The sequence below is a fragment of the Calypte anna genome, chromosome 3 (genome assembly GCF_003957555.1).
Source record: "Calypte anna isolate BGI_N300 chromosome 3, bCalAnn1_v1.p, whole genome shotgun sequence".
Classification (NCBI taxonomy): domain Eukaryota; kingdom Metazoa; phylum Chordata; class Aves; order Apodiformes; family Trochilidae; genus Calypte; species Calypte anna.
Genome location: NC_044246.1, coordinates 58,240,853 through 58,529,210, shown reverse-complemented (window position 1 = coordinate 58,529,210; position 288,358 = coordinate 58,240,853). Strand labels below are relative to the sequence as shown.

General features: G+C 38.5%; 3 protein-coding genes and 1 long non-coding RNA gene across 19 annotated transcripts in view; 1 reads left to right on the top strand and 3 right to left on the bottom strand.

Moving 5' to 3' along the window:
* The first annotated feature begins 86,291 nt into the window (after positions 1 to 86,291).
* PDE7B (phosphodiesterase 7B) lies at positions 86,292 to 257,226 on the top strand. 5 transcript variants are annotated; one of them, XM_030446749.1, is made up of 14 exons: positions 86,292 to 86,520; positions 86,694 to 86,808; positions 144,119 to 144,179; positions 222,828 to 222,911; positions 235,883 to 236,034; positions 237,288 to 237,351; positions 238,912 to 239,007; positions 240,651 to 240,751; positions 242,263 to 242,394; positions 248,124 to 248,215; positions 249,277 to 249,421; positions 251,362 to 251,458; positions 253,902 to 253,982; positions 254,529 to 257,226. In XM_030446749.1, exons 2-14 carry the CDS (start codon positions 86,788 to 86,790, stop codon positions 254,744 to 254,746), a joined length of 1,344 nt encoding a protein of 447 aa, XP_030302609.1. In that variant the 5' UTR covers positions 86,292 to 86,520; positions 86,694 to 86,787; the 3' UTR covers positions 254,747 to 257,226. The 5 variants fall into 5 exon arrangements, with proteins under 5 accessions (XP_030302609.1, XP_030302612.1, XP_030302613.1 ...); XM_030446752.1 differs by lacking the exons at positions 86,292 to 86,520; positions 86,694 to 86,808 and adding an exon at positions 100,349 to 100,472; XM_030446753.1 differs by lacking the exons at positions 86,292 to 86,520; positions 86,694 to 86,808 and adding an exon at positions 110,792 to 110,808.
* LOC115598018 lies at positions 138,134 to 140,361 on the bottom strand. The gene is made up of 2 exons (XR_003987323.1): positions 140,276 to 140,361; positions 138,134 to 138,357 (listed from the first exon to the last, which is right to left on the bottom strand). It is a non-coding gene; the product is annotated as an uncharacterized LOC115598018 (long non-coding RNA).
* Positions 257,227 to 273,876: 16,650 nt separating the features above from the next.
* On the bottom strand, positions 273,877 to 281,598 carry MTFR2 (mitochondrial fission regulator 2). Its single transcript, XM_030448068.1, has 8 exons — positions 281,420 to 281,598; positions 280,743 to 280,871; positions 280,250 to 280,354; positions 279,904 to 280,028; positions 277,966 to 278,177; positions 276,645 to 276,954; positions 275,583 to 275,760; positions 273,877 to 274,401 (listed from the first exon to the last, which is right to left on the bottom strand). The coding sequence occupies exons 1-8, from the start codon at positions 281,480 to 281,482 to the stop codon at positions 274,303 to 274,305; spliced, it is 1,221 nt and encodes a 406-aa protein (XP_030303928.1). The 5' UTR covers positions 281,483 to 281,598; the 3' UTR covers positions 273,877 to 274,302.
* Positions 281,599 to 285,335: 3,737 nt separating this feature from the next.
* Positions 285,336 to 288,358, bottom strand: part of BCLAF1 (BCL2 associated transcription factor 1) — a 25,786-nt gene continuing 22,763 nt past the window's right edge. For 10 of the 12 annotated variants that reach the window (XM_030447245.1, XM_030447256.1, XM_030447250.1 and 7 more), the window contains exons 11-13: positions 287,674 to 287,820; positions 285,852 to 286,061; positions 285,336 to 285,701 (exon numbers count right to left, since the gene is read on the bottom strand). In XM_030447245.1, the coding sequence (XP_030303105.1) occupies positions 285,696 to 285,701; positions 285,852 to 286,061; positions 287,674 to 287,820 (363 nt within the window). In that variant the 3' untranslated portion in view covers positions 285,336 to 285,695. The remainder of the gene's footprint in view (positions 285,702 to 285,851; positions 286,062 to 287,673; positions 287,821 to 288,358) is intronic. The other 2 variants (XM_030447253.1, XM_030447252.1) reach the window with 1 other exon arrangement.

The following is a 288,358-nucleotide window of genomic DNA, read 5'->3' as shown; positions in this document are numbered from 1 at the left end:
AGAACATCATGTTCAGTCCCTTGGGAACCAAGTCTTTGGGGAATTAAACTGTTAAAACTTTAATCTATTGAACATGTATGAACTTGCTCACCCTCCCAACAGTGTGTAACTGAATCAACTGCACTCAGATTTCAGAGGGCTGGCAAAAAGCACATTGTTGATACACTGTGTGCTTACTCCTCCCTCCAACCCAGGTTTTAATCTGAAACTTGGAATACTCATTTAAGGTCAGCTTAGTTAGTTCACATGGTCAAAACTTATTTTTCTATTAAAAGCATCTAAGCTATTTTTGCTGTAATAGTCCTGAAAAAACCCAAACAGCAAAATCAAAACTGGTCCAATGAAGACACCTAAGAGGGGAAATTTTGTCCAAAATGATTGAAGCTTGGCAGTGCTACAGATACCTTGAAAAGGGCCACTAAACAGGAGTTGTCAGGAAATCTACATGGGCTTCGCTATTAGTTTTAGCTTTAAAGTATGTTTTCAAAACTTTATTTTATAATTCCCATGCATTCATTTTCCTTCCCAGTTGTCTATAGGTCCAGTAACCTAGACAGCAGTTCTATAACAGGTACTAGTGATTAAATATAGGTGCTAAAATAAAGCCTGTGCTTTGGTGTTCTAGCTCTCTGTAAGAAGCTCATCCCTGCTCATACTCTTGGATTACTCATATAATCCATATGATACTTGGAAGTATATGGTGAAAGGAACTTTTCCTATTCAGATGCCTAGCTTGTTAAATTGGCCAGATGATGAAGCAGAAAGCATAGGCAGAGCCATCAACTCTTCGTGTTGTCACTGAAGTGCACTAATAAGAGATGTTACGTGCTACTGAAAATGATCTTAAACAGATTTGTATCTATGGGGGTGGGGTTTTCAGAAATCCCTTCATCCAGCATCTGGCACGAGGATTAAATTCCAGTAAGAACAGTGGAACTGGTCAGTGCTGAGTTTAAACCAGAGTTTTAACTTGGTATTGCCCATGTTAAATATCACAGTTCTGCAAACTGTTGCCCAATTTCAGTTCCCTCTAGCTTTAAACAGCTTTTGAATCATTCTTTCCAAAATGTTTCAAAAAACACTGAAAGGATCATTTTTCATACTAAAGTTAAAAAAAAAAAAAAAAAGAGAGAGAGAGAAGAAAAAAACAAAAAGAGAGAATAAACAAAACTATTATTTCTGAGAACAAGCCCAAACAAATCCTAGTCTAAGTTACTTTGGTGGAAGGAGATTTACACCAGGAGCCAAATTTGATTTGTGCTTTGAAATAAAATTGTAGTATTCTTGTTATGCAAAATTTTATTACTTTTTTATATATTTGAGAAACTCATGGACATGGGAAATTACCATTTACTGATGGAACCCCACTGTGTACTATTCCAGTTAAATCAGAGCATCCAGATTTCAACGAACTGCTCCTTCAAAGTTCACAGGATGTTCACATTGGCTCAATTTCTTTAAGACAGGACCCATACCATTTTTAATTTTGCCTTAGTTAGCACAGCTGGTATCTCAAAAGTACTGCACAGGATTCAACTTTTGTTTGCTTTTGTCGTTCTTGAGAGTTTTTTTCCCTGTACAATAGCCATCTGTACATATATCATGGTTACAGTACTGTTTTTTGAGAAATGAAACAAAGATACTGAAGTTAAAGCACTGGTCCATTTCCTTTGTCAGCAAAACAAACAAAAGCAGCCCAAGTAAAAGATTTTCTTAACTCTGAAGGAAGATGGTCTGCCCCTGCAAAAAAGTGCTGAAAAATCCTCTGCTGTGGCTCAGTGTTGCCGTTTCCTGTGTGACCTCTCCCCACCAAGTGCTGGACAGAAATGCTCCCCCAAGTAGGCAAATAAATAAGCAGAGGCAAAGATTTCTGGTGGCTAATTGTGGACATCACCACAGAATTTATTTGCATGCCAAGATATTTAGCTAGAAACTTCAGAAAAATGTGTATAGCACCTGAATTATGCCATTCTTAAACCATTTAAAAGTAGTTTAACTATAGGCTAAATTTTTGTTAGTAACAACAAGCTTTAGACCCTGCTGCTATCAGGTGGTTGGGAAGGTCCTAACTGTTTGCTCAATGCTTGTGGTTTTGTTTGCTACAAATATTCTATCACAGGGTTCCCCAGAACATTTGATTAGACTGCATAAAGCTCCAGTACAGGCAGTGCCTCATGATCTCATTTCCCACATGATCCCTGTGGCCGTCTCTTCTGCCCCATCATCATACAACGTTTCTCTGGCAGGAATGAAACTGTTCAGATGGGAAACAACTGTAGTTTAGGTTTAGTTTAGGTTTAGTTTTTAGTTTAGTATTTAGTTTGTTGCTGGTTTTTTTTTTTCATGTGATATAGCAGGGGTAAAGAAAAGTAACAGTCTGTTGGCATTGAGAAATACTGACTTTCACCACATAGCCCTTTAGAAATAGTTTTCCTAGCTTCAATACCATGAGAAATGTTTACTTTGGATTTGGGGACGTTTGAAAACAGATCTTCCCTTTGCAACGAGAAACCTGAGAGTGGCATATACAATCATGCCAATTGCCAGTAGCTATTCAGCATGCTGTTTCTGACAGGGATCTCTATCAGCTGCTTCATAAAATGTTACAGAATCAACTGGCCACAGAAATGTTCTCCTTGACCCATGTTAGTTAGATGTTAATACCTTCCTTGAAGCCAAAGTCCCTCCATAAACTCCTGTGGACTTGAAGAAATGCTTATTTTGGATGTCCTTGTTATCCACACACCATACTGCTTTTCGATTCTTGCTGGACTCTTGACCTAAATGATGCTTTGTGGCAGGAATCCCATTCTGATTGCATGTTCTGGGTAATTATTTCATTCATATTTCATTCCTCACACCACAATTGGGAAGCCAAGCTTAGGTTAAGCTGCTAGCTATGTATGCCAGCTCTCCACTGTTTCTTTTTTCTTTTTTTTTTTTTTTTTTTTTTTTTAATGTAAAAGAGAACCACCAAGATCAGTAGTATAAAGAAGATTAACTTAATAAAGATCTCATTCATTCAATGGTGAATGAAACCAGCAATATTTATTTTTTAAATGGAAGTGTGCCTTGAACAACATTCTAGCTTTAGGACTGAAGGTAGCAAAAGAAAGATTAGGCCAAATACAGAAAATGACATCTTTTGGTTATGACTGTGATAAAGAAAACTATTTTGTCTTTTTGTTACTTAGTATTAGCAGCACAAGTATCTAATATTTAATGTTTGGTTTATGTCAGTTAATTTAAAAGAAAAAGGTCCTCACCTACCATCAGTACACAATCTCCTTCTGTTCTGGAATCTTTGAAACCTTTTGTACAGGTCCAATGTTTTACATCAACACTAAGTATCTTAAATTCTTAGTAACTGAAGTATTGTACCAAGCTGGAAAGAAAATACCTAGTGGTAAATATGTACATTGTAGTTAATAAATATAATTAGAAGATTTTCATGTGCATTTAGCCTGAAGATTTTTGCAAATGTTATTTGTAAATCTTTCTGCTTAGCAAAGTGTTGAATGTTGCTGAATCAGTGATAGTAATTTGCACTGCACCTATATTCCTATATTATATAGGGTAATACAAATATGCACATCACAGGAGAACTGTGCTTACTGTTGTAATCTTCTGTATCCACATATTTATTATCTATTTGATTTGGAGACTGATGCTGTCTCAACATCTGCAGAAAACTGCTCGTATTGTTACTACTGTACTAAGGCTGGGGTCTGTAGGTAGCATTTGCACTAGAGACATTAAGGCCTGTGTGACATTTCCCTAGTGCTGCACAAAGAGGTAGATTTTTTGTGGGGGAAAAATGCAGTGTGTACCTACTAGTAACTCAATGTGGCCAAACAGCTTCAGAAAATACTCCTTTCTGGAGCACTCATCTGACAATGCCTGCCTTCTCTGATACCTGACTGCTTATTGCAGCTCCTGCAAATGCTTGTCCACTTCTTCTACCTTTCCTGGCTCTCCTTTCCCTTCTATTTTTCAAACACATCCACTTTGAAAATAACCCCATTGAAAACATTTTGTAAAGCCAGAGATGGGTGAGCTAATCTGAATTTTGCAAAGAATCTAGCATTCTCTCTCCTATTTTGGCCTGTCCCTTTTTTCCTGTTTTTAATTTTTCATAAGGGCTTAAATATAAGGACTTTATTATTTCAGTGTTTACAAATTATCTAGCATAACATGGTGCGGTGCACATTTTTGTCAGCCTTAAAAATCAAGATATTGTTCTGACACTGCAATTCACCACTATTGTCTGTGGCTACTAAAACATGGGATAGGACCCATTTACTGCTCGAAAATGTGGAAGAGTAGTGTGTATCCCTCTTTTTGTGATTTATTCATCTGAATTGCAATTTTATTAACAATTGACTATAAAAATGCTGTATAACTAGTGTTAGCCAGGGTAGTGCTTTAGTGTTCTGTATACTGTCTTATTTGTTTGGCTGGATGTTATAACTTAACATCAAGCCAAGGCAGTGCTGAATACCCTTCCTCAGTTGGAATCCGATCTGACGCAAGAAGGCTGCCTGTACGATTGAGGATTTCCACTCTATGAGTGTGAATTCTCACTGTGGACTGTGAGGCATTTCAGAGAGACAGGAAAAAGACCAGTTCCAGAAACAATGCTGATCACAAAGCATGGACCCAGAGCATCCCAAAGAAAAGGTCAAAGAGAGCATTTTCAAAGTAAAAGAGAAGAATTAATGTCCAGGGGACCACTGGCTCACACCAGCTTGACTGAAAGCAGGCTGCAGATCATAGGGGACACTGCTTCCAGCTGTCTCTCCAGAGCTAACCTGAATCCTGCAAACCCTGGGTCTCAGGTGTGAAAAATGCTAACCTTGAAATGCTATCATCCCCCACAGCCTACTCACCCTGACTTTCTTGGCAGCTTCCTTTTCTCCCACAGTGTCTTAGTTTGTGCAGTCTTTTCTCACCACGTCTGTGTGTCGCCTTAGATGCAAAGACTGAGAAGGAATGGGAGCTGCAGGCATGACCAGACAGCTGGGGGTGAAGCCTCATATCACCCTGTAAAACTGGGGGGCTGGCTCCTATCCTGCCAGCATGTCTGGAAAACCATGACTGCATGTGAAGGGAGATGAGGGGATTCTCATCAGCATTTCTGTGAGAGAAAGAAGGGGGGAAAGTAGGAGCAGAGAGCTCTTCCTTCACTCTGCTGGGACAGGACACTGGGGTCCAGCTGGGAAGGAGGGAGGATGGTGGTAATATAACTACAAAGTTCAAAGGTGATTATGTCCTAATAAGAAAAAAGATTTTCCAGGGTTTGATTCTTATAGTATATATTGGAGAGGAGCAACAGGCATCTAAAGTAGTAGGTATGATTTTTAAGGTAGTAGAAATTGTAAAAGTGGCCAAATAAAATATCAACACTGCCTGATTTTCTGTCCTTGTTCAGTTTTGTGTTGCCCACCGCTAGAATGCAGACAGTTCAATCAAAAGAGATTCAATAGAGGCTCTTCCAAATAACCAAGCTTGCAATAAAGTGATGATGCATCTCAAAGAGTCTCAGATAAGTCATCTTCAAAGCAAGTAAGATCTATGTCAGTAGTGTCCCTCCCAACTAGGATAATAGACTTAATTTAGGGTGAGCTAAATGATATTCTAAATACATAATACGAGAGTGAAAGTCTTATTCATATCACTGGACATTTTTTCCAGTTATTTCAGTAGCACCAGCATTTCACATGATTTGTTTGGTTTCAATTATTTATTTTTCCTCAAAAATGTTTTTATTAGTATAGTCTCTCAGGAAGTTGATTTGGCCTTCAGAGCTCTAAGGGGGTCTACTCCCAGCACAAATACCTCAAGAGATCAAAATGCTTCATAGTACCATGCTTAGGCTCCATGGTCAGAATCTTTTGTCCTTTTGAAAAATATTCTGCTTTTCAGATAATCCTTTTGAAGTAATGGAGCTACTAATTGTTTGAGGATTTCAAAATCTGAAAAAATAGTCCCTCCTAAGGAGGAAAATTGTGATTCTTTGTTCCACTTCTGGGATTTTAGATAGCATACCTCACAGCTGTGCTAACCATGATGACTGTTGTTTTCATGATGTGTTACAGTTGTTGGCTTAAGTCTTAATATACGGAATTCGGTATTTATTTTTTATCTGGAGGAAGGAGGGAAAGGAAGATAGGGCAGTCTTATGGGGTTTTTTGTCAATTGAAATTTTGGTTTCACAAATAATAACAATCACAAGAACTAGAAAAATATTAAAGATTAAAGTTACTTTCAGAGATCTTTAATAATGTAGTGCCATTAAAAGCAAGGATGATTTGATGTAGCCAATGCCCCAAGTTAGTCTATCTATGCTTGTTTTACACACGAATGATATCAGTACGAATTCTTTTTATATATAAAAAGAAAAGCAAATCTCTTAGCTTATATATACTAGGAAAATATTTGTTTACTAAGTACACGCTGCAGATTTTTCCAGTGTTTTCTCAGACTAGGCCCTCGTCTCTCTGTGGTTAGCCAAACTGGATGCATGGTTCATGTAGTTTAAGGATTGCTTAATTTAACAAACCTCTGTCCTCTGTATTTTTCATTTATGCTGCTGGCACATCATGCCAGCGGCTGGATGTGCATTACTAATACAGTGGTTTTCATTTTGATTTTGCCAGCTTCATCTGAATCATATGTGCAGCTAAGCCTGCAGACTTAGGATGTTGAGAAGGAAAACTTCCTCCTTCTGTTCCTGTTAGTGAAGAGACTGCTGGTGAAAACAGTGCCTGTGTAGTTTAGCAGAGACAGAAATGTAGCAGAACTGGTCATCACCCCCAAGTCCTGTTTCCAATCTAGCATCGGGTGGTTGAGCTGAGCTGTCTGACAGGAACTGCAAAATTTGGCCCGCAAATTCATCTCTTCTAATGTAAATCACAAGGCAAGATCTACATGGCTTGCAGTGGCAGACTCTAGTTGAAGTTGGTTTTTATTTACTCAAATCATTTCCATGATTCAGTTTATTAATTGACACCAAAACAAGTTGTATATCAGTACTATTGCAGTAGTTATAGATTGCTATAGGAAGGAACTGCAAAGGAAGGAACAAGCAGGGTGGGATAAGAACAGTAGATAATCTCTTACAAATAGCTTCATCATCAGAAAAAGTGCACCTGGAACCAAACTCTAAGTATCAGGTTCATCTTCTTCTATCTCACTCCTTTCTCTCAACTCCCCTCCCTGCAAAGAACTAAATTCTGTATATAAGGGGACTTAGACACAAAAAATGTTTATGACAGAGCTGTTTAAGTTTCTTCTTTTGTATACGTACTGTATACACATCAAATCTATTTTGCTATTTGTGTTCATGTTTTAATTTGTCTTACCTGAAAATGTCATAATCACAGCCTACACCTGAGGAGTCATTGCTTATACTTTACAGGCCTACTTCAGCCATGCACACAAATTGAAAGTAAGATTTATTTAGAAATTAGAGCAAGCGCTCATGTATTGACGTAAAAGCCACAGGGCTTCCATTTATTCAGCTCTTAACTTTCTTTTAGCCAGGTAGGGAATGAGCCAAGAGGCAGGCACAGTAGAAAAAATATTTACTCAGAGGAACTGGAATTAGATTAGGAGTTTAGGAGACACTAAACTGAGAAAACAGCAGGTTCAGTGGAAGGGCTATGTAAACATAAGTACATTGATAGGGATATTTTAAGGGAGTAAGAAAAGACTTTTAAAAGGCTGTGAAAGTGTTAAATGAACAGGAAGGGCTGTTGCAGGGTTTCAGAGAGTGGATTATTCTGCTAACTGGGTTTGACAGAAGCCGTGTCTCCACACCCCACTGTTTGAAAAACCAGGTAGAGAAAAAGGCTGCCAGGTCCCTGAGCTGGATGTAATCCATCCATGAACTGGCTTTCATTTGTGAAGTCTTTCTAAGCAATGTTTCTTCCATAAAGGAGGGACTTACCACATAACTTTTGGACAAGTTCTCCCTTGAGTGTGTCATACTGTTGAGCATATCCTGTGACAGACCTCTGAAGTCAGGGCAGTTTCAGAATGAGTTTGAGGCTCCCCAGGCACTTACCAGCCCTGACCCTCCAGAAACCCGAGGAAATTGCTGGGGACATGCTACTTGCTTATCCACCTCCCTGGTTATCAAGTTGCTCAAGGACATGGAGGTTTAAAGGAGGGCTATACGTAAACCAGCATTCTTGGGACACTATGGAGCAAGAAGAGAATATTAATATCAGGAAACCCAATACTGATTTGCAGGTCATCAGCTGCCATGTACCTATGCATGAACTCACATAATGGCATCTGTGATGCTAATCCTGAAAGTTACAGATATCTGACCTAATTTCCTAACACCCATCTTCATTACCACTGTCTGATTAAATCTCTGAAGAGTGCTATAACCTTCAGGAAAGATAAACCCCAAGGATAGAAAAGGGAGAACTGCCTGCAGTGAAAGATTAAGGGGGCAGGATACAGCTGAAACTAGTCCTTACCAGTCTAAGGAAACAAAATCAGAAACACAATGAACAGGAGACATTATGGTTGAATAGGAGAAACAGCCTCTATGTGCTGCCCATCAGCTGTACAACAAGTTAATGAGAATAACTTTCCAAGGAAGAGGTAGAAAGACTTATCATGCGAATAAAAGACCAAGAAACTGGTAAGGAAGAAACACTAATTGTGAAAATTAATTCATATGTAAATAGGATGGAAATTAAGATTTAATAAGAATATCAAAATTGTCCTAAAACTGTCTGAGGGGAAGCTCCGATCATCAAACTAGATTGTAAACACTTGCTACTTTTGCTGCCTTCAGCACTGACCAATTTACCTTGAAATTACTGACACCCTTCCTACCAGGTTTTTTCGTTAGCAGAACTGAAGAGGCAAACTTTGTGTTCTTCATTACTAGCATCAAAGCTGTCATGGTATCAGCACTGCAGCAGCCATGGAAGCTCAGGGATATGTGAGAGGCCAAGCTAAGAGGGAAAGACATGCAGTTTCCTTGGATAGCTGAGAAAAACAGACAAGCTTTACAGTTCACATGCCTTTCCCAGTCAGCACTCCAGCAGTCAAGCTGGGTGAGGGTGGCTCAAGTATTCAGTTCATATCAATGCCTGGAATGGTGAAGCAGAACTCGAGAGCTGGGTTGCTCGCAGTGCTGTCTCCCTCCACCTGCTGTTTGCTCTGTCTCCTGCAATGACAAGATAAGCTACCACTGAAGTGTCCCTGCACATGAGCAGGGGGCAAATTTGGCAGCCAGTGCTTGTCTTTCATTGCAGAACACTTTCAAATCCATGAAAGAAGATCACTATAAAAGATGTTGGTATTTATTTTATGGTACTGCAAGTGCAACAGCTGCTAGACAGTATGTGGCATCATTTGAAGTGTTCTCAAGAAAATTTGCTATTTGTTCTAGGCACTGATTGCTTAAATAAATCTCATCAAAAGTCAGTGTATGCAGTATGGTCCTTGGCAAAAATACAAAAAAAATTTGTTTTCTCAAATTTTCTTGTTTTCTCAAAATTTGTTTTCTCAAATACTTGTTTTCTCGAATTTCCCAAATTTTGCCATTAGTTTGAATAGAGCTATAAGATATGCTTAAAATATTTTCTTGAAAATTTCAGGTCTGATAAATTGGCCATGCTGTTAGCCTTGAAATTAAACCCAAATGAATAATTGAGTTTGAGTTATTTGGATGTTGCTTCTTTTTCTTCTCACAGGATAACCAAAACTCCTTCTGCTTTTCTCCAGTGCTTTTCAAAAGCATTCAAACATTCCGTGATGGAATTCATCTCTAAGTTTTATAGATCATGTGGTATATATGTCGCTATATTATTTCCTTGTCAATGTCAGATGTCAAATGGGTTCTTTTTCACTTTCAAACGGGTTAAGTATAAAAACAAACAAAACATTGCACTATATGGTTGTAAAACCCAACAGCTTTCAATCCTAACGCATTTAGTGTAATATTTTGTTTTCAAGTAATGTTTAAACCACATCATCCTGACTTTGATATCTGTGGGTAGCATCAAAAGCAAGGGGCAGAAACATGAATAAAGCTTGTAATGTGTATTATGGAAGAACCAGTGTCAATGAATAACTGCAGACTTTTCTTGTAGTATTCAGCTTTCTCTGCTGAAGTGTTTGATTTAATCTTTTGTCCACCATTTTAGCAAAAGTATGTCACTACAGATTGTGTATTTTGTAAAAACATGCTTTGATAGCTACAATTTAGAATTTATACCTAAAAAGTGTAGCAGAGTCCTTAGGGGAGCAGATAAATTAAAAATGTACACTCCATAAACTGAGGGAAATCAGGTAAAAAGTGGTGTCTTGACTCTGAGTTATTATTTATGTTTAGTATCCATTTTAGGGAAGTGCTTTTTAGGAGTTAGGACCTGAAAAAAACGCACTTTTTAAGTGTGTTTTTTAAGTTCATTTTCTACATCTACTCCAGGAGCTCCAGCAGGCACACGATTGCTTTCTGAGTTCCCAAGCTCAGCACAGGCAGCATCTGTGAGGGCAGCGTCTTTGGGACCTACTCTGTAGGTGACACTGCTGTCAGCTCAGGATTGCAGGTGGGGGCTATAGTCTCTTCAGTTTTCCATTAGATCTTCAAGTGCTTAGGGAGGGAAAGTGGCCTTAAAGGGTGTTAATTAATGCTATCTGGTTCTAGAGCCGGCTTAAAGAAGGAGTCTCCACTGGTTAAAGGGTCCCTGTGCTTTACTGTGGGCTGTGCAGTGGCTGAGCTAAGACCTGCAGAAGCTCTAACAAGTGAACAGTGAAAGAAAGAAGTCCTGGGACAGAAAGCCTGCTTGGGAAAAGAGGGGTGATAGGGTTGTGTGTGAGGTTTGAAAGTGGCCTTTAGAAGAAAAGTATAAATGTAACTATTGAACACACTCTGATGCTGTTTTTTCCTGCTCTTTGAAAAGCAAGGATGGCCTTAGATTCAGGGTCGCCTTATCACAACTCTGGCCCAAAATCACATTTTCTAATATTCTCTAAAGACTTGGAATGTAGAGATGGCAGTAGATGTTGATAATTCGTCAGAGAAAATGTGTAGCTCCCTCCAATAGGGTGAAAGGTCTCTTTAGGCAATCACAAAAACTTGAAAAAGGATCCAAACTTCTGCATATTCATTCTGACAGATGTGGCTATTCAGTTCCTTCAGAACCCAGGAGAGGTGGCAGATTTCTTCTAGAGTGAGGAAATTAATCCTCAATATCCTCTCCAGGGAAAATACAAGAACAGCCTGAATTAGGAAGGCAGCTTTCACTGTTATGTATTGCAGTTCTATCCACTGTGAATTCTGAAAAAAAAAAAAAAAAGTTAGATTTAGGTTTTGTGATAAGAGTCCAAGTGCTTTTTTGAAGGAAGCAATTTTCATGTGTCATGAGCTAACATCACAAGTGAAGCTTTGCCTTTGTAAGCCCTGCTCAAAGCATGATGGAAACTCCACATACGCAAAGTACGTGACCCTGATTTCATTAGGTGCTCTGCTGGTGGGGGGCTTTCTGCACTGGACTCTGGCCACCACCCTCAGTTTGTGGTGTCACCATTAATTGCTTACCTTAATAAAACCTAAAATATATTCACGCTCTCCATTTCTTGGAAACCCAAATACAAGAGGGACTGACTTTCATAAAATGCTTTGGCAATATGCATTCCCTAGTTTATCCCATCAGATTGGACCACAGCTGTGCAGGACATGCTGTACTTCCTCAAGGGCACTCTTCTAAATGAGCCAACAATATCAAAGCCTTGTGGGCAATGCAAACCAGGGCTGCACATGCTTTTAGACTTTACATATATTTAACCAGCATTTGCTCATTTGCTGCAGCATCTCCTTTTAAAACCTTTTATAGCTTTTTTTTTTTTTTTTTTTTTTTTTCTTTCCTTTTTTTTTTTTTTAAGGAGAAGCTTTGATTTCATGAACTTCATGTCAGGGCTCTCCCTGGGTGCTCTAAGGGAGAGTGCTAAGAGCTCCACAAGGTTCTTTAGTAACAAGAAAGAGCAGTAGTAGGATTGTCCAAATCACAAGAGAATCTTTAGATATCTTTTCTGTGTGTGCAAAGTCTAGATTGATCAGCTTAGCATTTTTTGGTTAGAATATTTGACTGTATTACATTTTGGTAATAGAATTTATATTTGAATACCTGGCTCCTGGAAGGTACTTCTGCCAAAGTTTCTTTTTGTGCTCTGAAGTCTGAAAGGATTAGAATTCAATATTTATTCACTTATGGAGGACAAAAGCACTGCGTTGTTTTTTTTTTGCTTTTCTTTTTTGCTTTTTTTTTTCTTTTCTTTTTTTTTTCTTTCTTTTCCTTTTTCCTTTTTTTTTTTTTTTCTTTTTTCCCCCTTTTTTAATGGGAAAAAAATCAAGACTCATGCAATAAGGACAAGAAAACCAACTTGTGTAAGATCACTAAAATCAGTACTCACTAAATCTGTAAGCAACTTGACCTGTTCTATTGTGGACCAACTCACTGGTCCTTTGTTAGAGTCACCCTTTATATCAAAAGATAGAAAATTCCCACAGCATTTGACACGGTTGCTGTACTTAAACAAGTTAATTGTCTCCAAGCAATTACCATGAAATTGTTTATCAGCAGCATTAACCTCTGTGAAATCTCACATGCCACATCCTGATTTACCTACTTTCCCTCAGATGCTGCTGTCTGGACAGGCTGTTTTCCTTGTTTAGGCAGCAGTCCTGAATTCTCCACAGCCTGAAGGAAATTGAGATTACCGGTTAGTCTGCTCATCTTCTTCCCTGGAGGCATCTTCTAAATAGATTCAGGAAGCACAGGTATATCAGGACAAGGGCAGCAAATATTAAACTAGGATATTTGAGATTATTGCAAGGAAGTTGTTTTGTATGACAGACACCCCTAAGAGGTGTTTCATTCTGTCAGCTGTCAAGCACTCTTGATGGAGCATCTGCTGATCTCAGAGTGAGGTCCTTTGGGGTCCTGAATTTGACACATTTACAAGTATTCATCTCCCTTTCCCAGTCCTCTACTTCTTTTATTTGGTAAATATAACATTAAAAGAAAGCAGTCTTGGTGCTAGAGCTACATTAATAAATTGCTTCTTTAAAAAAAAAAGATTCAAAACTTCTGATTCAGACCACAGCTGTTTAAAAAATGCACAATGACTTGTACATCAAAAAGCTATTTAGCTTCCTTTTAGATGGAAAGCTGATAAAATTCATTCACAGCTGAGAAAGAAAGTGGCAAGCTACTGATAAACATGCTGTAGGATGTGTAGCATATTGCAAGTTATAAAATCAGTGAGTGGGGAAAAGCTTCTATATTACGTGTTCCAAGAAGTATATCAGTCATGAAGAAGCAAATTAAACATACAATTGATTTGATATAAATACACTGAATAAATTCAGCAAATGGTACCACATTCAGTAGAATCAAAAGAAAATATAACATAATGGATGCCAAGCTTACTGAACTGGGTAAAATTCTTCATTCAACTGCTATATAACCAATCACACAAATCACATATGAGTTGTTAAACAAAGCAATTGAATGACACCTGAAACAACCATGTGAAAGATACTGAATCAGGGAAATCACAGGACCAGCTGAACCACGCAGTAACAGATTTTGCTTGGCAAAAACTATAGGTTCCAGCACATCAGCAGAGGTGTAGGTATCACACAGAAGCTGTAGCTTAAGTACCAACATATCAGCAGAGGGCTGTATTTAGATGCCTTTGCCATAGAATGTAAAGAGATGGGAAATTTTAACAAAGAAATTATAGCACATTGTTATTATCACATTTCAACTACTAAATACTTTTCCTTAATTTCTTTGAGATTATTTCGGTTTATGTATGAGTTGCATTTTTCTGTGGCTTTTATAAATACAAAGTAACTGAGAGGTGAAGTAAAGTTCTAATTTAGATCCTGAGATTTAAAAAATCTATTTTTTCAGTGAGGGAAAGTGTGATGATGTGATTAAAGGTAGGATTTTGAAATCTAAATATTCTCTTAATGTCTAAAATTAACATTTGAATATCATTATAGTAGGATTGCACTACACAGTAAATTTGGATGGGATTTACAGTGCTTTTACTTATGCTCACACTTCTTGAAATCTGACTCTGTAATCAGGAGGAAACAATCTTATTTTTATTGAGTACTTATGTTGACAGTAATCTCACTTTATGAGAAATATCTGAATGTTAGTCTCCTAGTCTAAGTCCTTTATAATCAATGGATAGGGATGAGCTCTTCCAAAAGGTACTTCTGCCTGTTCTAAAGATGAATAAATTGAAACTTTTTGACTCAGATGAGGATCCTAATAACAAATGAAGTTATGATGAATCAATATTTAAGGGTCTTTAATTGAGAAATTAATTCTGAAAATTCACAAGCTAGCCCACTTTGCATAAATTTCCTCACACAGACAAGTCTACAAAGAGTCCTCTTGACTTCCTTGTCAAGTTAATGAAGTATATGCCTTTCAAGAAATGCCAGTGTTGATTATATACTTAAATCATAAGATATAACAAAGAGAGGAGTGCATATATTAAAATTTATTTATTATTTTTATGCAATGGTTTCCATAATCTGGATTATAGATGATTTCCCCATGCCTAAAATTCCTGTAACTGCAGCATCTTCATTCCTTTCTTCGCAGACTTCACTCCTTTGCAACACTGTTGTTCTTTTGCTGTGGAAATAAAGGATGTGTCTTTTGCTACAGTTCTAGATGAGGATCCTTACACTAGGGTGCTGACAGTTTTGAAGAGGAGTTTGCCCCATACACAGTCTTGCTTGAGAGGTCTGAAGGGAGGTGTGAATTCAAAGTTCACAGAATTTAGAAGTAATTCAGTGACGATTTTTCTTTCCATCCTGTTATGCTGTTAATCTTCCAGAAAGTTTTATTCTCTTTACCCTCGGGATTTCCTTTCCATCCCAAAATTGTTTACATTTTTTGCTGCATGTAGGGTACTTGTCATTGCAACATTCTAGCAAGAATATCTGAGAAAAATATCTGGTCATGGCTGGTATTCATTTCCTGAATATGGTCAAAAGATGTGTCTCTGTTAGACAAGCAATTTTCCCCCATTCGTTTTAGACCTATTGCTACAATACTTTCTTTGCCTCTCTAGATCTTTTAAATAATATTGAACAAACCTTATCAATGTCCAGCATTTGGTAACAAGTCAGTGTTCTAGAAGGTAGGACCTGACCCTGAGAAACAGACTGTATCTCCACTTTCAGCATTGAATCTTCTGTACCTGAGAAGGTTTAATTGTTCTGTGCTTCAGTTTCCTCACCTTTAAAATAGAAAAATTAAACTAACAACAGCTGTATTAGAATTTGAGATAACACAGATAAAATATACTGGTTACAGAAGTGGAAATGTTCAATCCATACAACAGTATAACTTCACCATAATGGGGAGATTAGCTTTTTTAAACTTCCTCAAAATTCTGAATAATTTTCCAGAAGGAGGCTGTGTGACATATGGAAACTGATTGTTCAAATTACCCATTTTTTTCTCTCCTTTTTGATAATTTCTGTACTTTTGTTCTTTGTTGACACAATTCATAATACTTGATGTGAAGACTTAACTTCATTGTCAATACCATACAGCGTACTATAGTGTTCCAGTATGCAAATAATCTAGAGGAAAGATTTTGCTACATTACTTGTTTATTTTATACCTTGGTGTGCATTTTAGTACATGAAAGGTTTCCTGAGGACAACATACTGCAACATAGACTCCTGGAGGAGAAATAAACTTCTGAAATGGCTCAGAGTGAATATATCCTTAAATCATTATGGCAAGGTCCACTACCAAAACTGGAACACTTTCATATCAGTAATATATAACTATTACCTCGCTGACTGCAGGAGCATCTTAGAGTGAGAAGATGAACTGAATGAGCTCCCTGGGTGAGAAGTGCTTTTGCAATAGTGATATAGTTAAATTTCAGATCACAGCAGACCTCCATCTAGAATTTCTGGCATGGTGCCTTAAAGGCTAGAGAACTGCTAAAAGTTTGAGATCTACTACCATGATCTGATTTCAGAGACCTGTGTTACCTTAGCACTTAATTTATGGTTTGTTGTGGAATGTGATAAAATAGAAGTGGTGCTTTGAATATTCACCTCATTAAAACTTCGTACCACAGGAAACTGACTCAAGATCAGACGTTTGCAGATAAAAACAATGTATTATATGAAAAAAAATGGTTGCATATTTCAACACTTGCCTCTTGATTTTTGTCCACTTAATCTTTGCTCTGGAATGTTATCAAAATGTTCATCTTCACTAGCATTCATGTTTGAAGTCATTAATAGATACATGAATGTTCGTAAGATTAAGAACTCTGTCGTGATAGAAGATTTTTCTTGTGGAAAAAATTTAAGTGGATTTAACCATGAGATAACTTCATATGACAGAGAAATGAAACAAAAGAAGATGTACTTCAAATAAGAAAAATTGTTTCTCTTCTCCTCTGGAGTACCCAAGGCTAAAATAAGGCAAAAAAAGGAAGGTGTATGCCCAGTGGAAGCTAGGTCAAGTGACATGGGAAGAATACAGAGACACAGCAAAAACAGACTGTAAGAAAACCAAATGTGAGGATTTTTCTAAGAATCAAGAATCTATGACAGGGACAAGAAATACTTTATAGAGGGCTCAGATAGAAATATATCAGACACTTGAATTGTCCCACATGCAGATTGGATAATCAGGAGACATCTCCTGTTGGTGGCCCAGGAAAAAGTGTCCTCCTTGAAATTTAGGAAGATTTGTTTATGCTTACTAAAACTATTAGGTAGAAAGAAGAAATATCCTGTGTGTTGAACATTATCGACTTTCCCTTGAGGAAGTTCTAACATGCACAGTGGTTTATTTATTTATTCATTCTTCTTATATCCACACCTGGCATAGTAAACACTGACAGACATCTGTGTAGTGTGCCATGGCAGTAAGTGGTCTATAGTGAAGTAAAGGCTTCTACAGGCAACTATTGGGTTCTGCTGTCCCTCCATCTAAACAATGGGAAAAAAACTGTCAAAGTAACAGAATGCTTTCAGAAAAAGGATGCAAAATTTGTTATCAACTTTTGTTTTGCACCATTGTTTTATAGAACAGCATTAATGAAACATGAACTTTAAACAGGCTGTTTTTCAGCTTCAGATATTCAGTAAGAATACCTCTATTTACAGAAAATATTATCAGAGTAATCAGTGCAAGATGTTGATGTAAATTCCACATTCAGTGTGCTTTGTGCTATATATTACATGCTTGATGGTATGAACAAAATTTTTTCTGCACTATCTGGTAAACATAAAGGTAGGAAAGAAAAAAAAATAATTGTGGAGACTTACGTATTTTGAGGTAAGAACTAGAAAAATGAAACCACAAGTCCCCCTCCACAAATCCCCTTCACATCCACCTTTTATGATTGTCTACCCAATTAATTTAAAAATGTGAATATATGAAAATGCAAAAATGTTATGATATAATTAATATAATAAATACAAAAAGTGCAAGAAACAGCGAATTTTAAATCCCAAATGTCGTCAAGTTATTCAGCTTTCCTACTTCAGTTTCTCTATAAACTTAGTCTTTGTAATTGATGCAGAGCTTTGAGGAACCATTGAGAAAGAATTAGATTAATTTAAAATGGAATGAAACTTAGTAGTAGACAGTACTAATCTTGTTGATAATGAGAATGTCCTTTTTCAGATGGCTATTCAGTACCTGGTAATACAAAAAGAGAGAAAAAAATCAGCATAAGTTGATTAACTGGAAGGTGACCACAAGTTCCCTACTTGTGGCTGTGAACAAAAGACAAACAAAATCCTAGGGTATATTCAGAGAAGTATTTTCCAGAAAAGATCTGATACCTCATGAAAGTTTTCATCTAGAAAATTGTGTGCAGTTGAATGAAATGGAAGAGAGATCTGAAGAAGGACTGCAATGACAATCAAGCAAATTGAGAGACTGTTACACTAAATGATAAAAAGAGCTTGATTTGTTTACTCTAGCAAAGTGGAGAATAAATAATGATTGTTCTCTATAAATGTACAGTGGAGGTGCATTTATGTAAGAAAAACAGAATAGCTGTTTAATTTGTCATAAACTTAGGTGGGAGATAGAATAATGTTTCTAACCACCAAAGGTACAAGAGTCTGAAAGAGGATCCCAGTAGGAGTAGTGTAGGTAGGCATCTTAGCTACTTTTGATTCCTTCATGAAAAGGGCTATATTACATGGAACAGCAAGAGATTGATAGGCTTTTATGTTGTCAGATATGTAAATTCAACAGTATAATTCCACCTAAGTTTCAGTTATAAAATTTACTTTCGAGGGAGAGACAAGAATATTCATGATTGGTTAACAGAGGAAAATTCGAGAATGCCCATGGTTTTAAAGGGGGAAATACACAGTTTGCTGCTCTTCTTGATTTTCAGTGAGAGAGTCATTATGAAGTAATGAACTGGCTGAAGATCACGAGCATTGTTTTATCTAGGATTTGTCTGGAATTTGGTTTAAGGTAGGAAGAAGTTAGCTTAGTGCCACAATTTGTAACCTTTGAGAGTGATTGTATCTGCCCTTGAAAACAAATTGTGCAGAGATATAAGATAATTGACTTGTATTCAGTCTAGTAAGCCTGAGGTAGGGTTGGTAAACTACACAAGGTAATTGGATATAGGTAGAGCCTATACCTGTTCCTTTTGGTCAGAGTTTCTGGTTTTCGTAATTAATGTTTACCAAATAGTATAGTGTTGATGCCAGCCTGCTATAAAGTAATCATATGCCAGCATTGCTGAGGAAAACTATTCTCCATTTTTGGTATGCAAACAGCTTTGGTCTGCTTTGAACACAGACCACGTCTTTTTTCCATTTTCAGATTAGATTGTTTGCACATATTATGAGGAACTGAACTTTAAATCAATCCAGAAACCATAGCTGGTACAGAATGTGACACCTGAAACTAAACAAAGTGTTTTGGCAGCATGCAGGCCAAACTGAATTCTCACAAATGTGGGTGCAAGTTTCCAGATGCAATTGAAGATACAGTAAATTTTGCAAGAATGATTTTGAACCTGCATGTTTCAGAGACAGTTTTATTCCCTATATTGTTCTGCCACAGCTCTGCTCAGTGCATGCATTCGATCTGGGTCAGGGAATTAGAAAAAATGAGTGAAAAAGCAAAAGAAAGAACAACTAAATATAAGGGGTTTTTTTATTATTATTTCTAGGGACTTTCAGATTTGAATACAGATTGTTCTGTCTCTTGTTTGGTCTTCTGTTACCAAAATTTAATCTGCTTGTGTGCTCAAGAGACCATTAACTTCCTTACACAAACTGTGAAAAAAAATGCCATTTTTAAGAGAGGACAATGTTGCTGGTCTTTATTTTTCTTGTAGACTCATTTTGTTTGAATGAGAGTATGAGAGCAACATTTAAGTATCAGGTTAAAAACAAAGTCTCTTGTTGTATATTTTAGATTTTTTTGACATAAAAACATGTAAATCCTTGCATTTCTTTAAGTACTGTGTGACTGAATTCCTGGAGAAACTAACTGTCCCTACTGTTCTTCAGAAGACAGGACTTCAGTCATTACTTTTTTCCTCAAGATCCCAGGCATCATTATTTGAAACATCTATTTATTACACTCAGGATATGAAAGATATGTATAAAAATCAAATGTCAGGGTTTCCTCTGTTTGTTTTTAATTTCAAAGAAAGGCTCTCATTCTTTCTTGCATGGGGATTTTGAGGAAGATGACAAATAAATTACAAAGCTTGAGAAAATTGCTTCCAGACAACATATGAAAAGAACAAAAAGCCACTGAAATTATTTGACTCAGCCTTGGTTTCTTCCAGTGAAGGGAAAAAAGAAAAAAAGATCCAGCTGGTCCCAGAAACAGGATTAAACTTGAGAATGAGCAGAGACTCTGATGCGTAAAATACAGGCTAAGTAAAAAAGCTTTGTTTGTGTGCATACATGTGAAAAATAACAATGTTTGTGTTTGTTGTTTGGTTGTTTGTTGTTTCTGTGGGGTTTTTTTAGATTTTACAATCAGCTCTTATGAGAAAAATATAAAAATGCCATGGTGGTACACTCTTCTATATGGGGAGAGCTCTGTTAATATCTCCCAAAGTTGTCTCTTTGTATGATGTGAGCTCTGTGCTGCAAATCATACAAAGTGCACCAGGGCATCATCAGATCACGTAGTGAATGTACCAGAACAAGTAACAGAGGAAGAGCTACACCTCTGCTGCTGCATTACTGTCTCTTGGCTCTCTTCCTACCATGGCATAAAGTATTAGATTCATCTGTTTAGCAGGTTGCTTGGCCAACTGCTTCTAGCAGATGTGAGTCAGAGCTCACAGTCCAGAAATGCTTCAGAACTGCACAGCATTATGGTAACACGTAAAGCTGGTTGGGACTCATGCCCCATGGGTCAGACTCGTACCTCATGCACAAGACCTGACATGAGGCTTCAACTAAATGGGCTTCTTCATGAGAGGGTGTTCATCTCAAGAAAGATGTTAGTATGTTGAATATTTCAGTGACAGTCTCTTCAAGGAAATGATACCATCATTTGGCACAAAAAAATCAATATATTTTAACTATAACCATGCTGAACACAGTACAAAATGTTAATTCTCATCCTGCCCAATCCACAGCATGACTTGGACAAAAACTAATTGGAAGGGATGCACAGTTCAGTGACAGGGTTTGCCCAAGCAGCTGATCAGATACCACCAGGAATGCAACTGTCTGAAGATACTTTCTAATGCCCCAGCTACTGCAATATGGGACCAACAGTAAAGCTATAACCTGTTCTTCCTTATTAATGAAATTTTAAGAACCTGTCTTATGCAACACATGTTTCAGTTTATGAAAACCTTGATTTGGCTTGGGGGTTTAACAGTGATTTTCAAGCATAAAATTCAAACTCTTGCTCTATTTAAAACAAATAAGTTGCAAAGGAAAAATACCTGCACTCTCCTTACTAAGCTACGGAGGCAACTGAAAAGTTGATGATTTTCCTTTTAGCCAAGTCATCTCAAACCAGTAGTAAGTCCCAAAGAGAAACAGCAGGGCTGGCTCATTCAAAGCAAGGGCCTGAGGCAAAGCGAGAGCCTTCTGGTGCTACTTTCATCTGGTTCAGCTCAAGCAAACAGATGCACCCCTCATCTGAGGAATGTGAGGCCGTTGCCACAGGGTCACGTCCTGGGAGGGGAGCGTGGGCAGTGCCCTTTCCCTCCTCTTTCACAATAGGGTGGAAAAAGTGACACCCACCTATGGACTTGTGTGCACGTGCCAGCTCACACCCGTGCACAAACGGTATGTGCATGCACACGTTCTTTTCAATGTTTACCAAGCCACTTAGCCGACTTCACTTTCCTAGTGTTTTGGTTTTTTCCTTTCTTTTTTGTAATGTAGCTGAGGCAGATTTCTCTGATCTGGAAATGAGAAGGGTTTCTGTCTCACTGGAACGATACCTGACTGCATCGTCTGTGCTGCTGGGTCTCCAGTCCTGCTTCTCAAGGGGATTATTCTAGAATTATTTCCATAATTATGAATTTTTATCATCCTTCATAACTATCTGAGATGAACTGACGTTAGTTTTGGTAGAATTTTAAAAAAGGCAGAAAAAAGCAGTTCAAATAAACCCAGCTGAGCTTCCAGAAACATTTGATGCGATATCAAAATAGAAAAACAGATTTAAGGAAGTGTTTTATAGTTTACTATCTAGTGATAGGGAGACATGTTCTATAAATCACTGAAACTACAAGGGGAAAGTGGCAAGAGCAGTGCCAAATGACACTGGGATGCTGTTAATCACAATTCTCATCTATGCCTTTGGGTATTTTTGAGCTGTGCAATTTACCCTGAAACAGTCCTTAAATCAGGTTATCTATCTGAATTACCTGAGGTGAAATTCTGCTATGGGGCACTTAGAAACCTGGTCCCACATTTTGCTGCAAAGTCTCATTGCTCTCTGATCAAGAATTCTTTGGGCAAAAGCTTGAAGCTGAAGATGAGGACTATGTGGAAGTAAATCAGCAAACGAAAGGTCAGGATTCCTCAGTGAAAAAGAGATTGTAATCGAGTGAGTTTGGTTGTTGATTCTGTGAAATCTTCTTGTTTCCCACACCAAACACACACACTTATTTCCTTAGAAGACTCATACCATCACAGCTCATCTGCTTTATTTCACTGGCAGAATCCCTGTGCTTGTGTGATCTCTGTAATCCAGCCTACATCCCTTCATTACACTGACTCTCTATAAACCACGAAATTTTTTCCTTATCTCAGTTACTAAACTCCCGAAAGACAGCAGAGTACAGAACTGATGCTGTCTGGCATTTCTTTGCTTTACCACTCCATTCAAATGCTGCAGCAGACCAGCAGTGTTAGAATACAATGCTGAGCCCACCACAGCTCACTAGAACTGCTATCCAAACTATCCATCACACTTTCCCTTGCCTGCTCCCTCCATCACTAGAAGCACACAGAGGTACCAGCACAGCCACCATCTTGACTGAAGGAGAGATGGTGTCACCATTAATGATATGCTCATTAGGATATTGCCATGGGCTTTCTGCTCTTCCTGTGTCAATGTACATTTCTGTATCCTTCACTTTCCCTTTGGGTGTGTTTGTACAGTTCTCGTTTATTTCAAAGTGAATGGAGAATCACATCTAGAAAGAAGTGTTAAGTCCAGGAAAAAGTGTATACCATTTCAGAACAGAGACAGATGCCTGTAATTAAGTTTGTTAAGATGATGGAGAAGTTAATATTTCTTTAGAAGTAGCTGAATTTAGATTTTGCTTATAATCACTGGCTTATCAGAAGACTCACAAAGCATGAGTGCATTTTCCAGGCTCTGAGCAAAGCTGATTTTCATGTCTTCACATTATAGCAGCCACCATAGTGATCCCTAGTTTCTGATAATATGTAGCCCATAGGTGTCTTTTACTTCTGACTTGCATTTTGCAACTTTTTAAGCCAGCTATTGACATGAGCTATCTTGCTTGACTTCATAACATAAGCTACACAACTTCATTCTCTAACTCCAGGACTGAGATGGTGTTACAGTAAAGCATATGTCCTTAAAAAGACACTCATGGTTTCAAGACATCAAGAGAGTTATTCAATTACTTTCACTTGTAGCTTGTTGCTGAATGATTCAATAATTTTAAATGTTTATGCTCTGGGTTACTGTAATACCTATGAAATTTTGGCCTGGACTCAGACCTCATTATACCAAGTTTCACAGGCACACAGAATAAAAAGACAGGGTGATTTGCCAGTCTGTGATTATTCAAAGAAGGAGTGCTAATCCCTTTCTTTCGGCAAGCATCCTATCCAAATAGACACTAAATTCTCTTGTAGTCTGTTTTGCTAGGTTTACTTATTTCTGTTGATTAACTCCACCACTTCAAGTCTTAGTAATTTGTTCTTTTCTTGCCAAATTGCTGTGGAAGAGTGTTGATTAATCACACCGCTATTGTGGGATTTTGTTCAGAGTGACAGATTGCATTTTGGGTGAACCAAACTGGAACAGGTCAATATCTTTCTGTAGATGGACATAAAGATCTGGGCCTGCAGAGAGAAAAGGACCTGGAGGTGCTGGCTGACAGGCACCTAACATGAGCCAGCAGTGTGACCAGGCTGCCAAGAAAACCAACAGCATCCTGGCCTGCATCAGAAATACTGTGGTCATCAGGAGAAAGGAAGTGATTGTTCCCTTCTGCTCAAGTACTGTGTTCAGTTCTGGGTCCCTCACTATGACAAGGACATTGAGGTACTAGAGGGAGACCAGAGAGGAGCAGCCAAGCTGGTGAAGGGTCTAGAGCATAAGCCCTGTGTGGAGAGGCTGAGTGAACTGGGATTGTATAGTTAGGAGAAGAGGATGCTGAGAAGAGACCTTATTGCTCTTTACAATTACCTGAAAGGAGGTTATAGTGAGTTGGGCTATGGCCTTTTCTCCCAAGAGAATCATGATAGGACTAGAGGAAATGGTCTGAAGTTGCAGCAGAAGAAATTTAGACCAGATATTTGAAAGAATTTATTCACTGAGGGAGTAATCAGGCACTGTAATGGGCTGGCCAGGGAAGTGGAGGAGTCATCATCCCTAAAAGTATCAATAAAAACTTAAACATGACACTTCAGAACATTCACTAGTGGGCATGGTAATTTTTTTATTGTTTTTTTGATTGGTGGTTTGTTGTTTTGTTTTTTTCCTCCTGGGTAGATGGCTAGACTTGGTGATCTTAGAAGTCTTTTTCAACTGTGATGATTCTGTAATTCTACCATGGCTGACTTTCTGAGAGGACCTCATCTATCATTGGTCATCCCATGCCTGATCCTCTACTTGCTGTGGCTGTCACATTTTCTCTGGAGCTGTTGTGCTGGCAGTGTGGGCATTCAGCATTTAATCTAGAAGAGCACAGCTTGCAGCTGCTATCTGGAACTGAGTTTAACTTTGTATCTTATACTAGAACTGGAGTTAATATTAGTTCATTATTACTATTCTATTAAATCTGTGTTCTCTTCAACCCCATCCCATTTCTGCCTTTCCAGGTGGAGTCAGGTGATAGAACAGCTGTCTAGACCATGAGAGCAGTTTGAAGTAAAACAGTCTGTCATAGTTATTCCATAACCATGGAACCATGAAAACATAAAGCTAGAAAGGACATTATCCTGGTATGGGCCAGGATAAAAATAATTTTCCTGTAATTTTAAAAACAGGTAGTTTTACAAATAGGCAAACAAGAATGGGACATTTGATGTACTTTGGAGTTATTGTTTGACTTCCCAGGCATGCTAGACTTTCACGTCTGTGGAACTTCCACCATTTGGGTCCTCTCCTGCATTTTCCATTTTTGCCTGCAATGGAAACCTCCAAACAAAAGAGGTTTGCTCTTTCATCTCTTATCTGGAGGTTGGAGGTCTTCCAGCTTTGCCTTTTGGAATGGATCCTATTAGGTTTTGACCCAGAATGATTGAATAAACTTAAGACCTCTTTCCTAGCTTAGTATAACCTAGATTTTTAAATCACTTAACGTTTGGTGCAAAAATGAAATCAAGTCTCTGTGTGGATTACTGTGAAAGAAAAGTTGTGCCAAATAGCTCCTCTTTTTCTTAATCAGTTACTTAGTTTGTTTTTTTGATCAGTGCTGTGGGCTGCCCTCAACCTTCTTTTTTTGCTTTGAATTTTTAAAAGAATGGATTTAGTTGTGTGGTAATGCCTGCTGACTGGGTAAGCAATTACTGCTGGAAATCTGAATTAGCAAAGCAGTCCTGTTGGAGCAAGACTATAGCCAACAAAGTTTGCATTGAGAAATAGTTACTAAGACTCTTTAAGTATAATTTTTGGAACAGACTTCAGTACTTAAAAGACTAAGTTGTGCTGAAAGTTGATCTTTGATGGCCATATTTTGCCAGTCGAATTGGAGCTGTTCCATAAGCCTCCTCAGCTGAAGCATTCACAGTAAAGCACTTCTCTTTTCAGTGTTTACTACATGTAGAGATCCTGGAGCAGGTCCAAAGGAGGGCAACTAGGCTGGTGAAAGGACTCAAGCACAGACCCTATGAGGAGAGGCTGAGGGAGCTGGGGGTGTTCAGCCTGGAGAAGAGGAGGCTCAGAGAAGACGTCATCACTCTCTACAACTACCTGAAAGGAGGGTGTAGCCAGGTGGGGGTTGGTCTCTTTTGCCATACGACTTTCAAAAAGACAAGAGGGCATGGTCTTCAGTTGTACCAGGGGAAGTTTAGGTTGGACATTAGAAAGAATTTCTTTACGGAGAGGGTGATCAGGCATTGGAATGGGCTGTCCAGGGAAGTAGTGGATTCTCCGTCCCTGGAGATATTTAAAAAGAGACTGGATGTGGCACTCAGTACCATGGTCTGGTAACTGCAGCGGTAGTGGATCAAGGGTTGGATTTGATGATCTCTGAGGTCCCTTCCAACCCAGCCAATTCTGTGATTCTATGGTTCTATGTATATTCACATTATGATGGGGCTTTTTTTGCTGCAGATGCTTAAGACAGACTGTTTTGCCTCAGATACAACTGGAAGCTGTTCTTCCACATGCCCATGTCCTTCACATTGTCTCAGCTACTCAGCTGAATCAGAACACTTAGCCAGTGAAATGAAACATTTTTGCCCAAACAAAATTCTTGGTATATTATTTTATTCACAGCTTCTGGGGGAGGGTTCCTTTGTTCTGTTTCTCTGGCTCTGTAAATCAATATGAAAGTTGCACTCAGCTTTTACCACAGAGTAACTTTTGTTCCCTTCCTCCTGTGACCTGTGGACTGCCATTACAGTTAACTAACATTTTACCTATGATGACCCTGACATGTTTCACAGGTAGTTTCATAGCCTGCCCATCTTTCAGCAAGCATATTTCTGCCATATTTTAGATTTTGAACACATACTGACGTTGTTCTTTTAATTACTAGGCACAAAAAACAAGAATTGCAGCAGTATTTCTTGGCTAGACAGCAGCTTCTTTTTGAAGGTAGTCAGGAGGCTTTAAAGCAGTCAGGAGGTGTTGGCACTCATCCTGACTACTAATCCATCTTCACTGTCAGTGCTGGAGGAGACTGATGACTCCATCTCTGGGGGAATCAGGTCTTCCAATCTGACACTGAAAATACTCTTGCATGTTCACTGTGTTGTGATGGAAATGTTGAGATCTTTGGTCCCTGATAGTCACTAGGAAGACTCAGTAAAACCAGGATTCTCAGATTCTAGTTTGGTTTAGTCATTGGTTGGCATTTTCTAATATCTGTGTGTTTCAGCTGCCAGGAAATTAAATGGTGATAGCCACATCTATGAAGACAGTGGTGTTAGGAATAGTTATGAGACCACCAAAGTAATTTATCTCTATAAGAGATAAAGATGCACAGCACCAGAGTTTAAGCTACAATTTCAACATCCGTTGCAGTTGCAACATCTACAGTGCATGTATGTACAGTGTAGCTGTCTAGAGAATAGAAGCTTGTATTAGTGTTGCTGCACATATGATGGAAAAACAATATAGGAGAGAAAAGATTTGTCGTGAGGGATAATATCTTTTATTAAAGCATCACATACTTTTTGAACTCACAGTGCTGGGACACCATAAATAGTCCTTCTCCTTCTGTTTGTGAGTTAGGTAAGAGGCAGATCCCTTTGACTGCAGGAGAGGCTTGGAGAGAGTGCAGAAGAATGCAGAAGAACTTCAGTCATTGGAAGAAACTTTTCTTTCTCCTTCAGTCCTCATCCATATGCATTAACACTGTGGGTGATCCCAGGCAATTCATATACTCACCAATTAACTAAAGTTAAAACTCCTGTTATAGCTTCTCCTGAAAGACAATGTGGGAGGAGTGGGGTCACCACATTTTTGTGTAGATCCAAAAGCTGTTCCTACACAATAACAGTGCCAGAGAAGAGAAAGAGGGGAAAGGTTTTGTTCTGAAAAAAGGAGAAAATGAATCACGAAAGTCTTCCATGAACTTCTGAGATTTTCTCAGATCCTTTAACTACTCCTAATCCTTACAATGAGCACTGGTATGGATGACATGGAGTTGTATGAACTGAAGCTATTCGTTCAGTAAGAATATTTGGTGTCATCTCTCAAGGCACAAAGTATAATACTGCCAAGTATAATTTATAATTACATTTTGTTGGTTTCCTTCACTTTCATAACTTTTCCAATCTTCAAATCAGGAATTTAAGCTTTTGCTTTCTGTGAATAAACTTTTGTTTTCCCTTCTAAACTTCTCTGTTGGAAAGACTAGATCTAGATAAAGAAAATTCAATGAAAAGAACTCATCTGTACAGTAACTACTCCAGTAAAACTGTGAGCAACAGCCTTCCTCCCTGCTGGAGGCTGAGATATGTCTTTTGCCAGGTATAAGGATTACTTTGAAAGAACTATGAACAAGTATTAAAGTTTAGTATCAGGAAGATAATTTATAACTTCATGTAAACCTCAGATTATCTGCATGCTAATTTTTAAAATTAAATAATATAGGTGCTCTTGAAAACTTGATCCCCAATCTTCTTTGATTCTAAAAGAAAAAACATCTGTTAAATGTCCTTGTTTTGGAAAATACAAACAAACTTTAGAATCAATTATTTAGCAAAATGATTATGTAGATATTCTTCTGAAAATTGCCCTGGTAACAAGAACAAGTTTTGGTGCTGTTTTTTAATTGTTGAATGGGTTGTTTTTCTGTAAAACTCCAGTATCATCTCACTACCACTCTTCCTGAGATCAGCTATCATGAGGGGCAAATGAACCGAATCATGAATTTTAATCTCTTCTTGGGTTCTATAGTCCTGCAAGACAGAATTTAGTAGAATGCATAGTAGTGAACATATTTCTATTTTGATTAAGATTTGTTCCTATACTCTTATTAGGATGAAATTTCTTGCCAGACTGAGGCCAGTAGCAATCTGATTCCTATGACAACAAAATCAAAGGTCAGCTTGTAGAGAAGGGATCAAATATCTTTCCTCAGGCTATTTCAGAGATCTTTGAAGGAGTTAGGCATGATCACTTTTAATTCACTTTATAATGTAGACCTTATATCTAACTTTCTTCTCTTGGTTGACACAGAGTCATTTAAATTCAAGAAATCATACTGGAAATCATTATTTAGTAGTTTTGTTTGTGGTCTGCTTGGAACAAAAAAAATGTCATACTTGTTGAAAATTTTAAAAAACACTCAGTTAATGAAAAATAAACAATCTTTTATCTTTTTCCCTTTTTCCCAAACAAACAAATGTAAATCTGGCATCTATTAACCTAATGACCTGTCAGAATGGACTGCATGCAAACCTAATGGCTTGATCATGCACATAATACTAAATACTGGGTGGCCGAGAAACTGGACTTGAAAATATTCAAGAGCTCTTTGCAAGGTCCAGGCAGACACTACAACACTGTTACTTCTGACACAGAATATGGAAAAAATGGCTTTGAGCACTGTAAAGATGAGGGAATTGTAAGAATTTCACATTTCAAGACACTTGATGATAGGAAAGCTTCAGCTTAGTTTGTGCCACCTGCTCTTGGATGCAGCTGCCCTTTGAACTGCTTAGTGTCATTGTTTCCTATTCTCACAGTCCTACAGTCCTTGTCAGGTGAAGAACAGCTTCACAGCAAATGTGTTAGCAGAATGCAGCGAATATCTGGGTACTTGATATCCCAGCCTGGGGTTACTTGGAAGTTAGGTAGTTATGTCTCTCTGCACACTGACTTTGCCAAAATCTTGAAGCAGAACCATTTCACTATCTTCCTGTGACACTTTTATATGAGCTATGATAGAACCAAAATTCTAATGCCACTTGTGATGTTAGCACAAAAGCAAACACAGTTGAAGGTGTCTTAGAAAGAAGGGAACATCAGACATGCTGGGTGAAGGAAGTGTTAAAAATTCAATTCTAATCAAGGTTTCTTGGAGGATCCTTTCTCTGTTTTCTGGTGTGAGCAACTCCTTGGACACAGAACTAGCAATATACATCTGAATGGTTTTTCTCCATTAATATTCTCTAATTATTTTAAATCACTCAGGGATTAGAAAGTCTAATTCGTGGTCCTGCCACTGGACAAATAAGATGTTAGGGAAATAGTTCTTCCACTCTCTTTTCATCTGAGACACTCACCATTAGACTCTAAGTTCTTCGCTTTGGATTTGTCACTTTGCATGTGCTTCTACACTGCAGGGCTCCTGCTTTCCTGAGGGTGTTTAAATAACAAGATAATAAAATAAAACTGAGTAAGGTTTGAAGTACCATATTCTGCAGCTGCAGAAGCTTGACAGAACTATGATTTCTTTTATTTGCAAATCTGGCTTTTAGGGAGCAGAAAATAATGAGTTTTTTCCCCAACAAACATGGGAATCAGGAATGTTTGTGCAGCTGTTGTTATTAATCTTAAATTTAGTTGCCAGTTGTAAGAAATTTATACGTTTCAAATTTATGGCAATCTTATGTATCTTTGTGAAGTGAATAAATTGAACTATTCACACCTCTTTCTTTAATGGATGTATTAATATAACTACCAGGACATTCCAATATGAAATAGGTGCCCAAAAAAACTCTTAGAGCAAATACTTTTTTAATCCCACAGTGCCAGTAATTTTTTGGAAGTAAAAGCAAAACTAATTTCTTCACATTAACTTCCCCTCAATAAGTACTTTAGCAAGGATCTCAGTTTAACTACAAAACTGATGAGACAACATTAATGGTAGAAGTATAGCTTTATTCACTACCCTCTCATAACTTACAGCTGAAATGGAAAAAAAAACACCAAACATAAAATTGAACCAGTGCAAGAGAGAGAAAACTTTAGAAAATTTATCTTGAACACTCCTGGTCATCCAGTGGACCTGAAAATTCAGGACAGGGAAGAAAATGGTTCAAGCAGTCAGCACTAGGTTGCAGTAGTTCTGTCCTGGTCAGCCTTCCTCACTGCTCGCTGGTGAGGAAGGCGTCGTACTTGGATCAGAGCTATGAAACTGCACTGGGCAGCTGGTTGCTGCCTGTCAGCTCGTGGCTGGCCAAAAAAATGAGTCTGGAGTGGTATACAACCTTCAGGCAGTATTTTTTATGGGCTTGGCTTAGATTAAACCTTTTCTTTGGAATCTTTTGACAATTCAGATACCATTTCTTACCCCAAATACCATGAGAGCAAGAAAAAATAAATAAGAATAGATGGTGAGTGCCCTGAAAGTTGTATCAAATATTTCTGCATTTATTCTCTCAGATATGTTTTGGAGTGAAAAAAACAACCCTCTCAAATATATCCAAGGCATGTTACTGAAGAAATCTGTATTCTTACGGCACTGAAACCTGCAACTCTTTGTTACATAAATGTACTTACACTGCTCTCCAAAATCAGCTCCTGGTGTCCCTAGCAACACAGACCGCAAAGAGTTCACCATCCTGGTGTTCTGCTGCATATACAAGCTTCCAAATCAACTGGAAGGTTTTTGGTTTACGAATCAGAACATCTGTTAGACCAGTTCAAGCTACAGTGAGGGAGTCTTCTTTTGCAGACAGTCTCATAAAAGCTATAGTTCGTAGAATATTTGTAAGCAATAAACCAACAGGTGCTTCTGAGGAAAAGAGAGTTTTCATGGCAGAACAATGGGCAATTTATTCCCTTCCTCCTCCCTATCCCATGTCTCATGACTGTAGGATGAAATACCTTAATACTCGTTTCTTTAGCATTGCTTCCCTTCAAAGCTTATTAACATAAGGATGCGAGAATGTGTAAAAGCATAATCCAAGGTCTTTCTCAAAGCTTCTAGAAATCAGTGCATTTTTCTTCTATTGAAAGACATAAATGTGAGAAATTTTTTTTATTATTATCCCTGTCAGTGCTTGTGAGGTGCTGTTCTAAGACTACACCTTACCTCATACTATCATGCCTGGCCTTAGCCAGTGAAGTTTTAAATTGGTTCTGGAAATTAAAATCTCCATTAAATTACTCCTTCCTCAGTCCCCTCTACTTTTCTTGAGGTTTATATCTGGGTTTTGTCAACTTTTTGACCTATTCATGCTAGTTCTTTGCATATGTACAACAGTAACTTCATTTGGAACTGGGACTGAGATAGTTACATTTCATCAGTGTCACTGCACACCACTGAATTCCCTGTTGTCACCTAATTGAAAAGGCAACATCATTTACATTAACATTTATATATTAAATTACTCAAAACATTTACAGGCTTCTTGATTCCTTTGCACCGTACTGAGAACCAAGGGAGGGAATGCAAGGATGGTCTGTCTCTTAGGTTGGGTGGCTTTGAGCTGCAAGCCCCAGATCCTGCCTTTGCCTCCAAAATAGTCTGGTGGGAAAAGTGATACAGAAATGAGATCACTCTGTACTTCTAGACAATTTCCTTTTTCCTATGTATTTAAACATAAATGGAATAAACCCTCTATTAAATTGAGGCCCACAACATGAAGATGGGCAAAGGTTCAACTGAAGGGAAAGAAAAATATGTTCTTGTACCAAGAGATTTTCCTGCCTGAACACATGGGGAATAGCTTTATGGCTCATTTGCTGGAAAGGTCTGGGACCTGCAAGAAGGAGTAAGCATGTGTCAAACAGAGGTACCCAAATCATGAATTTCCCTAAGTGAAAGAAGTCAGGATGGTTTTGTTTTCCTGCATGAGTTTAATTTATAGGAACAAACCCTAAAAGTCTGTGATTGAGATCTTCAAGCAGAGAAGTTACCTGGCCCAGCTAACTGTGCTGGTAACACCAGGTTTCAGACACCTCCCCATCTGAGGTCTGAGAGCATGTTGTGTTTGTACCCTCTGTACTCTGACTATTCAACAGCAAAACACACTGAGTCTACCACTGCTTTATTAACATTTCTGCTCCAGAGCAAAGCAAAGCCACTGGCCCCAGAAAAAAAAAAATCCATTTTATTAAATTTTCCCACCACATCCACTTGGATCCAAGGGACTTGCTGAACATTGTGCTGCCTCCAGGTAATGTAGAAGGGCTTCTCCAGCCTGGAACAAACTCCTGCAGGGAGGGCTTTACTCGTGTTACTGTAATTCTCTGTAAAATAAAATTTAGTCTGACAAAAAGCAGCTGCAAGTGAACAATACTGGTTTCTGATGAAAACTTGAATGACTGGATTGTATGCTGGGTATGATTTAAATTTTTTTTCTTTTGCTTGTGGCTTGTGCCTAACTTCAGCTGTCTTATAGCAAAATGAGTAGATGAAATAAATATAACTTATTTTCAAAATAGATTTTACAGTTATGTCACCTATGGGATATGTACTACCTTAAGCCTAGCAGCACACATACATTTTCTTTTAGTTAATCTGTAAACAAATCTTAATCAATGAGAATATGCCAAGTTAAAACCAGTAAGCTCTTTGATACTCATTTTCTCTTCTCTTCCTCAAAATTAAGTCAGAATGGGAGAGGTGGTTTCCACATCTGTCACTGCAAGCTAAATCAAAACCAGAAGTAAGAAATACAGGAAGACTTTCTTTTCTGTGTAGTTTGTTTCCCAGTCTTCTTTGCCAGCCTTCTTTTACATACCAGTGTTCTTTTTGACCTGAAAGTAATTTACTTTCCAGAGAGAATCTGCACCAGTCAAAAACATGGAAAAATTTTGAAATGAGGCAAGATAAATATTCAATCAGCATTGGCTTATTTTTTGACAATGAGAGTGCATCAGAGAGATCTGCTTATTTTCATTCAACATTTCTTGTTTATATGATTGATTTCAACTCACTCTTCATTTACTTCAGGCAGTTAGGTGGTTACAGAGAAAGACAAATCCTGATGTAATTATCCTTTGCTTATGCAAAATACTAGTTACAAGTAGTTATTTGGCTTGGTTGTAAGAGGTGGCTAAATGTCTTATTATACAAAATAATTAATTAACTAAAAATCAGAGCATTCAAACAATCCAGTCTGACTTTGTGTGTACAGTCTGTTTATGAATTAATTTAATTTGCATCTTATGTTTATAGATGGGCTGGTTTCAATAATAAAAGTAGAAAAGCATCTGAAATGATTTTGAGGAGCTTAATATAAAGAATATGCTCAAACAAACCCCTACCTATGGCTAACTGTAATGAAAACTACCTCATTCTGGGAGCACTGGTAAACCATGCAGAAAAATGATGTCTTTCCTTCGTATAATGAATATCTGCACTGTAAAAGAATATGCACATGGGATTAGAGATGTGTTTCCATCTGAAACTTAACTCTGGCATTTCCTGATTTTTGGGTAGTTAACTGTGCAGTGTTCATGTTTTCTTAACTTGGTGTTTTTGCTTTTTTGAATTGAATGTTTATTTGTGCTGGAGACCGATACTGATCAAACATCTGCCTGTGGATACACACAAAAAGTGCCAGGCATCTGCTTGCAGGCTTCACCAGGGAAGGAACACCCAGCTTTTGAATACAGCAATACCAGCCCTTTCTCTACCACACTGTCTTCTTTTTATAAACAGGCTATATGATATGTTCCTTCCAGCAGAGGGCAGTGGCATGGTAGATGTACATCTATAAAACAGTATTTTAATGTAATTTAAGTGACAAAATTCAAATATTCAGTGAAAAAAAATTGAAATTGAATAAATGATAGGCAAGAGATACGACTCGCGTTGCCCTTCATAATGTGATGCTATTTTGGCTTTATTTCAAGAAATACAGAGGAGACCTTTTGATCAGCAATGGAAAGATGTTATGAAAAACACTCTACTGCTTAAGAATTCATAAAATATGAATTTCTGAATTAAAAAAATAATATATTCTGCATGTCTTAATCACAAAAAGTCTCATTGTTGCCTGATTCAGTTTAAGGTGCATCTTTTTGACAAGTACTTTTGAGGAAAACATTAGTATTTTCTGTCAAAAGAATACAACCCATTAGGGTATTGGCTACAGTATTAGAAATGATATTGTTTGTAATAAAAAACTATGCGAACACATAATGGAGCCATGACTTCAAAGAATTCTTCTGAGATACGATGTTCCTGTTCAGATTTCTGACCTTTGCAAAGCTGAAAATGCTCTCAAAACTATAAGGAAAAATCATGTGGCTTTAGATAGCACTTGCATGGTAATGAATAACTAAGACTGAAACACTATTGATAGCTAAAAATTAGCTTTTTTCATCACAGTAATGTGTAGAAAATCCACTCAGAACCTGATGCTTGACCTCTGAAGCTTTGCAGCTTGGGTGGTGTATGCCTAAAGCCATTGGCAAATGCTAAATGAAGATGCTTCTTCCCCTCATGCAGGCTCAGATTCTGCTGTTTTAGAACTTCTAGAAATCTGCTAAATAAAACTGGTCTGACTTATAGGTACCTTAACTGAAAGCAAAGGAACAGCAGGATTTTCAGTGCAATTGGGAGTAGCATTCAAGTAAAGCAGCGCTACAAACAGTACCAGTATTTGGTGGGAATGCTCAACAAGAAAATAAATGTAAGAGTTGTTTGAGTCTTCATTTTCTTGTCACTCTTCTAGATTTCAGGTGACTGATTTTATGTAAAATTAACATGGTTTATAAAACCAGAATCTGCTTTTCTTAAGCACTTGTTATTGATAAATTTCTGTCCAGACAGTCTGTGCAGAAACCATCAAAAAACTCAGCAAAACAAACCTGAAGAAGGAGGGGTAGCATAAAATGCAAACTTTTACTCTGAGGTAAAACTATGTATTGGCATGGCATTGAATTGTCTGGTTTTTCCAGGTTCATATACAGAATAACTGTGTTTCTTACTGCTCAGCTGAATCCGTTGCTAGTTTAGGGTCATACATAGTGTTAGTCCATTCCTAAAATGGTATAACTCAAAAGACTACTTTCTAAATATACTATGATGTAATCTCATACTGTAATTTCCTCTAGAATTAACCAACATGAAACTGCTTTTCATGATTGTGCATGGCTGAATTCTGCACTTTTTTTAAAGTGTATGAATGTGTTTTATAGTTTCATAATATTTTATTACCTTTTCCTGTTTTCTTTGCATTTGTACAAAATAGATGGATGGCAGTGAATAGTCAGGAGAAAGACACTAAGTGAGTTCTAGATGTGAATGTAAAATTCTAGTTGTGTATTAATCAGGTTCTGAGATAAGCTCATGAAATGCATTTCAGATTTGAGATACTGCTGGTAAGCAAAGAATCAAATTTCCAGTTCCAGCTATTTACTTTATAAAAACATCCTGGCTGCAAATTAACCACAAAAATGTTGGATGAAATCATGTTCCTCGTCTAAATCTACAGTAAATATCTAGCCAAAAGAAGTATGTTATTTCTTACCAGTACATCTTAAAACTCTTGGTGAGTTTTCAGTCTGTTTTGTTTTGTTTGCCTGGTATTTTCAACTGTCCATAAACATCAGCCTTTGATGTATATCAACCATTCTACTAAGGTAATTCTGGAGCAATAGATGCTGCTTTTAAGTAAATAAATCTGCTTTTAACTTTGGGAATTATAAATATCATGAGGAATGTCAGGGCAACCTTGGGGGTAAGCCAAGTCTCAGCACAGCTGCTATGACCTTGTACATGTATGTCAGTGTCTTAGCTTTTATCAGTATTTGATTTGTATGCAGCATGGAATTTTGGTTGGTTTTTTTTTCTATGTATTAGGAAAATTTTAAAAATAGCAACAGTTTTAATGCTCCATAAAATTTCCTATAAAATTTAGCTTCTCTGACCTACCACACAGGACACAAATCCAGAAAAGAAGCTTTGCATATATGCAGAGCAGTGAATAATGACAGTTTTGTGGGAACTAATTGTCTTCCCACTGCAGTTCTGTACTTCAATTAAGTGTTCTTCAATTAATGTTCAATTTTAAACATGTAATTAGACTGAGAACAATAGACCTACCTGTACTTAACTTCTTTATCATGTCAAAGCTATACTTTCAACAGAAGTATAATCAAGTTTCTGCAGTTCAGTAGTTACTGATAACTTAGAACTTTAGTGAAAAACAGAACACAGCTTTTCTTTTATAGTTCACTAAGTTTTTCTGCATGCCTTTTACTAGGTATGCATTCACTCGTGTTGCTGTTGGACTTTAACAGTGGGCCAGCAGAACCAAGATGCTTAACCCAATCTCTCTACTGAAATAAATTATGCCAAGTAGTAAAAATCACACTGCTTTAATTTCACAGCACTTGAGGTTTTTCTGAACCGAGGCACTAATTTTTGAGGACAGTGTATTAGTACTATTTAAAAAATTCATAGGTAAGAATTATAAAATGTCATCCTTTGGTTTTTGTTGTTGTTGATCTCACTTCTACCACTTCTGATAGAATGTAAGTTTTGGTTTTTACCTGCTGTGTCCACTTTGGAACAGAGATATCTTTGCTGGGAATAAATATCTAGCTGTTATGTAAGGACTGGAAATACTGCCCAGTCTTCAAATTCTTGTGTATCAACAGCCATATGAAATCAATGTGACATCCAAAGAAGTTCAAGAAACTATTTGAGTATTGCTTTTGTTTCCATGTCAAAATTCTGTCTTGTGAAGAGGGTAGTTTTTGATTCAGCTACAGTAATTAGCAATACCTGCTTCACATACTGCATTTCAGTCTAGAGCTCTGGCTGTACCATATTTGCCAAAATTCACAATCTGAGTCTCCAGTTTAGATTTCTAAATGCTAATGAAGGTGCTTACATAATTAACCTAGGGGTGCCAAGAACTCCTGGGCATGTGGAAACCTGTTCATTAATGAGCTTCCCTCTCACGACTGCTGAAGGACTCATTAAAGAAAAAGAAGTCTTAATTCAACATGATTGCTGTAACTTTAACATGGTAAATCCTAAACCCAATATATATAACATATGATGTATAACATATATGTGATCTCTATAAAAAATTTCTATAGACTGTGGTCTGTAGTTGTTATATAGATGCATAGACTTCTATAGACATCAGCAACTAAATTTAGCCATACAATTGCTCTGCTGTTGTTTCCTGGGACTACGGTGATATTTTCCAAAGTATTTTCTGACGCTATGGGCATAAGCTAAAGAATCTGCTTGTGTTTTGCTTTGCACATATGGTTTAGCTTCATCTTAGGTTTTTCTGATTGTCATAGATCCAATTAACAGGAGGTGAAATGCTTCTTATATTCTTTGCAGCACATTAAACTTTCTACCATTTTAGCTCAGGTGGAAATCAGAGGAAATATGATGTTTTCTTCTATTTTATTTTAATTTTATTCAAATTCACTGAAGTTAAAATTGTAGAAGACTTACATTTCACAGTTTTTCAGTTCTTTCACCACATTTCCTTTTCTCAGGCTGTGCCTGAAGCTGAATTTTGTAGAACCCATTCAGCTACACAGTCTGAGTTATAAAAATGTAAAAGGCATGTTTCCTTCAATGAGGAAAAGTTTAATTTGCTTTTCTTTCTGTCAGTTCTTTCTCCAATCTTTACTCTTGCAACACACATGTTTAGGGAGCGGGCTAAAATGTTTATGTGTCCTATACGCAGTATCTACTGAGAAATAAATATTTTCAGCTATGTGAAAGCAAAAAGGTGGAAAATCTTGGAAGTAACCAGGACAATGTGTCAAATGGTATTAATATCTATGTGGGCAAGCAACCAAAATGTACATTCTGTGGATATTTGTACTGGTAAAACTTAAATCACAAATTGTTTGCCTAAAGGTATGCCTAAAATGTGAAGAGGCAATGAGGCTCATTCTTCTCCTTTGGTTGGATGCTTAGAACAGTACTAACAGATCTAATTCAGCACAGGCAGAGCAGCTGAGCATGGAGCCACATCTTTCGTGCATTGTGGCCTAGTAGAATAATTCTACAGCAAACTGGATCATTTGCCTCCCTGGTTTTCTTGCATATTAGATAGGGTAATTAATTGTGGTCTGTTTGGGAAAAAAAAAAGGTTATATATTTTCAGGGCTTTAAAATCATAAATGAACATATGCTGCAAATGTGATGTGCCACCCACAGCTTCATTCAACAGAGCGCAGCACTGGACAGGACAAAAAAGGTGCCTCTCCCTGTCTCCTACATGCTGCCCTCTGCAGAGCTTGGTAATGGCTGATTCCTTGGTTTTTTGTTAGAACAAATACTATTCAAGGGGTCTTATTCACCACCCTCTCTGGACAAAGTGAGCAAAAGGAAGATAGAAACTATGGTTTCCTGATCACTTGGACTTCTGTGGAGATGACTATTCAGTTAGCAATCAAGTGGGATTGCTAAGTGAGACAACTCCAAGGTTATCTCTAGGCACATCAACCAGATGTTTTCAGAAAAACCTTTAAAAACAAAATTTATATCTTTATGGATCTCTTTCTTAGGGTTTCTTCAAATGATGGCTTTAGAATCTGAGGCCAAGGACTCCATTGAGATTGATTTCTCTGGCTTACACTGCAGGACCAAAGAAGCCAGTGTATTCCCTGAGGCAGCTTACATCAGCTTTCAGGGCTCCTTGATTCAGTGCTTTCCTTGAGCCTTTTTAGACATACAGCATTTCTGAGATCTGTTCAGCCCTGCACCTACTCCCTGTTTCTAGTAGTCTCCTTTTTATCCATCCCAGGGATCTTCCCAGAGATGCTCTGGAAACAGAAGATTTATGCTTGTAGGATTGCAGCTGCTTCCAAGAAGCTGCAGAAAAAAGGTGAATTAAGTTCCCTGCTTTCATTTGCTAGCACTGTCTACTGTTTATACCAGTATAAAAAAATCTGTTAAAGAACTCTTAATTCCTAAAGAATCCCTGCGTCAGTAATTTAAGATATGGCCACAAGAAGCTGTGGTTAGATTTCCCTTTACGGCGTTAACCCTGCCTTCTTGTTTTCTGCCTATGCTGTAAACATAACACTCCAGCTCAAGGAGTTACAGACTTTACGCTGAATCTAGAGCACACACTGTGCTATGTCATTTTGTAATTAGAATTCTGAATTAATTTTTTTTCTCTTTGGCTTGCAATAAAGTATGTGCTTGGAGGAAGGGTAACCAAGATGGAAATTCACTTGCATTCAGTCCACCACACCTCACTCAAAATACATGTTTGACTGCTACAACACTGTAGTTCTCCATAACGAAGACAGAAAGAGGGAAGAAAGAGGGAGAAAGGGAGTGCTTCTTTCTTATAAGGAATATTTTGCATTTTTACTTCCAGAAATTCCTTGTGAGTTCAGTAGACAGTTTTATTTATAGTTTCTTTTTGCTTTATCTTCTATACCATCTGACCTACACTGAGGGGACACAGCAATCTTCACAGCAAAATGGAAGGGATGAACGAGAGACTGGTTATACAGGAACAGCTGCTTGTTTTCAGCAGCATCACTTGAGAGTTTTTCACATTCTCCTTCTCCGCCTCTCCCCAAATGTTCAGCCTGCTGTGTGCAAGCTGGGTGTTTACAGTTCAGGACTATGGAGGAGGAGGAAATATTTTGCCTATTGTTCAGTGACGTCAATGGCTTTGCTCCCAGTCACTTGAGGGACGCTGGTGCTTAGCAAATGTCAGTACACTGCTGCTACTGCCTCTGCCTTGCAGGCTGCTTGCAGGAATTTAAGGTCTCTCCTTAAAGATAGATCCACTTGGTGGGTGAAGCGGGTATGAAAGGCAAAGAGCAAAATCCATGGAAAGCTGCTTGTTGTATTCCTAGGGCTTTTTTTAGGTTTTTTAATTTTGTGTGTGTGTGTGTGTGTGTGTGTGTGTGTGGCATTCGCGTGGCATATTTATTAACATTAAATGCTGATTTGCATAGAAAACTCTTTTATCCTGCACCAAGTTCTTCCCTCTCACACTCTCTCCCTCTGTATTAAATCAAGGTTCTAAAAATAACACAGAAGACAACGATAATTTTATAATTAATCAGGATAAATACTTAACATCTGACCATATTTAGTGTTTTTCTGATGTATTTTGTCACCAAGCACTGACAAGTGAATTGCTACTGTATTTTTCATAAGATTTTTTTAAAGCTCAGAGCTGTTTGGTTTTTGTTTTTTTTTAATGCTTGCTTTGTGCAAGTATGCTACCGTTGATGTTCCTAAAGGGGCTGCAATTGGAAAGCCACACTTCAACCACTTTATTTATATTAGAACACATCTGAAATAATTTTTGGCAAACTTTGCTGCTTACGTTTTATATTTTAAAAATGGAAATCTGTAGTCTTCGTGTATGTGTGCAGGGAAAAAGTTTTTTAGAAAACACGGAGATATTGCTCTTTGGTGTCTGTGCCCTATGTTAATCTTTTGTAGTTGAAATTGAAGAAGTTGTTTTCTGAAAAATTATTTGAACAAAGGTGTGACTCTGGACAGGACCAAAAGTTCAGCCTAGTACCTATTGTGATTTGAGACCCCGGATTCATTTATTAATGAAAAAAGCACTGTGGAAATGTCAAGTGTTTTGAGGGCTTATTAAAGCTTACAATATAGTATAACTTATACTGATAATTTCTGGTAAAAGGCAAACATAAATCACAGAATCAAAGAATGGTTGTAGTTGGATAGAACCTATGACATCAGTGAGTCCAACCATACACACATACACACAGCAAGCAAAAAAACCTGAGAAACACAAGACCCCTAATGCTTCTGGTTTTTAGGGCAAAAATGGGAAAGCTAAGAGCAAACAACAGTGACTGCAGAGATTAGCACTGGGGTTACAGTGAAAATAAAAGGGTGAGACAAATTGGTATCAGTGCCCTCTAAGGTCTTTACTTAGCCACTGGCCATCATCTGTTACCTATAGGTATATACAGAGTCACAGAGAAGATGCCAAAGATGCCTGGATTTCTGCACTTAGAGATAACTTGTAGATGGTATGAGGTCATATGCACTTAAATCTGCATGTTTTACTTTTTAAGTTGCTCGTATATATGAAAAATTCACCTATGGACGGAAAAGGGCCTTACTCCATAATGCTGCCAGACTGAAACTAATACAAATTTTGCCAGTAGACTGGAGAATGAAAATAAATCTGACCAATAACATCTATTCCAAAAACATCAAAAGAATGTAAGATTTTGGAAAAGATGCTCAAAACTAAGGAACAACACTGAAGTAGAGATTTCATATTATTTGGCTTACTTTTGCATATGGTTTACACTGTGTTTAATTATAGGGTCACTATTCTTTCTTTTTCTTCTCCTCCAAAGAGGTCAATTTTTCCTCCAACCTGCCTAGACCTAAAGTCAGTCTAAGGAGGTGGCTGTTTTCCTTGATCTCAGTCCTAGAGTCACACCTTACAACGGTCTGCAGAAATTCAGAAAAAGTCTGTGTTACCTTGAGTATGCTCAGTGCAGGCAGAAGTTTTAGAAAACTTAGCTAAAGACCTCTGTCCAGTCTATTTAAAACATCCATGAATTGCACTTTTTTGGATATTTACAACTTGTCCATCTGATGTGGTCTTTCTTGAGGAAGAAAAAAGGCACTAAGAGAATTAATATACCACCCCCCATTTCAAAGGGTGGAGGCCAAAAAGATTATGAACAAAACTATTGTAAGCAGCTTTAAATATGGGAATTAAAAGAACATTTGATTTCCCACATAACTTTATGACTTAAAAACTCAGACCAGAGATGATGCCCATCAGGGAAAATTTCAGCCCAAACACTTAAAGCTGGAGAGATTATGACAAAGAATGTATTAAAAAGCCATAATGCACACAGAATTACTGAAGTTAGGGTTTAAGAGGCCCAAGCAACTCCTAAAAACAATACTCTCCTGAGGTATTTATTATCTGGGTACAGAGTTTAACTGTATTTTTGTTCAGCTGTGGGTGTCATATTTTGTTTATATAACTACGTTGTGCTCAAGATAGGGGAAACAAGTTCAAGGGATGGGGTATGGTTGTTCCATTTTTATGCCAGAATACTTAGGAAAGATCATGACAACGCTATTGTTTTCTTTTGACAAACAGCATCTTTTTCCATAGGCTTTACAGCTCCAGTTACGTGTAATAGGTAGTATTAATGTTTGGTTTTTATATATAAATTTAATTATTGGAGCAAATATATACCTCCTTTATTTTTTTGGTCTCAGAATCTACAGTACCACACTTCCAATGTTTTTGCATCCCAGGTGTTCTGGTTTTGCTTCATTGATGTATACTGAGTTTTTAAGTAGCAGCCAGCTGCAGCATAGAACCCAACAGACAAATGTCAGAAAAAGGGGTGTCAAGCTACCCAGACCAGAATCCTTCTTCAAGATGAAGATAATCAAAAGATTGATATTATTTTTTTCTAATGTATTGTACTGCGTATGGTCAAGATAACTACCTGGCAAGACTTCCAAGTATTCTGGGAAATCTGTTTCTAATAAGTGCTGAATGTTGGCTTCACCACCTGAACACAGAGGAAGGAAAGCCTGTTGCAGTTTCACTGCTGTTATTCCAATCACTCTGCAATCTTTCAAAATGAAAACAACTCCTAAAGGCATTTTAGCACCTACAGAGGTGGTGTCACCACCACCTCTCTTCTAAGGAGGAAGCTACTGAATTCAGCGAGTAGATTATTCCTGAGAAAGACTGTTTGGTGCATCTTCTGCAAAGTATTGCCAATTTATTTGTGAGCCCTTCATTATCTTTTTTACCAAACACAGTAAGGCCTAGAATAATGCTTCATCTGACAATTACAGAGCACCCTGGCACTTCACTTCAGATGCTTTTTTTTATCATTCTAACTCAAAGGAAATAATTTTTTTGTAGACCAAAGGCTCGCTTTTAATCTTAGCTCATGTATAGTTCTCAGTTTGGACAGAAATAAAATATTAAAAGCCTTACTGAATTTGAATCATAACTCAATTACCATTACCTCAGTCCTTCAGTAATTGTTTCCTGATTTTTCAAGACATTTTCAAGAACAGATTAGCATCTAATGAGAGGGAATGTAGTGTTAAAGATGATTAAAAAAAAAATAGAGCATGAAATGTAATTCTTAGCCTTCCTTAGAGGCTTTTACCTAGATGAACATATATATAAATATTGAATAAATGTAAAATGTACTGTATCAAATTAATATCAAATACTGCTATGATACATGTAGTTATAATTACCATCTTCCTACAAGAAGGGACTATAAGTTTTAAGAAACTGAAGCTCAAGCTATGCTTTACATTTCAAAATGTTTTCATAGCAGACATGTACGATGACACATCCAAAATTATTAGTCTAAATAGGAAACAGGTGGATGTTAAAATACTCTTCACTTTAACATTGATTTGCTGTTCCCTGCTAACCTGTAAACAGACATCTTTCTGCCTTTCACCTTCTATAGGAGTCTCTAAGTCAGGCTTACATTTCCTTTACTTGTCTTAAAGATGTTTTTCTAACAGCATCAAATAGCTGTTTGCCAGATCTCAACTGTAACAGGGAGGAGACCTGTCATCACCCCTAGGAAAACAATGAATTGTGTCTAGCCAGAAAATAAAGCGAGCACTTTCTTCACATAATAAAACAGTTCTTGGCAGAGCTAGTTTTTCAAATAGACAATAGAGAAAGAAGAGCAGGTCGTGAATTCTGTTGTTAGGATAACACTGTCCCCTGTATACCTGTCATGCGAGTTCTCGGAAGCAAAATCTATTTCAGGTCTTTTGAGGGGAAAAAAAAAAAAAAAAAAAAAAAAAAAAGAAGAAAGGAAGTTCTGTTTCCTCTCTCCTTGCCTCCCTCTGCCTTCTTCACCTCCTTCTCTTCCTTTCCCTTCTCCTTTCCCTCCCCTTCAGGCAAGACACCTGCGCTGTTCCTCTGTGGACTGTAGTTCCTTCATTTTAAACTACTGAAAAAAAAACAAAACAAAACAAAAAACACCAAAAAAACCCCCATTTTAAAATAACATAAAATGGCTAGCTCAATTAGTTGTTAGTATTGTACTAATAGTCTTAGAAAAATATTTCGGAAGTACAATAAATGCCTGAAAATCTCAGCTGTTTGTAACACTCTTAAGTTAGAAAACTGCTTTGGTGGTTCCTGTGATGGAAGACCAAGAAAACCTGAGAGTATTTTGAAGAAAACATTATCTTCACTCCAGTATTTATCTATATCTACCTCTTGACCTTCTTGTAATGGCCTGGGCTTTAGTCTTCAGGCCCCTTTGAGCTTTGCTTTGGGGTAATTTCCAAGATTTTTTGTAAGTTCCACTACAGCATGTGTAGTGATGGCCACAGACTGGACTTGCCAGAAAAGCAAAGGGCAGTTCTCAGGTGGGCATTTCTCTCACTTGGGCTCAGACTGAAGATAACTTTTGCCTTTCAAGCATAAAGCATATTGTTACACAACAATTTATTCAGTATGACAGTGGTCTCTAAGGAATAAGCAGCAAGCTGTTTTCATGAAAATCAAATGGCAATGAAAGTGGAAACTAGTGAACCTCTTCAAACGAAGGAGCAGAGTACAGTCCTCACTGGGAGAAATAACGCCAATATTTAATGTTATATATGATTCTTAAACAAACATGATCACAGGTTTTTAACATTAAATACATCTGAGTGTCTCCAATCTTCTGGGAGTTCCACTGTATTTTACAGAGTATTTCTCAATCACAACTGCAATGCAGTGGGTGGAACATTACAGCTTTCTGCATCCAAAAAGGTACACAGAAGCTTTCAGCAAAATGTTGTATGCAAGAAGGATAAAAAAACCTAAGCTAACAATCAAATTGGAAGCCAGCAAAAGAAATATGGAAGGGGATAGAAAAAAAATATGCTTTTTATTTCCTAAATATTAAGATGTAGTTTCATTTCCCTTCTACAGGAAAGCAGCATGTCAGCATGACATCCAAGTTTCATGTCAGCATTTTAGCCAGGGGACCTTGAAGAAGCTGGGCTATTTGAGGGGGAAGAAAAGGGAAAGAGATAAAAGGAAACTGGAGGAGGGGAAATTTGGCATATTGTTAATCCAGAAAAGCTTTGAGAGAATGGTACACACTGGAAAGTACCTCACTCCCTTTCCAGGATAGTGTGGGCAATGCAATAAACACCAGATGAAACACAGAGGAGGTAAAGTAATGCCTGGAGGGAATCAAATCACTTGATACTTGGAGGGGTTAACTGGTCCAGAAGGGAGAGAACAGGAAGGAATAAGATTCAATGCCACAACTGAGAGAAAAGCTGTTAGAGTTTGGGTCTAGCACTTGGTGAGAAGACCTGATAGAGCACAGGAACAGGGAAGGATGTCATGCCCCCAGTAGGGAAGATTATCATGAATCGAGAATCATTGTGAATCCAGATCTGGCATAGGAAATGTCTCCTAATACAGAAATGGATGCTGGAATTTGTGTCCATTCTCAGCCTGGTTTGAATGATGAGACCACTGTCAGCACGATGGAAACTCAGCTCTGGAGGCAAAAAAAGTTACCCCAATTTTGTGGCTGACTGGGATTTTGCTCTATCATTTTTGGCATGGGTGATCAAGGACAGGCTGCAAAGCTGAGCCTCTTGGAGATTCTGAAAACCCAAGAAGCAGACTAATGCCATGCTGAAAAACAGAGATCTATGTAATCCCAAACACGGGGCACCTTTCCCCTCACACTCCTGAGGCTGTAGGTAAAGCTAAAAGGAAGTAACCAGGATTACTCTGGAAATTGTGAGATTGTTATGCTATCTATGCCAGAGGTAGCATGTTAGCCTGGGCTGACTAGAGCTCTACTTGCTATTATTTAACCTCTTTGCATTAAAAGAAATAGATGATGCAGCTATCATGTTAATAAGATCAAAACTTTGTGTCAGCCCCCTTGCCTGCTATTCTAAGCTTAATTCAGCAATGGTCCAAAGAAGAGAGAAACTATAAACTTCCAAGTGGTGTAATCTCAGTATATCTCAGTATATCTCAGTATATTTACAGCCATTTTTAAATTTTACTTTTCTTTACAGAAGATTTTTATCATTTTTCTGTTTCTTATTAATGTTTTTATAAATGTAGCATTTACTACAACTGAAGTAGTACTGGAAGCAATATTTGTATTATACTTGTGCCCAGAAACTCCAGTGGGGGTTGGGGTATGTGGAAATACCAAAAAAACCCACATGATATTTGCCCTGAGGATTTTACACACTGAATCGTGTTGCAGCTGAATTATGTTTCATACATTCTTCTAAATCAAAATGCTTAAATATTAGTACAGGAATTATCCTATAATTACAACAGGATTCCTGTAGTCCATTGCTCTCTTTTTGGACTTTTTTTTCTCCTTTGCATATATTGTCTGCAGCTGCATTACATTGCTTTTTCACTCCACCCAAGAAAAAATAGGGTTTTCTTGCCACATATAATCAGATCAGCACAGAAAACCTTTTGTTGTATTTTATTTTTTTACTCCTGTGTTCCCTGAGTGGTGAATGAAAATAATTCTTATACTTAAACAGCCTTTTAATTTACTTCTTATCCATATGATACATTCTTTTATCTTGATAGCCAAGCATGGGAACTGCCACAGGAATACTTCATTCTATTCCCTTTGGCAAGTTATTGTATTTGAATATCACCTTATTTTCCTATGGATGGATGGCTAGGTATGATGAAGCCCCAAAACAGCAACCCGGTAACAAAACATTTCATGCAGGATCTTCATGGGATTTTTTTTATATAGGAAGCCAGGCTGTGGTCTATAAGTCTGTCAGACTCTCACAGAGGATTAGCATGGGTGTCACACTGCGTAGTAAAGATTGTTGAACTATGTCAACACTAGCATCCGTCCTCTTGCCTCCTAAATTGTGACATAATCAACATTCTCCTGCTCCCCTCTTCCCTTTCTGACAGAGATTTAAGGCAGTACTGTCTGCTCAGCTAAGATGTCTGCTGCTTCCCTTTGGCACCTGTAACAAGATGCATCAGGATGATTTTCTCTGGATAATCAAACTCTTATCTTACTGTATCTACTTCTGGTCAATGTGTGAGTTGCACAATTTTTCTGCATCTCTGATCAGTATTTTTGACAGAAGAAAAGGCAAGAGTGAGGCAGGGTGAAGATCAAATTTCACAGACCTATAATGAGAACAGGAATTTTCAAGAAAGGGAGAGAAATCTTTGCCATTTCACTTCATTTCTCTTGCTACTCAGAAGAGGCGTCACAGGTGGATGATACTGGTTACTGGTATCTGATTGCACCTGCATGCAGCGATTTCTTACATTAAAAACTGTCCTCTGAAATGATGACCAAATATCATAAAACTGAAGACAGGCATCAGTTAGCAAGGGGTGAAAAACTGAGAAAGGTTTTCATGTTGGAGGGCACAAAGAGAAGGAAAGAGCAGCAACTAAGCAGCAAAGTTTTCTGGGTTTATAGATGTTTATTTTGAACATACTCTTTTAGTTAAATTTAAAAACGTATTCAAGATCAGTCACATCTCAGCAAACATATGAATGCCATTAATAATAATAATGACATAACTGCTGGGCTGAAAAGGTTGGGCTCAGTGTCCTGGTGAGACCGATGAATGGGTTTGGGCAAACAGTGGCAAAACCTGAGACTGAATCAGAGTAGAGGAGCTTCAGCTGGGTGAAAATAATCTCTTTACTGAGAAACCAATCAGAAGAATCTAACATAAATCAAAGCAGGTTGCCTGGAGATGGAATAAAACCAGCATGCAATTATTTTATTGTCTTCCTGTACATACTTGTTTTAATTTTAATTTTAGAAATGAAATTTATTTGAGCAACATTGAATGATAAGACTCTGAAGTTGCCATGTTCACCTCTTTCATACCTCCCTAAACCATGTGGAAAGAGCAGAACCCAGCAACATGCTAGTTAAGCATAGTGGACAGGTGCTGATGTCAAACTTAAGCTGTATGAAAAATCAGTCTATTCTGGCTCCAAGAGGGGAACAAAGCTGGAAATCAGGGAGGTTCTCATAGTGAGACCAGCCAAAGGAGGGAGGAAAAGCCATACCCATAACAGATGAACTAAATGGATGAGTTATATAGCTGTCACATTCTAAAGGGGATCATTTACTTAAATTTTCCTTGAATGCCCATCCAAAAATCAGCATTCCCTTGGCGGTACCTTGTAGTAGGATTTTTTTCTGAAAACACCCTTAATCCCTAATAAGCTTGATTTTGTTCTGAGTTAACTGTAAAGATCAAACACTTGGCTAATGAATACAATTAGGATAGTTCCGTGCTGCTTCATCTGGGTATATTTTTCTATTTTTTCTATTTTACTGGTATGTAGATTGTAGGTAGACATTCTGACACCATTAATTCAATAACTTCCTCTAACATGCACAATCTACAGCTGTGAATATTGCATTTCCAAACCAGATAAAGTTTGCACTAATAATGATTTTTTAAAGTTTTTCTCTGAAATACATGGAGATAGCTGTCTGTATTATGCCACTTTTTTTGACAGAAAGAGTCTGAAGGAAGTATGAGTGGACAACACTTCATCTCATTAGGCATGTACAGATTTGTTCAGTTGCTATGACAAATGCTCCAAAGCAACATGCAATGCTGAGCTCTCATAGCAGAAATGATGGAGTGCAAGGCTGATTAAAATGAAGTGTTTACAAGTCTTCAGTGTCTCTCCAAAGCCTACCCTCTACAAATCCTACTGTTTTCTCCATCCACTAAGATTTCTTCAGCTGACCACTCTGGAACAAAACTGGAAAATGACTAGTGTGTTGTATAGAATCAGCCAGTATAAATTCAAGTCAATGCATAAAACCAGGCATGCTATTCTTTCTCTCTCCACAACCTGCTGTTTTATCTTTCCAGTACTGCTGGAGGAAGAATATTTTTTGTTTATCTGAAACACTTTTCAGGTCATTCCCATTTCAAAGCACTGAGTGTATGTTTTCTAAAATCGAGCGAGTCAACTTCCAGACACTTAACAATTTTCTCATGCTCTAAGAATTTTTAGAAAAGAGAATAAAGACCAATTTACATATTCAAATTCTCAATAAACACAAGGTTGTTATATTAATAGAGGTTAGAGAAAATAGCCAGTAGTTTCATTTAGAAGACGGTGGCCCGTGGCTTTAAATGAAAGCAAGCTGAGGAAAATTGGCTTTCTTGGAGACAAAGTTAATATGCAGCAGAAACTCTTCACAGTGAGTGGATATTCATGCCATTTGTGTGTAAAAAGCATAGTGCTAAGGAAAACAAACCAAAAACCCAACAAGTCATCAGGTCTATAGGATTCAAATGTTCCAAAACTTGCAGACCGAGTTGGCATTTGCTGCTCATAAGGTAATTCTAGAGTGGAATGTCATGTGGTGTTAAGTGTCAGGACTAAAGTGCTTTGGTAGCAATGTGTGTGGGAAGCCTGCACAGAGACTGCTTGCAATGTGCCTAACAACCTGAATTGTTTTGCATTACATTCACCCACAAATTGAAAATATATGCAATATTTATTCTAGTATAGTTTTTGGCATAGTTTACACCTCTAGCACTTTGAACAATTTAAGCAAGTCTGGGGATATTATGGAGGGCAGTACATTACAATATTCTGTTTGTACAGAAAGGATTTGCTGTGCTCCACTGCAGAAGCCAAGCCAAAGCTGAACTATGTCCTTTAAAAAACAAAATAAAACCATTTCAAAAGAAAGACTGACTCCATCGAGAAAAGAGTTAAATAATGACCTTATTGACAGCAGCTGAACAAACTTACCATAGAAAAATGTGTTACTTTCAATGTGTTTGGATTAAGGTTTTTTCCACTGTTTTATTACATTGTATATTTCTATAATGTATACAGAGCCTCATTGGTGTTTGAAAAAACAAACAAAAATCTTGGAAACATTTTATAATTATTTCAAGTTTTTTCAAAAGTTTACAGAATCCTCAAGTACATACAAAAGTTTCTGTCCTTTTAAAATAATATGTGTAGGGCAGTACAGACTGGTTTAGACTATGAAAATAAAGATTTTTGCGTGACTAAAACCTTCTAGCAGTTTGGGTGGACATGGCCACTTGAAACTTGACAGCAAGCACTGCAAGCTACATAAATCCTCAGGAGGATTTTAAAACAAGGAAATTTTCAACGTACTTCTGAATATAACCCACTGAGGCCCTTTGGCACTACCACAGAAAGAGATTTTTCCCCTCTATTTTTTGTCCAGGATGCTGTCTGTCTTCTCTCTGCTGCAATTTCCATTACCCCTGCTCTTTGATTTGTTGATTTTTATGTAGCCCCTGTGAGATAGAGAAATACTTTTGTAATCTGATTGTAAGGGAGTAGAAGCATTGACGAGTCAGGCTTGCTGAGTTTTTACAATATGTTTTGTAGTAGATCAGCAAGTTCACTCAGCATCAGCTAAATCCCAAATGGAGTGATGGAAATATTGCACCACTTAGGGTAATTTAAGGAAAAAGGCCTGTTTTTTAAGAATACATGAAACTTTCTCATTCAAAACTTTGTTTGGCAAAGGATACTATGATTTTATCGTTTAAATAACCAACCAAACAAACAAAAAATCAACAACAAAAAAACAACTAAAGTGAAAAAAACTGCAACTAAAAACTATAGCTCAAACAGAAATCATCACTTTTGTAGTATAAATTAGTTATTCGTAATGCTACAATTCAGAGCAAAAGCTGAGCAAGCGGAGTCTTCGGTGGATCCCAAAGCAGATCAAATTGTCAGTATTTGTTACTGGAAAAGAGGCCCTCAAGTGGAAGCAGATATTCAACAGAAGATGTATTCTTTAATATTTTTATCCTGACCTAAGGCTATGTTAAGCTCACATTCCACAAAAGGAAAAGTTAAGTAATATGTGAGAAAAAGCCTAGTATTTTCTGGGTTTGTGTTTGGTTTGAGGAAACATCACCTGCAGACTTTTGTTTCTATCTCAGCTTCACATGGATCTGGATATTAATATAAAGATTTCTGTTTTCTGCATTTCCTTTCTGTTAAAGAACTGGTGATACTCAATGGCAGAAATTGAGGGGGTTCATTGCTCTCTGTAGCACCAGCAAGAGCCTTCATTTTCTACAGATATTTCTTACTCCTTTAAATTAAATTCAGTCAGAAGCAGCAAATGACAGTTTCTCTCCAATAATATGGAAATCAGGCTGAGCATTTTGAATGTATTTGGCTTTATTAGACTGTAAGTGATCTGTTTGGTTGAGGAGCAGTTTCACATAGAGAACCCAGCTCAAACCTGTGGTACTTCCTTCTGAAGTGCTTCATACAGCTGCTATTCATCCACGGGAAACCTTAGGCTGCATGGGGAAAGAAAAACTGAGAAATTGCTAGGAGCATATTAAAACTGATATTTCTTTGCATGTTTCAAACAAGAGTATAATAGAGAAAAAACAACACTCACATGCTTGCTTAGTTCTTTTTATATAGTTTCAAACATGTAAAACGTATCTTCTTAATGTGATTTAATGTGTTAATTAAAAAAATACACTTAAAGTGCATAGTGAGGAGTAACGTACATTTGGAAACCACTAGGGTCAGTTCTTATCATTAAGCTCATGTATTTTGAGATTAAGAATTGTTTGAATTATTTATTGTAAATGGTTTATTTAGACAACACAGCAGCAACTTGGAGAAAGACTCAAGCTAGCTTGAGGTGACATGGCAGGAAGACTAGTGGCAGCTCAGCTGTGACACTACAATGCTCTGCATGGACTAATTTATCTTGTTCTTGGCTGCTTTTTAATTTGCCATCATCTGCAGATGTTGTTGTAATGTTCTTGTTAGTCATATTTTTTCACCAAATAATTTATGCAAACAATTTTCAGTTTTTGTATTGCTTTTGCTGTGCTCACTTAAATGAAATATGGTATCACTCACTGAGCCACATTACTGGGTTTGTCCCCTGAGTGGATACATGACATTGCTACAAGAAAGCCTTAATAAATAATGAATAAAAAGACAAAATGCAACCAGTGCTCAGTTGCGTAAATTCTGAATTCATTTTGGAACTCACAGCTCTTCTATGAATAAGATACCAATCCTCTGAATAGCATCACATGATAAAGAAATTATAAATAATAAATAAGTAGCAAAAAAATATTCTGTTTCACTGAAACCTTGACACATTGAATGGTAAAACTCTCAATCAGTTTCACTGAGTTCAGGCTTCTAGTGTTATTCATAAAATATTCACTAGGTTTTTTCTACCATTCTGCCAATGTACTGCCATCCAGATTCACTGGATTTTTATGGTTTGATGGTAGAGCGCAGCAATGTTAGCTGTAATATTTTTGATGAACATATATTTTTAACATTTTTAAGAATATCCTAACAGTCCTTAAAAAATCAGTTGTTAACAATCTATAGGTCTGGATCCTGTGACTGACAACCTAAAGCTAGAGCTTTGTGGGATTGCTCACTTGCTTAACTATCTATTACAAAATCTATATGTAAAGAAAGATCTAACCTGAGACTACCTTTCAAAAACCCATCAAACCCCTATGAGGAATGCTCAGCTGGTTTTTTTATATATTATTGCACATTTAGGATTAACACAGCTAAACACTTTAAAATGTTCCCATTTGAGCTATAAAACCATAAACCAAAGTAAGCATTCTTCAAAAGACACATAAGATAAATTACCAAGAGGCCTTGATTAACATTTAAGTTAAATCAAAGCACCAGAGCTTTCCTAACAGCAGCACGCAGCCAAGAATGGAAAAGTGGCCCAGATCTAAGAGTGACAACTCAAGTTCTCCTTTGAAGCCCAGTTCACTCTTCTTTAATACCGTAAGTGCTGACAGTTCTGCCCCATTCCATCACATGCTTTGGGGACAACTGATACGGAACGTCACTCCCTCTGCAGAAACAAACATTTCACATAAGGCAAGAATCAATGTGTCCTTGCTCCCTAGCATCAGGACCTGGTTCTGTCTTTGAGTCCTGTGCCCCACATAGTGAAGTCAGAAAATCCCAGTGATATCTGTATTACCACACGTTTCCAGTTGTAAATTTCCTGTTGAAACTAACCAAACTTAGAGAACCACAGCATGTAGCAAAATACTATATTTTTCTCGATAGTAAATACTCTTCATGTACTTGTTTACTATATGGAAAACCATCTGTAAATATAATCTACCTGTCACTCCAGTGGTTTTCTCTATTCTCAGTATTAGGTTTGGGTGACACAGATTATAATGGTTGGTGGTATGGCAATGGCACACTGATTCCTGGTGCATACAGAAGCAGCCCAATTTCTGTGTAGGAAGCAGCAGGTAGAACAGTGAGTGAGCTGGATTCTGCTTGGATCTCACTCTTCGTGGTCCTTACTCACAGCTTCTACTTTCCAGGAGAACACCTTCATGCCCTGGCTGTGAGCCAAAGTAGTACTCCTTCTGAATTGCACAGTGGGAGAGCCAGAACTCAGAAACAACGGGTCTGGCAAGGAAGGGGCTGATGCCAAAGCCTGACTCCAACCTCACAGTCTGAGCTGGCAGGGAAAGAGTACTGGGATCCTCGTCACTCCTCAAGTACATGGAATACTGTCACAAAACTCACACATTTTTAATGGAATTCAAGGCTACTATGAGGCATGTTCTGAGCATGGAGAGCAAAACTCAACTCTTCAGAAAACTTGGGCAGAGAGATGCCTAGAGTTTTTGATCTGCTGGAGATTTTTTCCTGAAATTCTTACCAGCTAAGGCATTTTTTTTTCTGACTTGCTCATAGCCATATAGTTTAATTTTAGGTAGTTCTGCAAGGTGCAGGGAGCTGGACTCAATGATCCTTGTGGGTCCCTTCCAGCTCAAGATATTCTATGATTCTATGAATTCAGATGCCTATAATGGCATTCTAGCTGCTCAGCTCACTGTGGGTCTGTCCTTAATGGCTAATTTCATTATACAACAGTGGCTTCTCACATCTAGAGATTGCAATACATTTAACATATTGGCTTAAAAATTGGTCAAGAAGATGTAACTTTCATAAGAACCTTGGGGAAAGAGAAGACAATCAGAAAAATCTTTAGGCAATTTGTCTTCAGACTGAGTGCTTATAGCCAAATAAGCAAGAATTTAACTCATTGTTAGTGTCATGCAGTAACAGATAAGGAAGGAAGTTATAATCAGCCCACAAATATTCTTAAACAAAAAGTGTTTGGAAAGTCTGATTTATTTTAAATATTAAAATAATTATTTTATATCATGTTAGGAACAGAAGGTGAAACTGTAGGCTGTACTTCATCTGCAAAGCTTCTCCAATGGATTAAAAATCCTGCAGCAAGACTTGCTGTCTAAAAATCAGTTTGAGAGAAATAGAGTGAAAAGTATGTGAAATTAAAAACTTTACGAGTTAACTTGAGACAGATCTACTGGATCAGTCCAGACCAAAACAAGGATAATATGAATCCTCTTCTCTCCAGCTCTGTAGACATCACTGCAGTGAGCCTAGCTCCTGCCAACTCTGTGGTGACACTCAGAGCTTGAAAATGTTCCCTTGCTGGTTCAAGCCAAAAGTGCCCCCAGAGCCACTGTGACATTCAGAGCAAAGCTTTTGGCCTGTGCACATGTTCAGCTGCAAAAGCTGTGAGTCAAGGGTAACAAGTTTTTAATGGCATAGCTTGTATTTTGCCCCAGGCACCTGAAAAAACCTCGGTGCTCACACTGTCTTGGTCAAACCTGTAAGTCTCTTTCACCTGCCTGAACTGCTAGCAGTAGTGATGGTATAACTACTTTTCATTGGGGGAAATATCTGGAAAGAGGTCATTTTCATGTGGGAGTTGTTTGAAAAAAGCACTACTGCTTTTCTGGGCTCTGATCTACTCCTTTTAACAGGTTATTGATAGATTAAGTGAGGACAAATAAAATGACTGGAAAAGGTTTAAATATGATTAAATATGATAAATACAATTTTCTGTAAACTGTGAACCCACATCATTTAAACATTTGCTGTTTCACTAGGTAACACAGTTTATTCCTATTTTCACTGTTTCTAGTGTTTTCTTCAGTCTACTTTTGGAAGTGTGCAATGACACACTAGGAACCAGACATAGAGAGTGCTCCACAGTAAAATAAAAGAGATTTATCATTATATTCAGTAGGCATCTCTCTTTTTTGTTTTTTTTTAACTGTAAACTTCATTCTCTCCTTCTATCTCTAAACAATTCCTCTTGTTGATGATCTCTATGCCCTTCTCTTGTCTTTATTCAATAATGCTTCCAAAGAGCTGGCACTTGGCTTTATTTTCTGTGCTAAATCCTATATTTTCTTTCATATCTCTGCTTGTGGTTTTTAAGTCCTTGTCATAGCAGACTTCATATTTTTCTCTAAGTCTAAAAAGCTTTTGATTGCAGAATTATAAATCCAGGATAATCTAACTTGCTATGTAGTCTAAATTCTCACCCAAGAGAAGATAAGACACATGCAGCTATCAGGAAGACTAATAGTAATTAAGAGGTGCATCAGGTACTGCCCAGCTTTCTCTCTCATCCTGTTACATATGTCATGGAATTTCAGGGGGGAGGTTAGTATTTGCTTATGTCCTTTGCATGTAGAAGCTTTATGACTTCTTTTAAAAGGGTGGAGATGGGCTATAGACACATGGACACGTTTTGTTATGTGGGAATTTGCTGGTTGGATATTAATTTGCCTATTTTTGGGGGAGGGGTTGGTTTTTTTAGGTTTTTTTGGTTGTTGGGGTTTTTTTGGTTGTTGGTTTGTTTTGTTTTTTGTATTAGAGCAAACTTGGAAGAAGAGAAAAGTATCTGCTTTTTGTTTAGAGCAAAAACATTCAGTGACTTCGTCCAGTTATATCCTTTATTAACCTAGGTCTTCTTTTAGCTTTTTGTACTGAAACACATGGTTCTCTATCTGTCTCACCACAGAGCCCAGTGACATCAGTAGAATTGTTCTGGATTTACACCAGTGTAACTGAGAACAAGTTGGATCTGTATCTAACTCATTCAGTCTTTCAATATAACAAACTTCCAAGTTCATAAATGATCACTGTTCTCCAAATCCTCTTTTGCTAATGCTCACCTCTTGGTTTACCGAAGTATCCAGAGCTACACTTAAAGCAAAATTAATGGGTGGAATAATAATAACTTTAAATAAAAATGAATTAATTAAACTATGTGGAATTACTCAGATACTTATAATGAAGCAGTGCTTAAGTAGCCCAGTGCGTTAGATCATCTTACTTTTCATAAATGTTTAGTCTAAGGGAATGTTGAGTATTAGCACTGCTGAAGCTATTGGAAAAAAAGATTCCTCACACTTCTATCTGTTAGAGCACTGGATTCAGATACTTTGTTATATCTTCAATCCCAGTACCTAATGTGAAGTCAAGATGAACACTTTTAATTAAGACCTGTTTCACATCATCTGTTTGATAATCTAGAACATCTATTTACTTAATATTAATAGCAGCATAAAAATACAGTCATACTGACCTTGCTGTTCGTTTTATATAAAGTTCTTGTATACTGTTGTTTACTCTTTTCAACAGTAATATTTCATGTTTCTCTCTCAGGTGTGTTCCTTTTTTTGTCTCAAAATGTTACGGTATTTTCTTCTTTGCATTTATGCATTGCTAATTGCTGCCCCTATGTATTATTTATCTGTCCTTGCAATTCTCATAGTACTTGAATGTTCACTGTTAAAAGTTTTGCTTTATTTTTTGCTTTATTTTCTCTGTCATCAAAATCACTTTGGACTTATTTTGTGCTAATTGTATGGTAATGTCCCTTATCCATTTCAAACATCCTTATTCAGATTTAAATAAATAATAACGTAGCTATTGCCCTTGTAGGTCAGATCAGTGATCCACCTATCCTAATATTCTCATGGCAGTAAGAGATGCTTAGGGAGAACACCAGAGCATGGCGGCTTTCAGTCATCTACTCCCCTTCTCCTCCACCATTACCCTCAGTACTAGACATCTCTTTGCCTTTTTCTGGTATTGCTTATAGATCTCTTGTCCATTAATTTGTCTACTCCTTTCTTATACTTGCTGAAAGTGTCAGCCTCGGCAACCTTATTATGTGGCATCTTAAATATATGATTTTGTAACAAAAATATAAATCTAATTTACTGTTGGTACTGTTGGCACTAATCCTGCTGATTCAATCAGAAAAGATGTTAATCCAGTCTAAGCATGATCCCAACGAGTAATAAGTCATATGTGGTCCTTACATATAAAAGCTGTCTTGACATTAATTCTATAGCAAAAAATGATACTAAAAATGTAAAGCATGATTACACAAAATCAGAAATATGCGAGTTTAAAGAGTGATTATGAGAGCCAAAGAATATTATTAATAACAATCTTGCCTTGTTTCAAGGTTCATTATGCTGTGAAAGCATCAGTCTAATTACATTACCAACCAGTAAATTTTTTAATCATCAGAATATGTGTATTCCTGATCCAGCCTTTAAAAATGATCCAGCCTTTATACTGGTATAAAGAAGTCAATGGTAAAGGGAATTGAAATCTCACAAGACATAAAACAGAGAAAAAAAGGCAAATATTGTATATATTTCTGACATGAAACTTCACTTCTGTGGTCTGGTCCTTCCAGTATGGATTTCACCACTTTATGATCATTTAATCTGATGTGTCAAAACTAATCAGGATATGTATTTGACAATATAATCCCGCCACCTCTTGACACTTAATTAATGGGACTTATTGTTCATAATTCAGTTTTACAGGCGTTTTATTATTCCATTTGCATTCCTAATCAGTACCATTACAAGTTATCGGTGTGTGCTGTCAGCATAGGGGCAGATCAGCACTTTGGTGGTTGTGTAGCCTGTTGGCATTTCCACTGCCAAACAGCATTTGCAAGTTTTTCATACTCCCTTTTTAATAGTTGTGGAAGCATAACCTTATAATTTTGAATTACAATGAATAAACTCCTTGCTCCATGTTCTTTGGCCACTTGGCTGGCAGGCTGGAATTATATTAATAGAATAACTAGTTAAATGCAAGGTAGAGAGTTAAAGACAAGCAAGGTACCTTCTGCAAAAATACAAAAAAAAGAAAAATCAAGTCATTATACACATATGGGAGCAGCATTAATTCAAACACCAAAGCAACATTGCAAAAAAATTCTGTATAAGAATTTGTGCCTCTCCAACCACAACAAATTATTAGTACAACCTAAATGATCTACAGTCTCTTCCTCCAATGTGAGATAATGTTTATTATTCTTTTTTTTTTTAATGCATCTCCCCTAATAGCAAATCATACTTCACACAGATATGCTTACAGTCAGCCCTTAGAGCTAATAGGACATTTCAAGGTCTGATCTTCAAAAAGCAACAGTTCAGTAGATATGGTCTACCTAAGATGAACAGTTCACAGAATTGGAGCATGAGATGAATCTTTTCTTAAAAGTACTGTGATTACTAATGACACTGTGAAAATAAGTCTGAAGAGAGACAATAAACTACAATGTTATCCAATACACACATTTTTTTCTGACTAGTTTTACCTCAGAGCCAAAAAAATATTTGCATGTCACATCAAAAAAAATCACTTTCATTGTATCCTTTGATTTCCAAGAAAAACAGCAGTTCTGTTTCATTCCCTGAAGTATTTACCAAGTGCTTGGATGTGTAGACCAATACCTATTTCCTAGAATACCCTGAGCAACTCTTGCTTTCAGTGTTAGAATGAAGAGGCAGAGGCAAGGAGCTGTGACTCATTTCTGTGTTTGTGGGAGCTGATACCTATGGTAGCAGAGGAAAAAGAGAGAGAAGTGTTATGGAAAGGAACATTATTTTCATTACTTGGGAAGGGAGGCTGAACCTTTTATGTCACTTTGCACTGCTGATGGAATAGAAATGTCCAACTTTTTCGTTACTGTTTTGCTGGTAATTTCCAGCTGTTTCTGTTACTATCCTGATTGAGCAGAGATTAATAAAAAAAAAGCTGGTCACAGGCTGAAAAAGGACCTTGCAGATGCCAAAAAAAGAGGATTTAGAACTTGTCTTAGAATGCAAATGAACATAAACACAGTAAGAAAAATTAAGTTATCATTTAAAGGAGCAAAAGAACCTAATTCAGGCACTACTAGGTCTGGCGGACTAACATCAGTAGTGGAAAAAAGAGTGGATGATCTAATACAAAACCAGATTAGAAGAGGCTTACATAAATTATATTAATATATATAAAATTATATAAAATTTATAAACTATATAAATTGTATAAAAGTAGTTTCTGGATGATAGGACCTGTCAAATTATGTTTTTTCATGAACTGTTAAGTCTAGGTCATAAAGGTAATGCTGTTAATTCAGTATGCTGCTGTTTTTGTTAAACATGAGACCTAATGAAGAATAGCACTGTCTGCTAAGAAGTTAGGATGATAAAAAAGTTAAGTTTTACATGCTACATGCATTAAAACTGAGTAATAGGTGTGTGTTAAAATGGAATTACAAACCCTGCCTTTTTCATACACCAATTTTTAAAAAATCCAATTCAAAAGCCACGAATGAATTTAAAAAGCAAAAGGACCTTATGTCCAGATCACCACAGCTATGTGGCCTGGAATGTCTGCTTTTGATTATATGCCTATTACAGTACATCAGGCACCTTTCCAATCATATGTACATCAGATGTGTCCAAAATATACATCTAAACCAATGCACCTCTATATAAGGGGTGAAAAAGAAATTACCACTTTTTAATTAATGTATGAATGGAGTGATGCAAAATAATCTGGTTCAGTTCAAATGTTGCTCATCCCCAGGTTTTTCTGTTTCAGAGAAAGAAGACACCATAGTTACTGCTTAGGATGGCAGAAAAATACATATACTGAAAATATCTAAAACCAGTCCTGTCTCTTAGTCCTTCTGAACTTTCCTTCAATACTATTACAGGCTGATGAAGATATAAAACAGATTTAAGGAGATATGATTAAATAAGTTAAAGAGAGAGGGCTGAAACAGAAAATCCTCCTCATAATGCTCCTTTAATGTCAGTGGGTTCAACTTACTGAAGGGCTATTTTTTCCTTCAAACCACAGCATGAAACTCCAGAAGGTAATTACAAGAAGTACAAGCTAGGCAAGAACAAATTTGGTCTTGGAAAATTTGCAAATCATCCTTTTTCAGTGAAAGCAAAAGACTGCAACTATCCTTTAGTAATAGCAGAAGTCAAAATAGTAGAAAATAAAATGTAAAATGACTTTTTATAACATGCCTGTGTGCAAGTACATCGGTACAGCAGCTTCTACATTACATAGTGGAGTTGACTTGATTGTGCCTTACACAGCACAGCATGATATTCAAAAAGATCTATGCAATGCACATCACAGAATGCAACAAAACTTATATTTAGCCAATAACTGCAGTGAAGCCAAAGGTAAACCATGCTAGACCTAAGCCAGGCTTTGCATGATGTCTGGCTTTGCATTAAGCCCATGTCTGTGAAGCATTAAGATTGTTCTAGCATTACTGCTCATCTGTTGCTGTATCTTTAGGTCTCACGTTATGTATTTCCTTTTCCTTCCACATGTGTTCCCTTCCATTGGTCTGAATTTGCCTTTTTCCTAAAAACGTAAAACAGGTAAAACATAAACATAAAGTGGTAAAACAGCTAGGATGTAGAAGTCAGATGAAAGAATTTAAATCCATCAAATTATAAGTACTAGAAAAAAGTAACAAGCCTAATGAGAGTTGCTGATTTTTTCAGAACAAAAATATAATGGCCACCACAGACTGTGGATTTATTTGCAGTGCTACCATTTAAGGACTTTGAAATGTAGCTTCCTAGTCAGAAAGGCCCAAGTTTATCAGTGGCTGAGAAGTTCAAATGCAAAAATTAAATACATTCCTGCATTCTGAATTGCTTAAATATAAGGGGCTGCAAAATTCCCAGTTTGCCTTCGGTGCCTGTCTATAGCCTGGAACATACAAACCAGCACACAACTAAGGGAAATAATCTTGTGTTTCTCCTAAAACAGTGAAGGTGTAGTTCTAGTTTCATCTGTACTCAGGCTGGATTTGGCTCTGGGAGGTATTGAACAGGAAAAGGGATTGAAGAAGAGAATTAAGCTGTCAGGACAGTGATGGACTCATTCTTTTGATCCAGCTGAGCCAGTTCCAGGTCTCAGATGGATAAGCATCCCCATATGCTATTCACAGCTGATTTCAGACACTGAGTTTGCAATGCTCAATTTGCTATCACGGCCCTTGCCCAAAAGGATGGAAGAGGCATTTGGTGCAGCATTGTCATCCAGCCCTGCAGGCACGGATGCTCCCTTCAGGTGATGTTGGGCTTGGAAGAGCACCCACTTCCCATTGCAGAGCCGGGGCAGGCACAGCAGCCTCCATGGTCACTGATACCCTGACTGCCTGAGCTCCTGGGACACTGCTTTTGCCACCTGTGGAAAATAGGCAACACATTAGCAACACATTTTGAAATCTGTATGTTATTTCTTAAGAAGGATTTTAATCTTTTTTTAAGTCTCCTTTAATTCTAGAAACCTTGCTCAAATGAGTAGTTCTTGGAAATCACTGTAGCACTCTTCATTTTCTTCTGTCTGTTCTTATGTGCTCTCTGTAACAAAATAGTAAAGAGTGCTGTAACAGTATTTTAAAATACTGTTTACATGAGGTAACAACCTTGCAATGAATGGGGCTGTTGGTGTCTCAGACCGTAGTTTCTTCTTAAATCTCTGTGCATAGTCAGGAAATAAGTTATGTTGGGTGCATTTGAGTCACTTGACTGCACTCAACAATGGAAGTGTTTAACTTGAAAATGCAAGAGCTAAAAACTCTTTATTATTAGAAAAAGCAGAGAAAATAGAGAATAAAAAAGTCTTGTATATATAAGCATTCTCTCCTTTGCCAAATAATCTTTCTTACACCTTTCATGAAATACTGGATTTTTTTTAAAAAAGCCTGTTGAAACAAACAAACAAAAGCTATCTATACATTTTGCTAATACAGAAATACATTCATAGAATGCCAGGTGACCTGCAAATTGTTAACCAACCATATTGTGCTCTTGATTTCTATCTATTTAGCAGCTAATCCAAAAGTCATCATTTTCAGCTGCAGTTCAGGAAAAGCTGAAGGCCAATCCTATCTGCCAACTCAAAACAAGAACCCCTAAGCAAAGAAATATTCATGCAGAGCTCTGATGCCCAGCCAAGTTATGTATATCAAGATTTTATCTGGTAAACAGACAGTGGTGGAATGTTCAAATGTAATCAAATACATTTGCTCAACTAATAAGCTTGTCTTGCTGTAGATGGTACTGCTTTTAAGTAAGCAAGATTCATTTTCATTTCAGAAAACAGTGTGTTTCTCTATCAGAATGACTCAAAAGCATTGACAGTATTTATGGTGCAGTTGATGGACTGAACAGAAAGATGAAACCAGTGCTGGGGCAGCTGGGACAGCTTGTGCTGGGACACCAACATAACCCCTATTATGTTGGAAATGTTGGAGAGGCTGAGCCACCAAAAAAAAAAAAAAAAAAAAAAAAAAAAAATTCCAAAATATTTGTCAGAATATATTTCAAGCTAATAACAAAGATGGAAAAAATGCTTTAAATAGGGTAGTGCTGTACTCTTAAGACTTTTGTGGTCTAAAGATGTATGGGCTATTTAATGATGAGCTCAGAATAAATAATAACACTTTGTGTACAAATCTTCAAAAAAGACAAGTGTATAGCTCATAAATTTTGTTTAAACATGAATCTGTGGCTGAAGTGACATATTTGGCATTCAACAACATATTAGATCTACCACTTGTAGGAGGATATCTGTCAAAAAAAATATTGGCATCTGAATTATCAAAAGAGCATTTATTTTATCAATCACAGTTGTCAAAATAGTAAATAATGGGGAAAAGCCCTCTTTTTCTGTAAAGAGTAAAGAAGAATAAGGTAGGCTTGTGTAGGCCTGCTGGCTGATAAGGTGTTATCAAGCACATGATGACTGAAGTTTCTAGACCTTACTGTTATTAAAAGAAGCAATAATGATAGAATTTTACTTTCCTCTGAGAAATAACAATATCTAGCATTATGATATAATGGGAGCACAGGGGGAGCATTTAGGGGGAGAAATGATATCATGTAGTCACAAAGTAGCCCTATTATTCCCCCTGTGAGACCACATGTCTGGAATGTTTGTTAACTGAATAGAAATATTTAAAACAAAGAACCAAGCAAGATAAGTAGTAACCTCCTGCTGCACAAGTAATAACTTAGGCTACAGAAAAAAAAAAATTAAAATGAAAATCAGCCTACAGAAAATTTCTTTAAAAAATTGTTTGTGGCAAATTAACAGATAAATATAACTTAAAGCTGTATTAAGCCATATAAACCAGTTTAACAATTTCTCTCATATCCACGCTATAAAATTTGGTATTACCACTAATTTCCAGAACAACAGATAATTCTCAGTCTCTGTCCTAAGTGATCTATTTGTTCCACTTTTTATGATGAAATTAATTAACATACAAAGCACCTAGGTTGAAGTAATGAAGTCAGAACTGAGAGTATTGTTCTGTCCATATTGCCACTGAGTAAATATTTGATAATATACTGAATAACTTAAAGTTAAGCAAAATAAAAAACCAAAAAGAAAAACTGCTTTAAGATGGTATATTTTGTTTTATTTGACATGCAAATGGAAGACACAAAGAATTTTTTTTCCTAAGAACAGTTGTTCTAGGTTAGGCTACATGGCCATTCACTTAAATTAAAATTTTGAAGTCTAACAAAAAGTAGCTTGTTGGCTGATGTCAGAGAAACAGTAATCAAGTTATTCAGTGGGTCTGCAGGCATTAGGAGTCAAGAAAGGTGTCCCTCACGTGAGCAGCAGTATGCATTTTGTCCCATCAAAACTTTTTTGTTAACAAAAATAAGAGACAATACCCAGTAGCATGTATATCATTCTACTTCAAGTGTCAAGTTACTTGTATCTTTAAAATAACATCTAATTTGCTCAGCATAAATTTAATAGTTTGTATCCTTCACCCCCATCACACCTGAAGCCACTTCATTCACAGCTGCCATGCTGTTACCTTCCAGTCATCAGGAAGGAGGGAGTGTTAAGCAGGAGGTCACAGAACAGAATTAGTTTCAGCTGCTTCTTGAATTTCTTTAAAACTCTCAAGCAATACCACCTGAGTGTTGTGAATCAACAGAATAAACATTAACAGTTTGTTCTGCAATCTCCTTTAATGGCTTTACAAGTTGCATCAGGTATTCTGATGTGTCTGCCAGAGAAGCCTCCCAGCCAAGGAACTCTTTCAAGCTTCTCTATAATGAACTCAAAAAGAAAAATTTACTCAAGCATCTTTTGCAAGTGCTTTAGGAATCTTCACAAGAAGTTGTCATTAGCTGGATATCTTTTGCAAGCTGTCTTTCAATCTGCTTTTTGGCTTCATCATCTCACCGACGACACTGATTTAGTTACTGCCAGAAAATACAGGTACATAATCTGTTCAATAAATAATACATTCATCTGAAACTGCTTGGCTATTTACAAAGCTGTTGTTTAAATGTCATGGATTAATTCATTCTAATTCTAATTCAATGCACTAGCGATAAGAGGCATCATTTTAAAGCATATGCCCATTTATAAAACACTAGAAAAGATAAAACCCCAGAATTCTGGTGGTATAAAGAGGCTACCTTAGCTATTGATAGTTCATTCGTTTCAGAAAATTATCCCTGGATGAAAACAAGGTTAATTTCCAAGCTAAACACTTGAACATTAATGGGCTTCCCAACTGCCCAAGGTTATGTTTTTGTGCAGACTGAATATAATTCAGAGCTGTATTCCTACTAATCAGTGGCCAGCCAGGATGCATCTTGTCTGACCTTTTGTTACAGCATGGCTGGGGGCCAGTACAGGGCCACTAACAAGCCTCATAATCAAAAAAACCAACAGGAAGTTAGGACTTCTTCCTTTTCTTTGTTTTTGTTTTGCTTTGTGGTTTGTTCTTTTGGGAGTTTTCCTTTTTTTGGGGGGGGAGCGTGTTTTGCTTTCTTGTTGTTGTTGTTTTTTAAAAAAAAAGCCTAGTTCCTCTTTCCTGGAGCTTCTCCATTGTTGCTTTCCTGACAAATAAGGATGGGCTATTCCCCTCTGAGGTCATTGCATTGCCCAATAAGCCCCACTTAAATCACTTTTGTGGGCAAGAAAAAAGTCATGGTTTTTCTCTGCCCAAAATTCTGGTAATCAGAGGCACAGAAAGTAGGTATATCCCAGAATATATCCATATAGTAAGCAAGCATAACTGTAAGAATTTGTGATATTTGGGAAGTCATGAGGAGGACCACCACTGATGTTCTTCTAGATAGAGTTAAGAGTCATATAAAGAAGTTTTAAACAGTGAAAGGCTAGCAAATATTGACCCTGCAAATAGGAAGGCCAATTCTATACTAAAGTCAAAATAGACATAAAACTTCTTCCTTACTCTGTTTTTTGTCTATACGTGTACTCGAAGTCTTTCTTTATTCAGAAAAGCATAGACATATGTTAAAATAAATGGGAAATAAATATCAAGTAATAACTATTTTCTTCAAATTACAGTTAAGTGTTTCCATTATGTCCTGTAATGTATGATCAAAAGTTAGTTCAACAGTTACAGATGTCTTCCCAAGTGAAAGTGGTAGAGAGAGTTTTAAAGATGAGCATGATGTATAGCATAGAGTAGACTATTCTAATTCTTGCCTACCTTAAAATCCACCCTGTCTTGATCCCACCAGCCACAAGAGAAGATTTTGTTGAGAAATGTTTTTCCCTGGCTCATGCTATTACTTATATTGTTACAGAATGCAAGGCTACAGGTGTTCTAATACATTGAACAGGGGCAGGGCCAAGGAATGTTTGTACTAGTTATCTAAGAGTGAAATCCCCAGCATGATCTGACCCACAGCAGCTACTTTTAAGTTGGAGAAAAGTAGATTTCGACTGGATGTTATAAGGAAAGTTCTCTATCATGAGGGTAGTGGGAGAATGGAACAGGTTGCCCAGGGAAGTGGTTGAGGCCTCATCCCTGGAGAAATTGAAGGTGATGCTTGACGAGGCTCTCAGCAACCTGATCTAGTTGAGGGTGTTTCTGATTACTGAAGGGATGTTGGACTAGATAACTTTTAGAGGTCCCTTCCAACCCAGATTATTCTATGATTCTATGATTCAAGCACTGCTCTCATAATCTGTTAAAAACTTCTACATGACAGGGGAACAAAAGTTGAAGTAGCATTCTTCCATCAATTTTGTCTGATTTAGGGTTTGTTGTTTGGTTTGGGTTTTTTTGGAGAAAATCCATTTAATACCTATTTGAATGTTTCAGATGAGAGAGAACCTTATATGTACCTAGCTAACTACCTTTACCACATCTAGATGGTAAACTGTATCCAGAAAACCACTAAATTTAATTTTCTCTGAAGCAGTTTGGGCTTTTAGTTTCAGAAATATTTCCCCTGTGGAGGCACTTACCAACCAAGAACAAATTGCATCTTCACCCAGTCATCTGATGTAGGCAAGACTGGGCTTTCTGAGCCATGGCTTTACAGATCTGAAATAATTCAATTTGTGAGGCTTTTATTTCAATTAAAGGCCTTTGAGTAGTACACGATAAGAAGACAATCCAAGAGACTGACTGTATCAGAAAATACCAGGTTGAAAGGGATCTCATGGATCATCTGGTCCAACCTTTGCTTAAAAGTGTTCTCAGCTGAAGTAAACCGGAGTAGTTTGAACAATATATGCTACTTCAGTAACTAGAAATAATTTATGTTTCTATTCTCCTGATAGTGCTATTGGTGAAATGGCTGAAATTTGGTAAGTTTCTTTTTATTCAGTTTTATGAATTTACGAGAAGTTTATGAATTTTTATTTATTTTGAAACAGCATTTTTTTATTTAGGGATAGGCCTTGTATTCAGATGTTCTGGTGTTTTTGTTAATTTTTATATGCGTTAATCTGGTTATTTTAATAATGGTGTTTTAGCTTTGTATCAGTATTTTATAGACAGGTTGATTTCTGATTTTAGTATTTCTTTCTTTGTGAAATGTATCACTTTGGGACACAGAACCTGGGCAGAACCCTCATCTGTATCTCATCTTGTTCTCTGTTTCAGTTAAACCACTGCAGTGCTGTACATCTTTCCCAGTCTATAAAACACAAAGACTGTGAGAAATACACTGTTTAGATATAAGCATCTCTGAATAAAAACAGTGTGTAAAAAACAGATATGCGCATTGGGGAAAGGAGTATAGACTTAATTAAAAATAAGGACTTAAAACAGGACCACGGTAGCCAAAACACCCCAGAGCACCCGAAATTTAGGAACGATCTGTGAACAGCCATCATTACCTACCTAATTGAACTGGCTTTTTTCTTATAAGAAAGTTGAAAATGAGCACCTAAGGTATTAAGAATCCACTCTTTTTGTAGTTATCTCTCTATATGTTGTTTTTCACTGGGAGCTTTGCTCATTTAATGAAAATGGATTAATTAGTTCATAGAATCATAGAATCATAGGGGTTGGAAGGGACCTCGAAAGATCATCTAGTCCAACCCCCCCTGCCAGAGTGGGGCCACCTAAAGCACTTCGCATAGGAACGTGTCCAGGCGGGTTTTGAATGTCTCCAGTGAAGGAGACTCCACAACCTCCCTGGGCAGCCTGTTCCAGGGCTCTGTCACCCTTACAGTAAAAAAATTTTTTCGGATATTCAACTTGAACCTCCTGTGCTCCAATTTACACCCATTGCCCCTTGTCCTATCACTGGTCACCACTGAGAAGAGCCTAACTCCATCTCCCTGACACTCACCCCTTACATATTTGAAAACATTGATGAGGTCACCCCTCAGTCTCCTTTTCTCCAAACTAAAGAGACCCAGCTCCCTCAGCCTTTCCTCATAAGGGAGATGTTCCACTCCCTTAATCATCTTAGTAGCTCTGCGCTGGACTCTTTCAAGCACTTCCCTGTCCTTCTTGAACTGAGGGGGTCAATCAATAAATTTCTCATTGTAAAGATCAGCTCAGTTCAGAATCTGATATATCTAAATTCTACATAATGGTATGTCTTGTCAGGATCCATAACCTCATGAGTTTCAGGTTGACTAGATGGCTTAGGCTGTGAGATAAAATTTTCCCTTATGATTTTCCTCAGGCATGGGATAAAATCAAAAGGTTTGCAGTTGTATTCTGCAAGCTGTGTTCAGAGTTGCTAACTACAGGGAAGGATTCCTCTAGTGCTGTGGGGATATTCACAAATGCAATGCTAACATAAAAATTTTGTGCAGAAACTAGTCTTGATTTCAGCAATGCAGGGGTGATTTTTTTATTTTTTTATTTTTTTTTTTTTAAGTTGCATGTATTAACTATTGCCGAGCACTTGGACATTGCCAGTTTGCCCTGTCCAGTGCATGATATGTATGTTGTTATGTTCAGAGTTCTGCACAAAACATCAAGTTTGTTGCTGCCTCCTTTGAATGAAATGTGATGTAAATTCTAGCTAGTCTTCCTGTTTTGTTGCTGCATTCTTGAAATTGACTACTCAGGATGCACACAGAAAACAGATTTTAGGTTCAGATAATATTGCTAACTGCCATAAAGGCTGACCCAGATATGGGGTGTACAAGTAAAATGGGAACACCACCCTGTGCTCTCTGGCTTGCTTCCCAGTGAAATGGGATTTTTTTACACTGGTGCAATTGTTAGGTCTAGTTAGATACATCATAAAGGACAGAAAGAGTAGCTGTGATTATTATCTGACTTTGTTGCTGGATCTACTTAGAGCTTTCAATTGCATTCCTAACATTTGATATGTACTTTTATTAAGAAAAGTACCTGATTTAGGTACACAGTAGATTGAAAATAGATGGTTCTAGTGAACAAGAAAATTGTATCTTTAATATAGTACACAGTAAAACATGGAATTTAGAACGTATATAAGTTAGCAAGTCAATCTCAGAAGTTTTATTTCATTTTTAAAAAACCCAATGAACAGGAAGGGAAGGCTGGTTGACTCTACTCATTGCAGTCTCTAGAGGCTGCCAAGTGTAAGTCATGGCACCCATGAAGATGGGTGCTCTGCATTCAAAAATTAAGCTGCTGTCAGGCAAATTATGCACAAGCTTGGTATTAACAAACTTCTGCAAGGCTTTCATACAACATTCAATTTAGAACCAGACAGTCTCAAGACATAGTAACACATAATGCATAATACGAGAACTTGATATGAGCTCTGGGAGCATCCTGCAGTCACACATAGGAAAGGAAGAGAGAAGGGACACTATTCCACTGTCTGTGTCCCTTACAAAACATGTTTGGAATCTGCATCTTCTAGTTTCCCCTGGCAACTCTCTACTACCACTGAATGCAATGTCCCAAGGCTACACTCCATTACAGTGCATCATCAGATGTTGCTTGTGGTGGAAAACAATACTAACTCTTAGTGTTTTAAAGGGAATAATGTAACTTGAGAATCAATTGAACCGGAGCATTGGAACATGAATTTCTGTCAATGTTTTATCAGTTATTTTAATGTGTACTTATGGATAGGTAAGGCAGAATTCAGGTGAAATATTCACTCTTTTAAATCTACATTACTGTTCATTGCCCAGTAGAGGCTTTTCTCAACTGATTCAGAGTTGAACTATATTAGGAGCTAAATGTGTACAGTTTTGTTTTTTTTCATAAGCTTTTCTCCAAGAATGGTCTATTGATGAGTTACAAGGGAAAAGGAATGTGCACAGTAAAGACCAGTGTGCAGAATAGTAAACATATCATACCAAGTAACTTGCTAGGTGCACAGAGATAAAAGGAATTAGCATAAGCACAAGGAAACAAAAAAAAACCTCTGAGATCTTAGTATTGGAAACAGTAAGAACACAGACATTTCTCTGCTCATGCGTGTTCTCCCTATTTCTGAGCCAGTAGTTTTCTAAGACAAATTCTTATGCTGAGGGATTATTAGGACATCACAATAGCTCCTACACACACTCTTTGACTAACTATGGCTATAGCTTTATATCTGGCTATAGCTTTATATAAACTCTGGTTAGTGTGACAGCATTTTTGCTCTTTATAAAAGATGCCAGTGATTTCCTTCACTTATCACTTAATGAAGAGGAAGGTTGGGTCAATCAATAAATTTTTTACAGAGTAACATTAAATAAAACTATTGTTTAAGCCTCATGTATAGTGTAGAGGTCAGCCTGAAGAAGTAAAATAAAAATCATGCTTGTGACTGCCTGCCTAAGAAATTTCCAATGAAATCATTACTTTGCCCACACATCTGTGAGTTTGGTCTTGCAACTCAGAGGAAGGAACAAAATGCCATGAAGAAAACTTCAAGGAAGTTTCTGTAATACATGTGCCAGCAGCAAATCATTGCTACATATCAACATAGCGAATGCTCTTTTCAGGATATATCAAAACACACATCCACTCCTGGTAGAAGTTTCTAGTCAGAGGCATCCCCCTGACCTCTCTGCATGCGGCAGTGGGTGAATTGAGGAGAACCTTGGGATGTCATGCTCAGCACTGTACTGATGCCCTCCTATGCCCTGCTGATCAGCAACTGCTGAGGAGCTACAAGAAGAGAGAGACCTTCAGGCCTGTTTGGGAGAACTGGCAAAAAAAAAGGATTCCCTTTGAGCCTAGGGGGAGGACTGAGTAAAGTTTTGTTGGAGCATGACAAGGATAATTCCTTGAACTTCTGAGCACATTCATTTATAGCCAGACTGATGCAAAGTCCCTGGAAGGACTGAGAGAGATAATGTGCATATTCATTCACAGGCACCTGTAGTGACAAAATCAGTTCATTTTGTCCCCATCAGTTTCCCATTCTGTCATCTTGTTCATGATCAACTCCTATGCGTTTGATGTCCAACATCTGTGGTTTACTCTGAAACCAAATGATTGTACATTTCTTTACAAACTTCATATATAAATTATTTCAGTACCATTGAAATGGAAAAAGTCTGAAATATCTACTTGGCTTTTTCTTTTTAAGGCAGTTTCGGTGTTTGTGATATGGACTTGCCGTCTTCTTGCTCTCAAGTTTCCTTCCTTTGCACTCCCCTTTAGCATTTCTCCCAGCTCTTTTCCTGTCCTGAGAAGTCAGCATGTCTCATCTCCTGTTCTCTGAATGATGTTCATTTGCATGACCTCTACCACTCTTGATTACTGTAATGAGAGTCTTCAGTAATTAACATCATCCTGTTTGATTTTTCCAGAGCAATACCCACTTTAGTGAGTTTCAGATTTTAAAAACATGTTTTACTAGCAAAAGCTTAAATACTTCCTCTCTTCCCAAGTAATGCTTGTACGCATCTCTTAATGAATCAGTACCTTACTCCAATGGTCCTGAATAAACTTACAGCGGACCTGATGGAAATGACTCAGCTGAACTGAGCACATCAGCCAAAATGAAGTGTGTTTCACCATCAAAGGGGTTCACACTTTTGTTGAGCTGATATATAAGGAATTTCTCTGTGCCTTGCAGCCACTTAACTTCCTAAGTACCTCTGCTTTACATAATGGGTACATCCAGTAAAATGTTCAACAGCAAAAGAATTGATAAAGTGTTGAATGTGCACTCCTACTACACTTCAAAATGCTTTCTACCTACTAGAAAGCCTCCTCCTCTCAGAAAGCTCACAGTGCAATAAGAGAGGGAGGTATGAGATGTTGGAAGGGACCTCAGGGATCATCTGCTCCAGCTCTTCTAATATTGTTCATATGATATGCCTCAGCACCCTGTTGAGCTGAGAAGTAGGGAGGTGAAAGAATAAATTTCTGGTTGTTACTGGTGATGTTTTGTTGGTCACAGATGAGTATTTTACAGTGATATGTGCTAACCAAACACTAGGAAGCAGGTGACTCTGTTTGAGACACCATACAGTTTCATGTTGTTGGTAGGGCTAATGGGACATACTTCCCTCCTAAAGTATTTTTCAGTATTTTAGTACAATGTAGACAAAAAATTATACCTAACTTCCAGCCTTTTGACATTACTAGTACACAGAGTGTAGTTATTGCTGGGTTCAACAGTCCTTTCTGGAAAGCAGTGGTCTATGTCAATTTGGATGCATTGTCTGCAAGAACTTCAAAAGAGCCACTGATTCCCAACCTGAATCTTGCATTAGGAAGACAGTGGCTCCTGCCAAGCTGCAGCTAGTGCCATCAGTCAGAAAAACAGCTGCTCACTCTAATAAACTGCTGTATGGTACTGTTCAAAGATCTTAGTTTTAGCTTTGTGACTTACCATAGCAAATCCCTTCAGGTGGGGTATATTATTTACCTGGATGCATTTGTGTGATTCTCATGCCTAAGCTGGCTCATTCAGCAGCAGTGCAAAACATGGGCAAAACCACTGTGGAGTATCTGAATCTGTCTGTGTTGGCGTGGCCTAGCACACACCCCAGCACTCCCATTCCAAACAGTAAGAACGTGTAAATTCCTCTTGATTCTAGTTCAGGAATCAGGGACAACCAGAAAACATGGTCTCTGTTGGAGAAGGAGACAGCAATCACCATGTTTGGCAGATTGACGATTTGGAAACATTGCCTCTGTTTTTTGAGACACCTCCAGAACTATTTGTATTTCACATATCAGAGGATAGCTCTGATTTCAGATGGATATAGCAGTCAGGTTAACCCGACTGTCTACTTCTTCCCACCATTATTTACTATTTGTCCTCAAATTCCTTTCTAACCAAAACCATTTCCTATAGAGCTCTGCATCTGAAGGTAGTTATGAAATGATGCGAACAAATTTGATCATCAGCCCCCCAAGAACTTGGGATGTGTCCCACCAGTTGTTTTACACTGTGTGGGCAGCCTGTGAAAGCACCATAGCATGCAAAGAAAGAGAACAAAGAAGTGATATGAATAAATACACCTATGAGGAGCAGGGGAAAAACAGCACAGAGAACAAAAAATTTAGTGATGTAATGGACAAATTCATATCCAAGGGATGAATCCTACACACAAACCAGATTTCTATTCCTCTGCTATTAATTGCTATTTTTAGAAATTATAATGTTATTGCTGTTATTTGTTATTATTAATAGCAATTTTACTTTGCTTTTAATTCTCTCCTTTGTCTATTTACCACAATGAGCAAAGACACTTTCATTGTCACAGAACAGCAACTGTATAAGAGGTTCATCAGATGCAATGCAAATAAGAGTTCAAGTACAATGCATGAGAAGAATTTCTTACAGAGTTTTGGTCCAGGGATATAACTCTGAACAGGTCCTTTTGCTCCTATAGCTCTATAATGAAGCAGAATTGAATGATACACAGCGAGCCTCAGAATTCAGCATTGATTCTTGGACACATGCTAATGATTTATAATATTATATCCCAGTTTATCAAGGCAGGTCTCTCAGACCTGTTATGCTTGGGAAGAAGTTGGTTTCTTGGGAGATTTCTAATGCTTCCGCACCCAGTCACAGTGGAAAATCTTTTCCATAACTTTTCAGTCCCAACAAATAATAAACATGAGCTGTCTGATTTTGCTTCACATTCTGACTAAAATGTAATGCCCTGAGTCATAATTCCTGTTTTTTTACCTACCCGATCTTCAGCTGTCTTCTCTAATATTAGCATTTCATCCAGTACCACTTCTGTTTAATGCTGTTTCAAATAATCATTGCAATTACTTATTGCCTCTATCAGTGTTTATCTGGTAATTGCAAATGAATCTAAGCAAGACAGCAGTGAAAACAAAGCACAGATAAAGACACGTTGTCATACAAAGTACAACAACATCTTGTTTTAAATAATTGCTCCTTCAGTCAGTGTCAAATATTTTTAAAGGAAGTTTTGCAGTAATTCTCCAGAATTGTGCTGAATTTTTAAGCAGTTATCCTGCCTTCCTCTGACCTTGGAATTCTGGGAATGGGATGGTGTAGCTGGCTGAAAATTAAACAAGGAAACTTTCACAAAACAGTGGTTTCACAGAACAAGTAACCAATGCAAAAAAAGGTACTTTCATCAGCACCTAACATGTTGTCTTCTTTTTGGAATACGTAAAGATCACTTGCATTTTATATTGGTAAATACTGACATTTTGAACAAGAGTAAGAAAAGCATTGATATGTATGTGTCTGTGAGTACATAAAGCTGCAGTCCCGGGAGGTTTTTGTATGTAGGTAGGGAAGTCTAAGTTGAGACTTCTGAAATGAAAATCACTGTATTGAGGCCAATCAGACTGATTAGGAAAAAGTGTGTTTCTTTATCTTGATCTATTAATATCAATTAACTAGATATACCAGTGTGTGAGAGAAGTCTGTGATGCTACTTTTTTTTCAGCAAGGCATCAGCTATCAAATCTCTCCTGATCCTCAGTGTGTAGCTGAGTTAATCTCAGAGTATCATTGAGCTCATCTCCTTCCACGTGTGGCAGTACAGGCCACGTGCTTGCCTTTACCTTTAAGTTGGATCATGTATAGTGTGGTTATGTATCTAATGGGTGAGGCATTTTGCCTTTAGGATTAAAGTTAGGCATGCTGGAAGGATCTAGTGCCATGTGAAAATATGTCTCTTCTTTATACTTGCTTTTTGTAAAATTTTCTCTCTTTCCTGCTTGTTTTTGCTCTTTAGAAGTTTTCATTTATGTCAGTTTTGCCCTTATTACAGATTGGTTTATTTTGCAGTACTGAGTGATCTTAGTCATCACAGAAAAATATCACTTAGAAAAATATCTCAGATAAAGGGTAATTGCATTTCATTGCAAGTGGCTGAAGTTCTTTAAGTGTGACAGCACAGTTCCTAGCATTTTGATTCTGTGTTTTCACTACACAATAAGCTGACTTTCAGATGCAAACCAAACTGCAGAAGCACAGTGTATTTAGCAATAGCTGGAAATTGCATAAAACAATTACTTTTAAAAGTCTTTCTCAGTTATTATTTTGATGTGTATTTATTAGCCTATGGGAGATGGATTCAATCCCTCCTAATGGTCATTCCTGGATAATAGTCAGAAGAATCAGTTTTCCATATGCTTAGTAAACCTTGTGGCTCTGAAAATGAAATTCAGATAGAGGGACCTCAAGAGACAGAAACTAAATAAAGCAACACTGTATGGGCCTTGGCATTCCAAACATGTAGAAAGGGGAATGCCTGTTTTAAGAGTACAAAGCATGGACACCAAGCACCTGATTTGTGGGCTTGATCTGCAGAGATCACAGGGAACAAGTTCTGCTCATGAAAGAAAAGTGTGTATACTGTAGGAGGGGTGGCTCAGGTGCAGTAACAGGGAGCATGATTTGAGGTCTCATTTGATGCCATTAAAAAATTCATCCTAAATCACTCTAAAGGAGAGCCTCTGTTCCAAAATCTAGGGGTCCTTGTAGCTATGTCCTATTTTAATGTAGTTCAGTGACCGGATGCTAAAGTAACTTTGTCATTGTTGCTGTGCTGAAAAATGCCTCTATTGCTAGTTCACAGAAATATTCATACTGTCACATCAGTGTGTTGAAGTTGTAATTGTTATTCCATCCTGCTTGGAACCACACTTGTGTCACCAGAAGTTTATACTGAATGCATAAGGCTCCACATACAGTCCTAAAGAAAGCGTACCTGTTGTTTCCTATATCTGCCTTCAAATTATTGGAGTTTGCTTTTCCAATGTCCTGCTAGAATTTTCCACTAATAACATCTCTACATTAAAAAAATGGAAAAGGTGGATCCTAATGTTTACAGAATTTTATAGGAAAGGCACCAGCTTTTTGTATGTACAAGATAGAATTAAACATAAATAACATTTAAGCATTCGATAATTCATGCCTTCAAAAGACCACTGACATTAAAGCAAGTATTTCTATATATGCTACAGTATTTTATGCAGTCCTCCATAATTTGCAGTAACTTAGCTTCTTAGATATCTTAAGAGTATAATGACTTCTATCACCCCACAAGATGTTGTATCTGTAATTTAGAAAATTGCAGGTGGTTAGCACAACATCGAAGAAACCTGTATTTGTCCTTAATGGGTCTGCCCTTAGAAGAGGAGCTGAGCAGTATGTACATGCTTTGTGTTGTATATAAAACTCCTTTCTTTGCCTGTTTATCAAGATTCTGAATCTATGTAAGGAAAATGTGATGATTACCATAACTGAAGCATAGCATCACAAAGTATAGCAGGTATCATCCACTAAAGTGAACGGTGATCTCCCATTGACTTCAATCAAAGCTTTTATCCATTTCTTTATGTATATATATTTCAATATATTTCAACTGTTTTCATGCCTCTTAGCTACCTTAAGTAGCATTCTCATCTTTAACATTTGAATGTATTCTTATCACTTTCAACTTTCTTTTTTAAAATGGATATACTTATAATTTCTTTAAGGGTTCAAACTGCATAGAAAAACACTGCAAATCATTACTGTTGTTTCAAAGAAACAGGTCTATCGATGCATGAGTATTACTGAATATGCTTTAGGTTTGCAGACTGATTTACATATATATGATGGTAACTAGGGTTGTTATTGTGTAAGATGCTAAGGAAATGGAGTCTTGTGACCCAAATAATGTCCTTCCTCTTGTGGATAGAAGTTATGTTTTGGCTTGCATTTCAGGCAGCATAGCACTAAGGTGATTTAAATATAATAGTTTTAAAATAATAATAATAATTGAGATTCAAACCTTGCAGTCTGGAGGAGAATAGCTTTGAGATATTAGATCTGCTGAGAATTTGGCTTTGGTATGTTCCTAAGAGAACTGTCCCTTTTGTTTGGCTTAGGAGCACTTTGCTCTTCATAGAATCATAGAATAGCTTAGTCTGGAAGAGATCTTAGAGATCATCTGTTCCAACCTCCCTGCCATGGTCAGGGATGCCTCTCATCTAGACACATTTTTCGTGCCTGAGTCTCACCACCCTTGTACTAAAGAACTTCCTAATATCTCATCTAAACCTATTCCCCTTTAATGTAAAACCATTTGCTCTTGTCCTGTCACTGGACACTCATAACAAGTCCCTCTCCAGCCTTCCTGTAATTTCTCTGAAGGCACTGGAAGGCAGCTATAAGGTCCTTCTGGATTCTTCCCTTTATCAGGCTGAACTTCAGCTCCTTCAGCCTCTCCTCATAGCAGAGGTGCTCCAGCCCCTAGATCATTGTTGTGGACCTCCTCTGGACTCATTCCAAGAGATCTCTGTCCTTCTTATGGTGGGGACACCAGAACTGGGTGCAGTACTTGAGGTAGGGTCTCAGAATTGCAGAGTAGAGGGAGAGAATCAGCTCTCTTGATCTGCTGGCCACACTCCACTTGATTCCTAGTACACTGCTGGCCGCATCAGCACTCTGCTGGTTCATGTTTAGCTTCTCATCAGTCAACACCCCTAAGTCCTTCTCTTCAGGGTTACTCTCAACCCATTCTGTACCCAGCTTGTGATTATGGCTGTGACTGGTCCAACCCAGATGCAGGACCTTGCACTTGGACTTGTTGAACTTCATGTAATTGATAATGGCCCATTTCTCAAGCCTGCTAAGCTCCCTCTGGGTACCATCCCTTCTCTCAAGTAAAGCCACTGCATCACACAGCTTAGTGTCATTGGCAGACTTACTGAAGATGCACTTAATGCCATTGGCTACATTGCTGACAAAGGTGTTAAACAGCAGTGGACCCAGAACAGACCCTTGAGGAACTCCACTTGTCACTGGTCTCCAGCCAAACATTGAGCCATTGATCACAACTCTTTAACTGTAACCTTCTAGCCGGCTCCTTATCCATCAAGTGGTTTATCAATCAAATCCATGTCTCTCCATCTCAGAGACCAGGATGTCATCTGGGTCAGTCCCAAATGCCTTGTACAAGCCCAGGTATATGACATCGGTTGCTCTTCCCATATCTACCAGAGCTGTAACTCTGTCATAGAAGGCCACCATATTTATCAGGCACAGGACTAGGGGGAATGGTTTCAAACTAGAGAAGGGTAGATTTAGATTATATATTAGGAAGAAGCTCTTCACCATGAGGGTGGTGAGACACTGGAGCAGGTTGCCAAGAGAGGTGGTGGAAGCCCCATCCCTGGAAGTTTTTAAGGCCAGGCTGGACAGGGCTCTGAGCAACCTAATCCAGAGGGAGGTGTCCCTGAACATGGCAGGGGGATTGGAACTGGATGATCTTAAAGGTCCCTTCCAGCCCTGAAAATTCTGTGGTTCTAATTTGCCCTTAGTGAAGCCATATTGGTTGTCACCAATCACCTCATTGTTTCTAATGTGTCTTACTACAAATGCCAGGAGTGTGTGCTCCATGATTTTACCTGGCACAGAAGTGGGACTGGCCTGTAGTTCCCTGGGCTTTCTTTGCTCCCTTTTTCAAAAATGGGGGTTATGTTTCCCCTTTTACAATCCATGGGAACTTCTCCAGACTGCCTCAACTTCAGCTGCGAGTTTCTTTCAGGGCCTGTGGATGTATCTCATCAGGTCTCATGGAATTATGAACTTTTTGTCTTCTATCTGACTATATCATCTTTGCCACTGCATTGTCTAATTTCAAGTAATGAAGCAAAATAATAAAATACTTGAAGACTTCAGTGAATTTGTATTACTACCCAGTCTGTGTAGTCACAGTGCTGGATAAGAGGACTGGCCATGACAATGGTGCTTCACACTGTGCACTTACTCTTCTTTCACTTTTTCTGATAAACACAGAAAATAGAGCAATGGTTTGTGGTCAGTTCTCTATATTGAAAACATATCATGAAATAAGTACAACTTTGTGGAGTAAATGGTATTTTGAAGAGAGCCCATATAATGTTTGCAGACTTCGTGGTTATTCCAAAGCACAGGGGTGATGCAGGCTGTGGATCCAGGAGGTGCAGAAGAAGAAAATAGATATACAACTATACAGCTGGCTGGACAAATTATCATTCATGTGCAAGTACTAGGTGCTGAGCAAAATTATTTTTGCTAATTTTCATTTACACAGCTTAGAGTACATTTCATCTTCAAGGCCTACACCTGCTAGTTCACCCTAACACATTCAAATCCAACAGAAGAAGAAATTAAGCTTTATTAGCTTCATATGAAAGCTGAAATTCCTTTTGGTGCTAATTGAATAATCTAAAATTTTTGACAGACTAAATAATCTTGCAAAAAAATGTTCTCTTCAGCTGCATTTCAAGTGATGCCTATTTCATGGAAAATAAAGTGGAAATAGCAAAAAAAAAATCTTCAAATTCTGAAAAACACAATGAAATGCCTAAGTGGTAAAATGTATAAAATAGCTTGGAAATCACTGTATTCTACAAAATCTGCTCCATGGTCTAATTCCAAGTTTTGCTCAAATATTTTCTTAAGCAACAATCAAATACTTTTGCATCTAAAATTTTATAGGAGGCAGGGAAAAACAAAGGAAAAACAAGAACAAATCTCTTCATGGTTTCTGGATACTGAAATGAAAATCTAGAAGTTGTTTTCCTCAGTAATTTTCAAGAAAACATTTAGCTGTGTGTTTATCTGTGTAAAAGAGTGATACAGTACAAATTTTTAAATCTTAAGAGGTTTTGAACTGGAAATCACCATAACATTCTTTTTCTTACCTTTGCTTACTTGTCGGCCATAGAATATCATATACTCAGGTGAATAAATAAGGATGATCTTTTTCTTGCAATATTTTTTCACTTCTACATTTTCACAGGTGCATAAAATAACCTCTCTGACACTGCTTTTAAACCTTCAATGCAGAACTGAGTGCATTTTTTTTCCTATTGTTTCACCTTCGTGGCATAGAAAAACTTTGCTTTTGATTTATCTCTTATTTTTTAACTGTCCTTAACACCTGGAACCCCTTAAAGAATTCACTAGCTGAAAAGAAGCAGATAAATATTAAAAATTGCTTGCACAAATTAGTGCTGGATTAATTTGGAGGAATATCAGTAACAGTAATATTTAATTTTTTTTTAATTTGCTGATATTGCTGCTTTCTAAAACTGAAAATTTACTCTGAACTTGTTTGGATTTTAGAGGCAAGTTGTCCCAACCCCCTTATGAGTTACCAGATTGAAGAAAAAAGTACTTGTCATTGGCCAAAACAAAAGAAAGTTTGCCATCTTTCAGGTAAGAGAAAACACTAAGCTTTTCATCTTTCTGATCTGAATTTTCCTGGGTTTGAAACCAAATGTCATATTAGGAAGCAAACAAATGTTTTTGCATATGGTCTGATCACTAAAACAAATATGAGTCATTCACAATTATGTTTTCTCACCTCTCTTTTTCCATGCTTGGGAACTGTGTGTCAGCTTCTTCATCCCAGATAGTGAAGCCCTTTTTGTCTCTGTACAGTATCTGCAGCTACACGTCTGCCAGTGTGGCTCTACTCTGACTTTGGGGCACTGACCATTTCTCTGTGCACTATTGGCCAGGAAGCCTGACTTTTACAGCAGGTCTTGCTGTGGTCCTTTTCACCATTAATCCAACAGACACTCTTTCAAATTCATGTAAACTCTCTAAAACAGACACCAGACTATGACTGACCCCTAAATTAGTTCATAATATTCATGTATGCAGTTATTTTTTTCATTAATTCAGAAATTTGCTGAAAATCAAAGTCCATACTATGTGCCACATCAGCACCTCAAGTTAATGTGCATTTGAAGCTCTCTTCTTGATGCTTCCATCATCCTGTGTGATGCTTGTTGAGCCTGTACAATGCTGTTTGTGTTAAGAACTTATTTCTATGCTCTCGTGACAGAAAAAAACCTGTTTCACTAGAGATCTTTCCCATCACTAAAATCTAGAAATATATAGAAAGTAGAGATCCCTGAATCATAGAATGGTTTGGGTTGGAAGGGACCTTTAAAGGTCATGTAGTTCCAACCCACCAGAATGGAGGATGAGACCTCCCACCAGACCAGGTTGCCCAAAGCCCCATGCAACCTGGCCTTGAACACATCCAGGCAGGGGGCATCCACAAGATCTCTGGGCAACCTGTACCAGTGTCTCACCACCCTCACGCTAAAGAATTTCTTCCTAATATCTAATTTAAATCTACTCTCTTCCAGTTTAAGGCCATGACCCCATGTCCTATCACTACACACCCTTCCAAAAAGTCCCTTCCCATCTTTCCTGTAGGCTCCTTCATGTACTGGAAAGCCACTTCTCTTCTCGTGGTTGAACAATCAAAACTCTCTCAGATGTTCTCTTAAGATCTAGTCACACTATAGAACTCCAGATGTTCTTGGGTTGAAGCAAAAAATTCAAAGTTCTGGAACTTCTTTTCTATAGGTTTTATTATACTGACTAATATAAATTTTATAGAGCGGTAATGTGATGTATTAAGTCTTTATAAACCACCAAAGTAGCCTGTTACCTGTGTTTTCTCTCTGGATTTGATAGAAAAACTATTAACAGTAATACAAAGACAGTCATGCCTAATCAATCTATTGTTACTTAGGGACTTTAATTTCCCTATATGAGAAAGCACTCTTGTAAATTTCCTTCATCCTTCAGTATACTACTTGCCTAGTTCCTAAGGGTACCTATGCATGGGCACCTAAAGCTCTATACATTCCTTTTGTACATTTTCCTTTTCTGCCCTGTGAAACGGGAGGCTGTTCACAAACCCACAGTTCTGACTCTCTGCCTCCTTGCCAGGGAAATCTCTATGGTGAGCCCACATTGCATGGGAACCGACTATTATACGTGGGCTCAGATCAGAACTGTTGTCCACAACCAATTCCAAACAAAGAACCTTTCTGCCTTGCCTATGTTCTTGGCTTTTCACTGTCCAGGGAGAAAGACAGCTTAAAGAATTAAATATATGTACAAAACCACCTCTCGTTCCACTCTCGCCCCAACATTTTATATTAGAGCAGATGCTGAATTCAAGGAGATTGGGGGAATGTTGCCAATAACAGCTGAATCTCTAGATTCTATTGGACAAGTTGTCTGAAAATAGGTAGAAAGGGTCAAGGCTAGAAAACCACTAAGAATAATGCACAGGTAAGCTTGTGGTAGCTGGAGAGGGTATCCTTGTTGCAGACACCCTTCTCGGGAGCAGTGTAATTTTGTTACGACAGCATTTTGTTCACATGAAGTCAAGCTCAGAAGTCTAAGCCATGCAACGACACACTAACTTTATGGGTCAAATAAATGAGGTCTAAAGTCATATCACCAGTCTGCATGCTCCTTTATTGGAAGCAATAGCTTTGAGAATTACAGCCTCAACAATCTGTACAACCTTGCAACTCAGAGAAATGTCAAAGGAAGCTGGAGGATGTAGAACAGAAAAGTCAGACATTAACTCGTTCAGTAGTGGCACCAGCTCGAAAAGGATGCAGCTTTATCCTCTCCTTATTTCCACAGTTGGAAAGTACTATACTATCTCAGATGTCACTGTCAGCAATATGAAAAGCAATGTATGGTCCCATGCAGGAGCCCTTCCTAGAGATGGCCAGGGTAGAATTAAGGAGACAGTAAGAAAGTGGGAGGTACCTAAGGAAGGAGGCAACTTTTTTGCCTGTCTGTGGACAGTGCCCGGCATTCTATCACATGCAAGAGCTTCCTGAGAGCTGCGTGGATAAAATCTCCCATAAGAGCCAAGTTCTGTGCTTCAGAAAATCCTTTTAATTGCTAACAGAAAGAGTTATCCACTTGATCTGCCTGCACTGGCAGCAGATCCCCCAGCAATGCTTATATTCTTTGTATTGTTATTCAGAATTTCAATATATGTTTCCTGCTGCTTTCTGAACACCTCGGTGAGATATCTGGCATAATCTTCTTCACCTTTTTCCCTTCTGTTGTTCCTGAACAAGCTGTGCTCTTCAGTATTAATATTCCAGTCACATATTCACATGACTGCACCCTACAAAATTTATGTTATGTCAATTAAGTTATAATTTTGATCTTGTGTGAAGTTTTCAAGCTCCTTCTATTATGTTTGGTACATTTTACAGAAGTCTAGAGAGACGTAGGCTGCTATCTGTTAATTTGCTTTCTTCTTCCTCAAATGACTATTTTTTGAAAGAATCATAGTTGGGGGTTTTTTCAGCTTTTTTGTCTAGACCACTGTGGGTCACATTAGAATAATAGAATCATAGAATTGGCTGGGTTGGAAGGGACCTCAGAGATCATCGAATCCAACCCTTGAACCACCATTGCGGTTGCTAGACCATGGCACTGAGTGCCACATCCAGTCTCTTTTTAAATATCTCCAGGGATGGAGAATCCACTACTTCCCTGGGTAGCCCATTCCAATGCCTGATCACTCTCTCTGTAAAGAAATTCTTTCTAATATCTAACCTAAACTTCCCCTGGCACAACTTAAGACCATGCCCTCTTGTCTTGTTGAAAGTCGTCTGGCAAAAGAGACCAACCCCCCCCTGGCTACACCCTCCTTTCAGGGAGTTGTAGAGAGCGATGAGGTCTCCCCTGAGCCGCCTCTTCTTAATTTGGAGACTTGTGACATCTGCCAGACATTTAGTGCCTATTTGATTAGATTAGCAAATCTATGTTAAATTTTTCCTTCTTTCTTCATTACATGTAAATGATTTCTGCTCAGCAGTCCTTTCCATCCAATCATGGAAGCATGTTTAAGCATATGTTTAAGCTGAGAAAACCAGTCTTCCTCGTAACACTCTGCACAGCCATGCATTCTCTTTCCCTTCCTTACATGCATGTACTTATTTGACATTGTCTAAGTAGAAACAGAAATCATAAGTGCTTCTAGTCCTCTCCATTTTTTCACCCAAGAATTATCTACATCACAAAACCCACAGTGACCACTTGTTGTCAGAGGGACACATGATTCCCAGAGGCTGAAGTAACTTCAGCTTCTTCAGGAGAGAGACAATACCTGTCTAAGACTTTGGGCAGAGCTTAAATGTGCCAGGACCCTGTGTGTAATGTTATTGATAAGACACTATCATGCAGAAAATGGGAAAAATAGGATCCAAATAGACATCCAGAAATCTTCTGCTCTTATCTCTGTGCACCTAAGTAGTATCATCTACACCAGAACTGCTCATGAATGATGGTTGCCTAACTATACTTTTAAAAATAGCCAGTAATAGGACACTGCAGACTATCACAGCCTATCTATTTCAGTCCTTCACTCTCTATCTTTAGTTTATCCCATGTCAAACAACTTTTCTTTGCTACAGTTTACTTGTTCTAACCACAATGGATATGGAGAATAAAAATTCCCTTCTGGGCAAATTGCCTATACCTATACTGGTAAAATAAACAGAACACAGGCACAAACCTTGGACCTTGATTATCTACAATGTCTTGTTCCTAGAGTGGATTGAAACAGAGTTTGGGCATTGCCAGACATAGGTTGAGACCTATTACTCTCCCAGTTGATGTAGTTATGTTGTCATGAAGACTGTAACAGGGCTGGAAGCCCAGATGATGTCTCCAGGCCAAAGAATAAACTCTAGTACTGTTTATTTTTTTACTGATAAATATACAGCTAAGAATTCTTATCAGCTCTTCTTTTCTTGGACTAAACAATGTCAATCTCAGCCTTTTTCCATATCTTTCTCAGAAAAGATTCCAGATTATTCTCATTGGTACCCATATAATTTTCAGATGATATTCCCAAAAATGGCACTGAAGTGCAATTCCCAAAGTGCCTTGGCTGCCCCCTCACCAAAGCTGAAAGAAGATGCACATGATGATTTTCTGGGTACTACAAATAATGTAGCCATTTATGAATTGTGGATTGCTTTACACTGTTCTCTAAGCCCATCCAGATGAATTTAATATGTTCTAATTTATTCTGTAAATCTCTAGCTAATTTAATATTTTTAATATGTTATCCCAGCATTTACAGAACCATAGTCCTCTGTGTTTGCTGCTGAGGCTGATTACATTAGCTTTGATGCCACAGGTGGCTTTTCAGTGAGGAAAAAAAATTTAAAACCATTAAATATTTTGGCTTCTCTAGAGTTACATTTTGATAGCATCAGTTGGTGGTCATGGAGAAGCTCCTATTACTCCTACTACTTTTGTACCTGTTCTGTGGATCATTGAGAAATTTCTTTCTCAAGAGCTGTCAACCTGTCCTCTCTTGAGAGCACTTACATGTCTAAAATATAAATGGCAGACTGTTAAGTTTTTAGAAAGGAATTCCAATCTCTTTGTAAAGAATCTCTAGGATAGCAAATTGATAAAACTAAAATAATGGAGATAACTAAGCAGTTATCATTGTCAACTGACCTCCTTATCTTGGGCTGTTTTGGCCTTTGTTGCCCTTGCTAATTGGCAAGAGCAATTATGTTACTTATTTTTTGAAGCTTCAACTGTATTACTTCTCCATTGATAATGATGTGGTGATCCAGGCTTTGCCATCATTGCCTCTTGCCTTTTGACATGGTCTTTGGTATAAAAGAAAACCCTGTGTGGCGGCCCATTGAAGAGATGACAGGTGCAGCTGCAGTCTGCCAGTGGGAGGAATGGGTGCAGAGCAGCAGACCCTAAAGGGTGACTGCATCCATGATTCTGATGGGGAAAGAAAAGAAGTTTGCTAATTTGCAATCTAGACAGCACTGACTGATAAAAGGATGTGTATGGTAGTTTCAGTTTGATCTCTTTCATCATGTTTACACTGGTGTGACACCTCTGAATTTATAGAAGCAGTTCCTTATTTACTTCAGGGCAAGGGCAGAATCAGCTCTGATTTTGCACTACAACCCATACATCTTAACCAGCTCTCACTGGGAAACATCTTGGGTACATTTAAGAATATTTTGAGTCTATCTAAAAATACTTCGATGCATATAGGCATACTTACAGCCTTTCCCCATTTTGTGAGGACATTTCTGATCTTTCAGATACCTCTCTTTATAACAAAATTTCTCAGCTAAATTCAGGACAGATAAACCATGCCTCCGGTTCCCTTCGAGTCGGGTAGGCTGCCTAAATCGCTGCCACATTCTTCCCATAGTAGTCGTTCAAAATTAATAGCACATGCAGAGGAAAAACTAAACCCTTTGACGTCACTCCTGAAACAGGCAAACACAAACAGCCAAGGCTCCACTCCAGCGCTCCGGCAGTGCGGCTGCGGATTGGTCTCCTCTCCCGCGCCCGTGCTGCTTGACAGCACCAGCACCTCCCAGCACTGCTCGGCCTTCGCTCGCTCACACAGGCAGCCAGACTGCAGCAAGCTCAGCTCTACCCCAGCCCTGACACTGGCAGAAAAGTGCACTCTCTTCCCGACTCTTTTTGCTTCTTAAGGTGGTTTTATTGCCTGGGGTGGGGGAGCCGGGGAGGTTTGCTTTTCTTTTCTGTTTTGGGTTTGGTTTTTTTTTTTCTTTTCTTTCCTTTTTGCTTTCCTTTTATTTTATTTTATTTTATTTTTATTTTTGCTTGCTGTTGTTACTTAATTCTATTCCTAATCCTGGATGCAGTTACTGGATTCTGCAGTGCAAGTCTTCATGAACAAGCTGCACCGCTTAGAGATTTCGCGGCATTCAGAGGTCACAGAACTGCCACTATGGTTAAATGTCTTGTTTAATGGTTGAGGTACGTACAGCAAATCTAAGAGGCAGCATGATTATTTTTGAAGGTGAACTGAAATCGTGAGGGGGAGAGGGAGATAATACTAGTATTTAGTGGAAAAGATCTTCACTGGTGATTGTTACTACAGCAACCGTTTTTTGAATTTCCTCCCTTTTTCTCTTTATTCAAACTAGGTGAAAATTTTAAGTCGTGTCGATTTAACCATTTGATGGCAAAAGAAGGTTGCAGAAAGAATGTTGTTTTAGCCCTTTCTGACCCCAGTGAGGAAACTGTGATTGCTTTTTCTTTGTTTTCCTACTGTTCTGTGGCAGGAGAGGGACCTGGGATTCAGCTGGCTTAGATGAAGGGAAAAGAAAGCAGAAACTCTGATCCTGAAGGGGCTGCGAGTTTGTCTCAGAGTTTGCAGAAAGAGTTGGAAATAGGCAAATCAAGCAGAAAACAGTATCAGCCTCATTTTTAGGACTACATATAAGGTATAATTTCTTTTTGCTACCTGCTAAGATTGCTTTACTTGATTTGGTTTCAGAAGTTCCAAATTGAGAGACAGCCTGCACTTTGATTTATACGCAGATCCTCAGTGGGAAGGGAGGGAGCTGATGATCTTACACCAAGCACAGTTTTCAGATAGTTCTTGCTACTTTAACAGAGAAAAGTGGAAATTTACTTGGAAGTCGGAGTAATGTAGCCTGAAGTCTGTTTGATGGCACATAGGTTTGATTTGTATTTGAGCCAGTGATCTGCTTTGAATGAGTATTGCAGCATTACAGAGAACAGTGTGCTGCAGGAAATGAAAGCAACTGCCAGCATAAAACTAACATTGTTTTCAGGAGTGTGATTCTAAAATACAAGAGGAGGAGCCACTTGTCAGAGCTTGTGTGTTGTGTTTATGAGTGATCTTAAAAATTATTTCAGACAACACAGATGATTTCTATCGTTAATTTAATTTACAGGTATGCTCAGTGGCTAGAAATCGTCACAATTTCCCAATTTATGAAACAAGAATTCTTACAGTTCTTTTTAAGGTGTTGCTGTAAATATAAGCAACCTGCAATTTGAAAAATCTTTTCTTTTAACTTTAAAAATAACACCTGAAAAAGCAATTTGTAGAACAAGGAATAGAAGGTGAGCACACCCACCTCATGCTGTGCACCTCAAAGGGTTACAAAAATTAACTACACTAGGCTGAAGTGTGGTAGCTTAAGGACTGCAAAAATATTAGCTCTGAAATGCAGAGGATGTGATATGTGCTGTGAATGGACAATTGCTATTCTGCAGTGCCTAGTGGGAAAACAAGGACTTTGTGTATTGCAAATGCATAACTGCAGCTCCTCCATTTCCTTTGCTGTATCTTCACTGACTACTGCGGAAGAAAAGAGGCTTGTCACAGATAAACTCTTAAGTGTCCATCTCTTTTGAGATACTTGATGTTATTTTTCTTTGAATCACCCAACAACCCAAAATCCAGCTTTGTTAGTTGAACTGTTATTCTGTAACCTCAGTGCCATCCTGTCCTCCCCAGCCCTCCTGAGTTGTACTACGTGCACTGCCAGCTGTTTTCAGAACCCAAAGCACATCTTCTGTAGCCCCAGGTTTAGAAAGGTTAAGATAGTATTTATTAGATGATTAATTAGAAAATTGTACGGAGGGGAAGCCTCAGTCTATAGGAGAAACAGCCTGATCTGTAAGGTACAACTCTGTGACTATGTAAAGATATCCAAGTTTCCAAAAGACAATATGTAAGACATTTCTTTGTAACAATTTCCAGGAATTCAATGATTTGCTTCTTCTGATAAACAATTCTTAGAGAAGCTTAGATTCTAAGCTCTGTAATCTGCATTTTTTCCTGCGTGTTTCGTAGCAACTTCTAGTGGTGATACGAACAGTAAATATGCTAAGGGAACTTCAACTGAGGAAATTGCACTGGTTTTCTACTTTAGGAAAAAAATTTTATCTGCAATGCTCTCTCTGAACTTTCTCAATTTTGTATCAAGAACAAAATACAGTCTGAGACTGGCCTCTCTGCAGTGAAATAGCAGATGAAATGCTGACTGACACATTGTCCCCCATAATATTTCTGTCTTGCAGAAATTCCATGTGGTATGAATGGTTGCTCATTCTAAGTTTATTTCTGTAGGGTACATGGGAGTTGTCACTTGTGAAGTTCTAGTGATTCCTGCTGAGTAAGGTATACACTGCTGAGTCTGATCCAATGCGTTGCAGATCACTTTTTAAAATTAAGAAATCCTGAATTCTGTAAATTAGTGTATAAATGTACTATTATATCAGCAGCTGAAATGTACTATTATATCAGCAGCTGTTTCCTTGTCTTCCTCCTGTTTATGTGCTGTTCCTTTCCAAAATACATCCCTCTACTTGCCCCTACCAGACCTCTAGGTAGGTCGTTGAAGCAGACTGATTTTCCAGTATCTCCATTGTAATTATCAAATATAATTGAGACATTCAGTCATACATAATTCCTTTTTACTTACTCCGTGGTTCTTCTATCAATAGTTTAAGCATATTTTAACAGGAAACATTGTGAAGATTGATATTTTATGGCATTTATATGGTTTTCTTTTATTTTTTCAGTCTCATAGGGAAAAATCTCTTGAACTGGTAATTTCCTTTTTAGGAGTTGTATGAAGCAGAAATGGCAGCTTCTAACCAAGCCATTACTGTCAATAGACTAAAACCTGACACCTCTTTATATAATCATAAGAAATGTTTAAAACTTAATCTGTCCTGTAATCATGCTAGATACCAGGCCAAAAGCTTTTGATGCAGTTGGGCTAATGGAAAAACAAGGCATTTGAGGCAGTCAGGAAGATATCCCATGTAAATGAACATTCTTAGCAACTTGCTATTTTTCATCTTTTCTCTATTTTCTTGCTTGCTAGTATTACAGTGATCCATGTGTTTGTCACAGGGTGAAAGTGAAAGGGACAGCTGGGGGCCTACCAGCTGCCAGAACAAAATTAAGTGTTTTGTAATGAAATGATGGCTCAGTATTCCTCCTCCCACATTCATATTGGGTGGGAGATGGGACTGCCTATGTTGGAATTATAGCATTAATTTTCCATGTTCCTCAGTCAGGAATCAGGTTTACTTTTGCAGGGACATCAGTTTTTCTACTTTCAGTAAAATATTGGCTTCATATCTAGTGTGAAAATTGTACTTTTCAGTCACAAGCTGGGGCACTGGGACACAGATGTGCAGCCTGTGTCAAAAGCTGTTCAGAAGTTGTGATGTTTTTTTCTTTTTCTGGCCAACACGAAGCACATCGATTTAGGCAGGAAAAGGTGAACAATAGTAGCTGAAAAGCTGGACCACAAAGCCAGGCACCACATATACAGTCAGGTAAGGAAGGCAGGTAATCTTTTTCTGTGATTTCAGTACAATAGTAGAAATCAAATAACATTTTTCAGTACTAATAGGAATTTGTCAGGTCTGAAGTATTACAGCTTCACATAAATATTGGAGGGATAGAAAATATTTGTTTTATGTAAGACAATTTAATTAATTTATGGAAAATTTAAATGGAAAGTCAACTTCTGAAAGATTTTTAAGCAAAAAGAGTTCTTCTGTATCTTCCAAAAATACTTTTAAATTTTATTTCTACTATTATTCTAACAACAGTACCTTTCCAGGAGAATTGCACCAGAAAACAATAGCTGAACCTCTGAACTTACTACTTTTTTTCCTGTAACAGACTGGGATTCAGGAGATATATTGCTAGGGTTCAGGGATAAGATCTGGGCTAGTGATAGCTATCTCTTTTAGAGCTTCTAGTTTTAAAGTAGAAAATTAACAAATAAGAGCTGGATCAGATGGAAAAGAGCAGTTCCAGAAGCCAGTGTTCAGTAGCAAACCTGTAAGTGAAAAGCTTGGGGCAGAGACAATTCTAAAAAACAAACATTCAAATTATTTGAACTTTTCTTCTACACAGCTTTAATAGTGTAGTCTCTGGAGTCTATCAGTGATGTAATTTTTATATCCGTGTTATACTTAGTCTGTTTTTAGAAAGTGAAACCTATAGCTTTAATTTTATTCTGTAAACAGTGTTGAACTATAGAAATTAAACTAATGAAAGGGCCCTATTGAGTCTGTTTTCCTTATACTGTTCTTCATCCCACTGGGACCTGTGAGTGAGAATGGGTGAGAACTCGGTTGAGATACTTATTTAAGCCACATAGTCTTATGGTGGTATATGATACAGTTCTGCTAGCTTACTATCCAGCCAAATAAGACATCCAGGTTGCCTGGATGGATAAACATAGCTGATGATCTCTCCCTCATAATAGGTGGGGATGAGCAGTTAGAATTCTCCCAGTCACACACAGAGACAAATTTGTTATCATTTAGCTAAGGAAGAAATGCATGCAGACACAAACAACAAGATTTATTTATCTTTGAGTAGGTTATTTTAGAAATGAGAACAAATATTTAAAAGTTAGTTTCAGAGGTTTGGGTTTTTTTTTCTCTGTAGCTGGTAGGTTTATACTAGTTTCCCCACAAAAATTTCTGGTATGAGAAAACTCACCAACTAATATCTTAGTATGGTGTGTGTTAATGCCAGCAGTGTAAGATTTTTAAAGTAGAGCACAGAATCTCCTGTCAAACTAAGTTTAGCTAATTGGCACAGAGGTATAAACACACGCTTGTGGAGCAGCTGCTGTCAGGACCTCTACATAATTTTCTACATGATTGCTTGTAGCCATCTATGATGCTAACCTATCTGTATCTTGCAAAGATGTTTTTTAAGAAAAGACAGTCATTGCTCTTCCAGGAATAAAGTGGGAGGCAGTCATGTTTTGATTGAACAGGCAGCAACTCAGAGATGGCTCAGAGACACATACATCTGTAAAAGTGAAATTAAAACACTTCAACTAGAGAACTCCTGGAGAACGCTACTGATCTACCATGGAATGAAAGGATGTGTACTCTTATGTTCTTATTCCCTTTCTTTCCCCTTACCCAACCTTTTTTTTCCCATAGCACACTTCCTAAGTGATTGTGAAGACAGGCTAAGCTTTGGGGCTTGTGCTAATGTAGGTGGACAGATCAAGTAATGTGCAAGGATTCATCCCTTGGAAAGAGAGGTGATGATTCCTGGGTTGTTGCTGTGCTTTAGAGTGAAACATATTGAGATGAAATGCTTTACTATTTTCCCAAGAATTCAGCTGTCAGACAAAGGGTTGTAGCTATTTTCACCTTTACGTGTGATGATGCTGGTATAGAATGAAAACTGGGACTTCTGTTTAGGCAATGCCAGAGGACAGCATCTGCTTAATATTTCTGTAGCTCACCAGTTTCCAAAAGAAACAGAGGATGCATCGGTGCTGTGAGCTTCACTTATGTTACGCAGCTGCACAGGAAGCACAGTAAATATGGGCAAGATTTGATGTCTGGTCTAGCCCTCAACTTACCACTTATAACTGGCTATAAATCTCTGAGAAGGTTAGAATGAGGGCTTGCTACGTACCCAGCTGCTGAGAGAAGACCTCACATGGACATGCAGAAAGAGATGAAAGCAGATGTATGAGGTCTTTATGGAGACAGCACACTTCTGTCTTTGTATTAACTGGCAACCATGTTGCAAAAGATTACTGCCCCTTCCTCTTTCAAGTGTTGGGGTATGACTTGGCTCTATATTACTTATCTACAGGCATTTCCGTTTCATTCACTGCCATAATGTCTGAGTCTTTATTAATAACAATCTTCAAGTTGCATCAGAACGGCCATCATAAATTTAATTAGGTGGTGTATCTCCAGTTTAATCAATATGTTCATTAAAAGACTGTCAGACAGCCTGGAAAACAATAATTAGTTCTGATTAATAAAGAAGAACTTGCACACATCAGCAAGGGAAAAGAGGGAGCTTTGTCTGTTCAAGGCTTGTGAGTTGCTTTCTGATTTACCCAATCTGAGGACAATGTTTTTAAAAAACCCTCTTAAAAATGCCCTTACAGCACTCAATAAAACGGAAAAAAATACACTGCTGAGAGAGAACTATTGTAGTGAAATATATTTTCCAAACTCTAAAATTCTCTTATGAAAAAACCTTCATTTTCTTGAACCAAGCCATAAGTGCCAGCTAGAAAGATAAAACTGGAATATATTTCTTCACCAAGCAAATGCCTCAGGTGCCAGTTGTTTGGTTTTCTTTTTAGGGCTGCTTTAAAAAGCAGAATTACTGAAAGATAAAAAGCAGACTTGAATAGTATTGGTGTGTGAGTGTAAAATGGCATTGTTCCACTGAGATGAATAGGACTCCATCAATTTATATCTGTGAAAGCTCAGACCTATTGAGGCTTGAAGACTTAGAAGCACTCCTTCTCTTTACTAGTTAGGTCAAATTTTAGGCTCATTACCTTTCACCAAACCTGTTTCACACCAATTTTCAAAAGCTTCCTCAGCACTGAAGTACCATGGGGCTGCTTTTGGAGGCTCTACAGAAGCTGCAATGCGTTCTTTTCCTTTGATCACCCTCTAAACTTCCCTTCTCTCCTTCCCTTTCTAACAGGAAAAAAAAAAAAGTTTACTAGATTGTATTTGAAATAACAACCCCACAGGTAAATTTTATCATCTGGAAAAGTAGATGTATTTGTAATACGGAGGGGTCCGATCTCGCTTGTTTTCATTTTAGTCCATGATCTGCTTTGATGACACAACCGTGTAAGCAATAATTTTAAAAGCTGAGGAATAACAGGAAAACAGTAATTTTGTTTAGAGACCAACATCTATTGCACTGTATCACAAGATATTTTTCATGTAGTAAGGCTGTGACATCCTTTCTCTTTGAACCACAAAACTGTATTTGTAATAATAATATCCACACCAAAATACAACCTCTGCAGTAGCATGGTAACAAAAAACAATGCAACATGAAGCTGTTGAAGGAAGCATGTGCTAAATATCATCACCATTAAAGCTAATAGAATTGGTCAAGCTTTTGAAAAATCTTAAAGTGTCCAGATCTGAAAAAGTGCTGTGCATGATGATATCTTGCTTGGGAAATATTTTCCCATTCTACCTCAGATGGGAGTAGCCAACAGCCTGTGGTTAGTGCTCTCTAGAGGGTACAGGACAAAAACATTGAAGTTCCCTTTCTGCTTGAGTTGGCTTTCAGTTTTGGGTGGGTTACCACTCCCAAGGGTTGAACTCTATGTTTGTGGGGCCTGGCAGACCGAACCCACAGCCTGATGCCCCACAGTGGACCCAGTGGTGTGAAACCAAAGCTTGTTCCCTGCTGAACTGGCACACAAAGGTTGTTTCAGGCAGATCTCCCCAGGCAGATCCAGATGTTCTGTCCTGAAGCTGAGAAATCTTCCCAATGGGTGCTACCTCAGAATCAGCACCTCCTCCTGAACAACTTTTGTTCTAACTAATTATTGGTTTTAAGACGAAAACCCAAATACATATTCTTACCTGTCTTGTGAGGACTGATGGGCACAGAGAATTCACTTGCTTTAGGTGCCTGCTGGTGGACAGAGGTTACTGGGAATCTGGTTCCAGTACAGTGACTATTTTGAAAAGTCTACTTTGATCTTTTTATTTTTGTAGTGCCTGAACTGGAAACTCAGTGAATGAAACCTGAAATTTCAACAATCCTCACTCTCCTCCCAACAGTCCTAGTACTGCTTTTGTTCCTGATTTTGAAAACAAGTGAGGGGAAAAGAAATCCATGAGCGTTCCATGCTTTATTTATGTGATAAGTACATAGTGTTGAAGAAATTATTTCATGTAAAGATTGCCTTACAGTGGTTACAATTTTTCATGTGTGAAACACACTTGCTTTAAAAAGAGGCTGCACCACAGATGTATTCTTCTCCCAAATTCAGCTCTTTAGCATTTCCCTAGCAAAGTAAAGGAGTGCAGGATTCTGTTTGTTTGGTCTTGTTGATTTTATTTTCTTTTTTGCTTAAACACCATAGCAAACATTTTAAATTCACTAATATGAGAAAGCCAGGTTTATAATGTTTAAACATGTCAGCTGGTCAGAAAGCCTCACATTCATCTGGATCACCTAACAACCGACTGCATCTTGGTTTCACTACCTGGGAATTTTTAACTTGATATTCACAGTTTAGTGTAAAAATCCACAAAGCATCACTTGGCTAATCCTTTTTAAACTTTTAATTATGTTTACTACTAATGTGAACAAGCCTGAGCTGACTTCTGTTGTTTTCTAAGTATTAGTAAAAACTATTTCACGTTTCATTAATTAATAAAACCAGAAGTATTTAATGTGGATTTATGCTTGGCATTACATCTTATAATGTTTGCTGATGAAAATCAGTTTGCAAATAAACAAACAATTATCTTAAAAAAGCCTCAGAAGGTCTGGGAGTTTAAAAGGTAGGAAAGAATTAGCAAACAGGTCTCGGAGCTATGTAGCCACACTTTCATTGTTACCTGTTGGCAGTACTTTGACAGTTGACCTTCAGCTCTGATTTTAGGAGAACTTCAAAAGCCTCTGAGCTACTTTCTCAATTACTAGAGACATTTTGTGAAATATTACACTGAAGGGGCATTTCTCCTTTTTGACTCTTTTAAACTCACTTTCTCCTGAGAACACTTGTCTAAAAATTACCTTTTCACCACAGTGATTTATAGGTTCTGGCATGAGAACTAATGCTGTTTCTCCACGGAGCAGGCAGAAAATTAGTCACAATCTGATGTTAACAACTTCTTCATTACCTAAATGGTTATACACTTTATTAAGTTCAATGCAAGCAACTCTAATGCCTTTGAACAAAGCAGGGAGTTCTTGTCCATGTTTAAAATATACAAGACAATAATCAGTTTATAAAGACACTAGTGTAAATCAACCTCTGTGGCAAATTGGGATCTGAATTGTGATACCACTGAATTCTACAGAGAAGTGCCACTTGAGTGCAGCAGAGAGAAAAAAATTGTTCTAGTTAATTTGCATTAAAAAGTCAGATATGAATACTGTCAACACAGTTGCTCTTGTGGTTCCTCTTGGGAGATAAGATTCATCATATTCTACCCTCACATTTGATACACTCCAGATTTGTCAATGCTGGTAATGAAAAATTTGTACTGTAGAGATGCATAGGTTGGTTCGGAGGTGTTTCTGCTGAAATCAGCAATGGTGGTGTGATTTTCAGCTGGTGCCTTAAATCACCCTCACTGCCTTTCAGAGTCAAGTACCTGCTGATCCTCTGCATCTTGCCTATGAATAACCTCAGGCAGTGCTTCTGCAGTCCCTCTGCGCTGAAAGAGTCAGCCTAAGTTGTGACATCATTGTGTATGGTATAAGGAAAGAGAAGACACTTTTCATTCTTCACATGTGCACTGATCTAGAAGAGCCTGGTATAAAAGGATATATTAATGAAAACTGAAACTGAAAAAAATTGAAGTATTAAAGGAAAGATAATCTCTTCTCTTCTGATTGTGGACTTTCCTTCTGAATTCAAAGCAGATTCTTACAGGAAGCTGATGCATCACCTTAAGGCAGACCGTCGGCTGGCATAGTGGAAGATGCATCCTTGGCTATCACGAAACATGAGAGACATTTCTGATTGTGAGTGATAACAGAGTGAAAGGGAGAAAGGCAAGCAGAGATGGTCTCAGAGACTTTAGATTCCAAATAGGAACATGATATCATATGAGTTCAGAGTCATACCAAATGAAATGCTAACGCAGGAAAAATTGTATTGAGCTAAGAGATTATTTAAGGCTATTGCTCTATGTTGCAAAGTGTGTTGCACTACCAGCAGAGTATGAAAAAGTTGTATGTAACACATTAGTCAGATCAGTAAGACATCTATATCACCCATAGATGGAAAGTCAGGAAAGACAAATGTATTAAAGGCTACTGTTGGAAATCTTTCTATCTGTAAATAAATATTTTTTAAGAGTTGGAGATTCAAGTTTTTAACTCAAAGTTAATTTGGTTAACTCACAAGTTACTTAGTGTTTAAATATGATACTTATGTCTTCTGTTCTCTGGGTGTGAATCTATTGTTTGACTGCAGAACAACCAAACGTTTGAATAAGCAGTTTTTGTTGACAGTCTTCTACTGTGGAAACTTGACATTTCATAAAACAAGTAATTTGTTACAGAAAATTGCTCTGTATCCTAGGGGAATACTTCCCAAACCGGGGATAGAATAACTTCAAGCGTCTATTTGATTTTTAAAATTTTTTTTCTCTAAAAATTAAGGGTTCAGTTCACAAGGCAGATGCTCACTGAGCAGGAACTCTGCCCGCAGAACCCGAACCGTAGCAGGGATGTGTTTCAGCAGGTGGGGTGGAAACCCCACACACCCCAGAGCTGTGCTCCCTGCAGGCCCCTCCTCAGCAGAGAGGGAGAAGCTCTCTGATCCTATAGCTCCGCTCACAGCTCACCTTTCCTCAGCAACACAGCATCCGAGGCTGCGTGGCTCCAGCCAGAATCCCCCTCAGATAATTTGTCGACTCCGACCCAAAAGCCGGGGCTCTGCCTCACGTTCTGCGGGAAGGGCGCGGTCAGGGAGTGAGTGAAAGGGTGGAGGAGGAAGAAAGGGGAGAGGGTGGGTACAGAGAACAACAGGGGAAAATTGCCCTGTATCTTGCTATCTTAAATCTTTAATAATGCATCTTCCTACATCTGGTGCTGACGGTAGAACTGCTGATATTGTCTGTTTCATAACTGCTTTTCCTTGTTTCTATCAAGTCTTGAGCTTTTGACCTCCTGGATTTCTGCACTTGTTGCTTGTGGATCTGTTGACCATCAGGGTACTCGGGCGTTTGTGCCCAGCTGTATGTGGATTTCTTTACGATGGTTTACTGCACGATTCTGGTGACTTAAAGACTGTCTCCAAGAACAGGATAAAGATTGCTTGCATAGGAGACAGCTCTGTAAAATTTAAAAATGAGCTGCTAGGAAACTGAGGATTTTCACACTCTTCAACACTTTCCTTTCCAAGTGAAAGATATATTTCTTCCAATTTTCCAAAGAAATCATCATGTGTTTAAAAGAGAATAACTGAAGTATCCACCCATACATAACAAATACTATATTCCTAGTTTAAGTAGTACTGGAAAGTATTCCCCCTGAGGATGAGGGATAAAATAAAAAAAATCTGAGCAGAAGTTTGGAAGCAGAGAGTTGACTTTTAGAAACAAGAAGAAATGCAGATCATAAGATATTCATTCCAGAACTTTTATTAACCTCACTGGTTCACCCAGTAGCATCTCATTATGTGTGAATACCTGGACCATTCACAAATCTTTGAGAATTTATTATGAAAATTTTACCTAATAGGTGAAGGAAAAAACATGATGGCAGTATCTGCAAATTACGTGTTCCAGAATGGCAATTTAAAAAGGAAAATGGTTATTTTAAATACATAACAATGTTTTTAATCATGTGACTAGTTCTGCATATATGGAGCAAGTCAAATGTCTGTGCAGGTTTTCACAATACCAGTTGAGAGTACCAGCAATTGATTACTCAATCATAACATTTTTAGAAATTTTGTAATATATTTATTCAATACATATTTTTGAAAACTGACAGAAGATATATGGGGATATGAAGAGTTATGGCGATTTGAAATACTTTTATATCCTTCTAATTTTAATGACTGAATAAGAGATTCTAATTATGACTTCTTTGTGAATACAGATATGGGGGAAAACAATAGGTTTTAACATAAGCAGGCAAGATGAAAGATCAGATCTACAGGTAGATGTTTAATCTGTCAAGGGGACCTGAAAAGCTGTGCAGTACAGAAAATTTCATAGAGATAAACTAAATTTAAATATTAATAAGAAATAAGAATTAATAAGAAATTTCTTCACGGAGAGGGTGATCAGGCTATGGAATGGACTGCCCGGTGAGGTGGTAGATTCTCCGTCCCTGGAGACATTTAAAAAAAGACTGGATGTGGCACTCAGTGCCATGGTCTAGCAACTGCTCCGGTGGGTCAAGGGTTGGACTAGATGATCTCTGAGGTCCCTTCCAACCCGGCTAGTTCTATGATTCTATGATAAATTCCCTTCTTATATATGCACAGAAAAGTCTACTTGGATTTGTTGTAATGTTCCATGTAGGAAAGAGAGTTGCATATGTTACATAAAAAAAGTACTATTTTTTCCAGGTTGTGTATACAGTCTGTATCTGAATCTGATAAGCAAAATCCTGCTCTCCTGTGTAATCAACCTGGCCTTGTTAGTTTTATGTGTTTTACGTAAGTCCTATGGTAATATTCTGGCAGCTGCATTTTACTTCAAAGAGACAAACAAACAGTTCAAATCTTTCTGGGGTTTGCCTCATTCTTAATGTCTTCCCTTGCTATCTTTTATTCTACTATGACAAGGTTAGTACTGCAGTTAATAGCCTCCTAAATATCTCCCAACAAACATTTGTTCATAAATAAATGAGTTTGACAAAATTATCTCATCTTTTTCTCACTAGCACATCAGTAATGAGGCTACACCTCTGTCTGGATTCCAGCTTCTTAATCATTCTGAAAAAATCGGTACAAATTTAAAATAAAATTGCCTCCAGGCACCTGAAATTATTGTAACTAATGAAATAAGTTCTAGAGACTGCCAAGGTTACTTTGCAATGGTTGCTCAGTTCTCATTTGAAATATATATATATTCCTCCCTCACCGTTGCTGTAGTCGTCTTGCGCTTGTGTTAAATCCTCTGACGGCATCGTTCCCTTTAAGTGATTGCCCTTTGCATCTTCTTGGCACCAAGTTATTTTCAGCAAGATGTGCTCACAGTGCTGGCAGCCATCCCAGGGAAACTGCTCTGCCTCAGTAGCAATTGGTATATGGGAATTCCAGAGTAAGGAATGGGCAAAGGTTACCCTGTGTTTTACATCGCTCTCAGAAACATCAAACTAGGCGATGAGTGTTTGACAACAAACAATGCATGAGGCCTCTAGGCTTTCTTGTCTGTCTCATTCTTTATTTTCCACCTATTCTTGTACCTACACTCATACCTGCCATGTGCAAATATTACCTGTACATTATTCTTGTAATATCACCCTACAGCATAGGAAGTCCTGATAAAAGGTGCAGTTTGACACAGAACACTTCCAACACTAGGAAATAGTTTAAGTCCTAAGAAACAAACCAAATACTCAACAAGGTTCAGATATTTGTATTCCCAGACTATTCCAGGCCTTTTCTGTTCTAGTATCTTAACACTGGCTGTTCCAAAAGCAGACAAGAAACAGCTTTTTTACACAGCAAATGTTGTCATTCTTCAGAAACAGAAATATCCTATCAAGAAGCAACAAATACACAGAATAAATATAAGTATATAGCTGATGCCAGAAAAAAAAAAGGAAGGTAACTGAGTTTCCACATTTTACTTTTTTTATAGGAAAGTTCTAACTGTTCTTCTGCCTGGTGGAAGTTTAGTCTAGAGACCTATTTAGCTGTCTATGCCTTCCACAGATTTCTGAAGGCTGCTTGTGACTGAGGGGTGTTCCCTGGTGTGCTTGCCTTCAGACCCCTGCTGGGTGAGAAGCCTGCCTGGCTGAGCCTTACAGGATGGGTAACAAGTCATCAAGTGCACTGGCTGCTCCCACTGATGCCCCTTGTTCCTCCTTGCTGGCTGTCCCTGAGGAGTGTCCTGCCCAGGATATGGTCTTCTGCTAGCTATGACAGGCTAGATCAGTGCTCTTTAATACTGAGGTAATATTACAGCTTGATATTACTGAGAGGGTTTGAGTTTTTTCCTGATGAGGCAAGTCCTGTAGTAGTGAGTTAGGGTGGTCAGTTCAAGAACCACATAACCTCAGAGATTAGTATTCACTACAGTGAGGTTGGAGAAAAGAATCAATAAATCAAACGCCGGAATAGATACAGAAAAACTGAAATGGTGCCGTTAATTCAGATAATACTGGTGATTCATTTTAGTACAAACTCAGTAGATTTTGACTCATACTTATCCTTTGATACCGATCTTTAATTCTATGTAGAAAATCACAGATCATAATCTTAATTTCCTCTTTTTTAAACAAGGAAAAAAATATGCTCCTTTCGCTTTGTGGCAATACATAGAGTTTGTTCTCTAAAATACAAGATTTTAAAAAAAATGTATGAAACTGTCTGGAAGAAGTAAAGATTTAGAGCGAGTATAGATATATGTTAATATAAAAATACTGTCATTAAAAAAAAAATAATTATTCAAGTCAGTCCTATGATTAGCTAAGCTGGCCTTCCAGACCTACTTAGAGATCTTCTATTAAATTCTTATAAATGGATTTGTTACTTACAAGAGAAAGATAATTTTGAATGCAAATGGAAATTTTTACATGAATGAACTCCGAGATACTCTTGTAAAAACGAGTATCACTAGGCATAGGTTCGATAGTACAAGGAAAAAAATCACTGACCTGTAAGATACTCTTCTAGTACAACATCTAAGAAGCCTAAATTTCTGGTTTCACACTAAAGAGTAAAACCAGATTACAAAATAAGATGTATCCATAATACCTTGTTACCTTTGGTTTTCTGTTTACATCATAACCGCAGCATATTAGCACTTCCCATAGTTATTTGAGAAGGCTATTTTCCCTCATTCCAACACAATTGTCAAGTGGCCACACAGCCATCCTCAGCAGCTTCCTAAAAGACCAGTCCACAGGAACCATCTATTTCAAAGCTGCAATTCTTCCCTCTAGTATCTGGGTTCTGCAGGGAGCATTTTTGTCTTGCTTCATTTCCTTCGTTATCTTTAAGGTGCGGAAATTCATTTTACTGTGAACAAGCTTTTTCTAAGGAAAGGGTGGGCTTGAGAACTAGCAGAAAAGGATATAAATTCCAAGTAATTATTATCTGAAGGCATATTTGCTCCTGCAAATGAGTGAGAAGGTAGTTGTAATACATTTGTGATGTTTTCAAAAGGTAAGGGTCATATATTCAGGTTTGAAAGCATCAATTTGTGTTCCACAGGATCAGGAAGAAATTTTCCATCACCAGCATCAAGATAAAAATAGATGGTTTCTAGCTTTATGTGACAAGACAGAATTGCTTATTTCTGGCAATCAGAACCATATCTTGGTATTTTTCTCATCTGTTATAGCTTCTCTTAATGCAAAATTGTTTCTCTACTGGAAAGTTTAATTCTGACATACAGAACTCTTTGTCAGGTAAACTCATACTTCTCCTGTATTCATCAGTAAAAATAAAAAGACAAAAATAATCTGATCAGCATTTTTGTAGACCGGTGAAACTTTCTATTGTGACAAAATATTTTTTCCATTTTTTACACCAAATTTAGTGAAAGATAGTCTCTAAATTGTTTCATGATACCATAAGAAACTGGCTTTCCTTTCAAATACAAAATTAAAGACAGACCTGCATGGAAGACAAGGGAATATTTTATTTCATTAAACATAATTTCAAACAACAGTTAAGTGTAGCAAATGAAAAAGAAGCAGTGTAAACATACAAAAATAGGACTATGTATTTGCATAGGTTAACTGTCTCATAAGATGAAGTCTCAATTTTTGTATATTAAAATGAAGTGCAGAACTTATTCAGATGTCACAGATTTATCAGGGATCAAGATATTCTTTTTATTTACTTCACAGCAAAAATATAACTGAAATTATTGATCTTTCTGAGGAATTGAAACTGTGCCTTCGTTAGAAATTACTCTTCTTGGTGCATGCTTGCTGAGTTAGATTAAGTTGTCAGCCTACCTTTGGGTCAGTCTTGTTTGATTTAACAAGAACTTCGTAGGCCTTCTTAATTCACAAACCTTAGTGACAAATTGTACTGAGCTCACTTGAACCATGGAATGGCTTGGGTTGGAAGTGACTTCAAAGATTACCTAATTTCAACCCCCCTGCATGGGCAGGGACACCTCCCACCAGATCAGGTTGCTAAGCCCCATCCAGCCTGTCTTTGAATACTTCCAGGGTGGGGGCATCCACAACCTTCCTGGGCAGCCTGTGCCAGTGTCTCAATATCTCTTAGAGATTACTGCCTTATTATCAGTCCATGCTATGAAGCCACATCCGGAGCACTTCATCCAGTTCTGGGCTCCCCAGTATAAGAAAGATACAGAGATACTGGAGCAAGTCCAGTGAAGCACCACAAAGGTGAAAAAGGACTAGGAGAATCTTTCAGTCGGGGAGAGGCTGAGAGAGCTGGGGCTGTTCTGCCTGGAGAAGAGAAGGCTTGGGAAAGATCTTATCTCTGTGTATAAATAGCTGATGGGGGGTGTTAGGAAGACAGAGCCAGATTATGGAGCAAGAGATCTCCAGAGGTCCCTATCAGCCTCAGTGATCCTGTGACTCTCAGCATGACATGACACACAGAGGATCAGCAGACTGCCAAGCTCCACAGATGTCACAGGACTCTCAGTTGGCACAAGCTGTAAACATAAACGCCAACAACATCATTTAGGAAGAGTAAAGGAGGAACACTGCTCTATTAACAAGCTTTCTGTAACAGGGAGGGCCAAGCTGACAAATTATTTCAAGGAAATGTAGAAATTCATACATTTGGTTCTTTAGCAGAACAATGCAGAGGACTGAAACTTTGCTTCTATTATGTTTCAGAATGTTCTGAGGGTATTCTGTGATACGGCTGTTGCTGCTTTTATTGGGGGGATCAAAGTCTGTTCTGGTGCATCTTATCCATTAAGTCACATTCAACAAGGTGCTCCTTTTCCAGTGGGCTTTCTGGGTTGCCTCTGCTTTGATATTATTCTGGCACATCCATTAATATACTATTAGAGTTCAAAAGGAACATGATAATAAATGTTTCAAACCTAACATTTCCTTTCATTCAGTATTTATGCTTTTAGAAGATGCATAGGAGCTCTTTTTTTCTTATGATGTTCCAAATAATTTCTACTTCAGGTAATTTGAAGGCCTGGTGTATTTTATGTGTGCATATGTGTGTGCACATGCCCAGGCATTGCCTCTTGTATTGCTTCCAAAGACAGTGAAATCCACAGGGAAGCCACATTGCAATTTGCACATCACTGACCTGTACAGTTTATCACTTTTTGAGTATGTCTGCTGCCTTTGTTTCCTAGACTTATTCACAAGGAAAAATATTTCTAAACCCATTGATTAATATCGTGAATTAGAGGGACAGGGTTATATAAAAGAGAGAATGAGAAGCATCAGCTGCATGTGCTCTGCTCTAATACCCTAATAGTGCATTTTTTTTCTAACTAATCATGAATCATAGCTTACAATTCAGAGACTTACATCCCTGAAAACTTCTAGCAGTCTTACTCATATGGAAATTTACTACAAGTAAGGCAAAAAGCCCAAATGCTTCTCAGTTTAGGAACAACTTTGGAAAAGCTGGTATGTTGTCTACATCAACAGATAAAGCCTGCTTAAAAGTCTACATTTAAGATGAGAAGCAACATGTCATTCTGTGAAGCTGATCTCACAGAACACATTCCAGGTCCCTTGTTACAGTTATCTTTAATTAATATTTTAATTAAAGTGTATCAAAATAACGTAATGAGCTCTGTAATAAATCTCCTGTGGACTGCACCAGAGCCAGAATATCACAATAACCATGAGGAACTAGCTCAACAACAGGAACCAAGACTCTGCAGAACTTATTAAATTTCCTGACATGTCCCAATCTGCCCTGTTTGATTAATACGAGCACCCATGTGATTCATCTTGATCAAGAAAGGGCAAAGAATCTTTCAACAAGATTATTTTACACTCTGGTAATGTGGAGCTTTGCATCTATTATCTTGGTGTATCTGAGTGGGATTTTTTCTGTTCTTCAGTAAAAATTATTTTTCCATTTAGATAGTTTCTCTTTTCTAAGCTGATTGGCACACTGTGCTTATTCCTGCTATTAGGAACCTCTTCCTTTGAATTCAGTGTGACTAATCAGCCAAGAAACTTACCTGCATAAGAAATTGAGAATATGGATGCAGAAATACAAACTAAGTCTATGGGAATCATCATAATGTGGCATTCTGACACTTCTGTGTTGTAGCATGGTAATTTTTTGTGTCTGTGCACTAAAAATATACGTACACAAAATATCAGAAGAAAAATCACATTGCTAGGTTATGACCTTACTGCTTAACTTACCTCTTGAACTTCATTACAAGGTATAGATAAATTGCATTTGCAATTCTTGGTCACCTGAAGGCAATAATTGCATTGGTTTTGGTGCTAAAATAAAGGGGTATTTTTCGTTCATAACAGTGTCAGGGGATGCAGCCAGTTAGAAGGTGTAAACATGCTTATTTTCTGTTTATAAACCAAAATTGGTTCAGCATTCAGTATAGTAGCAATGAATGAGTGTGTTCTGATTCATGTGTTGTCTCTCTGCATATTGTCTGCTGAAGTTTTACTTTAACACAGGCCTACATTGGAACCTCATCACATTAATATCATCAAAATCATGTAAATTTGCATAGCTTACTTATATTTTCTGTCCAAGTTTTACAGCATTTTTTGGCAATAGTGCCAATTGTGACTGCATAGGCTTTTAATAAAATAATTCATCAGTCACAAGGCTGTGTTGTTTTACAATGTTCAGTGTAAATAGTGCTTTCTGAAATAGTCAAAGGATGATTTGGATGCTGACTTTGTGAAGTGTTTCATTTTGACAAACTGAAAATACTCCAAATATGTTGATCAAACCTCTCAGCAAAAGAGTATGACAGATTTTTTTTCCCTTCGTTTTTCTAGTGCAAGTATTAGTGGTTGTGTAATAAGACAGCAGCAGCAGGCTTGTAGTTATAGTAGGTTAAGAAAAGAGAATACAGTGAATTATTTCATGTCTTAACACTAACAGTGGCAGACTTCCTAGTTCTTAATGAGCCAGACTTTTAATAATAGAGATATAAAAAGGCCCACTTGTCATATTTGCGGTCCTTGCCCAGCTGTGTTTGTCTTCTTGAAGAAACTTTTATTATGCTGCACTTTTACAATCTTATTTGGCTCCTGGTTAGTTCATTGACATAGAGAAATCTTCTGTGATGACTATGCAGTACAGTGGTATCTCCTTTGTTTGCTGGAAACAGAAGAATACAGTAATGTTTTAAAAGTCCCCTTCCAAACCATTCTATGATGCTGTGAAGTTAAAAAAAAAAAGTTTATTCCTTTATAAGGAAATGTATTTTGTAATTTTCCAGGTAATAATTTTAAGTGCGTTATTCTGTGAGCTATTATTATTTCTTTAGGGTAAGGTTCTTATTCTTAGCTGCAACTTGAGTTGTAATTCAAGAGTGGATCCAAAGCTCATTGAAGTACAAGCAAAGTGTCTCTTTGACTTCAGTAAACTTTGAATTCTCTTGCCTGAGCATTTTTCACAAGTTCCTGGTAGGGAAAAGTGCCTGCACAGTGTTCATATTGCTTCTTACTAATAGCTGTCATTTGTAAATGGCATGTAAATGTTGCCATTTACCATATTTGCACAACCTAGTAATAACATTTTCTGCTAGGCACACCCATTTCATTTGCCATGTGTGGCTGCAGTAGCACTGATGGTTGCCACATAACATTTTTATATTTCCATGTAAGAAGCATAAAGAGTGCCCACACAGCAATGAATGGGCCCTTTACCTATTGTTTGGGCCTGCAAGGTCTTACCAGGTTTGCTGTACATTCTCTTTTCAGTCACGTTTCAGTATAACTCTTTATTTAAAGGAAGCCTTTCAAAAGGGCAGAAGAAATCTCTATTGCTATAACATTAAGTGCCTGGCAGTGTTGGAAGTTTTGTGTGTATTTTTATATGCCTTGCCATAAATTGGAACAATTTGGTAGGGGTAATGGTCTCACATTTTATCAGAATTAATTATTTCAGCCTACTATATTTCTCTGTTGCTATGTGCTTGAGAGTTCTTTGAGAATGTGCACATTTTATATGCATTTTCCAGTTACTTAATGCTAACAGCAGGGATGTTAACCTGATATATTCCCAGACACATTCAAACGTGAGCTAGCACAGTGGATTCTTATTGTGTAAAACAAATACTTCTACGTGGCAACTGGTACATGTCAACCTTCATCTCCTTCATGCTTTTAACTACTTTGACATTTTGTAATTTACCCTCTATTTGGATTTTATGAAAGCATTCACCTGCATTTGCTCTGAGATTTAAATTTGTTGTTCAGTGTGCTTACCATTATTTTTTTTTTAGTGGGCAAGGAAAATTCCTTTCTCTTCCTGATTTTTATTATGAAATTGTTGTTTTTCTGCTTCCTCTATCATTTCTTCGCTGTGTAAGTAGTCAGTTTTTACTTGCCTAACCTGGCTTGTAGTTTTCTGAGACAGGTTAGTTTCAACGGTAAACAGATCAGTACTGTAATCAATAATTCATAAAACCAGAATGAAAGGTGAATCCTTGCAAGGTTCAAGATGCATAATCTTCACAGATGACAAGAAAAGATATTTCCTAAATTTGAGCATCCTCTAGTCTGATTTTCCTGATTTTAAATTCTCGGGACTTAAATTTCCAAATTATTTGTATTATTTAGAAATTTGTATGTTAAAAAATAATAACCATTGATTTCTACTTTAGAAGAAAATCTTTCTACTTACATGAGGGCCCATCAGATGAATTTGAGTTCTGAGAAAGTAACAAATATAAATTCATAACCAACTTAAAAAAAATATGTTTGAGGCATTTCTAAAGCTAATGCATACGTCATCTTGAAATCCCTGTTGCTGCCTATTTGCATCTTTATTAAACAAAATAACAATCTGTCCCTAAATTAAGAAGTGTAACCCAGAACACTGTGAGGGCAAAGGGCACAGAATGATGGTTACTCCTCAGCCATGCCACTTATTTGATAAATCAAGCAGGGATCCAGTGGAAAAAAGGCAGGAGGTTGTGAAGGATTTTTCTCAGAATACAGCCTCAGAGGAGAGTGTGTGGGGGGGCTTATTTTTGTTTTAGTTGATATAAGCTGACCTTTATTTTTTTTTTCTCTTACATGCTTGTTTGTACACTCTAAATGGGGTCTTTTTAAACAGAAAAAGGAGGACAGATACCTGCATTTTTGAAAGAAAAAACCCAACCAAACAAAAAACGAACAACAAACAAAAACATTACAACATTCTGTCTGTAATGGATGTGATTCAGGAAGACAGCAATATCCAGGTTTACAATATAGCCAATAGAATAGCTTCTCATCTTGCAAGGAAAAAAAAAAAAAAAAAAAAAAAAAAGAAATTTTTGGAAGGCTCAAAAAATATTTGTTGGTAGCAGGATCATAAATGTAAAGGAGACTTTTTATTCCACAAGGGGAACCTGAAAGTGGACACCTTCAGCTCATAATTCTTGTTTTACTAGCTGCAGCTCACAAAGCAACAGCTGCATCTACATTGCAAAATACCTCCCACACATACATACACACACAGTGTTTGCACACAATACTTATTTTTTTCCTTTAATGTGTGGGAATAAATTAGAATCTAAGATCTTACTGTAGAGAAAGTGTGTGCTGTTTAGTTTAAAGGGGTAAAGATAATACAGCTCCCATAATTTGATCATGCATGTTGCAAATGGAAGAGCTAATCCTGCGAAAAGAACTATTCCAGGAAATTCAGGTAGAATTTTACTGAAGTTGTTGGGTCTATATGATTCTTTTCATAAGATTATCTTCTTCTTGTGATGCCCTTTGATATCCATTAATTAGGAAAGAGAGTGCATAAGTGGAAACGGATGCTATGAGTGAGTACAAATATCTAGTATTAGAATCAAAAATTGTACATAAGAAAACAGAGTCTGAAAATCCTTATAGCTAAACTTTGAGATGAACTCAGAAGTGTGGGATCTTATTTGCTGTCTTTGCTGTCTAAAGAACTGGTATAGAAATCTCTCAAGAGAACAGGATTTATTAATACTTTCTGATTTAAGCTGCAGATACTTTGAAAATTTATCTAGACATTTTCTCATGAAAGTAATTCGCCAAGTATTTTTCTGAGAATGGCTCCAGTCTAATTCACTTTTGTTTAGTTAGTTCATCCTTTGCTGCTATCTTGACTCTAGAGGATAGTTGGACTTTTCACTCTTTCTAGATATGGTACTTATTATAGTAGTCTGCTTATAAATTCAGGGCAAAAACATGTCTCACAGACTACTGTGCTTTTATTTCAGTTAAAGAACTTATCTTTCTCAAATCTGACAGGTTTTTTCATTATGAATTTTGTTGCAGCAATGGGATAAAGTATGTACAGTCTGCAACGTGTGTTGGAGAACTCTATTAATAATGTTTTATTAAAACAGTTAAACCAGCTAATAGGATGTTCCTTAAAGATGGATGATATTTCTGGAGAAGTATAGAAACCCTTTAGAATGAGTGGCAGGCGGTGATTCTTCAGATGCCAGGGAAAACATTTTTTCCCTTATTTTATTAATGCTGTATAGCTGTTTTATGTAGCCTCTAAACAATATCTATTGTGGATTTAGAGCGACAACAGCTTTATGAACTCACCCATTTCAAAGTAGCAGATCAGAGAAGTTTACTATTGATTTGCAGGATACTAGGCAAGCATAAATGATTCGTGTTCAGTGATATTTGTCCCACTGTAGTTAAACAATCAGAATGAAGCCTACGCTTCTTAAAGGTGTAAGGGAATGCTTCTTGCAGGCCACTATGTCAATCAATGTGACTGGCAAACTTAAATATACATTAAAAGTACTTTGCTCTTGTCTGTCAAAGGAAATGCTGTCACCTTCCTTGTTTGTGACAGAGTGGAGAAACAGGGTACTCTGACACAGGATGGGGAGTCAGGTACTGCAGTTTAACCATATCTCTGAGTGATACAAAGAGACTTAGTGATGAGGTAGACATACCTCTGTAGAAACAAGAAAAGTTTCTGCTCTTTTAGGGGAAAGAAATAGCAAAGAACAAGGTGGAATAATCTGGGAACGCGTGCATTATTCATTGCTCAACTGGGGACAAAGATATCTTTTCCTCTGGAAATCAGCCAGAGAAATAGAAACAGATTCCTCTGAAAAGGATCTGTGGCACTTACCTCTGCATTCGTCACTGGAAAGCAGACTTCATTGGAAAAGGCACTGGAGAATTTATTTTGTTTTCTAACATCTTAGACTATAGCATTTGCTGCAGCTGAGAGTGGTTTTCTTCTGCCAGCTCAGCCTTAGTTGAAGGCGACTGTCATTAGCCATGCAGGAATTTGTCTACTCAATGGCAGAATGTCTCTACTGCCATTCTTGATGGCCTCAGGGGCCTGTGCCATTAGTAGATACTCAAGATTTTTTGGCCATTAATAGTAGGTACCTACTATTTTTTTACCTAAAAGCTTGGAGGTCTTCACAACATCATATCAGAAATACAATTTTATCCTCACACACACACACAAAAAAATTAACAAGAACAAATAATTTAAATCATTTCATTAGCATGTTCTTCTTCCTTTGTCCACTGAGATCCTAATGCACTGTTCCAGAAGAACAGTCAGGCTATAACTAAAAGGAAATCACATCCTACATGCCACTCAGTCATTCAAAATTAGAAAGAATTTTAAAATAGCACAATCCGTGCTTACTTTAACATTTAAATACCTTGTTGTGGGAAATACAGTTGAGTGAAGAATTTGAAGAGCCTCTTTGTTAAATGTAATTTTGCTTCATCATTTAGAAATGATCTGTCATTGGATGAGGCAGCAAAGTTGATAGCATATGAAAAGGTAGCTGAAACATCAACTTCTTGCAGCATACACAAGGTTTACACTCAGATTTGGCATTGATTGCAACTGAAATGGCATTGATTGCATTACCAGATAAGGTTCTCCTAGCAATGATGAAACTGAGTCTCATTTCCTAAACTGATTTAACAGAAGCTTTAAATGCTTTTGATTATGACCAGATTCTTTATTAAAGAAGTAAAGTTTTTTTCTTGCCATACTATCTACAGAGAGTATGGCAAGGGGGCTTTTTTTCTTCTGTGAAGAGTATTATAATGTAAAATTATTCAAGGTCTGTCTTGTCATCCTTTCTGTTCAGCATGTGCTGGGATCCTGAAGGGAGCTGTATGAGAAGGTGTAAAGTGTGAGTGATATCCAGCACTGTCTTTATTTTGTCTTCCTTGTCATATTACTCCTTGATTATCTACCTTAGTGCTCAAAGTCTCCATGAAAACTGAAGCACAGCTGAATGAGGCTGAAATGCTGGTGCTGCTGTATATGAGGGACAGATGCAGGCAAAAGGATGAATCTAATATTTTCAGGCAGTCCATTTAGTTTTACAACATTTAGTTGTTGCTCAGATGTTCACAAATAGAGATATCCAGCCTTCACTTAATGATGTGGGTAGGAAGAAATCTTTCACCATGTCTCTATGACCAGATATTTATGACTTTGCTTTTGATGTGTTGATCTGTTTCCTGTGACTGATATTTTGCCATTCTAAGGCTACAATCTAAGGTCAGTTAAAACAGTGAAAGTATCACAGAAGGGTATGAATTTATACTTTGCCATAAATTTGCTTTGAAGCTGATGTAACTTAAAGTCATTTTAGCAGGACTAAATTTCTAGGTCTTCATTTTGATCTTTTTTCATATAGACATGTTTACTGTCTATAGCATTTAACCATGAAAACAACTCTTATGTTGCATTAAGGAATTACTTTCATTGTGGTTTAAGTGTGATATTTTTCTATGGCTATCTGAAGCTTATATGACTTCTCCAGTGATCCAGAGGGAACTTTCAGTTAATTTTATTGCTTTTTTTTTTGTCTCAACAGGGAAACCATTCATTCACAAACAATTCACTTCACATAGCATGAGCAGTCACACCCACTAGAGTTAAGGAATTGCACCATTAATTTTTTGATTTAAAATGTTTTTCTACAGTGGCTGTAGAAATATATATGCATATATATTTTATATAGAATTTCCAAAGGTCTAATGATAACTTTCATCAGAAAAATTATTTAAATGTTAATTAATCAAATCACTTTAGGTGGACAAAACTTTACATAAGTAGGGGAAGGATTTCTGATGAAGAAAAGGTCAAAAATCTTGAGAAACAAAGCTAAAAATATAAATGATAAATAATCTTGAGGTACTCTAGTTGAAGTACTTAGCAAAAGTGGAATTAAAACCAAATTCTGGTTATGTGTTTTGCAGCATAGTTTATGATAATTGTAAAGTTAGTCTTTACCACTTTTGAAGTTTTTTTGCAAAGTTGCCTTTCCCTTTCATTCATTTCTGTCCTGTTGTTTTTGAGGCCAGTTTTTGTACTGCATGTTGCCTCAGGTTTGCCTCAGGTTTTTTCATCTTCTACTTTCCAGTGGCTGCAGGTGACCACCAATCAGATTTTCTGAGAAATTCAGGGAGTTCCTCTTTTCTCATTCCTCTTTTCCAGTTCTCTTCTAGGAACTACTTCCCCTTTACTTCTCTTCATGTAGAATTTATGATGTATCTGCAGCAGCCTCAAATTTACCCACATTCCTGTTTCTCATTTTCTGTGTCAAATACCAACCTTATGTACTTTGTTATAGTCATTCTGGGTTCTTGTTATTGCATCAAGGGTTTTTCTCCCTTTTAGACTGGTATTCTCAAATTCAGCCAATTTCAACAAATACTCTGCCTAAGCTTTTGTCACGGCTCTCTTCATTTGTATGGCAGCATTTCCCCATCACACTAATTCTTCACATTTCTTCCATATCTTCAGTTCTTACGCTTTTTTTTTTAACGACCTCAGTGTTTTCTTCTTTCTGTTTGTTTCTGCATTCTTTTAGTGAGATGTCATGTTCGTGTATTTTGTAGTGTAATAAGCTGATGTTGTGTGGTTGAAGCAGAAAGTGGGAAGTTTCATCTGCTACTCCTCCAGGTTTCTCCATTTTCAGTATCACAGCAGAAACTTCCTAAAGCTTGGCTTACAGTAGCCTCTCTCTCAGCCCCAAGTGGTGCTGCAATTAGTTTCAGGAAAACACTTAGTTTCCGCATCCATATCTACTTTATTGTAGCTTTTTTAAAAACTGATGACAGAAACAGTTGCTAATTACCCAGCTCTTTCTTTTTTCTTTTTTTCTTTCTTGTTTTGTTTTTTTTTTTTTCTGTTGCAACCAAGAAGAAATGTCTTCAAGATTTCTACTTGTTGGCGATTTCACCCTCTTTGCTGAGAACACACATTTCAGAGACATCAGAAACATAAATGAAACACAGACTGCAGGAGAGAAACTGCTTAAAAAGTTTATTGTACCTTTTCATATGGGGCTTAGTGATTAATGTACTTCTCTCCAGAGACTCACAAATAGACTGTGTTCATCTCTCTGCTGTTCTGTTTCAGCTGTGTGTTGACAAGAAGGGTGAAAGTTCTGTAAATAAACCAGTTTTACAGTGCACTTGTATAGCTGATGCCAGAAATGTCATGTAAATCCAGAGACAAATATTGCTTACAGAAAATCATTTCAAGCCTATATTAATGAACTGCCATGGTAATTCCAAGCAGTCAAAGCCAAAACAGGGAGTTGCCAGTAAGACTTCTTTTCCTCAGAATAAAAAGGAAAGTACTTCCCTTCCCCTGACACCAAATTAGGCACTGACGAGGAGTTTGTAACTTTGTGGACATCAAAGATATTATTAAAGCATAATTGAGGATGGAATTTGGCCTTGGATTTTTTAGAGGTTGTCTTCCCTTATCTTAGACTTTGGTGACGTTAGAGAGAGAAAGGTAATGCTCCACTCACCCCCACCCCCAAGTTGTAGAGTGAAAATAAAGGTGAAGTAGTTTCCAAGGACCAAACTGTGCTCCAGTACTGAAATGTGAGACCCCTTCTATATGAACCTTCCTTTGTGGAGAGAAATGGTAAAGGATTTTGGTGTTCTAGTACCTCAGAGAAAAGCTTGTAAAATAGCATACCCACCCTGGCCTCATTCCTTATTGCCATGACAAGGGCAGGCAGAAGGCTCCGGTTGTGGTATGGTCTGTTGAGCATTACTGAGTAAAAAGATTCATATTCCAACTAAAAAGAAGAAATGAGAAGGGTTCAACAGCCATTTGTAAGTTTCAAAAGGTATGGAGGTTGACTGTTTTTCATATCACAGGAATTAGGGAACACAAAATGGGGATGTCAGGCAGCGGAGTCAAGCAAAAGGGAAGTACTTTTCCACACAATGCGTAATTAAATCGTGGAACTCATTTCCACAGGATGTTGAGGAGGCCAAAAGTACAAATGAGTTCAAAGAGGGACGAGGCAAATTCATGCTGAATAGATCTATTAAATGCTGCTAAACAAGATGGCCCAGCTGCAACATGCTCAGGAAATCCCAGTATTGCTGAATTCCAGCAACAGGACAGCTAGATACCAGGGGAGAGTTTATCTCCCTGCTTTCTGTTTCTTATGGTCCTTACTCAGTATCTCTTTCTGGTCAGTGTTAAAATAAGTTACAGAGCAGAAAGATCTCTAACCAGGTACCATTTTTTTCTTTTTTTTTTAGTTAATTGTGATCAGGATCTGATTCAGATGCTGCTATACCTTCAAATGCAGAGATAGGCAGAGATGAATTGCCATGCAGAACAATTGTAAACCTTGGGGACCCCAAACATGCCTGCCCTACAAGCTTTGCCCTAAATTCCTGTCCAGAGCAGCCCTGGAACCGTAGTGTTCTGCCCTAAGCTAAACCAGGGTCTCAGAGAATGTTTTGGTTATAACTCTTACTTTCTTTCCTGAAGCCTTTCTTTCCTTATTTTATGGAGGCATCCCAGAAGAATATGATAATATCCTATGGCTATTTACATGTCTGCTTGGGTTGACCCTTTACACGTAGGGCATTCAAAAATTTCCATTGAGTGAATTTTACAACAAAAGGCAAACAATTTTTAAAAGGAGATCACTATTTTTGTGTTGTTTTTTTTTTTTTGGTTTTTTTTTTGTGTGTCAGATACATGAAGAACGTGGACAGAAGGAGAAAGAAGGCAAAGGACACTGCCTGTGACCCATGAATAGCGTAGCTACTGCTCAGTCTAGAGGCATTCCCAGTGATCAGCCACTAGTTTGCAGGACTCCATATAATGACATGCTGTAGGCAGTCACTGAATGTTCTGAATGTTCATGTTAATGTCTATATCTAAATAGTTCACTTTATGTAACATAAAAAGTTTCTGAAGCAGCTTGCAATAGAAATATGCAATTTTCACATAGCCCGGCTGCTCACTGTAGTATCTTGATGAAGAATTTTACTGGGAAGGGCTTGTTTCCTTTGATTCTTTTGTAGGTTTTTCTTCATTCATCAGAAAACTGAAAACTAAAATATTTTCTGTCACACGTGGGGACCTAAGTAGTTTTGACTCCTCTCTAGGAAAACCCAGAGTGCTGTAATTGAGCTGTCCTGATACAGAAATCACTACAAACTCCCACATTTGTCTCTAGCCTGATTATTTTAGTTAATAGAGACTCTTCAAATGCAGATATATTTAGATCTGGTGTAAGTGGTTGCAATTCCTTGGAACTCCATGAAGCCACAGCTGCCCGGAGCAGTTTTGAGCTGGTCAGTGCCTTCCAGCATAGCCTGCACGAGCCTTCCAAAAACTCATTAACTCTTTGGGCACCAGATTTACACAGAAAACACCAGCAAAATAAAATATTTGTGTGAAATAATCTGTAGCTATTGTTTTCAAATAAGAAAAGGAGACAACTATAAAGAGATGCTGTACTCTGTAAAGAGTTGACTAATCTTCCCAGTATTTCTTTTAAAATCATTGTTTGGGGCAAGTATGCCTTTTGAACAAGATTCATTGTAGGAAAAAAGTCTGCTATTTAAAAAAAATTACTGCAAATATGCTTTTAAATTTTCAAGAGTCTCCCTTTTCCCACTTTGGTATCTGAAAAAGAGAGGAGAAAAATGCAAAGTGTCATAAATCAAGCAAAAAATATTGAAATCATGGTCCCATGCTCACAGTTATGTATAGAAGAAGATGTGAAAAACAAGGTTCTATGCTTGTTTAAAAATTACAGTAGTACCAATGAAACCTCTTAGTTTTTTTTTTAATAATATATTACTTTTTTCTTAATAAGTGACATGTAACATACCAGGCAGGTAACACGTTTTAATATAAAATTAGTCACTTAAAGAAAAATAATTTCAAAACTTGTTTGAGAGGGAAGAAACCATTTTAACACATTTAAATCACCCTTGCTTGTAATTGTTTGGTGGAATAAATGGAAAAATCTTAATAGACAAGCTCTGGGTGTTAGAACACTAACAGAGGTTGGTTTTCCGTTTATAAATTAAATTCTAAATATTGTGTTTTATTTAATTATTTAGATTTTTAACAATTCAGCAGATTTAAAAATTAAGTAGATTTGTACCATGATGAAACCAAATGTAACTCTTTGTGCTACTGGGGGAGAACAAGAAAGTTGAAGGCCCAGACCATAAGCTACAGTAGCACTTTACTGCAGTTGTTTAATTATCAAAACTTAGTATGGCACTTTCTTATAAAATTTCTATAATATAAAAAATCCCTGTAGGTTACAGTAATCACTGTTACTTACATACTAAGCCAAAGAGCAGCACTGGTTATGTTTTAATCTCAACTGTACTACTTTAAAAATTCAGTACATTTTTTATATTACTTTAGAGATTTGTCATATTCAAACTGAGAATGGGACATTCTGTTTCTATACAAAAAGATGGAGGGTGTGTGTGATACAGACATGGGCAAATACATTTCTGAATATGTTATTCAAATGTGGTGATAAAAATGAGATTTCTTTGTTTATAGGCCTGACTGGCTGTCAGATGGATTGTTTTTCCACCCTTTTCTGGAGGGTCATTTTGCTATTTTGCCAATTAACAAAGGAAGAGTGACACCAAAGAATGCTGCTGTTTTGAACAAAACCTCCAATTGTTTCCTCTTTTTGATTTTTTTCCCCCTATTGTATTTTGTAGAATTTATTTTGCATGGACTTTTCCGCCACTGACTTGAAGTTTATAAATTCCAGTGTTTTTAATTACAGAAAGTTCTCCATCTATAGATATAAACGGCAGAATTATTTTCACACAAAATCTTAAACTCAAGTAGTTACATGAAAGCTCTTGAATCACTTGGCCTGGTACAGCCTGGATGATTTTCCCTCATGCCTACCTTGCCTGTTCTTGAATATCTGGTGACAGCACCTACGGGTTCCTTCCTTGGAATTCTGTTTGACTGAATTCTGCTTACAGGTCTTTTCCCTGCAGAGCATTTCTTTATGCTTTTACCCTGCTTTTCCTTCTGTAAAGACGTTTCTGCACAGAGCCAGTTTTCCTTCAGTTTAGGGATTCAGCAGAGATCTGGTGCTATGAATGTTTTCTCCTATTGTTCATTCCATCACATAAAGTAAACGTTGCTAGATGAATAGAATAAGTACTATATAAATTTCTATACTCGGTTGCATTGTTTTGGTATGCCCAAATAAGATTTTACTGTGCTTATAATAGTACATGTTATGCTCATACATACTTTTGGCTTTGTCATCTGTAAGAAATGTTTCCCATAGACCTACTTCTATCCACCACCATCTGTGGTGGAATTAAAAAAAAAAGGGGCAGTGGTACTTGGCTGATAAATATTAACATCAGAAATACAGGTATATTTGGTACCACACATTCTTTGTCAGAACACTTATCACAAAAAAAGAAAGTCTGGCATCAGACATTTAAAACCAAAAGTACACTGGAGCATGTCTTGCAGCAAACAGTCTAATGTTAAATGGAAAACAGCAATACTATTTCAGCTTATACATTTCCAAATTAACTGCACAGTTAGCTTTATACCCTACCAGTTATGCTGCTTGAGGACTTCTGCTGTATTTGGACACTAGCCCATTAAGATGCCTAAAAGAAATGTTTGGTAACTGTTTACCAAAATTTTATGCTTAGTGATTGTCTTCTGCATAGAGAGGGCTCTTTTTGCCCTCTTGAAGATGGACAAGTTTTCATTTAATCTGTCTGTGTACTAGGTAACAAGGTTTTTCATCAACTCTTTTTCTATTAAGATTGTTTTATGGTAAACAATCAGTTCCCAAATATAAAATGTAAGTACAATCCACTTATTGAGCCCTCCCCATGTTCATTCTTTAACGTAGAAACACTGGCTCTTTAGCATATTAATTCTACTATCAGGAAAAAAGAGTCTATGTCAAGGGTAGTAGTCAAGGTAAAATGAAAGATAAGATTTGAAATCATATGCAATGATTCCTTCTACTTGAAACTAGATAGGTATGTCCAAGCTGTGCTACATTTGGGTGGCAAGTGGTTATGAGTAATTTTTCTGGCAAGTTTTATGCTTTATTCTGGAAATATTCACTGTTGAAACTTTCTAGAGCTGAAAGAGCAACACTGGTCAATTTACAACAAAGTGCTAGTCTGACAACAAAAAAAACTAGGACAGCCATCTGTGGGAGTAGTTCATAATAGGCAAAATTGGGAACAGCCCTTTCTGTAAGGTTATTCAAAATGATTTCCTAGAAAAAGTAAAACGGCTTCTGAAGACATTGTGGGGGCAAAACTAACATCTCTAGATCACCTTTTTACCTCTGTCATATTTTAGTTATCACAGATATTCATTTAAAAAAAAGCAGAATAATAATTTATTATTTCACAAAAAAATCAAACTCTGACAATTAATGTGGTTAACCGGTACAGACTGATCTAAGCTCCCACTTACAAGTTTGCCCTGTTTATAATACTGTTGAGCTCTATAAATTTTTGAGATTATCTGAGTTCAGAAAATTGTTAAATTGTGCTGTATACATCTAATCATATTTAAGATGTATATAAATGATGTAAGTTGTTTCTGCAAATGCACAGTCTTAGAGAATGGATTAGCTTGCAAATGACAGGTGAATTAAATCTTAGGGTGTTTTTACACTGACAATTCATAGGGGATGTTCTTCTAGAAACTGGATTATCAGGTATCACTATTCTTTTTAATTGAATGAATAATATTTTCTTCAAATTTGACTGACGGTTTTGAGTGCTTCCATCTGCACCAAGCAAAGAGAATTTTGTTAGACACGATTGGGAAGATATAATCATCAGACCACAAATCAAGATTACAGCTGCTCTTTTAAAGAGAAGGTGAGGTAGATAAGGTGTGCTATGGTAATTAAGTCCACAGCCACACACTGTGCAATATCCTGATGATTTCTTTTACAAAGCATCACTTTGGCAACTTGGCCAGCCAGATAAGGAAATCTCTGGTTCTCCTAGACAGGTGAGATCTTGCTAGAAGGAATCTGAGGGCCCAGATAGAGATAGAACACAAGTATCAGATGTACAGTGCATCATGTCATTTTATCTGGAGTAGCTTGTTTAAAGATAACACAAGTGCTTTACAGTCACTGTGATAGAGTTAGCTCTTCATCTTATAACCTTGACTAATAATCAGTGTGGTCATGATCTGAAGCTGTAACACCCACAGTGCAATTTGTTCTTACAAATTATGAACAAGGCAGAGAAATATACGGCTTAGACATATTTCAGAAGTCTCTAGAATGCTGTCATGGGCCTCATACACCAGTGTAAAACCTAGTTTAGAGACTGGTGATGACAACATCACAGATGAGGAGATCAGTTTATTTTAGCAGATGGTAACAAATACCTTGCTACAGTGCAATTGGGAGGACAGGGCTGAATGGTCTACAATTCACCAAAATCATAGCTTCTTTGGACAAAGTCTCTCTCTTAAGGAAAAATTCTCATTCTTCCTGGCTAATTCAAATATGAGATCACTTATAAGCTAAAATGCAAACTATCACGTTTTCAGAAATCCAGATGGGATTTCAATGATAGTTAACTCCTTTGCCACACCTTTTTTTTCCCCCCAGAGTTTCATTTGGAGTTGGAATCTTGAAGTTCATTTGTGCTTCAGTCCAGACAGAAAAAAGTGGATCCAGATCAAGGCCCAGTGTCTTCATCTGTTTTCACTTCATCTATAAGGTAGCAGGCATAAATTCCTATGCAGAAGGGAAGTGACAGACCACATCATATCATGTGAATAGAGATTTTATTCCCTGTCATAAAGAGCTCACTGTGAAATAGTCCAGGCAGTAGCAACAGTACACAACAACCTGGACAAAAGCAAAATAGCCATAAGACTTACAGCTGGTAAGTTTATACCTAGAGGCTGGTCTGTTCTCTAAATGTTTCATGTGTATCTTTTTGGTTAATCCAGTGTGATGTGAACTTCTTCTCTATACTGTTGCAGTAAATGATCAGTGATTAGAAACCCCTGATGATGAAGGAAATAAGGGGGTTTTGAACCTACAAAGTATCTTTCATCCAAGATTTTGGTGGGGTTTTGTCAGTAATTAATTAAGAGTGAGAACATTTCTCGGAGAAGTAAGTTGCATCCCAAATGTGTAGACATGAGGACAGAGTTGATATTTAGCAGAGCCTCCTGCTCTTAGATTTGGAAGTATGCACTGTGCTGCCTTTGCTCTTCCATGTTCTGATTATATCTAAATAGTTGCAGCTCCACAGTTCCAATTAATATAGTCAGCAACTGCATCCAGAAGCAACATACACATGTGTACTTCCATATGTATATTTTAAAACATTTTTCCTGCTACCACATATTTAACCCCTGTGTGACATTAGATGTTTTTTAAATGAGGCTAAGAAGCACTAAAGTCATAAAGGCAAAGATTCGAACTTTGTGGCAATGATAAGCTTGACAAGCTTGAAAGCGATGACATTTCCTTAAAAAATAATTAGGTTTAAGGTTGCCTTGATGCCACTCCATCATGGATAAATATTACTAAGTCTTTAATGGCACTACATACTTTTTGACATTATTTTAGGAAAGTTTTATTGTAGAATTTTTTTTTATTGTAGAAAACTTTTTCCTTTATAGAAGGAACAAAAATTTCAGCCTAAATTGGAATTTGATAAATTTTTGTCATCTATGGAAAATAGCCACAAAAGTTGTATGAAATATTTTGCCTAAGGTATTTACAACCATTTTGCTTACATTTAAGGGATGGGTTCCAAACCAATGTTTAAAAGGGAATGTATTACAAGGGCTACATGCTCTTGCTCTTCCAATAACTTCTCTCTGGTCTTGACATGAATTTGTTTTGATTGTGCACAACCTGCATAATTTTAATCAGATTCTGAGCATCTGTGTCTTCCCTCTGTCTTTCTTTCCTCTCATTATAATCCCTTTATAGCGAAGGAAATTAGGTTGCTTTTCCCTTGTTCGACCTGGATGGTTTTTTTTATGGACACATATAAACACATTACACCTGAACAACTGGCATTTCTCTTGGAAAAAAGAAAGCCTTTACCTACTTCTTTATTAACAGATAAAAGTTACCTGCTCAAGAATATAGTGTGTCACTGATGTGAGCATCCTTTCACTGCCTTTTGCTAAGAAATTCATGCATGCTGTTTGAAACCATCCCAGAAAGCCATGGCAAGAAACTTCCACCAGTAAGAGTCTGATGAGATGTGGGATTTCTGTTGAACTTTATGTTCTAAAAAACAAATCTGTGGTGCCAGCAGCCATAGAAGAGCTTTTCTAAGAACCACTATCAATGTACCTTTTTTATTGTTACGCTTTGGATGAAGTGAGCACAGCATAGGTTTGCATCCAACTGAGAAATAATTTTAAAACTCCAATCACATTACAGAAAAAAAAAAAATCAACCAACTGCTGAGTAGGAGGCACTGGTCCTATCTAGGTCTCGTTCTTTGTGAAAACTCACTAGTGACTAAATGCAGGTTGTTCCTTCCCCACAGCTTGTGTGGAACTCAGCTTTCACTTAACCATTACTTATTTGTGTAAATTTCTTTTGATTGCTAAATCAGGGTCACCTGTTCTGATAAGAATGAGTAAACACTACTGTAGGAATGAAATTGTTAGCTCCAATTGCAGAGAAATTACACCTCAGAAGCTTGCAAATTCTTGTGGTTTATTTATCTCAACAACACAACTGCCTCATGGTTATTGGCATATCTACCTACTTCCAAGATGTTGTTAGTAGCAAACAAAGGTTCAGTACAGCTTTATTTTGTGGAGTATCTGCCATGCAAACATATTCTTACGTGTTTTACCCAGTGTTTTACTTCTGTTGAGGGGAGCTCCTGAGCAGCATCTTTCCAGAGAATAACAGAGTTGATTTGATCAACAGCATCAGCTGCTGAATACTTCAAAACATCAGCATTCACCATTACTCTTACATTTGGTTTTTACAAAATTTATTTCATATGGATCGTGTTGCTTATAGGAACTAAGTGTCCGTGTATTGTGCAATTGTTCTTTCCCATTATTCATAAACAAACATTCAGGGCTTTTTATACTCTAGTAACCTCTTGTTTATTGCTCTCTGAATTATCTATCTGCCTCACCAAACTCTTCCTTAAGCCATTTACCCAAATGTGGCAGCTTAAAAGTTGTTATGTAGCTTTTAAAAAGGTTAATCCTCTTCAATTTTTTTTGTTTACATAAACTGCCCTAATTAAGTAAACTGAGACAACAGCATTTCCAGATATCAAATAGGATAAGTAACAATAAAAATATCTTTTGAACATCACCCTGTTCATAGGCTCATGTACATACCTGTGTCCCAGGTGAATAATGCAATTCCTTTTACTTGTTCTGCCTCTATGGAGAAACTGAACAACCATATTCCAGGCAGTGAAAGACACTGCAACACCATGGCTGCTGTCTTGTAGCCAATGCTATATAATACAGTGCTAAGGGCTTGCTGCTAAGAGCCCTGATTTGGTGTGGGGCAGGGTCAAATCTGCTTCCTATCCACCAGACCACAGGCTGTTTGGAGAATGGATATGCTCCATATGACCTCTTGAATACTTTCTTTGCCCAGGACCAGGATGAGACAGAGCAGAATTCTCTTTCTTTATCATATGGGCAATGGTGTCAGTGCAAACCAGTCCTTGACTCTTTATTTCACCATGAGACCTCTTCAGTAGTTGAATTCTTTGATATCTTGTGCTGGTCAATACTGTAGTAAAAGAGAGGACACTTACATCTTTTTGTCCACTTCTGTGACATTCTAGGAAGCTTCATTGCTTTTGGGCAAGATACATAGGTATATCAAGAGATGAGCTAAGCACAGATCTTTCAGAGAACATGTGGTCCTTAATGCCCATTCTAGTTCTCAAATGTGATATTCCCAAATGAGACAGGCAGGGTTTTTCCAGACATAACTCCATGTAATCCAGAAAGACCAGCCAGTTTGTGAGTGAACTCTAAAAAGTTAATTTTGGGAAGTTTCATACTTTGTCAGCACTGTCATCTCTCAGGAATACCTTCATTCAAAACTGGCTCATCAGATAACTTTTCTCCCCCTTCCCTTCCTTTTTCAGACCTCGAAATCTCTTCAGCTTTAAGGAAGGTCCAAGTTCATGTCAGGTTGATGAGCGTATTACAGCTTGGAGACAGAAAACTTCTTAGCAATGATAAGTATCCTCAGAAGTGCATCTTTAAGCAGAGAGAAAAAATTACTGTAAAAAAATTATAGAGCAAGGGTTTTGATGGTGACACATCCAAATATCTGAGTTTCAGCTGTTCTGTCTGGGCACCTTCTGTACTTTTGTGGTTTGCTGCAATTTCTTTAAACTGTAAATGACAAGACATCGGTTTCTGGAACAATTTGTTTTAATTTATATCAGGGTTGGTAAAAGATAAAATAGCTATTCAGGGAGTTGAAATAGTTACAGGAAAAACACACTAAGGGGAGTATGGAGGATGGCAGGACTACAAAAAAGTACAGCAGACACAGAGGAGACTGAAGGGAGAAACAGAAAAACTGAAAAGCTCTGGAGCAATAGAACAAACTCGGCTCTGAACAAGCATGAAATGTTTAAGCTTATACTAAATAACAGCAATATTAAAAAAAAAACCCAAAACCAAAACTCAAAACTATTAATTTCCCAGATAGAGACAAAGGACCTGAGTTGCTGCTTTGTATTAAATTTATAAGGTCAAAAGAAAATATTAATTTCTTCCATTTTTTTTCTCAGGCCTGTTATGCAAAAATTAAAAAACATTGAAAATAAAATCTTTGCAGCTGAAATATTTCATCTCTGGGATTATGAAAGCATTCTGGAGCAATGTTTTAAAAAATATTTATTTTATACTTGAACGCCACAAAATTACATCTATAAATTGCAAACAATCTCTTCAAATTAATCTGCTTGTAGTACTGGATAAAGTATTTTCCATGGATGATCAGATAAGTTTATTGTGATTCTTTACTCAAAGCTATCTATATTCTAATGACTTCCTACAGCATTTTAAAATCTTTTTTTTTTTTTTTTAGCTCTTTCTCTAGTCTTTCTTCCAGTGATTATTAATGTATGGATATACCAAATAAAATACCATTAGCTAGAGATTTTTTCACCTCATTATTGTCTTGTCCAGCTCCTCAATCTCTGCTGCTTTCGATGCAGCCATAAAAGATTTTCTCCACTACTTGGCAGTAGAGAAATCAGAACAACCCCTGGTATTTTAGTGAGTTCTGATCAGCATCAGTTTTCTTTTCAAGACAGAGCTTCAACAAACATCTCAGAATTCCCTACTTATCTTCAAAGGGTACTACCAAGGGATTTTTTTTTCACCTTAGAAGTGAAGAATTTTTTTGTCATTCTCCCTTACTGGTAATTTCAGGTTTCTGTAGGATTTCATACTTGTTCATCCCGCCACACAGTTTCTTCTCTATGGATCTCAAGCTGTGTCTCCACCTATACCATGTCCAGTCCTTCTCCCACCTTTCTACTGGTTATCTTCTCAACTAGGAAGTCTTGAGGGGTTCGATCCTGTTTGGCAGACTCTATGTGTGCCACATTTTGTTGGAATGAGGCTATTCTCCTGTATCATTCACTTTTTTTTCCTGAAAATAGTGTCAAAATTTCATCTCATTGGGGATTTCAGCTTGGCACTACCCCCATGTTTACAGGTTGGATTGCCAAAAACATGCTGCATGTTAGGTCAGTCTTCCCTTTTTAAAAGGGAAAGCATTCAGAGAAACATCTTGGATTTGCCTCCAGCTGGAAGCTATAAAATATTAGCAGAAAGTGTCTTCCTGGTTAATTGCATGAAGTCTGCTTTAACACTTCAGTGGTGAAATGTCAGAGCTTGAACACAGACCTTTCTCTTGTGATGTCCTCAACTTCTGAGATGTGCAAAGCTGCTGCCAGGAGACCTTCACCAGCTTTCCTGCCCTGCTAACATCTCCAGACCCCATGCAGTCTTCCACGTGCAAATCTTCAGTCTTCATTCAGCCTGAGATGCCAAGCATTTCCTTCCACTAAATACTGATTCATGGAAAACACTGGATGCATTCTTCAACAGTAAAAATTTCACCTATGAAGAATTCGGAAGAGGAACTTCTTCATCTTTTTAGCAATATGTTGGCAATACACGCATTCACAATCCATTAAATTAACCCCCTCATTCAACAGCACATGTCACAAGAAATAACAGAGAAAGCTGCCTAGTAGTAATGAAGTGAAGGAGGAGAGCTCACACCTTCTGGACTGCATGCATTCAGTCTTATGTTCCTGTGCAGACAGCATTTTGCAAGTGCTCAGATGCCAGCAACAGGAGTGTGTTCTGTTTAGGCTATTCATTAAGCTGAATAGCCTAAATGGGAGATACACAGATTATAACTATGTGTCTACCTGCTTAGACCCTCAGGATTCAAAAGCCAGAGACCAGCTTTCTGCAATTCCATCTCTTTTAACGCATTTGAGCCGATGTAGAGAGGGTAAAATGGAGCTTTAAATTGTAGGATATTTTTTTTCTGTAGAGACTAGTTAAGGCAACTGAATTTTTCTTTCCAGCTCTCACTGCTCCCCAGGGAGGAGCAGGGTTTGCCACTGCTTAATAGGCATAGATTTTTCTTGTTGGCCTCTTTCAAAGCTGTCAGACAGAAGTGTGCGGTCAGTGGACCATGATGCCCCTCCAAGACTTCCTCCCAGCTGTCTCTAACAGTAGCAATATTGTGCTCAGCTTAAACAGCCACCATTCATGCTAGATGCTCTGGCTTTCCCTGATTGCTGTGAGCCCGCAGTCAATTCCTCCACTCATTTTCATAAACAACATTATACCCGTCGCCAGTAAGATTTGTTACAATTCAGGTAGGTATTCTTCCCCTTAATAGGGCTGTTTTCACACACATTTATGAAACAGCCTCCTTGGGAGCAAAAACTGTCCCGAGCCAGCACACACAGAAAAATCTGTGCCTCTCTGCATATAAATGCAAAAGCTATGCCAGGGCTGAACATGCAGCAGAAAAAAGCAGCGACTTGTGAGCTATCTGTGAACAGCAGTCATACACAGGGGCCCTCAATGCAATTTATATTAAGAAAATAATTAATTTATTTCAAGGCTGAGCTGTCTACATGTCTGCAGCCACAGTGCAAAAGCTGCCAGAGGAGTGAACAAAATCATAGGAATCCAGATCTTGATTGCCTGTTCTGTCTCCACCTCAATGCCTGGCTCACCTTCCTACTTTTCATGTACCGTGCAGCAGTCTACAAACATCACTTTGCAAACATTATGTAGGTGGGCCTCACAACATCTCTGTGAGGTAATTAAACACCCAAACCTCACACTGCAAACAGGGAAAGGGAGGCTCAGAACTTGGCTTTCTTGCCAGGCTTACAGGGAGAAGCAGTCTCTCATAATTTCAGGCAGTTTAAGTCATTGCTCTTTAGTCTGTCTTTAAGCAGTTATGAGGACTGGGCTCATCTATGGGGTATGATTTGATTCCCAGCCATTAATCTTTAGGTGGGTTTGGTCTCAGTTTGTCACTGTGGGCTGCTTTTAAGGAGGGAAATAGAGGCTCATTGTGTGCTCCATTTCATCCTCAAGCAGGCCCTAAAGTATGCACTTCAAACAGAACCTCCCCAGCCTCTTTATTAAAGGGAGACTGCAGGAGCAACCCAGCTGCCTGCAGCTACAGTTGGGTGAGACAGCCCTCACTTTTTTGCTATGCCCATACTCATAAAGCAGTGGTAGAGTCCCAGGGTTTGTCAACTCTATCATTAAAACATAAGAAAAACCTGTGTTTTGGCCAGGGCTCTCTAGGACTTTTCCAAAGAATTCATGGCCTTGCTGCCAGGGTTCAGCCCCTGATCTCTTTACTTTGCTGGCAGAGACAAACTTATGTCCAAACCAGAAAATCCAGAAAATAGCAATGTTTTACTAAAGCTATGTTAAGAGCAATTTTCCTGATAACACTTTCTGCCTGATGAAAGCACTGAACAGCTCCCAGAATCTGATGTAGAAAAGACTATATTGCAAAGTATGTTATCTGCTATTAAGAGGTATTTGAAAATACTTTTCACAAAAGCATTAATTTAAATTCTTTTTTCATGTTCTTGTGATTCTTCTAAATTCTCTCCAAAGACTGAGATGCTGTCCTCCACTACTGTTGGATTTCAGAGTTGGTGCTTTCCATCATTTATATTGTTCTCTAAGAAGGATTGTTAACGCATTATGAACTGAAGAACTGAGGCTGTAGCATGTCTGTGTGTTCACATATAAATTTGCACTTGTTTTTGTACATCATTTATACTGGGCAAAACATTTTCGTTTCCTTTTAAATGAGGTGTAATGAAGTTTGGAAATACAGTAACACTTTCTGATTTAAAAGAAAGTCAACATGTCTGGTAATTTAAGTGTTTTGGAAGCACAGTCCATTGGTTTTGGGCTGGTCAAGGAGAAAGGTTTGTTCTAAGGTCTGCTGATGGTCTTTCTTCTCTGGGAGTGAGCTGCTTTGTTGTGATGTTGCACAGGATAAAGAATATTTCTGGTAGACTTTGAAAGTACCAGTGTTTGGTATGAAAGCTTATGGTGTTGTTAGTTTTCTCTGCAGAAGGTGATGTGTCAGGATTCAAATCTATGGTTAGAAAAAATTTTCAAAGATGATTACAAAATCTTTAGAGATATACTTTTGTGACTACTGCACTGGGCCTGGTCTGGCTACAGAGGGCTGAAAACTTTCTAATTGCCCCTCTTTATAAAAGCCTTGAGTTTTCATTATGTCCTGTGGTTTTGGTAACAGCTGTCTGAGAACCTCCTAAGATCATGTTTTCCCCATGATGTCTTCTTATGGGTTCTCAATCAGTCCTTGCATACTCCTGATTTTTCCCTTTAAAATACCTTATTAATCCCTTTTGTAGCTGTCCGGTGGGTGGAGAAACTCATGTCCTGGACACGTGTGGTGAAGGTCAATAGAGCATACAAGGTTGCAGTATTTTTGTTTGTTTTGTGGAAATGTTCAGGAACAAAATTGTAAAATATTTATTTTATGCATTGTTTCAAGTATTATGCAAAATCAATAAAATTAAGTTGAAAGAAAACATCAGCATTTCTGATTTTAAATATCAAAGGACAGGAAATTCTCCATCCTTGATTTCCCATTGGGACTATAGCGATTTACTGTTTTGAAATTCCCTGCTTTAGTGGGATGTAATATGTAAAGGATAAGCAGGATGACATTGAATTTCAGTTTTGTTTGGTTCAGGTCAGATCCTTCATAGTTATCACACCATTGTAAGGTGACATCCGTAAGCTTCCAAAGATATCACAGCCTAAACACTTTTTGATACCGGATTAACATCCTTTGCATGGGACAGAAACATTTTTAATCTTTTTCCAGGCTTCTGTGTTATTACAATAGGCTTTTAAAATCCCTTTTATATAGTCTCTAGATAAAAATAAATGTGCAGCTAAGCAATGTTGAATCTCCGTGTTGAGAAGGGAGGTGGACTTAGGGCAGAGCTTTCTCTCATAAAATAATGTAATTGTGGAAAAAAAGATAAATAGTTAAAAATTCTCACTAGGCTGGCCTATGTCATATTTAAAGATGTTTTTGTTAGTGAGCACCACCAGAGCAGTTTAGTAGTAGCTAAACAGATAGTGTCTCGTAGAAGTGAATAGGCAGCCTGGAATGAGGGGTTGTGTCATCAATGTGGAGTCCAGAATGCTGCTCATGTGTGATGACTGCAATTTTTGGTGGGCATTCAGTGATGAACAGGACCTGTTATTTAGCTTGCATATGGTTAAACTGAGAGAAGAGAATAGTTTTAACCTGTGATGGTGGGCTGGGAGTAGGGCATAGAGAGGAAAGCTGCTTTTCTGCTCTTTAGAAAGACCAGGTAGAGTCTTTTTTGGGATTTGGGTTGACGGCTGCCACCTGATTTATCTGCACATGGCAAATGCTAAGTGTTGTGCACATCAGTTCCCAGGGCAACTATTGTCTGTGGAAACTGGAGTTCCTAAGCACCGCTAGCCCAGTGTCAATAGATCTCCTAGTTCAGCCGGAGCATGATTTCCAGTGGCTGAAGGGGGCTGTCATCTGTAGATTAATTTAGCAATGGCTGGAAAGTGAGCTACTTAGAGAGCCAACTTCTTATATTACAGGAGTTAGGTTTCTGGCAAACTTTTTTTTCCTTTCATTTATAGAATCTAATACTGGAATAGATGTTTCCCAAGGTACTAAGAAGGAGGCTTCAGTCAGTTGTGAAATACCATGCTGAATGCAAAAAAAACATTGAAAAACCCACACAATAACTATGTTATTCTTCTCTTAGATGACTGTATATCCAGACAGAAAGATTAGTCCTACTTAAAGATTTTTTTAACTTAAGGAATTGTGTTTGGTGATTGTTTTCAAAATTAGAATCTCTTTAGTTTCAGTTTTATGATTTTTTACAAGGTCTGATCAGTCTGAAAACAGACATTTCATTCAGATAAACCCTTCTGTGTTTCCTCTTGAAGGAAAGTCCTGAGAAGGCAGATTTTATCTCTATTCTCATTCAAACTTTTGTCTGAATTGATCAATATTGAACACAGAACAGACCATCTGATATGCAGAGCTGGTAATGCTCATCCTCTTCTTCAAGTGTCTCATCTTGGTTCCTTTTGCTGTGTAATGCCTGCTGACATTCCTGGGATTCATTCAGTGGTTTTCAGCTGAGGGGAGAGAAATAGGGGTGGTAATTAGCTTTAGCTAAAGAATTGTTGTTGTACCAGATAAGGTCTTTATGCCCTATGCAGATCAGAGAAAAATGGAGCCTCTTGTATGCTTACTCAACGTGTTACCTGCATGTGGTGGATTTACTTACATATAGGTTCCTAAGGAAAAAACAAGTGGTCAGCAAGCACAAGGCTAATAACTTGTGTTTTTAAGCCACAGAGGTCCCCTTCAGAAATAAAATCTTTACAGTGTTTCTGATCTAATGTGACACATTTTCAAAGTACCTCCCCTCAAAGCTGATTTTTCTGGTCTAAGTTGCTCAGTTGACTTTATGAGGTGAGAATGCTCATGAGTCTGCACTAGCAGTTCCTGTGTTTGCTCATCCATCACTCAACAAGATAAATGTAGTTATATTGTTAATGTAAGAAATAGTACACATATTTAGAGGGAACTGGAACATTACTCCCTGCTCTTTCAGTGGGTTGGTGACCTTTAGCAAGTTTGTGTAATCAGTCCTTTCCTCCATTTCTCATCTCTATAGTATATAACTGCACAATTTAGCCTGTCTCAAGGGTAATATTCAAATATTATTACAAACAGTAACTTAGACAAAAATGGAAAGATCTTAAAAAAATTAGAAATCACAAAGATACCAAATGTTTTCCACATGCAGAAAACTGTTAAAAACTCATTATATCATTTGCATCAGTTTCAGTATGACATCTGCAGTCACTTCAGTCAGTAGCTTAGGATTGCATTGCCAACATTCAAATAACAGAAATGCATCTGCATCCATAATACAAATGTGTCTGAGCAAGAGGAGTTTAGATCCAAATGCAAATTTCATGTGTTTTCATATAAACAGGAAGTACTTTATAACCTTTTTTAATTGGAACTCAGCACGTTTCCACTGAAAATCTTGTTTACATTGAACAATATTTTCACCTAGCTTATTAATTACGTTCACGTGGCATAAAATTAATACTTGTCAGTTTTAAAATAAAGTCAGCCAAGATAATAAGATATATCTCCATTATTTATGTATTATGTAAATTCTGTTTCGAAAGAATTCTTTTAAATTCTAGGCTGATTAGGAGTCTGGAGAACAGGCCTTGCCAGGAGAGGCTGAGGGAGCTGAGGGTGTTCAGCCTGGAGAAGAGGAGGCTGAGGGAGACCTCATCACTCTCTACAGCTACCTGAAAGGAGGCTGCAGTGAGGCAGGTGTTGACCTTTTCTTGTTGACAAGAGGTAATGGGTTCAAGCTGTGCCAAGGGAGGCTCAGGTTAGATATTAGGAAAAATTTATTCACCAAAAGAGTGATGAAGCATTGGAATGAGTTACCCAGGGAGTGTTGGAGTCTCTGTTACTGGAGGTATTCAAAAAACAGGTAAACATGGCTCCTCAGGCATTGATTTAGTGGTTAAGGTGGTGTAAGACTGATAGTTGGACTTGATGATCTTGAAGGTCCTTTCCACGATGATTCTATGATTCTCTGGTAGTAAGTTGAAACAAAGTTTCTAATTTCTGCTGTAGAAAACTTCATTATTCTTTCTTTCTTATGTGATACTGACATATCACTCATAATATACACAGTTTTATAATAGTCATATGGCTCAGATCTACTGAAATAAATGGGAAACTTTGACTCATTTGTGAAGAATGACAAGTGCCACATGTAAATACCACAGACACCATAATAATGTATTAAAGTTTTGAGAATTCTTGATAAGAAATTCTTTCAGATTCTGACATGGAAAGTGCTTCTGCTCCTTTTGCTCAATCACTGTGCTGCACTCCTGAATGTACCACTGCTTCCTACAAAGTATAATTCACTCAGCAATCATTATCCCCAGCAAATTACAGCTGTGCTTTTATACTTCATTATAAGCATTACATGTTCCATACAAAGGTATATAACAAAATAAAAGAGGAAAGCTGGAAATATTATTTTCCCTACTGCTTCATCATTTCTTTAAACTAAGAGTTAATAACAGGGTTTGCCCTTAGCTTCAGAAAAGACATTCTGTTTACTGTGAAGAAAATGGCATTTTTTTCTGTAGTTGTTTGTGAGCCTCACAGCTGTACTGGGCTATTCATCTTGTACTCTTCCCAAGTGGTCAATTAATCCTAATAACTATGACCAGAGCAGTATTAAAAACATCTTTTTATTTCCTTCACAAAAACACAATTAATCTGAAGCTGTTAAACAGCCCATGTGGGCCATCCTCTGTAACCAAACCTCTGGATATCACACGTGTCCTGGTGAGACCATTCACAGTTCCCTCATCTCTGCCTGCCTTGGCAGCCACCTTGTCACCTATCAGTGTGGCAACTCGGAGAACATTTCCTCTCTCGTGCAGATCCAGCCTCTAACATTCATGATTAACACTGATTCTAGGGTGAAGATATACAGTAGATGTTTGTAGGCTTAGAGTCAACTAAATCCTTCTAACTTTAACTGATGAAGAGGTGTGAGCATCCAGGCTTTCTCTGTATTTAGGTGAGGTAAATCAACCTCTGGAAGCATATATCTCTCTTCCTTTACAACTTAGAAATACAGAGGTCAGTTCCCTCAAATAAAATACAAAAAATTCCACTGTAGTTTTAAGTATGAGATGGATGTTTATTGTTTGAGAGCTTTATTAAACAGATGCTCTACCAAAACAGAGACTTAATTTAAATAAATAACTAGATAATATTTTCAATATCTTAGCAGTTATCTGAAAATATACACTGAGAATGATTTTTCTTGAAGCCTGTCAAGTAAAAACTGGGAATTCAGGAAAAAAATTTAAAAACAATAGCTCTTAGGAGTCGTTCTTCAATCACATCTTTACCAAAAAGGCATCATAAAAGAGACACTGGAACAAGGTGCACAGGGAAGGTGTGGATGCCTGGGAGTGTTCAAGGCCAGGCTGAATGGGTCTTTGACCAACCTGGTCTAGTGGTAGGTGTTGGAACTAGATGATCTTTAAGGTCCCTTCCAAGTCAAACCATTACATGATTCTGGTTTTGTGCAGATGGTTAGGGGATATGTGGTAGAAACCGCAATAGAAATATGTTCACTGTGTAGATTTTGGCAGCCAAGACTGGGAGATATGAGAAAACCAGAGCAAAAAGGCAATGTAAGATTATTCTGGTGACAACAAGAGGTTAACATTTTAACATTTTTTCTTCTACAGCTGAAGTACAGTTCTCAGTTAGCCCCCAGAAAAGCAATATTTAGTTGAAAGGGAGTAAGAGGAGTAATGGTAATTTAAAAATTACCATTTTTGAAAAACACTTGAAATTTAGTACATACTAAAGGAGGACATTATTCTTCAAGAGTATTTATCCTCAGAAGGTAAATCTGAATCAAGAAAGGGAACTACATTCAACCAAATCCTTTTCTAACCTTCATTTAGCTCCCTTAAATAGTGGGTGTTGTCCCTTCTTAACAATGCCTAAAAGAATAGTAACTATTTGCTTTTTCTTGTTTCTATAAGAGTGAAATTGGTTTAGTACAGAGTCATTCTATTAAATTAATTTGTGCCCCGCTTCATACTAAATACTATGAGTCTCATATAATAATGTGCTGTACTGTATGCCTTACTTAAAGTGAATATGATCTTTAAAGAGAATATGATCTTTCTTCTGCAAAAATCCAGTTCTTCGTAACCAAGTCTAAAACACTTTCATGTTCCTTAGTGATGAAAACTTCTTAAGAAAACAAAGTGTGATAGGTGAAGTGTTTGCAGGTCTTTTACCCCCTGATATGCTCAGGATCTTATTTGGATCGTACATGGAAGCGAGCTCTCTAATGCTGTTCCGAACTTGTTTGACTATCTCAATACAAAACAGGATTATGTCATTGCAGATAGCAATGAAATTGTATCTTTATTTTCTCTAGACTGGTGATTGACAGCTCAAGTAAAGACTGAATGTAGGCCTAAGGGACATTTTGCTCCCATGGAGTCCTTTTTTGTGTTTTATTCCAGTTGTTCCTGCAGTCTAAATTAGCCTCTTTAAAATAAAATGCTTTTACAATTTTTGAAATTTAATTTTGAGTCAAGATAACCATCAGGGCAAAGGCTCTGAGCCTCCAAGAGAAGAAGGAAGCTACCTGGACAATCCATTCCTTGTGTAAACTTCTGCAATATGTTTTACCATAAATAGACAAAACATTTGCATGAGCTTTGTCCTTTTCTTTTACCAGGATAGGCATATGTAGCTTTGGTTAAGAGATTATAATTAGAATCTGTTGCAAAGTGAGAAAAAAGAGCAGCTTTGTGCAACACTTGCCAACAATATAAATCAGTTTTGAACTGATGCTTTCACACATTTAAAAAAAAAATTTAAAAAGACTGTAAAAGGGAGACTCTGCTGCTGGGAATTACTTTCAGTGAGAATATTAGGGTTTTTATCATTACTCACAAACACTGCAACCTTGGAAACTGTAACTAATATGTCAAAAAAATATATGGATTTCCCTGTATCTGGAATACAGTCATAGTGATTATTGTACTATCATCTAAATTTCTCCTTGATATTACAGCATTTGTATGGCTCCAGGTATGTTATTAATCCCACTTTGAAAGTGGTCAAAAAGCCATGTTAATATCAGTGACATTTTCTTTTAATGCTGAAGATGCTCTTCAATGTCTAATATGACAAATTTAGAAATGCATTTTTTGCCTGTCAAAACAACACTTGCTGGTTTTAAGCTCCATATGTTCTGCTTGTAGAACCATGTTGAATGCAGTACTTGAAGTTTTGACAGTAATTTTTGCAGTGCTAAGGTTACTTAGGTTCTTGGTTTGATTTCCTTTTCTAAACTGCATAATATAAGAGTAGTTGTAATTGATGGCTATGATTGTAGAAGCATGTGTTAGCAGGCTAAATGCTGCTGTAAATGCCCATATTTACAGTGTTTGGTAACATGCTGGACAGATGCCCATAAAATTTGGTATCAGGCCATTGGTACAGAACAGTTGAAGATAGTGCTTATACATTAAGATTGCTTATAGTAACAAAAGAGTTAAAATATAAGTATCAGGCAGGAGAGCTCAGAATATTTGAGAAGGATAACCAGAATATAATCTGGGAGTAAAGCTCTAAGTGGTTGATGATAAGATCAGAAGATACAGTCTGAAGGGAGGATTTCATATTGTGACACATTGAAATAATGAACACAGCTGATGAAAACAAGGCTTGAGGTCATTCTTTGGTTCTGTTCTCTCTGCACAGCACTTAGGCCCACATTTCCTTAGGGCATTGTGTGACACCGTGGCGTCACAGAAAGGACTTACTTCATACAAAATTTTATTTGCCCGGTCCCTCCTGGATGGCAGAGAGCAAACACAAATATACCTTGAGCAAAAAGCAAGGAGAGAAAGAAAATGGGAAAAGAGAAAGGGAAAAATCTCACTTTTAACACAGTGACCAATTGTGCACTGTATAGTTGCCTGTGGGACCCTGCTACCTTCAGACTCAAGAAGTTTGTGGTGCACAAATGGGGGACTAGGGAAAAGTATTTTCCTGCTTTCTGTCTCTAAGTGCTCTATTTGCACTTCTGCTGAAGCTGTCTGCTTGACCAGACCTTCCACATTTATGTCTCAAAGTTTGTTAAATGACTGCTGGCTCTCACTTAACTGGTTTATAGGTCTGGTGTTAGTTCTGTTGCCTAAGTCTGCTTCTACTCCAGAAGGTGAGTGAAAGCAGTAAGGGCTCTTGAACACTGCTGTTAGTATAATTTTTGACATGGGTTGTTCTCACCCACGCTCATTCCTTAAAAAATGAAGTCCTGGAAAGGATGGAACAGGACTGCCCATATGAGTGCTAGTGTTTTAGGGAATTAAAACTCCCAGCTCTTGAGAAGCAAATGATCACTGGCACTTGCTACTGCCCAGAAAGTGGTCAGGTGGACAGTCTTAGGGCAGTGCTACAGGCTGGGGACAGAGTGGCTGAGAGCAGCCAGACAGAAAGGGACCTGGGAGTCTGGATTGACAGGAAGCTGAACATGAGCCAGCAGTGTGCCCAGGTAGCCAGGAAGGCCAATGGCATCCTGGCCTGTATCAGGAACAGCGTAGCCAGCTGGTCCAAGGAAGTGATTCTGCCCCTCTACTTAGCCCTGGTGAGGCCACACCTCGAGTACTGTGTCCAGTTCTGGGCCCCTCAGTTTAGGAAGGATATCGAGGTACTGGAGCAGGTACAAAGGAGGGCAACCAGGCTGGTGAAGGGACTTGTGCACAGACCCTATGAGGAGAGGCTTAGGGAGCTGGGGCTGTTCAGCCTGAAGAAGAGGAGGCTCAGGGGAGACCTCATCACTCTCTACAACTCCCTGAAAGGAGATTGGAGCCAGGTGGGGGTTGGTCTCTTCTCCCAGACGACTTTCAACAAGACAAGAGGGCATGGTCTTAAGTTGTGCCAGGGGAAGTTTAGGTTGGACATTAGCAAGAATTTATTTACAGAGAGGGTGATCAGGCATTGGAATGGGCTGCCCAGTGAAGTAGTGGATTCTCCATCCCTGGAGATATCTAAAAAGAGACTGGATGTGGCACTCAGTGCCATGGGCTGGGAACCGCAACGGTGGTTCAAGTGTTGGACTCGATGATCTCTGAGGTCCCTTCCAACCCAGCCAATTCTATGATTCTATGATTCTAGGGGGAAGCTGGTGCCTGTATCTACCTGTCCTTCCTGAGATGGTGCTTTTGTATTTCAAGCATCTGGTATGAAGTGGGCACGCACCCATAAGCAGGTCTGAAAATTCATCACACATTTCTCTGTACAGCCTGAGGAAACTCTTCAGGAGGTTTGTTCTTCCAGAGACCTTTGATTTGCTTCTTGGAAAGAATGGTGTGTCAGGCAGCACTTCTGAGGCTTTGAGCCTTTTGTTGATCCAGTAGATGGTGAGAAATATGTGAGGAAAAACATGTGGTTGAAGTGGAGACCTAAATTTACACAAATTAATCCTATGTTTTCCTCCCATTTGTTATTTCAATAGAATGTGAAAGATAAAATGGCATAACTGTAGAGAGCAGCTAGGAGAGCAGTCTAGCTCTGCAACTTAGAAGAGGAGGAAAGACAATTTTGTGGTTCAGAAAATGTTTAAATACAGAAAACTTTGATGTTTCACATCAGAGCAACAATAAATAGAGACAATTAATTTGCCTTTTCCCCAGTATTGATATTTTCGCCCTATTTTCCCTCCCACTTTGAGATTTTTTTGCAGTGGGAGTATCCGTTACGTAATCTACAGATGTTTTACATTCTTTAAAATGCAAACTAGAAAATTAACTGTAATACACATTCATCCCATGAGGGTGAAAAATTAGTTGGCTCTTTAACATCCCTTGAATGAAGACACCCCCTCAGAACATGCCTACAAGTTGTGCCTCGCCTGTTAATGCACATTCAACTCTGACTTATTGCTTATTAAAGCCAAACATTTTTATTGCTTTGTAATTCTAGATTTACCTCCTGGTGCCCATATTATAAACATTTAAAAGCAGGGATTCCATACTGAAACACTGTCAGATCCTCAGGGAGGTCAGGGCTACTGGCGCCTCCCTAATGAAGTCACACGCTGTTAAAATTTTTTTTTCCTAACTGAAGAAGAAAACAGAGCAGTTAAACTGCTATAACCATTTTCCAGCAACATTAATCCATTTCAAACCACTCTTAACCATAGTAAATCACAGGTTTGTGAGAAAATGAACAGCCTAAAAGTTCACCTCGGGCTACTTAGCCCACAAACAAGTTGCTGACTACTAGCAACAATGGGAATTATTGGGTTGGGAATTATTGCTCAATTCAGTTGTAATTACTTATTTTGCTGTGTCTTCTGTTCAGACTAGCTGAGGGTCTACAGCATAGTTAATTCCAGAATGAAACCCATTGCCAAGGTACTGCTGGAGATTGACACTGGCAGTGCTGAGAGGTTATTTGGGCAACGTGTTCTAGCTGCCTGGAGGGAAGAGAAACTTTCACTGGAAAGCTTGGAAAGGGAGGGACTCTCAAAACAAGTCTGCCCAGACAGAACTATTCTACTCTACAGAAAATAATCCAGATGTTAATAGAACCTGATTTTTCACTTTAAGTGTGCTTCAGTTCTGATACTAAATAGGGAAGGTGAAAACTTGACCCATGAAATATGGTATAGCTACTATGTAATAGTTGTAATAGTAAGAGCAGCAAATGTAGCATTCTGGCTGCTAATAGTATTTTATAGGCAATTGTCACTATGCTGTGATTAGACCATATTATAGATGGGTGGGCATACAAACAATACATACCGTCTACTTTTTTTTGCAACCCTATGTAGTGGAACACTTAACTCGCCAAATATAGGTCTAAATTTTCAGATAAGCATAAGATTTTAGCTATAAACATTATGGGAACTGTTAAGAATTCCCAGGGAGGTAATATATTTTAGAAATCACAATTTTTATAGATCTTGGGCTATTTTATATAGCTGGAAGACTCTAATAGTATTCGCTACCAAGAGAAATGTTTATATATGAGAGTTTCAAGTTGCATTCATTAGTCATATATTTTCAGGCAAGAAAAGCTAAGAGAAGTTCATGAAGAATCCAGAGATGCAATTCAAGTTCAACTCAGTAGGATGAGCGTTCTGCAGTCATTCACTCCTCGGAAAATTGATCAGATGCATGCCTGTTAAAACAAGATGTGATACCAAGAAAAAGGGTTTTTTCCTTAAACAAATAAAAAACAATGTTTAATTTCCTTTGCTAAGGTCCACAAAGGCCATGGGTAAAGGTTCAGCAAAATTCAGATGTATTTGACATTTTTGGCATCTCAAGATTACACAGAGTATTAGTAGGGAACTTTCTTGTTTTACATAAACATTGTTTGAATCACTAGCAGATAGTACTACAAGGCTTTCATTTTTTGGGAGGCACTTGTGAAAAGGGTGCAAGCAGGACAGATTGCATACATCAGTCTGCTCTGATGCTTCCTGTGCTTTCTTTTGTCCCTGTCAGAGAGGAGAGACAGAACTGAAAACACCTCGAGTGTAACAAGACATTGGAAATCCTGCAGTTCCTACACTCTGATATTTCATCAGCTTTTCAGATGAATCTACATTAAATCTCCTCCTGGGTAGTCTGAAGATAAAGAGAATGTGGCCTGAATCCTTCTGAAATATAGCCCTTAATTTTCAGCTATTTATATGAGTGGCCAGTTTTTTCTCATAAAGGGTTGCTAAGATTTACAAAGTAGTGCTGCTTTTCACACTAACAGACTCTTCATCTATAAATCCTTAGGCAATTAGAATGATTTTTTACACACTAGAGGACTTTATTCAAGTCACCGTTTTAAAGGTGATGGAGAAAGAAACATAATAGGAAAACAGAAATATGAATAACTAGCAATTTTTTGCTTCTGAGTTCATCCATTTTTTCATAGAAGCATAGAAGCTATTTGATCTGCCTTAAATTCTTTTAAATAGTTGTGTCTATAAGCATATCTTTTAACTCTGATTTCTAAAGGAGTGACAAATTATATGCAGTACTTTGAAAAAGAGCTACAACAAATTATGTTATGTAGAATCCACTTCTTTCTGCTATTGGTAAGAGTGAAGCATGTTAAGTTAAGGCTGTTTTAAAAAAAAGAAATCAAATGGATTCTTAAAAAAATATTTGGCATGCAATCAATGGCTAATTAACACATCTTTATTTGGAGTTATAATAACCCCTGCCACCTCCTGCATAAGAAAATGATCCAGACTTTATAGTCATGTTTGGCTGATCCTGTGCATCAAATACCTCAATGATTACTGCAATGTTGGAAGAGACATACACATAGAACATCATCCTCAGAATGTGCAGAACAGAACAGAGTGAAGCAGCCTATAGATATGATTCCGACTGCAATAACCTTTTCACTGACTAAACTGGCTTTTCAAAACTTGGTTGTCTGCAGCATAAAAAGGTCAAAATTGTGCATATTCAAATTACATGCCAGAAAAAACATTATTATACTTTCAAAGGTCTATACACTCTGAAATTATTAAAATATTTAAATGTTAATTATATGCATTTAATAGATAGGAAATTGATATATCACTTAGTGCAACTTTCATGACAAATGCTTCCAGATCTTCACTTGCTGAATTTTGTCATAGTGAAGAATTTAGCTCTATTTATTTCAATTACTTGATCTGCATCTCTTCTTCTTGCAATGCATAACACTTTTATTTGCTATAAAGATAGAAGCTGAATATAATGACTTCAAAAACATTTTTTTCAGAGGGTAGAGTTTTCTCCATAACATTAAAAAAAAAAAACAACCCACAACAACATCAACAAAACCAACTAAGGGCTTATTCTGTCTAGGGTATATACACCCTGTTTATTGCTACATATCTGAAATCCTCAAATGCAGGTGGTGTGAGCCCAGGCACGCTGGAAATGGAAACCCAACCTATGAATGATCACGTAATACCAAAGCAGTAATATGAGATGCACTGCTGCATTGGTACAACTGACTAGAGCATATTTTCTGCCTGCTCTGTGAATGAACTTTTTCTTACCAGTTGTGCTGGTAAAAAATTTTCTGCAGTTTTACTTACACTCTTTTGGCATAAGGACTCCTTGCAGAATACTTCCTATTGTCCTGTGTACTACTCATAGTATCTTACAAAGATGTTATCTTGCCTGACAGCACCCTTCTCCAGCAGTGTCTTGCTATGGAGGATGGTGCCTATGTAAGGTGGTATTTTCCTTTTCCAACAGGTGGTACAGGGCCATCAGAGCCAAGCACACTAGCTTTAAGCTCTCCAATTTATGTATCTCATTAAAGGACCAGAGTTGCTGTCACATTTCTCCTGAATATCATGTCCTTTCATCCTCGTTCTCCTCTTGCTACTCCTTTTTATATCTTAGTGCTCTTAAGCTGTATTTTCAGCTGCTCTGCTCTCTTTTCCCATGGGGAACTTGTAAGTCCCATTCTAGTTTACCACATTTCAGCTTGTGTAACAGACTCAACATCATGTCGTGCATCTGAGCTCAGAAAAGGGAGTAGAGAGATGATAACTGATGAATTTATTTTCTTATATAAGTATCTTGTCGCATGCATAATGAATTGCAGCCAGCATTCTTATGTGGAATTACATCTGTGTTACTAACTGACAGGAATTATACGTTTCACCATAAAGTTCCCAGTCTATCCACTATTTAGTGGTTCAAGGTATAATGAAGATCTGGAGGGGTCAAATTTACTTCCTGACTATTTCCAAACACAACATTGCTTTAAGGTCTTCAACAGCAAATCCTCTCTCAGTGCTGTAACAGTCCTAACCATGAAGACAAAACTCAGTGATCATTTAGACCCAGCAATATGATTTAGCATCTATTTAGAGTGAAATCTTGGAACTCTTACGATCTTCAAATATAGGCCAGGACTGTGAATCCAACCTCATCGTAGATTTCAAGAAATGAAGTTCAGATGCAGCTCTTCTGTTTGAGTTCATTCCTTTTCTCATAGTGTATTTGACCTTTGATATTCTTACTTCTCTAAAATCGTATCTTTTCCCAGACCTGACTCCTATGAATATGGATAGTGCTGCTTATAAGCATCAGTTTCTAGAGGCTCTTTAGGCAGTCTTCAAGACAGATGTCATATTTCTTTCTCAGCTTCTTCAACAGGCATTCGTGGTGATCTTAAAGTGTGTCTGCATATACCCAGCAGATATGTCCAGGATTAATCTTACTCCTTACTGGAGTGCTTTCTCCAGTCAGTGCTTTCTGACTGATTAAAATTAAAAAGTAGAAAACCAGCATCTAGTTTCAAATTCCTATTTTTGCTCTCTGATCGATCCACTGCTGACTCTCTAGGCCAACTTAACAACTTTCAGAAGAGCATGAGCAGGTGCTCTGGGACTAGATTGAAAAGTGATAGGGACTGATGAAACTCTTAGCCTCAGCTCTCAGCACCAGACCAGTATAAAAGCAGGTAGAACAAACCCAAACCAGAAAGAGAAGTAAGATGGGCCAGGAAAAGGACAGGAGAACCTTATCCATCCCTGGCAGGAATTGGTAGCAGTGATGGCAAAGTTCAGTTTAATTCTGAAGATTAAATCCTTCAGTCTTTCCTTACTGGAAAGACATTAATGGAAAACATTTGCTAACAGCAAAACGTCCCAACAGCTCTCATCTTTGGATGAGCAAAAATTAGTTCCTGCTGCATTTCTGTGCCACTTTACATTTTCTGGATCCAACTAAGTCTTTTTGAGTTCTCTGAACGTTTTGGTAACAGTTTGTTCTTCATCCCATTGGGGTGTACCTATGAACTTTTACATCAGAAATTAAATTGCTACTGGAGATTTTTCTCCTGCTATTTCCAGCTGCAGTGGTTGCAGTGAGAAATGTCCTAGGCTGACTGTTGCAGCATGATTTTTAGCCAGTTCTGTGGACTTCAGGAGTTAAGGGAATTAAGATAGGACTGTGACCTTGTATACAGTTATCTGACTCTTACCCGCAAAGTTTCAAAGTTCATCCATCATCATAATGGATCCAGTGGGAAGTTAGGAGACTCTGGGGAACATTAGCCATTTTCCCAGTTTCATAACACTAGGACTGGTGAGTATTGTTAGATATTGTAAGACAGAGTTTGCCAGCCTGAAATGTGTTGTTTATATAAATATGTCTGGAACACACAATACATCTGAGAGACTAAATCAAAAATAGCATGGGGTTTTCAAAGAGCAGCTCAAATTCAGGGGTGAGGCAGGCAGTGAATTTTGATGGGCTTTCTTAAATCTGTGTTTGTCTAAGTACACTTACAATCCAGCAAAGATGAACATATCTTAACATCCTATGTAGAAAAATGTATTAGCAAATTTCTGTGTCTCCTGACAGGGAGCTGTTATAAGAGCATTCATAAAATTAACTTTGAAATGCTGGGTGTTGTTTTTCATTTGCAGCTTCCCAATAGTATGTGCTCCCACCTAGGAAGGTTAATACAGGCATCTGTTAGCTCTTTTTAGATGTACTGATATATGAAGAGACTCTGTGTGGGAGATGGGCTTTTGTTTGTTTATTTGTGTTTATTTCAGTGTGAGGGAGGTGAAGGCTATTTTAAAAATAGCAAGTTCCAAATGTGTTGCTCATTTATTAAACTGTTTTATCTGTTTCATCCTCTTTGAAGTTCTGGGGTTTTTTACTTACCTGATTCTTTGTAGATTTTAATATTTGCTGTAAATGTCACTGTTATTAACAAAGCAAAAACAAAAAAACAAAATAAAAAAAAAAAGAAGACAACACTACTAACAGCTATGTCTGACATAGAGAAAAATGTGCTGAAAAAAGAACCTGTATAAGAGAAAGGGAAATGGGTGGCTCTCAGTGATTTTTCCAGACTTAAACTACTGTGCTTTTATTCCCATATAGTCCTAGGTACCCAAAGCATTAATATGTAGATTTAAAAGTACAGACCACTTAAGCTCGTCTCACAAACATTGAGCATAGCAACACAAAATTGAATCAGTTTTGTAGCACCTCAAGCAACCACTACTGAAGTGAGTGGGATCTGTACACTGACTTTAATTGGAGCTGGATCAGACTCATGAGCCACACCAGTTGTTTTCCTGGCAGGTAAACTGGCATGCCTCTCTGCATAAAGGACTGAAAATTAATGTCTTCTCTTTGAAAACAACCCAACACTTTTGTATTCTGATCCTAATTCTAGCGAGGTTCCTTCACTGGGTTTGTATGTGGACAGAATATCAGCCCTCTAATATATCCGTACATGTGAATATGATTTTTCATAACAAAACATGCTAGTATAGAGATGTAGCTTACTTGCACTTTACAGCAGAATATATTTATGCATATATGTTATGCAAAGGTCAAATTTTGTGATGTGACAACTTTCCTTAATAATTATCTTAAGAACCAGTGGGATTTTTTTTAAATAAGGTTTTTTACAGAAACATAGATCATTGCATCAACATGGCTGTTGGTTCTTTTTCAACCAGGTCGTTTCACAAATCCTTAGGGTCCACAGATGTTTAGGGTGAAGCAGTGTGACAACTAAATCTGTATACTGGAGACGCCTGCAACCAGTGGTAAATGAGGCCTTCTGTATAATTAGGTCTGATGCTAGCAAACAGTAATGTGGATGAGAAAGTAGCTTAAGCCATAGGTACAAAGGTAATAGTTGTTACCTTCAGTTTTTCTGGTTGGATGTCCTGGAATACAGTGCTGACCAATCCTTGCATATTTTTGATGTTCTTTCTCCCTCAAACTTTGGCTACTTGAAAATCTTTTAATTATGGTATTTTTAACAATGAGTCTCTGAATATATCCAGTGGCAAGCATAAACAGAGGTACCAGAAGACAAGGATAGGGATACTATCACCAAGTCTTCAACTAAATATATCCTTCTTGTTTTGTTTTGGTTTGTTTTTTTTCAGAGGTGTGGAGAAATCTCATTTGATAGTCCTGACCAGAATGCCAAATGTGTTCGCATGCTAGGTAAGGGTAAGAGTCTTTTCCCCTTTTGATACAAATATGTGGAAGTATGTTTAAATGGGGGTTTCTTCTCAAAAGTACATTATAATGGTTGTGGTGATTTGCAATAGCATTTACATAACTCATCCAAGTGTAGTCCTTACTAATTTGGTATTTATTGTGAATTTTCAATTACTTAAGGTATATGTATATATTCCAGTAGTGTCCATCTACATGGATGAAAATATAGATGTACCAACAGTGTAATTATAATCTCTGGGGAACACAAGTCCAGAACTCATACTGGAAACATTAAAATCTCTGTAATCAAGAAAGATTTTTAAAATAAGCCTGTGGAAAATGTGAACTTTTTTAGATTGCACACATTTGCAGGGGAGTGCTTGTGTACTTTGAAAATTGTATAAATTTCATTAATCCCACTACTCCAGACCTTCAGCTGAATCAGCAAATTTTCCATCACAGTGATTGTTCAGATTTGCACTTTGCCCATCATTTATGAAAAAAATTTACTAAGCAGAAGTGTCTATGGAAACAGTATCAGAATGCTCTGCTATGTTTCATTAATTTATGTGATCTAATTTACAGTATTTCCTTGTTTCCTCTTCAGTGTTGATACAGAAACAATAGCAGCACAGTTAGTATCACAGTGAAAGGGAGTAAACATCTAGAAGCCTAAAAGATAATATTTACTCAGAAAATATTAAATCGAAGAACACTTGCAGGATTAGGTTTTAAATTCTGAAGACTTTTTACCTGCTAGGGTTGAGATAAATGTATGCTGTAAATTAGAGTATTGCATTAATAACACAAAGACTGAAAGAGTCAGTTTTAAAAACTGCAACTGGCAATGTCTAGGAACTTAACTTCCATCTGGGTACATAGCTGTGTTCTGTAATAACAGACTATGTGGTTTGTTGTTTATATTCATTAAATCCTATTGTCACAATAGAGCATAATTGCTGTGGTGTAAATCTGTCATGCTTAGAGTGCACAGATCCCAACAGAAGAACTGACACGATGGGCTGTGCTGGTCTGTTACATCAATGATCCAAGGTTAGAGGTTCTTAATGGAACAAGCTGACAGAAAAGATACACTTGTGACCCTTTATCATGCCAGTTACAATCTACATCTTAAATTCCATTGGATTCCTAATACCGTAGTCCTCAGGAAGTTATATCTACACAAATGTTATTATTCATTAGGCAAAAAAAGCAGGGGGGAAGTTTAGTTAAAAAAAATTAAGATGAAAGTCTTCTGCACAGGTTGGTTCATAATCAGATTTGGCATTTTTATAGCAAGTTATTTTAAAATTGGAAGTTTGGCATCATCTTTGATGCAAATGATTCTTTAGGAACAATGAGCAGAACAAGATCTTGTTTCTGTTACATACGCTCTTTTCTATGTCTTGTAATGTATGAATGTGCAAGAATGAGAATATGTGCTCTGCACTGTAAGGAAACTGCTAGGAATGTAAAAATGACTCCAAGGGGTCATGCCAAAGGTGTGACTAGCTCTCAGAGGTTACATTTCTTATATTTAAAAATATTTCCTGTGCTATTCTTATTCACTGGTGTCTCTAACAAATTAAGGACTGTACTGTCATATATAATACAGGATATTACATTTCATCCCAAGGTATCCCAATTCTTGTACAGAGCTGAGGTTATTCTAAGTGCAAGTGGATATCTCACAACTGGCTCTGTAAGCAGAATGGGCATAGAAACCTCAGAGCATGGTTGCTCTGAGGGCAGCTACAGGAGAAAATTCCTCTGTCTGGATTTATCCCAGAGACACGTGTGGTTCTGGTAGGGCTCTAAAGCTCTAAAGCCAGAGGGTGTCCATTCTTTTACCTCTCCTTTCCTACTGAGTTCTGAAAGGAAGAGAAGCAGCCAGAGATCCTGCAGCCTAAATGTTTTAAGATTTCGTGCTGAATGTGTCAAGTAGTGTCCAGTTTCATATTTTACAGGGGAATTTTGTTTCTAAGTGACTGAAAGACACAGAGGGTTGTGGATCAATGCAAAGCTGCCATTATAACAACTGTGGGTGTAACTGGTGAAAAAAGCACAACGTGACTTCAGAGAGGGGCATCCTTCTTGACTGCACAATATTTGAAATGTGCTGAAACAGTCATGCTCTCATTTACTGTGACAGTGCTGACAGAAATCTAAAGGGCAGATCCCAGCAACAGCAAGTGGATAATAATTTAGTAAGAAAAGAAACACAGGAGCTTGTCTATATGTCTTCTGGGGCCTTTGGTGCAAGACCATTCTGTACTTGGAACTGTACATTATCAAGCAATACCTTAAAATGGTAACAGCTGTTTTTTTTAGAAAAGATTCATACCTGGATTTTGCTACCAAATTCTGGCTTAGCTTCAAATGTAACTATCTTTGGAATAATGACAGGATTGTTAATATGAATCCACAGTCCTTAAGGTAACGTGGATTATGTGGATGAGGTTCTTTTTCTATAAAGGCTGAGGAAGAGAGGTTTGCAACAAAATTCTTATTCTGTTCCTGTCTTCCTACTGGAAAACAGGAAATAATAGATAAAGAAATGCCTAAGTGTTTACAATGGCTACATAGAAAGTGGGCAACTTTTCAGTGGACTGACTAAATATGACTAAACCTGAAGGAAAGAGCAAAACAATCAGTTTAATGCCTTTAATCTTTTAAAATTGGAGTGAACAATAACTTGGGCAACTAAATTAAATGGCCACCTGGCAGTGCTTCCTGAGGATAAAATAGAAAATAACCATGTGCTCTGCTCAGATATGCTTAGCATCAGTATAATTATGCATACTACATTTCTTACAGAAAATTATGCTCTTCCTCTTAAGCTTTATCTCGTGATTGTTTCTTTATGATTCTATATGTTATGCTGGTTAAATCAATGCATCTTCTGTAACTGTCACAGCAGAAAGCAATTCAGTGGCCCACCTTAGCCTTTTAAGGGGAGAGATGTGCTTCCTCACTTCTTAGGAAGAATAATAACTTTTTAAGTAAAATGAGAAGCTGAAATACTATAGTAATGCAGATCATAAAAATACTGCCCTTATGATAAAAGTGTGTTGTCAGAGGTTTCCTGGACAGCAGGAGCCACCAGTAGCTCATCAGCATTTCCAGTGCAACATAGAAAATCTGCATTGTTCTGCTTAAACTCAAGCTGTTATCACCTTGGAGAGAGCATCCAGCTCTGACAAAATTACTGGATAACACCGAGATGGATGTGAAAAAACTTTGGTTTCTGCTGCATTCTGGAAATTAAATTCTGAGCTCCACATGCCCTTTACTAATAGTGATTTTGACTTTAAAATAGTTCAGTTGGTGTAAAAATCGAGCATATAGCAAGGTACTCACTATGTGGTTTTCAGTCTAGATATTCATATTATGAAGGGCAGAAGAGAACTCTCCCTCTCCCCAGAGCACCCACAGCTATTTTCAGTGGCACAACCTGTGGTTAATTTTTCCCATATGTAGACAGACATATTCTGGGCTCAGACACAACACAATGTCATATCATGCAGAGATAATTGGGTTAGTTTGTTGTGAAAATTGCTGGTTGGATGCTTAAGCTAATTAACTGGTTTGGGAAGAATTACATCCTAGCTTGGAAGAGTCCAAAGCAATGGCAACTTAACTAGCTCTCACATCTTAACTAGCTCATCCACAGCTGAATAACCTCTCCTTGGCAGAGCCCTGAGTTGTATGAATTTACCCTGGAGATAAATGGATGATAAAACCAAATTATCTAGTTTGTTACTCCAGTAACCAATCTTCCACCACCAGATTTATGGTGGAATACTCTGTATTGAAATGCTGGGTAGGTTTTGAAAAGGTCACATTTCTTTCTGGCCAGCCCTGCTATCTGCAGAGATTTTTCCAGGGAAAACATGAATTGCCTCCCTTACAGAGCTAGTTGGTAAGATGAAAACACAAGCCTTTCAGATGCCCCATGGCAAATGGCTGAGGTGCTTTCTTTTCATTATTGTAAATTCCATGCAGACACAAATAATGTGGGTGAATTTTGTTTCCCTTTTGGTGTAGACTTAACCCTTGCAAAAAGCAGACAGATGAATTGTTATTTGGAATAAGAAAAGTTTCCTCACAAATAGCCATTTAAAAATTCAATCAAGAAAAAAGAAATCTAAAAAGAAGAAGGAAAAAAAAGGTCAGGGCTGGCACCATTTTTTTTTTTCTTACCCAGATTATTAGAGCATATTTTTGTTGCTCTGGGGCAACAAACCTTTTCATACTCCAGCACAGAGAGGTGCCTACCTCCCTCTTCACCCCAGAAAAAGCTGCTTCATGGCATACTTTCACCTTTTATTACCTACAAGAGTTATGGTTAAAGGAATCAGCATTTAGCCATGAAATGAGTTTCATGGATCCAGCTTCAGTCTTGGCGGCTCTTTGCCCACAGCAGAAAACCACTGCACATTTGAACAGAGTTGGCAGCTGCAGCTTAAGAGAGAGAGGTATTACAGGGATAACAACTATGTCAAAAGCCAGGATTGAGGGGCACTGGTGAGGCTCTGGCTGGACAGAATCTGCCTTACATAACCACTGAACCAACCTTCACTGGGGGAGAAAAATAAAAAAACAAAACAAAAAGAAATTTGTTAAAATTTACTTTGGAAAACCTAATCAGGTAAATATAACTCAGTGGGGAAAAAAAAATATTGAAGAATAGTTAAATATGCGAGTTTGCCCTGAGGCAGAGGGAGAAAAAGAAACGAGGCAGCTAGTAAAGTGGTTCTGCACTGGTCAAGCACTGCAGCTTTGCAAAGCTTTTTGGAACCTTCACTGACATCGTCTGAAATGTGACCCGTTATCTCTTGCACATGCAAAACTTCTACTGAAACTGATAGGCATGTATGAGCAATGGTGTTCTAAATAGCCAAATACACAAACTATTTATATCCCAGTCATTCGAAGACTTACACATTCACTTGACCTTATGCAGAGTAAGTATTCTCTCTGTGCAAATGACATGAAAATAAGCACATGACTTAATCTTTGTAAAATTAAGCAATATGTTTGTGGGGGGAAAGGTCTATAGTCTTCACTGACTAGCAAGAAATCTATACTCATTGCTGTTCTGACTGTCAGGAGAGCAATGGGAGAGGGGAAGCCTGGGATGTCTGCTACAAAAAGATAGGTTTCTTTTCCATGTGCAGCTTGCAACACAGGATGAAGGGAAGAAGGGTTTTTTTCCACTATATAGTGATGGTGTGAATGCACAAAGAATGATAAACATTATGCCTCTTTCTGATATCTTGTTAATGTAGATAAATTCAAACCTAAACATGTAAGCCCATGGTACAAGCTCCTAATTCATATCTTATGGTGTAACTACTAATGAAAGTCTCTCTGCTTACAATTTGTAATTATGAAAACAACATCATGTAGATTTCCAGAACAGTAGTTCTTCCCCAATTGAGTCAACAAAGTGCTGGTGCCCTTGGTATATTTTAAAGAGTAGTTCTTTAACGCCATCTTATTAATGTAGTAATTTTGATTTAATTACTATTTTAGGTAATTATGTAGCCCTGTAGCTGAGTGACAGTGACCACCTGTTTATCGTGTTCTGCCCTGTAGATCAGGTCAGACTGAAACCACTTGTCTTGCAGCAGGCACCTTTCAGGAGGCTGCTAAAGGAGACAAAAAAGTGGCCTTGGCATTTTGAATAGTCATATATAAAACACCTTCCTAAGTGTAATTTTGGGTTGGTTTCTTTTTTTTTTTCTATTGCTTAAAAGTTAACTTGACACATATATAGTTTTATCCTGTGTCTGAGCTTGTTGCAGAAAAGAAATAGGGGTGTTAGGGGACTGGGAGGGACTGTATTAGTGAGAAATTGACACAGTCTATACAATGTAAACACACCATGATGTCTTTCACTACAAGGAAGAGTTACTGTCTTGTCCACATCTACAGAAGCCCTTCGTTGCCACCATGATGTCCAGTTGACACGCCAGAGCTCAAGACACGAGCCTTAAAAAGGCCCCAAATAAAAATATCCCAAACCCCTGACTCTTCACCTTCCCTTTCTATCTAAAAGGCTTTTTAACTTGTCTAAGGGTACCACCACATACCACATTTAGAAAAAAATATAGGTTTGTAAGTCTCATCCAGCAGCTGCACTCATACCATGATACAAATATTTGCAAACTGAGTGCAGTCAAGAAATACCCTTCCTTTTGTCCAAAGCGTGCTGCAGACAGAAGCATTGCACTCTGCTGCCCATTCCTGTAATCCTCTAGTGAAAGTTTAAACATTGAATTTTGAGCTTTCCTCACCCTTAAGTAATTAAAACCCATGGCACCCACTTTTTCATACCTACCAAACAAAAGGCAGTGCAGGTTGGGATTAGGTGCTCTATGTTAACACCTACTGACCCCGCACAAGGAAGATTGCTGGGTATGGCTCCAGGAAGATCAAAAAGATCTATGACTTGTACCTGGTCTGGGGGAAAAAACACACACAAGACAAAGATTAACCCTGAGTTTTGTTTCCCAGACATTTTTTAATTTCTACTTCTTTTTTTTTCTTTTTCTTTTTTTCTTTTTTTTCTTTTTTTTTAATTAACTATGCGCTTTTTAGATGAAACAGAGAAACAGTTGCTTGATTGATTTACTGAAGATGATCTCATATCTTATTTCATGGTATTTGTCACATGAGTAATTGCTGATCCCCTGTTGGAAAAAAGATTTCAAGTGCCTATTCAGTCTGCTGCTTCACAGTTTGATTTTGCCTCATGTCAAACCTCGTGCCTTAACATGGACTGCGTTCACATAATTTCCCATCTTCTTTGTCCAAACAGTTATGAGTGGGAGGTGTTTACCCAAAGTACTAGCTGTACAGAAAATTGCTGTGACAAACCATACTGCTGTAAAAGCACTCTCTTAAAAAATGTGAAGGAGAGAAAGAAGCAATTATTAGATCTATTAACAGGACCAAACTGGAAAAGGAAACTTACTCATCATTTTACAGCCAGATATGCTTTCATGATAGTATGATGAAATCTACATATGTAAAATTTCCAAATTTAGGTTTAAATGTTTCAAATTTACATTTTGTTGTTCAGGCTCCCCTCTGTCAATTAATCTTTTTTTCTTTAATTGTTCCATGGTGAAACCTTGCAATTTCACAGTCTCTACAATTTCTTGAAGTTCACTAAGAGCAACTTGTCAGATAAAGCCATGGAATTCCTGTGCTACAAAGCACTCTGTTCCTTTTTTTATTATTATTTTATTATATTTGTTTTAATAAATTGTCATTTCTACTGATAATCTATTGCTGTATGGTATGTTTCATACTTAGAGCTTTAGGTTGATCTCTTAGATTATCCCTTGACCACTAAACTACTTAAGCATGTATTTATATATTTTCACTGAGGCCAAAAAATGAGTAGGCTAAAATATATTCCTGTGACAGGGTTGGTCACAGTGTTTAGCAGTGTGCACACTCAGACCCTGATCTGATCCAAATAGCTGAGGCTCTGGGCTTAAGAAATCACAGAGTGTGACTATGCATATTGGTAGTAAAGGATGGGAACTTGAGGTAGCAACAAGAAGTGGAATTTCTGAGTCTGAAATAGCCATGTCAAGAAATTAATGTATTTCTTACAGAAAAGTTCAAAGAGTGCTCCTACTGGATTTCCCTTGTAGGGCATTCCTCTCACTAGGCAGATGAAATAATGCCAAAGATATCTGGACTGTGATTCATCTGACAGAATGTGTGTAAACACCTGTAAAAAAAAATGGATTTTAAATCTAAAGCCATAATCTAATCTTCCCTCTTGAAATTAAAAAGCATGAGAAAGAGAGACTTCCATAAGCCTCAGGTCATTGCAAAAGAGATGTCTAAAACTGCTCTGAGGAACCCTACTCTGAGAATCCTTCTTACTCTCTGTTGACTGCTAAGGAAGCTGAAGTGTGGATGCAAGGAGTTGGAGAAGAATAATCCTGCTCCTGGAGTACAGATATTGTTTTTCAAAGCTCTCAACTTTAGGTTATAGGAAATAATGGAAAATCAAGCTAATCCACCTCATCTGTAAGAGAATTTATTGTTTTTTAATGTGAGACCAACTTCTAAGTGTTCTGCATATTTATAGAAATGTAGATAGCAAATTGTTCTTATTAATTGATTTATTTTGCTCATTGCGTTTATGAAGTCTTAATTGCTATTTCTCTCTCACCCTGTGACATAGCTACAGGACCTTCTCTGACATCTGAATAGCTCCTGAATTTTAGTTGAATAAAGTAAATTGAAAGTGTGAGAAAAGATTTTTCACATGCTAAAGGGATCCAGATTGGCCTGATGCTCACCATGTCCTATGGGTAGAGGATTTGACTGTGTCATGAAATGTTTGGATATGAAAACTAAATTCAGCCACTAGTATATGAAGTATGGTTTTGATTTTTTCCTGGTTTGGGCCAAGATAGAGCTAATTTTCTGTCTTCTAATTTTGCTTTCAGTTGAGTCTCTTGTAAGTATCTGTACTCGCTAAAATTAACAGCAAGTTTCTCAGTCAGTGGCTGCTTCTAAGACTGATAATGTTTGATGTTTATAGTTATGGCAAGAGAATGGTGTGCAGAACCAAGGACACTGCTCAGTTCTGAGGAACATCTTATGCTCTGGAAAGAGAAAAGGATTAAAGTCACACCTGGAACCCTCCTTTAGGGAGGAGCAGACAAGACAGGTGACCAAAACTGACCAGAGTATTCCATCCCAAACATGTCATACTTGGTATGAATCTGAAGGATTGGATGGATCAAGATCCTTTGGGCATTCTTCTCCTGTTCCTGTTTGCTTTGGCATCCTGGGAGGATTCTATCCATCCATCTGCCTGTGGTCCTGATCCATGCCAGCCTGAATCTGTGTGTTCCTGCCTCCAGCTCCCAACTGCTGCTGACTCCAGGAGTCCAGCCTGGACTTTCCCAGGGCTTCCCTGCAGCTCCAGTGGTGATGTGAGCATTACTGGGGGAGATGGGGGAGGAACATGGTATCATTTTTCTGTATATTTCTTTATATTTAACAGTTTTTCCTTTTTATCATTACTGTTTCATTAAGGCTGTGTAGTTCAGTTTCCAACCCATAAGCCTCTCTGCATTATCCTCTCTCCTTTCTTTATCAGGGAGGGGGATAAATAGAGAGCATCTGTCACTCAGTTATTTGCTAGCCCAGAATTAAACCATGACAATAACATTTTAAATACACATTTCATCCCTTGGTAAATTTTTAAGGAGGGTGCTCTATGCCTCTCCTTGTAAAGAGTATGCCTTTAGGTCAGATCAGGAGTTCTATCCCAATGTTACTGCAGACTTTTATTTCCAGAATGGAAGGGCCAGAAGGAGTATCCAGTGAACTGCAGGCCTGTCAGCCTGACCTCCATGCCCAGAAAAATTATGGAGAGGTTCATATTGAGTGCACTCACATGGCAAGTGCAGAACAGCCAGGGGATCAGGCCCAGCCAGCATGGGTTCAGGAAAGGGAGGTCCTGCTTGGCCAACCTGGTCCCATAATATGACCAGGTGACCCACCGAGTGGACAAGGGGAAGGCTGTGGACATTGCCTGCCTAGACTTTAGTAAAGCCTCTGACACCATCTCCAACAGTATTTTCCTAGAGGAGCTGGCAGCTCATAGACACGTATACTCTTCATTGGGTTAAAAATTAAGGCAGGGACCATATGTAGCTTACTCCATGGCAGGGACCAGAGAGCTGTAGTCAATGGAGTTAATCCAGTTGGTGACTGGTCACCAGTGGTGTTCCCTAGGGCTAGTTTTGGGACTGGTCCTGTTCAACATCTTCATTAATGATCTAGATGAGGGGATTGAGGGCTTTCTTACTAAGTTTGCAGATGATGCCAGATTGGGTGGGAGTGTTGATCTCCTCAAGGGTAAGAAGACTCTGCAAAGGCACCTGGACAGGCTGGACCAGTGGGCCAAGGTCAGGAAAATGAGGTTAACAAGGCCGTGTCTGGTCCTGCACTTTGGTCGCAACAATCCCACACAATACTACAGGCTTGGGGAGGAGTGGCTGGAAAGATGCCAGGCAGAGAAGGACCTGGGAATGCTGGTCAATACGTGGTGGAATATGAGCCAGCAGTGTGTCCAGGTGGCCAAGAAAGCCAACAGCATCCTGGCTTGTATCAGGAATGGTGTGACCAGCAGGAGAAGGGAAGTGATCATGTACTTGGCATTGGTGAAACTTCACCTCAAGTGCTGTGTTCAGTTCTGGGCCCCTCACTACAAGGAAGACCTTGAGCTGCTGGAGTGAGTTCAGAGAAGGGCAACAAAGCTGCTGAAGGGTCTGGAGAACAGGCTGAGGGGAGGCTGAGGGAACTGGGAATGTTTAGTTTGGAGAAGAGTGCTGAGGAGACCTTACTGCTCTCTACAACTGCCTGAAAGGAGGCTGTAGGAAGCTGGGTGCTGGCCTCTTCTCTCAAGTGAACAATGACAGGACCAGAGGAAATGGCCCGAAATTGCACAATGGGGGGGTTAGACTATATTCAAGGAAGAATATCTTCACCGAGGCATTGGAATGGGCTGCCCAGGGAAGTGGTGGAATCACCACCCCCAGAGGTATTTAAAAACCATGTAGATGAGGCACTTCAGGACATGCTCTAGTGGGTGATACAGATTGATAATTTTTTTTTTTTTTCTGGAAGGGGGGAGATATTGATAATTTTTTTTTTCCAGAAGAAGGGAGATGTTGACAATTGGACATGGTGATCTTAGAGGTCTTTTCCAACTGTGACAATTCTGTGATTCTCAGAATAGACTGAGTGGATTACTGTCACATGAAACAGGGCAAGACACGTGCTCTCGGGAGTGTGCTTAGGGCATTCTAGCTGCTACTAGGCATTTACTCCATGGGGATAGGTCAGAAGCAGTCCAAGCCAGTTCTGAGAAAGCAAATACAGTGCAGACATCCGTTCCTCAGTAGTGGCTGCTTAACTCAACCAATCTGCTCTCCAACCTAAAAATTTATCAGGCATTCATCTAATACACTGACATGAGGACAGGTTTATGAGGAATGTCAAACATGATTTAGTCCAATGTGAAATACTGTCCTTTTGAAATTTAAGGTAAATTGTGTTTTAAATCTAGGTCTGGATTTCACACTGAGTTTATAGGTTAATACAGAGTAAAATTAATTTAACACTTGATTCAAGGGAATTATTAATATTCCAGAGCTTTGTTTATTGGAATACAATAGTGAGAGCCTCACATGTTTTTTCATGCATATACAATACAAATATTGCAATATCTTTGCATTTTTAAAGAGTGCTAATGAAAGGAACTCAGAAATACAGTCATCATGCACTTTATTAGTAGCCATTTCTTAGAAGAAAGCAAGGACTAGTGGCCTAGAATTTGCTTCTTGATCTGAAAAGAGTGCAGCAAACTAACAGCAGAATTTTATAAGATCCTAACAAGAAACACATTATCATGTTGACAGAAGAAGAGAGAGTTATTTTCAGTGTTTTTCAGACAGTTAGGTAATAGGATGTGAACATAGCCCACAAACGTGTGAGTACTTTGTCTTATTGATTTTACTAAATAATATATAAAATCTTGAACAGCATCTTAAAAGGAAGCCTGTGTGTTTTCACTCCATGAGCCATATTCCAGGTTTATACAAAAGCAGGAAGACAAATTTATAGTTAAGATACATGACCAGGTACTTTGTCAAGTCTCAGAATGTGCTCTGGCACTTTGATTATTGAGACAAGCGTTTGTCAAGAGATAGTTCAGTGCTTGTCTAAGAAAAAGAGAAAATTTATCTCCCTCATCTCTAACTGCCCTGCAAAGATTTTCTAGTGGAACTTAATTTCTTTATATATAGGTTTCCAGCATTTTATACAGACTCAGGTCAGTATCTGCCATATAACAAATCATTGTAAAGCTGGTATTATTTTGCTTTGCTTTGGGAAACCTCAAATAAAATTGCCAGTACACCCAGCCATTTTATGAATATTCAAGAGTTGTGAGAAAGTGTGAAAGTAAGCTCAGGAGTAGCATAAATCATTCAAGTCCCCAGTTAGTAACTACATGATGTAGCAACAATAGCAGCCACTGACAAAGCTCTGCTGGAAAGGGAAGATGAATGGCTGATGCTCCATTGCCATTTGTTGCTATCAGCAGAGAGCATAACAACAGGCATTACTCCACTACTTTAATCAGAGGTAATTATATGTCAAGGGAGCTACCACTTCCAAGACACAAGTGCAGTTGCTGTCATTGTACATTTGTCCTGGAGGGCTCTTTAGGCAAGTGCATGCCATAATATCTTAGGACGTAAAAGAATTTGAGCTCATGTGACTTTAATTATTAACATATTTCCCTTTTTGTGAAAAGGGTTGGAAGCATCATAAATCATGATGTCTAATCTGATTTATTTTCTGGGTTTTTTTGAGAACAACACTAAGGGCTTTCAAAGTCTGTGTATTATTTGATTCACAGGGGGAAATTACATTATAATAATCCTCAGAAGAGATTAGAGAGAAATTCTGTTGGTTTTGGGTATTTTTATTTTAATCCAATCCAGTTTGTGTGCACCACAAAGGAATCTGTGATTAGTTTATGGAGAACTATCTGAGATACCACAGTGGCTTCAAATTGTGCAGCTCATTGAGAGCTCTCTTGATAATTGATGATTGAATAAACAAAGAGGAAACTGGAGGCAGATGTGTGCTGGAAAGCTTTCTGAAATGCTAGGATGGGATGGTTGAGAGTTTGATTTTGATTTTAATCAGAAGTACCGCAATTCTCTCTTCATCCAGAATGTTTCCTACTTGACTTTTTTTCTTCTTAATCTTTGCTGGGGGGTGGTGTGTGGTGTCACTGCTGTTTAAGTGAATTTCCAGTAGTAAATCTAAAATGGTTTTAGGCTGGCAGCTGTGGAGCCTCAAGCCCTTCCTCTGAAGAAGGAACAGCATAAATCCCTCTAACACTGTCCTGCCAGAAAGTTTATTCCTTGACATGGAAAGATCATTTGCACAAACTACTGAACTACTAGCATCTTTGTCCATCTGTTTTTTATATCCTTCCTGAAGCTGCCTGAAGAGTAACAAGATGTGCTGCAAGACCTCATGTTATGGACACATTTAAACTCCCTCAGTAGGAGAAATACCAGGAGTTCAGGTTCACAGGTTCACATAGGCAGGGCCCATCATTCAGGTCCTGTCATTATTTCTTCTGCTGCTATGCTGGTTTCTCTTCTACACAAAAAAACCCCTGTCTGCCTCTAGTAACAAGTACACATCTAAACAGTGTGGAGAAAGAGTCTTTTCAGAAATGTTTGACAAAAATTTTCTTCCTGAAATTAGATCCTTCACTTACGTTTCAGTAGAAGACTAAAACTTGAGTCCCAAATCCTGTAATTTTTAGTGAGAATCCTTTGGCTGGCAACAAGCTTTAAATTCAGAAAAGCTGCTGTGGCATTTTACAGGCATGGTCCTTGAAGGCCTGTACACTTCAGTCTTATATAAGATGTGTATTTCTGTGTCTCTCACAGAGTTACTCCAAAGTATGACAGGAGTCCCTGGTGACACCCCACAGCAGGTTCAGGCTGAGTAACCTTAGTCATAGAAGAAAAAGAGATAATGAGACAGACGCAATGAGGCTCACCTGAGGAATCTCAGCAGAGCCTCTGAATCAAATACATCCAGACAGAAAAAATGTGTGGAAAAAATGAGTATTAAATTGCTCTGACAAATAAAAAAAAATATTGTGGAACTCAGGATTTTTTGTAAAAATATTTTGTGCCCAGAAGCCCAGTTTTCTACTATATTTCTTGATTAAGCTTAGACACTTAGAGCTAGGAAGTAAGATCTCTACCTAACTGCAGTGCCCCTTCTTTGTGGTAGTAAGTTATCTGACATAAAGTAAGACAGATTTGGGTTATTGGATGAATGTGGACAACACAATAGGAGTGATGGGACTGAAGTAGAAAGTGCCTACATCAACTGCAGATCTGTGCTCTTGCACAGTTTGTGAGAGTTGTGCTAATGCAGGAGCTGACTGCCCAACAAGATATGAAACTCTGCTCCTAACACCCTTGACTCACTGATGATCCTCTGACATGTCTTTTGTAAGAGTAGTTATTACAATAATTTCAGAGTGGACTTCAGCTGTAAAATAAGTCAGTTGATCTTTTATTCCCTCTACTTGTGGGTGCAATGTGTAGAAACACACTGCTCTAAATTGGATTTGATTGGGCAAGGGAGGAGAATGAAGGAGAGATTTAGTGATCCTCCCTCCATTTCAGGTTACCCAATGCAGCAGCATCTCCTGTGTTCCAGGCTGCTTTTGCCCAAGAATGATCCAGTCCACAACCACCTGCCACTTACTCTTTGGCTACAATTTTAAAAGACGTTGGTTTTAATCCAGTTTCCCAAACCCAGACAATCAAAATGAGTGCATCTGTCTTGGCAGAACAGCTTTTTGTCTACATTTTCCATAAAGCTACCCTAAAGTGTTGGTTGGTGTGTAATGCAAGGCTTTGTGGCAAGTTACTTGCAATTGCTCCTGGGCAAAGTATCACAGCAATTTGTGTCTGAGTCTCAGCGTGCCTGAGAAGTGCAAATGTCAGTTCAAAGGGGGTACTCAAATATGTATCCACTAAATAAAGTAGCAGCCGTGTTACAGGGAATTGGCAGGTTCTGTCCTCTGTAGTTATGAAGTATTGAAGTAGTCACTCCAGTCTCAGTGGGGCTTTGAAAGCATCTGGATATATATTATCAACCAATTAGGAAAAGACTATGAACAAACTAATGACAAACAGTCCCTGTTCTCTTGAGCACTCTCACTCCTGCATTTCATTTGGCTCACAAGTACATGACCAACTGTTAAACCACAGACAGCTACTGTAAAACTAGTTTAAATATAAAAAAAACACCAAACAAAAAAAAAGTTCAAAAAATTTAGAAGACTAACCTTAAAAGGCAAAAATAAACTAAATTTTAAAATTACCACACAGTCTGCTCCAATTAAAATCCCACACTACTGAAGGAGTGTTCCTACAGTATGGTCTCTGAACCGTGAGTCCCCATGAAAGTCATGCAACAAAACGCAGGAGCGTCATGACTGTGGAGCACAGGCAAGATCCCCTTCCTTCCTCATCCTAGGTGGATGTCATCACCATTCCACTACAAAGCCATTTCACTCTTGCACACACATATGCAATGAGCCTTAAATTCCTTTCTGCATAGTCAGGCTATTCCTGCTCAGCACACCTAATGCTGCAGGCAAGGCATTCTGCTGGGAGCTACAAGCTGTGGAAGAAGCATTCCCCCAGCAGACAACGAAATTTCATCTGTCACACCCCACTGTATGGCTAACCTATGTAAATGCTAAACTGGTCTATAAATTCCATGTACAGTTTTATTGTAATAAAGAAAAGGCATCTTTTTTTTTTTCTCCTTGCCCTATTTTTTAATGGTCACCAGCAAGAGCTTGCAACGAGCCATGCTCTGCACCTGGCACATGCTGAAAATGCTGACTGGAGTGGACATGAGGGGGCTCCAGTGAGTGAATGCTTCATATCTGGATGCAAATAGGGTAGAAACATGAAAGCAACAGTGGTTTCAAAGCTCTGCCCCAATCCGAGGTGCTTTTGAACATTCTCACACTCAGGTCTTTCAGAGTGACTGGGGCTTTTAAGGTTAAAAAGCAAGAAAGCAAAGCAAGAAATTTGGACTGCACAGTGTTGAAGCATTTCCAATGTCAAACAAAAGTGAAGTGGGAGTCTTCAGGGTTTTACCCTTGGATTTGCAAGCAAATCCTACTTGGAATTCCTAAATCCTGATTCAGGAACATTTTTTGGATCTAGTCCTTAACATCTTGATGACCTCTGCCATGTTCTTATACTCAGTTAGAGACACTGGTTGATAGTTCTCATCTGTAATATTTATACCCAGCAGCAGTAAGGTTCTACTAAACATCAACATTATTTAATTATTAATAAGTTTTATTAACCGTGAGTCAGAATCTTCTCTTTTTCTGGCAAAGGGCTGGGAAGATAATTTTTCATTCCAACAGTGGATGTTTCTAAAGCAATAACCTAAAAGCTAAAGCAGATTTTAAAATGTTAAATACAAATCCTCAGATAATTAGCACATTATATATCCATGTGGCTAAATACATAATATATCAAATATCTATTTCCTTAAAAGAATAACCTGAACAAGTCTGTAATGAAATTCATGCCTTGGTTGGGTTTGTTGGTTTTGGGTTTTTTTTTTTCTCTTTTATAGAGATTGTTCTTATTCTAACACAGTACAAGATGATACTGTACAAACTTGATTCATTTTACCTTCTAATCTACTATCAGGAAGCATTTTAATGATAACACCTGTTGTTCTAATAACAATTTTCAGTCTTTATTGCTTCTGAGATCTAAGGCTAATCAGAAATGTAATGCTTCACTATACTTGAGAGTGATTGATCTCAGTATATCAAAGATTATTTATTTTTTTTTTCCCAGTGCAAGATATTTCTGTCTTTGTACTTTGCAACTCCTGGCATTAACAAGAACCTGGAAGCCTTCAGTGCAAATCAAAAACACGCACTGAAGATTTCTGATATGTATTTGCTGCTTTGTCTCTCACAGGAAAGGCTGTCCCTGCATTCCCCAGCTACATTATCCCACACCATAAAGGAGGAAGTGCAATGAATGCAGTTGGTTTAATCCCCCCAAGAGTTCCCTCTGGTAGAATATGTCAGAGTACTCCCAGTCTGTCAGGTCTGCTCGGATGTTTTGGAAGACAACGTGCTCTGAATGGGAATGTAACAATAGCAGGCTGATTTTTCAGCAGCCAGCACTGATAACTCTGATAAACACTCTTCTTGAGGTAAGAAGTGACGCATATCAGAGGTTCCTGCCTTAGAAGCCAAGGTTATTCATCATGTAATTGGATATTGTTGGAGAAAACCATAATTACCCCAAATTTAAAGGCATAAGGCCATCTAGTTGATAATATGTGGTCAAAGATAATAATTCACAGCTGAATCTACTTTAATCTTTCCTATTTATATACTTGTAAGAGCTTGACCTAGCCAGGTCTTACTTAAATAAAGTTGTGACTTACTGGCTTCATGATTATTGTTAAATTACAGACCTGGAATTTCACTGCTATGGTAGGGTAAAACTTAGACTCTTCTGATTCAGAAGCCCAGGAAGTTCTCAGTTGACAAAACCTGAGGAAAAGATACATTCCTGACATACAGAGGTAGAGGTCTAGCTCTAGGTCTAGCTCCAGCCAGCAGAGAGCAGCTGTAGTTAATCCCTGCTATCTCCATCTGCATACCTATTTCAGGTGATAAGTGCAATAAGAATTCCAGCTGACATGCAGGTGGGGTTCATTGTTGACTGTGCCTGAATTTGCCACTTTTTCAGCTGACCCTAGGCTTCCCAAATGATGGGAAACCACACCAGACCCAGGGAGTCTGCTCCTTCTGTCCTCACCTACCTCATGTCCCCATTTCTGCTCTGCTCAGCTGTCTCTCTGCTGAAATTGTGTTAGAGTCAGCTCCTGGCAGCCATAATCATCCCCTTGGAATTGTAGTGGGAGTTTTAAACACATTCCCAATTGACTGACCCAGGAGATTCCAGGAAGTGACTGGCTTGACCGCCCCAGTGTGCTGAGGCAATTGGTCATCTGGTGGGCTATCTCCTGCTTCCAGGAAGTCAAGGACTATCACATCACAACAGGTTTTAGCTCCTGCCCCCAGGGAAACAAACACATGAAAGCTCACAAAGTTCTACCAAACAAAGTAATTCCTTTGCCTCAGGCCAGCTGCAGATCCCAGCAGCCTCACACCTCCTGGCACCAGAAAACTGATATATTTCTCCTCCTTCATTGCTTTGCTCCATCATGTGATAGGAAGGCAGATTCCCTACTTTTCTCCTTCTCTCTTTCATATGCTAACACACACTTCTGTGTTTCTCAGTATAAGCAAGCATTACAAAACCTTCATGAGAATTCTGTGTGCTACCTTTGAAGATAGATTTCTATTTGAACAGCCTCTCGGGTCTCTTTTTTTTTTTTTTTTTTTTTTAAGTTCTTAGTATGGCAACCATACATTACAATACCTTCTTCCCTAAAGACTGCAAAAATAAATGAGGTTTTGGCTTTTCTCCAGATATTTTCCCATTGTTAGCAGGAATATCTGTTTTTAGACCCTTTCCCGGTTTTCCGTAAAGGTAGCCTTATCTTCTTGATCCATCAGTAACAGTTCCTTACTGATGTGGAACTCAGGCTCTTTGAGGTAGCCTTTCCTGTAATTACTGTTTCTGTCATTAATTGTCCTCTGAAGCTTGGGCTATCTAAATAGCATTTGATGCAATTCCTTAGGCTTACATAGGGAAAGAAATTCTACCCGAGTGCTTTGGAGATACTTAATTTCCTTGCCTTATCATTATGGCATAGCTGTTAATGTTTGTAAGCTCTTTTCAAAGCATAACCATGTAGAAAGATAAGCCTGCCTGAAGTTCTACATTGGTTTTGATGAGTGAAGTGGGAAAAAGTTTGCAAGAGACTGGTATTGAGCCAAAATATCAAGACTCATATAGATCCTAGGCTTGTTTAGTCATGTTTTATGCACAGATCTGACATATTTTCATGCACAGATACAACACATTCAATCAATTTACAAAAGAAATTATGGAACTTTATCATAAAAAAAGATCTAATTCTGAAGCTTTTGACTGTATTATCTTACTCTATTACATCACTGCTTAAGCAGGAATTTCATCTATGAAAAAGAAGGCAGAAAGCAATTGGTAAAAGAAAAGCATTAGAAGAAGTTGTTGAAGAGTACAAATGAGGGTCTCAGCTCTAAGCAAGGAATTTATATTGCACAATACTGAGAGTGGTAAATTCTCTTCACAAATAGCACACGGCATTGTCAGGGGAGCAGTGTGCTTTCTTCTCACCTCTTTTGTACCTTTATAAATCCATAATAAAAATGTTTATATCTGAGGCTTCCTGACAGTCCACAAACAGACATTGTGAAAGCTCTTTTCAGCTCGCAGGACTGCAAAGTAAATATCTCACATGAATCAAATTAACTGTTTCTGTTGGTTAAATAAAAGGGAGCCAAGGATGACAAGCTCAAGAGCTTCCTTCTCTGTGAAGAGGAATAATAATAAGAGGAGGAAATGAGACTTTGAGAGAGCTCATATGTATGAAGAATCAGACATTCCAAGACACATCACTTGTCTGCTCAAAATCTTCTGATACCCTTCCACAGAGGAGTCATGCTTAAAACCAGAAGGTTTTGATTATAGAAAAATTAAGGGAATTTTAAAACACTTGATTGCAGCTGATGCCCCATCTATTTTTGGTGGTGTTTTTTTTTTTTTAAACTACCACAGGTGATTCAGCCAGAGGCATAGAAAGGGGATTGCCAATTGCCTGATATTTATGGATTTAATTCTCAATATCCCACAGGTATATGTATGCATGGGAGTCAGTGTACTTGCCTTGTCTTTCTATGCCTGCATGCATGCATACTCCACAGACATGAGTGGATGTGGGAGTGGATGTTCCCTAGAAAACATATAATGTTCATTGGGCAGTACTAAACAAACCTTTTATATGGTATAACAGAGAAAAATTGCTAAATTGGACATGCTTTGCCAACGCAGAGAATATTCATGACATGGGAGGCATTAGTCCAGCCAAGAAACATGATACAACATATTAAAAAGGAAATTTGGCTCTTTAAGGAACAATGATACCTTTTACTCAGCTCTTATATCTCTTCCAGCATAACTTAAACCCTCAGGCTACGATTCTCTTCTATCAGTGTGCAACATATTAAAAAGGTATCCTCCATAGTCAGATGATACTTATTCATTAGTTCCCCCAAAATCAGTTAATTTGGGATGCTTCTAACTGATTATCTGGAATCTAGGTTTTAAAATCTGCTGATTCATAATGAAAAAAGAACTTAATAAATTTAAATACTTTTTTGTGTAGTACAATTGCAATTGTAAATTCTTAGCAAAATTTAACAACAAAATTAAAAGGTATCTTCTGTAATAGTGAAAATAGCATATACAAAAGAAATTTATTGAGATCACAGATACCCATAATAATAACTTTCCAAATTCTATTACCGCACATCAGTTCTGCTCAGGAATGAGACACCATTACTTCCAGATGGGATGGGAAGGCCTTCTTCCTTCCCAAGGCCACACAGAGGTGGAACAGAAAATCACACATAGGATTTTCATCCCCCTCTATCTTACTATTTCACAGTTCTTCATACTATTTAGCTTATGCACAAAAAGACTTAAGCTCTCTCTGAGATGCACTTCACTTAGCATGCAGAGCAAAGTGGCTTGCCTCAACACCAACAGCACTTTTTTGGTATTTAGGTGGAAAGGCAAGTCTCTGTTGCAGCTGATTTCAGTGCCACAGCATGCAGTGCTGGCAACAGACCAGGGAGGGCAATTTCTGAGAGCATGAACATGTCTCACTTCCACAGCATCTCAGTCTCCAGCCAAACCCAGGGTCTTACCTTAAGCAGGCCAGGCTGCAAGTGTGGGCTGTGGCTGCCAGCTGTAACCATTCAGTTGATCCATCAGATGCAGCAGGGCTGAAATAAAAGATGAATTAGGTAAACACTGCTCCCCATGCTAAATTAAGGGAAACTACTTGTCACAAACAATATAGTTGATCTGTTAACTGAGGCTTTTGTTATTTGTGGCTGTGAAAGATGATTCGTAGAGTTGGTCTTTATGCCATGTTGATGACCAAAATATTGCTTTGACCACAACACTATTTTAAATGATCCCTCATAATGTATTTAAGTAAAACAGATACAAGCACTGTTTATATCCAGTCTTTTTCAGTGGCATTCATAGTTCAGCCATGGGTGAACAACAGAGCTTACAGCTATTACTGTAGTTTGCATCTGCCCTCTCATCTAATAGCTCAGATGTTATTGGCAAATCAACATGAATAATGAAAGAAAAAAAAGAAAAGTCTAAATGTATGTGGAAAGAAAACCAAACACAACCTTTTAAACATGTCTTCAGAATACAAGCATCTACAGATGCAAGACACATTTTCTTAATAATAAGTGGAGTGGACAATAAGATAGCTGGACATATCTAAAACTTTTTGAATGCTGCACCTGCTTAAGACTTCAAGGGTGGCTGCAAGTGCCCACACCTGGCCCAAGGGAAGGCTGCTTACACATCCTGCAAACCAAGAATGTGAGGCCTGGAGATTAGCTGGGGATACAGGACTTTGCAAGGTCATACAGGGCTGCCAGCTTTATCTGGTGTGACTCATAGGCTTTGCAAAATGATGAACTCCTACTCAACTCCCTGGAAAAAAAAAAATCACCATTTCTGAACTTGGCTAACAGTGACGCATTTCAACATGTATTTTTATTTGTACTGTCTTGCCAGTTTCACTTGAGCCCTGAGGGTGACCAGATAGTTATAAAACTTGATAGTCTAGAATAACTGTGTTTAAGACCAGCTCCTTAAAAATACGTGTAAGTACCTAAACAGAGGTAGAAGGCCTCTGATAATACAGTATGCTAAAAGTTCATTAGTCCTAACGTTTATTCTTGTTTTCTTCCTTTGAAGAAAGGTAACACAATTTCCATATTAGCTATAAGAAAATAGTTACAATTATACAGTGTGGCAAGCATAAGATACTACAAGCCAGGTAGTTTTGGTTTCCTAATTTACCAACATTTTCCAGTGCAGCTTACATCCCTGGACTTCTTCCCAGAGAAAACAGGGGCAAGACAGAGGAGAAACAGGCTCCAGATCTTATCCCAGCCCTGAGTTGTCTCACATCGCCAACCCTGGAACCAGGAGGAACTCCTGAGTTCAAGCAGCTTAGATATAACCAGATTGATTAAAGCTAATTTTTCAGTATTACACAGGCAAGTTGGTAGAGCAGGGAGCTGAATTTGAAACTGCTCAGAAGAAAAGTGCATTGCTTGTCAAGTGTGTGTGCAGTGTGTGGCAGATGTCTTGAATACTATTGAGCTGACATCTGTAGAAATATAAGACCCTTACAAAGGGACAGTTCATCTTCCTTTATGTTCCCATAAGGGCTGTATAAAGGAGAGGGGCAGGGAGTGAATGCCATTAATACATTGAATGTATGAATATGAATAAGACTGGATATTGTGAAAACTGATGGAAAAAATGGCTTGGTTATACTCTCAACTTATGAATATCCATGTAGCCATTACTGTTGCTGTTTCCTAGAGCTTCAGAGTCTGACTTTGCAAAAGCTATACTTTTCAAGCAATAATGCTGATAGGTTTATGCAAGTTACAGGCAAACCTAAAATCTTTAGTGAGTTCACTTTGTTAAAAAAAAATAAATTCTTAGAATTCTGAATGTCTGTTTCAATTTATCTTACCATCTTGGAAATCCAACAGAAAACCTGAGAACAGAGTTTTCTCATGAGATTCTCCTCCTTGTAAGCTACCAAGGGATATCACCTTCTGCACTGTTCTCATCCTTCCACTTCTGATCTCTGCAGAAACTGAGGCGCACAGCTGCCTCCAATATTTATTTATTTTATTTTTTTTAGAAAGCAATGGAACGTTTTGAACATTTAAAACAAAAAGAAGGGAAGTTTGATTGGCTGGCGTTCTGCCAAAGATGTGCTGAATTCTATTAAACAATTGTAAACCGGCAATTGTCATCATTCAGGGCACTTGGTTTCTGCCAGTGCTTTGCCAGTCTGCTTTATTATAATCTAGGGAGTAAGCAGCCTATCCAAACATCAGCTTAGAACTCAACTGCTTAAATTATCCATCTCTTTTCCCATGGCTCCTCTTTGAGTCAAACGGAAAACACAGGCTCTGTGATACCGTGACTCAGAGTAGCAGCTAATTGAGTTACTTTTAACTATACCCTGGTGACTGTCTCATTCCTCTTTAAGTCAGTGGCCAAGCTGAGTATCTAAAGTCAGCATTGTGAAAGTTTCCCTGCTTCTAACACTGACCTTTGAATGATAATTAGAACCTGTCTGCATAATATCTAGTAAAACAAGGCTCCAGCCACACAGACGTCTGTAACAGAATTGATCTAATCCAAAATGATTAGACCCCCCACACACTGAGGTAAACTGGCATTTAGTAATAAAATTTAAAAAAGGAATTGGGAAAGTTATATTTAGCTTTATGCTGCAGGTAAATGACAAAAAATAACCTAAAATCAATGTACGTGTTAAGGAAAACTTCTATTTGTCTTTAAGATTTAAATATATAATCTATGAAATTAGTATTTTTCATCTTATCTAGATCAGCTATCACCTGTTTAATAAATGTTGCTGCTTGCACTTTTTAATAAAATAAAAGTAATTAACCATAGTAAATAGTTAACCATAGTAAACAGCTATACTGAATGTACATAGTTCTCTTTTACCATTCTTTGACTCCGATTCATCTCTGTGTAATAGTTTAGTGTAATAGTTTAACATAATTGCTTCAACAGGGAAACTTCTGCCAGGTCTTCTTACCACAGTACATTGTGTTCCATTGATCCCAGCCACAGGAAAGGGCATTAACTGCAGAGCTGCTAAAGCTGTTTCTTTACCACTGTTGGTTCATAGATATTTTAGGGCTTTTTACACTGGTGTGTAGTGAGAGAACAAGGGGAAATGGTTTCAAACTTGAAGAGGGGAAGTTTAGATTAAACATTAGGAAAAAATTCTTTCCTAGCAGGGTGGTGTGACACTGGAACACGTTGCCCAAGGAAGTTGTGGCTTGGTAAAGTTCTGGTCACATTCAGAGAAACTAACTGAAGGAGATTGCTGTGTGTCTCCATTAGCCAAGAAATTTGGCTAATTTCTCCAATTCTTTATAGAGAGAAGAAGGTAGCAATCATTCTAAGGATCTGAGCTTGGATTCTGGATTAAGCATCTTCAGACTGCAATTGCAGGTGGCAAAAAATGGTGGTGGGAGCAATCACTGCTATGTTTAGCTCTTTCATCCCACCAAAAGGTGTCTAAAAATAATTTTGCTGTTGTTTCTAGAGGATCTCTGTCAGCAGAAGGCAAGCTAAAGAAAGTAACCCAAAAATCTAAATTGTGAGGTTAAGTAACCAGTGGTCTCTTGTAACTGACTTGTTATATTATAATGCAGATGTCAGAAAATCATATCAAGCACAGACAAATGGAGTCCCTAGTATTGGACAGATAAGGAAAAGGAGACAGAAATTTTGCCTTGACTATCCGAAACCACATTGCTACTGATAGAAAAGTTGTTTATGATGTCTGTACCATGACTGAAGCTCATATTTTGATGTGTGGTTAAGGTCTGGGGAAAAAAAAATTCTGTATAAAGTACAGTATTTGAAAGAGCATCTTATCAAAATCACCTGAATGTTTTCCTCTTTTACAAAGACCTTGATCTATTAGGAATTTTTTACAATAATGTATCTTTAAAATACTATGTGCTTAAATGACTATTGCTATCATAAGAGCTGAGCAGAGCAAAACAAAATAAAGTGTGATTGCCTGGACTGAAAACAAAGTAAAACACATGTCATAACAGATATCTTAGGAAACATTGGAAAACATTTATGGTTTTACATATGGTCAGATTATCTTGGAAAGTGTAGTGCAGCTGGAACTGCATTACTGAGAGCAGCCTGCCCAAATATATTTGAGAGAAACAGCTTTTCCAGAAAGCCTCCTCTCCATCTGCAGGTCTAGTGGATGCCTTTAACCAGTTAAAGAAAGCTTTTCCTCCTAGTCTGTCTGCTCAGATTTTTTCCCTTTTCTGCAGCATCATCAGCAAGTCTACATTTTGGGTGTAGTGAAGAAAGGAGCTGGTGTGTTTGCGTGATTATCAGTGGGGCTTGATAGCCCAGTAATAAAATGCCAGCACAGTGGTGACAGCAGAGCTCCAGGGCTGCTGACACTGGTGGGACTTGATTTACACAAATGTGTTTGTAAGAAGTGCAAGGAGCTTGATTACTGTAAATATGGCCTGATTTTGCAGTCATGAGAAACTAGGTCAGAGGGAGCTTACTTTGTCACTAGGGTGTTTGTACATCACTGTTAGACCTTTCCCACGACTTCCCAGCTGTGTCTCTTGTCCATCTCTGCAGCAAACTCCACTGCTGTCGTGCAAATGCAGAGGGAAATGAAGCCACAGCACTTCTGTGAGAAGGCAAATAACCTCAGCTTTGGGGTATGGACATCATCAGAAAGCTGATGTGCTGACAGAATAAAGACAAAGTGTAATTACATGAACAGAAATGTGGAAATGGCATTTAAATGCCATAGATAATTCATCCAAAATATTTGTTCTGCTATAATTTAGTGGCCAAGCTATTTAACCTGACCAAAGTATCAAGTGTATTTAAACACTGCTAAAATCAGGTCTGCAATCAGAACGTGCATGGCATCAAGGAAAATATAACTCAGCTGCATTAGTTTACACTCGCATTGGAAACAGGAATAGATCTGAGCAAGGTATGCACACAAGACCTATCCCTAACTTATACCATCCTAAAGCTTATCATGGGGTCTAGGTTACATCGTGCTCATAGATGAACTCATCTTTAATTGTTAAATTTACCAGGCAAAAACTGAATAATGGGGAGTAGTTACTCTGTAGTATTAATATGAGTGGCCATCAAATATCTAACAACTTTTAAAAGTTAAGAAATACGTATTAGCTTTATTTTAAATAGTGCTGCTTTTCCTGGTAAATTAATATTTCCTCTCCATTTTGAAAGCTACAGAGAAAAACTAAGTATTAGATCTTGTGATATCTGATTTACAAGTAAATGAGCAAGCCCTATTAACCCTGTATATTTATCATTATATTTATCTCCTATTTATTTTTACTGTACTATGCTTTATTTGACACAAATGTAAATTAGATATCACTTAATACAGATTGCTCATCTACTCACTTCTTTTTATAAATTCAAAATGTAGGAAAAAACAAAATTACAGTTGCAAGACTTTTTTTTCTATTATAAGGGGCAAATATACCATAGGCCATACAGCCTCTAATGCATCTTATTAAGACTATAGGTGAAAGAAGAAACATTTCAAATGTGGTACAACACTCATCTTTTGAACTGCTGCCATAATTTTTAAAAAACTTCTTTCCCAACTGAGACAGTATGCATGCACATGCTCAACTTTAAAAATGGCAGTAACACTTCTGAATTCATTGAGAATATTCAGTAACTTAATACTAGTTATATATTTAAAGGATATGCTTCTCTCATATGGTTAGTCCCTTTTTCAACTCAGTCTTTTTTTTACCTCTTCATAAAAAGAAACTCTTCAGGATGCTGCTGCTATTCTAGTTATAGGGGTATTTCCACTGTATTTTAAATAAGTTAGTATTTTCTGCCTACCTGATCTCCATATAGGTTTTCAATTACATACAGTGTTCTTAAGCTCCCAATCCATTACCATAGTTCATTATTAAGCATCTAGTGCAAAACCATTGCAATGATCACTTTGTAACAGCTTCTTTTGGAATGCTACTGAGTTTTGCCTAAATCTCTTGGCTCTACTTTGGCTCAGGTAAATCTCAGCTGTATGTGAGAATCAAGGGAAGAAATAAATTAATGGTGAGAAGACTCAGTTATCTCTTATTTCCTTTAAAGCCACACAGAATTTCACCATGTACTGTGGGAGATTTTTAAGCATCAGACTCCATATACTGAAATTTCCAAAGCAGGCAACTGAAAAATTACACAACCTCACTGTTTCCAATTACTTACGGACTTCTGTTTATTCCTTTACCACAAGCATTTTTGCTTAGTTAGTGGTACAAATTGTTAATCATAAAAATGTGCTATCTCACATGTGTTAAGAATGAAAAAGCAATTGGCTCCTTGCCCTCCAGAGCTCAAGCAATCCTCACTCCTCCTCCATTTCCAGAACCTTTTTCCAAGTAGTCTGACTGAGAGCAACCAAAAGATCACTGCCAACCCAGAGAACACCACTATCTGTCTTCACCATTTCCCAGTTGGTGAGGCTTTCAAGGAGTGATGCTGTGCACAGATCAGGCCATAATAAATAGCACATCCTACCATTCCTTTAGAAATTCATTTCACTACTCTTGATAGTGATGGTAGTAGCTTAAAAAAATCTCCTACTCTGTACCTTGAGTAAATTGTTGAGAATTCAAAGTAATTAGAGTTGGAAACAGAAAGTTCTGAGATAATTTGTAGAATGTAGTATCTCCAGTCTAGAGCAAAGACATAGCAATTTCCCCCAAATAAATACAAAATTATTCACATTTAATAAAGTAATGGCTATCATATAGATAACTAAGAGTAATTATTCTCATTAGTAAAAATTAAATTAAAAATTAAGGACATCTGGAATGAGTTGAATGTGATGTAAAGAATAAGAAAATTGTACTAAGACTTTAAAGTAATGAAAGAAACATTGCAGGAGGTCACTAGAAAAATTCTTGCAAGCTCACATAACTCTGCCTGCTTATGTTTCTTCTGTCATATTCTCCAAGCCTCTTAGGAACTCAGCTCCCTTGTCCCTCCTGGAAGTTACTAACTTGCATACTTGTTTTCTCTGCTGCTCCCTTTAAAGGCTGCCCTGCAAACATGCAACACATTTAATTTTTTTTACTTCATGTTTAACAACTGTACCCCACCACTCACAATCTTATCTTAAAAATACCACATCCCTGAAGCCTTCTAAAATTTGATCCTATATGATGGTGTCATTAACTTGGTTCTGACCCTGGGCAATGACCCAGCCTACTGTCTCTGAATGAGTCTTCAACTTCTAGGACAGAGGCAAAGGCATACTACCCATACATGACTACTGAACTATGATGATTTCACTCTTAAGTGTCTTTTAAAGATGAATGCTTTACACTTTCTAAAAATCAGTACCTGACAGTCTTTGAAACTAGTGTCTACATTTGGAGTACTTACTGTTTGCTAATCCCTTAGCAAATTTGGTAGTGTTTTTTCAGGTTTTTTTTCTCTTTTTTCTTTCTTTTTTTTTCCTTTTTTTTTTTTGATAATGTACTACACAAATAGACAAGATAAAATCTTTTCGGGTTTCTGTTTGGGAATGCTCTCTTAGTAAGCTGTCATACAATGGGGGTTAGCTGAAAGAATAGACAAATTTTCCAATAGTAATGAATCTGCCACTCTAGTAATTTATGAGCTATTATTTCAAACATCGGCTATCAGATAGAAGTGAGAGGAATAATAGAATACAAATTCTTCTTTACAATGCTCTGTTAATACAGAAAGGCAAAGTCGCCTGTACTCTAAGGAAGCTGTCAGCAGAATTGCAGGCTGGAGGTCCGAGTATCACTTCACAGTACTGGCCAGCAGGAGGTCATTGCTGGGGAATGAAGCTCGAGGAGAGAAGCAAAAGGAAAAGACAGGGAGGGTGGAGGGGGAGAATCAAGGATCTTTCTGCACCATTCTTTTTTTACAGCTTTTGTGTGTCTGAACTGATTTGTTGTGGGAGAGCTGCTGGAGGCAGTATATTTGGCACAGGACAGGGTAGCTCAAAGCCAAAAGGATGGTGCTATTGCCAGTTTAAACCATGGCTTTTCTTCTTATTTTTCTCTTTCCTCCTCCCTCCTTTTTCTTTGAAGGAAGGGAAAGAAAAAAGAGGAAGAAAGTAACTTGCAATGAAAACCAGAGCAGTGGGTTAATGACGGCCTTGCAGGCTTCAGTAGACTGGAAAGATACACGAGGCACTTCCTCTACCATCTGGCATGCAATTCTGCTGCTGCAGCTCTGAGTACATAACTTTGGAGTGAATAAGCAAACAAGTAAAACTTTTTAAGAGACACCAATTATGAAACACCAGCTATTAATCTGTCAGCTTACTCCCTTCCCTTTTCTCCCACCACAGTACTATTTCCTCAAGTCTTTTCCTGTTCTCGTGTCTACCTGTGAAAATACACACTGCCTTGTCAGGTTTTCAGATCCGACTCTGTTCTTCTTTTCATTGGCATTGCTTCTCAGGATGAATGAAGGCCAGAGCTATTACATTTATATTTCTCTTGTAATCACTTAAGCCTCTTTGACTCAGAGTTGGAGAGAAATGTATTGAGCAGCAGTAAAGCCATCCATCCCTGTTGAAAGACTTCCTTCAAGTCTGGCTGGAAGTGAGCATGCTAAAGAGGAGCTTTAGGGAAGCTGAGCTTGCCCAAGGACTGTTTAAAATGCAGTCACAAATGGCTGGGTACATTGCTGTGTAGGAGTATGTCATGTTTTAATTGTGATGGCTTTTATCATGCGCAATGGAAAGCACTGAGTTCACATCTTCAAGTTGGGTAAATCATCACAGCACAACTGAAGTCAGAGAAACAATTTGCAAAATCTAACAATTTTGCCTCTTAAAAGTCTCTGAGAGTGATACAAATACGTATCTTCCAGGCTTTCCTGTGAGCAGCTTTTATCTGGCTCCAATCTTATTAAAAAAAAAAAAAAAAGACAAAAGTCAATCAGTAACATAAAATCTTCAATGAATTACAGATAAGTAATCACTGAATCATAGTACAATTGTGAAGCATAAATTTAGAAGGAATAATATTTGTTAATTTACATTAATGTCAGGAAACATTTTTACACGATTTTTTTTTCGTTAACAACTGCTGATCCCTAAACTGTCCAGAAAATGGAGGAGGCGGGGAGACGGAGGAGGAAGGAAACTCCAGGCTATTGAATAGTGGAGGCAGAGTTGCTTTCATCTGACACTAATTTTCCAAGAAAAAAATACATGCTGTCTGTTAGGTTTAATACATAGCTTCTTGAAACACTAAAACTGTAACAGCAGATCACAGTTCAAGTTTGATTTTTTGACTTGCCTCCTGCTTTGCACCTGTAGAACTGTAAGTGAAAACAGCTACAATAACGCTTCAACTCTGACTGTTTGATCTTATCCAGAAGGCAGGTACACATCCAAGTGACCCAACTACAGCTGGCACAAAACTTTTCACTTTAAAAGACATGAAAAGGCAGTGTAGATTTTGAAAACTCAGAAGGTTGCTGGGGTGAGTGAAATGTAGAGGTAAAGAAAAGAAAACCAGTGACTGGGGGAAAAAAAAAAAAGAAAAAAAAAAAAAGAAGAAAAAAAAAAAAAAAAAAAAAAAAAAAAGAAAAAGAAAAAGAAAAAAAAGTTAGTGCAATTCCTTGTAGCTAAAAACTTAGAAAAATAAAATAGTTGGGTTGTCAGGTTTAACTTGCCCAGTAAGCAAGTCTTAATCTTCTACATCTTTTGGACTTCGGTTGCCTAATTTATCCCTGTCTAAGCGGAATCATATTGCTTTAAAAAGCAATTGCACAACACTAATATGAAAACCTAAAATATCACAGGAATACATATGAACTTTAAACCAGTAAAAATTGGGTTTTCACAAAATTATAACCGTTGCACTCATGTGTTAATGAACTGTACTGCGCATCATCTTTTCTTTGTTCTTAAACTCTTTGTTCCAAGCATGAGGATATCCTGATGCTGAGGACTCTGCAAAATAACAGTACAACAACAATAGTGTAATACTTTGGAAGCACTTCACAATTTTAAAGACAGAGCCACCTGAAAGCGTAGTATGCTGACAGTGTGGCACTACAGCCTGCAGTCAAAGTAGGGCCAGTATTTGCCAAACATTACAGTCATCAATCTGAGGTAGTAACATTAAGCATAGCAGAGGATCCTAGAAGAGGGGAAACAGCAAGCTTCCCCTGCCTTTCCTTCCCTGAGGAGGGAAGGTGTGTGCACCCTTTCTTCTAAATGTAAAGGTGATTGGTAACTTTCAAGTCTCTCCTCCTTTCTCCTTTTCTTCTCTGAACAAAGATCATCTGCTTGTTTGCCTGTTTGAGAAATGGAAGAACATCGAATGTAACACAAAAGTAAAAAATGTGTAAACGATGCCTGCTAGAAATTATTATCGTGCCCATTAAAATCCCGTCTAATAAGTCTTCAGCCATTTCACTGAAAACTAAGCGCTGGGGCAAGAGACCACCCTCCACCCCTCTGCTGTGGCAGCTCAGTGCTGGAGGACAAACCAGTACCTAAAAAGGATATGATGTATAAAGGCAAAACAAAATCTTTGAAGAGTGCAAGACCCCTCCTCGTGGTCAGAACAGCCGGGCCGGGGTGGGTGCTGCAGAGCTGCCCGGCCAAAGGTGCCCCGGAAGCTCCGGGAAGTGCTGCCCGGGCCCTGCCGCCGACAGCCGAACCCCGGCACTCCGCCTCACCTCTGAGTGAGGCAGAGCACTGTCCCGGGCAGCCTTGCCTTGTTTTTTTAAAGATTAGCGAGGAGTAATTGTCTACTCCTTGGAGTCTGTGAGCGATCGCTGCCACCAGGCAGTGTCCTAACGTGAACCCAACTCAGGTGGAGCTTTGCAGCCAAAGAGATGAGGACCCAGGGCAGTCCCTGCGCCCTCCTCCCAAAACCCTTAATTTCAGCAACTTGATCCGTCAAACGCCGGCACCTTGGCCGCCCTTCTGAGTGCTCGTTTTGGGCACTTTCCTTCGGGTAGCTGCCCGAAAGTGGAGCAGCCGGGGGCACAGCAAGCCGCCAGCGGACTCCATCCCAGCTCCCGTCCCTACAGCGAGCGGCCGGGCGTGAATCACCGCCTTTCCCCGGGCCGAAGGGCAACCGAGGTTACCGTGGGCTTTGACTAAGAGGCCAAAACCCCCACCGGCTCCGTAACCAGCCTGGCGATGAGGAGGGCGGGGGGTGGGGATGGGGGTGGTGGCGGGTGGAGGCTGCCCCACCGCATCACGGCGCGGATAAAGTCAAACCGCCTCCTCCCTACCTTCCTCCTGGGCTCACTGAGGGGCGTGAGGGTAGCTCAGCCCGCCCAGCCCCGCTACCCCCCGACTGCCGCTGCCGGACTGCGCCAGCCCCCACATCGCGCCGCTGGTAGCAGCGGCCCGAGCCCCCGCCCCCCGGGGCCGCACCGGCATGAGCGGCTGCTCCGCGCCTGCCCGCCAGCCGCTTCGCCCCGGCTGCCGGCGCCTGGCGGCGGGCTAAGGGCGCGCAGAGGGCGGCGAGCGCGGCGTCCGGGACTCATCGCTCCTTCCTGCCGGGACCGGGGCCGGGACCGAGGCGCGCCCCCTGTGCGGGGTGGCGGGTGGGCGTCCAGGAGCCCCCGCCCCGCTCTGGATGCCGATCGCGACTGCTCGGGCCGGAGGGTGGCTGCAGCTCCCCGGCGGGGGGCGCGGGTCAGGATGCCGGTGCTGGAGCTCTTCTTCCCCGCGGCAGAGCCGGGCAGGCGGAGGAGGACGGGGGAAGAGCCGGTGCCCTTTCCCATGGGCAGCCTGCCCGGTTATCAGCAGGGAACCCTGGCCTGGGACTTGCCCGAGATGATCAAGATGGTAAAGTTCGTTTGGAAATCCAAGGGGGAGCTCTGCGGGGCGAAGCACAGAGGGGTTTTGGAGAGCGAGGATGCCCTGGGCGGTTCGGCAGGTAGGTTTCCCCTGCCCCGCTGCCCGGGGGAGCCGGGGGGAAAAAGCGGCAGGGGCCGGGGCTGGCGGGGGAGCCGCGACCGGAGCCTGCTCGTCCCGACCTGGGGATAGAGCCGCCGGGACCTTGGGCTGCTGGAGCGGTGCGGGCTGGAAGGCGCGGGGCCGGGGAGCGCTGCCCTACGAGCGTCGAGATTTAAGAACGTGCTTTGGCAGCTCTCCCCCCTCGGACACGCACACGCAGAGTTTCTGCTGGATCTGAAGCTAGGTCCATTTGCTGTTGGCGCTCTCCCCTGCAATCTGTTGCGCGCTTTTATAAGCGGGGTGGTAAAAGTTTAGCTAAAAACTAGAGCGATCAGATCCGCGGCTTTGAGGATGACCTTAGCCGGGGCAGCTGAGCTTGGTGCCGGCTCGGGGGAGCTTCTCCCTGGCCTGCACGGAGCTCCACAGCGGCTGCCGCACCATCGAGGTTATGGGGATGGGTGAGGAGGGCGGAGGGGCGATACGGGGCCGCCAGGCAGCTGGGGAAGCGGGGGTGGTTTCCCCTGCCCCATCGCCGAGGGCTTCCCGCTTAGTTTCGCTGCGGTTTATGTGCATGGCCTCTTCTCTTACGCCGCCAAACTTCACCCTCAGCTCTGAGCGTGCTTGGCTCCTTTCACATGATCTTCCCGTGCTTCCCATCTGCAAAGCGGCGTGACACCCTTACGACTTGTGTGTTGTTTGCTACTAGTTTTAAAAGCTTGAGTCCCATTCTTGGAGTAACACTGCCCCATCCCACTACTTTCTCTCAGAATGTGGTATATTACTGGCAAAAGAGCACATGCTTTTTTACTAAATATATAAATCTTGCATGTTAAGATTTTTTCCTAACTCACATTCGTGGAGCCATACAGGACCATATCAAACACATCTCGAAGTCCAGGGTGGACTTAGTGCATTTTCATTGTGTGGAATGAGCTGTCATGTTGGCATGGTACTTCTTAATTAATCAACTCTGTTGAGTTGATACTGCATCTTATCTCATGCTGCACATCGCTTATGGTTCAAAACCTCCTGCCTTCTCTTGGAGGGAATCTCTTGCCTCCTTCAAAACCTTTTATTTCAAAGTCAGGCCTGATTCTCTCACTATCAATTGGTAATTTTCTTATTCTACTGTCGTCGTACCACAGTGATTTAAGAAACTTACTGAAACTGTGTGGTGTGTACCTCACAACTCTGGCTTCTCCTCTGCAGCCTGGTCACTAAACTGTTCCTGTGCACTCATTCTTCAAAGATTATGCTTTCATCTTCCTTTGCTGTACCCTTTATCAAGACCTATAATTTGCAGTATTTTGTACCAGAATAATTTAATATATTATGTGGTATATTCTGGTTTCAGGTATTTCAAAGTACATGTGAGTGTATGTCCGTGTCCTGTGTGTGTGTAACATAAACTTAAATAGTAAGTAAGTATCTGTGTATCACTTTTGAATGCTTACTAAGGTCATTGTGTGCATTATTTCAGATGTTTGCAGTTAAACTAAGAAATTATGGTTCAGTTCTATTTTTAAAAAGAAAAGATAAATTCTCAGGCTCCAATAATAAGGTACAGCCTGCCATTCCACTCTTTGGGAGTCACTTCGGTTTAAAAGAATAATATGTAGGAGTGTTGTGGATAAAGAAAGGAGAGGTCAAGTTGTTCTTTAAGACTTGGAGCAACTCAGCTGGGAATACACTGTAGCCAACCAGAGAGATTGAGGTTTGTGTGGTGAATGGTGAATGTTCAGCGATGGACACAAATCAAACAGAACATAAGGAATGCTGCATTGGTTACATCTCATGTATGAGCAGCAGTGGTTTTTCAGTATGCTTGTGTTATATCTTGGTGAAATTAATTTCATTAGGTAACAAATGAGATTTACCTTCAGATTCCTGGAGGCAACTAAAAACGTGCATGAATGTACAGAGACAGATTAGTCCACTAGCAGGATATGAGTAAGATGAATTTACTCAAGTGGCTATTACTCGTATCCTGTGAAGGGACAGTCCTCTTCGTGGTGCTAGGTCATATTTCATAAGCTGAGCTGACTTTCACCAGTACCATTCAAAGCAGAGTCAGTGTTAGCTCTATACACTTTAAGTACGAATCATCAGACAGTTTGAACCAGACCCGGGTTGCTGGTTTTTCCTCCTCAGCAACAGTAATCCTAGGAGTTTTCCCTCCTGTGGTTTCATTTCAGTCACTTATACTACATTGGAGTATGTGGGAAAACCAGTAAATGCTGAAATCTAGTATACTTAAGTAAGTGCAAAACAAACAAAGAAAAAAACAATGCAGAAGTGGGAAGAAAAGATAATCATTTGGAAGGATCAGTAGTATGAATAATCAGCCTTGTGTTGTTTGGCATTTTGTATGTGTTTGGCTCCTTAAAAAAAAAAAAAAATATATATATATATATAACTTGTATCTTGCAAAAAATCAGTGCTGCCTAGGAAATCTGGTTTTCTTCAGGTGAAACTAAAGGAAATAACTTCTGCTCAGGGTGCTCCTAGCTAGGCAAATAAAGGTTGATTGTTTAGTAGCAGAGTTTGCAGCACTTTGTACATCAAGGGATTTTTCATTTAAATTTGTAAGTGTTCATGTGATAACTCATGTTCTGTTATCACATCCTCATGAAGCTACTTTGCTTACAGTAGACAAGGAGGAAATAGATACAGATTCTGGATGGAAACTGTCAGGATTTCTGTCTTGCATGAGAATTAGCTAAGCAAATTCCCTTGTCCTAATCTGAGAGATTGGACTCTGCTCTGGGCTGGCTTTCTAGGAAGAAAGAACCCTCCTAACCATAGGTGGTGAAGGGGAAGGATAGCTATATCTGAGCATGATGTCAGTTCTGTGGATGGCAATGTCTTGGGGACCTATATAGCTGTAATTCATACCACATTCCTCTTTCCTGAGGTAGGAGTAGAGAGCTGCTACAAAGCAAAGCTGCCTGTGTGTCTTGGGTTCTCAAATGTAAGAGCTATATCTGGGCCTTTCATCTTCTAGTTCAGTACTGAGAATAAGCTCCTCAATCTCTCCACAAAAAAAAAGTGTTTGCAATCCATCATGCAGCATACAGCTGGTATGAATGAAGAACTGAGATCTTGGAGAGGGTGCCTGCCTGGGGTTTCTAGTGATTTTGTTTTCCTTCCAAAGCAGTAAAATTCACATCTCAAACCCTCTTATGGCTGCACTGTTTTCTAAAGTTAGTATCAATTAAGACTGCAGACCTTTCTCCTGCTCCTGCCCTGTTGTTGCTTAGTAACTTTTTTTTTTCTTTTCTTTTTTTTTTCTTCCCCTGTTTCAATTCCTGACCAAATCAGCACAAAACTGTGGTTTGGTGAAAACTCTCTATGACTGGGACAGAAGCCATTTCATATACTCAAACTGGCCATTTGATAGCAAAAAAGTGAAATAATGGAACTTAATTATTTGAAAAGCCCTGTGAGAGAAATGGGTATAATTCAGTGTCATTCCTTACAGTGTTTCAAATAGACTATTTGGAAGACAGTGCTGTTTACTTGAATAAAGTGACAGCATGTGTTGATATTATTACTGTTGATTAATTTGAATAATTCTTAGCTGAAACCATGTTGATGACTGGGAAGGAACTGTGTTCTGTTTATAACCCTAACTTTCTTATCACCTTCTTCTGGAGTTCAGCTGCAGCAGTTCTGCTGATTAAACAAAGCTAGTTGGAGAACAAGTATAGGTCTGCCTCCAAGAGTCTTCCTTATGAGTATTAGCAATCTTTTACAGTGATCATCCCAGATAACTCCAGTGAGACTTTCTGTACTGTTTGAGTCTTGCACATGTGCAGGCATGCAAGACTTTCAGAGAAGGTGCAGTTATACTTAGAATTATCAAGGTCCTTTGAGACACTGATCTCTGTGGGTTTTTTGAAATAACTGAATGGGTTTTTTTCTGCCTACCTCTTTCTGTCTGTAGATGTTTTCTCACAAATGTAGGTTCTGATTCATGCATGCATCATGCTCATTGTTAACTGATGAGTCCCTTTGCAGGCAGTACCACACATTACTCCTATTACAGTCTGGTGCTGAGAAAATTTCCCCCAATTATTGGTGTGTCCTTTTACTTCTTCTCTTCAATCAACATAGTTCCCTTTCCATCTCAGTAATTAATTCAAACATTTTGCCATTGTCCAAACTGACTGTGTTCTTCCAAACCTTACAGCTATGTGCTGAGCAATCTTGTGATAACCTTAGTAGAGAGGTGAGAGTTGAATCGTGTGTGCTTCTTTAGTGGTGGCTTAATGGTCTTCCCTAAAATTATTCACAAGACCTCACAAGACTCAGTTCTTCTGTGATATCCAAGGAAAAGCACCTTCTACTTCATTTTTCTTTTGTGATGAAGAACTTTTATCATGCTGTGCAGTAGCTTGGCTGTTCATGTTAAAATAAACTTCATGCTTCCGCTTCCCATCATTATTTATAGAATCACAGAATTATTTGAGTCAGACTTTTAAAGATCACGTTCCATCGGCAGGGACACCTTCCATGAGACCAGGTAGCTCAAAGCCCCATGCAGCCTGACCTTGAACACACCAAATGATAGGTCATCCACAGCTTCCCTGGGCAACCCGTTCCAGTGTGTACTTTGCTGAATCATATTTACCTGCGATGTCTTGAAACTCATGCATGCTTTTGTAGTCCTGCTGCAATAATTAAGAATTGTAACATGCTAAACATCTGAATCTGTAAATTACTAAGAACCAAATGGGGTTTTGGCTAACAGTATAGAAAGCTCATAATTTTGTGTGGTTGATGTCGAGCATGTAGCTGCTACAGGTGTAGATCCTAATGGTAAATAAAACGCAGGAGCTATCAAATGCGTTGTCTTAGTATCTGACTGGTCTCTTGTTCTCTTCCTTTGCTTGAAAATAGCTTCATTTGTGTCCTACTGAGAGATGCACAGCAGGCAGAAGGGCAGCTTGCTTTATGTTTCTGAAGTTAGGTTTTCTTTTTCTTCTTTTTTTCATTTAAAGTTTATGTTGAAACTTGTTAAATCCATCACACTTACTAGGGGTGAAGAATGTGAATTTGATAGAATTGAAGCTACCTGTGGCAACCTTGATTGCTTTCTGAATGTTGTGTTGAAACTCCAGCTCCTGAGAAAAGGAAATATGCTCTTCCATATTCTTGTGAAGAGCTGGTTAAATCAGTGGAACTGTGTGAGATGCTCTTGTTAAGAACAGTGAAATCTGACTGTATGTGTACCACTTCTCCTATGTGTGTATGCACCAAGTGATAAAAAGACTTTTTTCTCCAGTTTACTGTCTGTACATGAGTTAATAGTACATGTGATTTGGAGTTACTTTTTTTCTGAAATACTTTTCTACTTAAAGAATTGGCTCCAAAAATTTAAAAAAAAAAAAATCATTCTGACATATTAAATTATGGTTACTGTTCAAATTCAGGTCCTTCTTTAGCACCTAACTCTTTAGAAGTATATTAAAAATGAGATACAGATTGAGAAGTTGAACTGGATATTGATAGTCTTTGATTTTGAACATGTAAAAATGAGCTGATGTTTTTGTCAGCCAAACCCTTTCTTTGTTTTGTGGGTGAAAATTTTTACTTCCACTTTGTTCTTGTGTAAATTTTCTGTTGTGGATTTTTTAAGGTTTTGGGATATTTGGAAATAGGACTTAGACCAGGGATAAACATTGCAGAATAAATTATCTGAATGTCTCAATTTCTGAATGATCTTTCAGGTCACTCTTCTTGGCACATTTTTTGTTTGCTTTATTGTGAATGTTGGAAAACAAAATTTGTTTGCAGAAATACTTGGAGAAGCTTTTTTAGCAGCTGTTCAACTATGGACAGCCTCAACAGAAAGAAAACAAGATTATAGTATGGAATGAAGACTTAAGGATATAGTTAGCAGGTAAAATGTTGTTGCCAGGTTGGGTGTTGGCCAGCATGCAGAAGTTAATGCTACTGGTGTGCTAGAAAAGTGACAGTGATTTTATTGATATGTCGACTGGGAGACAAATTGGCAATCTGCTAAAAACTAGAAACACAAACAGAGTGAATTCTGGTGAGTTGTAAAATAGTAGCAAGATCTTTCCCTGAAGGTTTTCTAGATGTCAGGAGCCAAAGTTGTAGCTTTATATATAAAAGTGGTCTTCCCAAAGAAAAAGCTACTGCACTATAATATGAACAGGCTTTCTGATGCTTGTGTTGTTTTGGGTTTTTTTCATATGCTTGTATGTTTATTTCGCTAAGGTTAAAGATAGTAGTTTTATCTTTGGTAAATTTGGTCTTAAGTGCTTTATACTCTCTGAAGAATTAAACTGATAAATGACTACCCAGAGAAATCAGTAGTGCTATTTTCCATGCCTGCCTAATGATGATAATTTTCTGTATTGCTTAAATGTTGTGAGACAAATGTTTAAAATGCACTGTGGGATGCTTGATACTGCATCTAACTTGCAGTGCTGCTAAAGTAGGAGAAGTATGGGATGTGTTTGCTGTTTCAGTGCTCTTATATAACAGTGTTACAACTTGTGGGCTGTCATACTTCTTCAAACTGTTTGGAGACTTGCATCTCAGACAGCTTGCTGTTGTCTTGCTTTATGAAGTGTGAGTTTGGCTTTCCAGGGAACACAAGGAAAAGGGTGTCTTTGTCACCATTTTCTCCACTATGATCTATCCTGACCCTGTCCCTAGAGCTCTGCATTCAGAATGTGTTAAACCCTGTGATGTGTGACTGCTCGGATGCTCCTTAACTGCTGTCATGTTTCCAAGGGGCATCTTTACAAATGGACAAAATTGTGTGAATTGGAATTGTCCTGAAGGAACTCCCTGGTATCAGGTTCTTCAGGATGTCTTAAAAAACTCAATGGACCTCATACTGTTTCTTCACAGCAGTTATGTACCTGCTTCTGGCCATGATGCCACAAAACATGCTAGTCCTCCTGTCTTCTGTTGGCCTGGACTAAAAAGTGCAAGTACTTAAAAAAAAACGATCTTGCAACTTCCACCTTGAAAAACTCTTTGACATGTGATAAAAACTTTTTTAAAGTCATCTTAACCTTGTTCAGAAAGAGCATTTTAGTCTGCTTTATGGGATATAGTGCAGTAACTTTCCAGTATTGACTGGTTCTTTGTGTAGACTTTCAAACACAAGACAAATATGTCACAGCTCTTCATTTTTCCTCAGCTTGCGACATAACATTTCTCTGTGGTCACTGTTATGGCTACAAACAAACACTGTAAGAGAGAAGGATAAATCCTTATTAACTCCCTGGTTAAAGCTTTTGGCTGTTCTGTGGACAGCCAACCATGGTTTTTCCTCTTTCCTCCTCATACACCTGTTAAGATTCTAAAAGTTGCATGTCTTAGCCTGCCACCTGCTAGAAAGAGGCATCAACCTGTGCAAGTTCCTGGTGCTGCAAAGCTGAAAATAGGGTAGTCCAAAGTTTATAGAAAGAGGAAGGTCAAACACAACAAGAGTTTAGTAGGCTTGTCAAGGAGAATATTGCTGTTAGATCTGCCCCTCGTCACAGCAGCAATGAAGGGGCAAACTCCTTCCATTGCTTGTGAACAGAATATCCTGAAATTCAGGTATCCTGCAAAGTTCTCTCAGAAAATGAAAATTTTTAAATAAATGACCAGAGGTCACTGACAATCCTTATGAATGCCACCTTCTGGGAGCACCCTTAGCCTGGGGATCTGAGGACCTGGCTTGAATTGCACTGAAGCCAGGGAGAGTCTTTCTGTGGACATGGGTGGGCTTTGTTCTGAACTGGGATGTTCACTGGTACTTCTGGGTGAAACCCTGTGGAAAGTGTGCTCTAAAATATCTTTTCATACACAGGAGCACAGGAGACCATTTGGAGAAGTTGGCTGTAAATGTCCCCAGCTCTGATCCTTTCTGAAAGGGAAGCATGTAAAGCTTCCCTTGGGAGAGTGTGAAATCCTTTCCTCTGTAGCCAGCTCCAGCTTGTGTGGAGGAAATGCCCTTTGCATATTGTTATCTCATTGTTCTCCTGATATCCCTGATGTGAGGGCAAACTATTACTCTGTCCTGGTAAGACCTCACCTGGAGTACTGCGTCCATCTCTGGAGGACTCAATATAGGAAGGGCATGGATCTGATGGATTGGGTCCAGAGGAGAGCCATGAAAATGATCAGAGGCCTGGAGCACCTCTCTTATGAAGACAGGCTGAGGGAGCTGGGGTTGTTCAGCCCAGAGAAAAGAAGGCTTCGGGGAGATGTAATAGTGACCTTCAGTATCTGAAGAGGGTCTACAGGAAGGCTGGAAAGAGACTGTCTGCAAGGGCCAGGATGAGGGGCAATGGTTTTAAATTAGAGAAGGGTAGATTTAGACTGGATGTTAGGAACTAGTTCTTTACCACAAGGGTAGTGGAAAAATGGAACAGGTTACACAGGGAGGTAGTTGAATCCAACTGATATCCTCCAGTTGATATCCCTGGAGATATTCAAGGTGAGGCTTGTTGAGGCTCTGAGCAACCTGATCAAGTTGTGGGTGTCCCTGCTTACTGCAGGAATGTTGGACTAGATGACCTTTAGAGGTCCCTTCCAACCCAAATTATTCTGCTTCTATTCTATTAACTTTTAAGGGCTACTTAACAGATGCTCTGTGCAGGTGCAGTTAGAACTGAAGCACTATCCTGGAGGGTTTTCAGAACACACTGTGCTGTGGTAGGCATTTGCTTCATTCCCCGTTGCTTAAGCACTGCTTTGAGATTGAATGTTTTGTTTTCAGCTGCTGGAATTCCAGATCAGCCTGAATAACTCTAAGTACTACACAGTAGTGTTTGAAAGTTAAATTGTAAAGGAGGTTCAGCTAAGTAGAAGGAATTAGTTTTAAGCTCGGTGGAGCTATGATCCAAAGTGCTCAAAAACTAGTGTTGTTCCATAGATGTGCCAGGAGACTATTAAATTAAAAATTACACAGGATAATTGGAAAACGCAGGCACAGAACATTTCTTAAGCCGTCAAAACTTTGACAGGTCCAGAAAATACCTTAAGTGTGCAGCCCACTAGTCTGTTTTTAATAGCTGTTGGCTGAATTTTTCCTCTTCTTACAAGAAGTGTGTCTCTGCACAGGCTTCCCGTTAGCTAAGGTTAGAAGCAGTCTTTGGGGGGTTATCTATGTATGTATCTGGATTATCAGGAGACCTTGTTCAGTGAAGCAACCAGGTGCTTATCCAAATAGCTGTGTGTTCCAAAGTTTGCTTATCCAAACACTTCATGTGTGCAAAACTTTAGCTGCAAATCTCATAATTACAGGCTTTCATGGAAGATTTCTTATTTCCTGTTTCCAGCCCAAGTGGATATGCTGCAGGGACAGCTGCCTTCTCAGTAGTTCAGCAGTTGCATTTCTAATTCCAAATGGAACTGAGATAGCAAAGGGGTGAGAGAGACTGAGCTCCCGTGAAATGCTGAGAAGAATTATTTGATCCATCTTGGTTTGTGCATGCAGGTTTGTCTCGTTAAAAGAAGGGGGTGGGAAGCAGATTAATTTAACAAATCAGATGATGTTCAAGCACATTAACAGCGAGAAACATAAGAATGTGTGTGAGAGATTCTGAACTTTATACATGCTGCATAGTTATTACACTTGCTTTATTTTCTTCCTGGAGCTCTAGTGAGCATACTTTTCATGCTCACATTTGGGAACTAAAGCAAACTGAATACATTAGTACTGGCAATAGCTCAGGGCTTTTCTTGAACTCCAGCTCAGTGTGTGTAAGAGGTGTGTTGCTTTCTGTGACCAGTGGAAAACAGGCTAAGCAGGGAAGAATTTACTGCACAGCTATGAACTAAAATGGCTGAGGAGCCAGGCTTTTAGGTGAGATGGTGTCAGCACACGCTTCCAGGTGGGGTAAATTTGAACATCTTGCTTAAAGTGAGGAATCTGAAAGCTCTGAAGAAAGCAGAGCAACAAGGAACTGGTAGGCACTTACAGGAGACTAGCACAGGATAAGGAGTTGGAAGGAGAGAAGGAGGCTTTAGTGTTGTTCATTTCACTAGCATGTCTCCATTAAGTTGTATCACGAGTTCTCTCCTTGACAGTCACAAATAAGGCAACAATCACAGCTGTGTATCAGTGCTGGCACAGCTTTTTCCCCACCTTTTTTCTGTCAAGTAGTCCTACTCTCTTGCTGGAAACCATAATTGCAGCTGTGGATCAAGGACATGGTGACACAGATAAGCTCAGCTCGATGTAGTGCTGCAGGTGTGCATTGACTCTCTGAGCCTTTTTTTTATTATTGTTTTAAGAAGCGTTTTGTGTGTTGTGAATTATCAGTTTTTCCTGGCTTTTTGCATCTCAGCCAAAGTGACAAAAAATAGCAAGGATAGCAACTCGAGTTATGGCAGTGTGGGGGCTGAAGTTGAAGACATGCTGCAGGCATGGGGGTAGAGAAGCTGATTCAGGACTACACTGACTTCATGAGTAATCAGAAGGTTTCAATATGATATTTTCTCTTTCTTCCATGGTGCTGGTTAACTTACCCATGGTAGAAATGAAAGGGATAGTAGTGCTTAACTGGCTTGGGCAATAACATACTGCATGCAAGGTGAAGTGCAGCAAATAATAATATTCGGTATGGTAAGACAGGAGTGTGCTTAGAGACCCTCTTTCACCTGGGGAGAAAATGAGGGAACTGGGAGGAGGGGATTTTCTTCTCAACTAAAATGGGGTGTGTTGACCAGGTGGTCTGCTTGGCTTACACACTTGGTGTACTCATGAGAAATATGTGAATTTTGACATGGGTCCTTGGTAGGACCTGGATGCTCATATCTTTACTAATAATTAGCTCTGAAGTTCTGGGTCATTAAGATGCAAGTTTGTCTTTATGTGTCTAAAAAGCTTCCTTATTAATGTCAGATAAGTGCTCGACTCACCTGTAGAATCCAGTGTTCTGGTTTTCTGAGTTGTGAGATCAGTAAAATGTAATGATCTGCTGATGGTGCGTGCATAGCTACTAAATCACAATTACATTAATGAGTTGGAATTCTGGATAAAGCTATAACCTCTAACTAGGCAGACTATGCAAGTTCATTTAGTTTCCCAGTGGAATAGCAATAGAATACATCTTCCCTTCCCCCACTGCCAGCAATGCACATCATTAAGTATGTCCTTAGTAGCTGGCAAAACAGACTAAAAGTTAAGCTAACTTGGCTAATAATGGGCTGGAATTCTCATAATGAAAATGAAAGGCACCTTATTTAAATGTTGGCTTCTTTACAGGATCTGCAACACAAGCCTCATAAGACTGTCACTAATCTTTTGTAGGTGCCCTATAGCCAAAAATGTGCTGATGTCTGGCTTTGCACAGACTGGAGACCTGTGAGATTATATGTTTTGAATAGGATCAAATGACTACAAGGAGAAAGTACTCTATACTTAGCTGTCTTGTCATACAGACAGAAAAATGTTTTGCATGTGACCTTGTTAACAGCCTGACTTAAGAGCAACACTCCAAAACAGAAGTAGAGCTATCAAAGCTTAGATCAAAATTGAGAATCTGTGGTTTGCTGGTCATCTTTTTTCTTTCTTTCTTTTTTATTATTTTTTTTTAAATCTATTCTCCCACTTAGACTTAGTGACCTCAGTTTTCATGCTGACTCTAGTTCAGATGAAGAGATGAGGGTGAGAAAATAAGATGGCTGGTTGGTCCAGTCTCCTGGTTTGGTTGTCCTCTGTGTCAGAAAGGCAGAACACCAGTTTTGATACAGGTTTTCTTTTTTATCATCGTCATCCCTCTCAAGTCCTCCTTTCTCTTAAGTCATTTGTTTCTTTCCTGCTGCAAAGTCTATCTGGCATGCTCCCCAGCTGCCATGCCTTTGAGCACCTTTCCAAATTACTGTGAGCAGACTGAGTACCTCACTACAACTTAATTCTCTTATGATGCAATGTACATCTCTGTCTTCAACTTAACTGACTCCTACACTTGCAGTCTTATTTGCCTCTTTTCTAGTTTAGATAGCCCTTTACATCTTCCCCTCCTGCAGGCTTCACCTCTCTGCCACAGATTTTCACTAAAGCTTCTCTCAACACAAGATTGTCATCCCCTGTCTCTTGCCATCCTTCTCCTTCTTGTTACAGGCAGATATTTATTTACTGCTCCTTTCCTTTACCAAAGGACAGCACATGGTAGAAAAGACTCTGTCCTGTTGGCATCTGCAGACTCGTAATCTCTTCTTCTAGTACAACTTTCACTGACACTGTCACTGAATGACTTGTGAAAAGCCTCATAAATATTTAGTCACCAGCTCAAGACAGTAGAACTGCTTTTTCCCAGATATCACCCCACACCTTGCGTTAGTCAGGGTTGACGAAGCTCCTGGGGCTACTGTCTCCATGCAAATGCACTCATGCTACCAACCAGCAACTATTTAAATAATGTGCCCCATCCAGGATGTATATATTCTTTGCCCTGGGAAAGCTTCTCTTTCACTTTTGTCCAGAAGGAAAGAGTAGGTACCGAAACTTCATTTTCTATGAAAACCTCTTTATATTCTGGATCTCAAACACTGCAACCACCAAAACCATATGGCTTGTTGTGAGTAAAAAGCTTTCCTAGGTGAAATGGTTAAGTCCTGCCAGTAGAAGCTTGTTTGGCTTTAGTACTGGTGCTCAAAAGTTCTATTCCTGTTCCCAGCATAAAGGTGTTATGAAGAGAAGGGCCTCTGCCTCTTGTGGGCAAGGACAAGTAGGAAACACAACAGCAAAACCTTGTATCCCTCCCATGTTTCTCTTGCAGTTGGAGGTTGATAAAATAACACAGAACTGTCTGAACCACACACAGAGGCAGAAGTGGAAGCAGCAGAGATCAAATAGTATGAAACAGCATGATAGTAAAAAGAAAAGCATGCAAAAATACCAGACAGATGGTTGGGGAGGGGGTGAGTTCAACTAATCCATAGGAAATCAGAACAGTTGGGTGACTGTTTTAAAATCTTTTAAATGAAGAAAACAGAAATTTAATGAGACCAGATAAGGAGAAGGCAAAGATAATCCATACTAAAATGAGGGAAGAATGGCTTCTTAGACATTACTTGTGTGTGCTATAGGACATCACAAATCTAAATAGGCTATTTAATTTGAGTGCTGTATAAATCAAGAACTTCTTTGAAAGCAAGAATTTGTATCACTGCCATTGCAGGCTCTCATCCTTGAGGATGAAATAAGAAAATGCTTTCATTAAGGCTTGATATGGGTGAATGGGTGTTTGTGGACGAACGCCTTATAGAAACAGGGGATGGTGAAAGTTGGCCAGTAAGCAGGAGTCAGCAATGTACAAACCAGGCATTCTGTCCTTTTGGGACCGTAATTCTTGTTTTTTGGAGGGGAGATGGAAGAATTACAATTGTTTCCCCTGAGACATCTGTCCCTCTGTTACTATGTAAAATCTGCAAACATAGACTTTACAATAGAAGCAGGGAAATACTGGGCAAATGTTTAATTTTGATGTCTCTTTACAAGATGTTTCCACAAATTAAGAACATGAGGGAAGTTATGGGGAAAATAAAAATATATATTAAAAAAAAAAATTAAAAAGGAGCTGTTAGCTCTTGTTCTCCTGTTCTTGTGCTTCAGATGGTGTATCTTCCTGTTAAGTTTGAGTGAAAAGCCCCACCTGAAAGTTTGACCAGCTGAGAGAGGCAAGAAGTCAAGCTTCTGGAGCCACAAATTGTGATTATCCTAAATCATCAGTGACAGGCTCTGAAAATGCAACCTACAGACTGTTACCACAAGAGATGGCTTTCAAAGAGTGGTCTCTGCTGCTTGAAAAGCTATCTAGGGGATGCAGGAGGGTGATGGGTGGTGACTATGATGGGTTTTCTGTATGAGTCTGCTATAAGATGCAGGGTAGAGGACGGAATTGACTGACTTCTATTTCCTTTTTAGCTACTGAAGGCATGAACTGGTTTTCAGGAAAGGTGCTAGGGTTTTCAGTTTTTTTTCTGGGGGAGAGTGGAGAACAAAGACTCTGTGTGTAACTTAATGCCTTCTGGAGGAAGTCAGCTAGCGTCCAGAGCTCTCAGTGTGCAGCAGATCAGAAATGAGCTTGGTGTGTCAGGCTTCAAAATGCACACAGAAACCACTTTAAGGAAGCATGAATTATGCATGAGGCGCTCAGAAGTTGCTCAGGGCTCACTGAGTTGACATGTCAAAGGTGACCTGTGCATGGGATCAGTGGTGGTCTGATGGTGCCTTCTTGCTGTGTGACAGGGGGTTTTTGTTTCCTGGGCTGCAGGAACACGGGGAGATTGAAAGTAGACATGCACCTCTGGCTCAGGCTGCTCAGCTCATGGAGAATATGGTTGTACGGTGCTAAGCAGGACCACAAATGCAAGATTAAAAGGAGTTATCATCTTTCCATACAGATGCAGACCTCTTTGTACAGCAGAGTTAAGCAGTTTCAGGCAGGGGAGATTTTGAGCTGCTGTGGCACTTTTCCAGGAGCTAATAAGAACTTGAAATAGAGCCCAGGCCCTAAATGCACTAAATTTAGGCTCAGAGTGTCAGCTTTTCTTACTGCTGTGATTCAACAAGAAAAAAAAGCTTATAATCTTGTTTTTTAATTTCTAAATCTGAAACTGGATGGACTTGGAGAGCCTTTGTGTTAGTTAACAGGTAAGATGAGGGCCAAACCCTCTTGTCATTCTGGATTTACTTTGCCATCAGTGCTGATCTCCAGTACAGAGAATTTTATGCCTACTAATGAGGTGAAAACAGAGTTTGCCTCATCATGTCCTATACAGCTTGCCTCTAAAACCCACCTGCAGAATGTGGGTATGGATGGATGATAACTTTGGAAACCACAGGGGTAGCAGATTCAAGTTACTGCCCCAAAAGTCCATCAGTCAGGTTAAATAGCTTTCTTTGCCTTCAGGGGGACTCAGAGTACATGCTCATCACACATCACAGAGCTACAGGGATGGATGGTACCTTCAGAATCATGGCAGTTGCTTCATAAAGGAATACAGCCTTCAAGTACCATCACTTGAGCTCCTTTAGACTTGAAGGTTGGTGACTGTGGAGTCTGGAAGGCAGCATTGCTGAAAGCAGTGGCCTGTTAGCAAGACCAGCTACTGGTATGGTTATATCAGAACAGATTGTGCCCCATACTTTGTAACTGACACAGTCCTTCCCAGTTTCCCAGACTGAACCAGAAGGGAAAGCTTTTCACCACCTGCCCCCATTTTGGCTGCCTGAGGCCCAGTAAGTCATAAGGTGCAGCCAATGTTGTAAGAATCGCTCAGCTGAAGCTCCGATCCTTCCTCAGAAACATTTTCATTTACTGATTTCTAGTTGTCATGTTTGAAAATACATATTTTCATTTTGCTAGTTTTAAAAAAAGGGAGAGTAAAATGGCTGGCAAAGCTAACTTTTTGGGTAAACCAACAGAGAGATCAGCTTTGATGTGCTGTTGAAGGAATTAAATGATACCTCCACAACTTCATAAGTCTGTCTAATTCAACTCATAAAATACTTACAGTATCTCTAGACTGCTTGCCTATAATTTATGATGCACGCTATTTTATGAGTTCAGGCAAAATTATCAAAGTTTAAGATACAAGCTCCCCTAATGTTTATGCTGATGATAATTAAAATCTTTCAAGTATGACTTTAATAAAGCTTTCTCCCTTCTGTCTGTGGGTAAGACCCACTCTGCTTCACTTCATGCTAGGAAATGAATGGGAGCAAGGAGCTGAGCCTGTCAGGACCTTTTGGAGTTTTGTGAGGAGCTGAGGCATGCTTAGAAACTGGAAAAAGGAGAGACCAGGAACCTTTATGTGTCACTGAGAAAGAATGGGAGTTTTAGAAACAGTGTCTGTGGAACTTGAGCTGAAAAAAGGTTTTAAAAGATTGAAGATCTAGCTTCTGTTCTTAGGCATGATAGAAATAAAGAACTAATAGAGCAATAAAGCGTACTTACTGGAGTTGGCTAGTGTGTGATCACTTGTATAGCATTACTAACAACAGGATGAGGGTTTTTTCCTTTTGCAGGAAAAAGAAATTAAGGAATATAAAATACATGGAATAATATAGTCATGAGCATTTGCAACATCCTTTGAACTTCTCATTCATAAAATATTTCCACAGTTCTGGTGAGGAAGGGAAGTATAAAACCTCAGAAGTGGTAGCAAGTGGTAACTTCACTGTCCCTTGTGCATACCAGCACTGCTTCAGGTATTTCAAATCTGGTGGGGCCTTTTTTTCTTTGGTGCAGGTAAGCTGTGTCAGGCAGGGTATTCTGCTCAGCCATAGTCTTGATAGCTCAGGATAACTCCCAAAATAAACAGTGCTTCCAATACTTTGTAAAACATGATGTGCAACCTAGATACTCATGCCCTATCATGCTAGGTGCTGTACAGGTAAAAAAAAAAACAGAACACTGTTACTAGGTTCCAGAAAACTGAAAAAAAAATCTAAATAAATTTAATCAATGGGTGTGTTTGCAACTGTTCTCAAATAACAGCTGCGATCTGTAAGACTAAGCACTTGGCTCAGCACTAAGTAGCTGTAGAACTGGATTTTAAGGAAAGACTGAAGGAAACCGAATTGCTCAACTGCCACAAATATCCTACTTTGCTCCTGTGAGAGAACATAAACCAACAACTAATATATATATATATATATATATATATATATATAAATTATTACCTGTTGGAAGAATTATTTCTATCAGTATTTCCCTGTAAAATTGAAGTGACTTAATTCCCAAGCTTTCTTTCAGAAAAAGGCATTTTTTCAGGCTGCTGGAAGTTGGCCACTAAATGTGTCTGTAACACATTAGGCACTGTTTTTCAAAACACCTTGTGGACTGCTAATTGGGGTTTGCATAATACCACAAAATTGCAGGCATTCCTTTGAAATAAGGAAGAATGAAATGCTTTTCTGGGGTAAAAGAAAAAGGAAATTTTTATTTTTAACAAAATGCCCAAACAAAAATCTTTTATTTGAATGTGTTATCGTTACTATTAGGTTTTTGGGTTTTGTTTTTCTTTTCCTGAAGAAATTAGAATCATTTGAGGAAAAGTTTCTAAGCAGTTTTGAGTTACACAAGTTAAGGGGGCCTTGTACATACAGTACTACTGTTCAGGCCAAGAGGTAAACAATTATGAAATGCCTTTGAAATGCAAGATTGGTGAAGCTTTTCAAGGTTATATATTTTGTCACTGAGCACAACATCAAGTTGTTGGGAGCAGGAAGGAGTGATTCTTATGAACAGATGTCCGAATGATAAAAAAGTTACGAAAATTAATAGCTCAGGGTCCAAATTCTTACTTATAGCACCCTGTTGTAAGTCTGACTTATCCTATAGGGACTGGGGCAGGATTAAACAAAAAATTAATTCCAGAAATATATTTGCTTGGTCAAAATTCTCCTCTGTGGCTGGTTAGTTCCTACGCGTTTCAGGCCTGCCTGTCCTGCACATCTAGGACTAGACTGGGTTTGGGCCTGAAGATGTTTTTAGGGTGCAATGGGATTAAACCAGGACTGGCACAGAAAAGCATTGGGCTTCATTTTCATATTGTTTCCAACTGTTGGTCACTCTGAGCTGTGAATACTTTTCATGGGTTTTGATTTTCAAAATGTCAGGCCAAGCAAGTTTATTTTGGTTGTTTCTTGAGTGTCCAACAGTTTACAGTGACTGGGATGTGAGTGGCAGCTCTTAGGGAGAAAAAGCTGGAGCAAGCCAGTTGCAGAGCATCACCGAAGAATGGCTGGGTGCATGAGAGAGCCAGTCCTACCCAATTAACTCTCATTTCTGTCCTGAAACTCTGAAAGTGCAGTTGGGGCCTCTCATCATGCTCTGACTGATATACCCAACCTGAAAGCATGAGCTATTTCCAGATCTGTTTCACCTCATTGCATGATTCTCTGTTTAATGAAATACAGCAAAAGGAAAGCTTTTAGGCAAGCAGATGTGCTGGATGCTAATAGATTTGGAAATTTATGCTGTATTTTACCAGCACGAAGGGTCTCTTATGGTCAGAAGCTCAGTACAGCAAATAATACAGTAGGCTGGAGAACAGAGAAGTGTCAGGGAACAGACAATTTTTGTTTCAAGTATCCGTTTTTACAGTACTTTTGTGTATATCTAGTTAATAATCAGTGCTTATATCTAAGACATATTTCAGACTTGTATAAAGAATTCTCTAAATGAAAAGTAGACATCCTTCCCATTAATCAGTTACACACATATATGAAAGAACATGACCTTTTGTTATATTTGAAGCACAGGAGGATGCAGCAAGGGCAGATTATCGGGGCTTTGCACAGCAGTATCTGGTATGAAATAAAGAGCTTTTGACAGGAAGATTACTAAAATTGAAATCATGAAGAGAGAAAAACTGTTGCTAAGTGGTAAGCATGAATTTGCTTTATATACCTACCATTTTCCTTCTGCTTAAACTCAGGTACATTCCAGGTTCTTGGAGATTTCAGTCATTCCACACCTGCACATTAGACCCAGGCTTACGCAGCCTGATGGGGGGGAGCAGCTCTCTGCCTTCTCATGTGCTGCCAATGCTGGGGTGCAGAACTTGTTCACTCAAATGGCTAGAAGTTCTAAATAGATTGCAGAATTACTGAGAACCCAGGGCTCAATACATCCCTGATTACAGAGTGTCCAGTGCTATGTATTTTTAACTTTATCCAAACTCTCTTGAAAAGACAGGTAGGTGAATGAAGGAAATCAGGAGGGCAGAGGCTGAAAAACAGCCTGATGAGGAAAAAAAATTCCTTCAAGGCAAGGTTTTGTCACTGACCCTTGAGCTTCAGAAAATAGAGGTGAGTGGTCATAGCTATCTACTAAGTGTAGAATTTGCTTTAGATGAAAAACAAGAGCAGGAAGAGTGAAAAAAATCTCTCTAGAAGAGCACAGCATGTACCAGTCTGTCTTTGCAGCACTGATGAGAATATCATCTTCTCCATAGAGTTCTTGTGAGTGTGAAGGTGAGAATCACAGAAAATAGTCACGTAACAACTCAAGCTTTCCTCCCCTGTGGTTCTGACTTATTTCTCTAATCCTGATACACTATAAAGAATGAAACGTAATAAAGAAACTTAGGAGTTAAAGGACTTCTGTTCATTTGCTTACTATTTCCATAACACTTTACTCAGAATTACAAATAGCAGAGATGTTAGTGATTGTAATATAATTGGAGATAATATGTCAGTATGTTAACATTTTTTTAAACCTCCCATTTCTGCAACAGAAAAATCTAGAAAAGCAGAGGAATAGAATTGCTTGCTGTTACAAGTGGTGCCTATGCAAAACTTGTATTGAAATGCAGTTTCCTGTTGCAGGAGTGCCTGTGGCTCAGATATATCCTGTTTTAGCATCACTTTTTTTAGACCTGTTTCTTAGAAATTGCAGGACAGAACCCCAGAAAACAGATAAACTACACACTGAGGACATTGTCTTCTGAGACACAGAAGAAAGTTTTCTTTGCCTTTTGATTTTTCTAGTGTTTTAATTGTTTCCCCTAGACTTCATGGGTTTGGCCCACACAAGTTGAAATGTATGCTAACAGAAAAGCCTGCAAAGAAGTCTTATCAATATTATTTTGAGGACATGAAGGTTGTGAATCATGAAAGGGCTGTTGAAGTGATCCTTGGTTGGATTTGGGCCAAAATAAGTGGTCTGCCTGAGCAGTCTTCCTTATGTATATGGGATAGTCACAGACATAGACATACTTCAGTGTGCTTTTAGAGAAATGTCTTAAAGTAATTTAGCTCCTGATCTGAAGATGGTTTGGTTAATTTTATCATAGTCCATTAAAGTTCCATACCGGAAAACTGTTGGAAACTGAACAAAAATACTGCAAGATGGACTATTCTCTCAGTATTTCAAATCCAGCCGAAATGTGATTTGACTTTCTTTCTGACTTTTTGACACCAAAAACATTGTCTTTCCATTAGCCTGAAGATAAGGTATAAAAGCAAAGCCACATCTCCAGCAATGGAAGCTATTCATTCTAGCATTAATTCCATTAAGCAAGCAGAATTTCATCTGCATCTAAAAATGCACTGAACATCATCTAGGTGATCAGAGTGTTCCTCACTTTGCTGCAAACTCTCATTTTGACTCAAATTGCATTTTCCACAGACATACGTTTCAAAGATCCTTTTTTTACTCCCTTATTGCTGAAAATTCCCATTTTCTCTCATTACATATAGGTGCTGTGTGGGTATGGTGAAGTAGGAGTTAGATACTTCACAGGAGTTGTGATTTTTACATTTACATTATGGAACTGAATTTGGACAGACAACGGTATCCTTAAATTAGTCACTAGATTCAGGTAGCAAAGATTTACAGATTTAGGCAAGCTGACACGAGATGTTTTCCTGTCCTGCAGTGAGTTTGTAAGCATCTTAAGAGCCTGAAAGCATCTTATATACTGCTATTCAAATATGTTTGAGAGGGTAGCTAGCAAGCTGGGGTAAGCTATAAGTTAGTAAATAATCAGATATGAGCACCATACCATGTAGCTCTATGAATTTGACCACAATTATTATGTAATTACTGTGGTAATGACTGGTTTCTGAGTTTTGACTTAACAAACCATGGTTATGTATTGTTGTTAGTTGGTTGCTTGGGGTTTAGTTTAATTAGTCAAGTTTAAACATGGCTTGCTATGAAAAGCAAAATGCTTTAGTATGTCATGGTTTTCCTGAATCAAGACTGAGCAACTATGAATTTACAACGAGAAGGTACAGTGAAAGCTGAAGTATTTTTGGGTGATATCCAGAGTAAAGGTTTTTGCTGAAAACCTACTTGGTCTTTTTTTTAATTTTTTTTCCTTGGTGTACTGTTTAATGAATAGCCTTGAAATCCAATTAGTTTTGTGTCAGATAACATTTGAAAATACTTCATCGCATCACTGCTGCAGGAAAGTAGGTTGAATCTAGCAGGATTTTACACATTATTCTAAATTACCCCCTACATCTACTATAGTTATTGCATTTCTATACAGCTTGTCCTGGAGTTGTTTTTCTAGAGAATTAATTGATTCAGCTCCAAGATGTTTCAAAGTACTGAAATTGTGTATGCAAGTTCCTGCTGTTTCTAAATTCCTGCTGTACCCAGTGGAGATCGAGTCAAGTGAATCCTTCTCTATGTGCTGCTGACCTATGGCTTTGACTGTAATGGGAGCTGAGACCTGTAGGTCACATGCAAATGCTTCCATTTAAGTATTTGAAGTAGGGAAATAAATTTCCCTCAACATTTATGTTGTGCTACACTCCAGTGAGGTTAGTTTGTGATAAGCTGATCTAAAGCCAGCTCAAGGTTTCTCAGTGGAGAGAGCACATCTGGATTGGCCACTCCAGGAAAAAAGACACAGGAATGTGTATTTTGTCCTTACCTTTAATGGCATTAGAGGTCAGTATTTCAGCTGCTAGACACAGAAGGCTGAGAAATGCTGCCATGCAGCCATGCAGAGGCATGGAAGCTCTGAGAGAAGCAGATTGGGATGTAGAAAAACAGTCTGGGAATGCTCAGAGGGATGTAAGGGCTGTGTGAGGAAGGATCTCTGTTCTCTAAATTGATCTCTCCATAGATTTTATTGAAAGGCTGTGAATGGTCCCTCAGGGTCTCATCTCAGTGGCAGTATGAGGTGGGAATCAGATGCATAAGTCCACCTTTTTCCCAAAGCTGGCTTTATTTCTTATGTTGCCAGAGTAAGCAGCCAGGAGTATTCTCATACCCACATGCAAAACACACATGACAGACCTGGTCAGCAGCTCCAGCAGCATACGTAAACCAGGCAGAAGGAAAGGAAATGCAGCTCATGCTGCTTACCCCAGTTCCTTCTCATTTCAGCTGCAGGGAAAGGGAAAAGCTGCAGGGAAAAATCTTTCTCCTCAGTCTCTGAGGAGAAGCTGATGCAGCAGGACTCAGCCCTCAGAGGGACCCAACACACCATACAGCTACTTTGCCTGAATGGACCTTAAATAGCTTGCCCCACTTCTGCCTAAAAGTTTATGAAGTTTTTAAAAAATTTTTTCCAAAGTAATTTTGGTAAAGTCCACGGGATCTGGAGAATTCCTGTTTGGCAAGTGCTCGTATTTCTTGACTTGTGCAACTATCCTTCCTTTGGTGTGGTGTTTAAAAAATAAGAATAGAAAAAAAGGAAAAGAACAAAAGAAAATGTCCTGAGTTATCTCTGTCTGTCACTTAACTTCTCATGAAGTAATCATTAGCAATTAGCACATGATTTGGATCTCTCTCCAAAATATTTAATCTGTGTACCTGTTGACCATGATTTTGGAGAGTTTATGGTTCTGGATAAATGATGTTCTCCTTCCGTGTGCTAAAGCATTAAGAAAATATCTCTACTGTTTTGAAGGCTTATAGTTTTTAATTTTTGTGGTTGGGAGGGGCTCTTTTTTTGTTATAATCTGCAACAAAATATATCTTCAAACAGTTCTAGCCTCCAGCTTTTCTCTTGGTCCTCCATCCTCAGCACAGAATAACGTCACAGTATTCTTTCCACTTTCTTTGATTGTTAGAGGCAAACATTGTTTGTAGTCTGAAGTTTCTGAGAACTGTTTATTTTGTTTGAAAAGTTCCTACTTGAGAGGTTTTTTTTGTCTTTTTTCCAAGGAGGATGTGCTACTCTTCATAGGTTGTTATGGACACCATGGACAGCTAGGAGTGAACTTCTGTGTTCAGTCACTTCATGGCCAGTGGTGGCCGCAGCTGCTCCCTTTTAGTTCCCGCTGTATGATTCTGGCATGATCTGGCATGCAGTCCTCAGGAATATCAGAGACCATCATCCTCTGTGCCAGCAGAGCCCTCAAAACTCCCTAAGAAATTCATCCTGTAGTGTAAATGGTAGGAGTTGTTTTATGGCATGGAGACTTGGCTACAGGGAAGTGAACACAAACCAACTTACTCTTAATTACTTTTTAAAAGAAAGCAGATTTCCTCCATAGTGATAATCAATGGGACTTCTGTTTGGAAAAAAGATGGATTATTCGAAATTAAATCAAATCTGCCCTGGGCAGGTTTCCAATGGATCTTGCTCCTTTTTAAGTTCAATTATGCTTTTATAAGTAGTTCCTGAATGATGTTTAGTAAGTGTAAATGAAAGAGCCTTTTAAGAATTTCCATACTGTCCAGTTTCCATATCTAAATGGCATTATAAATCACTCTCATCTGCATTTATTTCAAAATCTTAATCTTCCCAATTAAAGTCAGGGCTGTCTTTAGCTAAACTTGTCAAGAAGAAATGCAGGACATAACCTGGGTCTCTAGCATAGGCAAAGACACTCCTAACAAATCTGTTGCAAACACCACCATAATAAACCCCATCAGTCTCACACACTGAGAAACTGTACTTGCAGCCTGGATTGTTGTACCTACCACGTTCAGCTCTCCTGCAATCTAGAACAGCCACTTGGTTAGACAATGGTTATGCTACATCTCTGGGGGTCAGCCAGGGCATTTTAGCTCCATGCTGCTCTGCCAGCTTACCATGTCGTGGACCAGCAGGACTGGTGTGCAAGGCAGCCTGCTTTTCTAGTGCCTGCAGCTGGAAATTGGAGGCAACTCATGGCCTATTCTCTCTCTGGCACAACATACAGCCAGTTTTGTTTGGCATGTGATCCTCAGAAGTGCCTTTTGTGAAAGTAAACTTTTGGGGTTTTAAAGAAGCATTGGAAAACATCACTTCACTGACTTACCAAGTGGAGTGACAGATTGTTCCACCCTTTCCTGTGCTAGTGTCAGATAAGAAAACTGAATTCTTCACTCCTCATGTTGTTTCCTTAGATGCAAAAAGAAATACAAAATCTTCATAGCTAGAACTGATTAATGTCAAGTCTGTAATGACAAGATATTTCTAAATTACTGTCTTAAGTCCTTTAGGTTGTTTTTTTCCTTGGTTTTTTTTCTCTTTAGCAGTCTCCTCTGTTAGAAGGTGTTTACACTAGGTACACTTTAAAAGTAGAATTTCTGAAAGGATTCACAGAAGGAAAACAGGGAAATTATCTTGACATTCAGTGACAGCTGTACTATCATGTAAATCATTACTAATGGAGAACAATTATGGAGGCTCAGAGTCGACTGTAATAGATTTTTCACACAAAGGAGGAAGGATGTTGGACCTACTATAGAGCTGTGAAGAAGTAATTGCCTATCATCTTTTGCACCTAACAAATGAGATATTTTTAAAGATGTTGCACTAGCCGTGACATGCTCAAGAACATCATGTTCTAGGCAGTGGGGTGTTTTGGTTGCATTTATATCTTTTAGAGCAGCCATCAGTAACACAGCATTTTGGTCCCTCCTACATATTTTGGGTGTGTGTGTACATTACCATTTTCATTTTGCACAGTTGGGCTGCCCAGGGAAGTAGTGGATTCTCCATCCCTGGAGATATTTAAAAAGAGACTGGATGTGGCACTCAGTGCCATGGTCTGGTAACCGCAGCAGTAGTGGATCAAGGGTTGGACTTGATCTCTGAGGTCCCTTCCAACCCAGCCAATTCTATGATTCTATGATTCAGTAACCTGTTACATGGGTACCCTGCAGTTATTTAGGATCTGTGCCATGTGCGCTGGCTGCTGCCTCTTGTCCTGCCTCAGCCAGCACATGAGTTCTTTCTCAAAATGACTCCCGCTTAGCAATGTCACCTCCTCAGGACTAGTACCTCCCTCAGAGGAAAGACATCCTACTTCTACAGTGGTATTTATACTGATGTCTGAGAAGGTTTAATGAAATTAAGTAACTTGAGGGTAAGAACTCTAGTGAGATGGAATTATCCATAGCTTATGAAGATGGAGTAGATGCTGTTTGAATGCTCCCTTGTTTCAAGGACAAACCGCTATTTGCTTCTGGTCTATTCTATTAATTTTCATCTGATTTCTCAGTTCTCTATATAAGCACTTAGTTATGAGTGGTTTTTAGTTAATGCCACTTGTCTCCTACCTTTGCCTTACAGATTGGGAAGAATTACTGTAGGGCAGTGTGCATTGACCTGGTAGATGGAAAGCTCAATTCCACCTGCAATTAGACTCACCTTTTATTGCATCCAAGTGGAAAAAGAAAGTGTCACTGGGACATGGGACTTATTCCGCCCACTTGTGGACCAAAGCCCAGAACCAGGAGCTGCACTGGGCTGCATTTAAGAGAATCCCAAAATTCTGGTCCAGCCTTGCACCTTGCTTTGTATGTTGTAGTGAATTTTTGTGTTGTGGAAACTCAGAGCTATGTTGTAGGATCATTTGTGACTTGAGTATAAATACATGACCTTGTCAATTTCAACATTATTTTGCTTAAAAACAAGTCACATTTGGAGATCATGCTGTTTTTCATTTGTTCATCTGTAGCAATCATTTGGGCACATTACTTACCTGCCTCTTGTAGAGATGACAGGTACCAAAAACCTGAGGTGTCACTCTGTTCTCCAGCTTTGTCCCAGAGTGCAGAAGTTTCTCTGAAATGGCAACATCTCAGCTTAAACTAAATCATTTAAGTAATAGTTAGGTATTTTTCAGATGTTTGATCTGAAAGATGTGGACTTGATAGTTTAAAAACCTTGAGTTCTCAGAAGTCCATTTCCATTTCCAGCATCAGTTTCCCATCTGTGAAATGGATTTTATATTTTACAGCTTTTATTTTAGATTTTAGATTTTATAGAGAACGAACTGAGCCTAGATTACACTCGTGCCTTGTTTGCATTAAATGGAAGAGGCTGGTTTTCTTCCTGTTTTTTCGACTGGCCAGGATCCAGCTGACCATTTGTAGAAGCCTTTGGGAAAGAAAGCAACCCTAATAAGACCAGTTGGAAAAGCTGCATATTTTGTGATCTTAATCACTAGTCACATAAAAAAATTTTGGTGTCTCTTGTAGACATAACAGGGTCGGGGCATGTGTATTTTCTTTCAGTTTATCCTCAAACATCTGTTTTCCCAGTGAAATAAAGTGTAAACAAGGGAGTGAGAGGACAGATTATTTTCTGATTTCAATCTTTTGTCAAACGCTTTCATCTTAGAATTGCACTGTAAAATAAAGTTTTGGGAAGGAAGCATGGTCCTGAAATACTTGCAGTATTTAAATCTTTGTTCTCCTTGATAAAAAAATTAACAGTGAAACTATTTTGACTACTTCACCAATTCACTTCTGTGGGAGACACCAGAGCTTAAAAACTTCCAAAATGTTTAAATATATATATAAGTAAATATGTATTTTAAATGTGTGTAAATATATATTTATCTTTCACTTTTCTTTGTGTTTTTCTTCCTGTTGGAGGATTGTTTAGGCACCTGGCTGTGCAAATATGAATTTGATTAATTCATGGACAGCTTTGCCACTTGCTGTTTTACCAGTATAGCCTTTAAAGAAGCCCTGGACCATTATTATTTTGTCCTTAGAATAAGTTAATGTGTGAAATTTATCCTGTAGTTTAAGAAACAAACCAAATGAAAAACCACAACAACAACAAAATGAAACAAAACACAGACAAGGCTTTACTCCTGAGCAAAATTGCTCTGTAAATGTTTCCAGTGGTGATGTTCACTCATTGCTGTGCTGGTGCCAAGTGATAACTGGGAAACTGATGTGACTGAGAGAACCAAATTTGTACTGGACTGGGTTTTGTTCCTTTCCAGATGGATCTGTTTTCATCATGGCTGAAGCACAAATATTTGCAGCAGTAAAACACTGGAGGCAGTTCAAGGGCAGGAACTTTCAGATGGCATAGAGGAGAGATGACTTGGCCCAGATGGGTAAAATGCATGGTATTTCAGTACTGTTCTTTCTAGCTGCTTGAATTTTCTTTGACATCTACCCTATGACAAGACTAGTGTAGTCATCTTTACTAGTCTTGCTATCAGATAAATCACATATTTTATCTATTTCAGGGTTTTAAAGCATATATTTTTAACAGGGATTTAAAAAAAAAATCAATGAAAAGGGTTGTGTGCTCTGAAGCAATTGCATTCTAAAAATCATTTAATGCATAGAAAACTTCACAGATCAAAGCATGGTGTGATGTCTTACTGATAGCATGTTGTCTGAAAGATGCCAAATGCCCAAGTGGAACCTGAGAATATTTTATCTTTCAAACTCTTACAAATTGCTGTTGCAATTCTGCCTAATTGTATAGCTTCAGTTATGAAGTATTGATGTGGTGTCTTGCAGCTGAGATAGGGAGCAGGAGAAGTATTTAGCTCACAAGATTGGAATTATTTCTGCAAACATATGGAGTAAATTTTGGTAATTGTTGTGGCTAAGGAAACTGTTGCTCAAAACTTTGTCCCACTGGTGAGGGGTTGCTCTTTAGACACCTCTAGGTGAGAAATATCTGGGAAACAAGATGCGTGCACCCTATACAGCAAGATTTTTCATGTGCCTCAGCATTTTGAGGAGTGCATACAAGAGGCTGTGGGAAAGTACTACAAAATCAAAACATAAATAAAATCTGAGCAATTAGAGAGTAACAGGGGCTTAGATTTGGAAAACCATCACCCACCCACCTGCACTTTGCTGAAGGCCTGACACCTTACAGAGCCAAAAATAAATGTTCCTTGGCTCAGAAAACATGTGGCTAAATTGTGGTGTGAAATGTGACCCCAAACTAGCAATTACAGAACTTCAAGTAAGTTCTTGTAGATGAGAAGATAAGGTTTTAGTAACAGCCATATTCTTGTCAGGAATTTGGCAGCCTAACTGTTCAATGGCTCTTAACAGAGGTTAACACTTAAGCAGGATTTCTGGCCTGTCCCATTCCTCATGCAGCTGGATCAATATTAAAGTGGCATTTTTAAGTACTGCCTGAACCCGGATGTTGTTTTGCTTCCTGCCAAAGCAAAGATGAAAAATAAATTGACACTGCGGCCAGAGATAGTCTCAATAGGTTAATCTCAGAAATGAACTCTCTCAAAATCTTTGGCAGAAATGAGATTTGGTGGGATTAAATGTGATGTAGAAAGAATGATTAGTGGGGCCACTGACCTGGAGAATGCAGATAAACATTGAGAGCAGAACTCTGTGGGGGATATATAGGTCCATGAAAGAAAACAGTAACTTCAAAATCTCCTGAGGTGGAGCAGGAAGACCCTTTTAATGTTAAAAGTAAGACATTTTTTTCCTTTCCAGAAACAGGAACAGCTGTGGTAGGAAATAATTGCACAGAGCTGCCTGCAATTCTGCCACCCCTTACTCTCCAGCAAGGCCAGAGTCATGCATGGCATGGGCTTAAATCCACAGAAGTGCATGGGTGGAAGGGACTTTCATGGGTCTCCAGTCCAACGTGCTCATCCTAGCTAGCTCAGACATGAGCTCAGAATGGGCTGTCAGGGCTTTTTCCTGCCAGGGCTTAGAAACAAACCTCCAAGGATGGACACTACACAGCCTTAGTGGGGAACCTCTCCTTGAATTCAAGAAAATTCAAGAGAGAACAAAAAATCTTCTGACTTGTGTGAGAGGGTGTGTTTGAGTTGTTTAAAGTTAACTACTTTAGTTAAAAGTAGTTTCTGGCAAGTATAGTACAGTGCTGGTTTCTCAGAGTAGGTGCCCAAAACCATCTGAAAAGGAGATCAATGCTTGGGTGAGGAGAGGTTAAACACCTTTGTCACCAAACCAGGCTGAATTTCCACGTGTTGGGAAAAAAAATAAAAGAGGAAGGGATTGGGAGGTTGGGATGTACAACTGAGTGGTTAAAAAAGGTGGGAGCTGGCTGGATCTTCCTTGCTATAGAACATTTTAAGGAGAAAACATAATGGAGAGGTAGAAGATGAGAACTTTTGAAAGAGACTGGAAAAGTAACCTGGGTGATGATTCCCTCTCACATCACAGAAATTAAGGCAGTTTTCTACTAGAGTTGGTGATATTCAAGAGGTTTATAAAAGCATTGGCAACATTTGTTTATTGAGAAGGGGAATTTATGTTCTGAAGACAAAGAGAATAGAAGGGTAGAGGCTTAGTAAATTATGGTGGAAAAGATCAGCCAATAAAAATTATTTCAGTAGCTGTTAAAATGATTAAAAGCCTTTTTTTATGTGAAGCAAAGACAGATATATTATTGTGCCATTATAAGGTATGCTTTTATGGAACAGTCTGAAGGAGGTATTTGAGAACATGAGGACTGCTGCTTTCCCCCAGGTATTGGGGGAAATATTTCCTGAGCTGGCTGTGCTGGGGGAAATGGCAGTAGACAGGTTACAAGTCTAGCCCTTGATCAATCAAGATGACTGATAGCTACACAAAGCAGCATACAGAAAAGTTACCAAACTCATTGCAAGGCTTGTTTTAATCACTGCATTTAAGGAGTAGAAACTCCTTCCTCCTAGAAGACTGTAAAGGTATTTGCAATGCATTTGAAGCAAATAAATGAAGAGACGCTTGTCATCTATGGGTATTTCATTCATGTGAATTGACTAGTTCTTGCTGGTATTTACAGACTACTAACATGTTAGGTCCGCATACCTGGAGCAACGTGGATTGATGATGGGGGGACAAATTTCACTTAATACTAGAAAAGTTATATGATGTATAAAATAACAAATAGGGATTATCTAGGGGTCTCTTGGCAAAGAAAATGCCCCTGAGCAACTAGAGGCGATATATAGAAACACTATATTTAGAAAAATGTGGTTTTGGAGGCAAGGTGAGAATTTGTATTTCTGCTGCGAGTAAGGGGTTTTAGGCTTTTGATTTAAGGAATGTCTTTAAGCTGGTGAATAACATGGCAGGAGCCTCCACAGCATTCAGCTGCAGTGAAACATCCATCTGTAGCAGTTAGGCAGAAACCTCCAAATTAAAGGGTCACTCACAGATGGAGTGGATAGCTTCCCAGGCAGGTGATGTATGGCTGCTTATACAAACCAGCTTTTCCTCTTAAAAGCAACAGAATAGCAAACACATCTCAATGGCCATCTTTGAGTATAAAACGATGATAAATTTGAACTGTTAAGTGCCCGCTGTTTTGAAAAGAAAAATTACACTGGGAGGAGAAATCCCCTCAAGTTCACTAAGGGGCATAAGAATTCATACATGTAATAGCAAAACACAAGATCTTACTGCAACTTTATTGTACTCTAGGAAATAAGTAAGCCTTTGAAGAATGGATAGAGATGAAGCATTTTCAGATGTGCAGAATAGCTTTCAGTAAAATGAATATTTTTCTACCACCTGTCCTATTTATTACTCCTGTTAAGATCAGAGATTAAAGATTGTTAGAGAATTTCTTCTCAGATTCTATCAAACATGTAAGCCCATTTTGGTGAGGGAAAGTATCCTGCAAGGAGTAGTATATGAAACTTTCTGAAGATATTTGAATATGCTTTATGGTGTCAGAGAGGCTTTTCAGTATGTTTATTTTTACAGTATGTAATGTTAATATTTATAAAGAAGTTCTCATAGCACTGTCCTCCACTATTGATTAGATGACAGAATTTCATGAGAACTAAAATCTATTTGATTTCAACAGAAAACAAGGAGAGATCTCATAGCACTGTCCTCCACTATTGATTAGATGACAGAATTTCATGAGAACTAAAATCTATTTGATTTCAACAGAAAACACGGAGAGACTTAGTATGTAAAATCCTGGAGAAAAACAAAACAAAACAAAACAAAACAAAAAAAAAAAAAGAAAGAAGTTTGAACTTAGTAGTGGGGAAAGATGTAGAATAGTTGCCTCCCTCCACTCTCTCAACCCTCTCCTAAATGTAGTGTAAAGAAAACATTTGTACTCTATGGCTGCTATTTCTCTGTGTTGATGCACATTTTCTGATGGTGGTTAGCAGTGCTAAGGAGAGGCCGTTGGCAAAGTTGCTTCTTTGTTCAGTGCCTTGCAGCTGTAGAAAAAACTCACATAATGGCCTCTGTTTTAGCTACCTGTGCTTTTCTCTGAGAAGCTCATTTTATAGAGAAAGAAAATCCAATATCCTACCTTTCGTAACTGCTAGGTAAGGTGTTGCTCAAAGTCATTTCCTACCCTACTAAACACCACAATTTACTAAAACATAGTTCCGTTTCTCCATCACATATCTCAACTGTTTAGACCAGTTTAAAAAAAATGGAAGGAGATCCATATCTGAAGGACAAACATTCTGTAGCCAGAATCTTCTGACTTCCAGTAGGTAGTAGTGTATAATATAGTGGTTTTTCCTTTGTATGTGTTAGTACCTTCAGGATGGATGCAAGGCTTCTTACTAAGAGTTACATATGTTTCATTTTAGACACCAAATATTAACCTCAATTTCTTGCAATATCTGTCTCTTGTATTGCAGGTTTTTACCAGACTAGGAAAACAAATTAGTAAGTTGATTTTGGACCTGTGTTTTGAAAAGTGTACTGGTCTTTGCTGAGTTGTCCTTGCTGCCTGACATGACTGCCCTAGGAGTGCAGGGTGTCACTGCTTGACAGAGTTCTGCAGCTGCTGGAGCAAGGTCTTGAATGTATGTGATTTTTTTCAAATTGCTATTTCCAACCCAGTTTCTGATCTGAAGTGTTAAGACTCCTTAGTAATATGCAAGCAGAATACTGTGTCTTTGTAATTATGATGGGACCCTTTTTGCCTGAGGTTGTTTACACCCTCCACAATGTCTTTTGTTCTTTCACTGACCCCAGTGGTTCCTGCAGCATCCGCTGACTGCAGCATCTGAATGCAGATGCTCAGTTTCTGAAAAAGAAAGATTTTGAAATAGTGACTTCTTCCTCTCCCACAGGGGCTCCTCCTTCCATGGAAGCCTCAGAGCAACCTGTCTGTTTCTTCTTTTTACTTCCAGCACAGCCACAGACCAATACGCTTAGTTTTCCATGAGCTCCAGTGATGATAACTGCTATGGAGATAGGAAAACTGGGTCATAGGGAAGATTAAGCATAGGGAAGGTGACTGCGTCACCTCCAGAACTCCATTCCAGTTTCCAGAGTTGAAAACTTTTTCCCCCTTTACATACAAATGGAAAGTCAGCTTAGGAAAATGGGATTTGTCTTTTCAGGTAACAAAGCAGGACAGGCTGTTCAGCTACCCTGTGGGGAATAACCACTTGTGGCTACTTCCATGAGCCTTTATACACAACATCTCTCTGCCCAGCAGCCATCTCAATCCAGGGATGGATTGAGATGGGCCAGCAGATCTCAGAGCAACGCCAGGAGCCAACAGAGAGACTGAATGCACCAGTACTTACTACCTGAGATCTAGGAAAAACTGTTCTTCCTAGAAAAAGGTTTTGTTTCTCTAGGGGAAAAACAAAATAAAACCTCTCAAAAATATTTGCTGAGCTTTATTTCAGAAAAACAGAGAGAACAGGAATGTCTTGTACTGAAACAACAAACCTGAAGTATGAGCTTATAGGTGCAGTATACTAATATGATGGTGCTGGTAGAAGTTACTTATTTTTCTGTATAATGGATGTGCTGTGATGGATCCTGTTGTATTCTGGAGAGAGAATTACTCAGCAATTAGGTTTTGGGGAGGAATAAAACAGGAAGCTTACTTTAAGGTGAACTGCAATATACGTCCTTCAATAGGATTTTGGGCTTGTTTCTGTCTGCTGGTAGAATTTTAATCAATATTTTTTCTCTGTATAGTTGATGCAGAATCTATGACTGAATATCCATGAATGCAGTGTACATTACCTTGCTACACTTGTGTGAGAACTGACAAAGTACAGTGTTTTTCCCAGTGATATAGCTCTGGTATTAGAGCCTGGTCCAAAACATTAGTCAGCTTTACAACTATAGACAGGATTTTATGACATTCTTCAGTAGTGTGATAATGATGAGCTGATTCTCCCAAATCCTTACAGACTTTCTCTTCAGTGTGACATCAAATTAAAAATTGACTTTTTTAAAATGTTCAAGTGTTAAAGTATTTGACTGAGTTGGTGAGACCTAGCCAAATATTTGTGGAGGGAAGGTTCGTGTGAGTTTTCTAGTGAACAGAAATCACTGTAAAAATTTGAAAATCTACTTTGCAAAACCTTTGCACTATATATCATTTGTTCAGTAGGACCCTACTAGTTAAGACTGTTTTTCATAGAGTTCTTGATTTTTCTTTGGTAACCAGTAGCTACTGAATGTACTGTGAAGGTGGAGTCTAGGAAAAATACAAGTTTTTTCTGGCTATCACTTGAAGATATAATACTTTAAGATATACTACAGCTCATCTGTTTTGAAGACAAATACAATATTATTCCTGCTTTTTCTGTGCTATATCTTGCAATTCCCAGAACAGAAAAACCCGAAAAGAAAAGAAAAAAATCTCAGCTTACTATGAATTGCACAAGAGCATGATGAGTCAAGAAATACTTTTTATATGCCTTCACATGCACATGCCAAAAAAGTCTCTGCCAGAGCTATTCCCTATTGGAATTTACAGGGGTTTGTGAAGAGCAAATAGTGCAGCTCTATCTTATTCTTTCTCCTTTAAAATACTATTTGAGGAAGAGCCTGAGGAACTGGATTGCTCAGAAAAAGATCTGTTCAATATCTAAGAACTCTTGGGTTGCTAAGCTGTCATGTAAAGGTAAATTTTGAGACAAAAAAAAAAAAATGTTGTTTGTACAGTTTATTGTTCCTTTGGGATTTATAAAAACATCTCCAGATTTTCATGCCTCCACCCAAAAATGACTGTTTGTGTGTTGTATTAAAAGTTTTAGATTGCAGTTTCCTCTTGTTTCTGAAAGATTTTAGCAGTTACTTGAATTCCCTAAGAACATGTTAAAACACAAGAGACAAAAGCCTCAGCTTCTGTTTTCAGCCCTAGTGGAGAAAAGCAGTGTTTCAGCCTGCACTGCCAGTGAGATAAGTTGGCATTTCTCATGTAAATTTGTTTGAAATATTAGTTGTATTTTTGTTACTGGATTGGTTTTACTGTTTTTCAATATTAAAAAAAAAACAAACCAACAACAAGAACACAACAAACAACAACAGTGAGAAAACATGCAGAGGTTTTAATTAACTTCAGATGAAAAGTAATGTAGATAGCACAATTAAGTAAAACCACTAGTGGCACTTCTTAAATGCTGAGTTGGAAGACATTAAATAGGAAGTTTTTAAGGGATATCTTAGCCTCTGGAAGGGATGTGATGCCACGGTGCTCCAGACCACTGGTGTCCCCCAGAAGCTCCTGTCTTAGCCCAAACCAGCACAGCTCCCTTGGGCAGGGGGAGCTGCCCAGTAGCATTCTTGGCACTGACACAGTAGATAAAGCTTTGGCAAAGTTTATACCAGCAACAGGCCCAAATTGCAGACCTGGCTTCTAGCTGTAGCTCCAACACAGTTGTTCGTGAATGTCGACTTCTGGGTTAGGCCAGTTAGCAGATTAATTAGTAGAATGATTTTTACAATGTTTGTTTGTGGTTCTGTCCATTCATGGTGGTTTTGGAAGATTATAAACGCATATTGAAGCAAAGGTTAAGGAACAGAAAACCAGACTTTTTTCCTACTTGTGGAAGTATGTACTGCTCTCTCCTGCTGTGCACATCCTCCTCCATGAGAGGCAAAGCATGATCATTTCTGTTTCCAGGGTAAGACAGGGTTTCCCTCCCCTCAGGAGGGCATTTCCTCCCAAGGGTAGTGTTTGGTGCAGGAGACCCCTTGTGTGACATTGCTATTCACAGCTTCAATGTCAAAGTGAAATCAAACCTAGATGTACATCATTATGGGATGAGGGAAGAAGATGGTGATGTAAGGCGTCATTGAAAGAGGCTCTGGTTACAGTGAGCTACGTTTAATCCTGCTTATCTTGCTAATTGCTCTTCCTTTCAGATATTAAGGTTTTGAAGTTTCTGGATCAAGGAGCTGGGCTAGAAACTCATAGTCACTCAAACCAGCTGGGCAGAGGATACCTGGCAGCAGCTTGTACACGTGATGGGCTCAGTCAAGTCAGAGTTGCCAGCACATCTGCTGGGGAGGAAGCCCAGGTGGCAGCTGCTCCTGCCATTGCTCAGCCACCTCAGCAGAAGGGAAACACCAAGCCAGGTTCTGGGGAAAGAGCAATCTTTGCCAATGGCAAGCACTTAATTAGATTTGTTTATCAACAGTTTTGTAATTACAGAAATATGTAGCTAATTATTTTTCTTTCAGCCAGCTCATGCTTCCCTCTCTCAAGAATGTGTAAGGAACAGAGAAGGTAAACTGCTATTTAATTGTTCTGTAGAGAGTAAATATTTCATGCACCTGAACCACAGAAGAGAAGGAGGCACAGAGAGTAGGCTAGTGTCTGGGTAACATGAGACTGATCCTGAACTTTCTCTTGTGCCACTCTTTCCTGAAGTTTTACATTTTAAATGCATAGTACATAGCAAAAGATGGTCTGAATCAGTGACCTGTGTAAGTGCAAGAGGTAGCATACTTGCCGAATTCTAGCCAGGTTAGGGTTCTGCATGTGGTGGCTTGGGGGTTTTTTGGTTGTTGTTTTGTGTTTTTTTAGATCAAATCAATTGTTTGAAAAGTAACAATGTAAAGAACAGGAAGGGAAATTATTTTATTCCAAACAGTAGAATAGTCAAGCTCTGGTTGCACTTTATGCAGTTTTATTCCTGTGTCTTGCATAAAAATGAAGAAGGTTCAAATCCAAATAGTTATTATCCACATTTCTAAATGGAAAAACATTATTATAAGAAAATGAGTTTTTTATCAAAATAATATTTTCTGATGGAGTATTACATGATAAAATGTAGGATAGCTTAGGAAATACTCATCTTGAATGAGCAAATAATACTAAAGTTACCTGTGCTTATTTTGGACAAGCTTCTCTTGCCTTATTTTTCAATAATTCATGTTGTGGAGGAATTTCTATGTTCCACAGAGAAACTAAATGAAATTTAAAACCAATAAGAAAGATGTTTTCCAGCTACTCACTGTAGATACTGCTTTTGAATAAAATAATAATAATTTATTGTAATATACACTCTGCAAACAAAAGTCAAAGAGTTGATCTCAAGCATTTTTTCCTGCAGTCCCATGTAGAGGTAAGGCCCTCAACCAGAGCAAAGTTTCAGGCAGTGAGCAAACCTTTCTCCTGCAAGGTATTACAGACACCTTTTGTGCAACCCAGCCAGTGCTCAGCACTTCCTTCACCTCTTTCCTCCTTTCATGGCTCTCTCCCAGCCATGAAGACTCCTGGGGCAGCCCCACGGGCAGGAGTAAGTGGTCAGCACCACTGGGGTTCCTACTACAAAGCCATGCAGTCCTCCAGCCTCAGGAGAAGGCAATGAGTAGAGGGGAGGCTGGGTTATGGGATGGGAAGGAAAAAAAGGGGTCATGCCCAAGTTAGGAATATATACATGTATATATTTAATGCAGAGGGTAGTTGGAAAGTAGATGAAGAATGAGTAGAAATTGATGAGCAAAGGTCATCCTGTGCTTAATGCAAAAGATTGGGACTCATTTACTTTATTGTGTCTTGCTTAATTGTATTGATGTACGAGGCTTGTGCAAGCACCATACGGTCTGCAGACAGATATTACTTACAGGGAGAGAGGCTGAGTCAGCAGAGACTGAACCTCCTGTGCTGTGAGGTGAATGGCAGCCGTGTCATTGTAGCAGAAAATGGAAAGGGAGCAGATCCCGAAGGTCTTGCACGACACTGTTCAACTTGTCCATAGGCAAAACTGTCATTCTGTTAAAACTATTGACAAGACGCTAAAGTTTTGGCTGATTTTAAGCTTTTCAGAAGTAGGCAGATGTGTTGCTGTAATGGCAGTTGCTGTATTATGAGTTACCTTTTTGAACATCTACCTTCTCTTGGTTTACTGGAGAGGGAAGGTGTAGAAATCTCATTGGCAATGCTAGAGAAATAGAGGGAAATTTTAAGCGTGATATTAAGAGTTGGCAGCAAAGTTTGCTTTGATGGTGTGAGCAAAACTCTGCATTCATTTTTGTCAAACTTAAATGTTGCAAGTATGAAAAGCAGAGATCATTGGTGTTTGTATGATGGCAATATAGAAAACATGACCAGAACTGCAGGTACAAGATGCTGTTGAACCACAGAAGCCCTGAATTAGAGAACTCCCTGTCTACACAGGACAAACAAACCACAGAGGTGGGAAACAGAGGCATGGAAAGGAAATTTTTTGTTCCATAGCAAGCAGGAAATGAACTTGGGCTTATGATTGCCATCCTGTATTTTAATTCCAGTAGTCCTCTCTCAGAAATGAAAATGTTAAAATGTCAAATTATTGGATATTTCCCATAGCAAGTTCCATTTGTTCTATTCCCCTTAGGAATTATCACCATTTTTCTAGTAATATTTATTTAATTATAAAAATTTTACTTTTACATAGATTTATTAAATATAATCTATAGATTGTTAATAATTTGCTTGGTCAGATACACATGAGTTGTACTAACAAGCATAGTAGTGCCTGAACAGAAAATGAGAATGATGCTATGTGACTCATCAGCACAACCCATAAAAATCAGACACTCATAAAAAATGCTTCTAGAGGAACTTGTAGAATAAAAGATTCTATTTACAATGAATATTTTAAAAATAATTTAATATTATAGATAAGTGTGAAACTAGAATGCAGAATAGTAAAGCAAACAATTGCCTCAGCTTTCTGCAGAAAACTAATCTATTCTTCAACTGTAAAACCTTCACTGGCAGATTCAAGGTATCTGGTTGTGTTCTCAGCATTTAAAGCACTGATAATTTTCAAATCAGAAATCCATGTAATAGATTACAGTTAGGAAAATAAAGGTTGTAGTTTGGATAACTTAGGGGGTGAATGTAACAATGAGTGAAGAAAACTGTATCTCTTGGTAATAGAAGGAGCTTGACCTAATGCACTATGCATGGATATTTGAATTCTATTCCTTTTTTCATATTTGTCTTAGACAAAACACAGATTCTTTGTGCTTCTTCTTTTATGCAAAACAAAAGTCATTATATTAGACTACTTAACCTATTTTAGAAATTTGTGTTTATGTAATTGTAAATTGTAAATGGACTAGTCTTAGAAGTTTGTTACTAAATATGTGTTTATTTTAGTATTTGGGAGTCTAGCAGAATACTCAAATCCAAGAGGCACAATTCAAATCATTACTAATGTAGTTTTATTTATTCTGTTATTTATTTGGGAGAGGATTGGGAGCATGACAGTATGGTCTTTTAAGTTGCCATGGTAATGTAACATACTACCTGTTGCTAAGAACCCACTGTAGCTGTTGTTATTACTTTTGTTGCAGCTGTCAGCAGGACATAGCCTTTAGTTTTTAAGGTGTTATTTTAGATGTAGGTTCATATGTGAGAAAACCAGTAAATTTTGCCTTTTCCCAGCAGGGCTCTAGAGCAACAGCAATGAAGGAACAGATCCTGCTAACGTAGTTCTCGTCCTCTAGTGCAGAGTCCTTTACCAGCTATATAATTAGGAAGACAAGAATTACCAAGGTAGTTCAGTGTCCTATCTATATTAATATTCTTTTTCCCTGGAAAGTCAGTGATTGGTATTTGGAGACAGAAAAGACTACAGCCCCAACACTAATGCAATATAAAAGCTTCAAAATACAAACCAGTGATTCTTAGTGTTAGCATTAGAAATAGTAACATTCACTTTAGTAAGAGGACCCCATCTGCTCCAAGTCTGGTGTCCTGATTCAGCCAAGTGCCATGGGGCCTCTTCTACTACCTACAGCCAAAAGTAATGCTATTCAGGACCACAGCAACAGTGAGGCTCTCAAGATGCCATCAGTCATATGTTGGTGCTTCTGAGTACTATAAGCTGCAGGCAAGAATGGGAATTATAAACAGATAGTTCAGAAAAGAAAAAAAAAAAAAAATTAAAAAAAGCAGATCCATGTCTCTTCCTACCTCCCTGTTTGTCCAGGTTTTTAGCTTGTTACAATGTGGATCAAGCAAAATACTTACCAATGTCAGAATGGTTGTCTAAACTGATCCTTTCAGGTATGGAGGTGGTGATAGCTGTATTTAAAGAAGTCTCTGTGCTTTCTTCTGTGGGTTTTTTCCAAAATCTGTCTCCTGCTTTTAGTTCAGTAACTCTTCTTTGCTGCTAGACACCAATGTTTGTCCATCTTTTCTTCTGCATCTGAGAGCCACTGGCTGAATTTTTCCAAATTCATGCCAGCAAAATCCTGTGTCTCAGTTTCTCATGTCTCCAAAATTAAAAGTTTGTGAGTCAGTACATGTAATTTGTTTGTGTTCTTATGCTCTCTCTCTTCATGTCCTGTGGTTGAGTGTTTTTAGGTAAACTTTTATATAAAACTTTTGTATTTTTGTCTTGAAAATACTGATGATTAAGAATCACCCAGTAGTATCAAGGAGCTTGTTACTTCTTTTTATAGAAAACAGGAGTCCAGTTACTATTGCATCACAGGTGCTGACTTTTGTTTATCTGAGCTGTGGAGTAATACTACATTGTACAAGCCTACACAGTATGTGTTTTGAGGGTGTGTCCACATTGGTGTGAACTGCAGGTGTATCTGTCTATTATATTTATTACAGAGTAAACAGTATCAGTCATAGGGGTAATCACAGTGAAAAGCCTACTTCTAGATAAGAGGTTTGGTGTGGTCTCAGCTGGCTGAATATGCTTCTCACAGGCAAGGTCTCAGATTCTTCCCAGGGTAAGCTGTGCTTGTAACTGTGGCATCTAATTCAGGAACAGAGGTGTCTTAGGCTTGATGTGCAGTCAAAGTCAAACACACACAACTCTGGAAGGCATTTCAGGCTCACTGAGCGTTAGTCACTGGGTGGAGGCACCTACTCCTCTCCCCTGCCTTACACCTCCAAGTACATGAAATATCTCTGACCTTAAGGCAGTAATTTGTCACCTATTATCAAACTCAGAAACAATTGAAAGCACTGGCAGTGCACTGTAATATATTGACATCTTGGTAAGCCAGTGCTGCCTTCTTTAGCACAAGAATGGATTGTCTATGCTAATTGATCATTTTTTCTGTTGGACGTAGCTACCTAGTTTTGCAGGCTCTGCGTTTGTTCATGCAAGAACAAACAGGTCTGTGAAGGGGTTAGTATGGGTACTATTTCAGTATCTGAATTTCTGATGACTGCTGTTACCTGGTTCTCTATGGCAGTTTCTTACCCTCTTGGATTTCAGTTGTCTACAAGCACTTTTTCCAAAGTCTTTGTGTTGCAAGAGCATTGCCTCAAGATACTTCAGTTCAAAATCTTTTCTCCAGTGTTACTGATGTCATTTAAGGCATCATCTAAATGATCTGATCCCATTTAAGGCAGGATTTCAAGATTGACTGGAAAATATTTATTTACTTTTATTCTATATGTTCCTTTGTCAGAATGGACCAGCCATTTAAGGCATGTCTGTGGATCCTAGGGTCTTCCTTTGGCTGTGTATCTAGATGGTTATACAAACTTACCAGGAGACTTTTAAAATTTCAGGGTTTTGTGAACAGATTGTCAGCTTCTGTTTCTTGCATTTTATTGACAGCACAAGCAGTGGTGATAATATTTTTTAAGAGATTAAGATACAGCGGTTATATGGATTTGGGTCAGTAAAGAAGGGCAAAAATTGCAATTGGTGGGTAAAGTCAGGCACTGCCACTGGTTGATATTGAACTTAAGATCCAGCATTTACTCCAAAGCACAGGTTTGTAGGAAAACAGACAATGAGTGAAATTCTCTGTCTGCAACTGTTGCTGGTCTGGAGATGGAATTTTGAATAGCCGAAATTTAAGGAACTGACTGGTAAAAAAAAAAAAACAACACAGAACAAAACAAAAAAACCCACTCCCCCAGCCAACCAAAAAACTGTTACCAGGAATAGTGGAACCGTGCATTGTATGGCACAGAAATACCCATGTTTTGGAATATTTAGATGTTTAAAAATTCAGTGCTTACAAATGGATGAAATTAGGTGGCTCTATCTGGAGATGAGGCTCATCCTGCCTCTCTAACCTCTAATTTCAGCTTCATCATTTCTACTCAGAGATGTTTTTATTTACTGCAAATTTTATGCACATGAAGAAATCTTCATAAAATGCTTTGTGCACACAAGAATTTACAATATAATCTTTCTAACAATAAGATAAAAACTTTAAAATAATCCAATCAAGAACAAGCATTGGATTTCTTCAAAAAGAATTCTGGTAGTTCTGCTGATTGTTTTTAATGGAATTTTTGATCCGAGTTTGCTACTTTTACACAGCAGCACTTCCCTCTTTTAGAATGTTTTGCACCAAAACCGGAATGATGTTTAAAACACCAACAACTCATCTTCTTTCATCTAAGACATTCCAAGGCTTTCCATGACTGAAATAGCAAAGGAGACAAAGGCTCCATGGACTCCATGAGAGTCCTTATTGCTGCCACTCGGTCTTCTGTGGAAAGTGTGCTATGTGTCTTGTCCTAAAGCAGTAGTTTAAGAAACATTTGGGTGAAAACTGTAGAAAAGCTTAATGAGAACAAATACTTGTAACCCCTTGTGAATTTTCTGTGGTATCCCTGACTTACCACATATTGCTGTGTACTAAGTAAAATCAAGAATTTAGTAGCTAGTCTTAACTTCAGCTGCGTGAAGCTGCGCTGTTATTTTGTCACAGCTACGGCCCTGTTTTCTCTCCTAATTTGTTGTGCTTGCTCAGTGAAATTGAATCCCACGTCAATTCAGGCAAGTCTTGGAGAAGTTGTTTTCCTCCCTGCAGATGGCTCTTTCCTCCAGATGTGTCAGGCAGCTTAGAGCTGCCTCATGTCTTTCTTAACCCTTTTGCCCATCTTGAAATCACTGCAGCTGCAGTAGCACAGTGGTTCTTGCCCCATATCTGATTTTCCTGTGGAAATAAGCTGTCCTGACTGTCACTCACAGCATGTGCTGCACAGGCTCCTGTTACCTGATGTAGGTTTGTTGGGTTTGTTTTCTTGACTGTTTTAACAAGGACAAAGCAAAATTAAAGAGCCTGGCAGCCCCTAGGAGATGCCCTTGCTGGAGCTCTCATGGCAGCTTGGCTCTGGCAAGGATGCAGCCCTTCATGTTTGCTGCTGCAAATGTTCCATCCTTGCCATCTTCAGCCCAAAGCAGCCAAGGAGAGCCTGAACCCTTGCAGTTTCCCTTCACCCTGTTTGTTTCACTTGGGAACACAATGAACTGTCAAAATTTCCTGCCCTGTTTCCACAGAATCCTTCCTTTCCCTCCAAAAAGAATTATTTATCTAAAACTACTAATTGAATAAATTGTCAGAACAATTGTTTAGCTTGATTTTAAGGTGGGGAGCAAAGAGATGTAAAGGTCTGGTGGACTGATGAAAGTTGCCCCCAGAGTCATCTGTCAAAGTGAAAAAGAGAGTCTGGTGTGTTCCCACGAATTGCCCTTGCCAATCTGAAATTAAAAATCATGTAGTATGGCATACATCTGCTGCAATTCCTATTTTTATTATCTCTGTTGAGGGTACTTAGTGGTAATTAAAAGTAATAGGGATGAATATAAATGTTTTCCAAATAAGTGAGCCAAGAAAAAAATGGGGAAGGCAGGTGTGGTTGATTTAGCCTACCACCACTTCCTAACTAATCTTTCTCTAATGATGTAGAAAGAGACTAGTAGGCACCTGGTAAAGTATTTTTGAATAACAGATTCATGAGGTAGAGGTACTTGATAACATCTGCTCATCAGAAACTTGCCTTCCCTGAGGGTAAAGTTAATAATCCTCAAATATGAGGATTTTAGTGGCTTTTACTAAGTCAGTGGGGATGCAAATTTTCCTGCATCTAGACTGCTGTATTGCTAGGGATACCACAAACTTTTATTATCTGTAAAAAATGCACACAAATAGCCTATTGAAATCATCAGTAATTTTCCACGAGTTCAGATCCTCAGCTTTACTTGTTAGGTAAAACTCATCCATATTTTCTTAGTTTGAGGAACATGGAGCTGGTAGCAAGTTTATTGATCATCATGCATAGTCCTTAACTATTTCATATCATCTTTCAGTGCATATAAAGCACGTGCCTTCAGCTCCTTCAATTGTTTCCATCTCCTCCTTCAGAATCATATTCTTCTCATTACCTAAATGGTTGTTTCCCCCCTCTGCTGCTTATCAGTGATGGGAATTACTCCATGACGATTTTCTTTTTGTAAGATGATTTTTCAGTACCCTGATCATCTTCTTAGCAGTCGTTTTACTCTACTTTTTCCAGGAGGAATTCAACTTTATCAAAGATACTATTTCAGATGAACTTTTACCAAGTGTTTTGACTGATGGCATGAATACCTCCCTTGCTTTGCCTCTCTTTACTAGAATTAACTTGCCTCAATTTTGCACATATAAGTCTAAGTTGGCTAGCCTTAAATTCTGTAGGAGACTCCAGCAGCACCGTAAGAAGAAGCTGGACTACCAGTAAAATTAAAGTGGAAGCTACAGGTAGCTGGGCCATAAAGCAGTTGGGGCAGAGAAGGGCACAGTAGCAGTGAAGTCTATTTAAAATATCTGTACATACCTGGTGTCTTCCAGCTTTGTGTTATCAAGTCTCAGTAGCACTCTCTTAATTCTTTGTCATCATCAATACAAAATTTAAGACCACTCCCAGTAGGAATCTTTTAAAGGTCATGCAGCAACTGTTCCCAAGCAAAGTTTCCTTTCAGTGCATCTTGTTATATTTTTACTTTTAGGCTTTTCCAGCTTCAATTTTTGTACACACCCCTTGCCTTCTCTTGCATGTTTAACAAAGTCCATATGGTTGAAATGCACCACACTATTGAATTCTTCCTCTTGTCTAGCAGTTAGCTATTATATTTGAGGTAATTAAGTATCAAGTTTTATCTTGTATGGCCTACTTTTGGTAAGACCACATTGTGGTTTTTCCAGTGTTCCAGTTGTCTACCTACCTTTAATGTTCTCTTCTTCGAAATACAGGGTCATACTATTAAGATTAGAGTTAGGCAACTTTTTGACACATAACTTTATAATTTTGTTGTTCTCTAGTACTGAGGTACCTCTCACAATCTGATAGATATATTACTTCATGTCCAGAAAGAAAATCAGTCTTCCTGGGTTTACAGTATCATATATCCTAGGGTATTTTTTTCAGATTTTGGGAGTTTAAATGTCTTTTTTTTTTTTTCAACTCCCTGTTGATTTAGCCATAAGTGACATGTTTATCAGTGAGTTAACACAGGGAATTATTTTCAATTTCCTGCTAATTTGTTACTACAGAGAAAAAAACCAAAAGCCTCAAACAAAGCATTCTCTGAATTTGCGCCCGTTCTTCATTTGATGATGCATGTATCAGTGACAGGCTCAAGCTTGCCCAATTTTGGGGGGGGATTATCTAATGTGTACCATATGCTGGCCATTCTTACTCTTGTTGTACCAAGCAGCCAACCTGATGGGTCTCCCCATGGTGGGGCTTTTATGTCAGGGTGCTGCCATCTGAGCTCTGACTCAAGGTATGCTGATGAATCTATCTTGGGTGCTTTACAAACTCTCCAGCTATTTGCTCCACCCTTCTGCCCTTCAACAGAAGGCTCGCAGAGCAGTAAAGTTTATACATCTCTGTTGCTACAATCCTTGCATGTGATTTTAAATTCCTGCTGAAGGTAGAGCCAGGCTATCATTATACCTTTGAAGTGCAACAGCTGAAGAGCAGGCAGGGGTTTGCACCTCCTGTCCCCGCTATCCCCAGGGTTAAGTGGGGTCAACAACAGCTCGAGTGTTTTTGAGCTCCTCTCTTAGAGCCAGAGGTTGGCAAGCGGGAGCTGAGGACAGGGAACACATGTTCTGTCTCTGGAAATAAAAAAAAAAAAAAGCAAAAACAAGGGCGAGAGAAAATAGATTTATAAATATAATCAAATGTGACTTTGTTTGAAATATTCCTAATTTGCAGTGTACGCTTCTGTGTCTTCATACCTCTAAGGACCCCTAGAGGGCATGGAAGTTTTTCTCCACCTCGAATATTTAACTTAATAGCTCTGCTTGGCTTTCTTCCCTTTAAACATAATTGTAAGCACATTTTAAGTGAACATTAGAAAAAAAAATAACAGCATCTAAGTAGCTCTTTCATGCATCAAGATGCTTTCTTGTTTTTCAACACAAGTAGTAGAGGCTAGAAGTAGCAGCCAAATGCTCAAACTATTTTTATTTATCTTAGTCAGATGGTATATTTGTATCCTAAAGGAAGCACAATTCAAACTATCTAATAATTAATAATTTCATTTCAAACTTAGAGAGGCCTACACTGTGAGCTCCCTGAGGAAGCACAGTGGGTATCCTTTCAGCACTATGACCTGAGCTCCTGCAGAGGAGAATCTGATACTGTGGAGAACTAGAGTTCTCTAATGTGAAACTCTAAAATCTCTAAACTTCATCTTATTTAAGTTTTTTTTAATGCTTTGCCCTTATATTTTCCTATAAAGAAATCATTGAATTACAGTCCAAGATATTTAAAACTATGGGAATGTAAAACAGACATCTGATTCCCACTGCATCCAGTCCACTTAGCATGAGTTTTTATAACTCATTCATCCCAAGCAGTATTTTTCTTCTTAAATGATTTTTGCCTATTTCATCTGTTCCATGGTAAGTCAAGTACTAGTCAACATGAGTTACACAGCAATACTAATTCTTAGTGTTGTCTTTTCACTTTAAAATATTAAAATTTACATTCTACAGCTCTGGAGTAATACTGATTTGAGGACGTCAGATTTTGCTTACATAAAGTTGCTTCGGTGTTTAGGGAGAAGGCTGATGTTTTCCAGAATGCTCAAAGAGCAGCAAGTAGCACAAAACCAGACAAACTTTAAAAAAAACAAACAAACAAACAAACATATTTTGGTTGGAGTTGGGTTTTTTTTTCCATCAACTCAGGATTTTCAAATCAGTCCCATAGCTTTGGAGGTTACGTGGAGCATCAGCCTAGGCCAGTCTGAGACCTTCGTGCATGGTGCCATGACAGTCAGAATCCAGCTGGTCTTCTCTGGGCAAAAACTGCACCTCTACACCACCCCTGAATCAATGAGAGTCAAACAATGGGAAAGGAGGAAATGTGAAAGTAAATGCAGGGTTTTCTCTGCCTTTGTTCTGATATGAGGATCATCTGTACTGCTTTACCCAATTACCCAGGGATGTCATGGGGGATGATGTTTTGGACCTTAGTTTTCCCACTGGAAGAGCGTAACGTCATGACTTTGAATGGAAAATAGATCTAGATGTGTAAACTGCAGAGAAATGCAGCTGTCCCTTCTCATGTCTCTGGGGATTTTGTGTTTTGCAGGAGATGCACGGGTGAGAAGTCAGACAGGGGTTCTCTCCGAGCGCCGTGGCTCTTACCCATTTATAGACTTCCGTCTTCTTAACAGTAAGTGCAACTCTTCCTTCAGGTCTGTTTTTTTGTTTTTGTTTTGTTTTTTTTTTTGAAGTATACAAACCAAATTATCATATTTTATATATATCTACAGTTCAGCTGTCTTCAGACAGTTTATAATTCTGCGTTTATAATTCTGTCATTCCCACCCAGTGTCGTGAGTGTGAAATGTTTCCATTATATGAATACTGGCCATAATGCTGAGTCTGTCCAGTAAATACAGGAGTGCCATGGGGTGTGCTGGGGGAGGAAGGGGTTGCTTCAGAATTAAAAAGATAAACCTCTGTGTCCTTTAGCCTCTTAGCCAGCAGTTGGAACAGATTTATGTGAGTCTGTTATCCGGTCATATAGAATTGGCACAGAAGGGGAACATGTGACAGCACTGACCAGTGGTTTACAATAACATTAATTTTCCAACAATTAGAACCCAATCCAAAGCCCCATGGAGTCTTCTCATTGACGTCAATGGATTTTGGGTCAGGCCAGAAGTGAACATCTGTTAAAAATAATCTTAACCTCATTTTGATTGAAGTTATTTTGCCACTGTTATAAATAAAGGAAGGCAGAATTAAAAGAAGAAGAAGAAAAAAATCCTGTTTGTTTTTTTTTTTTCCACCTGATGGACTCTACTGATGCAGACCCACTAGTCAGTGTGTAAAAAATAAAAAACAGAGAGTGGCCCGACATAGGCAGCTCTAGATGTGTCCTTGTGTACTGCACAGCCCATTTCATGTAACCTTTGAAACAAAAGTTACTCACTGTCTTCACCAAAACAATCTGAAACTCTGTGAGTTTGTTTAGTGATGACACTTTTAAGCTTCTAGTGATTATGCTTTTCATTAAAAAGCAATCACCAAAGTTTTACATCTTTTTTAAACTGCTTTGCCAGGGGACGGGAGGGGAGGGGAGGCAGGGAGCTTGGGAAGATGGCCAAATGCAAAGGGTGGAGTATGGCTTGGAGCCAGGAGAAAAGAGGGGCTGGTAGGAAAGAGAGAGGATTTGGGTTCTGATCAGCTGCTCTCAACCAAGCTGGCAAAGTTAATGCTGCCTGACAAAGGGCTTGCGCTCAGTCTTGCTGATAAAAAGTATTTTCTAGGTCTTAAATCCAGGGGAGTGCTTGCTGTGGCTGAGGTAGAAAAACATAAGGGGTAAGACGGGTACAGAAATTTTCCTAGGACAACGAGGGAATAACGTACTGCTTGAGCAGAGCTCTGAAGATAATTTAGTCCTAGCTTGCCAACTTAAAATGTGAAGAAAAAAACTGGTTTAGACTAGTTGGAAATATTACTGTTGATGACTTTGTAAAGACTGAGCAGAAAATAGAACACTTCATTCATAAAGTAGTAGTGAATATATATCCGCATTCAAATGTGACTAATTGGATTTTTTTTGTTTTTATTCTGAATGCATAGATGTTAAAATTCTCATATATTCTTCCCTCCTTGGTTAGAGAAACTTTCCAGCTCTGTTTTCTGGCAATAGGGCTTTCACTTTTATCCCCTGTAGATGAATCCTGCCATCCTTCAGATCCTGCCAGCTTCTGGAAAGTGCTGGTGCTGTCTGCAGGTTGTCTAGGGAGAGAGTTATATTGGTGAATACTCAGGCTTTGATCATGCGAGAAACAGGGCACTCTGCAGAGCCCCTCTCCTGGAACTGCTGAACTTAAAAGTGATGCCTATCTCTGCATTCACCTCTGGTCCAAATGAGGTGGTACACCTGGGGTTTTTTTGTTATGTGCTCTCTGTCCTAGGGACTTCTGACTTATTCTTTCTTTTCAGTGCTTCTCCTTAAGCTGAAAGAAGTCACTACAGCTGATTATGATCTCTGTGGAAGGAAAAGTAGTGCGCCTGATTTTGGATTTAGAGGGTTTTTTTTTTCAGATTTTCATGCATTTACTGCTTTCTTCCCAAGGGGAGTGGTATTAGATTAAATTTTCAGTACAAAACTGAAATTTCTAGACACTTGACTACTAATTTTGTAGTTGGCAAGTGCACTGGGCCTGGCTTACTCAGTGACCTACAGGTAAAAGAAGATGTTCAAGTGTCAGAGCATGCAGACATGTGCCTTGCCAGGGAATAAACAGACTTGTATATTATTTGATGGCTTTTATATTATTTGTTCATATACAACATCTGTCAAATATATTTCTGTTCTGCATACTATATGAAGAGAAAAAACATGGTGCTGCACATCCTGTCAAAAGGAAACAGAAATTTCACTATTGCAAAGTGTTTTCAAAAGTGCCCAATATTTATACTAAAATTTTGGCACCTTCTTACATTTCTTTGGAGACAATAACTGAGAGGCAGCAACTGTATGCTGAAAACTGTTACAGTGAGGCTGAGGAAGATAAAATTTTATGTTAAATATCCTCAGAAATCATAAAGAAATGAATTACAACTCCAGTTTCTCACTAATTCAGACAAATAGAGCTTACTGATTATGCTGTCTCCCATCTGAAATATTATTCCAAGTAACAATACCACTCTTGTAGGAGAAAACACTGGAGCTCATTCTTAAACAGAGTTGATATTCATTTTGAAAATCAACATTTAAAAAAAAAATAGGGCATTGGTATTTAATGTCAAACTAAAAGTTACTTAAATGTAATGCTTTTAACATACTTACAGTTTCTGACACACTAGTGGATTTTTTCCCTACTATGGCTATTAAGAGTTAACACTGAGTAGACCGTGTCTTTTGTTTTTTCTGGAGTCCTACAGTAAAGCCCCTGTGAAACTTAAGTCTTTTGGGATAGGAAAACTTCCTGCACTCTGAAAATGGGATCTTCTGTAGCCCTAATCAAAGCCAACTGGATTAATGTTAGCTTCTTGCTGTTTGAGCTAATGTCTGTGATGCCATCTACACATTCCTCCAGTGCCCCTGCAATCTATAGAGAGTTAGTGAGTGTTACTTCACCTTGTCAGTGCAAGGCTGTCAGGACCATGAGGATTTTGCAGGATCCTGTCTGGAGGAGATGCAAGGCTTTACTGTTTTCCTGTCTTTCTTCTGCCTGGTGGCAAGTTTTCCTGGAGGTGTAGTTGCTCTGGTGGGTTTTGGGACACTTTGGTTGCTTCTGGAATACAAAATCAAATGTAAAATATCCCTGTGTCAAGAAGAACTCCTCAGTTCTGCCTCAGTTCTTGCCTTGAAGTATGTTTGCTTCAGCCTGTGGAGTCAGTCCCTGCAACTTCTGAAGACCAGTTCCCATGCGAAGACCCCCAGGAGGCAAGCTGATCATCCCTTTTCCCATCCTGCCATAATAAGGCAAGGGGACCACCTGATAGGTCCAGATATCCTCTCCCCCTTCTCCCTCCCCCCATTTTCTCCCCACCCCCCCAAATAATATGTGAGATGACCTGAGGCTCCACATTAATTAGGGTGCTTATGAATAAATATTCAGGCTTTACAAACTCCTAACCTAAAAGGTACAAGTTTTGCAGGGCCTTGTAGGTTTATAGGAAAATGGGCAAAGCGTTTCTTCTTCATTCAAATAAGGCATTCCTTAAAATGGGAGCGCTGGAATTAAAAAAGACTTAGCATTATAAACTTATTTTCCAGTTAGGAATGGGATGGAATAGGCAAGTGTAAGGTGCCATGGAGCAGTTGAATACAATGTGTAAATGATGTAAGATCAATTCCAAAACAAACGTCCCAAAGTTTAAGAAAGTTTGACTCAGAACTTGGTAGCTCTAGCTTGTAACTAAACCTAAACCAGGCTGAAATTAACGATGGCAGTTTATTGGCCCTTCTATATTCCTGTGGATCAAATCAGCCTTTTTGTGTTCACAGGACAGAAAATGAGTTAAACTGAATGTATGCAGTGTAGTAATTCAGAATTTGAAACAGTTATGCAGTGAAAATTAACTTGATCCAATTTTCCTTCCTGTAGGCTAAGGCAGCGGTAATTTAATTCTCTGATTGACAAAGTTGCTCATTGAGTCATTGAACCAGATCCCTCCACTGAATAATATCCATTGTTTAAAATAGGTTTCATTATCCCATGATGAGCTCTGCTGGTGACTGGGGTGGTACTTTTCTCCATTGCATTAACCAAAAGTCTGAGGGAATTCCTTGTGATAAATATGGAATTGTGAGAGTGTGTACCACAATAACCAAGAAAACCTCACACTGCTGCGGTTAAATTAGATACTTTGGGTTTTTTCCACATGGAATTGAGTAACAAAATAACATAGGTTACATCTGACATGAGTTTTGCTTTTAAAAGCTCGCTTGTCAAGCTGTAAGTCAGAAGACAAGGAGATTCTTAAGACTTAAGCAGTGATTCTCCAGGTCCCTTCTTGGTTATGCTAAGCTTTTCTCTGGATTGAATATTTTCTTGGAAGGACAAAATTATTGGCTACTGATTTACTTTATTTAAATATGTCTATTGTGGAGTAACATAATCAAATTGTTTCTGCCTGCATTTTTTACCTTTTCCTGAAAAATTGTTCATTAGGGGTACTTTGTTTTGTCACACTATCAGTCATGCCATAGCTTTTGTTATCTTGCACCCAACTGTTTTCAGTAAACCTTCTACAATATCCCTGTGTCTGACAGACATTTCATTTCTCTATATATTGATCTAGCAGGGATGAAATGGAAAAGGAAAGTAGAATCTCTGTACCAAAATAAATCTCTTACCTAAAGAGATTTCTGATTTCTAGCACAACACAAACATAGAATGGAATCTGAGAATGTCTAAAGGGTCAAAATATGTCTGTAGGTACTCCAGAAGTATACCTGTGTATTACCTAGGATCTTGTTATTAGCATACAGGCAGAAGTTGAGTTAAAAAAAAACCAAAACAAAACAGCTTGTTTTTAACCTCATCTTAGCAAATCAAGTTAGTTTAGATTATATACTCTCAATACTAGATGGTGTTGAACATTGATATTGGGTACCATTCAGTTTCTGTCTGTTTTTTCCTGTCTGGTTTGAGTCAAGCAAAATCATCTGGTTTTCAGTTCATTTGCAAATAAAGTGATGCTTTGCAGGCATGTCATGAATTAGGTACTACAGAAATTTTCAGGGTTAGTAAGGGAAGGTATGAACTCATGAAGAAGTCTCCATCTGAAGCAACCAAAGTCTGTGCATGTTTGAATCTGTGGTTTCTGCCTGTCTACAGAAGGGTCCATTTGCAAAATTTACATTCATTTTTGGTTTTGGATTTTGAACGACTCCAGGGCTTTCAGGTAGGGCCCATCTCCAGGGAAAATAAAACTTAACCACAGCCACCAACCCAAAACTGAACCATCAAGTAACCTGAACCCAAATGAGTGAGGTTAAAAAGAGTTTTGTTAACTGTCTTGTTTTGTTGCCTTTGGCTAGAAAAAGAAGTGGGAGTGAGAGATGCCTTTTTAGATATTTCTGACCCAGGTTAAATTAGGACACTATAAGTCTTGTGAGGAAGTCTCAAGGGCTGATTGGATTACTTGGATCCCAACTCAGCCCATGGAGGTGAATCCAATGTTCCAGATGGTTATTAAATTAGAAAGGGAGAGATCTTATGAGGTCTGCATAATTTCTACATAGTACCTCCTCTAGTTCCTCATGGATAAGCATGTCCAAAAGCTACTCAACCTCCCAAAGGCACATTGAGCTGCTTAATCTGGTCAGCTTGTGTCTGGTTTGAATGGGAAGAACATTTCCAGAACTGAAGTAAGCCTGTGGCCTTGATTCCAGTTTCTATTCAAGGAACGGGACTTGGGATCCTCTTAATAGTGTTTCAGCACAAAGATTGTTCTGTTTTCTAGTAACACTTCATTATATTAAGAAAAACTCTTGTCACTGGAAGTCAATCTAGTTTCAGCAAATAACAATAAGGTTTTTTTTGTTCTGGGTGTTTACATTTTCAAGTGTTTTTAAGAGTTCTTATAGGAAAATTTTAATAATAAGGTAGATTGAGAAGTATATTCTACTTCCTGTCATTCATGCACCTTATCTGGCTTTTATACAACACTGTAGAAAATAAAAACCCAGGGTGTAAAATTGATTGATGCATGTGCCCTCATATGCTAAAAAAAGCAGCAACTTGTGTTATGCTTCAGGAGAACTCACAAGAGCTAGCAGAGCAAACAAAACACCTAGATGTGCTTCACACACAAAATCCTAGTGAATAGTGACCTCATTATACAGGTTTGAAATTTGTTGTTCGGGGTTTTTTTAATACAGATTTGGGATTCAGTTCAACTGAGAATGTCCCTTTAAAAGTTTCCAAATGATGTGTGACACAATCGGCCACCCCACCTTCTTTTTCCTGATTAGAAAAGGGAAAGGGTGTACTGAAGATAACACTTGAGGATACTTTCCAAATGACCAGAGGAAAAGAAAGAACAAGGAGAAGGGATCATTAAGATGATAAATGAAAGTTGAGTTTGCTATTATTACAGGTTATGTTGCTTTTTCTCAAGGGGAGTGAAGGGGAAGGGGATGTACCATTTCCTGTTGGAGAAACTACAATCAGCTATAGAACATTTTTAGTTTTAGGAAAAAAGGGTCCTGACTGTGCTACTGTATGAAGATTGAAGTGGAAAAGTGAAGATTCATATTGAAATGATAATGACTACAGCAAAATGGAACACGACATGCCATTTCCGAAAGTAGGAGGCTTAATAAAAGACACCAAGATGTTTGTTTGCATAAAGGTGATAGATGACCCCAATGAAGACTGTAAATTATGAAGAGAAACACATCTAAATTAATCTTAAATTTTTATTTAATCTCTTCCAGTTGTTAAGGCTAGCATTCTATTACCTATCTGAAACCCGGAGTGCTGCAGAATTTGGTGTACTGGGATAATTCAGTGTGTAAGAAGGATAATCTGCAGAATTCTTCAACTCTGTAGTTGCTTTCAAAGACTATGAAAAGGAATATATTTTGGAATCGGGGGGGCGGGCGGGGGAATTGCATGATTATTGTTCTTCAAATGCCAACAATTCTACAGGAACTTTATGGTTTGGAAACTGAGCTGTTACAAGTCAACATCTCCTCAAGTGATGTTCAAAGAAGAGGAAACCCCACCAGATGATCTAGGAAGATGGTGTCTCAGGACCTCTACATTTCACTAACTACAGTAGTCAAAGACATTCCCGAGCACTTCTTCTGTAAAGAGGGCTCTGAGTTGATTTTGTGCACTTGTGCAACTGGTTCAAGAATGGAATCTTGACTCAAAGCTGAAAGTTTTAAAGAGCTTTTGTTTTACGTCTTCTAAATTTCTACTTTTCTCTGATGTCTTCAGGGTCACTCTCTCTTTCTCACAGCTTCTTCCTAATTGAAAGAAATGTGTTTAGCCATGTAAAGAGAAATATTACAGTTGTAACCTCTATGAACAGTAGCAGCTAACAGAAATACTTTCTCTCAAACTGAATTTTGTCAAGTCAGGGGACAAATGATTTTTTAATATATCACAGAAGCACGTGAAACCAAAATGTTTATAACACAACCTTTTTGGATTCCCATATAGTTTAAATAAGCCTCTTGAGGATTTCTACTTTTGTAATACTTCAGTACCACAGTGGTTTAGCTGCTGGTTAGTACATAGTGCATGGTTGCCTTACTTTTCTTAGTTGTGGTGACCAGTGTATATTGAGATGATAAAATCCATATTGGCATAATCTTATTATTTTTCAATCCACCTTATCACACCAGCTGCAGGCAATTAAGAAGTACAGCTGGGATTTTCATCTTAGCTTCTTGGTCTTTCTACACAAGACTGAAAGCTTTCAGGCAACAATTCCTTTACACCCATTTCTGGTGCTTTGTGTGTTTTCTCAGGCCTTTTCTCAAAAATGCAGTGTTTCAGGAAAATTTAGCCAGTGGAAAGAGAGGAGGTTGTCTGTTCTTCTAGTTTATCAGTGCTGTGTCCAAAATTAAGATTTCACATGCTAAGATTTGAGTTAATGTCTAAGTTACCTATGCCAGTTCAGCCATCCCTGCTGTTGTTTTTTGGATAACATGATAAATCCATAATATAAGAAGTTATTAAGATGACACAGCATTTTTTGTTTCTATCATCAGTGCTATGTACTCTTCTTTAAAGGAAAAAAATAGCAGCCAAGACATGCAATGAGTGTGACAAACAAGGCTTCAGTAAAGGCAATCTAAATGCCTGGCATGATTTGGCACACACAAAAATGAGCAAGCACCAATTACTTCTCATAAGTCAATTACATATCTCTTGGGCTCTCAAATAAAAGCTTTCTAATCAGCTGTCAAACTTGGAACCAATGCAGGAAATCGCTTCTGTAATGTATAGGACCAGAAAGAAATTGTTTCCCAGTCTTTGCTGTTTTCAGCCTGTGCAGGCAGTAAATTGGAGGCCTAATCCTCTCACCTTATCTTCCAGATATTCCAGCACTCTTCTAGCAATCCTGCTGGACTCATTAGGCATACAGTGGTATAGCACTGGCTGAGTATGGGATGGGTTTGTATCCATGGAAGAGGGGGAAGGGTCTTAGAAATTATATGACTCAAAGGCAGGTGCTTGAGGGAGTGATTTATCCTGCACCCTCTTGGAAAGAAGAGGAAAAAGCATTTTCTGCTTATGAATAAGTTGCCTTTTGAAAATTAATGAACCTGGTGGTATCCACTCGTGCTGCTGGGTGGCCTGTTTTTATTGTACTCCGAGGTGCAATGAAATAAAGAAGATACAGAAAAGGGAAACTGAAAGGCCCTATTTGAATGCATAGCCAAGTTTGTTTACTTTGGAAGAACAATATAGAAGAACAATGTAATGAGTGTCTGATGCAGAGTTCAGTACATCCTTGTCCAAATGTGATCTATCTGACCAGTTCTGGATGTTAATCTTTGTTAACATGACCTCCACCATTTTTATATTCATCCTGCAATGGGAAAGAAGTCTGAAAGAAAACTGGTAGCAGTTCCTAATGCAGGAAACCTGAAATAACAGAGGCTGGGGTGTAATGTGCTGTAGATCGTGTTAAGGGGAGGAGATGTGTGTAACTGGAGGAACTTTGTTAGGAGGGAGAAGGCAACCATTGATTCTTATTGAATAGCTTGATAGATAGAGCCATTGAATAGCTTATTAACCTCTTGAGGGCCATGTGCAGTATCCCAAAATCATCCTTGTTCTGATATTGTGGATATGTGATGTGGATATGAAATGACCCCAGGAAAAAATGCAACCACTTTGGCTGCCTGCTGAAACACATCAGGATGCTGTGAGCCCAGGCCATCTGTGTTTTTGAAGAGAGAAGTTAAGATTTGTGAGGAATGTTTATATGGATGCTTCTGTAAATGTGTCTGTAATTCATACAATATGCATATCCATGTGTAATTCATACAGTAACTTTGTTCAGTATTCAGTGAAGGAAATCTCCAGCTATTGTGCTAAGTAGTTAACTCGACTGAGTATGAGAATGTACATTTTTTAAAAGATAAAGATGATGCTTTTTTTAGGCAAACAAAACATTCAGAAGTTACCACAGTTATTAAAGATCAACACAGGTCTCAAGGGAAGTTTTATGGGTATAAACAAAAGACATTCTTGTGTGTCTTTCATATTAATTTAAAAAATGCAGATAATTACTAAATCCTCCCCATGTTAGCTTTGCAGCTTGTGTTCTTTACCTAGATAACACAGCATGTTTTAGCATGTTCTATACTTTTGATTCATTTACTTGTCATTCAATTTACCCTAATTAGAAATAGCCATCAATAAGTCTATGTTTCAAAGTCCTTATAGGACTTACATCAAGTACCATCACCAAAATTTTGTATTTAGAATTTAAATTGAAATTTAAAGTTGTCAATAAAGAAGTAGTAGGTTCTTTGTATTATTGTAAGTCATTTAACTTCACCTTAAAACTGCACTGTGATTTTTTGTCAGCCAGTGGGTCCCATATGCAAAGGAATGGCTCTTGGCTGCTGGGAGATAGAGGTGTGGCTGCTGATCCAAGGACTTAGCTTGAGCAATTGCTCTCAGCTGCTTCACCTTACACTTTTTTTTCATGGTCCTTTTCCTCTCAGCTTCATATGGCTGTCTTTTTTCTTTTTTGTCTCATACTGACCCTGGTATGTGGAAAAGCTAAAGCTGATGAGATTATAATAGACTGGGATGTGTTGTGCTCAAAGAGGGGCAAAGTCTTAGTCCAGTTTTATGCGAGACACCATCATAATGAGGTACCGTATTACAGGCTGCACAGTAACCTGTTCAGGGTCAAAGCAGTCATTTGACAAGTCCTGTGATTCATAGACAGATCACTTATTACTGAAATGACCCAAAGGATGTTGTTTTAACATTATATCCTTTAAGTCAACATTCAGAGTTTGCATGTGGATAGACCAGTGTGGGATTTGGGCTATTCCATGAAGAGCCCAGTCTTGAAAATTTGCTACCTACCATTCTTTATTGCTATTAAGAACTCCTTTCCTTATGATTCAAAATACAGGGGAGCTGTTTATTATGGGTAATCTTTTTTTGCATAATATATTGTAATGCAGTCCTCATCTGAAACACCAATTCGTGTGTCAGAGTCGCTGTCTGCCAATGATTAAATTTCATTTGAGATGTGTGACAACCATATGGAGCACTGTGACAAAGCAGTGGCAAAAGGTTTGATGGTTCAATTCAGAAAATATGTTTCACAGTAAGAAATTATGCATTTCACCTTCATGTGTCTGTAGCTTGTGAGTATTATTTGTGCTCCTGAAATAATCTGGTAATCCAAAGGATAAAACAACTACTTCATAATCCACTGTACGGCTGTTGGTTTGGACTCAGGCTAAACCTTCACCTTCAGATCATCCACTGCAGCTCTATGTGTGAGTTTTAAAGGCAGTTCAGGGGAAAATGGGGTATTTTCAGTCATCCATTCATTCATTCATTCAGTCCTAAACTGGAAAAAAGACCCACAGATACTAACTTAGATAATTTTTAATGTACAAAAGGAAAGTTCTATTAACTTTAACATTTAAACTTGTTACTGGAAAGTAGATAACAATCGGGGGGTAAAGATGGAATCAGGAAAGTTGGGAAGTCGAGAAACAGCTGACAGAGTTTAAAAATTGAATTAATGTTGAGTGTGTTTTGTTATCCAGGAATTAAACCCAATGCCAGCCAGTTATTTGCAGCACTATATAAATTAAAAGGAATGCAAAACCAAGTCTGCCAGTTCTTCCGCATGTCACTGTCACCCGGTAACTGTTAGCACCTATGTTAGTCACTCCTTCAGCAGGCCATGAAATTGTTCCAGCTTTTAAAATGTGTGAGAGAATTAAGGCAGGTGCTGGCAGATCATAAATGAAAATCTATAACCTTCAGGCTGGTACAGTAGTGACATTGTTAGTGTTTGCCTTCTTGAAAACACATGGCTTGTCAAGTTGCAATAAAATTTATTTTGTGCTTTTACTGTTAAAGCTCAGTGAGGTCTCTAGACTGCCCATGAGAAGTGTGAGACTTAAAGGTCTCAGAAAATACATTAATTATTAATATTCAGCATGGAAGTAAGCAATTTTTTTATCTTGCTACTGACTTTATTTTACTCAATAGCTGTTGGATTTCTTAAGGAAGAAACTTGCTGCAGAAGGCTCTCACATATCTGCTGTTGTAGAAATCAAACACTAAACCATCTATGATCCAAAAAACCCTAATAACTTCTCCAAAAAACCTCTCAGAATAATAATACTCATAAAAAACAGAGTAGAAATTAATATTTTAATTTCACGTAACAATTTCCCAGCTTTGCATAAAAAGAAATACAATTGAGTAATCTTCAGTCCATTATTAGTTTTCCTGAACTCTTATTTAAAACCAAAACCCAGTGACTTGCTAGGCAGCTTCTTATCTCAAGCAGTCCTTGGTGTTCTCTAAAAGGAGTGTTTAATCTCTAGTTTCTCACAAGGTTCCTCTCATTAATTATACTCTGTTGAATCTTGCTACCTTCAAACAACTGCCCAGTTTCTGTTCTTCCTTTTCCCAAAACTTATATCAGACTGCAAAACGAAAACATCAAAACTGTATGTGAGCTGCTGTTAAAAGCTCATATGAAATTACCTAAGTTATCATCAGCTTCAGGAACCCTGTATATTATTATTACTAACAAGAAGATAATTTAATTATTCCAATTACTGATTTAATCACTGTATAGAAACTACCCTGGTTTTTTTGTCACATCTAGCCCTATGAAAATCTCCTAATACAGCATTAGGGAATCAGAATTATCCTGGTATTGAGTGAAAAGAACATGTTCTGTTGTGTAACCCAAAGTGCATGTATTGCCTGCATATACTTGCTTTCTTAAATGTAAAACTAAGGTACTTTCTTCATTTATAATTTTCCTTACCATGTAGGAAGAAAAGCAGACAATACAATAGGATTATTAACCTATTCTTACTTCTTTCTCTCTTTCATTTTCCAAAATTGGGACATACATTTATGCTTTCAAACTGTATTTTGAGGTCACATTTGTTGTAATTTGTTTGGGTTTATATCCAAGATTGCCTTCTATGCTAGTGTTATGCAACATTAATATATCCCAGTGAGAGGCTGTGAGGTAGCAAGGTTATGCTGTTTTCAGTTGTATAGGCAGAGAACAGAGGCAAAGAAGATTAAAAGCAGCCTAGTCATTTAGGGTGACATACACATATGTCATCCTCATGCACATTTCATTTAGGGTGAAATGGACATCTCTAGATATGTACATTTGAATGATATATTGCCCCCTCAGTGTCTTAACCTGGATCATATTAAAGCCTATGGCAGATAATGTACTGAACTCGGTTCTTCTGGGTCTTACATTACTCTGATGAGTGGAATGTATTCTGGTTTTGGTATAAACAATTACATTATGCTGAAGCATAGGGATTTAAATACTGTTCTTTCATGTGGCTTGGCAAAATGCATGAACTTTGTGATTTTTTTATCACTATTTCTCTTCCAAATAATTGAGGATGTCATTCTTCAACTTGGGTTTAATGGTTTGTGTACCGATTGCTTTTCACAGATACTACTCTCTCAGGGGAAATTGGCACCAGGAAAAAAGTGAAAAGACTGTTAAGTTTCCAGAGGTATTTCCATGCATCCCGGTTACTGCGTGGAATTGTACCACAAGCCTCTCTGTACCTACTGGATGAGGACTACCTGGGGCAAGCAAGGGTAAGACCAGTCTCCAGATCCTAATTTCATTTAATAATATTCCAGAGAGTGTCAGTTTTGTTTCTGTGTTCAGTTAATCACATATATGGCTGATCTTTCTTAAAAGACCCATGTTACTTGCCTGCCTCACAGCAAACAGACTGTCCATTCCTCTTTTATTGTTACAGTTTTAAAGGCTTAGTCACAAAGCAAGAGGAAAAACGTCTAAATCTACTCAGCATTTTCAGATTCTGTCAACTGAAATCATAATCTTGATTTTTTTAATGGATAAAGAATCCCTGGCTGAGTTACTGATTTAAATAAGTGCAGCCTTGACATAGGATTTAGTTCATCTGCTTGAAAAATGACAGCTGTCTCTCAGCTGGTATGGAGCAGCTATTGGGCAACCCATAATAGCTCTCAGTCATGGCAAAGATTAGGAAACAGGGAACATTCACCACAAAGAATTTCCCAATAATCAAAATGTAATTCTGCTATTGTGCTGCTCTTATTACTTGCTTTGAATTACATTTTCTTACCAAACTTGCACAACTGATGACATTGGGCTTTTGTGCCTGGGCCGTTTTTATTCTCTTATGTGTCAGGTGTTAGAAAGTAATTAAGAATTCAGAACTGGTTTGAATATAGACTAAGCAATGGGAGGGAACACATATTTCGTTCACACATATGCCATTGGAGGTCATACACTTAGTCCAGACCCAGTCTCTTGACTGAACTTACATAGTTGTATAAATGCTATATAATGGTGGTAATGATGGATTCTTCTGTGTGACTGATAAGGCTTCACAGAGGCACTGTGGTGAAGTTTATAAAAGCTGTTCCATGTGTCTTGGTTTGCTTTGCAAAATGTAATTCATTATCACCATGAGAGCTGATGATTGTGTTTTACTGTAATAAAACCTAAGAGAATTTGTACTGAATTGATTTGGGGGCCTGAAAGAATAATGAGAAAAGTTGTGCAGTAAAAGAGAGCTTTTTCATATTTTGTTTTATATTATTCTATGTTTGGAACTCCATTTTTGGTTTTAGTGTCATGTTCAAAACCTCCTCAATTAAAAGTACAAGTGATATTTTGTGTGGTATAGCTAAGTTTGGTTCCTGATGTCAGATATTTCAAATACATCACTACTGCTTTCCCAAACAAAACTTTAAAGGTAAAGCAACAAGTCCTGTGATTGATGTGGAAAACTAATTTACATCTACTTTACAGTCAACATACCAGTCATTTGCCTTTTCACATTTATTTATTCTAGCACATGCTATCCAAAGTGGGAATGTGGGACTTTGACATTTTCTTGTTTGACCGCTTGACAAACGGTAAGTTTTGAGAAGGTTTTATTTGAATTTGACTATTCTAACAGAAATAATAAAAAAAATCTCTAATTAATTAATTTCTAAGCTTTTCCAGTTTAGATTAGAGAAATTGGACACAGTTAACTTCTCTTAAAATCATATCCTTGAACACTTTCAGGCTTTTCCCAGAAGGGATAGTATTTAAAGTGTGTTTTTGTGTTAATCTAATCTCACACAATATATATATTGTGGTCACCTTTTCAAGGACGTCTTTCAGTTTCCTACACCTGGGAAATTCCAAAGATACTTTAGATTAGATGCTTCGGTTGATAAATCCAGACCTCCATAATCATTAGATTTCAATCAGTGTGAAATAGCACTAACCGAAGATGCCCATGCTTCTGCTCAGCAGCAAAATTTAGGAAATTCATCAAGACTGTAAAAATCTGTGAAATGTGTTGTCTAAATACTTGTCTGTAACCTCACCCTACTCCCCTCCAGTGTCTAGGTAATGCCTTTTGATCAGATCACTGCTGAAGAAGGTCATGATCACACATTTCTCTTTTCTGCATCACTTATAGGAATGAGGTCCTTCACATTCCCTACCCCCAATCTAATGAGGGACAGAAGATATAGAAAAAAAGTTGGTCAGCTGAATGATTGGCAGTGAAGAGTGGAAAGGGCTACAAATGGCAAGGGAGGCAAAAGCATAATCCTTCTAAATTATCTTTCTGCAGTCTTGCTCAGTAGTAAAGGCCAAACAAATTTCCATGTTGTATGTTTATTTTATTCCTGGAGTACATTAAATAAGACTCCCTTCAAACGTTGCTTATATGTTGTATGATTTGATTGGCTTGGTTGGTTTGTTTTTTTTCCTTAGCTTCTCTGGAAACATTGCTGCTGAGTTATGCAGTGCAAACTTTGTAAAATACGTGTGACATATAGCTGATTGTAGAATACTAGCTAGGCCCCATTTTGACAGTATTCTCAGCATTGGATTCACAGTAAGGTCAGCATAATATTACAGTAGGAACTGAGGCTGTAAATATTGCAACTCCTTTTTTCTTGTCTGCATCATCATTATGAGATGCAATTGTAGCTGCAGTAGGTACATGCTTTAATTACATGTTTGTACAGCCATGTGTAAAATAAATTATTTGCAAACTGCTGATTTCTCAGTTAATTAGTTACTGTAGTATGGTAAACTGAAGTGGCAGAAAAGCCATTCTCCTTTCTGTCATTTCTGGAGGTAGAGCTGGGTTATGAAGATGATTCGATTCTCAAACAAGCCTTTCAAAACATTTCCAGTTAAAACCAGGTCAGTTTGCTTTCTGTGTCATGTTGAAACAGCCTCTAAAGACAAGACTGGCACACCACTGGTACAGCCATGAAGTACCAAATCTTCATTATACGTAGGAGCAATGTATATAAGCTCCTTTTGAGTATGAGAGTGTCATCTAAGCTCCTATGACAGGAGATAAGGTAATAAGAGGTGACTAATAGGCGATTACCAATATAATTAGACTTGCTTGGTTTGTAACTGTATGTTAAGGGAATCTTTTAAGAGTTTCTTTCTGCTTTTAGGAAACAGTCTTGTAACACTGCTTTGTCACCTCTTCAATGTGCATGGACTTATTCACCATTTCCAGTTAGATATGGTTACATTACACCGGTTTTTAGGTAAGTTCTCACCATAAAGACATCTTTCAATGCAGTTTACAGCTTAAGTAGGGCATCAAAGAAAGTCTGACTTGATCTGTCTACCTATGTAAATCACGATGTTGTTGCAAACATTTCAGTAAAAAATTCCTGTGCTATATATTAGTACTCAGGTACTTGTTTCAGTATTTACTAAGTCAATGGAGGGAATTCAAAGGGCTCTGCATTGGGCTGAAGCATCCCAGCACCACAAGTACACTGATGATGTGAAAAAAAGTATGCCATGCAGAGCTGTGGCAGCTGAGTAGGCCCACCCAGACAGACAGACACAGCAGAACCTACCCATGCACAGTACAATTGTGGTGCAGTGTCATTATTTTAGTGACTAATACACTACTGAGACCCAGGGCACTTAAAAGCTTATGTGCAAAATTTAACAAATTATATCATGCTGTCTGCACTGAATAGTGTTGATGAAAGCCCCTGCTGCTGTTACTGCCAACAGAAATATTAGCCCCATGCTGTCAGTGAACCAAAAGAAGAAACTGGCCAAAATCAGTTACTTTTTGCATCATATTTTGAATGCAGCCGAATGCCAGTTTCTTAGCCTGTCAGAATTTCAGAGGCAAGGTCTCTTCTTTAAGGCAGCATAATTGTCACTTCTGGGAAGCATTCTTGTAGTGTGAAGGCAAACAAAATCTCCCTGCCATTTCTGACTCCTGTGGACGGCCATGAAGTGGACGCTCGGATAATTGGAGTGAGCAGTGGTCAGGGTTTAAAGGATTACCCACTGTAACTTGAGATGCTTGTGGAGCTGGTAACAAACAGAAAGCCAGGACTTCCTCTGGTGTTCCTCATGAAATTTGCCCATTACCTTTCTCCTTGATTAATTTGATGGTATTCAGCAAAGTGATGCACAGCTTGCACTGTTCATATGGCGTAGCCACAAGACCAGCTAATGGTGCAGACACTGCACTAGGATGAGTGTGAGGCACACACCTCCATGATTTTCTGTTCAAGTGAAAGCTGAGAGTTACAAGGTTGTTGCTCCATTTTCCAGCTGGATCAGTTCCAGTCCTGCACACTGAAACAAGAGGGACTGGTATTTTAACATGGACATATAGACATGACTGAAATTAGCACAGAAGATTTTGCTCTGAATATCCCAATGCTTTATCTTGTGATTCTCTGTCTGAAGGATATAAGAATGCCTTTGACCATTGCTAGTCCCTCTAATAACAGATGGTGCCAGGATATCAGGGCCTCACCTCCTGCCACTGTAAAGGAGGCCTGGACTGCCTTACGGACGTTACTCCCCTGTGACAGCAGCGTAAATAATTACACTCCATTGTGAGTGAATTCACCTCTCTTCCTTATTTTTTTTACTTCTGAATGAGAGCCTTCACTAAGGCAAGAAAGTTGATTTATGTAGTAGACCAGGTATATCCCCTTGGGCCTCATAAATCCTTTCATGCATTTTTTTCTTCAAAGGTATCCCAATAAGAGCACCAGTCTAAGTAAGAGTCTAAGCAAGCAACAGGTATTTGAAGAAACTCCTTAGGCAGCTGACTATAAAACCTCAAATTGTGTTTTAAATCCAGTTCCCACTTGTGGCCATGGCAGTCAGAGACAAAAGGATCTTTATTTTCTCTTTTGGTTCCCAGTTATGGTTCAAGAAGATTACCATAGCCAGAACCCGTACCACAATGCGGTCCATGCTGCTGATGTCACACAAGCTATGCACTGCTATCTGAGGGAGCCCAAGGTAATGACAGCCTTTCACACTAATGATTCTTTCAGATAATTTTCAATTTTTTTTTACCCCAGGATTGAAAAAAAAACCCAACAAAAACAAATGAACAAAAAATATTTTTAGATAGCAGAAAATCAGATTTCAGAAGTCAGCAATAAGGCAGCAGATGAGTCAAATATAGATTACATACACCTGAAACAAGTGTCTGGACTCACCATTCATCATGCAGACAAACATATTAAAGTGCTGACATATGAGTTCCACCAAGTTTTGCTGTGACCATGTGCACCAGCCATCTGCAAGTGGCTGCAGCCTTCCCAGGAGAGCCATCAGAAGGGAGTGTGTGCCCATGCCCATGGGCATAAGCCTCTCAAATTGATATTTCATAATACTGAATCTGGCAGGGCAACACCAGGCAAGAGGAAATCATTCCCTTTGACTGTGTCTGCTGCTAGGGTGTCTTCCCCACATGTGAGCAGCAGCTTTGGACTGCTGCAGCCCCAGCCCTTACAACATGAGATTGCTGTAGGTGTTACTGGAAGGCACTGTAATACTGTAATGCTGAGCCACAGTGTATGAATATAACTCATCTTTCCTGGCTTCACTTAAATGAAGTGCTAGTGAATTTGCTAGGATTAGCAAATTGTGAGGCCAGAATATTGTAATGGCAAGTGAGGAGAGGAGCAGGCCCTAGCTTTCCTCTATTTCCATCTCTTGCAAGATCTGCGAGTCCCTGCAGTCAGAAAGTGCAGAGGGCACCCAATATCCAGAATCTGTATCACACTGCTCTTCAGTCCTTATGACAGATGCTTCTTTCAGCTCACAGGCCTGTGCTCTATACAGCCTCACCAGGCTGGTAAAATCACCTTACAGTCAGAAAGAGAAAATGCTAAGACTTCAGGTTTTTTCCCAGTGATTACAAAATTTGCTTCTGAATGATAAGCTGATAGCAGAAAAAAAATCTGTGCGGGTTTTCAGGTTTGAATGTCTGAAGTTTGAGAAGTAAATTATATTCCCTAATACATTACCTGTATTTGAACTGAGACATATCTAATAGCCAAGTCTAAAGCTTCAAAAGTTTATAAATTCTGCATTTTAAAGCACAGTGCTGTAATGGAAAAACAAAGCCTGATGTACTGGTACTAGTAAATACTGTGCGAAGCAGAACCCCTACCATGTGTGCTAACGTATGCCATCCTGATAGTCTACTTACTTATTTTGTAAACCTGAATCTTTTAGACTAAGCTCAAGCACTTCTAGGGCAACCATCCTCGTATTGGCGTAAACTGTAGAGAGAGAAGTACAAACTGTCATCATGAAGTACACAGACTGAGATTTTTATAGATGTTTGTTCAACAGCCACCTTAAAAACGCTGTTCAAAAAATTTATCTTTATATTTGTGTACTGTCCTTCAAAACAGAGCAATGCCATGATAGCTGATGCATTTAGTTGCCAAAATTAAAAAAAAAAAAAAAAGTGTTTACTCTTTATGGTCTTCTTGTGATTAACATGTCTGATTCAGCTTGCCAACTTCCTCACCCCATCGGACATCATGCTTGGACTGCTAGCTGCTGCAGCTCATGACGTGGATCATCCAGGGGTCAACCAGCCCTTTCTGATCAAAACTAAACATCACCTTGCCAGCCTGTACCAGGTGAGACTGATCACTGAGTTGATGGTATGTAAAATGGTGTCAAGGAGGGTCTGAGCAATTTGCAGTGAAATTTCATGCCAAAAATCTGACTGGGGGGAGATGCTGATCACATCAACCTGCAATTTAAAGTCTGGACAAGTTCAGTGAAGCTCCTCACTGGGTTTCTCTTCTTACAACAAAGATGATACACAAGAGAAAGGAGGTGGAAATGTCAGATTTTGTTGAGGCCATTTAAGTCACATTAGTTGCCTGGTTTATTTCTTCTGTAGATCATCTGGGGTAAGGAAATGTGGGTAGGAGATAAAAAATTGCAGAGACTCAATTTTTACTTCATCTTCCTTCTCCAACCAAGAAAGCAGCAGGCATCCTCTGAATTGGCACTGCATTAAAAGGAACTTTATCTTCATGTGGCTCCAGAAAAATTAAGCACTTAATGAACACTACAATTTAAAATATAAAGTAGAAGATAGAGGGAAGCAAGGAAAATGTTGTAGATATGTACCCAAATATGCCTAGAGATACAAAGAAAGAAGTTAAAACAGCCACTGTAGGTCACAGCACTGTCTGCCTAGACCAGTATCCTGTTTCTAAGAGCAGTGAATAAAAGATCTCAGAGAGAAACATAAGCATGGAATAAGTACCAAGTTGTCCTTCACCTGGTAAATGTCCCAGCTCTGGCAAAGAGTAGTAGAAGACTTCCTGAAACAAAAACACAGCCCCTCTTGTTCAGTAACTATCAATCAAACTATCTGGATCTGATTTCTGTGCTCCTTTCATTATGTATTTGTACTTTTGGTCCATGGCAATCACTGCAGCTCTGGATTTTATCTACAACTGTCCTGTGTGTATAATGCCTGTATAATACCTGATTTTATATGCATATTTCTACTCCTTACATGATACTTATTTATTTAGGCCACAGCAATGCTGCAGATCAAATCAAATCCCATAACTGCTGTAACGTTGCTGAAAATCAAATGCCATAGTTCATAGCTAATACATGGAGATGGTAGTTGGTAGCCTACAGAAGAGTCAACTTCAGCCTTTGTATTAACGTATCAGCAGCAGAATATCCCAAGTTAAAAATTATTCCAAGTGAAGAAGTTTCAGCAGGAGCTAAGTACCTTTCTACATATTCTTAGCAAATCAGGAGTTGCCATACCCATACTTTTGTGGTGTGTTTTGCTCCAGTCTTTTCTAAATGTCAGGGAAGATTAGTGAGGGAGAAAAGCCAGAGGACTAAGCTGAGGGGCTTTGGAAAGGTTGTGTTAAGGAAACTTTGAACAGCAGTGGGGAGAACCATTCCACAAAAACACTGGCCCTAGGAAAAATTATAAACAACTCCTTCTCAAATTAATAATGGGAAACAGTAATATATAATTAAGTTGAAAATTCAGGCTAATCTGAAAGGACTGTAGCTAAAATAAAATACTACTGTCTCAAAGACATGATTTCTGCTCAGCTTACTGGCTTGAATATGCTTTCAGATTTTGGTTAGACAATACAGCAATTGCAGTCTTTCAAGAGCAAGTGTGAGTTTTAAGTATCCTGTTTAGGGATGCACACTGGCAAGTCTCACTCATATTATTTTAGCAGAAATTGATCCCAGATTGTTTCCAAAGATTTGAATAGCAAACAGTACATGAATGCCAATAAAAGTAACAATGATGGAAAAAAGGTTTTGGTGAAAAAATTTTTGGTCAGAAATTTAGATTCAGTGACTAGTCTTTAAAACAATAAAATATTTTCTTCTCAAGATTATTACCTTACCATGTGCTTGAAACTAAAACAAAAAACTTCTAGTGCTTTTGATTTTTAAATGGCAGAGCTACAGAACTGCTGAGACTAATTGGAAAAACAAGCAAACAAAACTTTTAACATAGTTGGCAGTCATCTTCTACTGAGGCAGTAGTAACTGAGGCTTAGGGTTACCTGCCCATGGCATCTTCTTGGTTTTGATTGTTTGTAAATTTAAATTAGAACTTTACATTTGAATAGTATGGAAAAGAGAAATTTTGCAAAATGAGGTCAGTGACTGTTTGACAAAAGATGCAAAATACTTGACAGGTTTTGAAGGGCATGTTTGAGCAGAATCATGTTTCAGGAAGATAGGTGTCATCACCAAAGAGTTTAGAACTTTCAACATTAATTTTCAAATTGGATTCCTATTTTGTAAGGCAAGATTTTTAAATTTTTTTCTGTAGTCTTTACTAGTGCATGTGGGGCACCATAATTTTCCACAAAAATAGAAGTGTCTTGTTCAAGTTTCTATGATTGAGTGTGAAATGTGACAGGAGGGACCTAGAGGTCACTTAGGCACCTTGTTACATGATGCAGACTTTGCTTCTAGCTTTCATGGCTATTAAAATGAATAAAGAAGTTTTATTCTTGCTTGATACTATTTTTCTTAGGTCACTTTAGCTTTAAAAATCACAAATAATTCAAATTCTAGTTGATACATTTGGCTTCTCCAACATTATTTCTGTTTCTTTATACTGAAAGCAGCATACAATTCAAGGTGGCTCACAATCCTGCCTTGTATTTATCCAAAACTCCACATCAAGCCTTCTGGAAACAGTCATACTGCTTAGTTTTAAAAAAGAAAAGAAACTGCATGTTACTGAAAAATGTTCAAAGGCTTTGGTAAGAAAACAAAACTTGATATACATATTTTTTATAACTTCACTAACAGAGAGTTTATCTGTCTTTGTCTTCATGGGTTTTTTTGTCTTTAGACATCTCTTAAATAAAGAGTAATAGTTTAGAATTCTGCAATGATCATGTACAACATCTGTAGTATAAAACAGGCTTCAGAAATCTATGAAATAATGCTCTACAACTTGATTACAGATGCATATTAAATAGAAATAGGAAAATATATTGTGCCTGTGTCAAGTACAGTGGTTTGAATGGCTCAGAGAAAGTCACAGATTGGAGATTTGGTGACAGTCTAAGTGTTAAACCAAGTTTTTTTCTTCACAGTCCTTCAGTCTGTGCTACAGCCACCCAGTAGTTTAAGGCAGAGGCTTCTGAGCACGCAGCCTCTAGAACAAGTCTCTGGTACTCAGCTTTTAGGAACATAAAACTTAGGGGAAGTAAGTTCTCAGGAGGTCAAAACTGAGAACTCGGCTCTGCAAGGCAGCACACAGACTTCTCCCTGCAGGAGTTATCTTCCCACAAGCCAAGACAATCCTATGGCTCATGGCAATTAGCCTTAATAAGGCAATGGAGTGTTCCTGGGTGGAATAGCTGACTCTACTCAGCTTCAGGGCTTCTGCCTGCTTGCAATGAACAGCAGAGTTGTATGACTTCATGATCTGTTGTCACTTTTTAACTTGACCTTTCCTTTTCCCTCCTCCATGGGCTTGAATTGCAGGCAGCTAAGGTAGTGCAGCTGCTTATCTTTAAGTTCTCCCTAGAGCAGAACTTACAGAAGCTGAAATGCCTTGGGATGGATATCTGAGGGGTTGTTTTTTTTCCTTTGAGTAACTATTAGTTGGATGCAAGAGGGTTCTTAGATACCTACACACTCAGTCCTGTTCTGGCTGGCGTTCAGCATGGCCAAAGAGCAACAAGCAACTGCATCCATGGAGTGGAATTCCCTGGTTTTTAGATGGGTGCTGCTGAAGCAGTTTTTTCCATCATGTAATGCTGCCATGCTGGAGGGGACAGGGGAACACAGGGTGATCTGAGTGGCATCTCCCCAGCTGGGATGTGTCAAGGATACAGTCAGACCAGGGTGGCAAAAACTGTGCACACAAGCATTGCCTTAAACAAATGCTTTGCCTTCCCAAAAGTCAAAGGTGACAGTCAGGCAGGGTTTGTCTAATTTACCTCAGGATAAGAAGATGGCAGCCAGATGTGGGGTGATTGTTAGGAGCAGGATTCAGCTCTGAGATGAGGGAGGTAAAAGAAGAAAAAAAAAAGAAAAAAAAATTCTTATGACCTATTACATACCCTTGTTTTTCTTGGTCAGAGTGCAATTGCATAAGTCCATCTTGATGTATTTAGGCAAAAGGAGAAGAGGGGTATTTAAGTTGGCTAATGAACAGAATTGCTGTCAAAAGCAATTTAGATATTGCATAGCAGATCCTGAGTTCTGAGTCTGTCAGCTCTTCCAAGGGTAAGGACTTAGTCTTGGCATGACTGGAAAGTCTTGGTGTTGGTTTTCTTTTGTTTTCTGGTTGTTGGGTTGGCTTCCTCCTTACCCCCAGTATCCATGATTTCAATTAGGGAAACAAACAAGCACTGAAGTAATATATCAGTGAATGTGTAAATTCAAATGCAACAGAACTTACTGCAGAAAAATATTGTCAAAGGAAATCAGCCCAGTTTGCACTCTGTCCCTTGCACTAATTTTGAGCATGAAATTGCAAGAAGAATACAGACAAGATGATCAAAATGCAAACTGGATCTTGGTTACTGGCAATGCTTTGTGTTTTAGCAGTCACTAGATATGACAGGATTACAGAGGATGAGGAGAAGCCATAAGGAGAAAACTATTCAGTTCCCCTTGGAGAAGTGGAAGCTTTTTGTCACATCCAGCAGGAAAGGCAGCACTAAACCAGCTACACACCTCCTACACCTCAGAGCTGTGGGACTGTGCAGAGGGGAGCTGGAGAGAGGGATTCAGGCTGTAGTTTCCCAGCTGGCAGTGACAGGGTAGAGTCCTTGCTCTGCTGCCTGCTCAAAAGGTTTGGATTCATTTGGGTTCTTTATAATCCAGTGCTTGTCCACTGCAGAAGCCATAAACTGCCCAAAGCAGGGATCAGATGCCATGGTTCCCTTAAGAGTGTCCCTATTGCTAGGTGACAGTCATCTCAATTCACACTGTGCACATTGCTGTGGATAACTGAGGGCTGGCATTCACTGGAAGAGTGCTCCCCTGGGCTGCTTCTGTGCAGCAAGCAGATGCTTTTGTGAATTAGAAGAATTGCATTAGAGGTTTCCAAACAAGTGATGTTTCTGAGGCATTAAGTGGTAGAAAGTACTCTGTGAATTGAATGAATGATGACTGGCAAATGCATTGTGTGTTATGATAGTAATATAAAGTCATCAGACACAAGATACCCAATTAGCTGTAATTTACAAACAACCTAGAAGGCTGGGTTTTGTTCCCTACGAATTTTTTCCAACCTAAATTTGGTTCCACTTAGTTGGAAACAAACAAACAAAAAGGACTTAAAATTTGTTGCAGATTAAGTTGCTGAAGCCTGCAGATGCTCCGTGATGATGATACTCCTCCTGCCTTCACTGAGCAGCTGCAGGCAGCTTCCAGTTCTCTGACTTCAAAGGAAATTCAGAAGTTTAGCTTTCTTTTTCTTGTCCATTCTGCACCAAACTGTAGAATCTGAGAAATCAACCTGGGATCAGTAGGAGGTAAAGATATGATTTTGCACTCATGCTTTAATTCTTTTCTTAATAAATCTGTTAGAATGCAAGCTACCTTCCATTCAGATGAGATTAGTTTCTCTGTTCACAGCAGGGCTCAAAAGCTGTAGAACAGGAATCTAGGGCTGGCCTTAGCCAGGACACTTAGAAGCACAAGGCCCTTAACTCCAGAAATCCAGACCAATTACTCAGTCCAAAAGGCGGTGAAAAAGTGCACCTTTTAGGCTCATGTTACAGCACTTCCACCCAGATCTTAGCAACATGTGATACCTCAAATCTGTATTTGCACCACGAATACCTGCCTAATCCTTGAATTTTCTCCTTTTATTCCTCCCTAGAATGTTTCAGTGCTAGAAAACCATCACTGGAGATCCACGATAGGCATGCTCCGGGAGTCACGGCTCCTCGCCCATCTGCCCAAGGAGGTGACGTAAGTGTCCGCTGGAGGAAATGAATCACTGAAACCACTCCCTGGCTCCCAACACTCCTCCTGAAAGGAGACTGGCAAAAAGGCCCAGGCTTCGGTGCAGGCTGAACTTCCTCCCCTCTCTTGGTGCCAGTATGAAGTCAAGAGAATGCAGTAGAAGTATTTTTCTGAGACTTTGCTGCTTCTCTAGCATAGGAACGGCCGCTGCCAGCACCAGGAACACTGGGAGTCCCAGCAGGAATGGACCTTTTCAGATCCATTGTTGGCAGTTTTCATTTTACATAGCACCAACCAAATATGAAAAGATTTAGTGATGAAAAGCATGAATTAGAGAGCAAAATGGAGGGATTGCTCAAATAGCATTGAGACTGCTCAGCACTTTTACAGCTGACTGAGGAGGTGTGGTTCAGTCTTGCTGATCTTTTTGGGTCATGAAAAAAAAATAGAAACACAAAAAAAACCCCAGCACCTTGATGTTAACTTGTTACCTGCTGATTTTGTGCAATGTTACTCCTGCCGAGGAATGGAGATTGAGTCAATGCACAGCCTGCAACACTGTTTTAATCATAGGTGATCTTACCAAGAAGATAAACAAATTATCTGTAGGCAATAAGCTCCATATACCTCTAGAAATCCCTCGTATCAAACCAACAGCTTCAGTTGTACTTTAAAGCACTTGAGTCCAGTCCTTTACAACATCAACTTCAAAGTTGCAGTATTCACCACCCAGCTCTGAGCAGGTGAAGCAAGATGTGAAAATTTTTCTAGATGCACCATGCTGTTGTTTAGTGTTTTTTTACTTTCCTAGCACTTTTTGAAAAGCTTCTGAAACCACCTACACCAGTAAGCATTTTCCTTCCACATTATCTGTTCTTCCTGAACCCCTTCAGACAGCTAGAACAGTTGTACCCTTGAAAATCCAGCAGAGGCTGACCAAACAGATCAGACTTGATCCATAAAGAAAGGGAAAGCTTTATGCTAGCTATCATACCTAGCAGGTTGTTTTAATCTATTTATGTTCAGTGGTTCCATGACTGAACCTCTTTTATTTTCCTTAACTGCAGCCAGGACATCGAGCAGCAGTTGGGTTCCCTGATCTTGGCAACAGACATCAACAGGCAGAATGAGTTTTTGATCCGTCTGAAATCCCACCTTGACAACCAGGATTTGAGGCTGGAAGATGCTCAAGACAGACATTTTATGCTTCAGGTAACTTAAAAAAATATTTTTCCACTTTTGTTTCTTTAGTAATTTTTCAAGTCACAATACTTCCCAGGTTGTTGGAATAGCATAATATAGTGTGCCTGGACATCAGCATCTCCTTACCTACCATCACCATGAACACTTTCCTTCTGCCTCCTGGCAAGTATAAATTGCCTCTGGTATTCCCTTATGAAATTTCCTTGAGTTTAAAAGCTGTGGATGCAACAGATACAGGAGAATGTAAAATGCTGAAAAAATAAGATAAGATATTAATTTTCTTTCCAGACCACTGCTTCTCTTGCTGGCTAATGCTTCAATTATAGTCTCTCTTCTGGCAAAAGTCGTTTCACTGAGGTTATTTCCTAGTACCATGCAGGAGAGCCCCCTTGTTGGCATTCATTCCAAGACAGCCTAACATCAGGTGCCCAAGTCCCATTCCTGTGACCGATGTGGCAGAGACAGCTGTTGCCATGGCAGCAGGTGCTTCTCTAGTGGATCTGCCCAGCTAATGAGGAAACCATGGCTTTATTTTAAATTCAAATAGCTTCACATTGGTTCTTCCAGCTAAGCTGCAGTAATTAGCAGGCTCTTCAGAATAAACCTCTGCCTATTAAAGCATTATTATGATTAAAGTAGCTATATATACATGCTTCTCTAGAGAAATGACTTTAATTTAACCCTAAAATGCATAAAGGAGATTCAGTACTCGTCAGTCATAAACATCTACGTGTTACCACTTTGTCAAGGTTACAGGAAAGGTGGAAGTTTCAAGGAAAGAATTGCTGATCTGTTAATTCTTCCCACTCCAGAAGGGTGAGAAATGTAGGAATCTGCCTGCCTCTCCTCCATCAAACATGGTCTTCTGTCAGATTCCTGCATGGACCGTGGAGGGCAGGGTGATGAGTTTATCATATTTCTGGGCAGATTAGGCAAGAAAGCTGTGCAAATGCCAAAGGCAGAGGGATTACAGATTGTGGCTATGGCAAAAAGTTTCTTAAGCGTTTTCATGAAAGATAGGAAGTAGGACACAGACATGGTGACTTTACTTACCTGGTGGACTAATTGTGGAAGAAATGAAAGGAAAAATGACAAGAGATCTTGATTGATTGGGTTAAGTTAAAGAATGTTTGAAAGGTCCTTTTAAATAGACAGTACCATCAAGGCTACTCAATTTAATCCAGAGAGAGAAGTGACTTGTAGACTTCACTCTTCCAGTTTACAGGTCTGAATTTTTCCTCTTGGGTGCCAGCATGATTTCTGACCTCTCTCTGGCTAACTGACTGTGTTCAATCTGTGAAGAAATGAGGCACATGACATCTTGTTCCAAGGCAGTGAGACAGACAGACTATTACATGGTTTACTTTTCTGGAGCAGTTACTTGATTTCAAAAACCTCTTGCCCTCCTGTACTCTTTCCCCTGCAAAGCACTTTAAAGGTACTAGTTAACTAAGTGAAACCAAGCCAGGGGCAGTGCAGAGGGCCCTGTGCTTAGCTTTGTAAACAAAAATGTGCAGACATTAAGATGAAGTGTAACTAACATGAAATGCAAGGTCAGTCACCGAGACCGCAGGGAAATTATGCCCAAATAGATCAGCTTGGCTCTTGCCTTTCTTGTCATCAGCCATGGATGGTGAGCCAGGCAGTCAGCAAGAGCCAGCATGAGGCTTTTGTTGGCTTATTCCTTGCAAGGAATATCCAGAAGACTTCGCAGTCTTGGAAACTGGCCCTCCTCTTGTTCTCACTACAGTAAAGCAGGGGGCTGAATGAAAGTTTTCTTTGTATCTTAAATGAACACTCTTTCCTCAAAAGGCAAGTCTGAGTCTCTAAAAGGTGGTCTTAACCCTTTCCAACATTGCTGGTGAGGCCTGAGCGTTTCATGACTGCAGATTTCCTGCTGAGCCACTGCAACTTCTTTTCTCACTGCTACTTTTCTCCTTTCCCTTCAGATTGCACTCAAGTGCGCTGACATCTGCAACCCCTGCAGGCTCTGGGAGCTCAGCAAGCAGTGGAGCGAGCGGGTCTGCGAGGAGTTCTACCGGCAAGGTCAGCCCCTTCACACCTGCCCATCTCCTTGCACCCTGGCTTTCTAACCTTCTCACAGGGTGAGAAAGAGGCAGCATTCAGCCTACCCAGTTTGCCCCGAAATCTCCCTCAAGAGTGAGCTGCTGAAGAGATACTCTGCCTCATTTGAGAAGCGGGAAGGGATGTAAGAGCAGCAACTATTTCTGTGCCCTCCCTCCTGCTTGTTCCTCCCAGGCAGGAGGGAGGGTTCTGCTGTGCCTCAGTGCTTGGAACTCGGCTGGAGAGCCCACAGATGGATTCTTCTCTGAGAACCTCCAGTCAGCCATAGCTCTTCTGTGCTGGAACAGCTCCAGGGCTATGCTGCACCAAAACCCTACCGCTATCTGCTGCCTTTTATTTCGCTTTTCATGCTCCCACTGTAGCTCCAATGGGAGCCTTACCCTTGCTGGTTCCCCAATATGACACATTCTTCTCTGCACAAATGCAGAGAAAGGGTTCAAGCGCAGTTCCCAGCACGCCAAGCTCTTCCAGTGCTGTTGAAAAGGCCAAAGCAGGCAAGCCAAAGCTCAGCCAGAACTTATTGCAAGTGTTTTCAAACCCCTGCAGAGAATGCAGTCAGGCAGGGTTGTGTTTTTTTTTTAAACACAGTAATTACACCATTTGGCTCTATCTGCATAGGCAAGGTCATGCTGTGCTACAACACAGGGTGCAGCAGAGTTTAATCACTGCTAAATTCTTTGTTTGGAGCATCCTGAGAGCTGAAGGCAAGTAGTAGAAACACTGGAAGAGCACACAATGAAGTTCTGAATTAATTTCAAATTCTGCACTACAGAAGTTAAGCCACATTCAAGCTGGTAACTTGTACGTTTAGTCCCTAACAAGGATAAATAGAACATGAAGTTTATTTTCAGCCAGTGTCAGCTTAAGGTGGTGAAATGTCTGACTTTGGTGATTTTGAAGGGACATCAAGGTAGGTGCCAGATGCAGGTTTATTCATCCAGATGTATAGTCAAGGCATATATAATCAATACCCAGAGCATGAGGATCCTACTTGTGTGATGCCTCACTTTCAGTGTATTGAGGAACCATGCTGAGAAAGACAGCACTCAGCCCATATAAACAAGCTTTTTCACAAAGACTCAAGATTGTAGCAAGTATAATACCTAAACTATACCTCTGAAAGGGGACACCAGAGCATATGAGACCAGCTAAAAATATAACAGGGAGAAAAAGAGTGTTTCATGTAGGAGAACATACAGAAACTGTGGTCTCACTGTCAGTGGTGGCTGTGTAATCCTGGTAAGTCATGCATAAAACAATATTAAATAGCATGCACTTAGTTACCATTTTCACTTTAAGATGTTATTGTAGATCTCTCTACCCCCTTAACACAATGCTGGGACTTGAAGCTTTTTTTCTGTCATTAAGCTTTATATCTGAAACCCATAGCTCTCATGTTCTGATTTTTAACTATAGATAAGGCAGATTAGTACCATTAGTACCACCTTTAATCTTTCTTCTGGAAGGCATACAAAGTTTCAGTTGTTCTTTGTATCTAACATTTCCAATGCCATTTTATTAGAGACTCACAACCTGATTTTCCAGTCATCTGGTGCATTTACACTATGTCTATTAGAAGAAAACAATGTACAACTTGGGTACATGTTTCAGGGAGCATCAGATGCCTACAGCAGGTCCTAACACAAACCTTTCCTCACAAAAAATACTTTAATTTGCTCTCAGATGTTTTAAAATTCAATTAGGAGCACAGGGTAAGTAATGCAGCTTGATTTGTTTATATAAAACTGTCATTGGCAAGAAACAAGTTTCAAGAAAATAGCTAATGTTTAAGTAACATTAATTATCCATTTATCTGGTGAGGTTTTAAAATTACTTGGAAGGTTTTCCTCAGCATGAAAGTTCTCAACAACTAAGTCATCCAGTTATTTTTATAGCAACTTGAAACACAAGAAAGTTGACCATCACTTAAGTTCTTACCATGCAAAGGAAAATCTTTGTCAAAAAAAAATTCTTTGTCCAAAATTTGTCAAAAAAAAATCAATTAATTGACTTGTCAATGACAAGATGTTGATATACTTTGAGATAGACAGTTGGTGTTGGGATGGTGGTTGGACTTGCTGATCTTAGAGGTTTTTTCTTTTCCAATCTTAATGAGTCAATGATTCTAATATGCTTTAAAAATTAAGGTCTCCAGAACACATAAGCGCTCAGAATTAATGTTCATTCAAAAGTCACCTTTACCTAGAGAGATATTTTGTGGTACACATGTCCAAAAAAATGAAGGTATTTAGACATTTAACATGATAATCAGTGATGCAGGATTCCAGCTGCTCAAATGCACACAGTTGCAGTCTCTGTGAGGGTCTGACATGGGTATGGAGAAGAGGTAAAAGTGGTAGGAATATATTTATTTTTTTATATTATTTTACTTTTTTTCTTGCAGGTGACCTGGAACAAAAATTTGAACTGGAAATTAGCCCCCTTTGTAATCAGCAGAAGGATACAGTACCAAGCATACAGATTGGTAAGTATTAGTTTCATTCTCTTCTCTCTATGTTTATCTCAGAATGGCACAAGCTGAAAGATAAAATTTTTCTTTTTTTTCCACAACCCAGTTGTTCTAACAGTAAAAAACTGTCAGTACCATAAAAGTCACTATTCAAATTATAAATAAAAATGTTCAAAAGGAAATGTATCCAAGCCAAATATTCAATAAAAGACAAAGGAGTCATTGCAAAGAGAAAAAAGGGGTCATTCTAATATCTGCAGAAAAGAACCACAGCCAACACATGGGAGCACACACCAGCTACTTCCTAGTCTGAAATCTTCTCAGAGAAGGACACGGTCTCTCACAGATTTTACTGTTATACACAAACAGGAGCCACATCTTGTCATGTGGGCTGATCAAAAGCTGTGCATTTCAAGAAGAGTTGGTGGCTGTGTGAGGGTTTATTTTCATCTCTCTTCAGGGTTTTTGCCACTAATATTGCTGTATTCTCTCAAGAGACTCCATGGGGCGGTAAATGAATTTTTTCCTCACCTGCTGTCCTTTGCCTGTCTCCCTCCCCAGGGTTCATGACTTACATCGTGGAGCCCCTCTTTGAGAGGTGGGCCCAGTTTACAGGTGATACTCCCCTGTCTGCAAATATGCTAAACCATCTCAGGAGGAACAAGGCCAAGTGGAGGAGTTTGCTTCACAAGCAACACAGCAGTAATAGGAGCAATGACCACTCAGGTCAAGTGACTGGCAGCCAAGAAAAGACTTTAAATGAAGAAGAGACTCCTTAGTGGCAGCTTTGCACTTCTTTTCCATATAGCACTGCTATCTTCGTCTTGATCACAGCAGCAAACAAAATCCCGGGGAGCCAAGAGCCTGTTGTTAAGAGGATGGAAAGGGAAGAAATGGCAAAGCAACAGCTGTAAGAGTCCTCATGCATAAGCCCACAGTTCTGCTGGGTGGCTTTCTGGATCTCCTTCACGTTCCTCTCCCCGCTCTTCATTCTGCGCATGCCTGGTGCCATTTGTCACTTCTGATAAAGAACTGCCTGAATGCAGGGTCCCAGTCAGCACCACTGGAGCTGGGCTGGTTGTGGCTGCTGTGGAGCAGGGAGGATTACTGAGAGAAGAGGAGAGACAGAGGCAGTCCTGGCTATATATTCATTTACCACAAGTCATTCTGTGACATGTGTATATAGGCCCAGAGCACCGTACGCTTTCCAGGCTGGCAGCTGGGCTGCACATGAAACCAGCGGCATCTTCAGCATCCAGAGGACACTGGCTGTGTGAGACAGTGCTCAGAGAGAGGGCAGAGAGAGGCTGGTTATTTTAGTAATTAAAACAAAAACCTTTTTAACTTTTGTATTCTGTGCACTAAACAGCAGATCCATAAACCTTGGACTGAAGTTACTCTCCATATAGGCAACGCCAGTGTAACAAGGCTCACTTTGGTAATCATTTTTATGCCACTTTGGATAAAAGACTGGCATCTTCTCATTGCAAAGAACAGCGTTCCCTCACAGACTAAAGGGGAGGTGTTGTACAGCCTAAACCTTTAAAACACGAACAGATCTATCTTTTGAGTACTGTTTCAAGTAACGTGTTTATATTCCTACGTGTACATTTTCTGTAAATACAGAGCGCTACTGATTCCCATGCCAAAATACTGGAGTACTGTGGGATTGCTACCTGTAAAAACATTGGCACTGTGAACAGAATACTGTTAGTTTTAATACAAGAGAAAGCATTTGTAAATATGGTATAGAGTTTATTAATATACACCATTGTTTGTGGATAAAAGCCTTAACTTTTAGCATCCGCCATCTTCTGATAGCTGCCAAAATCATATGATCACAAAATATGGTTCTGAACTGCCTTTCCACTATCCAAGGTGTGTCAAAGGTCATAAAGGAATGAAGTCTGTCAGGATAACTTCTTGAAAACTTCAAACACATTCCATATGGGTCCATGTTGTTAATCCATGGTACCTTGCACATTCGGTCTAGGCAAATGCTTCACAGAGCCTGAAGTTCAAAAAAAAAACAAAAACAAAAACAAAACCAAACCAAAAACTAAAACCCACAGCAAATCAACATAATTTGACAGTTCAACCCGATTACCATTTATTCAAGAGTGTGAATTTTTATTAAATAGCTTAGTGATCTGCAAAGCACGACATTCTAATAGTTCTGGAGTCCAGTTTTCTTGAGTGATGTTGCAGTGTAGCTGATTTTTTTTCCCCACATTCCCTCCTTAAGTAGCCATCATCAACATGCATTTGTATTTTTCTTTTCAATAAATAAATAAATAAATATATACATCAACTGACTTTTAGATCAGTTTCACTCAATGAAGGAAAAAAAAAAAAACGCATTGCAGTCAGACTATTAGGGAAAATCTAGCATGATAGCTGAGGAATTTTCTACAGTCTTGTGTTTGTGAAAGATACATGGCCTTACATGTGCCATGAACAGCCTCAGTTCAGATAGTCTTTACAAACCTTTACTTAAGCTTCCATCATTTCAGTGAGATTGTATTCTAGAACACTCCTGCATTGCACCAAAGTGATTGTCCACTTGTCTACCCCCCTAAAAATTAATTGCATTCAGGTAAAAAGTAGTGTTGTTGTAAACCCACAGGACATCAAACCTTGTAAGCTGTTTTTCCAAAAGAAAATGTTTAGATATGAATATCTTGGAGAGGCCAACGAAGAAAGAGCTATTCAAGTCAAGAGAAAGATATATTTACTTATAAAGTGCAAGGAGAGTTATAATAGAATTTTTCTCACATGAAATTGATTTTATTAAGCAAAGTGTTCATGCTCATAAGGTAAACAATGTGTTTAAAGGCTAAGAAAAATCTTAAGTTTTAGTAAAGGATGTTTTACTCTACTAATTAATGGGACATGCATCTTCAGAGAAGGAGATTGAAACCCAGTGAAGTAGGAAGGTGGAAATCACTATGAAGACACAAAGCATCCTGAAAATGGTGTTTTGATTTTCCTCTACTATTTTGTAAGCTGCAAGCTGTTGTAGTAGAATAAAATTATTTCTAACTAGAGGACAGAAATGTCTTTTTAACCACCTGATGAGGGGGGCAGGAACATCACCACTTTGCAGCTTTTTATGTGTATCTTTCCTGCTCCTGACAGATTTAGGACAATCATTAGAACATTATGTGAGCAGTGCAAAGTGCTGCTTAGAAGCACTTAAGTAAAAAAAAAAAAAAAAAAGGGGGGGGGAGGGGTATAATTTCCCTTGTTTTGTTTTTTTACTAAGAAATGGAAGCCATTTTCCACCTAGTTCAAAGAATTTTTTTAAAATATTCTGAACTCTGCTTAAACAAACCTAGTGCCTAGCAGCATAAAAAGCTTTTGACAGATACATTCTTGAGCTGTTCGAGGAGCTTCAAGAAAATAAGTTCAACAGGAAAGCTTAGCTACAAATCAAATTCTGTTATAGCTACAATAAAACCAAGACCTTTTCTGTAATTAAAGCCTACAAGGCCCATTACAAGTCTGCTCTTAACCATGCTAAAACTTTTCAGTTTTAAGAAGCTGCTCCTAAAACAACAACGAAACCACCAAACAAGGCTTGAAATAGGTTCAGGGTGCCTCCAGAAATGCTTCCCTACTCAAGAGCCAAACTCATTACAAAAGATTGGGTCTGGGTTAGTTTGCCTCAGGTGCCCTAGACAAAAGTGTCCTGAAAAGTTAGGCTCTCGCTGCCAGATCCATTGAGGCCTCTAATGCACAATGCTACCATTTGATTTCCTGCAGGAAAAGTCAACCTTTATCTGCTACAGCCAACCCAACAGCACCAGTGCTCTGTATATGTGGTTGGGATAGACACTTGGTATGACCTCGTTTGGAGAACAGAAAAGTTCTGTCCAGGATTTCTGCCCAGAATGCCACCAGAATGCCAGACGTGCAGACTAGAACAACATCTATGCAGATAATGCAGATTTTTATCTTGCTAGCCTTATTGGCCATTTTACAGAAAGCCCTTGTAACTTATTTTACTTTCTTATTAGGCCAGAGCAGCTAAAAGATACTAAAGTTTTAAAACCAAGTTATGTTTTTAATATAAGTAAAGAAGTAGGAGCTTAAAACACTTTTACAGTCCAGAAATAAAGATCATTTTATTAAAACCTAGTTTCTTTCAGTGCACATTTCATACCATCAAAAAGGCAAATTCTGTATAAATAACAATAATAATAATAATAATATGGTGATAAGTGAAACTTTTAGGCTGGTTAAAATAATGCATATCTATGCATTTTTCATTAAGCAAAGTTTTTACCTTTCTTTGGGTTTTTAAGCATCAAGGTTTCAGCCCGAAGACAAAGGGGGGGGGGAAAAATTTGCTATTTAAAAATGTGTTCCTCTGAAATAGAGAAAGAGGAGCAGCTGAGACTAAGTAGAATCTTTGAAGAAAAAACAAAATAAAACAAAACATATAATCTGCAGTTGTATTTAACCTAATCTAAAACATGGTCAATTATTGTTGTATAAACTTGGTTTCTATAAAGAAAATCAAACTCTCCCCAAATGATCAGTCAGAAGGCTGCTACCACAGTCAATGAGATAAGCCCATTTTTACACTGCATAGCTATCTCATCTGCTTTTCCAATTGGCAGTTGAAATTTCTATTAAAAGTTTAAAAAAAAACTGTCATCATTCATACAAGCCCTTCCAAATGGACTCCCCTTGGACAGGAGAAACACTGAAGTAGTTAAAATGTTATTTTTCTGATATCAGCCATAATTTTAAGTCACTCAGCTGAGTTGTCCATGAAGTACTCTCATTCCCCTCCTGATATCACCATGCCTTGCTATTGACCTACAAAAATCAATACTTAAATACAAATTAAGGTGCTGCAAATAAAAAAAAGCCACCCCCAAAACAAAAACTCAAGGTAAGCTTCATGAATATTTATCCAAATTACTTTGATTGGTGCAAACTATTCTTCTATTACTTGTTTCTATAATCCAACCAGTATTTTAGGTACATACACTTTTAAGTGCTGAGCATAAGTTTGACTTGGATGTAAAATATATTCTGCTTATCTTTGAATTCAAGATTGTATATGTCATGTTTATTGTAAAGCATTTTATATATACATATTCACATATCTTATACAACTCTATGGGCCAAACACTGGTCCCCCACCAACTTCACTGGGACCAAGACTCAGCCCCCATATGTGCGTAAATATGCCATATGCATCATTCTGAAAGGAAGCACTAGATTGTGTGAAAATGCTGTGACTGCTATGCAGTGATGCCAAGAGACTTAACTGTATCTTTTTTAACATACTGCTGTAAGTATTCGTCATGTCAAAGAATGACAACTAATAAAAAAAATAATAAAAAAAAAAAAGAATAAAGTGTTGAAGTTCTTTGATAGGGCCAGTTGATGATAGGGCCAGTTGATTGAAAGGATCTCCTTAGTTTACAGATTGCATTCCAGTTTGACAAGGCAGCAAAAGTCCTGCTGCATCCATCCTCCCCCTGCCTCTCTGTCCATACCAACAAAATACTCACATTCCTACTGCACTGCTTCTGAGAAGAGCTTTTCTCTAAATTTACCCATAGCATTGCTTCAGTTCAAGTATTGTATCTTGTTCCTCCTTCGTGTCATCAGTCACTGTTAATCTGTTTTCTCATTTCTCAGCTGCATACCGTGTGCAACATGACAGAGGCTTGTAAAGTTGAACTGAAAACGAGGGAAGTATTGACTTTCTACACTGATAAATATTTATAAGTGAGAAAATACCTGTCATTGCTGCTGGACTTCTGCCACTGCAGGGACTCTTCTTGAATTTGGTACATTTTAAAGCTAGATTCTGTGTGTACCTCAGTCTTCAGAAACAACACCTAAGTTTGTGCACAGCCAATGCTAAATTCAAGTGACTATAAGAACAGGGAATAGATTTGGTTTCAGTGTTACTTGGCTAGCATTTTAAAGTCACTTTCTTAACATACACAAAACACTTTTCAGAATCGTAACAGAGTGCTTTCATGTCTTCCCTGGATGCAAGGTGAATTGCAGAATGGATTCTAGGTTCACAGAGATCTGTTTTATACGGTTGGAGTTGTGATGGTTTCTCCAGGAGAAGTTTTAAAACAGTCATCGCTGGATAAGCCACTCATAATTTCCCAAATTTAATTTAGCAGTGTTATTTTCAGCTAAGTTAATACATGTTCCTACTCTACACAGGCTCTATCTATATGGGTGCTAATATTTAATGGTTCAAGCAAATAATGTTGAGTAGTGTGTTGAAAGGAATCACTGAACTTAACAATAAAAGAAAAATTAACAATATAGCAATATTTTTGTCCTGGCCAAAGACTTAATTGTGGTTTTAAAGATCAGGTGAAGAATCTGGGAAATAAAACTATTCATTAAGAAGCAATACAGTATGCATGTGACATTATCTAGGTAACAGACACAGCTTTCCTTAAAGGTGAGGAAGTCAGCATCTCTCCACTATCCAACACAGTCCAATCCTCTCACCTAACTAACATGGGCATAGTTACAAAATATGCTGGTTTTAGCAACAAGTCAGGCTTATGGTGTTCCCACTTATACACCTCTAGATCTTTCAGTGATGTTATGTTCCATACCATCTCAAACAGCTTTTTAGGGACAGACAGAATATAGAGAAGGGTTTAAATTAATTCTGCCAGTAATACAAATTGATCACTTTACTATATCCTAGGCTAGTTTGAGTCTCAGGAAGTTTTATTAGACATCAGATACAGATGCATCCCTATTGAATTTTGCTACCAGCAGCACCACTTCCTAGCAGCTACCTTGGGTGTCTACACAGGACCACAAAGACTTAAACTCACAAGGAAATGAGCATCACAATAGTAAATTAACTTCATGCCATACAATTTTATGACAATAGACTTTAGAGTGAAGAGCTGAATCCTATACCCAAAATATATTTAGGCCTAAATATATTAGGGTCTAAATATATTGTACTAGATCAGGAAGATGACCTTAGTTACATTGTAACTAAAATGGAATATCAGAATTCATACAAACAGAGATAAAAAGAAATTGTACTACACCTCCACCTCTCCTACCTATCCTGAAGATAAATTCTTTGCCATAATTTTCACACTAATCAGCCCTCTAGAAAGCACAAGTACCAGAGCAGGAAGTGGGGGGGAGGAAAAAATTAAAAAAAAGAAATATGGGGGGGAAAACTGTAGCCTCAATACAGACTGAAAGCTACTGTTTTCCCTGAGTCAAAACACAGGTAAAACAAAGTAAAGCAATACATGTGGAAGTTGCTGACACAAGAATACATTAGCTTTAACTACATACAAAAACTTAAAAGAACATTAACAGTTATATGAGCAAAAAGAAAATTCATGGTTACAAACAGCTCTTAGTAAAATAATCATCTTTGAGAAGAGATCCCATACGATGTAAATCAACATTTTGTTTAGAATGACACTTCCATGACCTACTCATGCAAGTCAGTAGCTGTTACATTCCAAATCCAGTTTTTACTCATATGTGCAGAGTATTCTTCTGAGCTTATATATGAAAAAAATATAGCTACCAAAAAGAAAAATCTAGAGCCACACCTACACGTGTATTTGGTGCCCAGCCTCATTTCTGTAGCAGGACCTACCAACATCTGGAATCAAACTTGGGCTTAGTCACTTCAGCCAATCAAAATACAAAGAAAACAAGAAGTACTGAACGTGGCAGATTCAGAGACATTCAACAAGAATTATATTGTCCCAAAGACCAGTTTTGTACCTGTCCTGTTTTGCAGCAGATAAATATATTTCAGTTAAAACTCTAGGTGGAGGAGTATGTGTGTGTCTGTATGTATATATATAAAATCATCAACTCAGAGACTGAAATACAAGTGGATTTATTTAACATTCACTCTTTTTGGTTTTTTTTTGGTGGGATGAAGTTCCATATATATGACAAGCACTTAGGGGACTGTGGCACTGCCCTCTATGGTACCTCTGCACAAGACATTTCACAATGTAGTAAAAAAGTCAACACCACCAGTTCTGCCATTACTGCAAGGAACATTAAGGAGTGGCCATTTGTTCTATGTGATTTGGAGTACCTTTTATCAACATTCAGGTCCAATTAAGATGTACACATGTGTAGGCTAATTGCCTCAGCTCCCACATTAGAGGGAAAGCTTTCTCAACACTGCTGCTACCTGAAAACTGCCAGTGTAAAGACAGAACATTAAACAAACTAAGAAGCATAATTAAATAAGTCAGAGGTGATGTTGGCCAGGTAATTTCAGCTACTCAAAACAGCTGACATTGGCAAATTGTATGCTTTAGGTTCATATAGGTGTGTACCAAAGTTCTAACATAGCAAATACACTTCAAACATTTACCTTCAATGTAGGTACAAAGATAATAAACAAACCAATTATATTACCTGGATGTAAGTGACTGAAGTGAAGAAATCTTGATAGCTGCATAGTCTACTTCCTTCTGCACTTAATCCTCACATTCCTCTATGCTCGCTGTATCAGGAGTCACCTCTGGAGATGACTAAAACAGATTACCAAGCCCCCATTTTCCTTTCTTAGATCTTACCCCCCCCCCCATGCAGACCTAATTACAGTCAGCTTCTTGAAGACACCAACTAGTCACAAGATTGGTATTTATTTGGTATGTTCCCAATCATATGCTACGTTCTTTAAAGAGCAGAGTGACTTACTCCTCACTCCTAAAAGAGAGGAGGAATTCTTCCTTCTCTGAGATGCTCTGTATTAGGGTGGAAGAGGTAAAGGTCAGAGACTGCAGGGTATTTCATATAAGGGAGCCATGGTAAGAAATTCACAGCTCGTTTAAAAATGCAGCAAGTAAATAAAATTCTTGTGAAGCTTTACTGTCACCAAGACATGAGGGGTCCTATGAGACTTTATCTGTAACTCAGCAAGGTACTGAGTTAAGTGGAAACAAGCACTCACATGCAATGACACAACAGGCAAAGGAACAGAAAGCAACCCCCTTTTTATGTTCTGGCTTCCTTGGTCATTCCTAGTTAAAACTATGGAGGTTTTATTCTAGCAAAACCAGATTTTTTATTTCAAGAGAGACATTTTTCTGAGGCTCAGGTCAGCTTCGATTCTTGTCATGCTTCTTATCAATTTATAACAAATCTGATTTTTTAAAAGGGATTTTTAGTTTCCTAGTCGTAAGGAATCACAGTTAAAAATACTACCATTAATGTTTGCGTAGGAAGGAATGTAGGAAAAGTGTCTGAACTTCAGCTGTCTTTTGCCAAATCCTTCATCTGCCCAAGACCTAAACATATCACAATATAACCCTGTGCTATAAACAGCCTTCATTTTCTTTCTGAAGTGTTCCACTACTTAGGCCTATATGTTTGAAGGTTTTGAAATATAAACCACATAACAAAATAATCTGGCATGTTGACCATTACCACCCAAGAATCACATTGCACATGAAATTCTGGCTAAAGGTGGAATTTATTAATTTTCATTGTGGGTACACTTTGAAGCACTCTAGTTCTATATGAGGGCCTCACAAGGGACACCAGTGCTGCTCCTACCACAAGTGTACACAATAGAAATAATTTAATAACAGGTCTATGTTACTTCAAAGCTCAAGAAGAAAACCACAGCAGATCCTGTAGAGAGCTAGATGTGAAAAAATGGCATTTAATTTAATTATAAAGTACCTAAACTTCTACAGTCTCATGGAAAAAGTGAATTAATCAGCTCTAAGTATCACATTAAAAAACTGCACGTCACTGGATTTTTTTGGGGTAGTTTACTCCTTCACCACTCCAACTGCAGTTCATACTTTCTGGTACCTCAGTGTTGTTAATTTAAAGGGAAAGCTTACATCACTCATCACTCTTGAGTTACTTGACAGCTTCAAACTTTGCCTGTGGGTGTTATATTGCTCTCAGGGACATCTTATATAATAATGCAGATGTCATTTTTCAGCTGACACAGCACATCTACAAACTTAAATTTTACTGAGTTCCAAGAAATTATGGAGTCTTCTTAAAGCCCTAAATATCAGCAAGGAGCTTGCACCATCAAGAAAAGCAGACTCCTCCCTCTGTGAAAGTAAAAGTACTTTTGAAATGTAAAAATAAAATAAATATCTTTAGTAAGAGCTAATCTCTTTGTTAGGTGGCCTATGATAAATACATAAGAAAATAAAAATACATCAAAACCTCTCTGCAGAAAATGTTGGGGGAAGAGAAGAAAGGCACCATTGTAAACGAGTCACTCAGCCAAGAAAAATATCTTAGAACCTTCATCTGATTCATATATCTGAGACCTAAACTTTTACTTCCAATAAGCCTAGATCACCTAGATATTCAGAAACAACAGTGTGGGTTTTGTTGGCTTGGTTTTTTTCCCTACACAGTTGGTTCGCTGTAGAAGTAGCTTAGGGTTCTACTTTTAAAGAACTAATAAATACAAGTCACCACTTCCCACAGTGGATGTTATGCTCATCACTGAAACACACTCTTAAATCACTCCAGTTTTCTCTTCCTGCTACTGGTTACTACTGTTTCTCTCTGTTAGAGAAAGGCTTAAAGTACCTTTTTTAATTCCATCTTCTTGTGTTCACAGACAGGTCACTGTGAACAGATTTTCTGGTTCTGAAAGAATATAGCAGCAAAACCTATAAATTCAAACAAAACCTTTTTATAGTTTTCTGAATGATTGTCCTAGAATGTACTCAGTTTCTGAAGACCCAGCATACTATGGCATTATTGTTATGGCTTTGGGCCATGATTTCCATCTTCATTATTTCTCATAGTGTAATTTCTGTGTTTAATTATGCACAAATTTTATCACTTATTTCCTTTCTAAAAATACTAAACTGCATTAACCTAGAACCATTCCCTATAGCCCTAGAAGAAATACCTCCTTTCATAGATTATCTGCCAGTTAATCAGTTCTATATCCATTTAATATATAACTTGTGGATAATATGAATGCTATATTTTAATTTACAGTGAACTACTACAGCTATTTTTGTCAAAGATGATTTAAAAGTGCTGTTTTCCAATAAAGACACATGAGATCACTCCTGTTATCTCAGTATTTCCAAACCTGGAACAGGATCCCATCATACAAATTTTTTTGTCTGGAACTGATACATGCTAACTGACCTGTGGTCATCTGTTTCTTCCCACATTTCTTAAAAAGAAAACTTATAAGCTGCAATAATTTTCTGAATTTCCGTGTTACTCCGATGTTTATCCAAAGTGAGCATAAAAGAACAGATGTGTCCTTCAGCCAATTTCTTTATATTTTGCAGATTCAAACTGCTTATATAATTCCCCCATCAGAGGATTTTTTTTTTGTAGTAATTAGTGCTCCTGCGTTTTTTTCAAGTAAATATTTTTCACTTTTCCCAAAGTATATGGAATTCCTATTTTTATTCTTTTATTCTCTTTTTTTATTCTTGTTTAAGCAAGGAAAATTACCAGGTGGCATGTTCATGTTCTTCAACTCTTACCAGCTCAGCTGTTGATGATTTCTGTTCTCAAATCTGGCCACATACCATTTGCTTCAAAACTCTACTGGGTCTTAACTTCAAGGGAGACCTAGAAACTGCAGAAGGAGAAAGGACATAGCCCTTTGTTCAAGGTGCAACAACTTTTCTCCATGGCTCTGATTACACTAGAGAGGAGAGAAAAAAAGGGGAGTACAGAATAAAAAAGGCTGAGTTTGCAGAGATGTGTAGAAAAAGCACAAGTTTCTGTGGGTTCCCTGGGAGCTACTAGCTTAGAGGACTGTGAACAGGCTCTTCTCCTAGCAACAGCACCAAGAGCTTACAAAGCATGAAGCAGGATCTCCTGAACTCTGTTTATTTTGCTTGCCTTTTGTTAACGTTTCTTTCTTTTATTTGTGACCTTAAAAGTCTAACTCAACATCAAAAATAATTATATCACCGACAAGTAGAGAAGGTTATGTTTTATTATTATAAAATGATTTCATATCAGTCTCACTAGCAGCCTTTTTGTTCTAACACACTAAAAACAAAGTATATTCTTCAAATCTTAATAAAAAGCCTACGTCACTACGGAGAAATAATAAAGGGGCTGAAGATCTACTAGAAAAAAAAAAATGACCCTGCAGAAACCTAACAAACAAAACCTGAATAAAATTGATAGACATGCAGACAGTCTGTATGAGAGGAAGAGAAGACAGAAGAAGCAAATATAGCCGGTTAAAAAATATCTGAGTGCTCAAAAGGGCAGATAAAGAAGGGGGGTTGTTTATAAAGTCCACATTTCATCTGAGTCAAATCAAAGTACAGCTTCAAACTAGCCATTTTTATTACTACAAAATGCTGACTTTCAGATTACTTTCCCACTCTACACGCTATGGTGGTAAAGAAGCTCCTTACTTAACAAAATAGAAAACAAAAACCTCTATTGAAAAACACTTCCTCCTCAACAGCAAAGAAGGTATATAACAAAAAAAGCCTGGCCCATCAAGCTGGCCCCAATCAGTCATGGTCAAACCTGGTATATAAGTGACGCAATACACCTACTAGAAAAAAGCATAACAGAAAAATAAGGCTAAAATACCATCCAGACAAAATAAGTAACAAACAACAGAATGGACATATAAAAATGCAGCACTCTAAAGAAAAAAATAAACAAACCCTCACATCAGGATTAGCACACAATCATCTATCTCACTGAGCAGTGCTGCTATTTAACTTTTAACACAGATTCCTAAAGCTTTCTCTATCAAAGAGAAAAAAAACCAAAAAACAAAACCCCAAGAAAAAGACCCTGTAAGGTGACCACACATCACTGAACCATAAGACAACAATAACAAGAGAAGAAAACAAAACTAAGCTTACTCTGAATTTCTTCCTACTCCCCCCTTGTACCTGCCACTGTTCCTTAGTGGTATTTAACACCCAGCAAACACTGATGCTGTGTTAGTGCCTAAGAACAAAAACTTCAGAGTACGAAAGAGGAAATACACGTGGCAGAAGCTCTCCACAGTTAAGGGTGATAGAATGGGTAAGATATTCCTTATTTAAAATAATGCCATTAAGTATCACTCCAACAATTCCAATGAAATCAGCAGCGATGCAGAAGCAGATACTGAAGGTTGAACTTCACCCAACCCTGCAACACACTCTCACTCAGCTTTAGAGATGCACCTAAACTTGCTCAAGTTGATGCTTATACATAAAGAGCAAAGAACAGGAGAAGAGTATAACCTTTAATTTGAAAGGAAAATACCAATTTTTACACCAGATGGTCCACATTGACTTGCAGCATATTTTCACCTTCATTTATACCATCCCCAGCAACTCCTTGGCAATACTCATTATGTGTGTACTGCAACACAAACAGAAATTTTCTCCAGTAGTCATCTTACACAGGCAATGAGAGGATATTTCTTCAGGAAGAGCTTAGTGCTGAATGAAGCTTTTCTGTAACTCAAAACATAGAATCTTCTGTCTGTTCTCCTAGTTGTTAAATGTTTAGGAAAACTAAGCAGCAGTTATATTTTGTGGATAAAAGAATATATTGCCCTGGTGTTGACTTTTTACTAAACCAAACACACAAATATACACATATAACACCAGTAACTTAGAAGTACCTCTAACATTTAGTGAGTACCATTAAAAGATAAAAATACAAAAATTGTACAATATTGCTGATAAAAGTAATTTTGCTTTCGGTAATACAGCTAAGATTTGCAACATAAACCTGGTATAACACTGCTCTCTTGTGGTTAAATACATAAAATTCATGTGCAGAATGTGTCAATTATTAGGATAAATAACTTTAAAACTTTTCAAATACATTTAATTCTAAAACATCTTTTGCCAATTTAGGAATTTACATAAACTTTTCTGCTACTGAAGAGGTTGCTACTACCTCTCTGTTGACTAAAGAGGGAACCTAGGCTCCTGCTAGGAGTCCCTTGAAATTAAATGCCTAAATAAGGCTTAAACAAAAGGTATGAATACTTCTGTTCCAATAACAATATAAAATAAACACTCCTGCTCACATAAATAAATAATATGCTTTTAAAGTCTCCTTTAGCCTTTCAGGCAAACAGCCCAAATAAAAATGTAAGCAGATGTAAAGAGGACTAGAAACACAGCTGGAACAAAAACACCACATTTTTTTTTACATGTTGAAAGAAAAACTATCTAATTCCCATTGCGGAAGGAGAGAGCCTCCTGGTAGGGCTCTTGAGGAAAATAATTAATATCAAAAGAAAGGATTTTTTATTATTAGTAGTAGTAGCTAGAATTAATTCTATTAGAACTAATTCTATTAGCTATTAGAACTAATTCTCTGAATCATTATGATTCCTCCCAATATAGATAAAATAAATAAATTTCTCCTCCTCGACTCTGCTCTTGTGAGACTCCTCCTAGAGCACTGTGTCCAGTTCTGGAGGCCCCAGCATAAGGAGGACACAGAGCTCCTTGAGAGTGTCCAGAGCTACTAAAATGATCAGAGGGCTGGAGCATCTCCCCATTGAAGACAGGCTAAAGAAGTTGGGGTTGTTCAGCCTGGAGAAGAGGAGGCTCTGAGGTGCCCTTAAAGCAACTTTTCAGTACCTGAAGGGGCCCTACAAGAAAGCTGGGGTGGGGCTTTTTACATGGGTGTGTAGTGAGAGGACAAGGGGAAATGGTTTCAGACCTGAAGAGGGGAGATTTAGGTTAGACATTAGGAAAAAAATTTTTCCTGTGGGGCTGCTGAGATGCTGGCACAGGTTGTCCAAGGAAGTTGTGGCTGCCCCCTCCCTGGAAGTGTTCAAGGGCTGTTGGATGGGGCTTTAGCAACCTGGTCTAGGGGGAGGTGTCCCTGCCCATGCAGGGGGATTGGAACTAGATGATCTTGAAAGTTCCTGCCAAGCCTAGCCCTTCTATGATCCTATGAAATAAAGAATACCACAGAAACAAATGCCTAGCACAATCAAAAATATCTCAGCTATTTAGCTAAATAATAGATAACAGAGTAAAGTTGATATTGCAAATGAAGCTACAATCGTAATCTCCAAATACAAAACAGGACATTTTAATCTAATGAAAAAGAGTTTTTAGCAAACCAGAAGCTTTTAGAATCTTTTTTTTTTTTAATTAGGATGCCAAGTTCAAAGACCTACTGTACTTCCATACACATCTGAATGAATTAGGCTTCATATTCACAATTAAGTGATTTTCCATCTTTTCCCCTTCTAGTTTTGTTAAACATAGGCCAAGATCACCTAATATGTAACATAGTTTTGAGAAGTCCTAATATAAAGAGATTAACACTGACATTTGAATTAGTATCAGTTATCTTACAGAAGACAGCTATTTCATTAACAAACGCCCACAGATTTACAGGCAAAACATTTCTTTGCCAAAGAGTTATAGATAAAAAAAGTACATTGAAAACTGATGATAAATAAGAATTATTTTTGCTGGTCACTAGTATTAATGAGAGAGAAAAAATCTGAAGCAAAAGAATTTGTAAGTTATGTAGGCAAATAATTCTGAAACGGACAAAGTACTGCTCAAGAGGAAGGAGACCTGTCTTCTTTAGCCTTTATCCACAAAGTAATTTTAGATAGTTAAAACTGTCACACCACTGTTCCAATGAGTAACTATGGAGTACCATGTACATTGTTATAAAACACCAAAACATCTACAAACAAGAGAGCAAAATGCTTGTGAAAGACCCTTCCAGACTGTACTTTTTCATAACTGTCAGCCAAACTGAAAAAAAAAACCCACCAAAAAACCCTGTAATTATTTATGTAGATACAAACATTAAACCATGTCTTGTATCTTCTCATATAACCCAAGTTATTCTTCCTCACAAAGGAAGCATTTTTTTTTATGATCTTAAAAGATATGATGAATATACATGCATGAGAAAAAGTAAAAAAATACTGAGGACAAAGCTGTTCAGGAAAACAAACACATAAACAAACAAAAAAACCGAAACCAATGCATTTTCTCACTTAAAAATGTAATAATAATTACTTGTACCTTAAGATATATCAAAGTTACTGAATCAATCCATGCCACTGACTGAGGGCAGTTTGAATGTCAAATCATCAATTGTTTCTCTCATTGCAGTGGGCTAATCCTGCCCATTTTTACCACTGGAAAACTTGAGGAAGTCTTACATTTTTCTTTGTGTCTTTCAGCCAAGAAACAACACTATGTAAAGCACTGAAATAGAATCTGCAAATTATTTAAATTTCACACACATGCAACAACAATGCTCTAAAGTATCACAAACAATTAGTCCATAGATATTAAAATAAAACTGGAAGATGTAGTGAAAGTCAGTGTCACTATGAAAAAATATTGATCATCCACACAGGGATCGGTTCTGAGAAGCTGAAACAGAAATCAGAATCACGAATGTCAACTGGATACCTGGAATCACTGACAAGAATTTCAGATAAAGCAAAAGTGCAATCTGGCTGCAGGCCATACATACACTGGGACACCAGTTGCTTTCATAGTCTTGCCTGCAGGAATTTCTTTCCCTGGGGCTTGTGATCAGTAGTAACTCAACTTGTTCAGCAGGATCCCTTTGTCGATTAGGCCTCTGCAAAAGCCCTGTATATAATAATTACTATTTAGGTGGGACTAAAGAACAATGTAATTAATTCCTGAAAAGAGAAAGAGACTGCAGGCTGTGGATACTGTTGCATATTTTCTGCTGTTTTTTCCCTCCCAGACTCTTTGCATACACATGGAATGGCAGATTATATGTTGATTGACTCTCACAAGTAGTGAGTATCTGGAAAGGCTTTGTTATTTCGCTTTTATTAATTGACAAACTGGATATACTGTACATACTACTTCATCTCTCTAGTGGAAAAAACAAAACCAACTTTCATTCCAGAGACCTCCCCACCAACTCCTGAAGACAGATACCCTGCCTAATAGTTCATCAGGAGTGGCAGGAGAACACATTTTAAGAGACAAGAATAAAATAGCACATTTCCCAAGATTGTTCCAGTTGACCAAGGGCATGCTCATGTTCCTGGGTCTCTTCCTCCTCTCTCATATTGCTACTGCATCTCCTAAGAGCTGTATTGTCACTCAGCAACTCAGTCAGGGGCCATATAGAATCATAGAATTGGCTGGGTTGCAAGGGACCTCAGAGATCATCGAGTCCAACCCTTGAACCACCGTTGCGGTTGCTAGACCATGGCACTGAGTGCCACATCCAGTCTCTTTTTAAATATCTCCAGAGGTGGAGAATCCACTACTTCCCAGGGCAGCCCATTCCAATGCCTGATCACTCTCTCCGTAAAGAAGTTCTTTCTAATATCTAACCTAAACTTCCCCTGGCACAATTTAAGACCATGCCCTCTTGTCTTGCTGAAAGTCATCTGGAAAAAGAGACCAACCCCCCCCTGGCTACACCCTCCTTTCAGGGAGTTGTAGAGAGTGATGAGGTCTTCCCTCAGCCTCCTCTTCTTCAGGCTGAACAGCCCCAGCTCCCTCAGCCTCTCCTCATAGGATCTGTGCACAAGTCCCTTCACCAGCCTGGTTGCCCTCCTTTGGACCTGCTCCAGTACCTTGATATCCTTCCTAAACTGAGGGGCCCAGAACTGGACACAGTACTCAAGGTGTGGCCTCACCAGGGCTGAGTACAGGGGCAGAATCATTTCCTTGGACCTGCTGGCCACGCTGTTCCTGATACAGGCCAGGATGCCATTGGCCTTCTTGGCCACCTGGGCACACTGCTGGCTCATGTTCAGCTTCCTGTCAATCCAGACTCCCAGGTCCCTTTCTGTCTGGCTGCTCTCAGCCACTCTGTGCCCAGCCTGTAGCTCCCCATGGGGTTGTTGTGGCCAAAGTGCAGGACCCGGCACTTGGCCGTGTTGAACCTCATCCCGTTGGAATCAGCCCAACTCTCCAGTCTGTCCAGGTCCCTCTGTAGAGCCCTCCTGCCTTCCAGCTGATCCACACTCCCCCCCAGCTTAGTGTCATCTGCATATTTGCTGATGGGAATGTGAATGAGGTTCTTGGTAGATAAACAGGGCAAGGATTCTAGGTGGGCATGGACAACCCTAAAGAAGTTCTAGTTGCTTCCAAGTTGTTGATTCAGATGTTTCAGTCAAATAAAATGACAAAGCCACATTTCTACTAGTTCTGAAAGGAACAAATATCTGCAATAGGTGATATTCTTTTCATTACCAAACATCAATGTTCAAGTTTTGCAGCTTCTTAGGGTTGAAAACTGTCAGATACTACCAGATGCCACCCAGACTTCTTAAGGTATACCAGGGCTCAATGCCTAATCTAATTTACATCTGGAACTAGACAAAAAATTTTCATAATGTGTGTAGGTGGTACATAACTTAAAAAACCCACATAGTCTAGGGAAGCAGCTCAGCTAAGCAAACTCCACTGCTGTGCAATTTGCATCAGATTGATGCAAAAACAAGATAGTGCTCAGCAACCTGAAGTGCCACACAGCTTACTAAAATTTGCAGATGCTTCTGAAGTCTAACACTAGATCCTCAGTTTAAGAGGTACTAAGAAATTCCAGAGCGAGTTCTCTTCCCAAATGACAAGATGACACTTCTCAATTTAAAATTCCCACTGAAAAATGTTCCTGTAGGCCAAGTAGTTAAATGATGAACTGGAGAGCACAGAAAACACATACAAAAATTAGTTCAAAACAACAGTTCTTAATGAAGAGAAGAAACTGCTGATCATATGGATCAATTGAAGTAGGATAGAAAGAAGACTATTGCATTCAGGGCTTTGCAGATTAAGCCAGTCCCTCACAGCAAGAATTCCACCTTCACGTTTGTCAGCATGGCTTCAAATGCTGAGACCCCCTGGATCTACAAATGCTGATGAAAACCAGCAAGGAGATTACTTGTTCCACCTCATCACACTACAGACACTGAGCAAAAGGGAGCTGATTCACAGGCTTTATGCTCCCTGGGACTCCTATGGCCTTAAAATCTCCTTCTGCAGGCACTTGCATGGACTTCCTTCACTGTTGCTCCCTGCAGCCCTTGTATGTCAGACCACAGCAGTAGACAAAAGACAATGGGGAGCTTTGATAGAAGAGGGTAAGACTGCTAAATAGAGGGTCAAGCTGGCTATTCTGGATGGATTTCAGAGCAGTTGGCAAGTTTAGGTAGAGAAAAAATGAGTGTTCTGGAAGTGGCAAGAAAGGGAAGGTCAAACTGTTACAGGCTGAGAGAGAAATGGGAGAACATGATATAGTTCAATAAATACTAAATTCAGAAGAAAAAAAATCTACAAGGCATAATTTTTGAAGCTTAACATAGCAAGTAATTTTAAGCTCCAGTTGTAGTCAAAAGAATACTTAAAATTATAACATAAGTATGAGATCTGCACAGTAATTTCTTACAACTGTGCAAATAAGACCAAGCAGAAAGAGGGAATCCAGGTGCCTGTCTAGTCTGCATAAGCAGGCAGGGAAATAGAAGACACTTGTACTTCACCAAGTACTCTGACAGGAAATATGTAAGCTCTATTTTAATTGATTTTAGGTAATAATAGACATTGTCTAGTATAGTCAGCACTTACGATACAAAAAGTAAATTTGCTATACAAAATGTCACTACCACTCACTTCTACAGTACAAAGAAAGCTTTATTTTATAAACTCCTGTGAACAAAACAGACTTCATATGGAGAAGCCAAGGAGGATGTCAATGTTTATTTACACAGAGTTCAGACTAGGTGCTAGCAGGTCTCACTACAAAGTCTTGTCTCCCAGAACACAACTCCTCCATATTATAGACATTTAACAGACAACCTGCAGTTACTTGCAATACAACAGATTTTCAATAACTTGGAAGCTGTATCTAGTGACCCCAATAAATTAGAATACTGTCTGCACATGTACAGTGTTGCATCAGCAAACTGCAAAGAAAATTGAGGCAGCTGCACCATTATAATGAAACAGTATCAGCTACTATTAATTACATGTGGTGAGTTTTTTACACCACAGTAACAAAAAGTTTACACTTCCTTATTGGCACTGAAGTGCAGAGCACACACCTCAGCTGCCAAACCAATAATTATTTTTTGTTCACACACACTTCTTTCCTCTATTTCTCAGGTTTTAAAACACACTGCTCCATAGGAATAAACAACTTTTTTTGGCTGTGTGCATCACATTCACAAGTTTGGCTGACGGGAATCTAAAGAGAATGAAGAGGCAATTTTCCTACACAACCCAAACTCCAACAGGATAGGAGAGATGTTTTCTAGAAAAATTACATGACCTTACAGCAGTTTAAAAGGGGACCCACCACTTGTATACTCAAAAAAACTTTCCTCAGAAGTCTCCATCAGTTAAATATGAGCTCTCACTTTCCACGTTGGTGCCGGTTTAGCTTCATTAGTTCTTACAAGCCCAGATTTTCCATTTGGCTTCCGACTGCAAGGACCAACCTGGAGAGCAGGAATGGAATTAAACAAAATTATACCCAAGAGAACTGAATGAGATTATGTTTACAATAAAGACAGCTGGGAAGTGTTGTTGTACTTCTCTTAGCATAGGAAGAATAAAATAGTAAGCCTGTGCAACTGGCTTATCATTCTGTGTCTACTCCTGAGCGTTCTGAGCTTAAGCAGCCTCTCTTCCAGGACTTTGGAATTCAGCTGTTAGATCCTGGAACTTAAGCTATTCCACAAACAACGTGTTCAAGGAACTAACATTGATCTTTGCACCTAAAATCAGGTGTCAGCTAAGCAATGCAGAGGTCTACAGCATCCAAAAAACAAGCTTGGCTGTTTTTAGCAAGTTTCTAATTTTTCTTTTGGGGAAAAAAAGTTAACAGGGAAATTTATTAAGACTGCACTTGACTGATCATTACAGCAGGAAGTAGAAACATACACCTTAATTTTACTGACATATTCAGCCAAGCAGTTAGCCACACATATGTGACAGCTTTTAAAGCCTATCTGGATTTCCATTATACGTTTTGCATTACTTTCCTCAGTTAGGCCAATATATGCCATATCATTACCTCCCTTTTAAGATAAAAAGACAGAATTGCTAAACAGAGAAGCACAGTTTATATTACTGCCACCTCTTTCTGTCTGTGTCAAAGAAAGGAGTTCTGAGGTTTGTGGAAGTCTCTAACATCAAACAGTACTGCTGGACTGTGTGGAAATGATGCTGTCTCCAGGAAAATGTCACAGCCAGTGCCTTAATTTTAATTTCTGAATGTACAGAACATGTTAGTCAGACCTCCCTGTTTCTTCCTACCACTTTTATTGGTAAAATTAGTCAATAAATAGTATTAATAACTAGATACACAGTTTCTATCCAAGGATATCTGCCAGTTACTCTCAAGCAAACGTCCATAAATCAATCAACCATAAGCTGAATTTTTAAGGTCCCTTCTCTTCTTACTGCATCTGTAAGTGCATTAACCAGTCTAAAGTTACCCAAAATAATCTTTTGAGAATCTTATACTTGAAAGAAACAACCACCTAGGCTGAGGGCTTAAAAACATTGTAGAAAAATGTAGAAAATTGTAGAAAAACCCATAAAGACATTGTGACTATACAGGAGAACAGCAGTCACTTTGAGAATATCAAAACACAGTCTTGTACAAAAAACATACCATCTCTGGACTAGAAAATGATGAGCTGTCAAAAGACTGATTTTCTTTATCCAAGGAATCATCATCATCATTTTTATGTGCAAATTTCTGCTTTAGTGCATGAGTTAGTAGAGCAACAGGATCCCAATCTGAACTTTGCCTCTTTTTGGGTCTAGAAAGAGGAGTGCCTCCAGGTGACCTCCAAAAACCAAATGAAAAACAGAAACAAAAAACAAACATGAAAGTTTTATCATCTCCTGTCCTTAATCATTTCCTGAGTGATCAAAAATCAAGACACAATTTCTGTATACATCCTATCCTGTAAACCTCTAACTACACGGATAATGCTGCTAATGCTCTTTTGCATCAGTTCACCAAACAGGACTAATACAAATACACCAAACAACTTCTCAGACAAATTCTTAACTTGAAAATACAACTTGATGCTGTTCCATAAAGAAAAGTAGCAATAAATCAACACAAAGTATTAGAGTAATGCAAATAAATAATGTGGGGGGAAAAGCAGTCCTTAGCAAGGTATTTTTGTATAGAGCAACAGAACATTATAAATATTCACAATCCAACTGCACTACTAAAGCACAAAGTTATAAAACACTTTCAATGAAAGATACAGCACATACTTTATCACTTCAGAGCTAGGACGAGAATATTTTCAGCATGCTAACAGTAGCTTTCCAATGTTTCCCCAAGTATTTGGCCTTTCACAGTGAATTCAGAAAGTTTATTTGTTCAGATAAATTTCCTGTGACCCTGTAGGAAACTTAGTAAACAAACTCCAGATAGCAAACACATCCATTCCCCCTCTGCCCCAGACCTGAGATTTGTATACTAAAGCAGGACACTAGATTCAATGCTCTGATACTCAGCATGTTTTAAATGCAACTAAAAGCCACGTCACAAGTATCTTCAGTGCCAGCCTGTGAACTTAGAGGTTGCCAACTTAAGTCTGTCAGCAGTAGCTGCTCATTAAATGATATTTCAAATAAGTGTTCTGTGGTGGCACTTATGTGCTGTGACAATTACAGTCTTGAATAACTCAAATACAGGTTCAATCCAACCTACCTCTCAATAGCTCGCAACTGAACTTTGTTCAGGTCTTTTAAAACATCCATCATGCTAGGAACGTTTTTTGTCCCCTGGTGATCACCACTATCAGCTGCAGCTGAACCACTGCTTCTTGTTGCACTACGTTGTTTTATAAGTTCAGCTGCTGAATTACTGGCATCAACACCAGATGGTCCACCAGAAGGAAGTGGAGGTGGCGAAGGAATTACAAACTGGTTGTGAGAGACGGACAATGGCGTAGAAGTCATGGCTGGCACTGGGTAAAATACATCTGGAGTGCTGAATGTTTTAAAGGCTTCTGGATGCACTTTTAAAGGAAAAACAGTGATCTTATTTTTAGTCAGTATACCTTCACAATTAACAATATTAATCAACAGCTAAGATTACCCAGTTTTAAGTTGAGCTAAGATCGCCTCTTAAAACACTTTCTTACAAACTGCATGTATTACACCACAGAGGGATTACATTTAAAACAAAGAACATTTTTTATTTCAAAGCCACAGCTTCAGAACACATGAAATCACTAATTGTCTTGCACTACCCTGATTTTCTCCATTTGTGTCTTCAATTACCACGTCTAGTTTATTCTCAATGGGCTGAATGTTAGAAGATCCCACATGGAGCAAAACCAAAAATAACCACAAAGCAGTTGTAACAGATTACAGTACTAAGTGCAATGGAGAAGGGACAAAAGAAAAACAACAGAACATCTAAATGAAGTTCAGAGGTGCCTCAACTACTGTTTAAGTTCGCTCTGCACAATACAAATGTAACTCTCTCACTCCGGTTCAAATGTTTCAATAATCACAGTGCAAGTAAGACAATCAAGACCTTAATATAAGCTTCAGCCTTTGATACTCTAGTAGCTGTTAGCCACAGCTACTGCAGCATTTGTTTTCATTAAAGCATGAATAGTTAGAATAGTTTTTTAATCTATTATTTTGATAATTTGTCAGAACAAGTACAAAAACCAAAAGGAATAATAGTCTAACTTTTTTAAGCAGTGGAAAACAAAAAAAAAAAGTGGAAATGAGTATAAAGACCAGTTAGGATTAACTGCATTGTAAATTGGCAATCAAGCCAAGAAAATGGGGTGGGGGGATGACAGACAACACCAAATACTGAAAAGAAAAAGAAAAACAAAACACAGCATTCTGCGTGTTTTGTTGGTGTGACTTCAGTTAGAGAAATTAGAGATTTTCTCGATCAATCTCAGAAATGGCAAGATGTGAACAGGACCACTAAAGAAAAAAACAAACAAACAAACAAAAAACCAAACAAAAAACAACTGATTTTTTTTCAAACCAAAGGAGCTTACATGATGGAAAGCTTCCCAGTGTCTGTGCTGAAACAATAGCAGCAATCTGAGTACGAAGAAAGGTTAATTCATCTTCAAGTGCAGAAATTTTTTGCAGTGCTGCTTGATCAACAAGACTCTGTGTACTGTTTCTTGGAGCACTCTGTATTAAATCTACAGGTGGATGAAAGTCACAATAAGCTGTACTTTTTTCTTTTCTCCATAATTCGGTCCTAGGAAACAACAAAAGATACAGTTTCAAAAGGCTCAGTCAGCAATCAATTCTCAAAACCTACTATCAGTTCAAGCAAGTCATCATCCTTCAGGAAGACATAAATTTGCAAATCATTTAAGAAAACTTCAAATGTTTAACTAGTCATAAACTTCCAAATATTTTAATTCACCCTTTCCTCAAGTACAATACAGATTCTTGAAAAGTCATCATATAAAAGTCAGATAATTTATTTAGGGATAGAGCATACATCATAAGGTCATAATGTAGGACTGAGCCATCATTACTCAATAACCATCAGACTGACACCTTATCTCCCTCCTCCCTAGCTGAAACAGTAGATATGAAAGGCAGGGAGAAATCTCTTAATTAGGTTTCGCCATTCACTCACCTATCAAACTCTGCAAGAACACTGCAAGCAGCAAAGAAGTTGCAAGCTCAGACAATAACAATGGATTTTAACATGCACTTCCAGAATAAGAACCTCATTTTCTGTAAGCTACATATAACCACAGGCTGAAATAGAAAGTCATGCTACAAGTCTCGGGTTTTAATTTTAAAAATTGTTTCAAGTCTGTGCCTGAAGAAATCACTAAACTATAGAATACATGTAAATTCAAACTACCAGGATTTCATTAGAAAGAAGAAATAAAATTTAGTTTTTATTCAAGATGCCCTAAGTTCTGAATGAAACAAACCCAGACCCCTTTTCCCTCATATTAATCATCCTTTGACTTCAAATCAGACTTGCAGCATTGCTTTCTGATTTTCAAAAAACCCTTGATCTTCACACTGGCTCAGAAGGAAAAGATATCAGTGAAAAAAACTGTTCTTGAAAAACTTCTCACTGAGCAAGGAGAGGAGAAGGAGAAGGAGAAAGAAAGAATGAACTTTCATTGATTTGTGAATCAGACTAGTTAAATAACAGTGTAAGCAAGACAAGGCCACAGATCCTTTTAACAATATTCTTTTTCTGCAAAAGAAAATACCTTCTACAATTCAACAGTAATGACTCAGGAATTGCAGGATGAAACATAAGTTTATCAAAATTTCTCTAATGTAAAGAGTCTAATTTCATCACTTTCTTGGAGTTTCATTACCAGCAAGCAGCACAAACATCATCAACAAACACATGCCAATATGAGGCAAGATTTAGCACTCCATAAAAGCTCAAACGGGTTGTATAAACTGTATTCAAGGTACATTTTTAAAGTAAAGAAATTATTGTATTCTTTCCATCTAAACAAACACTAAGTTTTACACTCACAGCACTATAGAGTACCAGGCATCAAAAGAAGACATTTAAACATTCATTCTTGTTTTCCCCTTTATAACATTTTCTAAAATGCTTGCAAACAAAAATGATAAATATTTTTTTTAATGTTGCAATATGCAAGTTTCCCTTATCCTCCCTCACAAAGTAGTAACAATTAAAATATCAGTAAGGCACCTGATGCACTCTCAGAAACAGAAGTGACTCAAATTTCAGAAATCTTTCAGATACGAATATACAGCAAAAATTTTCAGGTAAGAAGTAAATGCTCCCCCCAGAAAAATCAAGAAGTTTCCAGTGTTCATTTAGCTGAAAGCCTGAAAGGGCAAGTTAAAAAAATTTAAAAAAACGAACAAACCCAAAGTACCAAACATGACAAAACCAAATACCACAAAGAAAAGACCTAAGTTACTTTTCTGACTCCTTTTTATGCATGTATTCTGCTTTTACTTACTTAAGTCTAGTAAATGCTTGTCCCTCATCATTTGCCACCCAGAGGACATCAGCAAGTGATGGAGCTACAGGAGCTGGAGCTATACTTTGGTCATCATAACCCAAGGGACTTGGGTCTTGAACAAGCTAAAAGCAAACAAATAAGGAAAAAGAATGTTTGAAGAGAAACCAGATTCAGCACATACTTCAGCAAAAGGAATTTTTAAGCAGCACTTTAATCAAGTTGAAAATAGTGAGTGTAAGGGAAGCAACACAAACAAGCAAAAAAGAACAGGAAAACTATCAGTACTTTAAGAAACTAGAAAACCTAAACAATTGAAGCACATCTAGAACCATAAATAACTTACTTTTAAATAAGGTCTTGGGTAGGGCTCTAAGGAAAGAATTGTCCCAATCCTACGGACAACACTTCGAGCAGATCCATACTTCTTTTTTTGGCAGACAGGTATGACCTAAAAATCAAAATACCTTTCATTCTGAAAAGCAAAATCAAAGCCTGCAGTTCTTACAATTAAAGTTACTACATATTTTAATGTTACATGCAATTAAATATAATGCAATTAGGTTAACCTAACTTTCCAATGCTCTTCCCAAGCTGAAAGTCCAAAGAGGCTTACATGGGTTTTAACAGACTGTTTCCACAGCACCACGGAGACACGACCCATACCAAATATATTTTAAAGTGGCACAAAGGCCAACAAAGAACATAACAGCTACATCATGTAGCTACGTTTTGAGCTACTGACAAAAGAAAAACCGTGCACTTCTGAGTAACCGTGTGCATCTATAGACGTCACAGGGGAAAACACAGAGTAAAGCAACGAAATCAGTTTCATGTACCTTGATCTGGTACTTCCTTATGATGGAATACAACTGCTGGAGATGCCTTCTTGAGATTGCTGAAGGCAGGCACGTTCTGATCGTACGGCTGATGCTGCTGCCGAATATGCGCGTTTCCAAAAACAGAGCCTGTCAAAACAAAACCACAAACCCGGAACGCCCGACTATGAAGCCAGAAAATAACCAGGAAAGCTCGAACTACTATTCCTAGTAGTACTTCGGTAGTTTCAGGTAAGCGAACCAAGCATTTCCTCACGGCTACAAGCCGCGGTTGTGCCTCACTGCTGACGCCCCTGAGTAAAAGAACTGCCCATAAACACAGGCTCTATCATCAGACCCTGTCACTGCAGCAATAAACTCTCTCCGTTTCCCATAAAATACCTTTCCCAGGTTTCTGGAAAACAAAACAAAACAAAAACCAAACAAAAACCACAAAAAAAAACCTTGAATGGCTCTATCTGATCAGAGAGCCACCGACATCCCACGGTTAGGCCGGCACCACGCCCACCAAGCTCCTCCACACCCACGCCCCCAGCTGCGCCCCTGCAGCTTAGCCGCGATGTGCCGACCCTCCGACCTTCCATCCTTCCCCCTCCCTATACCGGCTGCAGAACAGAAGCCCCCCGCCCCCATCCGCAGGTCTCCAGCCCGTCCCTCCCCGCCCCTCGGAGTCCCACCTGGTGGGGCTGCCAGCCGAAGTACTCCAGCACCCGCCTGAGGAGCTCCAGCACCAGCGCCATGCCCGCCTGAGCCACACTCCCCCCTCACGGAACAAACGAGTCTCCCCGCTCTTCGGCGGCAGCCGCCGGCGAGGGGAGAAAAGCCCCAGATCCCCCCACCCACCCCCGAAGCCCCCAGGGGGCGGCCGCCTCCGCCCGCCGCCACCGGGCTCAGAAGCCGCCCCGCAGGCTGTGGGCACCAATCAGGGGCAGGGGCGGGGCGTAAACAAACCAATAGGAAGCAGCGAGTTTAGCACAGAGCCAATACGAGTGCGAGGGCGGCCCGCTCCCGCGGGGGCTGTCGGGAGGGCTTGGTTTGAATGCCGCCGCCAGGCCAGGGGGTTTGGGGAGGCCCCCGGCTGAGCGCCTTCCGCCCGGCAGCTGCAGCACCGCTGCCCGCTGGAGATCCCTGCCCGCCCGGGAGGAGAGCCAGCACCCCCTCCGCGCAAAGCTTTCCACTGAGCGCTGTCAGAGGGTGCTGCTATGGGAGGGGGTGGGCACGGCCTCAAAGCAATCTCATGTGCCAGTACGATGCGAGTTACTCCGCTCCCAAGGAAACGGCACCTGAGGGTGTGGGCGCAGGACGCACCAACCGCGTAAACTTGCTCTGGCAACAGGACGTGACTGAATTAATGATGAGCTCATGTTACAGAGCTCGACTTAAAAGTTTTAGGTCCTGGATGTAGCAAGGACTCATTCATTGAGAATTAAAAAGCAAGAGAGGAGCAGTTTCAGTACACTGGCACCACAAGCTTCCCTGACAGCACAAGGCTGGTTTGGGGGGCCTGGGAGTGTTGAAGCTTAAGGAAAGGGTAGGTAGCAGTTTCCAATAAATGTTTCAAAGAACTGTACTGCCGTACTTGCTTTACTTAATGTCTCATCCACTCCTCCAACACCCCCTTGATAAGGAAGGGGCAAAGGCAGCACAATCAGATGAAACAACCAGGTCTACCTCAAAGCTAGCGATACCAAAACTGAGACAATTTGGTCTGATGGCACCATCACCGAAGAAGCTGCTTTGAACTGAAGGTGTGAGATGGGAAATTAGACAGCAACACTTCAAGTCAGCAAGTACAGCTCTGAACAGCACAAACCAAACTTGCTGGATTCCCTTAACAAAAGGATTTTGTGAAAGGCCAGCTTTAAGAAACACAGAGCAGTGAAATGGAGTTTAAGACTTAATGCTGCAGCCTTCACCTCTGAGGATAAATCACCTAGGATAAACCTAGGTTAACAGCTCTTCTTTTCAAGTACCAGCACAGCAAAACTACTGCATGATGGCTTTACTCATGGGTAGCTGCCCACTGTTACAGCAATGCTGCTGACTCTTCTCAGGAAGTCTGAGGATGTGAGATTTCATGCCAAAGTAAGAAACTGAATGAGTGCACAAAGTCTAGACTACCAGTATAGGTACTGGATTCTCCCCCCCGTAGTGAAATCAGTGTCTGGTTTTCTCTGAACTGCAGGGGTAACTTCAAACTTCATCACCACACCATGCAGAGATGAAGCAGATTCAGAAACTACTGCACTGCTGGAAAGCAACTGGTCAGAAGGAAGTACTGAACTCAGAAAGTAGTTACCATTTTGTACCAGCAAAATGCTTGGATTTTTTTCCTACAGATCCCATCAATAGCATTCTTCCCCTTTCAACATGAGAAGTAAAAATGCACTGAAATTCCATTCATGAAAGTCACACAACTACTTCAGTAGCACCTAATGTTAACCTCAAAACATGTATTTCCTTATCACAAGAATAAAACTTCACCATTTATGGGGAAGGACTAGTGAATACAGAAGGATTACTTTTGGATAAAAAAACAAAACACCCACTGAACTCATCTAGTTTGTTTCTTATAGATCTCTGATAATCAGACTGCAACTTGCATCTTCAACTGTATTCTCTTAATTCAAACTCTTTCTATATGCATGAATTTACAGATATCACTGTCTTCTGTAATCAACAAATTACATTTTTAATTAACTAGACTGAAATTAAGAATAATGAAAAAAGGTTTTTTCTAATCTAACCTAATCCCAACCAATATCCTACAGGTCTGTAGGATATCAAATGCCTTTATCAAAAGAGTTATCTCTACCAGATTTCCTTGGACATTCAACTGAAGCAGAATACTTCCATCTGCCTCATCATGCAGGAAGTATCTTGCCTCAGGATGCAGACTACACCAATTCAATTGCAACTTGACTTACATGATACAGATTACCTGTTCCAAGGTTACAACAGTTCAACTACATCTTGGTCCTATTTGTTATTAGACAGCTGCCAAGTTCATTGTGCTGTTCCTTTTCTTGCTTCTTCTGATTTAATATAAACCAAGTAAGTCTGTGTGAGCTCTACTAAAAAATCCAAGAAATATTCAGTTTTACATTTCACACAGCTATAAAAAGATGCACTGTATTTGTAAAGGCAGATCCTGCAACAGTGGTATAGTTTGACTAAACTTTCTCAAACATAAGGCAGGAAGGAGCTGTTAATTACCACTGGAGAACAGGTATTAATCCTATTCCCCCTTCTACACAGATTCAGGCAAACTAGTGCAATCCATAATACAATTCCTCACGTAGCTAGGACTGGTGACAATACTTGCCTTCTAGAGTTTAATTTGGATAAGGCAAATGGTTATTTACTCCCTAACAGCAAAACCAGTAGAAGGGCATACATTATACATGTATTTAATACAAACAGCTCTACCGAAGATTTTTTTTCCCTTTGTAAAAAAAGAGGACATCCTCATTCTAGGAGCAATCTAAGAATAACAATGTAACATTACAATTTACTGTATCTATAGCAGTCCCAGAAAGAAAACCTAAGTGTATCAGAATGTCTTTATTGTGGTAATTCAATTATGTTGTCATCCTAAGGTTCTGCAAGTTAAAAATATGCCTACAACCAAACTAAGCATGTGGGTTTGTTGTTTTTGTTTAAAACAAACAAACCAACAAACCAAACAAACCCTGAAGACTAATTTCTGCACTTCAGCTAAAAAAAAATACTCAAAGCACAACTATTTAAAAATAACTAAAGACATACCAACTGACTTAATCTCTGACACCTTTCACTAGCTTAACTTTTACAACTGAGTGCTAACTTCAAGCCTACATGCTGTGTAAAATGTAATACTAAAGAAATGTACTTTCAGGTCACTGTAACAGAATTCACGCTTTTTAGAAATGTTTAGTAAATCTGAAGTATCTTTACTGACTGAAGTTTTAGCATATCTTGCTTTATCTACATCTTCATGGATTTCTGCGGCAGTATTTTAGTTTTGTTCTTTCCCTCCCCTCATCGTGATTTCACTGAAGGCCACAAATATGAGAGAAGATTTTAAAACTTGCTCTTGCCAGATTACACACCTCAAGAGGTGACTCCACATAAAGAACATTAAACAGGCAACTTAATATATTGAAACAAAAATTGATAAAAAAAGCTATATTGATACTGCCACTGACTCAATAACTAAAGTGTTCTGTTGATGACCTGTTTTCACATCTGTTTAGATATTTCTAGCAAAAATGACTTGGAAATAGGATTTTAAAACTGAGATTCCAGAAGAGAAATAATACACTAAAAACTCACTTGAGTATTTATATACATATGTATTTCCCAGGCTACTGAAGAGTGACAATTTTGCTATCAAAGAAAATTCTTCTTGCACTCTCTAGTATGGTAGAATAAGAATCCAGATTTATCACTGACACACTATGTAAATGTGTTTCTTGTGCACTACTGTATAATCAGCATTTTGCACAACCGTTTGTACAAACACTGTGAATAGGTAACTACACTGAAATACACTTCCTATGCAAAGGAAACACAGAAACAGTAATCAGTTTATAAAAAATGGTGCTCCAAGACTTCAGGTGTGCAGAGCTGAAGTTTACTTCAGAATAAAACACAAGACATTGGGGAGATTCAAAACTTTCAGAGTTGTACTTGACCATATATTTGGACAAAGCAGAATTACACTGCATATAACAAACAGTAAAATTTCTTAAAAGTTGTTACAAATATTTTACTTTCTACCTGTACGATCATTAACATAGTTTACTATATCAAGATTTTTTTCTAAAGGCTTAAAACAAAAACAATCCTTCTAAACTACTTTCCAACAGTAAAATTTAAGTAAAATGCTTACATTCAATTGACAACAAAAAAACATATTAAAAATGTTGTGTGGGTGGTGCAAGAGCTTTCAGCTATAACTGTCCTCCAGGATTATTCCTGTAGAAAGAAAGAAAACAGTTTTGTTGTAAACTGCTTATAACCAAACTCCACAACCTTTTATAGTGATTTCCCCCCAAGGCAGACATATAATTACTTGAGATACTGCAAGATATATTGTCTAATCTTGCAATTCACAAACCCATTTACCTTCTCCTCTTTGCGTCTGTCCTTTTCTTCATTATTCTCAATCGTTTCTTCTTCATCTTCCACAATCCCATCCCCTTGATATTTGTCATGTGTCCACTTGGGACTGCTACCTGACTTTTTGAAGTTAAAACGCCCCCTGCCACGCTGGAAAGTACCACGGCCTCTTCCTCTTTTGGCCCAATAATCCACACCATCATCTCTGTCATCATGCTGCAATACCAGACAAAGAGTAAGGTTAGAACACATATTAAACCTGCCCCTTAAATGCTGGTACACTAAATCAAATTTATACTATGCACAGAAAACACAATTAAGATAACTTTCTAACAGTTCAGATCATAATCTATAGAATACATTATTAAGGATATTCTTAGTTAACAATGCTGTAACTAAAACCACAGCAATACAATTGTTTTAAAAGTCCTTATTAGCTGTGGGTCCACTCAAATGTTTGTGAGTAAAAAATAAGTTATCCGTCATTTATCTTCAGTCAGAAAAAAGAATTACTGATTTTGAGAGAAAACATTTTTTTAAAGTTTAATACAGAGTGGTTTATCCTTACCGAGGAAAGTAATTGAAACAGTTATCTAAAAACCCTGCTTCACCTGCACAACATAGGGCAAGTGAAGTTTCAAGTTTTTAAATGTTATTAACAAACAAGAGTTGAGTTTCTCTGCTTAATAAACTTGTATTTTGCTACCTTGTTATCAAATACAGCCTTACACAATTAGGAAGTCTTCTGACAAACATTCCATGAACTGCATGAATACTACAGACAATTATTTAATATAAAATAGATGTACAAGAGTGAGGTACACTTGCTTCAACATGGTTTTTTTTTCACTTGTGATTTGGAAAGAAATCTGAACTATTAAACACATACCACATCTATAAAAGCATTTTTAAACAATTATGTCAAAATAGTTAAAGGGTGTTTTTTTATTAAAATTAAAAAATGTTTTTAAAGATAAGAAAAGATTAATAGCTACACTACAGTGAGCTATTTCCTCTAGCTGTCACAGAATTTCTTACTTAATGTGGTATCACATGTCTTTCTATGTTTATAGGCCAGAAAATTTTACATACATGTGGGGAGTCATGAGGAGAACTCCTTGTACAAACATCCAAATTGTGATTGCATTATTTCTTAGATTACCTCTTAAACTTATTTGTGACAAACTATAAAGCTACAGAAGGTCTGATCTTTACCACTTAGCATTTTTCAACTGTGAAATCCATTTTTCAAGGATACCTTTCAATATCCTTGGAAGTTTGCATTAAGGAAACCAACTGGAACAGACACTACTTATTCAGTATACTACCCTAGTTACTGGGTGGTTAAATCATCAGTCCTCCTTTCATTATCCAGATGGGAAAAGGCATCAAAACTGAAGTGACAATCATCCTACCCAACTAAGAACAGGACCTGCTAACAACAGTCCACCTACATACATCCACAAATACTGCCAGCTTTTCTTTACCTTCCACTTTTGTAGATTTCCAGACAAATCTAACAAAACCTGAATGCCATACATCCAGGAAAACACAGCATAAGCCTTTCTGTTTAAAATTTGTTTTCAATAGCTGTAGTCTGAGTCTGCCTTCGCCCCCCCTCACTGATGGAAGTTTTGGAAATCAACTCAGTGTCAGGCCTCAGTGCCAGCCTGCTGCAGGGAGATGCAAGAGAAGCAGAACCAGGCACCCTGATGCTCTTGTTGATACATAACCGAAGTCCCTATCTCTACATGCATGCTACTTCTACGCTTGTAGAGAATTCGAAAAAACAAAAGCATGCATAAGATATTGAGTTCTCCACACCCACCAAGAAGTATTTCTTGCTTTTTGGGGTATATTCAGGATCCCATTCCTCTTCCTTCGGTCTCTTCTGAAAAGTAGTATTTGAGTTGCTGGGACCAGTATTTGTTCCAGCAAAGACTCCTCTGGCTCTTCCTCTGCCCCTAATTCGAAACTGATTAACCAAAATGTCATTTAATCCATTTACACAAAACCATAAAGAAGAGTTCAAGTCTATTACCAAAAATTCTCTTTTCTGTGCTTAATTACAGTATCCACAAATGTAAAACCATTTCAAAATTCACATATTACTTTAAGTAATATATTCAAGCATTCATTCTGAAATAGTAATTTCATTAAATTTAACTGAAACACATTTGAATTCGTGGCATAAATTAACCCACGACCACCAAAAAGAAATTTCCTTTGATTGTGTAAACAAGTGTTTTGCAACAATAGGTCAAAAGAAGCTTCTGAAGCTGTTCACAGACAAAAAACAAAACCAGAAAAACTAGACTGAAAGAGGGAGAACACTGTCAGGGGTAAAGAAAGGTCATTTTATGGAGTCAGTCATACTGGTTAGGACAGAACTGATTGTAGTATACATACAAACAATGCAGTTTTCAAATAGGTATATCCACTCTGTGTTACTCAAACGTTTTCAGATAAGATTCAGAAACGCTCCTCAGGCCAAATTAAATTGCAAATGAGTA

What these genes read in the sequence shown, in the direction of transcription:
- PDE7B (XM_030446748.1), top strand. Translation starts at nt 176,391, where the DNA reads ATGCCGGTGCTGGAGCTCTTCTTCCCCGCGGCAGAGCCGGGCAGGCGG. An exon ending in ACTACCTGGGGCAAGCAAGG is followed by an intron (nt 236,035 to 237,287) that starts GTAAGACCAGTC and finishes TATTTATTCTAG; the next exon opens with CACATGCTATCCAAAGTGGG. An exon ending in ACAGACATTTTATGCTTCAG is followed by an intron (nt 249,422 to 251,361) that starts GTAACTTAAAAA and finishes CTTTCCCTTCAG; the next exon opens with ATTGCACTCAAGTGCGCTGA.
- MTFR2 (XM_030448068.1), bottom strand. Translation starts at nt 281,482, where the DNA reads ATGGCGCTGGTGCTGGAGCTCCTCAGGCGGGTGCTGGAGTACTTCGGC. An exon ending in TAAGGAAGTACCAGATCAAG is followed by an intron (nt 280,355 to 280,742) that starts GTACATGAAACT and finishes TTTGATTTTTAG; the next exon opens with GTCATACCTGTCTGCCAAAA. An exon ending in ACTGGGAAGCTTTCCATCAT is followed by an intron (nt 276,955 to 277,965) that starts GTAAGCTCCTTT and finishes TTCCTTTAAAAG; the next exon opens with TGCATCCAGAAGCCTTTAAA.